Genomic DNA, 288,358 nt, shown 5'->3' with positions numbered 1-288,358 from the left:
ATCAAAAAATGATAGCAATCACATACCTGGAAAAAAAGCACACAAAAATAAGTAAATACAAATATTTCTAAAGACCAACTCACCCTAAAACACTGAAAATAAATTTTAACTCTCCCAGCTCCCACTAGCTGCCAACAAACAAAGGTTTAAAATAAAACTAAAGCAACGTTTTTCCCCAACCAACAGAAAAGAAGAAACTTGAACCACATTATTCCACCCCCAACGGAAAACCAGAAAAGTAAGACTGCAAATATGAACATATATGCAAGTATAAAATAGAAAATGAGTATTGTAACTTTGTATGTTAATGGCAAATGTAAAATATTTTTAAATATTTTTTTATATTGAATTATTTGCATTATTACACTATTTTCAGATGTAATGACAGAATGACCAAGATACTTCACATCACAGAAAGGGAAGCAATTACTTTCACTCATGGGCTACACTTACTGCCAAGAAAGTAAAAGTAAAGAAACTATCATTTGGAAATATCTTAAATATTACTCTAATGCTTGCTATGGGAGGGTGACTACAAAATATGATGATGTTACTAATATAAGAGAACAAAATCACCCTCAAATGTCACAGAAAGTATGGCATATACTACAAGGTTTAAAAGAGGCAAGCACTAACTCCCAGGAGCCCACAACTAGCATACCAAAACATACTCCCTAGAATCCCTGGACACATTACAGTCCAGCTACCAGCTCTACCAACCTTAACATGCTTAATAGCATGAGCGAAAAAAGGCACCAATGATACATCCCCCCCCCCCTAGAAGATACCATGAAATCCAAATTCCCGAACACTTACCTACCAAACAAATTGAAGAACCTTTCATCTTACAAGATAACTTTGGGAATGAAAAACACATTATATTATTTGCTACAGCAGATAAATTATTTACACTAAGCCAATATCACACATTGATAATTTATGGGGCATTCAAAATGTTTGCCAAACCCAGTGGCGTAGCTGGACCAACTGCCACCCGGGGCAGCCCCTAACTTTGTTGCCCAGTGCAGGTAACAGCAGGAGTGGTAGCCAATGGAAAACATGTTCTGGGGGTGGTGGCCAACAGAAGACTTGTTCTCGGTGGGCTGGGGGATGGTGGTAGTCGACAGACACAACTTGCTCACTTCCGCCACCCCAAAAAGAGTGCTGCCCAGGGTGGACTGCCCCCTCCCCAACCCCCATGGTTAATATCAAATCACTGATATACCATTCATATACACCTTGCTACCTGAAAAACAAAGTAGCACTTACTACGAACTACTAAACCTTGTTAAAGTGAAAACAAACAACTACTCTCTGCACAAAATAATAATTGATTTTGAACAAGCCTTGATCTATACTATCCTTAAACCATACCAACACACAACCATACCAGGCTGGTACTACCATTTTTACCAAGGCATTTGGAGACACCTCTAAGACTCTGTACTAAGTGTGTAACATGCAACAAGCAGACAATTTGCTTTTGATATTAAAAAATGATTGCACTAGCCTATGTCCCTGTAACAGAGGAAGCTAACCACTACAACTTACTTACAAAAAGTCCATTCTACCATCAAAACAAACTCAAATTAAGTCCCTTAATTTACTACTTTAAACATACTTGGGTTGGCAGACTGCACCGCTCTGGACACCGCCAGCAACTCAAATTCCAAATATCATTGTGGAATGTGTGCAACAGCACCATGGCTCAAGAAGTCAAAAGCAACAGAGAAGTAGAAGGATTGCACAATGCCTTCCAATCTACACCAGGCAGAACTCAACCTACACTCTACAGATTCATAGAAGCACTACAAACAGAACAAAGCTACCAACAACTATGAATGGAGCAATCAGTAACCCAAATTAAACCTAAAATTAGTGAACAAACTAATAAAAAGTGCAACATGCTACAATGTAGAGTAAAGCTCTTTATTGACAACAAGGAATTACAATTCTTAGAATCAATAGTCAAAACCCTTAAAAAAAACTAGCAACACAGTAACAAAAAAACCTAAGGCATATTTCAAACAAGCATAACTGAAATATTTTTACCTAAATATTAAACAAATAATTGTTATAGATCGTTCAACAAAACATACAAATAAAATAGCTAATAAGACAGATACATTAAATGAATATGTATATTTATTAGTTAAAAAAGGAAAAAGTCACCAACCACAAAGCTCAAAATTACATATATAATCAAATGGGATCAATTAAATACAATATTTAAAATGTAATATAACAAATACCAATTGCACCAAAGATACATAAATAATGAAATATAACATTTCCCACCCAAAAAAACAACTTGAATAAAACGTTCTGTTCTGTAGCTGTAAATCTTCATCCATATACATGAGGTCAAAAATATAATCTGCCAAAAACTGTGAAAATAATTCCAAAAAGGCAACAGAAAAATTTAAAAATAAAACAGGTTCATTTTAAAACCAACAAAGCAACTCAAAGTCCTAAGGAACCAAGAAAACAGCAAAAAAGAGCGAAATAGAAACACTCATGAAAACCAAAAAATCTAAGGAAATCAAAATTCAAAATATTGGTTTACTAAAAACCAAAATGATTTCCTTTAAAAAAAACACAACATCCAAACGTCCATATGATAACTATAGATTTGTAAAGGTGTAAAAAAAGCAATCCCTACCCACCAAAAACACTCTCTTCAAACTTAAGGCCATTACCAAGCGTATTACCCACTGCCAAATTAGGATGGTGGTGGGTACCACGGCGGACGCAAAGTTCGTCCGCCGTCCGCCGCTTCATCCCCAAAGGCAATCGCACCGATTGCCTGGCGGATGGTGCAGGGCCACTAAAATGGTGGTGGTGCCTTGCAGGCACCGTCCAACAAATTAGGATGTGGATGGGAAAAGGCCTTTCCATGGCAGTGATGCCGCAATGGAAAGGCTAATGCACAAAGAACAATTGATGGACAGAATGCAGAACAATGTCATACATTCACCCCAGTACAGAGATCTGTGCCTAAATCCGTTTTTTTGCTTACCATGCCATTCCAGTTTGGACCCAGCCATTTGCAAATCAGTCTTGACCCTGCGCCCACTAGGAACAGACCAGCCCCAACTGCCCTGCCAGGGTCTCCCTGGACTGGAAACAAGTATCCTAGGATCGGTTTCGGGCTTTCAGCCCTCCTCAGTCAGGATAGCTTGACTCCAGTGGCATGGAGAGCATGGGACCCATGTCTGGGCATACCCATCCTACTTGACTGGGGGTGAATGTTTTGATTTGTTCTGCATTCCGTCCATCAATTGTGTGTCTTTTGCTTTCTCGCCCTCAGTGCGCCGGGTATGCCCAGACGTGGGTCCTGGGCTCACTGTGCCACTGGATTCAAGCTACCATGGCTGATGAGGGGTGAAACCCCGAAACCGGTCCTAGGATGCTTGTTTCCGGTCCATGGAGGACCTGGCTTGGCAGTTCTGGCTGGACTGTTCCCATGAGGCACAGGGTCAAGACTGATTTGCATATGGCCAGGTCTAAACTGTGGTGCCATGGTGAGCAAAAGAATGATCGATTTAACCCAGATCTCTTGACTGGGGGTGAATGTTTTGATTTGTTCTGCATTCCGTCCATCAATTGTGTGTCTTTTGCTTTCTCACCCTAAGTGTGCCGGGTATGCCCAGACGTGGGTCCCGGGCTCACTGTGCCACTGGAATCAAGCTATCCTGGCTGATGAGGGGTGAAACTCCGAAACCGGTCCTAGGATACTTGTTTCCGGTCCAGGGAGGACCTGGCTTGGCAGTTCGGGCTGGACTGTTCCCATGAGGCACAGAGTCAAGACTGATTTGCATATGGCCAGGTCTAAACTGGGGTGGCATGGTGAGCAAAAGAATGATCGATTTAACCCAGATCGCTTGACTGGGGGGAATGTTTTGATTTGTTCTGCATTCCGTCCATCAATTGTGTGTCTTTTGCTTTCTCGCCCTAAGTGCGCTGGGTATGCCCAGACATGGGTCCGGGGCTCACTGTGCCACTGGATTCAAGCTATCCTGGCTGATTGAGGGGTGAAACCCCGAAATGGTCATAGGATGCTTGTTTCCGGTCCAGGGATGACCTGGCTTGGCAGTTCGGGCTGGACTGTTCCCATGAGGCATAGGGTCAAGACTGATTTGCATATGGCCAGGACTAAACTGGGGTGGCATGGTGAGCAAAAGAATGATGGATTCAACCCAGATCTCTTGACTGGAGGTGAATGTTTTGATTTGTTTTGCATTCCATCCATCAATTGTGTGTCTTTTGCTTTCTCGCCCTAAGTGCACCAGGTATGCCCAGACATGGGTTCCGGGCTCACTGTGCCACTGGATTCAAGCTTTCCTGGCTGATGAGGGGTGAAACCCCGAAACTGGTCCTAGGATGCTTGTTTCCAGTCCAGGGAGGACCTGGCTTGGCAGTTCGGGCTGGACTGTTTCCATGAGGCACAGGGTCAAGACTGATTTGCATATGGCCAGGTCTAAACTGGGGTGCCATGGTGAGCAATAGAATGATAGATTTAACTCAGATCTCTTGACTGGGGGTGAATGTTTTGATTTGTTTTGCATTCCGTCCATCAATTGTGTGTCTTTTGCTTTCTCGCCCTAAGTGCGCCAGGTATGCCCAGACGTGGGTTCCGGGCTCACTGTGCCACTGGAATCAAGCAATCCTGGCTGAAGAGGGGTGAAACCCCGAAACCGGTCCTAGGATGCTTGTTTCCGGTCCAGGGAGGACCTGGCTTGGCAGTTCGGGCTGGACTGTTCCCATGAAGCACAGAGTCAAGACTGATTTGCATATAGCCAGGTCTAAACTGGGGTGGCATGGTAAGCAAAAGAATGATCGATTTAACCCAGATCTCTTGACTGGGGTGAATGTTTTGATTTGTTCGGCTTTCCGTCCATCAATTGTGTGCCTTTTGCTTTCTCGCCCTAAGTGTGCCGGGTATGCCCAGATGTGGGTTCTGGGCTCACTGTGCCACTGGAATCAAGCTATCCTGGCTGAAGAGGGGTGAAACCCCGAAACCGGTCCTAGGATGCTTGTTTCCGGTCCAGGGAGGACCTGGCTTGGCAGTTCGAGCTGGACTGTTCCCATGAGGCACAGGGTCAAGACTGATTTGCATATGGCCAGGTCTAAACTGGGGTGGCATGGTGAGCAAAAGAATGATAGATTTAACCCAGATCTCTTGACTGGGGGTGAATGTTTTGATTTGTTCTGCATTCCGTCCATTAATTGTGTGTCTTTTGCTTTCTCACCCTAAGTGTGCCGGGTATGCCCAGACGTGGGTTCCAGGCTCACTGTGCCACTGGATTCAAGCTATCCTGGCTGATGAGTGGTGAAACCCCCAAACTGATCCTAAGATGCTTATTTACGGTCCAGGGAGGACCTGGCTTGGCAGTTCGGGCTGGACTGTTCCCATGAGGCACAGGGTCAAGACTGATTTGCATATGGCCAGGACTAAACTGGGGTGGCATGGTGAGCAAAAGAATGATGGATTTAACCCAGATCTCTTGACTGGAGGTGAATGTTTTGATTTGTTTTGCATTCCGTCCATCAATTGTGTGTCTTTTGCTTTCTCACCCTAAGTGCGCTGGGTATGCCCAGACGTGGGTCCGGGGCTCACTGTGCCACTGGATTCAAGCTATCCTGGCTGATGAGGGGTGAAACCCCGAAATGGTCATAGGATGCTTGTTTCCGGTCCAGGGATGACCTGGCTTGGCAGTTCGGGCTGGACTGTTCCCATGAGGCACAGGGTCAAGACTGATTTGCATATGGCCAGGACTAAACTGGGGTGGCATGGTGAGCAAAAGAATGATGGATTTAACCCAGATCTCTTCACTGGAGGTGAATGTTTTGATTTGTTTTGCATTCCGTCCATCAATTGTGTGTCTTTTCCTTTCTCGCCCTAAGTGCGCCAGGTATGCCCAGACGTGGGTTCCGGGCTCACTGTGCCACTGGATTTAAGCTTTCCTGGCTGATGAGGGGTGAAACCCCGAAACTGGTCCTAGGATGCTTGTTTCCAGTCCAGGGAGGACCTGGCTTGGCAGTTCGGGCTGGACTGTTTCCATGAGGCACAGGGTCAAGACTGATTTGCATATGACCAGGTCTAAACTGGGGTGGCATGGTGAGCAAAAGAATGATAGATTTAACCCAGATCTCTTGACTGGGGGTGAATGTTTTGATTTGTTCTGCATTCCGTCCATTAATTGTGTGTCTTTTGCTTTCTCACCCTAAGTGTGCCGGGTATGCCCAGACGTGGGTTCCGGGCTCACTGTGCCACTGGAATCAAGCTATCCTGGCTGAAGAGGGGTGAAACCCCAAAACCGGTCCTAGGATGCTTGTTTCCGGTCCAGGGAGGACCTGGCTTGGCAGTTCGGGCTGGATTGTTCCCATGAAGCACAGAGTCAAGACTGATTTGCATATAGCCAGGTCTAAACTGGGGTGCCATGGTGAGCAAAAGAATGATGGATTTAACCCAGATCTCTTGACTGGAGGTGAATGTTTTGATTTGTTTTGCATTCCGTCCATCAATTGTGTGTCTTTTCCTTTCTCGCCCTAAGTGCGCCAGGTATGCCCAGACGTGGGTCCCGGGCTCACTGTGCCACTGGATTTAAGCTTTCCTGGCTGATGAGGGGTGAAACCCCGAAACTGGTCCTAGGATGCTTGTTTCCAGTCCAGGGAGGACCTGGCTTGGCAGTTCGGGCTGGACTGTTTCCATGAGGCACAGGGTCAAGACTGATTTGCATATGACCAGGTCTAAACTGGGGTGGCATGGTGAGCAAAAGAATGATAGATTTAACCCAGATCTCTTGACTGGGGGTGAATGTTTTGATTTGTTCTGCATTCCGTCCATTAATTGTGTGTCTTTTGCTTTCTCACCCTAAGTGTGCCGGGTATGCCCAGACGTGGGTTCCGGGCTCACTGTGCCACTGGAATCAAGCTATCCTGGCTGAAGAGGGGTGAAACCCCGAAACCGGTCCTAGGATGCTTGTTTCCGGTCCAGGGAGGACCTGGCTTGGCAGTTCGGGCTGGATTGTTCCCATGAAGCACAGAGTCAAGACTGATTTGCATATAGCCAGGTCTAAACTGGGGTGCCATGGTGAGCAAAAGAATGATCGATTTAACCCAGATCTCTTGACTGGGGTGAATGTTTTGATTTGTTCGGCTTTCCGTCCATCAATTGTGTGCCTTTCTGCTTTCTCGCCCTAAGTGTGCCGGGTATGCCCAGACGTGGGTTCCGGGCTCACTGTGCCACTGGATTCAAGCTTTCCTGGCCGATGAGGGGTGAAACCCCGAAACTGGTCCTAAGATGCTTGTTTCCAGTCCAGGGAGGACCTGGCTTGGCAGTTCGGGCTGGACTGTTTCCATGAGGCACATGGTCAAGACTGATTTGCATATGGCCAGGTCTAAACTGGGGTGGCATGGTGAGCAAAAGAATGATAGATTTAACCCAGATCTCTTGACTGGGGGTGAATGTTTTGATTTGTTCTGCATTCCGTCCATTAATTGTGTGTCTTTTGCTTTCTCACCCTAAGTGTGCCGGGTATGCCCAGATGTGGGTTCTGGGCTCACTGTGCCACTGGAATCAAGCCATCCTGGCTGAAGCGGGATGAAACCCCGAAACCGGTCCTAGGATGCTTGTTTCCGGTCCAGGGAGGACCTGGCTTGGCAGTTCGGGCTGGACTGTTCCCATGAAGCACAGAGTCAAGACTGATTTGCATATAGCCAGGTCTAAACTGGGGTGCCATGGTGAGCAAAAGAATGATCCATTTAACCCAGATGTCTTGACTGGGGTGAATGTTTTGATTTGTTCGGCTTTCCGTCCATCAATTGTGTGTCTTTTGCTTTCTCGCCCTAAGTGCGCGGGTATGCCCAGACGTGGGTTCCGGGCTCACTGTGCCACTGGATTCAAGCTTTCCTGGCTGATGAGGCGTGAAACCCCGAAACTGGTCCTAGGATTCTTGTTTCCATTCCAGGGAGGACCTGGCTTGGCAGTTCGGGCTGGACTGTTTCCATGAGGCACAGGGTCAAGACTGATTTGCATATGGCCAGGTCTAAACTGGGGTGGCATGGTGAGCAAAAGAATGATAGATTTAACCCAGATCTCTTGACTGGGGTGAATGTTTTGATTTGTTCTGCATTCCGTCCATTAATTGTGTGTCTTTTGCTTTCTCACCCTAAGTGTGCCGGGTATGCCCAGACGTGGGTTCCGGACTCACTGTGCCACTGGATTCAAGCTATCCTGGCTGATGAGTGGTGAAACCCCAAAACTGGTCCTAAGATGCTTATTTACAGTCCAGGGAGGACCTGGCTTGGCAGTTCGGAATGGACTGTTCCCATGAGGCACAGGGTCAAGACTGATTTGCAGTTGGCCGGGTCTAAACTGGGTTTGCATGGTGAGCAAAAGAATGATGGATTTAACCCAGATCTCTTGACTGGGGGTGAATGTTTGGATTTGTTCTGCATTCCTTCCATCAATTGTGTGTCTTTTGCCATGGAAAGGCTGGCGGGGATTGGGTTTGGGGGCCTGTTCAATTCAATTGTGTGTCTTTTGCTTTCTCGCCCTAAGTGCGCTGGGTATGCCCAGACATGGGTCCCAGGCTCACTGTGCCACTGAATTCAAGCTATCCTGGCTGGTGAGGGGTGAAACCCTGAAATCGGTCCTAGGATGCTTGTTTCTGGTCCAGGGAGGACCTGGCTTGGCAGTTCGGGCTGGACTGTTCCCATGAGGCACAGGGTCAAGACTGATTTTCATATGGCCAGATCCAAACTGGGCTGGCATGGTGAGCAAAAGAATTATGTTTTTAACCCAGATCTTTTGACTGGGGGTGAATGTTTTGATTTGTTCTGCATTCCTTCCATCAATTGTGTGTCTTTTGCCATGGAAAGGCTGGCGGGGATTGGGTTTGGGGGCCTGTTGCGGGCTCCCCTTTGTTTGGGAGGGTGTCGCTGTGCTGGGGGGTACCCATGGTACCCCCCTGCATTTCCATGCACCAAGTGGCAGGCACCGCGTGGTGCCTGTCACGTAGTGCAGGGAAATGCATTGCAAGCACTTTTGACATTGTGTACGGTGCTGCAGCCAGCAGCACCACCCGCAATGTTGAAAGCCAAGGATGCACCCGCCAGTATGGCAGGCACATCCTAAATGCAGTGGTGCGACCGCCACATTTCTGGCGGGCAGTCCCAAATACCTGTACGATGGCGGGCGGACCTAGTCCACCCGCAATCATAATCAGCCCCTAAAACATTACATTTCAACTATGCAAAAACACATAACATTATATAAAACAACTATACATTACTATAAATCTCTAATTAAGCCTAACTCAGGAAACTAGTAAACAAAATAACACAAACTACAATTAAACGTTCTAAAAGCCACAAACCAACAGTATAACTACCATTTACTAGTGATGCAAATAAGAGTATAAAAGTTAGGTTTGCGGTTAAAAAAATTGCAACTAAATGAAACAAAAGACTATAGGCCTCATTAGGATGGCAGGAAGACCGCCACCGCTATGCTGTCAGTGGCGGTCCCCCTGCTATCCGTAAGGGCCGATCCGACCGCCACATGGCGGTCAGATAGGTGGCGGTTGGAAAGACCAACTGCCAATGTTCCTAAAGTCGGAATGAGTCCGACTGCCCATGGGACCGCCCACAATCCACAAAATGGCAGCAGTGCCTAACAGGCATCGCCATAGGGATAATGATATCCCTTTCTGCCTGTCTTTCAGCAGCGGTCAATCAGATAGGCAGAACCGGACTTTCCCTTTCCCCCTGAGCCTCAGGCATGAGCCCTGGGGGGTACCTATGGTTCCCCCCTACATATCCCAGCACCATGTGGCAGGCACCATTTGGTGCCTGCCACATAGTGCAGGGATATGTAACATGTAATTTCTTTGTACTGCGGCTGGTGCTGCAGAACACAGCACCTGCTACAATACAATGAATATGCATTGCGACCACCATGGTGGCAGTTGCATCGTAGTTCGGCATGTGGGACCGCCACCTTGTAGGCGGGCGGTCCCCATTCCAAATTGATTGTGGATGGACAGAAGTAAATCTGGGAATATGCCAAAAACTATGGGTGGGTTCATGGGAACACCCACACTCAACCCAAGGAATGCCTTCCCAGCATATTTGGGCTGCCTTGCATTACTCCAGATTTACTAAGCCGCTCAGAACCAGGCAGGGTGGCTTTGTACAGCTTAGGGCTTAAATACAAGCCTGGCGGTCCACAGACTGCAAGACTCATGGGGGCGCAGTGATGGTAGACTTCCCACCGCCCCATTATGACCAGGGTGGTCGGGTCGCTCTGGGAACACCACAACATAAGGGATCAGAGATCCCTGGCGGTGGTGCAGCTGTATTGAGGCAGCAATAGGCCAAGCATATTATGAGTTTCCAACCACCAACCTTTTCATAGCGGTGTGACCATCATGAAAAGTGTGGCGTGAGGAAACACAGGAGCCCCTACAGGGCCCCCTTATACCTCACGCCATGTGGATGCGCACAGTGGGGCAAAACATGTGCCCCCCTGTGTGCATGCACACCAGTACCTGCTCAGCATGGACTGCAGCAGTCCATGCCATGCAGGTACTGCCTTTGATGTTCCCATTGCGGGGCCTACTTTATGGGCACTGTCTGGGGAATGCCAAGGAACCAGGAGAAAACTCCTAAACTGGCTTGGCGGTGTGTACATGGGTTTGGGCTGGTCCCGCTCTCACACCGCCAAACTAATAATGAGGACCTTAGTAAATCTGACTTAAGCCCTTGCATTGCACTGTGTCACCTTGCTTGATGCAATGGCAATGCAAGGGCTTAGGAAATCTGGTCCTTAGTTCATTGAAAACTACTGTCTAAATCAATCCTTTTCCCAAACCAAATCTTGTTCTCAGTCAACATTTTTGTTTCTTTCATGAATGACTTCTTGCATCTAGCAAAGAAAGGATTTTAAGATCCACATTTCAAATCCTACCTGTTGTCCTGATCTGTGAAAATAACTTAAATTAATGTTTATTTTCGCTTCTTTTCTGCATTTGTTACATATGTCTTAAGAAGCAGAGAATTGCTTCACTGGAATAGCTTGACAGGAGGCGCTTTATCTAGAGTAGTGTGATGTGTCGACTTAGATTGTCACGAATTTCACGATTAATATCTGAATAGAGCAAACAGGTCTGCTAAACTATCCACAAGTTTTGTACCAGGACAAAAGTTAAGGAACAAGGATTGTGAAACAAGAATATGCTTTCATAATAAATCATTTTAGGTAACTCAAAGGGATTTTAAAAACAGAATCCTAATCTATGAATAATCTATTTCTTTTTTTTAAAAAGAATACAAGTAAAGCAAAATGATTCTACTCTTTTTTTTTTTTTACTATTTGTGTATTAAAAAAACAGAATAGATTTTGCTTCGAATTTTGACACCCAAGTTCACAGTTATAAACTAAGGGGCATATCATCAAGGGCTGGTGACATAATTATCGCCGCTTTTGCGGCCGTTTTCTGCCGAAAAGCAGCGATAATTATATCGCATTATTTGCAAGGACACGCTAGCGCGTGTTTCTTTGTTTCAGCACCCGTTTTGTTCACGCCTCGCTTTGCATCTCTAATGAGTGGGCCAGGTCCAAGAGACAGTAGAAAGGACAATTGCTTTTTCCACATTTTAAGGCTCTTCAGGGTGATCATGTGCTTCTAATATGAATAGAACCCTGTTTTTCAATATTAAATATGTGAGAAATAGGTCTCAATTATGAGTGCCCTGCTGGGGTTAGGTGCTAGTAACTGTATCCATTAAAATTCCATAGCCAAGATATCTCATTTACTCAGTTCAATGTGGTAATAGCTCATCCGGTACAGGTAATTTTGTTGCTGGCTGGGATTAGTTGCCCTCCTTAACCCAGTATAAAACTAGGGCTAAGGTTTCTCGAATTCAAAGAAAATCCCTGAACTGGATAAGTCTCTAATCGTAGAATTGATCAACTTGAGAGTGCTGCATACCCTGGAGTTCAGAATTTTACAGGTATAATACATTGTTTGAACTCAAAAACGGGGCATAACGTGGATTATGGAGCTATAGGGACAAACATTTGCATGTGCTAGTATTTACCAGGCCTGTTCACACATTGAATTCAAACCTGCTGAAATTTATCGGGGGAAATATCAGAGAGCGTGACAGCTATAACATCTTGTAATTGCGATTCCTGAGCAATATCAGGAATAATAATTTACAAACACCTCTTAATTAACCTCTTATGCAGTAGGATACAACGTTTGCTATTTTTATGCCTTCTTTAGTACTCTTGGAAAAATTAAACGGTTAGCAAATGTTGTGAAACTGAAGCAAGAAAATGGAGCTGAAAAATTATAGGCTGAAAGACATTTGAAAAAGCAGATCTTACACTTTGCACATTTCAGAGGTAATGTGATGATCCTCGTTGGAACCAATGGGACTGTATCCAAGGGAAGATCAAGAGGTCCAATTGATTCTTTTGAAAAATGAGTAATTGCACACTACACTACATGCTGTACAAAACTCAGGAGGACCAAATCTGAGATAGTGATGCCTGCTTCCCCCCCGCCTTTCAAGCTAGAGTGATGTAATTCAGCTTGGAAACAACAGTGAGTCTTTGGTGCCCACATTTTTTTATTCAGTGTACCCGTAGGCACTGAGTTTGGTAAAAACTATGTGGCATATCAACAAGGGCTGGCGATATAATTATTGCCGCTTTAGCGTCCGTTTTTGGGTGAAAAGTGGCGATAATTATATTGCATCATTTACAAGGACACGCTATCGCGTATTTCCTTGATTCATCTCCTGTTTTGTTCACGCCTTGCTTTGCATCTCTAATGAGATGTAAAGTAGGCGTTTCCTGCAAAAACGAATGGTAAATGATCGCTAACTGTCCTTCTCCGTATTTACAATACGGCCCAGGACACCCAGAGCTATATTAAAAACAGCGCTAACCGCTGTTATCGCCGGTATTGTACGTCTAATTTTTTTATGACTACCCTATCATTAACATGGGAGGTGGATTCAGTGGCCGAATCCACATCTCCCTATCATCAAGATTTCCCCTAACGCTGCGGGAATATCGCTAGATTTCCAGCGAAATTCCCCGCATTACTCCGCTTTTGGTGGGCTATTTATCGCCCTGGAGAAACGCGTTGTTGATAACGCATTTTCCGGGCGATAAATTCCAGCGATAGGCGGCGATAAATATAAATGCGCTAAGCGCGCTTTGTGATATTTATCGCCGTCTGTTGCTGATATGCCCCTAAGTGCTTGTTGAATTACTTACATTGCACCAGCTGATTTTATTTTTCATGATTAGTGAAATCCAGCCTACCTCAGCGAGTTGGAGGCACACAGTAAATACGGGACATACCTCCCAATAGCCATACATTTAATTGATACTAGTCTGCTTCATATCTGCTTTTCAGTTTTCTTAATAAATACCAATCAGAAACTAAACAGGGTTCCAATTGCCCTCTTTGCTTCTTGTAGTTTTCAGTGGTTCCCCTTCCCTGAGCATCTCAGAAGCAAAGACAAGGCGTTTATGGGCTAAAGGTTGTAGAAGGGGTCAACTTTGTAATGAGGGCAACACAAATGTGATGGTCTGAATGTTTGCAAAATGTCTCTGCCACTGGCAATTGTTCAGGCTAGATTCCAGTCAATTGTTTTTGACATCTATGCCACTGAAGACAGAGACAAGCTATGTGCATATCATCCTTAGTACTGTTTCAAAAGGAACGCACCAGTCTGAGGTCAAACCCTGTGGTGACATCAGGTATGAAAGTGGGAGTGATGTAACTTATGCTACGCGATACATCATGCTGAATTGTCATACCTTGTCTTATTCTTCATCTGTGTTGTTTTCTCATTTGGTCCCAGATTTGCTAACACTTTGCACCGGGTTTGCTTTTCCTTTATAAGTGTTATGATGGGATTTACTATTTTGTTTGCATTTTTATACAGTGCAAACTCGGCCCAAGGGCAAAGGAGTGCGTTATATGAGCACGTGTTACATTATCAGCATTTTTTTCATTGGATAGTTTCCCAAAGTAACGCAAAGTTGCTCTATATGCTGCTTTGCGTTACTTTGCATCAAGAGGGCAATCCATGAAGAGTATGTCGGTGTTCCCATTCAACCACCAATGCGTTTTGACACAAATCTCTATCTACGAAAATTCATAGACAGGGATTCGCACCAAAATCTTACGTCTCCTTGAGGTTAGGCATAACAAGGAGAATTGTTTTACATTCTACTCATTTTTTCCTATTTTGCGCATGTGTTGAATTCCACAGCACACATGCAAAGCAAGTAAAGGCATCGAGCACGTATAGCTTGGGTAGATGGGCTTTAGCTCACTTTAAATGGGCGGATAGTGATTTCATATATGTTGGGTTTTATGGACCCAATGAGGATGAGCCGCAGTATATCATAAATTTAGAATTGAGGCTGGCGGATATTTCAGCTCCTGCAATTGTGGGTGGTGACTTTAATGTACTGATGGATCCTGTTTTAGATCGCTCAACGAGGAGGGAGAGTGCTTATGTCCCCAGAATGAGTAATATGTTCAAAAGTATGATTCGGGACCTGAATTTTTAGATATGTGGAGACACTTGAGAGGGGAAGATGAGGGGGTACACCTATCACAGCAAAAAGCACCATCACTTTTCTAGATTAGATTATTTTTTAGCCGATAGATGCCTTGCAACTAATATTAAAAAGATTGAGAATCTCCGAGCTCATATTTCGGACCATTCAGCTGTAATGGTAACCTTACCAGCTTTAGGACCGCAGCCTCCTAAGAGATGGACCTTAAAGCGTGCCCTGCTTCTAGAAGGGGGGGTTGAGACAACTTTGAAAAAAGCGGCAGCGGAATATTTTGTCAATAATAAAGATACTGCCTCCCCAGGAATAGTATGGGATTCCTTTAAAGCATATATGCGAGGGGTCTTGAAAAGCCTTACCTGCGCAAAAAATCGAGATGATAGGGAAGAACTAATGAACATGGAAAAGGAAGTTGGGATTCTCGAGGAGGCTTTGCATACCATAAGTGTGGGAGAGGAAAGGGAGAGGATGGAAAGGAGGTTAGAAGAGGTTCAACTAAAATTTTAAATCAGGTTAGAACTAAAGTGTAAGGCAAGATGGCAAGCAGCGAATATGAAGGAATTCAAGTATGGAGAGAAAGCAGGAGCATTGTTAGCCTGAAAAGCCAGAGTAGAAAGATCTAGAAACAAGATAAAGGAGTTGAGGAGTGATTGAGGGGCGAAGCTGGACAGTTGGGAAACTATGCAGGAACATATAGTGGCACTTTTCTCGCAGCTCTATAAGGTAGACACCGTTCCTGTAATGAATGAGGAAGGGGGAAAATGATGGAAGCCCCAATCACGCAGGAAGAGATCAGGGGAGCAATTAAACTATCTAAAAATGGGAAGGCTGCGGGGTTAGATGCTGTTCACTCAGAAGTAAATAAAATGGTAATAGAGGAAGTTTTACCTGTACGGGAAAGTCTGTTTAACATGATATATATGGGCGAGGCACAGGTCCCAGAATCTTGGAGGGAGGCCTCTATAGTCCTGATATTAAAACTTGCTAAGGACCCGGCAAAAGCAGAATCGTATCGGCCAATATCCCGGCTGAATGCAGACTATAAGATCTTTGTCAGCATTTTAGCAGGGAGGTTGTCCAGAGTTGCTCCTCAGCTTATACATGAAGACCAAAAGGGGTTTATTCCTGGGAGACAAATGCACGAATAACCCAGCAGTTAATAGGGTGCATCGACATAGCTACATTAAGGTCGGTCCCCTTGGCGGCGGTCACATTGGATGCTGCCAAGGCTTTTGATCGCGTTTGCTGGTAGCATTTATGGGCAGTATTGGAGATCATGGAGTTTGGGCCTTATTTTTTAACTACACTCAAAGCCCTATACCATCGCTCCACAGCCAGGATTCTACTTAATGGTGCTCTTACTAGGAGTTTTATGATCCTTAGAGGGACGAGCCAGGGTTGTCCCATTTCCCCTTTACTGTTCAATACATATATTGAACCATTTGCCCAGATGCTTCGTCAAGATGAACAGGTTAGGGCTTTCCGTACAGGAGCATTTGAAAAGAAAATTGCCCTATATGCGGACGACCTCATAATCTATACAGCAGAACCGGCCGTTACAATTCCAAGGGTAGAGTTATTAGCGGAAGAATAAGGGCCTTTTCAGAATATTCAGTGAATAAGGAGAAAACCGGGATTCTGTGTTGGAATATCCCAGATTGAAGGGGGAGTACCCAGAGAGAGAGATCAAGTATTTGGGAAATAGCTTTGTCAATTCATTGCAGGATATCCCCAGCATAATCTAGAGAGGGTTGCAAAGGATATTGAGAAATCACTAACTAGATGGAAGAACCTCCCATTAACATTATATGGAAGAGTAAATCTATTTAAAAGGGTGTTACTGCCTAAGTTGACTTTTCTTTTTAATTGCATAACCCTTACCTTCCCAAGAGGTCTGATTGATAAAATACAGGGCATATTGGGTAGTTTTGTTTGGGCGGATAGGGGAGCACGTATGTCCTGAAAGAAATTGCGGCATAAATTGGCAGAAGGCGGGCTGGCACTACCGGACCTAAGGCTATACTGTATGGCATTTCAGTTTAAGAACTGTAGAGCTATTTTAGGTACACCGGGGCCCCTGGCGTGGGGAGGGCTGTTAGAGGAGATGGTCAAGGAGTGGGGTGCGAAAGGGTTTTTATACAAATTTGGGGCAAAGATATTCTTCAAAAAAGTCAAATTGAAGACGCTGAAGGCCGCACTCATCCTGTGGGTCAGAATAAGGAACATATTGGGAATGGGATACTATTCAGGGGGGGCACCAATATGGGACTCACCAGGCACGCCAAAATGCCTGCAAGACCAATTAAGTATCCCACTTAGGAAGGCAGGAATTGAGCTTTGGGGGACATCATGATGATGAAAGAGGTGGTGCCATGGGAAATCTTGTGGGTAAAGACAGGGGGTGCGCTCTCAAGGTTTAAATATCTGCAGTTACTATCCTGGGGGAGGCAAACAGGAATTAGACCGGAAGATTTTGGGAGCTTGAAAAGAAGTTACAGAACGAAGCCCCGAAAAAGAAGGAAGTAAGTGACTGATATCGGACTTTGGTGTCTTTTGAAGAGAAGAAAGTCAACGCACCTTATGAGATCTGGGATGGTGTTATACAGATGTCGGAGCCACAGAGATTGTGGCAACTTTCATTTAAACTGCTGTATAAAGTGGTCAAACCATCAAATTTAAAAAGGAATCACTTTTTCACATCCAATAGGCTATATTGGACACCATATAAGTTGGCAAAATTCGTAACAGCTGTCACCCCAAGATGTCACAGATGCGGTTTGTTGAGTGCAGACGATAGACACATGCTTTTTGAATGCCCTTTTCTACAGGACTATTGGTCTACAGTGGAGAAGGCAATAAATGAAATTCTCTGCGCCAACATAAAAATAAGTCTAACGTTGATTATGTTAGGGGTGGAAGAGCTATTTTGCCGCTTTCTAGGGATAAGCAGGCCTTGCTCATTTATCTGATTCTTCTCGCGAGGAGAGGAATTTGCAAAAAGTGGATAGATGCCGTACCACCCCTAGGGACAGACTGGTTCCAGGTGGTAAAAAGCACCTGTAAAAAGGACATAGGATCAGAGACTAATACGCATTCTAAGATCTGGGAGGCTTTTCTGAATTGGAATGGCACAATAAGAACCTCATCGTATTAGTCCTATGATTACACCTGCGTGGAACTAGCAACCAGGTTACTGGACGGGCTTGTGCGCAGGACTATTGAGATATCGCAAATAGCCTGGGGAGGTACAGGACGGTTGGCAGGCTGCTATTTGCATATAATGGTGGTATGAGGACAAAAAAAAAAAGGCGCTTGAGTTGGAGCCTTTCCTGTTCCAGTCAATGCCAGACTCTAGGTGCCCTGGTGCGTTTATGTATGGACTCTAGTTCCAATCCTGGCTTTTCTAACCCCTCTCTTTTATCTTTCCGAATCTTGTCTTCATGGGCAGCTTTCGCTATCAAAACACCCGGGACAATCAGTTTAAGGGTCCTCCAGACCGAAGAGAGGGGCACCTCCCCTGTATGATTGATGATCAAATAGTCAGTTATCACCTGTCGAATTGAGGACACTACGTCAGGCGAGTGCAACAGCATTTCACATGGATGGCATGGTGGCCGTTGAAAGAAGAGGGTGTGTGCTGTAAGAGTAAGTGTGATTTCTGCATGATCCAATAGGTAGCGGGGCTCAATGGGGTAGGCCTTTACTCGGTCCCACGCAGAGGGGAAAGCTAAGAAATGATCATGGTGAGCATAAGTTTTGTACGCCGCTGAGTAGAACGTATAGTCTGATTCATCGGGGTGTTGTAATCGCCATACATCGCAAAGTCCGCAATCTGCTAGCCAGGCCAATCTCTTGGGAGAGAGGGCCCCCGAATGTCCGATCCTCTGTCCAGAGCGATCACTCCCCCATCCATAACCGTGTTGAAGTATCCTCCCATCAGGGCAGCTTGGTCTGGGGATTGAAGGACCCTGGCAAGTGCCTCAGTGATAAAGATCTCCTGTTGTTCGTTGGGAGCGTAGAGTGAGGCTATCGTTAAATGGAATGTGCCCAATTGAACCCGGACAGTAAGCAAGCAGCCCTTAATCTCCTGACAGGTACCCAGGATTACCCCTTGGAAATGCCTGGAGAACAGGATTGCTACTGCCCCCCTCACTCCCCTCCCCAACAACCAAAAATTGGTATGGGAATTTCCTAGAGTGCATCTGTGAGTGTCATGTGCCAGCAAGTGCATCTTCTGAAGCAAACAGATATCTCCTTGTGCACTTTCTAAATAGGAGAGAATCGCTGACCACTTAGTGGGATTGTTAAGGCCTTTCACATTAAGACTAAGTAATTTTATCTCCATGATCCGGGGTGTGGAAGGGACCAGGGCAAAGAGGTCTGGGGGAGAGTGAGAGGTTGATTGCGTAGTGCAAGTCAATCAATCAATTAATCCATCAATCAATCAGGGGAATTGTAAGCGCACTACTCACCCATGAGGGTCTCAAGGTGCTGGGGGGTGGGGGGTAAGCAGCTCCGTTCAGTTGAAGGGCCAGGTCTTGAGTGTCTTCCTGAAGATGTTCAGGGAGGGGGTGCATCTGATGTCGATCGGGAGATCGCTCCAGGTCTTGGTCGCGATGTAGGAGAAGGCTCTTGCACCTGTTCTGGCTCTTTGGATGCGAGGGATTTTGGCAAGGGCGAGGTTGGCAGATTGGAGGTTTCTTTTGGGTAGGTGGAAGGAGATTCTTTCATTGAGGTATTGGGGTCCGGTGTTCTGGAGGCATTTGTAGGTGTGGGTGAGTATCTTCAAAGTAACTCTCTTCTCAATGGGGAGCCAGTGGAGGTTCTGCAGGTGTTGGGTGATTTATTCGTGTCGAGGGATGCAGAGTACGGGTCTGCATGCAGTGTTCTGTATGGTCTGGAGTTTGCGGAGTAAAGACTTGTTGATCCCGGCGTAGAGGGCGTTTCCGCAGTCGAGTCTGCTGGTGATGAGTGCGTGGGTGATGGTCTTTCTTGATATGGGGGGATCCAGTAGAAGGTCTTTCGGAGGATGCGGAGGGTGTTGAAACGCTGGCGGCGACAGCGTTGACCTGTCGGTTCATAGAGAGGGAGGAGTTGAGTGCAATGCTGAGGTTATGGGGGGGGTCGGTGGGGGTGGGAATGCTGATGAGGGCGGTGGGCCACCAGGTGTTGTCCCATGCAGAGGGGGCGGGTCAGAGGACCTCTGCTTCTCCGAGTTGAGCTTCAGGCATCTGCTCATCCAGGATGCGAAATCCTTCATTCCTTCCTGGATGTTGAGTCTGGTGGTGGTGGGGTCCTTGGTGAGGGAGAGGATGAGCTGGGTGTTGTTGGCATAGGATACTATGCTGCATCTGTGCCGTCTGACGACGGTGGCGAAGTGGGCCATGTAGCTGTTGAAGAGCATGGGGATGAGCGAGGATCCTTGGGGTACTCCGCAGTTGATTTCTGTGGGTTCGGATAGGAAGGGAGGTAGTCCGATTCTTTGGGTTCTGCCGGTGAGGAATGAGCAGATCCAGTCGAGGGCCGTTCATTGTATGCCGGTGTCGGGGAGTCTGGTGGTGAGTGTGCGGTGAGGAACAGTGTCGAATGCTGCAGAGAGGTCGAGTAGGATCAAGGCTGCAATGTGTCCTTGGTCGAGGAGGGTGCGGATGTTGTCTGTGGCAGCGAGTAGAGCGTTCTCGGTGCTGTGGTTGCTGCAGAATCCGGATTGGGAAGTGAACCAGGCAAATATAAAAAGGTCATAGTGGTCCAGGTGTGTGTCATCTCGCCCACATATAGACAATCAGAAGGCGAGCCACCTAACAAAACCCCAAAACATTAACAAAAAACAAGAAATAGGATTAAACATATTGTCCATGAAGTCTTTCGTGACTTGGAAGTCTGAATCTGTGAGGCTTACCAGGGAGCAGAGATCCATCATTAAATGGTGTGGAATAGCACTTCCGCCCCCACCCAAACAACTACATCCCCTCTGCCAAGTCACAGTACCTTAAGAAGGAGGATCAGCATCAGACTTGCTTTCACCAGAGAGGGACCACAGCACCTTTCTCTGGCCATGGTGGGCGTGTCCAGACAATGGGGCACAAACCTCTGGCCTCGCCTGAATGTGCGGCTGGACCTGCCCTGTGCTTTCTCATCTGGCGCGGGACGCTGGGAATCCAAGTCAGGAGGTTCAAAATTGAGGATTTTACAAGCCTCCGTGAGGGAACGCAGTTGGTGGGATTTGCCATTTAGCTGGAAGATGAGGCGAAATGGATTGCCCCTGAAGTGTGAGATGCCCAGGGAGAGAAGATGACCAGTGTCAGGACGAAATTCATTCCATTTGAAGAGGGTAGAAGCCACCAAATCCTGGAATAGCTGGAGTGAATGGCCCTGAAATTGCATCAACTGGTCAGATCTGGCAGCCCTAAGGATAGACTCCTTTTCAATTAAATTATGAACACAAACCAAGATATCCACTGGTGGGTGAGGGGGAGCCTGGGGAGGCCGACCCTGTGACAACGGTCCACCTTGGTACTACTCGGTGCGCTGTCTCTGAGGATGCTTTTGAATATGGCTTGAATGTAACCCTCAAGATCTGTGCCTTCCGCGCCCATGGCAACCCCCTGATGCGAATGTTATCCCTTCTTGATCTGTTTTCCAGGTCCTTGGAATGGGCCTGGAGGTCTAATTGCTGATCCTGCAAACGGCTGATTTTCTGCCGAAGGGCTTCAACCTCAGCATCTCTAGAAAGGAAGCTCTCCTCAAGAGCCGCCACTCTTTCCCCCACCTCATCAATGTCACGGTGTGCCTCCCTGAGCTTCGTCGTAAGGTCTTTTTTAACCATCTGTAGATCGTCACGCAGCGCCTCCGGGGATTCAGGGCTGTTGCCAACGCCCATGTGCTTAGAGTTAACCACAGGTGATTCTTCTAGCTGAGCTTCCATAGTGTTCTTAAGAAGAATATCCTTGACAGATATGTCTTTCTTGCCCTTCGCTGAGGCCATGGTTCCGGACCCTCAGACCCAGGGACCCAAAGATGCAAGATATTAGAGGGAGCCACTGCACTCACGGCACACACTGCCCCAAGCAAAGAAAGAATCATGTGGTGTCTGAGTGCCTCTCAGTGCCCGCCCCCAGTCTCTGCCACATATAGGAAGCACAGGACCAGGAGCCATGCGGTGGTTCCGGGGGTCACCGCCAGTGGGCCCCAGCAGGGAATGCAAGGATGTGGAGGCTCCCGTCACAGGAGCGACCCAGCAACTTTAACCCCGAATTCGAGACGGCTGTCGAACTCTGTCGCTGTCTCGCAGCAAGGGAAGGCTCAGGGCAATGATCCTAGAGAGGTCAGACTCCGCTGTAGGTCTTGAAGTAGCTGATGGCCTCCCACAGAGTCCAAAGTGCGTTGTCATGTCCGGATGCGGGGGTAAGACGATCAGTGTGCAGGCCACAGGGCCAGTAGGGGGCGGGCCAAGGCCCACCCAGGATGGGCCCCCAGCCGAGGGTACAATCCTCAAGGACACGCCTCCTCAGAGGGAACAGCCCAAAAGTTCCACACAAGCCACGAAAGGCCCACAGCAGGCCGGGCAGGTAACCAGAGAAACCGGGCAACCCCGTGGCAGGCCGCCCCCGCCCTCAAACCCTGCGGTCTACTGGTTCTCCACCGGGACTTAGCAAGCACCAGAACCTTAAGAGCTGTGGGGGGAGCACTCAGTGGGCCGCAGCAGCCGGGGGGAGGCCGGGCCACCGGACCAGGTGCAGTCAGGGCACACTCACCTCCGAGGCCCTAGTCTCAAGGGCAGGGCCCTGTCAAGGGGCGTGCCCCCAGTGCTCCACCGCAGCTGGGAGCCAGAAAATATCTGGTCACCAACTCGGAGGCCCTTGGGCTAAGGAAGAAGACGGGCCGCAACCACCTCCAGTCTGCTGCATAGATTAAGGCAGGAGCACGCACCGCCCTCTGGTCGATGTGTAGTGTTAGTGCGCTCCTGGTACGGTCCATGCCTCAACAGGTGTCAGGTTGCAGGCCTCCCACGGAGCTCCAATGCAAGCGCCGTCCAGCCCAGGGGAGCCAGCCCCCATGTTCCCAAGATAAGCGGACTCCTCTTGATGCATCACCACCGGGGGGGCGCCGACTCTCCAATCTCCCACTGTAGGCACTTGAACGCAGCACGGCCCACCCCCGCTGCAGGCCAGATCCCCCGGCCCCGTCGATCGAACGTCAATCGGGCCCTGATAGCTCTCAGATGCTCCGGACTCACCCCGAGGCATTTCAAGGGGCCCCTGGCTGAGAATCCAGCTGGGGGGCTGCAATGAACAGTGCTTTTAATCGGGCAGGGACGGAGAGCGAGGAGAGCACGTCTGCTCACTCTGCCATCTGGCCACGGCCCCTGGCGGTGGTCTTTAGATATGGAAGGTGGGAGTCCTGCCAGGGGAATGGAAGTATTGACCTCTGCCACCCAGACAGACGATGGCCCGTCCACCATACCTTAAATCACGATTAAAAATCGTGAAGGGAAGCACAGGAATTTTGAAAAGGAATGGTTTCATGCAAGAATCATATGAGGCATAATGTGACCTTAGTCCAAGTCTTCCTCATCACAGTCCTTACACATTTAGCTGATGCCTTTATTGAAAGAAAAAAGACACACAATTGATGGACAGAATGCAGAACAAATCAAAACATTCACCCCCAGTCAAGAGATTTGGGTTAAATCCATCATTCTTTAGCTCACCATGCCACCCCTGATTAGACCTGGCCATATGCAAATCAGTCTTGACCCTGTGCCTCATGGGAACAGTCTACCCCAAACTGACAAGCCAAGGCCTCCCTGGACTGGAAACAAGCATCCTAGGACTGGTTTCGGGGTTCATCAGCCAGGATGGCTTGAATCCAGTGGCACAGTGAGCCCAGAACCCACGTCTGGGCATACCTGGCGCACTTAGAATGAGGGAACAAAAGACATACAATTGATGGATGGAATGCAGAACAAATCAAAACATTTATCCCCAGTCAAGAGATCTGGGTTAAATTCATGATTCTTTTGCTCACCTTGCCACTCCAGTTAGACCTGGACATATGCAAATCAGTGCCTCATGGGAACAGTCCAGCCCGAACTGCCAAACCAGGCAGTTCGGGCTGGACTGTTCCCATTGGGCGCAGGTCAAGACTGATTTGCATATGGCTGGATTTAAACTGGAACGGCATGGGGAGCAAAAAAACGATGGATTTAGGCCCAGATCTCTGACATTGTTCTGCATTCTGTCCATCAATTGTTCTTTTTGCATTTATTAAAAGACTGGCATAAGAGCACATGAAGTTCTATGGTGTGTTCCACTGTAAGAATCACTTGTTGTATATGTCATATTTTGAATCATATCGTACATACATATAATCTACATAATTATGATATACCAGTCATCTAAAAGTCTCCTCAAGATGAAACGTAATCTAAGTACAACTCCAAAGCATCTGATTCCCTTTTGTGTATTCCCCAGGATACTATTCTGGAATACGAAGTTGCCCTATTTTATCAGTTTAGGTCAATTATTACTCCTGTAGCACACCTGTAACTCTGTCAGCGCATCTACTACTGTTTTATGTGTTTTGTATTGTGGTTTTCTTTCTTTTTAGGTAAATAGAAAGTTTGGGCAGATTTACAAGCCCCTTGTGCCTATATTGCGTCATTTGTCCTATGTTAAAAATGACGCAAAAGTGGCGCAAAGGGCTTGTAAATCTGCACCTTAATGTTTAGTAAAGTCCAGTTTTACACCTCAGGTATACTCTTCTGCAAACTGTACTGAGGCTGCTTGATATAGCTCTCCATTGCAGTCATTGGTGTAAACCACCAATTGCGTCTAGCATTGCATTTTCCCCTAGTACTTGATTACTGCAGCCACTGTTTAACCTGGGTGGTTTATGTGTGGATATCAGTCAGCATGTTTTCATGGAAAATCTGACTAACTACCTCCACTTTGTTGAGATCGACCCAGCAGGGCCCCACTTCTCTATCATTTCCTGTTTTGGTTTGGAATGTCTAGTATGTTACAGACTGCTGTTTAATTGATTGATAGAGAGTATTCAGATAGCGCTGAAACTGGTGTGTAGTGGTTTATTGCGTCCAGTGTGCTGGTAGCCTTTCTTGCTGGGTACAGTGTGTTGTGAGTATTTGTTTGCTGGTGGGTGTGCTCAATTGTAGAGGGCTATTTTGAGGGATGGTCCTCAGGTTGAAAACTTTGGGGCATATTCACAAGGAGCTATCGCCAAATTAACAGCACTTTATTGCAGCCAAAGTCATGATAAATGTACTTCCCCATTAACAAGCTGGTGCTAACAGCCCACAGCACCAGTAAATCCGCGATAGCAGCTGCAAAAAAACATCGCCACAGACAACCCGTGCAATTATCGCTAATGAGATGGAAAGTGGGCATTCCCGTGCCAAAAGCGGCGACAACATCACACCTCAACATTCACAACGACCAGCCAGATCTGCGATAAAAACACAAAACAGGCGTGTTAGCACCATGAAATCTACACCTGCTCTGACCTGGTGTAAAGTTGGACGGCAGCCTGCACCACAAAAGTGAGCACAGCCCAGGGCCACATCGGAAGGGCAACAGATGCCATGGAGCCACCCATCATGCGTCCCAAACATCCAAGAGGGCCACAACACCCACCGACACCACCCCAGGACTACCACCCACACCCGGAACCCCCCTGGACCACCACAGACGCAGCTCAGACAAAGACAGCGGACCCCCAGGAAGCGTACCAGCCGCACAGACCCAACCGCAGCCAATGTCACCGTCCACCACAGGCTGAAAAGGACAACCATCCCACGCATCCCGACCATCATCGCCTAACAGGCCTACGACACCAACACAGCGGACAACTAACATCCCACCCCACACCAAGCTGCTGGCTTGGCTGCACCTGTTAGCCCCTGGCACCCCCCAATCAACACCCGCCAGAGTCGGAGGAGTATCACAGCCAGCCACATCCAAGTCCCCCACACCTGTCCTGGACAGCACCATCATCCTGGTATCCCAGTCCCCGTACGTCCAACACAATGCGCAGGTCACGCTGGAGACCAAGCAAGGACCATACACCATAGCAGGATGCACGCACGTGTTGGGGGCAACCCACAGCACACATGTCCTACCTGTGCCCCCTGGCGACCCAGCAGACAATCACCGCAATAGAAAGTACACGTACCACCCCAATGTGCAGGCAACAACATACCAACGTGGAACCTCCAACAGTGTCGCCTTCAAATACACAGCCAGTGTGCATGTTTTCTTCATCCTCCGACCGTCCATCATCAACCAGCGTAACCAGGATGGCAACAAGGGAAATGCACAGCCCCTTGGCAAGTTCCAAATGAACAGCCCACTCACCTCAACTCCACAACCATGCAAATCACAACTCTGGCAATGCACACGTCACAAAATCACAACCAACATGCACAACAACATGCCCACCCACCAGACACGACAGAACAACTGACAGTGGTTACCTGGCCAAGCCGTCAACATGAGCTATGAACGGCATGGCACCTCAGCCACACAACAGCTGAATGTGGGGAGAGGTGGCAAACAGGCATGTGTAAAGGATGCAGTAGTACCATGATTGGGAAAGTACACAATGGCAAGAGTGGCGGAGATGTGCTGGACAGACCGCAGTATGCAGCACACCCATATCCATGGTGAAATACACCTCTGGTGTATGGAGTGTAGTGGACAGTGGACACAACCATGTCACCACAGCCAGTGGGGGACCTTGCAGAAATCTTGCCTGTTACACCCCCCCTAAGCGTGACCGGAGTGGGATTGCCTGGCGTACGCCACGCTAGCATAGGGGTGTGAATAAGAAGCATGTAGCCCTGGGTGTGGTCCTCTTCCGGAAAGCCCAACGTCTCTGCCAGGGTGGCACCTCTCACCCCACCACGAGGCCGACGCCGTCCACTTGAGCGGAGTTGCTTGCGACGCTGTGTGCCTGCCAGACCCCGGCACGCTGGACTACAAGCCCTTCAGGCCCGACCCTGCGCAGCCAGGCCTCACTGATCACCTGCCGACACCAGCGTGTGTCAAGGAGGGCCCACTACGTTCCGGCGCAAGCTCCAGGCCCGAGTCCCGCGACCTTGGCAGCCTCCTCAGACCATCACGGCCTCCACGACACAGGCCCTCTTTACTCCTTTTTCGTTGACGTACTCTACTGCCGCCTCAGGCCTACTCTTTGGCCCAGTAGGTCCCATATGTGAAACTGTGTCCTGAGTCATAAATGGCAGTGACCCCAAATCCGGGGCAGCGGCAACAGCACCAGGCCCCACCCGATCAGTGAGGCATAGTTCCATATGGGCTTTTTGCGACACGTGGTGCCACTAACCCTGTTCAACGCCAGCCAACGACACATGGTGCCACTAACCCTGTTCAACGCCAGCCGGTGGATACGTGGATGAGGGACCAGGACTGCCCTGCGGACCAGTAGGTCCCACAACCAGCACCTGGGCACAAATCACGAATGGCAGAGTCCACACCAGTGGTTGCATGGAGAAGAGTAAGAGGAAGATGCGGCTCATTACGGACTAAACCCGGGTCACATATACAGAGGTCTCCGAACACGTGGTGGCACTAAACCTGAACTAGGCAGGCCGGTGGGGCCATCCAACCTATGCCGGTGACACTCGGTGAATGGGCCGTGCTGACCGCTGCCTCAGGTCTACACCACGGTCACACATTTGGAACTGAGTCTTAATTATACCATGGCAGTGAACACCATTTAAGTCATAGGAAAATTCACTATACCCCCTTCGAAGTGGTGCCAACAAATCTGTGCATGGCATCACAACCACATGTCTGTGAGCCTACGCAGACTAATGCCCTCGGCCTACGCTGCGCACGAGTGGGTCACAGATTTGAAACTGAACATCAGTTATTCAAAAGGCAGAATACATGTCAATGCACGCATGGAGAGGCGTAAGAGGATGACGCGTTGCAGTCTGGAAGGAACAGGATCATTGTTATGGAGGTGATCGACCACTACCAACAGCCCTAGTGTCACTAACTCTGTGCCTCGCAAGCCAACAACACGTGGCTGTGGGCCACTGTTGACCGCTGCCTCCGGCCTACACAGCGGTCCAGTAGGTCACAGTCTTGATTTGGCAATGGTGGAGTTCATGTCAGTGTACCAGCATCATCGCAGACTGCATCCACGCTCAGCACCTGTGCCACTAAGTCTGTTCCCTGACATTAATGGACACTCCCTGGTCATACATTGGTGGCGTTTGAGTCTATGGACTAGGGGCTAGTTTTCATCCTCATGTTGCTGATACCGAATTGGTGGTGAAAACGAGGCTGGCGGTTTCCACTCCTCCATTCGCTGCTGCCTGATAACATCAGACCTTCCGCATCATGCCCTGGAGGACCCCTTCCACTGTCCCTCGCAACCCTCTGCAACAAACACCTCGGACATTGATGGGGATGTGCCCAGGTTGCATGGTCCATCTGACTGCACCACAAGTCACCGTCCCGTGGCTGGGTGCCTGTGCCGACCGCATTGCTTCCGGGGCCACTAACTATGTGCTGCTCAGTTCTGGGACCCCTGCTTCTGATATATTGGATGACCTCTGTAACGGTGGTCTTGGAGTCATCAACGCCATGTGTCTGTGGCCCTGCACTGTCCACAGCCTCCGGCCTCAACTGCAGGCCACCAGGGCCCACATATAGATTCGGGTCCTGACCGGCCCAGATGTTGCATCACCGCAGGAGGCACACGCCACCACGCAAGGACCACCTCCAACTGCCATCTGCCAGAGTTGATACGGTGGTCCTGACAGACCTACGGACTTGCTCAGACCTGTCGTGGATGCCATCATCGACCTGATACCCTGCTCAGCACTCCAGGTGCCAGTGACTCAGTGCACCACACGCCATTGTCCGTTAGTGATTGAGTTTTGTGCTGTGGAGATGTTGCGCAGCTATGTCACCTCATGCAGTGGGGAAGACATGGGACTATGATGAGGAAGATGTGTCAAGTGTGCGTACGGGAGATGGCACAGACAATGGGAGGGCAGGAAGCAACATCCCCAAGGCAGTAATGCGGACTGGAGGTGGTAGTCAAGCTACACACCTGGAACCATTACTGGGTATTGCACTGTGGACTGCGGATGCAACTGTCACCTAAGGCAGTGTGGGAGACCTGGGGCGTTGATGAGGAAGTTGATGCAGGTGTAACACACCCCACTGCATCTGCATCAGGACTAACCTGAAGGGACACAATCCTAGCAATTTCTTCACATGAGCGCACTCATCTCTATTGCCCCTACCTCAGTGCACTGCAACTCACGGAACCTCCTGACTGAATATTGGGTGACCTCTGTCCTTGCTCCGGCTCCATCCATGTTGCTGTGCAGTTGACTCTGTTATGCATGTGTTTTCTGTTTCCGTTGCACTGGTGTCCAATGTTCAAGTTGTTCCCAGCACCAAGCATTCCGTGGGGACTGGCTTACACTCACCCCCCACACACATCCAGCACAGGTGTCACTGTACATGTGGCCCTGCCAATAAAGGGGCCGGGCGCACATGCCCGTAGCCAGTTCGACATAATATCTACGTGTGTCCCTGTGGTCTTGTTGTAAGCATGAGGGCCCTGGACCCTAATTCATTACAGTGTGCTGTATACATTGGATGCAGACATGTCCCCGCAGGCAGCGGGTTGGAGCTTGGACATGTAGCTTTGTCGTCACCCACTCAATTCGTAAGGGGAGTGGCCAGGGCCATCGTACGCCGCGCCAACGTGGATGTGTGACTGCTATTTGCGCGCCCCTGGGCGTGGTTCTGTACTGTGAATGTGCATCTGCATGTGTCTCTATGGCAGTGTGGGTCTCCTTTGTGGGGTGTGGGTGGTCCCTGAGGGTGATAGACACCAACGTATGTGTTCTAGCTCGCCTTCCATGGGTTCGGCACCCACCCCCACCAGTTGGGCCACCTCCTTTTGGCGTGATGACACATGGCATTGGGGTGCCATGTGTGGGTGTAGTGTCGTTTGCCCGCTGTGCTTGCGTGTGCTTCCTGCTGTGTGGTCTGTTGCAGGGGCTGTGTTCTTCTCTGAGTAGCTTGTCTGTCCTGGTGGTGGTTTGCGTGGGATATCCATGGGCTGTTGTATGGCGTCGGTGTCGACGGTGTGGTGGTCCTTTCTGGCATCACAGATGTGTTGTCTTCTGTGCTCTGCTGGAGGAGTTGTGTGCTCCTCTGCAATGTGAAGGGGAGATGCATGTTGACATTGTGTTGACATGTATGTTGGCGCCTTGTTCTGGTTTACATGCAGACTGTTTGGCAATGTACATTGTGACCATTTGTGAGGTGCTGGATTCTTCTGCGGGACAGTGTAGATTTGGACTACATGACGGATGTGAGGTCATACGCGTACATTTCCATTTCACAGTTTCCTGCTCTGTCTAATGTGGTAGGCATGTTTCTGTGCATGTGTGGAGCCAGTTGTGTCCTCTGTTCTGCAGTGTCAGCTATGTGCATTGTACCACGTTGTTGTCGATCTAGGTGCGCTGTTCTTGCTATGTGTGTGTGCTGCAGTGTGTCAAGGGGATGTGTGACATGATCCTGGGTAATTGTGGGTGTGCAGTGTGCTACGCCTCATTGTGCATGTGTGTCATTGTGCCCATCTCCCACCGTCCACCCAGTCCCTGTCCGTTACTTTACCTGTTGATGTTGTCAGGTCCTTTCGAGCTGTGTCTGTACTCCCTACTCCTTGCACCGTCTCCACACTTATGACTGTGGCCTGGGTTTCCTCCAGCTCCTCCTGTGGTCCTGGACTGCCACCTCCTGTCGCCGTTGCTGCCTTCCTGTTGGCAGCGGGTTTGTACCTGGTTTAGGTTGTCATGTCCTGCCGGCGCCTCATGGCCTCCTTCGTTGGCCTCCTCGACACTCCGGCTGCCTTCACGGTAGTCTGCTTGCGGGTCAGTTGCTGGTAGTGTTCTGTCACCTCTGTGACGCTGGTTTTGTTTTCCTGCGGTCTGCACCCCTTCTTCCTCTCCCTTTTCTCCTTGGCCTTTCCCGTGCCCGTTGTTCCTTGCTGGTGGTCTGTGGGGGTTGTGGGGTTCGCGTTGTCCTCTGCGCTGGGTCAGGGTGCATCCATGTTGCTACCGTGCTTAGGCTTGTTTCTGGTGTGTTGTTTCTGTGGTTTTTATGGTGCATTTTCCCGCAAGACGCGTGGGATTTACAGGCCTGTGGCTGGTTTTCGCTACTTTTTGTTCCGCGATTGGCCTCATCGCATGAGTTTTCACGTTTTGCATTTTTGTGGCGTGGCGTTAATTTTGACACTGACATTTGACTTGTTATCTGGTGTCTATCGCATGCTTCTGCCTTGTGAATTTCACTTTGACACGGGGTTATTTTACCGCGATGGGCTGCGATATTGAAAGTTGCGTTACGCTACTCTTGCGGTAGTTATCACACGTTCTTTTAAATATACCCCTTTATGTGTCTTTCTTGTATCAGACTGGATGATTTTTAAGGTTGGGCCTCTACAAAAGTGTTCACCAGAAAAGAGAAGAAGGCAAAATCGGCCATTTTTTAAATATTTTTCGCCTGCAAGTGGGCAATTATAGGCAAATTTCGGGGGGCTGAAAAAGATTTCGGGGGGGGGTTAATTCCTCCAGCCATAGTTGCTTTTAAAGACCTGTGAAGTACTCGGGTGCGGCTGCAGTTAGACGGTCGTCAGCCTGAGAAGCTGTCTCAGCCCAGGCTGACACACAAGACGGGGGGGGGGGGGGGGGGGGGAGCTGAAGCCCGGTGACTCCAATGGGTGTTGCGCACCTGTTTGGCTGTAGAGGGGAATTTGGGGAAAAACGTGAACATCCACTCTGCAGGAGGACCATAGAAAAGGGCAGGCTCGCTTGCAGTTTAAAGAAATAACTTTATTACCAACAGCTTTTCTGATTGGCTGCCAGCAGCTAATCAGAATGGGCCTCCTACTTGGGCATATTGTTAGCAGTTAAAAAGGTGGTCAACCACAACTTCTGAAGCAGTTTACTATTTCAGCAATCTGATAGGCGGCTTTTTTCAACTGATCAGAATAAAGCCCCGTATAACGACCATTCTGATTGGGTGCTAGCAGAGGCTCAGAATAGCTGTGACACCAACTACCTTGCCAGCAATCTTGCAGCACTGTGTTGTTTTTGGAAGGGCAATACCTGCTGTTTGCCCATTTCTTTTAACAAGTGGTCAGCGAAAGTGGATCTCTGAAAAGCCAAATTCTAGCTAAGATCTGCTTTCACTTTAAACAATTTAAAAAGATAACAGAAAAGAACCTTTAAGGTTTGAAAAAGAAAAAAAAAAAATCACCAAGGGAGAGCAGGAATGGATTACTGTCATGGAATGCCGCATCCGTGCAGATTGCCAAGAATTTGAAACTTGTGAAATAAGCCAACAGCCAGCCAAGCTCGGTACGTGAAACCAAACTGCAAAGGGTACTTACTGATGCAGGATGGGAAACTGAACAAAAAATATGAAAAATGACTGGAAAACACTCTCACGAGGGGCCTCCCTCCATGGGTCACAGTGCAAAAATGGTAAAAGATGCACAGTACAGTGGATCAGTGCAGGGGGGTCATTAGTGGGAAATGGTCTCTTGCTAATTCCCAAAACTGAAGTTACGTGCAGATGAATTATCAAAATTATATCGTCATTTTCTTTTTGTATTTTTTTCAAACAGATACTACATGAAGACTAAAGGCAGCATAACAGCTTAGGGGCATATTATCAAGACAGGCGATACAATTATCGCCGCTTTAGCGGCAGAAATCTGCCGCTAAGACGGCGATAAAAAGGGCTTGATAATATGCTCTATGGAATTCCAATTGAAGCCCATGTTAGATGTGAAGGACATCTAACCTGAGCTTCAATTGGAATTCCATAGAGCATATTATAATATGCCCCTATATGTTTGAGTCATTTCCAGGAGGTCTAGTTCAGAACCTGATAGGGCAGGCACAGAATTGTATCCTCCTAAAATCGATGAAACGAGAACTTTTGGTTATAACACATAATTGATAGAGAGACACTTATAAACAATTTAGTTTGTGATGTGTGCCATGTAACTAGTCATCAATATTAAATTATGCACCATCCGCCTCCATATAAACCGCAACAGTTGCTCAAATGTCCGTCCAGACAAACTCGGAGCGTCATACAGTCAACATGTTTTTCTGTGGAAATGACAGTAGCACCATACGTTGTATTTCTCTTTCGTACTGTTGTGTAAGCGTTTCTATTAATGTATGTAAACTGCCAGCTATTTATAAGGTCTTCCTGTCAGCTGTATTATCCTCAACCTTGCCTGTCAGTACTGAGAGACACAAGTGCGCATTCATCGCGTGCACAGGGACTTATTGCACGCAAGGGCTGCTGCCCGCTCTGTTTTGACAAGGACAATTAAAATGCAGGTGTTCGAAAAGAGATACTTTTTAATAGACGCGCTAAAAACTGCCACGCACGTGGCCGTGCCAGGGGCTGTTTTCATGCTTAAGGTGAGTGAATGCCCACAAGGTACAAGGAGAAGGTGTTTGGAGAGAAATAATATAACATTTTATTTTTTCTATTAATTGTGTCCCGTAAGAGATTTGAGAAGCATGAGCGGTCATTTTCAGTTAAACATTCCTACTGAAAAGCTGTGCATTGTGATTCTGAACTCACTGCTGCACTCACCTGGCACTGATCACATAACTACATATGTGGCAGAGGGTCAAGGGTATACTTATGAGAGCCTTGCTTGTACATGCGTGACAGGCTCTGAGTTCTATTTATGAAGCCACGCAAAGTCACATTGAGTGGCTTTAACCCCTTCAGTGCCCGCCCCTTTCCCCGCCCTGTGCCGGCCGTTGTATTAGCGGGCGGGGTTTATGACGAGCTGGTCTCGTCATGGGCACAGCGCAACCGCGGCCCATGACGAGACCAGCTCGTCATGGGCATTGAAGAGGTTAAGTGGCCTCATAAATCTTGACTAAGGCAAGGCAGCGCAAATCGCTGCAACGCCTTACTCTGCGCAAGGGAGGTGTTCCATGGGCACTGTGGTGTGTGTTCCCACGCAACTCTCATGGGTTTAGACGCATTCCCACATTTAAAAGGACTTGCAAATCTGGGAATGTGTCAAAATCTTACGCCTCCCCAGGGCAGGCGTAATGAGGAAAAATATCTTTATTTCTCTTGAGTTTTTAGGTTTCGCCTGCACAGCGCTTGCACTGTGCTTGAGAAATCTATTGTTTTTAATATATACTTAAAATAGACTTCGAACTCACCTCCTCTCTTTCCAGGCTTTTCATTGGTTCCTGTGTGTGCTACTTACTTTTCCTCCATTTCTATTGGCTGCGGCATATTATCCTGCATATACCAATGCCAGTTCCTTGTCTGCTTCTCTTATCAGTTTCCCGTAGCTGAAATATTGTTAACATCCACTTTTGGTGGAACTATGTTTTAATAAAGGTTTGGCTCTTTTCACTTTTTACTCTTGCAGCATATTCATATAACAATTTATCACTGGGGAGATTAAGTGATTTGCATAGAACCACAGGATGTTGCTGCCACCGAGACTCAAACCGGGATCCCCAGTTTTCGAGTGAGCATCTCTGGCGGCTGCCCCACATCCTCTCCACTCCTGTGTTATTTGTCAGGGAGCTCTTTCCTTATCCTGGACCATGATTGATAAAAACAGTACTTTATTTATCACATATGCGAAACTGATACATTACCAATGCTTGTTCCTCTTTCTATGTGTGATGCATTCTGCAACACAGCACACACAGAAGGAGGAAAATGCCTCTATGGACTGTTTTCAAGCTGGAAGGTGTCCTTTTCCTGCACAAAAACAATCCTGCCTACAATACAGGCACCCATGGTGGAAAAGTACCTACGTTGGCACTAGGCTGCTGAAATGCCACAGGCCCTTTTACTTTGACGTAGGGCAGCCAGCAAGGTGACTTGCTTTGCTGCCCTATGCTAAACCCCATAATTTGAGACTTTCAGTGCTTAACTAGGGGCTATGGATCTATTTTTCATGTGGAGAACTTGACCTAGAGCTAAAGTGAGAAAGACAGAAAAGGAAGAAAGAAGGAGGGAGGAAGAGAAAAATAGGACAGCAGTGATAAAGGGAGATAAGAAGCAGGGTTAGACTGGACTGGCGCATAGGGCAATCAAGCTGGTCTGACAGGTCAGTGTATGGACGGTTATTTAGGCTGTTTGTGGGCCTGTTTTATGGTCTGCTGGGCCGGTTTTTACTGTTGATTTCCTGATATTGAAACAAGCATTGGCTACAGGAAGGTCAAATCCATGCAGTCTTCCATACCTCCCCAAACACCTATACAAGTATACAAGTTCAAAACTGCCCTGATTTGTAAACACCGTTTTAGCTTCTAATTCATTAAAGGGGGGCCATTTTTTTGGTGCCCTGTGCTATTTTCTGTCCCTTTCCGACCTTGAAAAGAAGGGTGAAAGAAAACTTGAAATGTGTAATAACATGTGTAGGGTGGTTAAAGGAATACGCATGACATGGAATATAGGATAAGCATCCCAGAGGTGTTTTAAGGCCTGGGCAAGTGTGCAGGCGCCCCATCTTCCAATGGGCCTCTCAGAGAGTGACCATTCTCCAATTATCATCTACATTTCCCAATCTTAACCTCCTTCTATCTCTCTGGCTAACTCTGTCTCGCTGTACTCTGTGGGCCAACTAGGTGATGCCATTTCAACACATTGTCGTTTGTGCACTGTATAGTTTTATCAGTAAAACTGTATTTCTGTTCAAATGTAATGGTCATTTCAATTTAAATATGTTGCCTGTAATGGCAGTGATCTACCAGACCATGCACACTCCACTCTATGCACCTCCACTCTACAGCACTCTACTCCACTCTACAACACTCTTCTGTACAACACTCTACGACACTCTCCTCTATGCGATGCCTCCCCATGCCACTGCACACCACTCCATGTCACTCTACTCCACTGTATGCCACTCTACTCTACACCACGCTACACCACTCAACTCTCCACCCCTCTATTCCACTCTAACCCACTCTACTCCACTCTACGCCACTCCACTCTTTGCCACTCCACTGCATGACACTCTACTCCACTCTATTCCACCATACAACACTCCACTCCATGCAACTCCACTCTACGGCACTCTTTGCCACTCCATGCCACTTCACTCTAGGCCACTCTACTCCACCCTGCACCACTCCACTCTGTGACACTCCACTCTATGGCACTCCACTCCACTCCACTCCACTCCACTCCACTCCACACTACGACACTCCACTCCACAATTCTCCTCTCTATTACACTGTACTCCATTCCACTCTACTCTAGTCTAAAACACTCCACTCCACAGTACCCCCCTACTATACGCCCCTCCACTCAGCAACACTCTACTCAACAATACTGTACTCCACTCTACAACACTCTTCTCTACTCTATGCCATGATACTCTACTCCACTCTATGTTCCTCCACTCTATGCCTTATCAATGTATGCCTCTCCAATCTATGCCACTCAATGTCACTCAGCACCACTCCACTGTATACCACTCCACTCTACTCCACAGCACTCCACTCTGTGCCACTCTATGACATTCCATGGCACTCCATTCACCTTTACTCCACTCCACTCTGCGCAACCCCACTCCATGCCACTCTCTTCCATGCCACTAACTTTTTGCCATGTTGAACAGCAGCCACGCTGGTGTACAACATGGCTAAAACACACTGGTAAATCCAATAGCACTTGCATAGGCAAGGCCTAATGGCTTTACCAATCCTTGTTTCTTTACATTTTCAAATTACTGAATGGGGTTCAAATGGCAAAGTGTAATCCACCCTGCAGGGGATGGGAAAAGACATAAATGGGAAACAGGCGATATTTTGCACTGTAATCCCCAACAAACAATGATTGATGATCAAATCAATCGGAGGAGGGATCGGTTTCAGACATTCCCAATTCCTAGAGCATTGTCTCCAATTCTACATTCTTGTCTTCAGATCTTCTTCATTGATTATCCTCCTTCCAGTCTGTACTTTACATTAGTACTATTTTTAGAACAGTAACATTTTGTCTTTGTTACTAGTCAACTCGAGGCCAAATTGAGGAGTGCCATGAAGGAACCCCATTTAGAAATAAAAAAGGAACAATGTGTGTGTTTCTAGCAGATAAATATGTCTCACTTCCTTAACTTTCAAACCAGGCCAATACAAGGGCCCGGCTGAATGCTTTTCTGCTTGGACATCTGGATATTCAGCCAAGATTGACCTCTTGTAAGTGGTTCCGGATTGCGCATACATTGTCATGTTGTTTGGTGTTGATGGTTTTTCTTGAGGTATGGAATGTAGAGGACCGCATGCGTTCCACATCTCTCTAAATTCAGAGCAACAATAATTCCACTTGTAGATAAAATTCTTGGTCTACATCATTGAAGATCAGCCTAATCATTCCATCATTTTTCCTGACGGCATACAGCATGAGTGTCTGAAGTAGGTCCCATAGGGCCTGTTCCATATTGTAGTTTTAGGATGCACATGTTTTTGGATTCACTGTATGTAAGATATACTTACATACAGTGAATCCAAACAGAACTAAGGGGCATATCTACAAGGCGGCGATAGCGGCAATAATTGTATCGCCAAATCAGCAAGCTCACGCTATCGCGTGAAACCTTGCATTAGCGCACAAATTCTTAACGCCCAGCTTTGCATCTCTAATGAGATGCAAAGTGGGCATTCCTGACCTGACATGACTGGAGAAATGTCGCTAAGAGACATTTCTCCTATCATCAAGCCCCACGCTATGAAGCATAGCGGCAGGAAAAGTAGCGATAACCCCTGTTATCGCTACTTTCCTTACGCCTGCTTCAGGACTGACTTAGCCTTGATATCCTATGGAAGGTGGATATCATGGCTAAGTATGTGAGGCCCTATCATCATGCTAACGCCAAACTTCGTGAGATTATCGCTGGGTTTCCATTGATAATCTCACGTTTGGCAGTTAGCGCTAGGATTTTTATCGTTTTTGAGTTAAGCGTTGCTAATAGCATGCTATCTCAGCGATAAAAATCCACGCTAGCCGGCGATAATTATCCTAGTGCTAAGTGCGCTTAGCGATAAATATCGCCGGTTGTGGATGATATGCCCCAAATATATTCATTTTATGGTAATCCTGAAATATGGCCTGGAACGGGCCATTACGAACCTTGGATTGTGACCCCTGCCATGAAGTCAGGCATGCGCGTAATCTGTCACATGGGACAAAGTGCGAGGTGCTCATTTTATTTAATAAACTCTTTAACTAATAATAGAAGAACTATTTACACAATGTACCACTTCTAAGCATGAACGGTACACTGGGGACAGAAGGCTCATCCTTGTTCGGGGTAAGTAGACTTGACCCTTCTTTTTCTACCTCAACACCAGCTTCTCTGCATTCTGTTGCTATCTGTGTGTGACAAAGAGAGATCCGTGATTAACAGCCAAAGCAAAACATTCAGTGGCTTATTTATGGGCCCTTGCGGCACTTTTGCGCCGCCGGTGCGTCACTTTCTGTGACGCACTAGCGGCGTAAAAAATGCGCAATGTTGCACTATATTTGCAAAGTGACACATCTAGGCAGATGCGTCACTTTGTAAACCCCTACACCACATTACACGTGCGCCAGATATAATGTATGAGGGGGAGGGCGTTCCATTGCAAGAAAGGGTAGGTCAACTAGCCTGTGCCCATTTTGTCTGCATCTAGCTGTTTTTACTACCAACCAGGGATTTGGGTACCTTCCTTTGCTTCTATTAGGGCCTGTAGCACCCTTACTAATCCACAGAGGATAGCGGCAGTGTTTAGAACTAACTTATAGGCAGACTTTACCTATGGAAACCTTCCTCCTCAGAGGCAGCTGTTACTGCCCGATAACAGACATGTGTAATGCATTACTTTAAACAAACCAGTTCACAAACGTCCCGTTTCCTATGTCTCTCTGCTCCTTGTAATTAGAGCGTCTTTGGAATCCGACCACAGTTTCGAAAACAGTGTGGTAAAATGTGGAAGCTTTTGCCATTACATTGACGTCATACCAGTGTATAACTAAAGTCATTGTACATTGGGGTGGCCTCGTGGTAGCAAAAAACGGATTCCATTGCCCCTGGACATGCTTACTTCTGAATAGCAGCACAGTCCCTTTCTCATGGGCCCAGCTCCTGCAGTTCACTTGACCTTTGACATTTTCTTCTCATCAGCACAACACCTCAGTAAACTCACCTCATTAGAAGGGGCAGCTGTTACTAATCCAGCAACACCAGAGGCCCAGTCAGTTTCAGAAAAAAAGGCAACTTTTATGAGCTGCTGCAGCAAAACCAACACAACACACAAAAACACAAAAAATGGTAGCTGGGAAAGTGTCTCCATCAACTTTCATAAATCTTGGGGTTTCCAGCAACACTAAAGTGTTCGAGTATCTGGTATGCACAAATCATTGCAACGCATTATTCCCGCCATGCATACAGGTTTACTACTATCAACAGCAGGATAGCCCTCGGTTAGGGTATGTAGAACAGGGCTTCTGAACTGGGCAAACGATTCTGCCAGCGGAGTCAAAGAAAAATTGTAAGTCGAAAGCACTTTTGCACGTGTAAAGAGGATGTGGAGTAAGTGCTTGGGCGGCTGACTTTGAAGCTGGGAAACCACATTCGAGTCTGGTGGGAGGCTCCAACATCCTTTCATTCTGGGCAAAACACTTAGGGGCTTATTTATGAGCCCCTTGAGACACTTTTGTGTCGCCGTTGCATCACTTTTCGTGACGCAGCAGCGGTGTAAATAATGTGCCATGTTGTGCCCTATTTACAAACTGACGCATCTAGGCAGATTCCTCACTCTGTAAACCCCTGCGCTACATTATACCTGTGCCAGGTATAATGTATGCAGGGTGGGCGTTCCCCCTCAAAAAAGCCTTGTAGAAGTGGCGCAGTGAAATCTATTAGATTTCACTGCGTCACTTCTAGGACGCCTCTGCATCAGTACCTTACGCCTGCCTCGTGGCAGGCGTAAGGGTGACTCAGCGCAATGTGATTAGGCATACCCCATGCATTGCTGGAGTTGCGTCATGCTTACGACACAACTCCAGCAATGCGTGAGTTTTGCGCCAACAGATACGTCAGGATTCCTAACGCATCTGTCATTCCTTGCGACATGGAGTGTCGTACAATAAATACGGTTGCAAGGAGGGCACTGTGAAATGTGTTGCATTGCTGCTTTCACGCAGCGATACAACACTTTTCATAAATGAGGCCCTGGATTTCTGTGTGCCCAAAAATGAATGCATCTGTCTGTAATGCAACTGGTGCTCATGTAAAGCGCTTTGATTCCTTCGGGTCGAGTTCACACTACATAAACCTGCATACAAATAAAAAAGAACTTGATTAAGTACCAAGGACAATACTCTGTGAATGATGCACATATTGTAGCTACTAAGTATCCCTATAACAAATTGTGAATTTTTAAAAAACATAAAATACTCTAAACACAAGGAGAAACTCTTACATTTGAAAGAAATATTGGATTACTTTCTAGGAATCTGACCCTAAATATCTGGATTTTCTCAATTAGGAGGAACCCAGAAAAGTTTGGATCTTGGATCCTGGATGGATAATGGGGCAGGATGAGCACCAGCTTTCGGCTTAGTCCACCAGGCCAGGCCTTTTTACAGAGCAGGCCATGAGATATTCCAGCCTGCCTACCCTAGAAAGGTACCAGATAACATGCACCACAATAAAAAGGGTGAGAGTAGAGGCTGCACAAAAACCAAATGCTTGAAAAGTGCAAAATGTGTTCCATCATTCATTCCTAAAGAGTGCTTAATTTGAGCCTGTGGTTTCCAGTGCCCAGCACCAGCACTTAATTGGTTTCCGCTACTGGCACCGGCACATAATTGTCAACACAGCACTTAGGACAGTTTGCCACATGGTGGCGCTGCTCAGCTAGTTTAGGGATGAGCAGAACAATGGTTGTTTATGAATACAATGTACATAAAAAATTACTAATACCTGCCTCCCCACCCATTCCTTTAGCTTTGGTGACCTGGAATAATCTGAACTGTTCCACTTGTAGGCGAGAGAGATGGTTAGTAGTTGTTTTGGCAGCGATGACAGGAGTGATGGGTGGCGCAATCTGCAGTGGCCTCCTGGGCAGGGCACTGGCACATATTATTTTACAAATTAAGCACTGATTAGCAACCTGCTTACAAATGCCCTTTCCTGTTATGAAACAGCAGCCCTAACTTCATGTGTTTTTTAGAGCTCACATTACCTGATGTCAAGAATAGGTTTTGTACTGGAAGAAGACAAAATACTATGCCTTGACTCAATTTGTCACTTGCATAACTGCATGTGTGCTGTACACCAGGAATGCAAAGTTTGAAAGCTTTTGAGAAAAGGAAACTTTTCTCTAACGTTAAGCCTGCCTCGAGGAGGCATAGATTATTTGGGGCAAAACTCTACCATTTTTAGTAGATAGGGATCCTAAGGGAGGGTGCAAGGAAACGCCCCTTGGTGCAGTGTACTGCAAAGCAGCACAAACAGCTACTCTGTCTTACTTTGTCTCTACTTTCCAGCACAAAACATGTTTTGCGCTGAAAAATAAATCCTAAAATCAACACTTTGTGCAGATTTGCATTACTTTTGTGAAGCAAACCAAGCGCAATATTGATATCTTTGGCCTTAAGACTAAAGAAAGACATGATTTGTTGGTTCAGTTTCACTTCAAATAGCATTTTGGTTCATTTCTTGGTCATTTCAAGTGTTTAATATAAATGTAAAAATAAGACCGCATCATTCAGTGAATAATAATAATAATCCACATTTGTAAAGCGCAAACAATCTCCCGTAAGGGTCTCTAGGCGCCGTGGGGAAGATGAAGCAAGCTATTGCCCAGAGTCACATGGTGCTGGGCTAATATGCCACCAGCGCTGGGGATCAAACCGTGATCACCAGATTCCGGAGTCAGTCGCCCTGGCCGCGGCGCCACACCTCTTCCACCTGAATATATGGAGTGGTGTAGACAGGTACCGAAGGAGGCACTTTCGTAAGAACAAGGAGCACTTTCATATTTCAAATCCCCATTCTGACTTTTACTGTGGAGCTGCAAACCTTTGAAGATGGTTAACCATGTTCGAATTCCAGCCTCTGCTCATCTCCAGTAATTTAGGGCAAAGCACTTAGCGCCATATTTACTAACATCTTGCATTGTGATTGCGCCACTTTTGTGGCACAGCCAGGACACAAAATACTAGTAAATATTTACAAAGCCACACAAGAGGAGATTTGTACTGTCGTGCGTGGTTTTGTAAAGAAATGTAACGCAACGCAGTGACTTGCACTGCATTACGTTGCATTTCATTCTGGGAGGCGTTCAGGGGTGGTGCAGAAGTGTTCCAGTGCATCCACCAATGGATTTTACGCAATCCCTGATTTACAGAAGTTTGTAAACCACGGTTTGCATGAAATCACTGCACCTCGCAGAGGATGGCGTAACGAGAAGAAACATCTTTGTTTCTCCTCGTTAGTTCCTCTTTTTACATGTGCAGCAATCTGCAACACACATAGAAAGAAGAAAATGCCTTAAAGGATTGTTTTAGTGCAGGAAGGTATTCCTTTCTGCACAAAAACAATTCTGCTTGTAACACAGACACCCTTGCACTTTGGTACAACGGTGCCTGCATTGGCTGTAGGCTGCCTAAAGTGCGCCAACACTATGAGAGAGCAGAAGTGCGTCATAACTTAGTAGTAGATATGGCACATTTCTGCTCTCTATCTCTCATGCAACAGAGCGCAGTGCAACGCAGCAAGCTGCACTGCATTACATGAAAGATGAATAAACCAGTCCCTTAATCTCCCTGTGTTTAAACATGAAAAAACATGCCCAAGTAGTCTGTTTCTGTTATAAAGAGCTTTAGCACCCATGGGCCAGGTTCACTCCATAGAAAAAAAGTTTTAAAAAAATTATTGAATAACTGTAATACCTCACCATCATAATCACGAAACATGTGTATAGAGGTAAAGAAGACAAAAATCAGCCGTGCTTAATTTGAGCCGGTGCTCTCCATTGCTCCGCCCCGGCACCTTATTGTCAGCACTGGGGTGGCACTGCCATGTTAATTTAGGTATGAACACAACAACAGCGGTTTATTTATTCAATTTACATTAACAATGACTAATACTTGCCTAGCAAGCCATTCTTCTGGCTTTGGGGACCTGGAATAGACTTGTCACACTTGTAGGAGTGTGAAAGTTAGTAGGTGTGTATGTGCTGTCATTGGCAGCTGGCATGGGTTATGTGAGGTGCAAGCTGCAGTGGCCTCCCGACGAGAGCTCCGGCACTTATCCTTTTACAAATTAAGCACTGAAAATCAGGCATACGACAACAGCAAAGGTACAGGCAATACCAGAGCGGCTGACTTCAAAACTAGGCCACCAGGTTTTAGGACCGTAGTTGTCTCAAATCCTGTGATTGTGGGCCAATCCCTTACCTTTCCCGTGCCTTTAAAAGTATGAATCTGACCGTGTGTAATGTAATCTAGTGCTCATGTAAAGCACCCAATGCCCTTGGGCAGAGTTCACATAATATAAAACTGCAAAAAACAAAAGGCTGCGCCACCTACTTGCCTCAAGAACTTAAAACCACACTGAAAGGACACTCGCGGTAAGGATAGTAAACCATCGTCTGCATTTTGTAGTGGAGAAGAGCTGTGCTGTGTATTGATCTGTAAATCAAGTTTGACATGTAAAATATGACTCTAGCTTTTACCAGAAGTCTGTACAGTGCTTCAGAGCAGGTGTAATAAGTATTCTTCAAAGTGTATTAGTCTCTGTCAGGTACGCTTTATTCTGCAACACGTGCAGCTTTTGCCTAGTAGATTTTGTTGGTTCTGCTAAAAAGGCTCTTGTCAGTCAGTGAACTGGGTACAGTGGGAGATATTGCTGTGTGACTGCTGCCTGGCCCGGCAGATGTCTCTTTCGAAAAGAGATTCCTTTTTTCTTGGATTGTAACCCCTCTACCATAGGGTTAGAATAAAGGAAATTTTTGACTGTGAATGCAGAGTTGAGAATCTTTTGTCCTTGCTGGTCTCCATTTTTGCTTTCAAATCTGATCATAAGATTTCTTTGCCAGAATATTGTCTCATGAATATTGATGAGGCTAGCTTTCTATGAATATTTGCGAGCCGACTCGCAGTTCTTTGCTGAAGTGAACCATCCAGCAAAAATTGTCCAGATCACGTCGCATTTGCAAAACAGCATCACCGATTCCATTCAACAAATATTATATCTGGACCCAGGTCGGCAATCATTAAGTTCTATAGGTTGACTCATATGCCTGTCTTCTTGGGCCTCCAAGCCTCATCTAGTATGGGGGTTTCTAACTTCTGAATGGATGCTGGGTGGGGTGCCTCCATATCTCAAATTTATCAGATGGCCACTTGGGACCTACTTTCCTCCATCTAAAACCGCAGATTGACTCTGAAAGTAGGCCCCTTGAGTTAGAATTGATCCCGCTCCTGCCTGTTTCTTCTTTCAGAAAATCTTGTGTTGGTGGAACTTCTTTTTCTGCACAGAGGTCATAGCTGTGGATCGCACTATCACTGATAATAAGGATTATCTATAGCCACTTTGATTTATTCAGGAGAGTGGTAACGAAGTGGTCATTCTCAACAAGCCTTAGGAAATACAATTGGTTTTACCTTAATAATGCAAGTCTCAACTATTGGTTTTGGCAAGACTTGTTTGTAAGGCTTTGTTTTAAAAAAAGAAAATCAAAAAAATTTCAAAGTACCTAAAAAAGTGCACACACGGTATCTCAAACATTGAATTCAATATTTTCTTAAATTATTAAGGGCAAAGTTTGTTTTTTAAATTTCATGCAGGAGTCTTTTAGCAAGATTTAAAAAGCCTGCCGCACATGATCCAGCTTCCACATAAGAAAGAGGACTGGTCACAGTTTTTAAAAAATATGTATTTTATTAACATTTCAGATAGCAACTTACATCCATATCGGTAAATGGCATTATCTTGGTTACATTTACGTTTTTCATGACTTATATACATTTATTATCAGTAAACATGATAAACAACTTTTGAAGATTAATCACCACCCCCTCCCTCTCTGCCCCTTGCCCATCCCTTCCTTTTGCCATCCCCCTTTTTTTTTTAAATACAGCTTCACCTCACAGTTTCATAATTTATCAATATATGGTTACTGGGTTATGATCGATTCCTCTTCCACTTTTAATCGTTGTCATTAGGGGTCAGTGTTATCGTGAGCGTCTGGGATACCGGCATTTGATTCCCCTGTATCGTTATCAACATGGAGGACCATGCCAGAATGTCTTCCTCAGCTTTAACGTCTTACCAAGACTGCTATCGCCCATTCGCACATAACCCGCCTCCAAACAGTATGTTTAAGCGGCGGCCAGGGATACATCCACACAATAACCACCCGTCTTCTAGCCAACACCAGCCTGAAAGTTGCCAGCTTCATAATAAGCTTTTTCCCTTTGGGTGCAGGTAGGATCCCCAACAATGCCTACTTAACATTACTAGTGATATTCCATCCGGTAACCTCCCGTAGTTCTTTAAGCACGGCTTCCCAGTAGGAAAACAGTGCACCGCATAACCATATCATACGCAGAAAATCCGCTCCCTGTTGTTTACATGTAGGGCATTCATCCACGCTGGATGTGTACATTTTGCTAATCGTGTGTGGAGTGAGATATACCTGATGTACTAGATTATATTGAAGAAGCTTAAATCGTGTATTAGTGCTGACCTTCTGCACTGCTTTATGTACTCTTTTCCATTCATTCTGAGTGAGTGGTTTGTCTAGTAGCATGTCCCACCTTTGTTGGATCTTAGGTGTCTCTTCTGGCAGGTCATCCCTGAGTGTCCTATAGAGATGCGAGATCAATCTTCCGCCCCCTGCCATATAAAGCATGACCTTTAAAATATTAGTAGCAGAAGGCTCCTCCGGGAAGCCGGGCCAGAGCTCGCGAGCAACAGTGGAAATGTTCCCGTATTGTAAGAACTGACCAGGCCCAAGGTCACAGTCTCCTGCGCTTCATCTCTAGTCAAGAACTTCCAGTTCGCATAAATGTCTCCCAGTGCTTGGCAGCCTCCGTCCCTCCAGCGACATGGATTCTGCAATCCTTGCAAATGGGCGCGGCTCCTAAAGGGGCATATCTAGTGCATACGGGGCATGCTGCACCACTCTTCTCACTATGTTCTTCCACACTGTGGCTACATGACGTATAACATATGGGCACTTCTCAGGAACTCCCCCTCCCATCATGAGTAGCGTTGTCAATGAGTGTTCGCCATGAGTACCCTCAAACAGGCCTTTTTCCCAGTTCACCTCACCGTCCAGCCAATAAACTGTGTGTTGGAGTTGTGAGGCCATGCAATAAAGCTCTAATCGTGGCACTTCTAATCCACACTTGGCCCACGTTTTTTGTAGCGGTGTCAACCTCACCCTTCTGCGTTTCTTTCCCCACAGCAAGTCTATCAACAGACTGTCTAACGTGTGAAAATAGGACCGTGGGATAATATATAAGGAGTGTTGCAGGGCATATAAACAGCGAGGTAAAACAATCATTTTGATTATTGCTATGCGCCCCATAAGTGATAGTGGTAGCTCCACGGTCCTCATAGTCCCTTCCACTACCCGGACGATATTACGTTTAAGATAGTCTACTTCTGTATTTGCCAGCCGGATACCCTGGTAACTCGTTCCCACCTCTACCCATGATAGTTGGATCTGTGGACGCTCCCCTTCCGGGGTCTCAGCCAATCTGCCAATAGGTACTACCTTTGATTTCTCAGGACTAATACGCAGTCCGGAGACCTCTCCGAAGTTATGCAATTCGGTCATGAGCACGGGAATCAAGTTCTTCGGACTCACCAAATAAACCAGCACATCATAGGCATACAGGTAGACCACATGGTTGGTTTCCCCTAGCCTGATGCCCCACGGATCCATAATTGCCCTTAGCCGACCCACCAGAGGCTCCATGGTCAGAGGACTGGTCACATTTATTGAAAGAACATAACAGCTGTCTAGGAATGTGTCAGAGTGTAATGAAAAATGCTTATCGTTTATTTTGACTAGGAACTGGATGAAATGCACCAGTTATTTGGTACTCTGCAGCAGCCCTGACTCGGGTAGCAGATTTGCGGGCTTCTAAGAGAAGAGACTTTATTCAGTCACACTTGTGCCTCGAATCGGGAGAAATTAGTGCAGCAGCCTTGCCCTCCTCCAGTGCTATTAATGTTGTATTTGTGTGCTTGGGCCTGGGCTTTCATACAACATGTGGAATGCAATAGTCAGAAGAAAACCAAACAATAAGGCCTGGTCTTTAGACAATCCTGGCAAAAATGTACCTGCTGAAGTGCTTTTAACAGACAGACTAGTAGGGCTGCTGTGCAACACAGATAGTGCAGGAATGGAAATGTAAGGGGAAAGCAGCACAATAATGAGGGAGAGAGCAAGAAAACACATGCAGCCCCATGGATTTCTCAAAGAAAACGAACATGGTAGTTTCCTGAATGTAAGCAGAGGTAGGATACGTCACCAGTCAAAAGAATAGAAAATAAGCTATGTTCCAAGAGAAGGAAACAAGAAAGTGAAGGAAAGCCTTCAAGTAAGAAGCAAGCAAATGAGACTCACAAGAAAGCCAACAAATAATAAGCATTGGCCTGGCCCAAAGCCCACTCAATGTGTTGGGATAAAAACAGACATCAACAGATTATGTGTAGATGCAAATGAAAAATAGACACACCCTATGAGAAGCCATAGTAACAAGGTTTCTGAAGAAGGTTAAGAGCACCCCTTCTACCTCTGCCAGGACACCCAACTGCTCCCATACCGGTCACACCACAAAATCAGTTTTCTACAACCCACCCCTGACAAATGAGGTAGCCACCTATCCACTCACTCAGAAGCACTTTGGGCCTCATCAGTAAAAAGAAGTGCTCAAATGCCATAGCACAATATAATACAACTGGTTTTCCCTAACACTTTAATTCAGTGCATAGTTTTATGGTGTTTTTAGCTTGCTGTGAGCTTGAGGGAATTTGAGGATCTCTGATTCAGTCAATGAATGTGTACTATTGGTCTTCACTGTGATTCTACAATAAAGTTATGGGGGTTTCAGCATTACTGCATCACAGTGGTTTGTTTTTTACGCACCTCATGGGGTGACGTGCATGCTACCTGCTATACCTTCAGTACATCAGGACTGGGACAAGGACGTACAATGAGGAGACAATGGCCTGATTTCTTACTGGTACTCTTCATTACTCTGAGTCAAGATTGCAGTAGCCCCAGTCCTATAAGGCGGCCATTTATTCATTGGTTTGGCCGAAGAGGCTACTTGCTAAACTGACAGCAGAGAAATGCAGAGGACAAGATAGAACTAGAGAAAATGAAAGGAAGAAAGGTAATCCCAGAGGGATTTTGCTAGTTTTTTCCAATAGAATAGCAGTGGGTTCCCTGTCTCAGGATTTGGGTTTTATCTCCATATTGCAGGACTGTAATCAGGAAGATTCTGACTCAGAGAAGATTACTAGTAAGTAATTGGGCCATTCCCCCATATTGCAACTCTGTATGGCACTCTGTTACTTCCATCCTCAGTTTGCACCATAGAGCTACCAATGCATACAAACACACATATAATTAATTGAGCTAATTCGGTATCTTCATATATGTTATACCTTTTTATTGCAATTTTCCTTTTGATTTTTTCAGAGTGAATGTTTGTCGTAAATGACAACAGACATTATTACAACACACTATACCTGTATGCTGGCCAGCACATATATTAACTATGTTATTATGTATAATAAATATGAATTTTAGATGTATCGCTAATGAGTATATTACATAAGGTTTGTGTGTATGTGTCTTCTAAGGGTGCTGATATACTTTGACAAATAATGTGTCATGTGGGGTGTATCACATAAACTGTTTGTGTGTTGCAGGTATTTTAATCTGTGGGTGGTATTGGTTGTATCACTATATAACATTATTGTGTCAGTTGTGCTTCAAGTTCTTGGCAAGTTGTATTTTAATTTGTTGTATACAATGTTATGTATTGAAATATGACTGCCAACGAGGAAAATGTATTACTGGGGCAATAGTGTGCTAAGATCAAGTACCGCACAGCATGCCGTTGACGAACCAAAATCCTACCAACATTCTTTACCACTGACATGCTGCAATGCAACTAACAAAATTCTGTTTACATAATGTTGCCAATACCTCCGACAAATTCAATTTTCCATCAATGTAAATCTGGTTATTTGATGTGGCCTCTGAACATGAAAGGCCATACCATGGGGCAGATTTACAAGCCCCTTGCGTCCTCTTTACGACACCGTTGCATCACTTCTGTGACGCAGCGGCGTCGTAAACCATGCGCCACTATGCAACAGATGCGTGAGATGCGTCACGTTGTAAAGCCCTGCGCTACATTATACCTGCGCCAGGTATATGTATGCAAGGTGGGCGTTCCATCGCAAGGAAGCCCCGTAAAAGTGATGCAGTGAAATCTACAATATTTCACCGAGTCACTTTTATGTCCATGCTGCATCAAAACCGCAGGCGTAAGGAGTGACGCCGCATTGCAAGTATAGGAAGCCCCTGAGCAGTGCTGGAGTTGCGTCACTGGCGTAGCTAGGGGGGGGCGAGGGGGGCGGTCCGCCCCAGGCGGCACAATTTTGGGGGTGGCCGCGCGGCACTGGTCGCCCGTTGCGGCCGCGGCGGCCTTTATAATTTATTTGGGTACACTGTGTCCTCAAATAAATTATAACGGCTGCCGCGGCCGCAACCGGGCACCAGTGCCACGCGCGCGGGCGCGGCCCAGTTTGAAAGTGTGCGCTGAGCGCACTTAGCACTGACCAGCCTCCAGGGCCGTCAATCACTCTTGTAGCGCGAGCGCTACTAATGACGGCCGTCGGAAACATTAAAAAAATACATGAATTTATTTTTGCCAGCCCTGCCCTCGCGATGAGAACGACGTAGCAGTGATGCGTCACGCGCTTCACGCTACGCGCTCTCGCGCTCATTCTGGCCTGGGGCAGTCAGGGCTGATACCTGGGTAATTTGATGGCTCTGGAGACAGGTCTGGCGGCTAAAGAAGTTCGAACCAACCTCGCCCCTGCCTGCCATAGAGACCCTGGAGCGAGTCACGAGTGAGGTAAGAGGCAGATGGGCGGTGATATCCCTCCCTTTCTCCTGCTGGGCCGGCCCATTAACGTATGCTGATTGAGGTGGGCAGGGGGCCTGAGCAGAAGTGTGGTCTCACTTGCAATGATGTATGGCGCTCAGCAGTGTGAACTAAACTATGCATTTTTTTATCCAAGTAAAGTTAATAAAACATGCCCCCCACCGCCCTCTTTCTTTTCACAACACTTAGCTGAAGCACTGTTTTGCGAAAAGGCAATACGTAAATGTGGGCCACTTTTTTGGTTGTGCCCTGGCCGATTTGTTATCCTAATCTAATCCTGGCTCGGGGTAACCGCCTGCCTTGAGTGTGTGAGGATTACATGAACTGAATCAGAGGGCACAGATTTCACTGCTGAGGCCGATATGATCTCACATTGCTCAAACCCATGTGGGAAGGTGTGATCTGTGTCCAGGGCCGGTTTAGTGCTTGTGGCACCATGTGCGACAATGTTTGTTGGTGTCTCCCCCATCCATGGTGAAGGTGATTTCCACCTCCACTAAGGATTTCCTCCCCACCACCTTTTAACAGAGCCCCTCAAGTCTCGATAACCAATCTTTTTCAGACGCATTTAATTAGTTATATAGTGCCACTCATGCCTGTGTAGGGTGTCTGAGCACTTTGCATCACACACATTGCATAGGGACAATCAATCATACGTGTGTTAATCAGCATATAGGAAATGTTACATAAGCCAGAGGACTACAAGGTGCATGAGTGACATATAGTTAAAGAGTGCTTGGTCTGGGGAAGTGCAAACTGAAAACGGAACACCAAAGTTAGGGGTTCTCTTTAATAATAAGAATTGATTCAACCCAAATGAATCCTTTTTGCAACATTAACCTATGCTCTAACCTATACTTTGCAGTGTGCATGCAGTTCTTCGATGACAATTAATAATTCACTGCTCTATTTTAGGATTTTAACTTATAAACTTCAAGTAACGAAAGGATGTCTCTTTTAATAGCAGTAACTCACTGACCTATTTACATTATATGCACTTTGTGATCTGCATGACATAAGTTCTTTGCAGCAGGCATAATAAACCTTTGAGCTAGTTTATGATCAGTCAAAACATCAATTACAGGTTTCCCATCTTTCTCTTCCTTTTTGCTTACAGTGTGTGTGTGTTTTACCCTCCCTACCTCTCGCACAATGTCTGAAAAATAAGTGCTAGTTCTTAAAACGTGGCCCATACCGACCACCATCGGCTCAAATTAAACACTGCATACATGCCAACGTTTTCAAAGAGGGGAGTGGGAGATTTTTAAATGAAATTGTAAGAGGGCATTTTGCCCATTGGCTTCAGTGGCGTAGCTGGGGGGGGGTGCAGTCCGGCCCAGGCGGCACCATTTTGGGGGCGGACAAAGGCATTCAGATAAGGCTCGGCTTGCTTTCGTGGTCGTTCGGGGACGGGCAGAGAAGGAATAGGACTCGGGCAATGTCCTCTTCTTTTTTGTGCTGGCAGCTGTCCCCCCACACCCCATCTTCCTATTATTCCCTCTCTTTCTGTCTTGCTCCTCACTTACTGAAAACCATAACTTGAACAAACGGTTCACAACCTCTTTCCTTCTTTCATTTAGTTGCTTCCCTGCGAAATGGATCCAAAAAAGAAGTGCAGCGGGATGGACAGAAATAGAAGGTTTTAAATATGAAAAATAAATACATAACTAAATAAAGCAAGACAGAGTGATTGCAAAGTGGCCAGTTTGGTTTTATTCACATCCAAACTCATCAACCTCACTTTACAGACTTTGCAGTGAAGCGCTACTTTTGTTTTCTCGTCTTTCTTTGAACAGCATTGTTGTCCCCAGGTGGGGAAGTGCACCATTCCAGGAGGTACTGCAATACCTGGTTGATGGATGGATTGGAAAACAAAATGTGTACCATGGCTCTGTTAATGGATGTGGTCTTTTAAACCATACTGCTTACGTTTATTAAGGATATAAGCAATGGACATTGAAACGGTTCCCTTCAGGGCCCTGTAGTAATGTCCTTAACTTTTCAGGTAAAACCACTCACTGATTTCTGAATAGTGAGTGAGAGATCGTTAAGGTAACCATGTTGTGTCTGCTTACATTTCACATGCTTTACTTAATCTTGCATTCCCTATGAGTGTTTGCTTTTACTTTTTTTTTGTAGGCAGCGTATTACTCTTATCAAGTGCATAATTCGAATTGAGCCACATCCAAGTGTTTATAGCGGGCACAATTAGGTTGTAGCTGAAGGCAGTGCGAGTTTCTCTCAGTGGGGCAGTATGGTGTTCAGTGGGGGAGAGGATGTGGCACTATGGCCAGAGCTGTCGAATTTGGAACTGGGGAACTGAGTTCAGCCTTCATGACCAGTCCACCAGACCACTCTACTGAGGGAGCATATTTCCATGCTAGACCTTACAAGGCCCCACTAGATCTTAGAAGGCTTGATGTCTTAGCACAAGCAGGTGTACCCTAGTGGTGTTAATTGTGAGTTAACCTTGAAGGCCTGTCCACCACAATCCATACTGAAGTTCATCTCCAGTCTTGCGGGCAGGCCTACGAAGCAGCACACCCTAGAGCAACAGTGATCCAGTCACTGTGACTCTGTCACTGAGGTCACATGAACCTTGAGCAGGTTAGGGCGGTGCAAACGGTGTGACCGCACTGGGTACCTATTTCGGGTGGATGCGTAGTGTTTGCAAGTATATTATGGTTTAAAAAAAACTTGCTGCCACCTTCCTGGCCTCCAGCAATTTTCAGAAACAATAAAAATGTCATGATAACTTCGGTGATTAATGTTCTTCCTAGAGAGAGATCCGAGTTTTGTCTAGTGGAAGGGTTGACTCCTGGAAAGGTAGCACAGAGGGTTAATATGCCTGCTGCAAAGAACATGTACCATGCAGATCACAAAGTGCACTGCTTTAATGGGGGGACCATGATGAATGGTCATTTAATGTCAGCTGTAGATGGTGGATCCCTGAACAGTGTCATGTATGTGCATGTTTGCATTGTGTGAAGGGGATTACCATGTAATTGTTCACGCAGCTCTCTGATGGATGTCACATGCGGTTTTTCTGAGTCCCCAGATAGATCATGCAGTCTGTGTGTTCTCTTTTGTACTGCCAGTCACTGCCAGTCACCAGTGTATTCAACTGTGTAGCTTTGGACCGTGTCATGTATGTGCATGTAACTTGCATGATCGAGGTAACTATTAGCGGCGATACTACGTGTCTCTCGGTCCTCTTTCAAGTGCTTGCCGTCCTTTTTCCCCAGCAACCCCCCCCCCCCCAAGGGCGGCAATCTGAGGGTTAGCCCCGGGCGCCACAAGCTCTAGCTACGCCCCTGAGTTGCGTCGCGCTTGCGACACGACTCCAGCACTGCGTCACCTATACGCTGACAGATGCGTCATGCATCTGTCTCTACTTGCGCCATGCGGCGCATCCATGGTGGCGCAAGGGGTTCCTAACGTCACGCAAAATAACTGGCGCATCCCTGCTGATCTGCAGGGACGCATCAGTTATTGTAAATCTGCCCCCATGTTTTCTGCGCTGCACTGGCGCAGGGGTATTTTTGCGTTTGGTTTTTCACGTCCTCACTGCATGAATTGACTCAAAAAAATCAGGCACACGTGGCAGTAATTATCTATTAGTGTTTCAAAGCTCTGCTGTCAGAAAAAACATGCACTAACTCCGAGATTTTTCGTGTTAACGTATGCGCCGAAGACGCTAAAAAGAAACGCACAGGCCCCTTCTGCACAGCCAGAAGACGGGATCCATGACACAGCCGTGCAGAAGTGAGTCAGCTCCTTAAGGACCCGCACGCACGTTCATAAGTTCACAGACACCAAAACACTTGCAGCCACACGAGCACACACAAAAGCACACACACACACACGTTTTTTTGAGGTCTAGTCTGTTTAAACTACTATAACTGTGACGTGCTGGTTTCAATTTAAAATCTGTTTAAAGCTCCCGAAATGAAAGGCCACCCAGTGCTTTGCATCAGCAGCTGCAGGAACAGGCCTCCCATTGGCCAGAGCAGGCAGGGCATGTTCTCATTTATCTGCTTTAAACATGGGTGGGCCACAGAGCCCTTGGGATAATGCAGTTTCCCCCTGTCTGGAAATACAAGTAATCGTCTCTTCATAATGGTTTCATACTGCTTCTTCTTTCTGCTGACTCGTGCACTTTGATTCAGTTAGCATGAAAGATGTCCACGACACGATTCAAGGGCGCCTGCTGCACTTCCGGCCAGAACACCACCAGCCCCCACTGGAGGCGCGCTGATTGACAGCTGGACTCAGGTTTAGCCACCCTCTTCACTTCCTTCCTCGTGGCTGAACTTAGATCCTGGCATACTTCAACCTTTAGCTTTCACCACAAGTGTTGCAGTTATTCCACAATTTGCTATCTGGAGCGAGAACTCACTGGAATGTATGCAAAGTCCAATCACTGGCACTGCCGCAAGCTCACACAGTGGCGTCCCTGCTTCTCGTGCTGGGGTTGGCCATTTTACCTCCCAGTATTAGATGGCACGTGAAGTGTACGAGTAACTTCCACCCTCGCACTTTCGTTTTTCCTGTCTCTGAAACATAAGGCTTCAGCCCCTATATGTAGTTGCTTAGGCCACACAGTGTGTGTTGGTGTATGTGGGAGTGAGGGTGTCATTTCTGACACTCAGGGGGCACATTTACTAAATTTTCACCTGAGGCTGGACGGCAAGCAAAGTTGCTGTGGTGCGTTGCTTGAAAGGGATAGAGGAGGAACACTTCATACTTACAAAGATATGGGGCGCTTCTGCTCTCAGGTGTACTGTGTGCAGCCGAGCACCAATGCAGATACCCGTGCACCATGGCCCAAGAGTGTCTGCAGTACAGGCAGGATTGTTTTTGTGCAGGAATGGACACCTTCCTGCACAAAAACAATCCTTAGAAGTATTTTCCACTTTGCAGCACCCACAGAAAGAAGAAACAACGGGGAAAATTAAAGATATTTTTCCTCGTTATGCCGAACTTGGGAAGGCATAGCATTTCGACGCATTCCCAGGTTTAAAACTCTTCGGAAATCTAGGTAGCACCAAAATCGACGAGTGGATGCATGCTCCACCTATGGAATGCCTCTCAGGTTGAAATGTAACGTAAGGCAGCTCAAGCAGCTTGTCTTGCGTTACATTTCTTTACAAAGTAACGCAGGCCACGCAAATCGCGTGGCTTTAGAATTATTACTGATGTCTTTGTGTTGTCCTTGCATAGCAAGGACAACAAAAAGGCTTCATTTTTATAGGGGACTTAGATGTTGACTTTACAAGCATTTGCCATGCCAATATTTTTTACGCTCCCAATCGAGTGCTAAAAAAAGGCAATAAAAATGCCTCCTGTAGTCAGATTTTTTTTTAATGCACTGCATTGATGAGTACAATAATTAAATGTATGATAAAAGATTGTACTTTTTCTTTCCAGATATAAAATAGCCCATCGTGATTTTCAATGGAAGTGAAAGAACACACCCAAGCAGCCACTAGAAAAATAATTGGGAAAATTCAGTAGGTCTTGCCAACCATAAAGCTATTGGTTTTCTCAGTGCCTTTTAGCCATGTTGTGCAGCAGTGCAGCTGCTGAGCAGCATCGATAAAAGTTAAAAAAAAGCACTGTGATGCAGCCAGCGCCGCCCATGCCATAGCGCTTTTAAAAAAAAATCCTAGAAGGACGGGAGGCAACACCCAGGGAGGGAGAGTGTGTAGGGGATTAACATGGACAAAGAAGGGTATGGCGAAAAAGCAACATGTCTCGGCCAGCGTTGACCACGTCATAGTGCTTTCTTTTTGGTTTATTGTAGTATGGCAGGCAACAAGGATGGAGGGAGTGGGAGGCCACACAGAGGGAGGGTGAGTCAGGGTGTTACATGGACAATGGAAGTGAGAGGGAAGGACTGGAAGCAAGCACACAGAAAATGGAGGAGGGAAGGGGGTCAAGTTGACAGTCAATAGTGGGTTGGAGGGACTGGACCAAGCAAAAACACAGACAATAGAAGGGAGGAGGGAGTGTGGGTATGGGGAAACAGCAGCACAGATAATAATGGTGGCAGGGAGGGTGGGTGGGGCAAGCAACAACACGTACACAATGGGGGAAAGGAGGGTGGTTGAGGGTAATCAACATGGATGTGGGAGGGCAGGAGGGCAGAGGTGTGGGGAAAAGCAACACCACTGAAGGAGGGAGGAAGGAACACAGAGGTTGGGAGAAGTACACGAGGGAGCCAGCAGAAAAAACGCACTCTAGTAGAGTGCTTATACACCAAGAAAAAAATAGCACCTAAAAAATAGGCAGTAGAAGGACACATGTAATTTGTCCATGCTCCAGGGGAGGGACAAACACACAAAGAGGATGGCAGCAGCTGAACAATAAGAAGCAAGCTAAAGAGAGTGACAATGAACTAAACCAATGGGCAGCGTTCCAAGCCCACTGTTAGAAAACAAAAGATCTCGATGAGATAGAGCATGCACTTTCTAAGCAAGACCTAAAAACGGTGATACTAAAATTCAACTGCCTGTTGGTCCAACATGTTATTGACAATGTCTCAAGCCAATGGTTCAAGGTTCCTGAGCCAAAAAAGCAAATAGGTGAAGGAGGCTGATCCAAACACCTTTAAGTGAGTATATGATACAATATGCTCACCATGAATGTAGCTAATGCCATTGCATGTTAAACCCAAAAATCATTCATCAGCACAAGTAGCATAAGATCAAATAGTGAATCTGATTTGAGACCTAATGCGCTCACACATTAATAATAAAGGAGGATTTAGTGAAGCACTACTTGGTCATTACCTGGAATTGACCTTGAGCAACGTCTTGTGGTCATGCTGTAAGGGAAACAGTAACTTTGAAATCCAGTATAATATTTGTGCCCAATTTCAAAATAAAGCTTTTGCGGTTTTTGTGCTTGGTCCTAAAGTGTGCCTGTGCATTTTCCTGTGGGTAACGTCTAAATGAAAAAGTGCACAAAGGAGAATTGTGAATCCATGTGTTAATACCAGTTGCATGGTCTTACTACATGTTATTTCCCTTTGTGTGGATGGGAAAGGTCAGTCCTTACCTTAAATGCCTTTTCATTGGGCATGGACAGCATCTAATCCCCCTGCAATCCTCTTGTCATTACTGCGTCTGGGCCACCGCTGCCTTCTGCTCCCACCCGGATGCATGCTTCTGTTTGGGCCCATCAGCCAGCCTTCTAGCTTGGCACAGCACCAAACACACTTGCTTCCCCTTCCAAGTAACAGAATTTACCAGTTTCTGTCACTGTGGGGGTATGGGGTGGTTGGGACCTGCAGCACTCACATTTCTGGGCCTCGCATTAGGCCACACAGAGTTGCTGCAGTCCACAACTGCTTGTCTGATGTTTCTCTGGACCCATAAGAGTAGGACCACAAAGTCAGGCCTAGTCATGGTCTCCAGTCTAGAGGCATGCTATGGGCTCAGAATGACATGATCTCTGGCTCTAGGGCATGCTCGTGGAATTTCACAGCCTGCTGTAGGTGATGGATGATGGGATAGGGATCTAGGCAACAGGATTGTTTGCTGCCAGAAACCAGGTCAGGCATCATTTGTCACACATGAACTTGGGAGGCAGCAGAAGGACGTTTAGAGAATAGTTCCCGGATGAGGTGTTTCCCTTGCATGAGGTGGGGCAGTCATTTGGTTGACCCCGTGGAGAACAGGGACCCAGCACCCTGCTAATGTGGGTTCCTTTGTGGACTGGCTGACTAATTTAGTTCCTGGCTAAAGGCTACATTCAGCCAGAGTTAGGTGTCAGGCATTTTTTGTAACAAGACCATATCATAGGTAGGAAAAGAGGATACATGCTACTTCAATTGGCTCTCAGATTGAGGTTGTGAGAGAGACTTCATTGTAACAGTCCAGGGAAGCAGTGTGCGCTTTCTGAGAGACAAACAACATGATGGTGATATATGTATTTATACAGCGCTTACAACATATGAGCAGATGCTGAAGCACTTTATGGACAGGTAGCATGCTACTATGTGGGAGCCCAATGTCAGTGATTTGGTTATGCATAAAGGTTACAGATTCTCATGGTGTGCCATGAATTTTGCAATGTGTATTTCTTGCAAATATATTGTGCATTTCCATAGGGGTTGAGGCTAAAGTTGATGTGTTGTTTGAATTATAAGGGATGCTTCACAACATTATTTTCTTTGACCTTATGTTGTATTGGAATTTATTGAGCACTTTCTACCCCTGAGAGAGTCCTGAGGGGCTAGAGCACTTTGTGGATGAGTAGCAGTCTACTCTGTGGACTACTAAAACAAATTTGCCATCCAAATTGAGGTAACTTTTGTTATGTTGTTTATCTCATCCTTCTCACTCAGCTTCTAAGTAGTTTGCCAAGTAATTTGACTGCAATATCTTATCTAATTTGTCACAAACTGCCATGTAATCTAACATACCACATGTCCTTAAGAGATTATGCAGTCTATCATGTAGGAAATTATCTAGGTGAATGCGCATGCAGTCATGGTGTGATCATGCAAGCAGTCTTGTAAGCATCCATATAAGCCTATAGCTACTATCTGGCAATAGTGGCACCAATAAAATATTCGGCACTCATCAAAGAATCAACAGACTCCCAAACTCTGCCGGTAGCGCTAAGCCATCAGGAAAGTATACCGTAGAGCCATTCCAGTAGTGACAGATTCCTAATACCTGGCAGCAGCGCTGTTTCACCAGCAAACACATCACGGAGTAAATGCAGGAGCTACAGAATCCCAGCTACTGCAACACTGCTAAGCAACCAGGGATGTCAAATGAGACAGAAACACCACAGAAGATGGTCTGTGGTTGAACCAAAGAATTATTAAATTGCTAGGTAGAGGCATAGTTCGCTAAGATGACATCCTGTATTGCCTGTAGGAGGAATTTGATGGGATAGGTCCAAAGACAGTGAGGGAGTAAGGGTTCAAGACCAGGAGTCAGGGCAAAAAGACAGTTGGGGCTACAGCTTAATGTCCAGATTGTAAATGACATTCACCTCTTTGTCCTCAAGAGTTGGCAGTCTCAGGCAGATTTAAAACTTGCCATGGTCCCGCCAAGGAGTGACAAAAGAGAAGAAATGGCATGCACTAGTTACACGCAGCCAGGGTTAATGTTGGTTACAGTCTCCAGGAGCAAGAGAGGAGCAGCACATGGCATGCACTGGTTAAAGGCAGCTAGGTAAATGCCCATTAGGTCAACCCAGAAGCTGCAGAGATTTCAACTATGGCATTCACTGGCTACAGGCAGCCGTGATAAATGCAAATACAGTGACCAGGAGTGACAGAACAGCAGCTCATGGTGTGCACTGGCTACAGGTAGCCAGATTAATGCCCATTCAATTTATCAGGAGCAACAGAGGTGCAGCAAGTTGCAACACATGGAGTGCCATGGTTACAATGCCAATTGTGTTCAACCAGGAGAGAAAGAGGAGTCGCCCTCACAGGTACTGTTTACAGGTGACCTCTTAGTTACCCAGGCACATTGCGCCAAGGAGGGTAACTGTTAACCTTCGGGTTTTTTATTCTGACAAGGGTACCGTTATATTAAACACAGTCTTTTGGTAACCTTTAGCCAGTTTTAACCTTGCACGCACCGATCCACCCTCCACATAGGACTCACCCCTCACACCCGCATGCGTCATATGGCATTTGCAGAAGATTTCCGCTAAAGCAACCCTTCGGGGTACCCGTCGTGCATTGCAGCGCCGGCCCGACGAGTAGCAAATGCCCGATGAAGAAGCATGTATATATTAAGGTGATACCAGAATTAGAACATCACAACAGTGTCAGATGGAAAAGATATGGTAATATTTAAATCAAAAATCAAAACAGGAATATATGCTACAGTGTTGTTTAATCACACTGAACATAGCTTAGAGTTTGTAAGAGAGACATTAAAGTATAGACATTTTTTATAAAAAAAACACATCATCATTGAAGTGCCCAGGGGGAAAAAAGGAAGGGGAAGGTTGGTGAATTAAGTGAGGTAGTGAGGTAAAATAGAGTATAAGCGGTGATCAATATCACAATCAATCAATCGGGCATATATTAATCACATGCAAAAGGACAAACAATCATTTTTGTCACAGTACATAACATCTGTACACAATTTTTCTGCCATGTAACACAGGAGTTCACAGTAAAGCGAGTACTTGTTGAAGAGACTGGCATTAATGAAGTGTTGTGTCGGGGGACCTGTCTGGCATGGCAGCGCCGGCCCAACGAGGAGCAAACGCCCGATGAAGAAGCATGACATCCTTGGGGGCGTGGCCAAGCCGCGAGCGGAGATGGCCGCGCAGCGTTGAAGCTCCGCCATCGACCCGGCGCTAAAGCTGATTGCCTCGCCCTCCTGATGCGGGCGCGGGACGCCTGACACTGCCGCTGATCCTCCTGCAGCCCCGGAGCGAGCCGAGATGCAGACCGGGCCGCTCGTATCGCTGGGTCGTCCGGCGGAGGCCACATCGCCCTGAGGCACAAGATGGCGGGCTGACTCGGGGATTGGGGACGCGAGTGCGTGGACGGCGGCCGGCCGAGAAACAGGTACCCGGGGGGGCGGAGGGGGGGGCATTGAGCGCCGGGGCGTGGACTAGCGGGGGTCTGCTGCTCTCCCTGCGCTGTTGCGGGCCGGGGGGCGACCGGGCGCTCGGCTCTTGCCCAGCGCGCCGGGCGCGGCCTCGCTCGTTGTTTCCTCCCTGGGGCCCCGGGCTAATTCGGTCGGGGGGCCGGGGAGGGGTGGCGGGACGGCCTGTTGGCGGTGGGGGGGGTGGTTGGACTCTGCGCTGGGCCTTGCGCTCGGGCTGTACCTGCCTCTGTCTTTGGGCCCTCTCGGGGTGTGTCATGTGTTCCGCGGCCTGGTCGGGCTGTCCTCCCTCGCCCCTCCCGGCAGCGCCGAGTCGCGGCTGCTGATTATATCGCTCTGGTTCCCCCTCTGCTCCTTCAGGATCCTGCTGGCTGCATATAGTGGTGACCCTGGCCTGCTGTACAGCGGAGTCGAGACCTGTCCGGTGCCCGGTGGGCACTGCATCGCCCGTTGACCGGAGCTGCTTGGCGGCGAATTGGACTGTCCTGCCGGACTGACGCTGCACCATAACTGGGCCAACCTTGATCTACAAACAGCGGGCAGGTGGCCGTCTGGCGGTTGGGAGCATGGGTCGCAGGGACCCAAAGCAGAAAACGTTACCGTTCGAGAAACTATCTGAGCAGCCAGCGGAGAGCCGCCCTGACATGCCGGATCCTGCCGGTGGCGAGTCCGGCGGCCTGGCTGCCCGTGCCCCATCCCCGGACTGGCTTCAGGAGATGCGGGCCGGCTTCAGGGCCCTGGATGGTCGCTTTGATGCCCTGGATAAGACGCTGGAAACTATGGGGGCCAAGATCCAGGCCCACGACAAGCGTTTGGTAGAGGCTGAGGCCCAGATCTCTGCCGTGGAGGATAGATCGGTGCAGGAGGCCAAACGGGTGGACAGACTGGAGCGCATATTGAAAGAAGTGGCCATCAAGAACGAGGACTTGGAATCGCGCAGTCGGCGCAACAACGTGCGAATCACTAGGGTTCCGGAATCCACGGCTACGGGCAGGCTGGACGTTTTTGTGGAACAACTGTTGGCGGACATTTTTGGGAGAGAATCCTTCACTCCGGGCTTTGTGGTGGAGAGAGCTCACCGCTCCCTGGGGCCGAGACCTAACCCGGGGCTCCCGCCTCGCCCGCTTATTGCCCGTATTATGAACTTCCGAGACCGCGACACTGCCTTGCGGCTAGCCAGAGAGAAGGGTGAGATTATTTGGCAGGGCTCGAGACTCTCACTCTACCCAGATTTCACCGCCATGGTCCAGGAGGCCAGGCGAAAGTATGCAGGGGCGAAGGCTGCGCTCCGGAATCTAGGCCTCAAATATGGAATGCTCTACCCGGCCCGGCTGCGGGTCGAGATCGATGGTCGTGCTCGGCTCTTTGACAATCCCACTGAGGTCCAGGAATTCTGCCGTAACTACAAGCCGCACAGAGGCCCGCCGGGGGGGGGATGAGGATGGACGGTCTCCCCCTCGTAGTGGATCAGCGGTCAGCCAGGTCCTGTTTGCGACCTCCGGTGTCGGCTGAGAAGGCGCCCGTGTCCCAACTTTGTTCTATTTGACTCTTCCTACCTGGGGACTTATTAACATTTGGAGTATACTTGTTATGCAGCGCTGGGTTGATTGCGGATCGTCGTCACCCCCCTTTGGTTGAAACCGTTGGGATCTCTTTTGGTTGTGATGCTCTGCCTCTTTCTGTTTGTTTACATTTGGTGTTACTGTCTAGAGCTATGTTTTTTTCTTCTAGGTTTGGGACTGCCTCACGTTTGCGTGGTTTGGCTGGGTGGGGGAGGGGGGTAGGGGTAGGCAATTTTGATCTTTCTGATATGGCTGTGTGTGAGCTGACTTTATTGATGCACGGGGACACTACGTCTTTCTTGCTCCCATTATCTGCTGACTGGCATCGATGGCCCATATAGGTTTGACTGAAGCTCCTCTCAATCTATCGTTAATGACTTGGAATGTCCGGGGCCTAAACAACCAGCGTAAATGCAAACAGATACTACACTACTTAAATCGACACCGGGTTGACATTGCTTTTCTTCAAGAGACACACTTACACACCTCGGTGGACGCCCGCTTTGCAGCTTCTTGGGGCGCTCACCGATACTTTTCCAACTTCAGTAATTATGCTAGGGGCACCGCGGTGCTGATTCATAAGAGAGTCCCGTTTCACTGCCAGACATTTCTGGGAGACAGGGAGGGACGCTACTGCATCGTGAGAGGGGTGTTGATGGGTCATGTGGTCACTCTTGTATGTGTATATGCTCCTAACACTGATTCCCCGGACTTTTTTTAGGCGCGCATTCCTGGACCTCTGCCGTCGGTTCTCTCTGACTGATATATGGCGCAGGCGCAATCCGGGCAATACTGACTACACACACTTCTCTGGGCAACACAACACTTGGACCAGGATCGACTACTGGCTCCTCTCTCCAGGCCTGTCCCCTTGGTTCCGCGCGTTGAGGACTTTCCCTAGAACATACTCGGACCATTCTCCGGTCTTACTGTGTTTAGACGTTCCTCGGCCTGAGGGTTTTGAGCGGCAGTGGCGTTTCCCCGGGAGGGCGCTATTGGACGACCTCTTTGTCCATGAGGTTTCCGAAGCGATAGAAGACTACTTCACGATTAATACTGGCTCGGTGGACTCGTGGGCAGTACTCTGGGAGGGGTTCAAGGCCTATATCAAAGGGATTTGCATAGCTAAACATGCTGGGGTCCTGAAGGCATTGCGCACGACAATCACACAATTGGAGACGCAGCTAGACGCGACAGACACTGAGGCGCAACGGGCGCCCTCTGACGAGGTGTTTACCAGGCGCCTACGCCTGCTGTCGGACTTCCGGGAGGCCGCGGACAGGGAGATCCTCTATCTGGGGAAATACCATGTTGCTCGTAGGTACGGGGAGGGGGATCGGCCGGGGCGCACGCTAGCGCAGGCTCTGAGACCGCCGTATGGTAAGTCCCTGATAGCCGAGGTGAGGGGCATGGATAGTATACTCCGCACGACGCCCGCTGAGATCCGGGACGAATTCCTGGCCTACTTCACGGATTTATATACCACCAAGTTAGGTGACTCCTCGGCCTCTCGAGAGGCCTACCTATCGGAAATCGCTCTCGTGTTCCTGGATAGGGGTATGCAGGAGTTCCTGGCGGAGCCCATAACGGTGGCAGAAGTGCGAGGGGCGATTAAAGTGCTTCGGGGCTCTTCAGCCCCGGGCCTCGATGGCTTCTCTGGGGACTTTTACAAGGCCTTCTCTGATCTACTGGTGCCCAGGCTCATAGAGGTCTACGCGGAGGCTTTGGAGCGAGGGTCCCTCCCGCCTACTGTTTGTGAGTCAGTCATAGTGCTGCTCCCGAAGCCGAACAAGGACCCGTCGTTGTGTGGGTCGTATAGGCCCCTCTCCCTCTTAAACACCGACTATAAGATCTTGGCCAAAATAGTGGCCAACAGACTTTCCCAATTGATGGAATTCATTATATCGCCCGCACAATCCGGCTTTGTCCCCCGTCGCTCGACGTCGCTGAATTTGCGGACGCTATTCACTGTTCTGCACAGAATTAACCCGGCCACACCTGCCGCGGCGATTCTCCTGGATACCAAAAAAGCGTTTGACTCCTTAGAATGGCCTTTCTTTCTTTCCGTCATGGAGCGCATGGGCATGCCGGCGAACTTCCTAGCCACTACTCGACTCCTCTATAGTCGCCCCACGGCCCGTTTGCGTATCAACGGCACGTTATCTCGCCCATTCTCTCTAACGCGCGGTACACGGCAGGGTTGTCCGCTTTCACCGCTCTTGTTCATTTTGGCTATGGACCCCCTGATTCGGCATTTCCAGGAGCGGCACCTCCACAGGGGTCTCCAGTTCCGGACGGGCCGCTTGCTGGCCTCTCTCTATGCAGATGACACTATACTGTATGTTCGAGAGCCGCAGGCCAACCTGGCCCCCTTGATCCGTGAGATCCTTCGCTTCAGTGGCCACTCGGGACTGGGCATAAACTGGCATAAGTCCATCATCTTCCCGTTGACTAGCGGCACCTCCCCCTGGCAGTGTGAGTTCCCGTTGGAATGGTGCTCTGACTCGGTACGTTACTTGGGCATACAAATACATTTGAGCACGGACTAAATTATCCGCCTCAACTATGGCCGCGCGATTGCGAGGCTGGAGACGCAGGTGGATGGGTGGCTGCGGCTCCCGCTCTCTATGTCGGCCAGAATAGCCATTATAAAAATTATAGTCCTCCCCAAATTTTTGTATCTTTTTAATAACATCCCTGTTCCTCTCACCCGGGCCTTCTTTTCCACCCTGCGGTCCCTCCTGATTAGACTGGTCTGGGGCGGGAAGCGCCCCCGGATCCGCTGGAAGACTCTTATGCTCCCACAGGATAGAGGCGGCCTCGGAGTACCCGATCTGTATTTATACTACCTTGTCGCTCAATGTGCACATGCCTATGCCTGGTACCATCCTGACGCTCGGATCCCGTTCCTTCGCCCAGAGGCGGACTTTGTTCTCCCGGGTCGCTTGTCTGCGGTATTGCCCAAGGGTGTCCCCAGAAGCCCAGTGGATATCCAAACGGTATCCACTACCAGCTGGGCCTGGAAAAGACTTTCTCGCTACTTAGCTCACCCTCTGCTATATTCTTCTTCTCTCCCGATACCCAACCCTGGGTTACTGCCGGGCACGGGTGAGGCACTTGTGCAGCGAACTTTAATTAAATTTAACCTCACCAAGATTGGGGATTTATACCCTGGAGGGCACATATTCTCAGCGTCAGAGGAGGCGCGATTCAGTGAGGCTACGTTCATGGACAGGTTTGTTCTTCACCGGCTCTATTGCGCAGCTAGGGCGGAAATTGAGGGATTCCCCCTTGAGCCGGCTTCCTTTGAACCCCTCACCATCCTTATTGATAAAGAGACAGGGGCCCATATTGTCTCTAAGCTGTACAAGGCATGTGCAGCTTTGGTCCCATGTGCGGATGACCGTGCGCGGGAGGAGTGGGAGACGGACTTGGGTAGGCCTATCACGGACGAACAATGGACCGCTTGCTGCAAAGTCACTAACACGGTATCACTGAACAGTCGTCATAAACTCCTTCACTATAAATTCCTTCGCCGTTGGTATATGACCCCGGATAGACTCCATTCCATTGATCCCGCGCGGCCACATACATGCTGGAAATGCTCTGCACCACATGCTGATTTTGCACACATGTCCTGGACGTGTCCGAGACTGCAATCGTTCTGGACGCAGGTTTACAAGGTCCTGGAAGAGATGTTAGGGCTTACGCTGGTTCCCACTCCTGAGGTCGCATTGTTGGGTTACACGGTAAATTTCCCTAAGAATGTCCGTAGACTGGCCTCTCTGGGTCTCCTGCTAGCCAAGCGAGAAATTGCCAGGCGCTGGGGGGGTAAAACGGCTCCCACGGCCAGGACATGGCTCACTGCCATGGCTTTCTGTAGCACGAATAGCGAGATCTACTCTAGTCTCCTCCCCGCAGTGGCACGACCTAAGGACATCTGGGGCCCTTATAAAACATATATCGCAGGCCTGCCTAGCTCCGCCCCACCACCCTCGAGTTCCGGAATAGTTCCCACGGGAGTGGGGTAATCTATGCGGCGCCAGCGTCACGCGGGTGGAGGGGCCATGAGATGGATGTGCCACGGGGGTCCTCGGTGCTTGGGGTCAGGTGATGCCGATTGCACGGATTTTGAACATGGCCGAGGTGTGAACAGAGGAGGGGGGTGGCTTTGGCGCCCGAGGGGTAGATCCTTGGTCCGAGCTCCTCCTGTTTCAGGTCGGACAGTTGCTGATGATGGATTGGTAAATGGGGTCCTGATGTCTGATGCCTTGCTTATGTGGTATTTTTTATCTGAGAATCGAAAGTGTCAAGGTGTATCTACCTACTTGATATCTGGTGAACGCACAGCCGCTATCTTTGTACTGTTTTCTTTTTCAACTTTAAATAAAGCTTTAAAAAAAAAAAAAAAAAAAAAAGAAGCATGACATCCTTCGGGGTGTGTGAGGGCAACAAGAGGCAAGACGTGTTCTTCTCTCTCACAAGTGGGTTCTAGGCCTAGGACACCACCTTTACGAACTCTTCTTAGACTCCCTAGTACCCTTTGAAGTGAGTGGGTGACACTCTGCCCCCCCCACTTGGAACAGTGTCTCCCCCGTTTTGAAGTAACTGTTTACAGGTAGCCAGGATAAATGGCAAATATAGTCTTCCGGAGGAACAGAGAGCAGAGCATGGTGGGAACTGGTTACAGGCATCCAGATTAATGCTCATTGGTTCCACACATGTGCAATGCAGAAGTGGCACATGGTGTGCACTGGTTACAGGTAGATGGATAAATGTCTAATGGGTTCCCCCAAGAGCGACATGAAATATTTGTAGATAAACAGATGTAAATGTATTGTTAAAAAACTTTTACATTATCATGCTCTTTCTGGTTGTCACATGAGGATTGATTCTTGTACGTCTTGAAGTTAGTGGGTCTTCTGTATTTTTGCCTGGAGTGGTGTGACTTTCCCTTTCTATTTCCAAAGCAGGGATTCTGAGTCCAGCCCTTCCAAGCCCAACCAAAACAGTAATCTCAGGGAGTCGCACTCTACCTCAGACGCTCTTATCCAAAAGCCGGCAGAGCCACAGAATGACCTTGGGCATTTCAATTTATGTGATTTTGTTTTCTACAATAGAAGAATTATGTTATCACTGTTGCCAATCCCTTCCAGAAAGATCTCTCAGGTTAATAATTTGAACTTGACAAAAACTCAATGTATCACCATATGGGTGCCTTTGTACCACCCCTTGAACTGGTTAAAGAAACTCGCTCCCTAGTGATTCAGGCTGGTCCAGCTGGCAGGGTAGTTAGTGCCCTCAGCACCCTGAGTCTGATTTCTCAAAAAAGAACACGGATGAAACAAGTACATGCTTCTGCTTATCTGGTGTGCTTAGTAGTAGTTTGACTCAGGTGGCAAATTTGCCCTACATTTGACCAAAATGTATTGATTTCTCCTGGAATGTTGCAGTCCCTGTGTCAGATTATATTGCACCCATGATTTGTTTATAAGAGAATTGTGTAGTGGATAATTTTCTATATGAAAATGTCTATGTTTTCAGTAACTTTGCTGAGGCTCAAAGAGAGGTCATGCAAGTGGTGGCACTTAGGTCGATCTTTCAGTAACAGATTCTTGGACCTATGTATTTTTTTATTAGCCAAGTAATGCTGTTCAGTGTCTAACGTTTGGTTTTATCATGACTCTTTAGGAAAAAGTTCAAGTTTTCTATTGTTCAATGTATAAGCTCTTAGAGGACCACAATATAGTTTGATGTTGACATCAGTTTTTAGGTAGAGCCTAGAGCATGCACTGCGAGACCTATTGTAGAGGAATAGGGAATAGAAGCCCCGCTCACTCTCCGCCCATATTTGCCATTGGCTTGCGTCATTTTCTTTCCTAAATACTGGCTTTTGATTCGGCAATAGGCTTGTTAGTCCCTCCTTAGTACTCCCTCTTCTTCATTCGTCACCTCCCATGGTGACTGGCCCCTTTACTTCGGTTGTTACACGGTACCTGTTATTTAGACTGTGAGCACTATTTTCGTTAATTAGGTTCTCCTACTGTAGGTACGACAGGCTTTGGTGCCTTCTACCCCACCCACCCTCCCGTTGTCCGTGCCTTCTCTCCCCCGCCCGCAATCCCATTGTCCATGCCTTCCACCCCCCGCCCGCCCGTTGTCCGTGCCCACTCCCCTGCCCCGCCCTCCCGTTGTCCGTGCCTTCCATTGTATGTGCCTTCAGATCCCCCGATTGTCCATGCCATCTACCGCCCGCCCGCCCTCCCTCCCGTTGTCCGTGATGTCTACCATTTACAATGCAATAGGCCTCGCATAAATGTGAGTCCTATGGCATTGCAAATGCTTGTTTTAATTTATCGCTATAGCAATTGAGAGGGAACAAGTGGATTGGGGGTCTTATTTGTGAGGACTCTAACACTAAAATATCATGGTTTGGGTGTTTATAGGAATATTGTTATTGAGGAAAGGTAGAAATTATGGGGCATATTCACAATGAGCTATCGCCGACTTAACGGCACTTTATCACAGCCAAAGTAGCGATACATTTATTGCCCCATTCACAAGCTGGTGTTAACATCCCACAGCACAAGTTTACCCGCCGGTAAACCGATAGCAGCCGAAAAAAACACCGTCACAAATGACCCTCGCAACTATCGCTAATGAGGTGCAGAGTAGATGTTCCTCTGCCCAAAGCCGCGACAAACACCACTCCTCAACATTCTCAACGACCAGACAGAACTGCGATAAGAACACAAAACAGGCGATAAGGCAAACTTTATTAAAAGGAACACTGAAATAAAATGACACATTGCGGCTCCCCTAGGCCCAATCCGTAGGTCACAGCCTGCAAGACAAAAATCATGATGAGAAGGTGTGTCCTGCGCACATCAAAGGACAGGGAGAGAGCGAAGGAGAGAGAGAGACGGAAGAAGAATAGAGGGCTAGAGAGAGAGAGAAGGAGAAGAGAGGGAGAGAGAGAGAGAGAGAGAGAGGAAGAGAGGGGGGAGAGAGAGAGAGAGAGCACCGCCCCTGCGCACCCAGGCCACACTGCTCACCTGCTGCCACCGGTGTGTCTCCAACCACTTGCAGGCATGTAGTGCAGTCCATTAGGTCACACATCTGAGACATTCCCGTCATCTGAAACTGAGTCCAGATACATGTTTGGCACAGGACACACAATTGCACAAGACAACCGGCCCGCCCATGCACATCCAGACAGAGGCACCCCAGCCCCTCCCGCCGCCCATCGGAGCATTCCCGCCCATGCACACCCAGGCCACACTGCTCACCTTCCACCACCGGCGTGCACACAGAAGGTCTCACCACGTGCCACTGCAGGCCACAAGCCCGGGGGCCCGCGGACATGCCACACTCCACATCATGCCGCCCCGCTCTGCAGGCCACCAGGTCTCACGTTTGGTGCTGGGTCTCGATCACTCCATGGCAGAGGATATACCAGGGCACCCGGCCTCATTGCAGGCTGCACACCCGCTCAGCCCAATAGGTGCCACCATCTCTGTAATCCCGGAAGCGACGTCACATGGTGATGGGCCCGCGCTGCCCGCTGGCTCTGGCCTACACTGCGGTCCAGCAGGGCACACAAAACCTGAGCTGTCCGGACCGCCGGGACAAGCCCACTGACTCAGTACACCCAAAGTCACCGTCCCGTGGCGGTGTGCCTGTGCCGGCCGCAATGCTCCGGGTGCCACTAACCCTGTGCAACCCCAGTCAGCGCCACGTGGCGGCAGGCCCGTGATAGCCGCAAGGCCTAGGGTGCCACTAACTATGTGCAAGCCCAGTCAGCGCCACGTGGCGGCAGGCCCATGACAACCACAAGGCCTTGGGTGCCACTAACCCTGTGCGCAACAACTCATGGGCCCTTTATGATTGAGAACCGTGGAGCGGCCGTCATCCAGTCACCACCGGCAGAGGGAAATGTGACGTCATCGGCCCCTTATATTGGCGGAGTCACATGGCCTGTGACGCCTGTGCTGGATGGGTGTGGTGTGCGTGCAAACCTGCTCTCAGGGAGTGGCTGTGGCATGCTGACAACTAGACCAGTGACCTGCACACCACCAGCGAGTACGCCTGCGACGGAGCGTAAGAGGAGTGGTCTGGCCTGCCGTACGCAGGAACAGCGCAGGGCTTGCAACAATGACTCACAGGATCTGGGCGTGGTTCAGTCCATGTCCGGACACGGAAGTGACTGATGCGTGTGTCCCTGTTGTAGTGTTCACGGGACCCGGTACACAATATGCAATGTAGCATCCTCTGACTGGTATCCCACTGGATGAGCATCATTGACATCACTGCCCCTACATTCACCCAGACATTCATACATGGATGATGAACGAAATAACACAGCACTGCGTCACTGGATGTTTATTGCACATCCAGTGCAGTCATGCAGCTTGAGCGGTACAGGGCAATGCCGAGCACACTACACAATATGGGCCCGTGGAGGGCCAGCCAGAGTCCATCCGGGGATGACAAGTACTGCAGAAGAGGTAGGGTACAGTCCGCAGTCTGGTCGCCGTGTCATTGGTCATCAAACAGTATATGGCAGTCCATGTCGCTGTCCAAGGTGAGTGTGTCGGAGTGTATCGGGGGTCAGTGGAAGGTCATGGGGCCATGGGGGGCACCAAGCAGTAACAGGCCAGGTGGCAGAAATGAAAGCTAGTGCCTCCTGATCACAAACCCATCCACGTTCTTGTCCCCGGATGTGTGATCTGTGGGTGTTGCAGTACCGGCTGGGGCAGTGTGTGCCACTGACACACCAGGGGGCGGAGATGTGGTTGGTGTGGGGCCAGCTGCATTCATCAGCACCACGCCTTGTGGCAGCAATGCTATGATGATGATCTGCAGGGCATGGTAGATCCCAGCTACATTTTGCTGATGTACAGTGGTGGCTGCCATCCTTTCCGCCTCCATCCACACCATGTCCTCCATGAGCTGCCGCATGTATGCCAGCTCAAGGCTGCTATCGCTGGAGCCCCTCTGAGCGGACAGGTGTTCTTCTCTCCGTGTCAGGGCTCCAGCGATGTCAGTCAGGGCTCGTTGGAGGCCATGAAGCGGGCCTAGACAGCCATGGATGGCGTCCAGTTTGGTGTCCATGAGGTCGAACCCCACCCGCAACTGCTCAGCTGTCTCCCTCTGGGCCTCCAGCACATGGCGTTGGAAGGCCATGTGTTGTTCCCGGGGGTCTTGGGAGACTGTCGGGCCGTGGGTGCCTCCTGCTGGGTGGTTTGGGTGGTGGGTGGGGTCTCCTCGATGCAGCTGGTCAGCCCTGATCCTGGAGGTGAGTCGCACATGATGTCAATGATGTCTAGGAGGGCTTGGGTGTCGATGCTGGAGTCCTCCTCATCATCAGTGAAGAGTGGCTGGGACTGCTCTGCAGGGGGTGTTGACGGTGGCCCTGCAATGTGAAGGGGAGATGGTGTATTGCAATGTGTCCACATGTATGTAGCCGCATGGTACATGTTGACATTCAGACAGCATGGCATTGTACATTGTGACAGTCTGTGGATCTGGGCGATGACCCAGAGTCATTGAGGGTGTGCACTGTGCTCTGCTTGATTGTGCATGTGTGTCATCGTGGCCATCACCACCCATCCCCCCAGTACCTTGTGGTCACTCACCCTGTTGCGGTTGTGTTGTGTCCTGTCGAGCAGTGTCCGGTCCCCCGACTCCGGCCACAGTATCCACACTGATGACTGTTGACACCAGCTCCTCCATGTCATCCAACTCGAGCTGTGGCGCTGGGCCCCCACCTCCAGTCTGCATTGCTGCCTTCTGGTTGGCTGCGAGTTTCTCCTTGGTCTTCCGCTTGATGTCATTCCATCGCCTCTTGATCTCGTCCATTGTCTTCTTGTGCTCTCTGATGGCATTCACCTTGTCCACGATGTCCCACCATATTCCAGTTTTGGTGCCCAATGACACGATGGAGGTGACGAACAGTTGTTGATGGTGTTCCATCACCTCCGTGACTATGATCCTGTTCGCCTGCGGACTGAACTTCGTCTTCCTCTTCTTCTTGTCCTTGCCCTTCCATGTCTCCGAGGTCCTGGGCTGGTCGCCCGGGGTGCTGGTGGGGTTGTGCTCGTCCTCTGCGCTTGCACCAGCTGCCTCCATGGTGCTTGGGTGTTGGTCAGTTTGTGTTTGGGTTTTTTTTTCTACTTTTATGGTGATTTTTACCACCGGCAAGGTGTGTGTTGCAGGCCTGGCGCTGCTTATCGCTGATTTCCTCGTCGCGCTTTGGCCCATCGCAGGATTTTTGTTGTTGTTGTTTGTGTTTTAATCTCCATTGATGTGGTTGTATCGCGGACATTGTCCGCGGTTTCGGCAGACTATCGCATGGTACCGTTCTGTTGTGAATCCACGTTGACACAGGGTTATTTTCCAGCGATGGGCTGCGATGTTGAGAGTTTTGTTAAGCTACTTTTGCGGTAGTTATCACACGTTCTTGTGAGTATGCCCCATTGTTTTTATAGATTGTAAAGCCAACTAATTATCCGGCAGAAACTGATGGAGTTGGGTTGTGTGATAATAATTAATGGTAGATTGGAAGTTGACTCAACTGCTAAATCAGCATGTTAGATATGCAGGTGCAGCGGTGCTCGACAGATACCGCTAGCAGTGTTGAAAAATCCCAATCTGCAGGGCAAGAGTCTAACCCCTGTTTCATGACTGCTATGTGACAGGTAATATTCCTAGTTCTTGGGCTGGTAGCATCAGTCTCCCATATACAACAAGGATCCCTGAAAGTCATTCAACAGCTGTCGCTAAACAGCACTCTTGGACTATGTGGGAAAGATTTCTCCAAAAGTGCCCTCAAGCATCTTCAGACTTGGGCTATAAATAATGAAATTATAACATATGGACAAGTGGACTTTAAAACCACTTGCTACACACATGATAATATAGCTTGTTTATTCTATATTGAAAAGCTATGGAGATACGTCCTTTGTATATTTTTCAACCGATCTCAACAGGGTTAATAGACTCACTCTAAAGAAAATTGATTCTGCTTAAAGTTCCGCCAGGTCTTCTGAAGCTAATAGCTGCCCTTCACTCCTCTACCTGGAGGGAGGTATTAATGGTGACAGGTAGAGGATTGTCTACAAGGATTGAGACTTATAACAGAATGAAATAGGGGTGCTTTTAGCCCCCTACTGTTTTATTTACGTTTATATGATCGCCCCAGAATATTCAAACACTTGCACTGTTTTTCACCAAGGTTATAATAGCTCTCGCTGCCTATTTTATTGCAAGCAGACGTCATGATCCTTTTAAACCCTACTTCAGAAGGTTTACAGTCACATCTGGATAAAATAGTTCCATATTTTCGTACACAAAGACCAACTTCCTGAAGATTACCATCCCGAAAAGTAAGATGGTGGGATTTAGAGGCAGGAGAAAAAAATGCAGTCCATATAAATGCTTGTTCAGACAAAGAAAAATGGGGAAAGTGTAAAATGGGACTCCTTTTAAGCAAACGTTTCTCCCATGATTTAAGTAACAAACACACCACGATCCAACAGACTAATAAGACTATGCTCCTGGGGGAGCACAAGCTCTTTTTTTTTTATAAATCGCTAATTTGAAAACATGTTAAACATTTAAATTCTATTTATAAAGTTAAAATTCCTGCCTCCCTAAGATGCCCTCTGGCACATACCTTAGGAACAAAGGTCATTCTTAAATAAAAGAGACGGTAAATACTACATAAATTCTGCATGTTGGGCTCCTGAAGGCCGATGCAAGCAATGAGCCTGGAATTTGGATTGCTAGCTCCTTTGCGTCTGCATTTGACATAGTGATTTTTGGGTCTATGGGATGATCCACTCCCTGTAGGTGTCTCTGAAGGGAGCTCTAGAGACAGAAGTTCATTTCGGGAAAAGTTCCTTCGTAAGAGTTTTAATTTTACTTGGAACTTTACGAAGTTATATGGGACTGTGTGGTGATGTGTTGCTGGCAGAGCCTTATGAGTATTCCATGATGTCACCTAGAGTGTTGGTAAGCATCCTGCTCTGAGTGTTCCCTCAGTGGCAGTTGCTGTTTGTGTGCCTTGGCTGTGCCAGCTGGGACGGCTCTCTGTACCCTGCAATAAATACTTCTTGTGGAAAACTACTACAGCGTCAGCTACACATCTTTTCAGACAGTCTCTTGAGCTGCTCTCCTGACTAATTAAAATTAGCCCTAAAAATGGCAGTACCCCAAGAGACTTTAAAAATCGACATAGAGCTCTGCTCCAAATTAAAACTGTACAAAACAATGGTGGGGTCAGCTCTAGTTTATAGGATGTAACTCTTGGTGGAATTATTGCTCGAATACAAGATGACCATTTTTTTCTGTTGAGGTCCGGTGTTCTCCCACTAAGAGTTGTATTGGGGGCATGAGTGGGCCTGGTCTTTGTGCTAATGGTGTCCAACATTTTACCCATCTGATATTTGTTTGTCCAGCTTTAAGACAGCAGTGTAAATTGTTTACTCCATCATTTTGTAGAGCATAATGTTAATTCTTCAAATAATGCCTCTAACGTTAGAGACCCTCCTGCACTGAGCAAACTTACTATTGTATTTTTAAATTTTCCAACAGCTCTTAAAATTTATATCAATTTTAACTTTTTGTATATGCAATTGCATGTCTTTTCTGATGCTCTCCTGATCTCTGTTGAGGTCGATATATGAGAAAACAGATGAACGGAACTAAGTTCTACTCTACTATGGTGGGGGAGTCATGATTCTCGGGGACCAGGTACACTGTACTGCGTGCCTCAGCCAGTCCAGAAATTGTGGTGAGGTCATTGACTGTATACTTCACTACAGGTCCTCCAGGGCCTTGCCATAACTGGGAAAGGGGTGCTTCTGGTAAATTGACAAAGAAGCTCACATGATCTTCACTCTTACAGAGCGCACCTCTATAGATCCTCATATAATGCATTCTATAAGAAAGCAGTCAGTACAGTGGATTAACCAGGCGCCTGATACGGTGGCAGGGAACATACAGTTTAATAAATTGGATTTTTCTGTGTGCATTTTAGCAATGGTGACCTCCAATGTTAATGTTGTGATGCACAGATGTCTAAGTAGCAACACTTGCACATATCTCGTATACATAGATTTGGTACATAGAAATAATGATTGTAAAGTGTTTCAGACATTTTGGAGGTTTCAAAAAATTATTTATGAGCATATCACTGAGTACTACCTCCAAATCATATTTTCTTTAGAAAAGTTTCTGGACATAGTTTAAATCTGAAATGCACCATTTGGCCCTAATTTTACTGAAATGCTTGGAGCCAGTGTGGTAGTAAGCGAGGGACTGAAAGAGTGAATTTATCAGCACCACCTCTAGATGAATTTACAGCAGAAAACATGGTGCAGGACACTCAACATATATGTCTTCTGGGAGGCAGCGGTGACATCAGAGGAAGCAGTGTAAATTTGCAGTGGGCCCTTGTTAGAAGGTGGTTCTGACACTATGGGCCGCCCGGATTTTTTGATTTTTGAGCACCTAATTGTTGAGCTTTTACTGTGGGGGAGCCTTATAAGTTGGGACTCACCCACAGTGAACTCAGGATGTAAGAGACTGCATGGGGATTTTACTGGTGTTCCCCTGGCTTGACCAGGCCACTGCACAGCAGCTGGAGTAAGGGACACCGGGCTGATTACATGCAGACACATGTGTACATGCGTGTGCACACGTGGACGGGCAGCTCAGGGGAGATTCCTAGCGTGTGCAGTCCAGGAGCAGCTACAAAGTGAATGGTGTGGCAGGACTTATGCAGTATTGGGTGGAATAGGCTTTATACACTGGAAACATGCCAGGGAAAGTCAGTGTGTCTTACTGTGTTTTCACTTCATTATTTCCCTAAGGGAATGTGGGGCCCATGGCTAAATTAACTTCCACAAGGCCTACAGTTTCCAGACATGCACTAAAGTCCATTGTATTGGAGGTGAAAAGAAGTATTCTGCAGAGTCCAAAGTCATATTTGTACTGCTTTTGGGTCATCCAGAACTGTCATATTTCTGTGAGCCAGCCAGGACCAGACCCAGGCTGAGGGCTGACCTCAGCTGGATGGATTGATAACCTTTCTTCCATAAGCTAGGGGCCTCCTGTCCACGAAGAGAAGATGGGAGGGGATACAGGTTCATCAATTAGCAGCTGTCACTGGGTGCCAGGCACAAAGGCTGCACCAAGGAGGGAAGGCAGCGTGGGGGATGAGGCTTCAGACATGTGGCCAGAAACCCTGGACGACACCATTTTGAACAAGCTCAGAGGCTGGACAAGAAGGAGGGAGCAGGGGCAGGGACGTGATGTGTCGCTGTTTGATAGGACCAACAGAGACTTTATGCCAGCCCCCTACTCAACTTTTAAAAAGTGCTTGCACAGGAAGAGAAGGGCTCTCTGGGGTGTGGTCTGCTGAGGGTGAAGGTGCTGGAGCCTGGTGCAATGGGCAGTTGGAAGGAGAGACCCCCTGACTGCCCCCAGGACCCTATCAGCACCAGAAGAAGATCCCAGGACTGGTGCACCGAAGCAGGGGCCTCTGCGCAGGCAGAACAGAGTCCCAGAAGGAGAGCCTGGCGAGAGGCTGGCGCAGGGAGTCAGTGAAGACAGCACCCTGCTGAATCAGAGACCCTGAGGGAAGAGGAGAGTGTTCCCAGTGGCGGGGGCTGGTGAGTCCCAGAAGGAGAGCCTGGCGAGAGGCTGGCGCAGGGAACCAGTGAAGACAGCACCCTGCTGAATCAGAGACCCTGAGGGAAGAGGAGAGTGTTCCCAGTGGCGGGGGCTGGTAAAGAGGAGCATGTAGTGCCCCATAATGCCTCGACAGGAATTTGGAAATCTGCTGTTTTGGTGCTTTGTGGCCCCCAGAGGAGAGGGGCCACCCTCACTTGTGAAAAGGTGCTGGGGGAGCGGCTGGGGGAGCACAGTCTTCCCCCCCCCCCCCCAGCACGAAGAAATCTGCCATTTTTGTGCCTGGTGGCCTCCAGAGGAGGGGGTCAACCTCATCTGTGAAAAGGGGTGCAGGGGGGGCGGCAGGAGCACCGCAGTCTCCCCCAGCATAAAGAAGAACAGTCCAACCCTCAGTTTCACGGGGCATCTGAAAGAATAACCCCTCAAGGGCTCAGCAGAAGGGCTGAGTTGGGGCTGTCTGGAGAAGGGCATCCCCTGGAGGTGAAGTGGTGTAATTGCACCGAAATGCATTTACTATTGGTTATTTCTTTTTAGGTGGACTGAAAGTCACATGTGTAAAGTGAAGTACCTGTGTAAGGTGATGTTAAGCTAAATGGAGTTATGTTGCTGGACCCTCCTGCTAGGGGGTCTGGCTGTATTTACGTAATCCCATGCCTTTGTGATTCCTTTTAAAGTGAAGAGGCACACTGCAGGAGAAGTGTAGTTGACAGGAGTACTTCTTTTGAAGGGACTGTAAGTCACATGTGTAAGGAGATGTCATAGGCCAAGTGGGGCTATGTGGCCAGACAGTCCTGCTAGGGTGTCTGGCTGTATATGAGCAATCCTGTGATTTCATCTGTGATGCCCTAAGGGGCTGTAATTGCAATGCATTCAAATGATCAACCAAGGTGATGAGTACTGTCATTCTAAAGTGTGCGTAAACATGGATTCTTGCTGCTGCGCTTAGGTGAAGACCCCAGACTGCTAGCCCTTAAGATATAGAGGTGCCTACTTTATGGTCAGTAGGAGATGCTTAGTCAGGGTCATGTGTCACCAAGGCAGGTTTACCCCTTTTTAATGCTTGTTGAGGTAATGGGGTGGGTCGCCACTGGGATGGTGCCAGTGCGCAGGGCCCTCGCTCCAGGTTATGTTCAACTAACTGCATTGGGGGCAAGTTGATGTGCATACATGGGAGTGGTGGTACTAGACCCCACCCCCCCTGCGGGAGGGGATGAGATGTTATGCAATGTCACAAGGTAATTCCAACAGCTTATGTATATTTGTAAATTGAAACATAGTATTGAGTGGTGTGTGTGTTTAATAAATGTACTCTTACTTTTATAAAGCAAAGTACAGACTGGACAATCAATTATTGAGTGTTATTTTTGTGCACCTGCAAATGGCGATTACTAGCCCACACCACCTCCCTTGAGTAAGCCTCAGACTGCTCTGCAACGCTACCCTCTGAGAGTCAGGCGCTACAATTGGGTGTTTGGTTTCCAGTGAAGGACAAATGTAGTCATGTTATTTGTGCAGGCCTCACAGATGCTGCCTCGTTTTCCAACAGCCCTCAAAGCAGAAAGGGGGCCTCCTTGGAGTTCCAGAGCTGTGGAGCAGGCAAGAGCAGGGTGCAGACTGCATTCGCTTCATGGGTGATCTACAGCAGGAACAGCGGGCTGCATGGTTTCCTTTACCATCTCGTACACTCTGGCATGGGAGCTTTAGTTAGAACTACTCAAGTTCCTTTTTTAGGGCTCGCCCCTAGCGATGCCGTGCGCAGCACTGCTCGCGCAGGCGAGAGCCCTTTTTTGGAGGGTTCCTAAACGGACCCTGGAATCGCACACGCTTGTGCGTGTGCGATTCCTTTTGTGCTACGCGATTGGCCTTTGCGTGCGTCTTTTTATAAAAGACTGCACGCAATTGGCCGAAGGCAGGCGCATTGCTCCGCCCATGGCCTATTTGTGTCCATTACGCGCTTGGTGCTATTTACAATGCCAATATTTTAAACTTGCGTAAATGCGAGACCTATTGCATTGCAAATGCTTGTTTAGGGATCCATCATATGGTCTTGTATCATTATAAGTCATTGTATGATCATTTTGTGGTGGAGGTTGGTAGTCACAGAGTGGAAGAAGAGGCTTTCAGCCCACTGCATACACGCACTGCCTAAACAAATGCACTTTATTCTGCTAAACAATATTGCTCACATATTTACTTGCTGATTTGCTATCAGCCTACTTTAAACAACTCTGCGGCTTATTTACACTGTGTTGTTACCATCATCTTGGTTCAGAAGTTGGATCTGAGTTTGAAGCCAGAATTATGGCTCGGTTCTTCCCATATTAAAAGTGACGCACGAGCGGCGCAAGGGGCATGCAAATAATCCACACTGTCTTGTTACTTGCTCTTCATTCTCTCGCCTTGTGTAATATTGCTGCTGGTGCTTTGTCTGGCCTAAACTCCATAAAAGACTATTGAGCAGGACACACTTGTTTGCTATGCTCAAATACACCGGAAGATGCCTGTTGCAGTGATAGGACGTTCCCTGAACCCTTGGTGATGGACAGGTCTCTCGCAGGATTGTGTTGTGTTTTTGATAGTGATGCTCTATGCATAGGGTGACCTTGTGTCCCGGATTTGCCAGGACGGTGCTGCTTTTTCACCCGCTGTCCCGGCAGATTTCTGGAAATTTAGCTCATGTCCCGGTTTTTAGAGAGGGTCAACTTAAAACGGCAGGAGGTGAATTTTTATGCTTTATAAAGCAGGGATAGTTATCAGTTGTTTCAGGAAAGCAATTCAATTAACAGCAAGCTACTGGGTTTAAAAATGGCATTTAATGTATGTTCTTACTGCCTGTTTTTGATTCTCTGCTGAGGACCACTGTCATTCTGTGCACTGGCTTGAAGTAAAGTTGTAGTCCTTCTTCTACTTTTGTGTAATGTCCCGGTTTTTGGCTTTAAAATTCTGGTCACCCTATCTATGTAGCCTTATCACATGGAGCCCCAAACCCAGTTCCCTCTCTCCAAAACGTAAGTGTCAAATGTGGTTGAACCCTTCACAATGTTGTTCCCCTGTGAAGGTAAGTTCTCAAAGAGAAAGTGAAAAAATATTTTTCTTGCGGGACACTCTCCACACACATTATTTTGGGGGGGAGTTTTATATAAGCAAACTCGACCCGACTGTATCAGAGCGCTTTACATGAGCACCAGTTGCGTTACAGGCAGGCGCATTCATTTTATTAGGCACGGGGAGATTAAGTGACTTGTCCAGAATCACAAAATGTTGAGCGTCCCTGCCGAGACTCTAACCCGGTTCCCCGGCTCTGAGGTCGACCGCTCGAATAAGAAAATAACCTTGGCTTATTGGTAGGTATGCAATAATGACATCAACCAAGCTGACCATCGAGATTATCAAATGAACAGCACCAGTCAGTACAACTGATATTTCTAGGACTGAGTTAATTGAGGCTCGCTGGTACAGCCACGTCCAATAGTTCACTCACTTGTCCCAACGTTCGACTCTGATACCCAAGGATAGGCAACATGAGGCAAAACTCAGAAGCACTGCAGTGACTATGCACACACATGTGTAGTGCAGCGCCTCCCCTGGGCTGCATGGGTGAGCATTTGACGGCTGGGATTCCATTATAATGAGTCGCGACCAGGTGTGGACGGTCCATTTGGGGGAGGGGCCATGCCCCTCCACCTTTCGCCCTGTAGGAACAGTGTCTGTCAGGCTGAAAAAGGTCAGCCTGACGGACACTGTTCATTTCAGTTCAAGCAGCCAGGAGCCAGGCATGCACATTTAGCGCTGGCTCCTGGCTGCCTGAACTGAACTTTGCTGGGCTGGGAAGGTCACAGCTCCTGTGGGTGTGATGTTCTCAGCTGAGCAAAGGTTCCTGAGGCTCTACCCACAGTGACGAGGGATAGTGTCACTGATTGCCTCGCACCTGGGTACTTCAGTTTTAAAATCCTGAAGCGCCCAGGGTTCGAGTGTTAATCAGTGACACTTCATCACAGAGTTGGATCGGGTCAGTAGTCTCACTGACCCCATCCCACTCTGTGATGACGTTGGGACTGCTGCCTTCCCTCATTGGCTGACCTTAGGTCAGCCAATGAGGGAAGGCAACAGTCCCAAGACTTCTAGAACCGCCGAGGCAGCGCAGAGCTGGCTGCAGGTAAGTGTGTTTTGTTTTCTTTTTAAATTGGTGCGTGCGTGCCATGTATAATTGTTTGGGAAAGAGTGCTGTGAATGAATGTGTTTGTGTGTATGTTTGCATGTGTGTGTATGCATGGTTGTGAGTGTTATGTGTATGTGTGTGTGTGTCCCGTCCGCCGCCTTCCCTCCAAAACATACCGGCCGCCCCTGGACTCGCGACTGTTCGGGTTTGTAAAAAGTGCAATAAAAAATGTATGAGAAACTAGACACGTGGCATGTGTGCACCTGGGTCTATTGTGGTGCCTGTCTTTGTAGTGTTACTTCAGAGTATGCTGTTGTCTGATGGATATCTACAGTGCTGGCTTTACAGTGGGAGATGTGGAAACCGAGCGTGCTCAATAGAGGGGTGGTGGGTGGGGGGGGAGGCTTTGAATTGTTAGCATGTAAGACTGTCTCCTCCTCTCTGCAGGATTAAGCAGGCGCTGAGGGTGCCAGCATTGGGCTGGAAGTGGGAATGTGGAGAGTGAACCGAGGCCTGCAGTTCCTTTCAAGAGAGAGGCGAGTTCCCAGTCCTCAGGCAGCGGGAGCTACCACTGTTTGATCTTCAATGGTCTTTTCCTTAAAAAATGCATTGCTGGGTCTGTGAAATGGAAATAATGTCTGGGATGCTATTTGTAATTAACAGATACAAATTCAGGGGTGAAGTGGAGTACACATCTGGTTTTTAGGGAGCAAATCCGCTTTACAACTCTTCGCATATTCGAGTGTATGCTTCGCCCTAATCCTTAAGCACCGGGGGTTTATCGTCTCGACTGACTATTCAATGTGTCATCATAAATGACATCACAACCAGACATTTTTGCCTGAATGAATAAACATATCTGTCTTGGTACAGGGAGTTAGTCTGCCCAGCTTGTGCATCACTGATGTGAAGACATTTAGCAGAGTCTTATATAAATACTGCACAAGTAAGTCAATGCTCAATTTGTCAAAAAATAAAGTAAATAAGTACCAAGGCCCTCCTCAGAAGGCCACTGCAGTTTGCAGCTTGTGTTGCCTCTGCTAGAGCTCCCAATGACAGTACAAACACACCTGCTAACCATCACACCCTTACAAGTTTGGCAATTCAGACAATTCCAGGCCCCCAAAGCTTTAAGAATGACTTGCGTGACAGGTATTAGTATGCATGCACACAGGGGGGCACATGTGTGCATCCACATACAGGGGAGGCACAGGGGGCCCTGCAGAGTTTCCTCTCCGCCATGGTGTTCATGGAGTAAGAACCTCCATAGTAACAGACTCCCTCACATTTGTGGATTTATCCTGCTTGTGACGAAAATTCAAACTGGGTTAGTTTTTGGGGTCGTGCTTACAGCCTTTCTCCAGAACCACTACAAAGTTTTTAAGTTAAGCAACTCGTTTTATGCTGGTTTGCTAATTTACCCTAATTGAAGCCTCCAGTGATGGGAAAATAAAAGAAGCTGAGCCCTATCTATGTTCAGGAAAAGTCAACTCCGCTCTTTAGACCAGTGGTGCTGGAACAATTTTCAGAGTGGTGGTGCTGCCATCAATGTTATGTCAGTGAAGTTGAAGGGATTGTGAAAAATCCTAGGGGCATATTATCAAGCCCGGCGTTAACATTATCGCCGCTTTAGCGTCAGAAAACTGCCGCTAAAGCGGCGATAATGGGCTTGATAATATACCGCAGAGAATTCCAATAGAAGCCCATGTTGACACCAAAACATGGGCTTTTATTGGAATTCTCGAGGGCATATTATCAAGCCCATTATCGCCGCTTTAGCAGCAGTTTTCTGCCGCCAAAGCGGCGATAATTTTAATGCCGTTTCTTGATAATATGCCTCCAAGTATTATATAAAGTGTAGCAAATGAGTCACCTCCATTCAGCAGAAGAATGGTGGGCGAATAGTGTGTGTTGAGTGGTGTATTTTGGAGCACATTGCCCTAAACCAATAAATAAAGCATGGTCCAGTAGGGTACGGCCTGCAACATAGTTCACAATTTCCATTGAAATGACCTCTTGAAATTACATCTAAATTTGCACCAGTCATGCAGCTTTACTGTTGAACCTATGTTGTACATAAATATTATTATGCTGAAATCAAAGGTCAGCACATATTTATCATTTGTGCATTACATAGGTTACTGTCTGGGTTGTACAGCTCTTATTAAAATATTTGCTTCCATCACAACTCAGAATTAGAAAAAAAATCTGTATTCTGCTTCTACATTTCAAAATATTTCTAATGTTCACTTAGAAGCCTTTAACTTTTGTTGTATGTTAGAAAACATTTAACATCCTGCAGCCTTCACTTTCATGCTTCTTGTACCCAGCAAGATTGTCACTATGCGCACATTATAAAAATCCCTCACTTTCCAGTCAAATAAAGCAAAAGTAAACACCAATCATCCTTTTAAATATGCAGCAGTTTCTGAAAAGACAATAAATGTTAAACTTAGAAGCCCCTTTATTGCTCATTCCCCATCTGAACTTCTGCAGGGTTATCTTGGGGAAGCTGCAGCACCTCCCCCACCACTACTTCCTGCACCCATGCTTTGGAGTTTCTAAACTGCACTGGTTGTCTAAGCTGCAAGTCAATTGTTAGATTTGGATACTTGTACATAAACCGTTTCGGTCAAAGCACCATTCTTTCTATAATTTCAGGCGTAGCATGATGATGAAAATTCACAATTATAATAAATCTAAATGTTGGGGTCATGCGTCGTCTAAAATGAACTCTAGTTTGGGAAATGTTGCAAGAAATTGGGTTATTAGTTTGAGAGGGGTGGGAATCCCACTCAAATACTAAACACAATACTGACAGGGTGAACCACCAAACTTCACTAAATAAACTTGTGCTTAACCTTCTGGTACCTTGGCACACAATCCATCAGGCTCAAATTAGAGCCAATTTGTAAAGTATGTATGCAGCATTCAAACACTGATAAAGTCAAACCCAAAGACAGGAAAAGTCTCGAATAAACTTAGAAACATAGTGGAAATGTTGATAAATAAAATGCCACCAAAACAATAAAACTCCAGTCACTAGAAGAAGCGATATGGGTTTTCAAATGTTTAGGTGTAATAGCACCAAAAAGCACAAAGTGCCACTCGCAGTCATCTGGTTGCGCTGGACTGAGGGAAAGCCAAGGCCAATCTTGATGAAGTGTGAGTTGGATACAGGAATCAGGTTCGTCCTGCTGAAAAGTTACCTTCTGAAGTTCATACGAGAAGCTGGTGTTCAGGTTGGTTGTGGCCTCAAGGCGGTCACTACCTGTGCGACAAGCAGGTCGGGCATTGCAAAAAGTCACTGTTGTATTGCGAAGAGCCGCTCATCGCTGTAGATTCATATTGCCGGTCACTGTGGGCTGTCAACTTGAAGTGCAGGTCTCACTGGAGTTTCGTGTTGGCGGTCGTCGTGGACAACCTCAGTCAGTGCGAAATACAGGTCATGCTGGAGGTTTGCGTGGGCAGTCATTGTGGGTGGTCATTTTTTGGGTGAAGAGGTCATGTTCTGGTCGCAAGGAGCTCAGAACATCTGTAACTTCACATTTTCTTCAAGACGAGTATGCTCTCAGTGGCAGCCAAGAGTCCTGGACCTGTGGGACACCTTGTGGCAGGCGCGCAACACCCATTCGGCTCAAAGGGCTTCAGCCCCCCCGTCGTGTGTGGCAGCCCGGACTGAGACAGCATCCCCCGGGCACACACACAGCCACATCTGAGTACTTCACAGGTCTTTAAAAGACCATTTGCTTGTAAATGAGGCTTTGTTGTATTTCACCCCTTCCTAGAGCCCCTGCATCTCCACTCTGCCTATTGCTGGACGAATTAGCCCACACCGAAATATTTTCTTAGACCCCCCCACCCCCCAGAAATGTGGCTTTAGTTGCGCCTCTGCCTTGTGGGGATCAGGATTCACAGCAGCAGTAGCCCGAAGCAGTGTTCAGGCAGGCTCAGGCAGGTCCAGTTGACGCTTGTCATCTGGGCAGTTGCAGGGAGGACTCTAGAGGCTTGTTGTGTCCTTGTAGCTCAAACAGGAGGTAAGCCAACTGACCCTTGGAGTCACGTATGGGAAGCCTGGGTTCAAGGCTATCCGGTCCTATCTTCCTTCATCAGTCAGCAGGGAAGTCTTTCTTCAGAATCTTCCACAGGTGCCATGAATTTTCAGATGAGAAGTTCTGAAGGTGCCACTTTTATACTTGGCGCCAGCCTCTGTTTGGGGAAATTCCCTGAGCAACCCCACAAACTGGTTCTAGTCAGTTCCCCTTCCCCTGGTCTTGGCTCCAAGTCCAAACTGTTGAGGGTTACAAAGGCAAGGGCAGGTGTGGTGTTAGATTGAGGTCTGGCAAAGGGTTTATTTGACCAAGTCGAAATGGCAGGTTACAGCTGCACTACAGGCTGCAGTGGAAGCCCTGAGACATATATTATAGGGCTGCCTTATTGGGGGACACAGTGAGACTGCTGCCCACTAGTACAATTAGATTTACAGGCCCTGAGTACATGTAGTACCATTTACTAGGGACTCACAAGTAAATTAAATCCACCAATCGGTTGTAGGCCAATTTTAACATTTGATAGTGAGAGAGAGCACAAGCAGTTTACCACTGGTTAGCAGGGAAATCGTGCCCAGATTCTTAAAGCCAACAAAAACGGGATCAGCAAAGGAAAACAAAAGTCTGGTGTGACCCTGCAGTGAGGGCCAGGAGCAACAAAGGTGTTGCTGATGTGTAATGGAAAGGAAGATAATCATTTAAAATTAAGAACACATAAAACCTGAGCCAATCTTGAAGGTATTTTATACCTTTTGTTTTTGTCTCCGGACACAAAAACATAAATGGAAATTTAAAGAAATTGGGATCAATGCGCTATATAACACCCCCATAGTGACATGTTATTGCAAGCCTATAAAACTCTTACAGTGTTAGTGATATATGCCTCTTGAGTTTGTTGGAGGAGTACTTAGACATGCACAATGCTACATTTATATTAATGCCACATATATAATTGATACAATTGCCTTTCATTCCAGTGACATTTCTGTGAAATGTGGACTTTCCACTAGCATTGAAGAAACTCCCCTGAACATTTCAGTGGAAATTTCCATTTAATTTCCCAGAGAAATGTTGCAGAATGCAGAATTTCCAGAAATTCTCTGACGACTCACATGAAAAGTTCTACAGAAATTGCACTGGAATCTCAGACACAATTTTCAGGAAAATTAGTTTTCAAGCTAAGTTGTGTTGTAATTTTCACAAAATGCCCTGTTTGCGTAATATATATATGTAATATACTTAGCTCCATAATTATTTGAAATTAAATGTGTTCTTCAGTCTTTTGAATATTTGTACAGATTGCAGGTTTCTAGGCATACCCCTGAAACGTTTTTATATTCCTGCAATATGCCTTTAGAGCAGATGTCTACAAACAGGGGTGGTATGTGGCTCAATTTTCAGAAAAGTTAGCGCTACCGCAATTTTGTGCTAAAATGTGTTTGGAAGCGCTAGAAGATTGAAGTTATTAAACCGGTGCGTGTAAGTAAAGATAGCCCGGAACTGCGACCTGGCTTGTTATATGTGTTTCCAGGCTGTCTTTATTTACACAGACAGACCGTCAATTAAAGTGAAAGGGGGGCGGGGAGAGGAGGGGAGGATGTTAGACGTCTGTACCAGGCAGTGGTACCCCACCAGATCAGAGCTGCCCAGTTCTCAGACTCCTGGCATAATTGGAGCGATGGCCTAGGGGAGCAGGGGTGAGGTTTGGCGGCTCACTGTTTATTTTTCTTTTATAAAAAAAACAGAGCAGACTGCGTTTTGGGGCCTTCAAAGGCCCTGGGGAGGGGATATGCTAGGCTGATTGTTATTTTTAGTGCTAGGGATCTAGCTGACAGACCTAGGGGAGAGGAGGTGGTGTGTGTGCAGCTCCTGCCTACTGCCGTGTTGCTAACTTTGTCTCTGTGGACAGCAACATGCTATACTGAAGGCACACTTCATAATAACAGTCTGAAGCAACAGATAACTGGGTTCTATGGGTTTTTTAACACACAAGTGAAAGAAGCAGATCTCAAAGCTGGTGCAGCAGGCATGGAAACACGCAGCATATCCCAAAACTGAATTTCATTACCAAGATCTGTGTTTTGCAATGCATGGTTCAGGGAAGTGAAGTAAACAGTGAAATGGCTGAAGGCGAAAAAGCTCTTGGACAGGAAGAGCAGCTCTGAGATCTGTGTTTTCTTTACAACCTGCTACCTATGTTGCTGTAAGCCTCCTACTCAACTCGCTTGCAACTCATTCTATTTGGAAGGGTTATCCTCTTAAATCGTCACCCTCAAAAAGGAGAGTGCCTTCCATTGACTTCAGTGGACTTACTCACCCTGAAAACCTCCCTCACCCTCAAGAAAAAAATTAAATTTCCTAGAGCTCCTGAGTGACACTCTCCTTGAAGACTAGAATGCTCGAGTGGTATACATCGTGCCTTAACTTTGGGGTGCTCTCTTGCTTTATGCGTCAGTACTGTATCTGTTCCCTTTAACAGGGTTTAGGAATAGCTTAAACAGTACTGAAATTCAAGAAGCAGGAGGCGCGCAACGCCCATTGGGCTCAAAGGGCTTCAGCCTCCACCCCCCTCGTGTGTGGCAGCCCGGGCTGAGACAGCTTCCCGGGCTCACACACAACCGCACCGAGTACTTCACAGGTCTTTAAAAGACCATTTATTTGCTAAGGAGGCTTTGTTGTGTTTTCACCCAATATGCATTTCCACTCTGCATATAGCTGGAAGACTCAGCCCCCCACCAACATTTTTAGTAGCCCCCCCTGAAATTTGGCTCTAGTTGCGCCTCTGAGAAGCAGCAACTTCTAAAGTATTAGTTGTTCTGAGTTTGTAGTTCAGAGAAGAAAACCACGGTATTTTGGTAATTTTACGTTTTTGCCCTCTTTTTCCAGCTTTAATGTGTTATAAGCCATTCCCCATTTTTTTTTTGCTCAGGCTGCCCCGAAACAGAAAGGTTTGCGGGCCTCTGCTTTAGAACATAACATGCATATTACCACATGGAGGAAAACATTCATTCCTCCAGCCTCTAGCCATGAAAGGATATTCTCGCACAATCATGTCACAGTTTATGTAGCCAGGATAATGCTAGTCATATTGGACTTCCTTGACTTCAAAGGAGTCTTCTTCTGTCCCATGCCACAATGTGGTTGTGCTATGGGGACCTTTCTTTAAGCCTCATAAGGCTTTCTGTTTTGGCTTTGTTCATTCTACCTCTATCTTTGCAACCCGCTTGTCCCGCTAGCATTCTTCTACCTCTTTTGCCCCACTGTATGACAGCATTTCATAGGGATCTCAACAGTGATGACCTTCCCTGTTTCAAACATTCTGTATCACAGTTCTGCACTTACTAGTAACAGCCAACTCTACAGCACCTCTAATTACAACACCGTACCCAACACATTTGCAGATATCGAGGCAATGGGGTTGAAGATTAGGGATCTCGGTGGAGCTGCTATCAATGAGGTCACAGCCTTACCTACTCATTCTAAATATCAATGGAAAGGAGAAGGCTTAGGGTGCCAATAAAAGACAGGCCTATCTCCAGATGCCCTGTTAGAAAATGGAGTTTGCCTCAGAGACATAGCTGCTACAGGTATTTTAGCAAGTATGGGCCAGGGCAATTTTAAGAAAGATGAAGGGCAAGGCAAGCTGTCTTTCTGGTTTTGTATATCTCTTTATAACTCACTAAAAGACTGGCACTGAATAAGGTGTTGGCCATCAAAATTTAGAGGATATCTTCTCTGCCATATTTTGAGTGCCATTGACTATAATTAAGGCTCCCATTTTTCAGTTTTAACTGATTTTTACAGATTAATACAGACAGAAAACAATGTGTTTCCTATCTGTATTTATTTGTAATAGTGGAAAAATACTGATAATTGTGCTTCTTGTGAGAGACTTTCCATGCTGTCTTTCATGAACTCCAGGCAAAACCTGAACAGATAGACAGAATAGGGAGTTAAAAAACAGGACTAGAATCCCTTAAATACAGATATATAGTAACATATTTTGTAATATGACGCTAATATGTACCTGTGGGTGTAGTTTTATGTTATATGGGGCTTCTTTATTTGCGAAAACCCGACAGGCATCCACGTATAAGTGCATGTGTAAGAGTTAAACTAATGTAGAAATATACCATTTTGCGACTCCATTTAATCTCAAAACACAAGATAAATATGGATAAATACCAATAAGATGGCCAAAATATAAATATGGCTAAATACAGACAGAAAAGCTAAAAAACATAAATACCATAAATCTGGGAGTCCTAACTATAATGCACTTGCAATGCGCCAGATGGAACAGCCACCATGATTTTGACATAGGAACCGGTCCGCCAACTCATAAGTCCCTATTTTACTGATTATCAAACTGGGTTATAATACTTTCTTCAGGAGTTGACCAAATGAAGGGCCGGACTGTCCGTAGCGGGCACCGGGCGTATCCCCGGTGGGCTGCCAGGGTGGGGGCCGGTTTCAGGCCCCCGGGGGCCGTTTTTGTTACTGGGGGTCGGTTTTGCAGCATAGATGTAATATCTGCTCCTTGCAACAAGAGCGAAAAAGCGGCACAAACCTTTCCCACTAACAAACCTCCCCACCCCCCACAGACCGGCTGAGCTCTTTGCCAGGGCCGGTTTCAGTTTCCAGTCCGGACCTGACCAAATGTATGTGATTGTGGAGAAATTAATTTACCTCTAAAAAATCTTCCTGTTCCTCAAATTTTTATGTGTCTCATTTACAGATAAGCAGTTTATATATGTGAAAAACAAAAGTGCTCTACCCTAAAAACTTTTCTCCTCCATATCACGTTCTGATTTCACATTCACTTCACAGCAGATCCAACTAGAAAGTGATGTTTTGTTTGTGTCATTGGATTTAGGTGCGGATGTGCATGAGGTGAGTGTGTGGATATGGAGGCAATTGTCAGGAGTCTGTTTAAAGTTGTGTCGCAAGCTGGTCACAAAAAACATGGGAAAATTTGGAGCGGGGTGGTTTGATATAATATTGGCTGGACCAAGATTTTGCTGCATCTCAGTTCAGCTTAACCTGCGGCACTCCTTGCACCAGAAATTCAGTCTTCCCTGGATTTAAAAGTGCCCATGAGGGTTCCAAGGAGGAAAGAGAGCACTTGAGCAACACGATGGCCAATGTAAGAATTCAATCAAGCAGGACTTTTCTGAAAGTCATACAAAATATTCTATGCTTTTTTGGGTTTTGCTGAATACACTTCCAGGTATATTAAAAATGTCTGAATAAATTGGAAACTTTCAAACGGTGTGGCATACAAATACCATGTTAAACTAGAGCGAGCAATGTTATTGAATAAGAAAATCCCAAATCTTCTTCATTTGAAGGTGTGAAGATAAGTATTCTGTCACTGGATGCCAGCGAGTATGGTGTGGGAGCACTGTTAATTGAACAAATTGATAAAGGATCGGATGGGGGCATATGCTTCACCTACTTTGAAGGTGGAGTAAAGACATGTTTGTATAAGTGACCAAAGACAGTGGCATATTTGTGGGCCATGGAACACCTGACATTTTTTCACTACCGTTTTTGGAACTCAAAATGACATTACATTACTTGACTTCATGCTAGCATCTAGACGAGTAGTAAATATGATGTCCAGGTTGGCACGTCTTACATCAAAAGTACAGTTGTTTCAAAATGTGTGTGAATATCTTCTTAGGGGCACATGCATCAACAATGCCATTTGCGATTCCTTATTAGCGAAAAATAAGGAATCGCTAATAAGGAATAGCAAAAGGCTATGCATGTAGGAATCGCTATTCAAATAGCGATTCCTTAACTTTCCTTAATTGCTACTAGCAAATTGCGAGTAGCAATTAAGGAATGCCATCCCAACCATTCCTATGGGCCTCCAGGCCCATAGGACTGAATTGGAGATTGCATGAGCAAATAGCGAGTACCAGTAGGTTCTCGCAAATTGCTCATGCAATTTCAAGGGTGCAAGGGTGTCAAAATGACACCCTATTGCACTCCTGAAATTGATATGTGCACATATGTTGCACACACACATGCTCTAAGGGCATGTGTGTGCGCAACATGAAACTTTGAAAAATGCACAAAAGTGCATTTTTCAAACTTTTAGCAAATTACCATGCAGTTCATCTTCATGGTAATTTGCTCCCCCTATTAGCGAATTCGCTAATTTTTTAACTTTCATGCATTGCATTTAAGGAATCCCAAATTGAGATTCCTTAAATTAAGGAATCTCAATTTGGGATTCCTTAAATGCTATCGCTATTTAAGGAATCGCTATTTAAGGATTCCTTAAATAGCGATTTTTGCTTTTGGGTTGATGCATTGGGATTGGGTATTTTTAACTCAATACCCGGAGCTATTAGCGAATCGGTATTTTACCGACTGGATTTTGGCTTGATGCATGAGGCTGTTAGAGTGTAAATGGCTGTTGGCTTGTGCGAAGGGATGAAAAGATTTAATGCAGTCTTTAAAATGCATGGGAAATTGTGGAAAGTAGAATTATGAGCACAGAAAGAAAATCTTGTCATTATTAAGAGTGTGAGAGAAGGGTGTGAGAAATTTCATTTTAGAGGAATAACCCAAGGGGATGAGTCCACATGGGAAAATGAGGGACTTCTAAAGTTTAAGGAAGAAATTATGCTAGAAGATGGATTTGTGGTTAGAGTAGAAAAAAACAGTTGCACATGCCAGCCTTAAGCAAATGTTGATCAATTTAGTTTAAGAGAGTCATTCGGGTGTGTGTGTGTGTGTGTGTGTGTGTGTGCGCATGCGTGCATTTGTGAGTGTGTATGTACATTCATGTGTGTAGAACATAAGAAAATTAAGGGGCTGATTATGAGTTTGGCAGTCTGTAGACTGCCAAACTCACCATGGCACGGCGGTCTGGCTACTGCCGCAACGATTACAACTTTGGTGCCCGGACTGCCATTGGACCACCACTACTTCCAGGGAACTGCGCTCTCTGGTGGTGGCATGGCGTTCTAGTGTAGCAATATGCTTGGCGGTGCCGCTGTGGCATCGCCAAGTATATTCTAAGTTTCCCTACCACCAGCCATTTCAACAAACAAACAAAGGGGGCTCTACAGGGCCCCCTGTTGCCCATGTACACTGGAATGCATGCAGGGGGGGCACATCATGTGCCCCCCTGTGTGCATGTACGCCCAGTATTGACTTAATAGTCTGTGCAGTGTAGGAACTTGCTTTGGCGTTCCCATGAAGGTGCCTTTTTCAAAGACACTGCCATGGGAATGTCAAAGGACTGCCCACCAGGCCAGGTGAAAACTCCTGGTCTGCTGGGCCAATGGCAGTTGACTGTGGGGGTGTGGGAGTGGAGTGCTGGTGTGGCGGTCTGCTCCCACACCACCAACGTCGTAATCAGTCCCTTAGTATAAAAAACGTGATGGATTGAATGCTTGAACTAATCCAGTAATTACTGGGGCTGCATCCCAGTCCATTGTTATTTTGGATAGCACGCCACCTCAGTTTGGACCCAGCTATATGCAAATAAGTCTTAATCCTGCACCAATAGGAACAATCCAGTCTGAATTGCCATGGCAGGTCCTATCTGAACCGGAACACAAGCAACCTAGGGCCGATTTCACACTAGTTTGGGATCATCAGTCAGGTATAGCTTGGTACCAGTGGCAGAGGGTTCACGTGGCACATGTCTGGGTATACTCATGCCACTTAGCGTGTCACACATAAGTATACAAAAAGTGAAGAATGTAATGCTTGAATTAGTCTCACCCACTAGTAATTACACAGGACCGCATCACTATTTTGCACAGCATGCCACCTCAGTTTGGACCCAGGAATAGGCAAGTAAGTCTCAACCCTGCTCCAATAGGAACTGTCTGGCCCGAACTGCCATGACAAGTTCTCCCTGAACCAGAACGCAAGCAATCCAAGATCGGTTTTGCCTTTATTAGGGTTCATCAATTTGGTATAGCTTGGTTCCAGTAGCATAGTGTGCACAGATCCCAGGTCTGAGCATACCCATGCCACTTAGGGTGTCACACTGAAGTATACAAGAAAGTGATGGATGGAATACTTAAACTAATCTCAGCCACCATCAATTACTTGGGGCTGCATCCGAGTCCATCGTTATTTTGCACAGCACTCCACCTCACTTTGGACCCAGCCATATGCAAATTAATCTCTACCCTTCACCAATAGGAACAATCCAGACCAAACTGCAAGGCCAGGTCCTCCCTGAACCGAAGCACAAGCCAACCAAGACTGATTTTGCACTAATTAGGGCTCATCAGTTAGGTAAAGCTTGGTTCCAGTGGCAGAGTGTGCCCAGGACCCACATTTGGACATACTCGTGCCACTTAGGGTGTCACACTGAAGTATACAAAAAAGTGATGGCTGGAATGCTTGAATTAATCTCACCCACCAGTAATCACTCAGACTGCAATCCCGGTCCATCTTTATTTTGCACACTATGCCACCTCAGTTTGGACCCATCCATATGCATATCAATCTTGTCCCTGCTCCAATAGGAACAGTCCAGCACAAACTGCTAGGCTAGGTCCTCCCTGATCCGGAAAACAAGCAACCTGTGACCAGTTTTGCACTAATTAGGGCTAATCCGTCAGGTATAGCTTGGTATCAGAGTCATAGTGTGTAAGGGACCCCCGTTTGTGTATATTCATCTCATGTAGGCCTGGGCTAAAATTCAGTTCCGCTCGCGGAAAATGCGATGATTTGACATTTTCGTGTTCCGCGGAGAGCGCGAAAATGTCAAAATTTCCGCAATCCGCATTTTACCGGAAATTTTTTGCTTGCTCGCGCTATAAAATAATACATTCTCGCGTGCGCGCGATCGCCTTACCTGAATTCCCGCGTTCGCCGACAAGTTTTCCCGATCTGGTCGCGTTCTCCACGAGATGTTTGATTGTTGGTAGCCATTTGCGCTGTCTCGCGACAGTTCGCGCCCACAGTAACGTCATTCGTCACGCGATCACGTCTTTCTTCTCGCGATCATACACCGCGAGACAAGTGAAAACAAGATGGCCGCACCCGCGAGCATCCGCATGGGTAAGTTGGCGAGCCGCGACCATGCAGAAAATACCACGAACGGGCGGGAAAAAAACTTCTGCATCTTCGCGATATTTCCGCGTGTTTGCGGAGATTTTTAACATTTTCGCGATAATTTGCGAAAGTGAATTTCGCAAATTCCGCCCACCCTTAATCTCATGTAGGGTATCACACTGAATAGCTTCTTGTAACTGAAAGCAAGCTGAGGTTCTTCTGGGTGGACAACAGTGGTGATGAGTTTGCAGGAGCATTTCGTGAGAAGGAGTTCTTTGGAGAAGCAGGGTAATTGCTGTACTCCAGGATTATGATACTCTGAATGACAGCAATTAATATGATAGAAAGAGCTTCCATAGGACCTGGATTACCCTACACCACAGATTGAGGACTGAAATGAAGATCTGGTCTGAGGCATCCAATTAGACTATGGAACATGCCATAGGGATTGAAGAGTATGCAACAATATTGATGAATGAATTTGTGTGTGTGTGAGTGTGTGTGTGCGCGCGCCATGCACATAGGTATGCATGAGATGAATGCATGGATGCAGCAGTCTTTTATAATTTAGAACCCAAGAGTACCCCAAGGAATGCAGGAATATTGGAGTGAGACAGTTGAAATGAAGCTCGGTTGGAGAGGGGCTTGGAAAAAAATAACCTGTTACACCTACCCTCAGTCTAAACTCCGTACTTTTATCCGAACCTCCTCCGTTCATTACTGAATTTGATACCAGCTCCAGAGGCACCAAACTGATCTATGTGCAACACATCTTTTTTCAGGTGCACATACTGCAATAAAAACTTTCTCTACCAAGCACAATTTATTCATTGGAACTAGGTTTGTTCTATAACAAATAACTCATTTAAGTTGCTATGTGTCGGTTAATAAATAGTGGTTTAGATGAAGAAAAGAGTTGATTTTACAATTGCATACCGACTGATAGACTGAGTGGGAAAGTAATCCGCTTTTTTATTATTTTTAGAAAACCTGCAGAGTTAATGTGTGCACGTGCAGGTCTTGTAAGCAGTAGTTGGATGACTGAAACGCCCACCGATTGGCTTGTCAGTTGCAGCACGCTATCGTCAAATGTACTTTAATGCATGTTTAGTACTCTCTGGGGCTGATTTACAAAGGTAAACGTGCACTTATGTCTAAGTTTACGATTGTTTGCTATTCACAAAGGTATTTTACTAGTAGTATCTTGGGAGTGTTCTATGTTTTTATTTATGGAGAATCCGCAGTCGAAAAGATACAACTAGTAAAATACCTTTGCTGTTCAAATTGCGCCTGTAAAAATAAAAAAAGAAACGTTTGGGCGTGGAGTGAATTTGTATAAATGTTGTTAGTCAAAGGGCAAGGTAAGAAATTTAAACCAAGTAAAAAAGACTTGAATCACACGTTAGATGCAATATGAACCCCATGTTCCTTTAGCAGGCATGTACAAAACTCCCTTTTAAACCCACACACATCTCAAATATTTGGTGATCTTATTGAGTTGTGTGAGTGCATAGCAGGGTTACCAAAATATGCAATCCAGGCGGATAGTGGCATTTATAAAGGGCATGGAAATATGAATGCTATTTCGTTCCGGAATTTAGAAGGACTTTTTGGGCTTTGTGATAATCCCTGTGGTGGAATGATAGGAAAGCATTTTCAGGAATGGAGGCTCAGCATTTCCGCTTAAAAAAGTCCCAAGAATTGAAAAGCTCCTACCTTTTTTAAATGACTTAATGTGAAATTGAGTGGAGCGGTTCTATCTACCATTTTAAGAAAGTGATGTGCAAACTTCAGCCACGTTTTTATTCTTTCCAGTTTGATTTTTTTTTGTGAATAATTTCTTTATCCTCCCACAGACAATATGAAAAAGACTGGGGCTGAAAAACCTCAAAATAAAGTAGGTTTTCAAGAGGAAAATGTGTGCAAAGCCTTAATTATAGTTGGCAGGTTTGTTTACAAAAAACGTCCTATTTATTTATTTGTTGTTTATTTACTCAACACATGCTCTTCAGACGATCTTGGTGTTGGGAAGAGGACACAGTTGAGCAACAGGAGCCTGCGGCTTGGACTTATTTTTTGTTTCAGGGTCTCTAACAACTAATATAGGCCTCTGCAGCGGACTATAAGTCTATGATGCGCTTTACTGTTGTGAGTGCAGAGCACCCCTTAAGAAATAAGCGGGTGCAGAGAATAGTCCCACGCAAATATCAGAAGACACCAAAAGTTTGAGGTAAGGAAATGCGATCACTAACTTTAAATGCCGTCATGGAGGTTTCTGGATGATTCCTCTTTTATGCGATGAGTGGTTCAGGCACAAACCCAAAAAGATTATGGGCAGAAAAAGCAATGCAATGCAGCAAGGACAGGTGACACAGCTGCTACAAATGGATCAATACACAATTTCACTGTCGCATTTATAGCAATATACATAATCATCCCCCAATAGGATGGCCAGCCACAGCAATCAACAACTAACCAATAGTAATTGTATTTATATAGAGCTTACTACTCCTGATGAGGTGCCGAAGTGCTTTTTGGTGAGTAGCACGCTACTCCAGAACCCAAAGTGGATTAGTGGTGGATTAGTATAGGGAAGTAAAAGTTGTTAATTTGAGCGGTGGACATGGTAGTCTGTTAGTTGGATTGAATAGGATGAAGGAGGGCTAAAGGAGTGAAGAATCTAGAAAGGAAAGGGTTATTAGGGAGATCATAGTAGTAAAATGCAGTTTAGGGTGAGCCAAAGGAGGGATAGAGGAGGCAAGAGTCTATAAAGTGTTATTTGTGAGATTATAGTAGTAGAATTAGGTTTGGGATGAGTCAAAGGAGGGATAGAGGATGGAAGAGTCTAGAAAGGGTTATTAGGGAAGTCATAGTAGTACAGCAAGGTTTGGGATGAGTCAGAGAGTGAAGGCAGAGGATATATTGAAAGAGGTGTTGGTTGAGACAGAGTTGTGAGTTGGAGAGAGTTGAAGGTTTTTTTTTGTTAGTAGGAGTAAAGTAATAAATATATAGATACATAACTACATAGAGAGGTATACATGTGAATGGAAAATAATAGAGATATAACATTGTATTATATAACATCTCATATGTACATGTATGGATAATTAGTTAGAAACTCAGACTTTCAGGTTTTGCTGTACATAAAGATAATTTATTGATGTAATATAATTCTTAGAATTTTGTAAAACAAAAAAAAATCATGTAGTTTTTTAAATGATTTATATTTATTTATTTAAATTTGATAATTTTTCCAATATTGCAATAGTGAAGCACTTATAGTCAATTGTAATGATCATATTTACACATTGTGATAGATAAAATAAATGAAACCAAGAACCATCAGCATATGATCAAATAATTTATATGTAAACTATTCAGTGTCATATACAAGTTAATCATAATATAATATAGATATTTTAACCATAAGTAATACATACATTTGATAAGCTGACCTGGAAGAATATTTTTATATTTCTGAACCATAAGTAGTATATATACTTAGAAAAAAGCTGCACATATCTAAATACATAAAATTAATCAAATTTTAAATTCTGTGCATTTGTGTTTTTAGTATGGTGGTCGTGTAGGAAAGAGCCAACTCTTGAGTAGTTTACTAAAGATAAGATAGTCCTGTGTATCTTATGTTTGGGGGTAATGAATTCCATAGTTTGACTGCATGAACAGAGAATGATGTACCACCCATGTTTTTTTTTTGTATGCTGGGATTTTTAATCTAGGTGTCAATCTGAATCAGAGGTTCATTTGTTGTATGTATTTGGTGAGTTTATTCCTGATGAAAAGTGGTCCAGTTACATGTATTGCTTTGTGGGTGATACAAAGCAGCTTGAAGGTGTATTTTCTGGCAACTGGTAACCAATGTGGGGCCCACAGGCAGGGAGGATGTGGGCTTATGGCTTTACATGTAAGAGCAGTCTTGCAGCAGAGTTCTGAATTCATTGTAGTCTTTTAATTGTTGTTAAAGATGATTTGTGTTGGAGGCCTTGGGCGTAATCAAGTTTAGACAGTACAAGAGAGACGGTGACTTGGACCTTGTGTGGAAATCCTAGGTGGGGGAAGATGCGTTGCAGAGTTTTCAAAGCTTGATCTTGCAAACTCATCCACTTGGGCATTCATTCATAATCTGCAGTCCATGGTAATTCTAAGGTTTCTTACTCCCTTAGAAACTTTAGGAGGTGGTCCCAGATCATCAGGCTCAGAGTGGGTCATAATGTTTCCAATCGCCGCATATGAGTTTTTAGTTTTGGCTGCGTTTAATTTAAGATGGCTTCATGTCATCCACTGATCAACGGCTCAAAGGTATCCCATCCTGGAAACACAAGTAAAGGTCCTCCTGATCCAAGAAGGAGTCATGTTGCTTCTGTTTTGAGGGTATGGAGGGAATGCCGCTATATTTAATGGGTACAATCGAAAAAGAAGCATAATACACGCGCAGTGATTAATGACTCTTGCGCAGGGCTACATACACTCCTCCGTCCCGAAGAAGACCCGCCGTGACGCTTAAAAAAGTTTTGCGCCTTACATAGGGTCGAAACGTCGACGCATACTAAGAGTCTACGCAACGTCTCAGTTCAAAAGCCTATTCACATATGAACAGGAGGCGTATGCGATCAATCATATGGACTTTACCAAAAATCGCACTTTCCCAACTATTCCTTTATTTGTTATACTAAGTGTACTAAGTGTATTGTCTGTATTTACTTCTACATGTCACCCCTCTTTCACAATTCTTTCAATTGTACCATTGTAGCCCAATTTATTTGTTACTTCTTAAAATATTGATTGAAACTTTCGCTTGGGTGTTGTTCTTTACTCTTCCTAAATCATGGATACATGTTACATGTAATGTATTTATATTGTGAACATCCCAAAGCAATTGTATTTCCCCGACAGAACCATTGTAGCCATATAATACAAATACCCAGGTTCTGAGGGACACAGGGTCACCCCATTATTTTTCATAATTGCTATATTTAATGGGAGCATTAAAGGTACGAATTGCTTCAAGAAGACAGTTTTCTCTATCTTTGTGGAGAAACAAAATGTAAACAAGCACAATGGAATGCAATTTATGCATGAAGCTTGTAGTGTCTTGTGATTTAGAGATGATTGGACCCTTTTGGTTACTGACAGACTCTGTAGAACAGTGACATAGGTGTGTGGTTCTGGGTGATAGAATTCATGATGTCAAAAGTTCAGTTAAGGGTTACACACTGATGAATAAAAATGTGTACTACTGAACTCCGTGTGCAGTGTGATCATTTGCATGTACCTGGGCTGTGGAGGACTTCATAACTGGCAAAGAAATTGGGGATTACGTAAACCCAGTGACCCGAAGAGTGCTCTCTAGGAGAGGTTGCTGTGGTCCAGAGAACTGCTTATTCGTGCCATGTGTGCCTAAGTCAAAGTGAAAATCGACAGTGGGCATATGTGGAGTATAAGCACTACTCCAGCCAGTGCAAGTCAGGTGAAGAGAGTAAAGGTCTTACAGAAAGTTTGTTTGTCGTTGTCTAGAAATTTGCTGGTAATGTCAAGACAAGAGGTACGGCTTGACACAGAGCTGTCATTCATACAGTGCGACAAGGACTGCGAGAACCAGGTACAGAGAAGAGCTTAAGGCCCTGCTAGCTGAGTGCAAGGAAGCACTAAAAGCAGAAACATTTCTGACACCAAAAAACGCTAAAGGCAGTGACAACCAGGTATGGAAGATGCAACAAGTGGTGAAAGCCAGGTGAAAGAGAACACTGTAAGCAGAAGCTGGTAAGCACCGAGAGACATTAGAGGTGGCCGATATCCAGATACAAAAAATACAATCACGCTTACCTGAACCTGAGTAAAGTGAGTCATCTGACCTCAGCACCAGGTGCAGCAACCCAAGCAGAAGCATGGGGGTTAAGCTTACTGGGCTATTTAACCACGTTGGACTGATCGAAATGGAAAGCGCGGCAGACAAAATAGTGACATATACAATGGCTTCTCAAAGGAGCACAAGATATGGCGCAGCAGCCTTCTTGAAACCACTGCCTCCCTTCGATACCACCAAATAGCAAAATATTGGTGACAGATAGACTGCCTGGGTCGAAACTTTCGATGATTTCATTGAGGTGCTGGAAGAAGTAAATGACAAAAAGATCATTGAATATCTAAAGAATTTAGCAGGTGATGGAGTAAAAGAGGTGACAAAGAAACACCCCAAGGTGATGAAGCGACATACCATCAAATCAAAGAAGCATTACACACCATGTTCAATCCAATGCCAAATTTCGACTATGAAAGGCACATTTTCAGTCACTAAAGGCAGAGAGCTGGTGAATCGATGATTGAGTTTGTAGAAAGACTTGATTCGCTCATCGAGAATTGCAAGTTCAATGAGTTCAGTGATGAAGAGACCATGTATCTCAGAGTAATAGATGGTTGTCTCTCCAATTCCTTCAAACGCCTAATGCTGAAATAGACACTCAGTTTGGAGTGAGTACTCATGGCTGCTAGAGCAGATGAAAGAACTGACAGACAAGCAGCTAACATGGAGGCCATTACACCCCAAAAATTGATCAGCGCTGAGTGTGAAAATTAAGGCAAACGCAACGCAGAACGCCATAATGTAATGTCTCCTAACAAAATGAAGTTGTGTTTTCGATGTGGATTTTGCTTTCCACATGAAGGTAAATGTCTCACCATTGGACAGATATGCAAAGGCTGTGGGAAAGAGAACCAATCTGTATCAGAAGGCAAAGCGAGGGAAAGATGAAGTTCGCAAGGGTGAAAAAACAAACTGGAGAAAAGATCAGGTGTGTCACAAAAAAAAAAAAATGCCAGAACGTTCCTGGGGAGATGCTCTACGCACGACCACTAGGCCTAGTCACCACATCAATTAAGACAAGTAGAAACTGAACGTCGATTGTCATCAAATTCCTCACTGTCATTGTCAAGCAAGAGTGAGGAAGATGGGTCTGTGATGTCAATTTTGACTGCTGGATGACTTGCACATGTAGGATTAGCTTAGTGCAAGGAAGAATATCGGTCGAAGTTAGGTCGATGAGTTAAAGTGCGACATTCATTTGGATACTGTCCCAAGATCACACTGCGCTCGTCCGAGATCGGGAAAGATTCTACCCATTCGTGAATCATCGCACCAATTGAAGTGCCCAATACAGGGTGGTCATGCCCCTGTATAATGATACCTGGAATAAATTAATTTCCACATACTGAACCCATAATTGGGTGGAATGCCACTCCACGGTTTTGACTTTTAATTACTCCCTGTTTGGACAGATTATCGTTGAAAATTTGCTGTCTTTCAAATACATGGTCGATTTGCCTACATTTTTGAAAACAGAACCGGATGACTTTTGTGTTTACTTTATCATGCTTTTTGCCCTGAAGAAGTCCATTTTCTCTTGGACAAATGTGTTGGCTGGCTTTTACAGTGTTGATAAGAAGCATGAATAAAAGAAGAAGACTCTTTGGATTTACGAAATTTCTTGTGGCTAATCGCCATTTCTCATAATTATCAGAAATATGCTGAATGTGGTGCACCCTTGGCTGTGATTTTTTTAACCTTTTTGACTCATGTTGGCTACGTTTCGGAGTGTCATCAGCTGCAAAACTTTTTCAGGATGTCATTCGTCGCATAATACAGCCAGTCACAAATGCTTTCAATTACAGTGATGACATATTCGTTTTTGGGGCCACAGTAAAGGAACACGATAAAGCTCTTACACAAGTGTGTCGTATACTTGCCGATGCAGGTATCACTTTACATTTTTGGGGGTAATTTTATATAGTGCGAACTTGACCCGAAATTATCAAAGCGCCTGACATGACCACTAGTTGTATTGCAGACAGACACATTCAATTTGTTAGGCACGGGGGGATTAAGGGATTTGCCCAGAATCACAGGATGTTGAGCGTCCCTTCCGAGACTTGAATCCAGTTCCCCAGCTTTGTGGTTGACCACTCTAGCCGTTAGGCCACATCCTCTGCAAAAAAGTGTGTTTCATCAAATCAAATTCAAATTCTTTGGTCATATCTTTTCTAATGGGAGAATGACTGCGGATCCAAATAAAGTACAGGTCTTGTCATCCATTTCTCCCCCAAAAGATGTAACTATGGTGAGATCCTTCCTTGGTATAGCCAGGTACTGGTCAAGTTATATAAATAACGTTTCCACTGTATGAGCCTCATTGAGAGTCTTAGCAAAACTACATGTCCCATTTCAATGGTCAAGTAAATGTGAACAAAGCTTCAAGTAATCATGCATGCAATTTAGAACACCACTGAAATGGCATGCTTTGATCCGAAATTGCAGACAGAGGTTGTTTTCGATGCAAGACCAGTGGGGTTGGGTGCCATCCTTGCCCAGCACACTGGACATCCCAATGCTCCAAGACAAATTGTGGCTTATGCTAGCAGAAGTTTGTCATCGATGAATCATGCCTATTCACAACCTGAAAAAGAAAACCTCTTTGTGGTGTGGGCTTGTGAACATTTTCATGTGTTCCTGTATGGAAACAATTTCACAGTTGTCACTGATCACTAAACACTGCTCATCATTTTCAGCAAGCCAAGATGCCCCCTTGCATTGAGAGGTAGGGGTTGTGATTGCAGGAGTATGATTATACAATTGTGCATCATCCAGGAAAAGATCAAAACCCTGTTGACTACTTCTCATGTGTGCCAATACAGCATCATGGCACTACTTCTAAAGTAGCTGATACCTATGTTAACTTCATTGTGAAAACCAGATCCCCTGCTGCCATATTGGTAGAACAAATCATTGCTGCCACGAGTACTGACAGGGATTTGCTAACACTCAAATATGTTATTACACAGCACTGGGTCGACCTAGGATATTTGTTGGCGAAACGCACAATAGCGATGAAGTGGGGAACAGCTGAGGTGCCATCATCAAGGAGCTGGGCAAAGGAACTAGCTAAATCTATGACTGCTGAAAACGAGGTATTCAAATTCGGAGGATGTCCAAAGAAACGGAATAAAAGACGGGGCCAATGGAACATGTGCCTGGGTGAACTGTGTATATTCCCCACTAGTGAGATGGAAATGAAAGAAAAACAATGGAACAGACAGGATATAGGTGGCTGAACAGTAGTGAAACCTGTTATACATGCACTGTGGAAAATAACTGTGTTGACATGTACTAAATGTTGATATACTTGTGACTGATACATTCTTTAAAATAATAAAAACATCTTTAAAAAAAAAAGACGTTATTACACACAAATCATGGCAAAAACATACTCAACTTTTTCATGATGACCTTGAATACCAGAAGTCAAAAATGTGCGGGAAGAACTTTCAGTTACTCCAGAAGGCATCATCCTACAAGGGTCGAGAATAGTCATTTCTGAGAGTGTGAGTCAACAAGTTATTGTACTGGCTCATGAGGAACACAGTGGAGTTGTTGCTACAAAACGAGCTGTACAAGACCGAGTGTGGTTCCCTCATCTTGATTAAATAGTTGAAAAACGTGAGGTGGTGGTTCATGTAGGCGGGTTCGGTGTTGTGGAGAGCCTTGTGGGCGTGGGTGAGAAGCTTGAAGGTGATTCTCTTCTTGACGGGGAGCTAGTGTAGAGATCGTAGGTGTTGGCTGATGTGGCAGTGACACAGTAGGTTGAGGACTAGTCTGGTGCCAGCGTTCTGGATGTACTGAGGTTTCCAGCTGAGGTTCTTGTTGATCCCGGCGTAGAGTGCATTGCAATACTCTAGTCTGTTGCTGATGAGAGTGTGGGTGAAAGTTTTCCTGTGTTCGAGGGGAATCTAGTTGAAGGTCTTCCGGAGTAGGTGGAGGGTGTGGTAGCAGGAGGAGGTGACCGCCTTGATCTGGCGGTCCATTTTGAGTTCAGAGTCCAGGAGGATTCCGAGGTTGCGTGCATGGTCTGTGGGGGAGGGGGGGTTCCCAAGGGCAGGGGGCCCACCGGGTGTCATTCCAGGCATCCGGGTTTGGGCCCATGATGAGCACTTCTGTTTTCTCCGTGTTGAGTTGTAGGCAGCTGTTCTTCATCCACCTGGAGACTACTTTCATTCCTTCTTGGAAGTTGTTTGGAGATGTTGGGTTCATTGGATAGGGAGGGGATGAGTTGGGTGTCATCTACGTATGATACTATGTTGAGTTCGTGTGATCTGACGATGGATGCAAGTGGGGGGAAAATCTGTTGTCAACTACTCATGAGAGATAGAAAAATGTTTTGCAACATGGGGTGTTCCTTCGATTTTGAAATCTGACAATGGCCTGCCTTCAATAGCAAAGAATTTAAAGATTTTGTCACTCATCTAATTATCAAGCATCAGAAAAGCACACCTCTCTGACCACAGGCGAATGGTGTGATCAGGAGATTTATCAGCACCCTCAATAAGACCATTCAGGACGTTGTGCTGGAAAAGCTTGAACTCAATCAGTTCTTTAGTCTACATTTCATGCATACAGGTCAACTCCACAGTCTACCACAGGTGAAAACTCTGCCACCTTAATATTTGGGAGAGCCATAGGCACCAAATTGCCACAATAAACCAGTGGGAGATCTAGACTTTGTACCACTGACTCATCTCACAAACGCCAAATAAAGACTTATGCGGATAGACGCCGCTGTGCTTGGAGCACTGTGTTCAACAGAGGAGACCAAGTTATCATCAGGCAGAAACGGAAACGCCAGTCTGATGCTCTTTGATGCTGACCCACTGAGGGTTGTGACTAGTAAAGGACACACGGTGACTGCTCACCATCCTGGAAAGTCTATTGTGTGAGATTCTTTGCATTTCAAGCACTTGCCTTGACCTTCACCAGTTCCAGATGTCAGAAGTGAGATTTGTCCACCTGAGTGTCCCAGTGTACTGTCATCAGTGCCAGTCATTGACACTTCTCCTGTAACTCCGCAACCACACATGACCAGATCTGGGCAATTGATTCGAGCACCAAAACAACGTTTTGGAACAGTTGTAATGTATATATGTATTATTGGTACTTTTTATTTGGCAAACAGGGAAAAGTAGTGGCTTGTGAGTTAAAGATGACAGGACCCTTTTGGTTCCTGATGGACTCTGTATAACAGTGACGCAAGTGCGTGGGTGATAGAATTTATGATGTGGAATGTTCAGTTAATGGTTACACACTGATAAATAAAGACGTGTAATACCAAGCTCCTTGTGTGGCGTGATCATTTGCATGTACCCTGACTGGGGAGGACACTAGACAGCCAAACTTCAGCTGGTATACATCTGGTATATGTCTGAAACATCTTCCTTGGATTTTGTATGAATCCCAAGAGTAAACTCTAAACCTACTATTAGTCCTGTGGGAGCAAATTTCAGATTTTCAAGGCTAGAGTAACATTTTCAGATACTCATATAAAGAGCTCGTATGCCCTTAGGCCATGTTCAGAATATATAAAACTGCAAAAATAGAATCTGTTGGTTTTTAGGTCATATAAGTGTCAACATCTGTGGGTTGCCTTTAAGATGAACATCAGGACCTAAACATTTATGCAAGCCTAAAGGCAGAGCACTTGCAACTAGGGGTGTTTGAAATTACCATAATGTGTTTTAGTGTAATTAAGCGAAATGCAAAACTGGAATTTGGTGCTATATTTTAGCATGACATGTTCTTGTGTCCATTTTTTGCAAATAATCACATGCGCCTCAAACAGCAGCTGCTCACGTTTTGGTTGTTCATGTTGGTCCACTGTGCTCACGCTAAAGTTTTTTCTAGGAAATGTTCATTATTATTAAAGTGGTTTAATAGCAGAATTTAGTGTAAGGGTCAAAACATGAGATTACGCCAGTGTACCTTAAATTTTGTCCAGTCTACTTATAATATGATCAGTGGAACTGAAAACTTAGCACTGACTTAATTTTAGAAACGTGGTAAAGTATGTTAGTAGAATATGATATTGAGATTTTCTTTTTGCAGTAAGGTCAAGGTCAATAAGTCTTTATTTCGATTGAATTCATCATGAAAGACATTTAAAAAAAAAGACATACAGAAATCAAAACAGAAATGGTAAGAATGATAAAAATACTTTCCTATTAAAATCATACAATAAAACTCCGTAGGTATGAATAAATAGGATTAAAATCAATACAATAATGATAAAACTAGGTGAAAGCACAACACATAACTACCATTATAACCTAGCTCTAATAATCCACACCGAGCCTAAGAATTCGTCCACAGCAATTACAGTGGGTTCACTCGTGTCATATCTCAGAAGTCTTAAGGCCACTGACCCCACTCTACTGCCCATATTATGGCAGATGGGTTTAAGCCATTTCACTCTGGGGGCGGCGTAGGCTGGGCATTCAAAGAATATTTGTCCAATCGTTTCTCTACGATCGATACACCAGTGACAGGATTCGGACTCCTCCCCCTTCCAGTTTTTGGTAAATGATCTAATGGGTAAGGAGCCAACCCTTAGCTGATGATAGAGTTTCCTGTCGCTGGACTTGCAGATGGTATCCCAATATTCTTCTAATAGGGGGTCACTTTTACATACCAAGAACATACCAGTTAAAGAGGTAGCCGAGATTTGAGTAAAATGTTTCTGCTGGATATAAGACCAATATAAGCTTTTAAATAGTTTTTTAGGGGGGAAAGGATTGTCAGGAGGGTCAGACCACAAGGTTCCCAAGCCCATGGACTCCAGGAGCAATCTAACTTGTTTGAACCATGCTAGGTTTCCCGAACCCAAGATGGAACGGACATCCAGGATAGCCTTAGCGTATGGGGCTAATTCCGGAGTAGTCCAGATTCTTCTCCATAGAGCCACTGGTTTAAACCGGGCAATATCTTCTAATGAATGACACCCAAGATCCAGTAGTAACGGTTTCACTGGACTTTTTTTTTTTTTAAACAAACTTTATTGGGATTTCCATATGCAGGTATTACACATTACACATCACATGAAACATGCAATTATTCCGGAAACACAGGATACAATTCAGGTGTAGTGTATCATCCGTTCAAGTTGCGCCTAATATAACACAATAATGTCACAATCACGCTAGGAGGGTCGCCAGTATGTCCCAGCATTGTGCTCCCCATACCCAGTCTTTGAACAGATGTGTTCAGGAGGAGCGGAGACCGCTCAACTGTTCGCAAACCCCCAATCCCACCCAAAGCCCACCCTCCATACCCACCCATGCCACAAAGTAAGCAGTCACTGTCTGGGGGACTCGAAGCATCCTCCTGGGGGGGGGGGGGGAAAGAAAGAAGGGACCGCTAGCCGGAACAGAGGGCAACCCCATCCCAAGCCCACGGATGAGGGAGGAAGGAGGCCAATCCATGTATCACGACAGGGGGGCCCCGACCACACCATTCACCACCTCACACATTACCCGGAGTCAGGCACACCCTCTCACTCCCAATGACCCATCTCTGTCAACGAGCACCACCACTTATGCGGGGGATTCCGGGGGGGCTGGCACCATAGCCCCTTCCTCCGCCTCCTCCATCTCGCTTTTGAATGATTCAGTCAGATACGCCCACTCCAGTGAGATAGGCCGCTTACGCAGCCCCCGACTCTCCTCACGATACAGCGCCACGCGCTACGCTACCGCCCAGCGTAACACCTCTTCTCCCCAAGTCTCAACACGTGGCGGTGTGCGGGATTTCCATCGTTGTGTTATCAGGCGCTTTGCCAGCATTAATGCCAGATTAGCGAAGCGGCATAGCAGCTTCGCCTTCAAGGGGAGCGGCAAAAGCCCCAGTAAACAAGCCTCTGCCATGTCCCAGGAGGGGCGCTCAGCAATCGTGCTCAAGACGTGCGCTATCCCACCCCAATACCCCCGCAACCTCGGGCAAACCCACAGCATGTGTACCAGGTCAGCATCTGGTGCCAAGCAGCGGGGGCAGTGGTTTCACGGGACTTGAGCTAGGAAGACCAGTGAGATTCTTCAGGAATTTATTTTGGACTTTTACCAAAGAAGAAAGGTCCGCAAACCCCCAGAGGTCCGCGCCATAAAGAATCGCCAAACTAATCCTGGAGTTGTAAATCTTCATTGCTGGACCTATCCTTTTGGTCTGAGACAGTCTCAGCTCTTTTACCAAGCACCCTGATAGCTGGGCAAACTTTAGTGATAAAATATCAATTTGGGGCTTCCAACTCAATTTACTTTCTAGGACAATCCCCAAATAAGTCATAACATTGGTTTGTTCCAGCTTCTCGTTATTCATCATAACATAGCCTGCCATACGTCTTCCCTTGTTGAAAACCATAAGCTTTGTCTTTGAAACATTGACTTGTAAGTCATGATCAAGGCAAAAGTCTTCAAACTTGTTCAGGGCTGCCTGTAGACCCATCTGTGTCTGCGATAATAGAAGGGTGTCATCCGCAAACATAAGTAACGGAAACTTAGTACCACCTAGGGAAGGGGCGTCTGTTGAAATGGTTGAAAAATACTGCACAACCCTGTTGATAAATAACAAAAACAGGGTAGGCGCTAGGACGCACCCTTGCCTAACACCCCGTGTTACTGCAAAAGTATCTGTGACCTGCCCTTGGTTCCCCCATCGTACCCGAGCAAAATATGCGTCGTGCAACCTAATCGCAATGTTCAAAAGATCTTGGGGCATCCCTAACCTACCTAGGACCCCCCATAACTTAGACCTAGGGACTAGGTCAAAAGCTGACCTAAGATCAACAAAAGCAGCATACAAGGTGCCACCGCCTAGGTAGACCGTTTTCCACACGATCAATTGAAACCTAAAGACCTGATCGATGGTACTGGTACAGGATCTAAACCCAGCCTGCAGGGGGGATAAAATCTCCTCCTGCTCGATCTAAATCTGAATTTTAGCTAATACCATCCTAGCAATGATTTTTTGGATCGAGTCGATCAGACTGATCGGGCGATAGTTCCCTGGGCATGAACGGTCGCCCTTCTTAAATATGGGCAGTATCTCGGCACCCTTCCAAGATTCGGGGATGGCGGCCCCCTTGGCTATAGCAGTAGCCAAGAAAGCAATATATGGTACCCAGTTTCCTTGATCGTATTTGAAAAGGTCCGCCGGGACACAATCCATATCCGGGGCCTTTCCACAGGGTATCTGTTTTAGTGCTGCTTCAACCTCTCTACAATCAAATGTAAGATTCTGCGTGTTGGTCATATCACAGAAGTTGTGGGGGATGGTTTCATCATCCAGGTCAAGACCTGAAAACTGGGACTCAATATGCTCCACCCATAGTTCCGTAAGAACATGATTGGTGGGGACCTGTGCATTTGGTGAATTACCCCACTTTACAATATGCCAGAACTTAGTCAGGTTTTTAAGTTTACTGGCAGCCAAAAGCTCTAGCCAGTGGTTGTTATCCCAGGTTTGTTTGGCCAGGGTTTTGGCTTGGAGGTAATTACGCCAAGCTATTTGAATAACACCCATGGTCTTGGTTTTGATGGCAGATTTCAATTTACCATAAGTCTCACGGCATGTTTTATTGTACCAATGATTGCGGTTTGGTTGAGTTAGTTTCTTTACTTTAGTGGGTTTGGAGAAATAGGTTTTTAGGCCCAAAAATAAGACCTCATGAATTTTTGTGGTCTCCCTAATAATGGCAGCTTGGGATGAGAGGGAACGCAGGCCTATCAAGGCACACAAAACTTTGGTACTGATCTCTAGTGCTCCAGTATCAATTGCGACTCTATCCCAACGCACTCTACGTAAGTTATTTGTAAGAAGGGCATCAGCGGTGGCTATCTCAGATTGCTCAACACTTCTGTGGGCAATACAAGGCAGAAGGCATAGAACCAAGGGATTATGGTCACTCTCAGGGCGATCCAGAATCACCATATCTCTTAGAGTGAACCAAAACTCCACTTTAACGAGGGCGTAATCAATTCTGCTATGACGAAGACCATTGTGAAATGTGTCACGGCCCATTTTATCGGAGTCGGTCCGTCCATTTGCCGCCCTAAAGCCACGCCCCAGACACAGACTCGTCCACTGAATAGCGGACTCAGTCCACTTCTTAACAGGAGGAAGATCAAGGGAAGGAATGTTCCATAAGACATCCACGTCAGTCATAAGTGTTTCCCCATTCAGAGGCTCAAAACAACAATTAAAATCCCCCAATATTATTACATTAATATCGGGGTTAACTGATTCCAAAAACCCATCAAGATGTAAAAAAGTGTTGGAGCCACGCCCTCCTGGCTGACCTCTATTATAAACATTAACAATTATAATATCGGGGCTGCCCTGGGGGTGCAATAATAAAATCAAGAGATCTGGACTATCTATGGCCAATTCTATGGGTCTACACTTGATGGTTTGCCTGACCCATATACCAAGACCGCCTGAGGGTCTACCCTTGGTCCCTCTAATAGCTGCTTTGTGGAAATTAAGGTAACCAGATAGATAAACCGGGTCCACTGTCCATGTCTCCTGAAAAACCAGAATGTCATAGTTTTCCACCCATGCGGACCACTCATCTATAGGGATTTTACTCCTAAGACCAGCTATGTTCCAGGGGACCAGAGTGAGCTGTTGAAGAACACTATCAACAGGCAAATGGTGCGAAGACAGAACCTGGGGGTTAATCAGATTGTCATTCTTGCCAGGAAGTAGAGACCATATCTCACGGGAGCTTGATTCCGAGCATGTGGAATGGCCATATGACTCTGGGCCTCTCTAACATAGGGGGCTATCACTAAATCAGCTGACTCTATGCGAGGTAGATTTCTGCCTTGGGAGCATTCAGACAAAACGGGAGGTAAAGGAGGAAAATCTGGATTACTATATACCACAGGTGATATAGAGGGTGCAAAGCTTAATCGTTCACTCCCAGTCCCATCAAACCCCCCCGAATTACCTCTACAAAATGCTTGCTCCACCCTGCTAATGCTTCCATACCCCTTGATTCTTTCACTATCAAAACCCATGTTGTTATCAACCAGTCAATCCACCCCCTCCATACTACTCAAAGGTCCAAATCGGTTGTACAAGGGGAAGGGAAAGTCCTGTCTGAATGGGCCATGTGGACGTCTAGAAACTCTTTCCCACCCATCAATCTGGACATTGTAGGTACCATGAAGGATAGTTGGATAGAAGTAGCGCAAATCAAAAGTAAGAATTCCACTGGTGCCCTGGATATTGGGTTGGCTGCAGATGTACCTAACCACTCTTGGGTCCCTAAAGTTTGTGATTATGCAGTCGCCCTCCACATCCTTGGTTTTAATACCTAGCCAGCTCACTCTTCTAACAAACAAGATTTCGGTATTCATGTTAGGTGGGAGAGGCCTATTCCTATTAAGCCAATGTATGAACTTGTTTTTAAGCTCTCTGTGGGACTCAGACTTATCACGGGGTATCCCAGGAACACCTGCCAAGATTACCGTATACGGTAAGGAATCAGGGGGTAGGTTAATACACGGAGGTTTAGGAAGCTGACCTTCTCTCCGGGACGTGAAGATCCCTCTATTATTGGACTGTGGTCCAGGGTTATCAATGGCCAACTTTGTCCTTCCCGTTCCAACGTGGGTTTGACCTTTTTCCCTAATAGAGTCCAAAGCAGGTGTATTTTCTAGCTCTTTGAACATAATAAAGGTAGGACCATGGGGGAGTTGGCTAGGCAAGATGGAATGAGGGGTGGCAGTCAAAGCATTCTGGGCATTTGTGACTATTCCTAGGGATGTTGCTGGCCCATGATCAACGATAGGCTCAATAGGTTTATTTAAAGTAGCCATATTGGCAATCACAGTACTTTCCAAGATCCCAACATTTATACTAAGTTGTTTGACTCTCTCGAGTATAGGAAGCAATAGTGATTTTAGCAATTTTTCTAGAGTCTCCAAGGTGCCATTAGGGAGCTGATTTGCACAAGACTGGCAGAACGTTAACTTTTTAAACCTTGGACTAGGGGCAGCTAAGGATGTGATATATTTGGCTGGGGGGGGGGGTTGTGTTCGAAGTAGTATCAGGTTTAGACCTTTTCACGCATCTACCCTTTTGAGTCCCTCCCCCACGTTTTTTCCTATTTCTTTTGCCATCAACATGCTGGGTCATACTTCCCTTTTCCAAGTTAACAGCTAGTGGTGCTATTACACGGGGCAACGGGGGATTGGAATTGGGTTTCACGGCAGGTTGTATATTCTCTAAAATGGAAATACTTTCGGGGGTTGTATCTAGACTACTAGAATTAGTTATATCGGACCCCACGATCGCAGTACTTGACGCCGGATGCAATTCGATACGCGCAGGCAAGCGCTCAGGAGAGACAGCGGACATTATGTTACCAAGGGAGGATCTCTTGGCCAATAACTCTAGGGACAATCTTTTCTCAGTAAGAATAATCTTGTGCTTGAGAACACAGACCGCTCTTGTGATGAAATTATCTAAAGTCCCAAACACAGAACCCCCTGTACTATCCTGAGCGATCTTTCTCCTGGACCTTAGGGAAGAAGCCATTATTATTTAACACTCCGTGTATTTCAATAGAACACACTGCAACCACGTCAAATTACACTGCTAAATGATTGTCAAACACACAGTTATTGGCGGGCAATGACACATACATATATAGAGAACAATGAAGCGAAGCACCCCTGGCTTAAGCACAGATGCACAGTAATGACTCAGGAGTGATGACGAACACTCATTTACAATATACAGGTCCCGACATAGCGATATTTAGGGCGGTGGCCCGTCCCGTCCTCTTTCGGCCCCTGACGGCCACAGACGGCCCGCCCTTAGCCCGGCAACGCCTGCGCGCGTCCCGCGGGGCGGGAGGCGTTCCGCTGTTAAGTAGCGCCTCCGGGCGCAGGTGGCGTCATCAGCGGTGCGCCGGTGATTGCTGGGGCACCTGGGGAATGTAGTCCGTGGCTAAATGCGGCGCTATCAACCTCGCGCCACTGCCCCCAACCGCCGCCCGTCCTCACGACCAGGAACACCAGGGAAAGAAGACTCCGCACCAGGAAGGTGAGTTTTATGCTGGAACACAGGAGGCGCTCGGCGCTCCGCTGTTAAGTAGCGCCTCCGGGCGCAGGTGGCGTCGTCAGCGGTGCGCCGGTGATTGCTGGGGCACCTGGGGGATGTAGTCCGTGGCTAAATGCGGCGCTATCAGCCTCGCGCCAGTGCCCCCAACCGCCGCCCGTCCTCACGACCAGGAACACCAGGGAAAGAAGACTCCGCACCAGGAAGGTGAGTTTTATGCTGGAACACAGGAGGCGCTCGGCGCTCCGCTGTTAAGTAGCGCCTCCGGGCGCAGGTGGCGTCGTCAGCGGTGCGCCGGTGATTGCTGGGGCACCTGGGGGATGTAGTCCGTGGCTAAATGCGGCGCTATCAGCCTCGCGCCACTGCCCCCAACCGCCGCCCGTCCTCACGACCAGGAACACCAGGGAAAGAAGACTCCGCACCAGGAAGGTGAGTTTTTGCAGTAACTTCAGCTTTGAGATTAATTGCTTTTGTCGTCCACTTGAAAAAAAAAGGCCTATCAATTGTAATTTTTGCAGTCTTCCACCATGTTGGATTATTGGGACAATGCAGCTTTACTTTTTGCAGTCCAAGTATTGCCTTTTGGACATCATGCATTACTGAAAATTTGATCGATCTCCCAACAGTAGCAGCTGCTACCAGGGAGTAGTGGTGAGGTGGGGGGTGGGGGAGTGTTAAAAAAAGAGAAAAGGGGGAGAAAAAAAATAAAGAATAAGAAAAGCACACCACCCTTCCCGGCGGCTGTCTCTCCTCTGTCTTCTTCGTCCACGAGTTGTGCAGGAACAGGAAGCACCCAGGCTTCCCATCGACAATCACAACGCTGAAATGCAGCGTTGTGATGGTTGGTCTGAGCGCCATGGATCGGCGCTCAGATGGGTACTGGGGACTGGGGGCCTGGGTATGTTCCCTACCAGGCTGTGTAATGCAGCCTGGTGGGGAACATGCAAAGTACGCATGACTGTTTGCTGCCAATACTGTCGACCAAGCAGTTATGCCCGCTTTAGAATGTGCAAACAACTACTCCCCTTGCTCTGCGGCCGACACAGACCCACCCCACCGGCACTTTTACAGCGCCAGTGAGTAGAGAAAAATTAAACAATAATAACATTGTTATTATAATTCTATTTTTCTTGTGGGGCAACGCTCTTCCGCCTTAGCGGAGGAGACGCCCTTGTTGAGCAAGGGGTAAAAATAGTTCACTGTGAGGTTCTTACCACTCGTTGCCATATAGATCAGTCTGATGCCAAAATTAGTCTTGGTTTTTGTATACTCATTTTAGAAACTCCCTAAAAGTGATCATACTTGCTTACTAGAGTTGCCTTCATAGCTCAAGGCCTGTTTACTTCGTTTAGATTGACAGCAAGGCTGTCATAGGGGCTAGTATTGAATCTCAACGCTTATTCAGAGCTGAGAATAAAATGTTCTTGAACTAAATTAACAATAGCAAGATGTTTTCAATAACGTTGTTTGGATGTGTTTATTTCGAAATTCATTTTGGGTTTGAAAAGACCGTTTTCAAAGTGACATTAATTTATGCCTTGTTTTTAGGTTCCACCTGCACAGCGCTTGTACTGTGCTGGTGAAATCTATTAGATTAAAATCTTAAAAAGGGCTAAGCGCCTGCCCATTACTTTCCTCTACTTACCATTGGCTGACTCTCACTTGGCTCCCATGTCACTTTACTTACCATTGTCTGGCTCCCATGTGGGTCTCATTTCCTTGCTTCCTATTGGTTAGCACCTCTTTACTTACCATTGGCTGGCTCCCATATAGGTCTCGTTTCTTTGCTTCCCATTGGTCAGCGCTTCTCCTCCTTCTGGGCTTGGGGTCTTCGTCCATGTCATAGAGCATCGACCAAGTACTGTTTCCTGTAGTCGGTGTCCTTCTACTGAACACATGCCTACCAAGGTACTTTAAAAAAACTTTTACAAATGCACTCTCTAGGAATGCATGTGTCTGCAGTCCATCAGCCCAAGTCAACTGTTTTTGCTTCTCTCAACTTCCTTCTTCCACCCCTATGTTTGCCCAAACCTCCCTTCCCCATTGTAATGCTTCCCTGTCCTGCCCTACTCCTCCCTTCTACTGTACACCCCCCATGCCCTATCTTGCCCGCCCATACGCCAGCTTGCACCATAAGGGGGAACAGATGCTAATGCTGAAGAGATTGTTTCCCTAATGTATCCTTCTGAAGTTAGTTAGGCTTGTTGTTATCTGTGCTTCTTTGTACTCTTTATGATCTCTGTCTGATTTACGGACTTTTCTTGTTAGCACTATGGTATATTTTCCTTTCAAGTATCAATATTGGAATCAAACCATGTTTTTATGAGTTAATGTTGGCAGGGCGCCGCAGTCTCATTTACGTGGGCATGCCACATCTCCCTCCTCACAGCTTCCAGCTGCCAGGATGTCAGACATTTTCTTGAAAGTGTCTTGGGTGTTTTCAGACCTTGTGATCTTACATTGAGAGAATTATGAGATAACGGTCACTGAAAGTGAGTATCTACAATCTGCTCAGAAGCAGGAGAGGAACAGTGTGTGGTTATGAGGCAAGCTGCATAGGAAGAGCTCACTTTGAGTAGATGATTGACTGCTTCTCAAGCTCTCCAGTAAACTTGTCTTTTTCCAAGATGTCACTGGTAACAGAGGTCTACAATGAGAATCAACAGAACAGGACACTGCATGTAGCAAAACAGAGCATGGGCTGCAGAATACAAACTAAGAGTACATATAACCGGACACTATTTCCCATCAAGATCTTTTTTGTCTTCTGTTTTGGTGCAGGTTGCTGCTATTATCGCTGAGAACATTTGTTGAGTCATATTTGTTCACCCAAAATGGGGCTTAATGTTCTAATGGTGACTTCTTTAATGTTCTAGCCCACTTTCACAGTGTCCACCCCCATCTTTGTCCACTGGACTTTGTCTACATATCGTTATCACAGTTTTTCTCACTAACTATAGTGCCTGCATCTTAAGAATGGGCAGGGGTTATCACGACTCTTGCAGAGATCTCTGTGCAACCATATGGCCACGGTGTCCACAGCTCCCTAAGATAGCTTAGTCATCAATATGCCTGCTGTAGAGATCTGTATGTGGATGCAGGTCACTGGTTCCATTGCAGTAATACAGCTCAGCGGGGTAATGGCCTCTGTGTGTGTGTGTATATAGGACTTTTGATATTGCTTAACTGCCACTTTTGCATTGCATTGTATTTTTGAGCTAGGTCTGGGTGAGTCAGTATAGACTTGTCTGCAATATATGGAGAGCTTAGTGAAATCTTAAACAGAACAATAATATATTCTGGTGGTTACTTGATATTAAAAATGCTCTCAATGCCAGAGGAGTGCTTTCTATAAATGATGCCACAAAGGCCAGGCTCGCTTTCTGGTGGTCATGAAGGCATGGGTGTCTGGCGATGTATTCCGGCACTCACTTGACATTATAGATGCCAGGTACCAGAGGAGTGCTATATACAAGCATTGGCAAAGCCAATAGGTTTAGCCCATGCAAGCTATTGGCTTTGTAAATGGTTTTTAGACATGTTGCATAGCAGCACGGGATGTTGTGTAATATGGCTGAAAGTGCAGACAATAACAGTGCCATGACGAGGTCAACACAGGAACCATCATGGGTTTCCTTTACTTCAAGTCATGTTGCACAGCGGCTCGTGCTCCTGTGCAACATGTCTTAAAAAACATTGACAAAGCCAATAGATTTTGTAAAGGCGAAACCTATTGGCTTGCCAATGCTTGTTAAGTCTTGGCACATGAGGGTAGAGCATGGGTGGAAAGCAGATTCCACATGAAAGCTTATCTTGTTTTGGGCTTAAATGTCCAAGAGGACCTTGAGCTGAGCCAGAGCCAGACATCTGACTCCAGCTTTCAGTGGCTTTCTCACATTAATTCTAATATTGCTATATTGCTTCCTTTGCTTTCTGTGCTGTGCTCATGATTGTTATACTGCTTTCTATGATGGATTTACTATTTCTAATGCATTCTGTGCTATGCTCGAGATTTCCGTACTGCTGCTTTTTTTGCATTCTGTGGTACGGCTCACGATTTCGGTACTGCTGTTTCTTCTGAATTCTGTGCTAAGCTTGAGATTTCTGTATGGCTGCTTATTTTGCATTCAGTGGTAGGCTCGATATGTCTGTACTGCTGCTTCTTACGCATGCTGCAGTACTGCTTGATATGTCTGTACTGCTGCTTCTTATGCATTCCGCGGTACTGCTCAAGATTTTTGTACTGCTGTTTCTTTTGCATTCCCCGGTACTGCTAGAGATTTTTGTACTGCTGCTTCTTTGCATTCCGCGGTACTGCTAGAGATTTCTGTACTGCTGCTTCTTTTGCATTCCGCGGTACAGCTCGAGATTTCTGTACTGCTGCTTCTTATGCATTCCACGGTACTGCTCGAGATTTCTGTACTGCTGCTTCTTATGCATTCCGCGGTACTGCTCGAGATGTCTGTACTGCTGCTTCTTATGCATTCTGCGGTACAGCTCGAGATTTCTGTACTGCTGCTTCTTATGCATTCCGCGGTACTGTTAGAGATTTCTGTAATGCTGCTTCTTATGCATTCCGCGGTACTGCTAGAGATTTCTGTGATGCTGCTTCTTTTGCATTCCGCGGTACTGCTAGAGATTTCTGTCCTGCTGCTTCTTTGCTTTCCGCGGTACTGCTAGAGATTTCTGTACTGTTGCTTCTTTGCATTCCGCGGTACTGCTAGAGATTTCTGTACTGCTGCTTCTTTTGCATTCCGTGGTACAGCTCGAGATTTCTGTACTGCTACTTCTTATGCATTTTGTAGTATGGCTCAAGATTTCCATACTGCTTTCTATTATGCATTTTGTGTCATTGCTCAAGATATCTGTACCTCTGTTTATTAGAACTAGTGTGGTATGGCTCGAGATTTCTGTTCTGTTTAGCAATTACCCTGGAATTAATGTGTTGTTTCTTTTGCATTCTGTGACTCGTGATTTCACTGCTGCTTGCTGTGATTGGTGCACCGCTCCTTAGAATTACTGTCTTGCTCCATGCAATTCATGTGCCAAAGCACATGACCTTGTGCTTGCTTAGAAGTTTTTAAGGAGTTAAGTATATAATAAGGCTGTAGCCTCAGAAGACATGCTACTGTCCACTGGGAGCCAGCCCAAGCTCCATTCCAAATTTTACAAAGTTTTTATTATACTTCTTACTAGTAAAACATGTTTTCACATGCATACCAAATAGTCTTTTATACAGAACCCATGCAATGTAAAACTCTTTGCCTCGCTTCATGCCAACAACTCTACCAAAACCTATACCTGCCATTAAGTGTAGGTATGGGTAGGATTTCTATGCTGGACTAGATGCCACCTACAGGTTGTTTAAGATAACTGGGATGCAGAACAGAGAATGGCACAGCAGACGACAACAAAAAAGAAGAGTGTTGTCCCAGGGAGCATGGGGGGTCAAGTAAGAGTCAATGTGTTACTGATATCTGGCAGTACCGGTGCACTGGGGCATCGATGGGCTAGTGTGTTTCTACAAACACTCATTGGTCCTCTTTACCTTTTGGCGTTGGAACAAGTCGATCATGGCTATCCATCTGACCCAAGGGATAATGCGACTCAGCGTTGAGCCGGAATGCTCAGTTTTCATTCCGTACACACATTTACAGAAGTAAGACTATAAAATGTGATCCTGATTCCTGATGCATTTCTCACCTGATGAACGTCATTCTGGCGGACTCTCACTAACAATATTATTTACACAAAAGTGAATTTATAATAGTATTGTCAAGATTGAGGAAGTTAGTTTGATTGTTTTTCCTTCATATGCATTCATAACTGAAGGTTTTTCTAAGCATGGGAGAAACCTGTACCCCCATTAAATATCCGGGTCCTTCTTCCACCTCTGTCTTCTGTGCTCCTTCTCCTTTAACTTAAATCTTGTCTATCTTATTTAACGCCTGCTAGTTGATTTTCATTCAGTACGATTTCAGTTGAGGGAAGGAACTCCTTCTGAATCCCCTTATGTAAATTGGTTCCACCTCCTTCTTATCTCTCCTCATTCTTCCTTTGGCTTAACCCACTACCCTCCTTTTTTCACCAACTCCTCCCCTTTCTTTCGATGTACCTTTCTTTTGTAGTCATCACTTCCCATCAAAACTGATCATCTCTCTTTAATTTATCCCTCTAATGGCTCCATATATTTCTTTCCTTTGTGGCTCTTTTTTCAAACTATTTTCCAGAAATTGAGTTAAACTTTGTTAGAATTTAAATGTATTACGGCCATATTACTCGTATTTTACCTGATATTATGTTAGCATTTATGTAGCTATTTCATAATATATTCCTGCTATATGCATATGCAACTAATAAGTGCAAATGTTACGTTAGTTAGATTGACAACTGTGCCACCATTTTAGCTCGCGAAGACGCCATTTTGTATTATAATCGGTAAGTTTTGTTTCTCAAATGCTGAATCTTGCTCATTAACGCATGCCTTTTCTGTTACATAGAGGCCTTCTCCCACCTCTCTAGTGGGGAGGATAAGCCAGGCGACCTTGGGCAGTAGATAACTTGTGCTAGGCTATGGAATCGAAACTTATGTTCTGTACCCCCATTGTATTACGACAGCTACCAGTGATTTTCCATAGTAGGTGGGTCTTTGTGAGCTCCGCAACATACATAATGTAACTTAATGATTGTTAGAATTAGTCCCTCGTCAGCCATCCTAGGAGGCTGGTCAGATTGGACTCCACTGCAGTGTACTTTGTGAATTAACTAGTTTGCTTGTATTCTCTACTACGTCAATGACTCTTCATTCATTCTTTAATTCTTGGAAGGCTAGAGGAGGTCGAGAGTGACCCGGTGTCCCTAGTTGGGTCACTTCCTTCAGTTGGTGCCCGAACAGGGACCCCACCAGGTGGCCCATCCAGCCCGTAATCCGGCTGTGGGGTTGGGGTTGCGTCTGGTTGACTGGGCGGATCGGGGATCCCCATATGATAGAGCCTGGTTCTCGTGGCTGCCCCGCATGTTTGATCGGGCGGCTCCTCGTCTAGTGGTCCTCTCGGCTGGGGTCCTGAAAAGGCAAAACCCTTGGATCTGACCGTTTAGGTCTGAAGAGTCGGCAGTGGAGAATAATCTTGTTTGACCTGTGTGCACCAGGTGAGTTCATCTTGATTTTTTAGTAAGAACGCCGCCGTCTTGATTAACTTAGTGGGTCTGTGGACCCTTGTGATACGGAGCGTTTTTGAACGCTCTGCCAGGCCACTCGTTGAATTTGGCTTATTCTTGAAAAGGCCTGGGGCTAGAGCCTATCTTGTCTTGGTGCAGTCTGAGGACTGCTTTTGAGAGCTCTTTTGTTTGTGTGTGTTTTTATTGCGTGTGTGTGCTGATTGAGTGGATAGTGAATGTGTCTGATGCTAGGATGCCTTGTTGAATTAAAGTGTGGTGCTTGGGGTACCGCTGTTGCTCTGCTGAGCAACGGCTGGAGGAAAGGCAGCCTGCGCCTCCAGAAGGCACTCCGAGTTTTGAGAGGTACGTGAAGCAGGGTATTGGCCCTATTATGTTTCGTACATTATGGCACAAGTATACGAGGGACAATACTTAGCTTCAGTGGCCACTGGATGGTATCTTTGACGAACAAAAATGTCATTATTTGCAGGACAAATTATTTGCTAGAAGAAGTAGGCAGTCGATGTTTGATACTTTGCAGGTATGGCAGAAGGAAGCTAAGCAGAGGCATATACGAGACGAGAAGGAGTCTAGGAAGAAGGCAATGCAAACAGTGGTTCAGAAAGCTGCAGCTTATGATAGAGAACAAACCGAAAAGGGTATTGAGTGTACAGATAGGTAGTTTCGATTACAATGTAATTTATGTTGTTCGAGAGGATGAGGATCCTTTTGTGGAGGATCTGCTGGAAACTCATCTCCCACCTCCCTATGCCCAGCAGAGAATATATCCTGCTGTTCCGTCATCTCAGTCTTTCGTTGCTCCTCCACCTTCCTCTGGTCTTTCTGCAGACTCAACGGCTTCGGCTCCAGCCCTATCTGTCTCCCCTCCGGTTTCGCAACCTGCAAGTGTGGTGACTGAAGGCACCCCCACAGTGTCTGCTGTTTCCACTCATGTTTCTTCTCTTTCTCTTACACCTACCACACAGTCATTGCTGACACTGTCACCTGTGTCTATAACTCTTGTGTCTTCTCCACACATTTCATCCGCATTGTTGTGTAGTGTTGGGATACCAGTGCAACGGTCGGATGGAGGGAATTGGGCGGCAGCATGGGAGCGAATGGAGCGGGTATTGATTCGATCTGATGTAGGTGAAGAGGAGAAAAGGATGGTTGCAAATTAGGCAGCACAATGAGCTCGGAGTAGGATTTATAGTGTAGAGGATATATGGAGTGTGATGAAAGATTTTGATCCGTTTGTACAACAGCATGCCCTTCAGCATAAGTTGGCTACATTGATTGGTTTGTGGGAACAGTGTATTGGAGGCACAGCTCCTCAAATTATTTATGACATTCGAGATTGTGTATATTCAGCTGGTATGGCCCCTGCAGAATTTCTTGGTAATGTTGGGATGCTATTCGGTTATCTAGAAAGATTACATCACCGTTTTCCAACTAGTGTGTCCCAATTTCCGATGAGGGTGGTACATCCTATTTTTCACCCTAAGATTCCAGAGCAGCGTAACCAGAGAGGAGAGGGGGTTCAACAACGGGTAGCGGCTCATTTTCAGGAACAGTGGGTTTATACCCCATGGAAGAGAAGTGAGGTGCTAGCTCTTAAGAGTCAGTTACCGGATCCTAGGAAAAACCCTACGGCGTATCATAAAGAGTTAACAGAGGCCGCCACCTCGTCAGTTATGACCCTAGCAGATATTGAGATGTTTTTTGGGCTGTTGGTGCCGGTGGATATATGGAGGCAGGTGCATACACAGGATCACAGGGTGGAATTGTGTGGAACATGGTATGAGATTAAGGCATGGGCTAAGGAGCGAAAGCCCAGTGAAAAACCTAGGGCTGAGATTCTGGCTTTGCCAAGTCATATCATCACTTATATGCATTTTCTTGTCCCACCCAGACGAGTAGATTGGGATAAGCTGACGGCATGTCGTCAAAAGAAAGAGGATAGTGTGTCTGATTTTTTTACTCAGTTTCAAGGGGTGTTCTTGGATTTCAGTGGGCAGGATTTGTCAGTCAAAGGTGATGTTCATTTGTTTGTTAATGGATTTGTCACAAATTTGCTTCTGGAGATTGCTTCTTGGTTGCAAGCTTCAGAGAGCACTTGGACTACCTCCTCCCCTTCGGTGATATTGAGTATGGCCCAGTACTATAAACATCGAGAAAATGAGGAAAAGGACAAGGTGGATAAGAAGAGTAAGGATTTGAAAACAAGGGTGTTGCTGCAGCAGGTTGCAAGAGGGTCCAGAAGGGAGTAAGGCACAGGTCCATCTCAGAGGTCGTGGGGTGCCGGTAGAGGGGGTGCACCCTTAGGGCCGAATCAGTGTGCATATTGCAAAAAGGAGGGACATTCACGAAGCGAGTGTCCACATTTGTTACAGAAAATTGCAGTAGCTAGAGGGCGGGGTTCGAGTGTAAGAGGCCGTGGTGAGTTTGATCGGGATGAGGTTCAAGCAGGTGCATCCTTGGGAGGTCGTTCTGATCAGAACTATATTGATGACCCCCCCGGGGAAGGCAGTACTATTATGATGATTATGATATGAATGAAGCTGCAGGGATATCCTATGGTTAGAACAGACAGGGAAAGGGACCAGTCCGAATTCCTGTAGATCAGCGTGGTCCTTATGTCACAGCAAATTTGCATGGTTCGGCACAGAAATCTGTGGTGGATACAGATGCAATGAATAGCTCTGTTTCTCGTTCGGTGGTCCCCGGGGCAGCCCTGTCTAGCCGTAATAATGTTTCGGTGTTTTTTCAGGCATACCGGTTGTGAGCCCCATTTCCAAACCTCTTGCTTTGACTGTTGATGCTTTTACTGTGGACTCCCCATTATTATGGGGAAAATGTATTTGGATTGGATTTGTTGAAAAAGCTACATGCTACCATTTAGTGTTCCCTGGATGGTGTTTACATGACTCTTGGACCTAATGTGGTTAGTGCAAAACAGTGTTTGGCAAAGGATGGGCCTCTTCCTGTTGAATTTAAAGATGTGCCGTCCTCATTGTGGGCCACAGGGGATACAGATGTGGGGTTGTTGCAGATACCACCACTTTCTATAGAGGTCAAAGATAATGCTGTGCTCCCTCGTATTCTCCAGTACAAAATATCACAAGCTGGGGAACAGGCTTTGATGCAGATTATACAGGACCTGATCAAATCAGAGGTGGTTGAGGAGACAGTAGCAAATGTATGCAATAGCCCCATTCTTCCTATTCTTAAGAAGGCACCTCTGGATTCCCCTAATGCACATCCTGATGTCTATCGCTTTGTGATTAATCTGCGGGAGATTAATAAAATAGTAGCCCCCAGTTCCCGGTGGTTCCAGATATTACTGTTCTCTTGACGATGATTCCTTCCATAGCCAAAATATTTTCTGTGATTGATTTGAAAAATGCTTTCTTTAGTATTCCTATTCATTCAGACAGTAGGTATCTTTGTGGATTTGCTCTGGATGGTAGGAGCTTCCAATTCTGTCGAGCTCCTCAGGGGTATACTGAAAGTCCCAGCCTTTATAGCCAGGCTTTGAAAAGTCAACTGGACCCTCTCTCTCTCCCTGCAGGTAATGTATAATTGCAGTATGTAAATTTCATTTTTATAGCCTCCGATACCGAAGAGGGTTGTCGGGATGCTACGGTTAAGTTATGCAAGCATTTGGCAAATAAAGGACATAAAGTTTCCCTTTCCAAATTCCAATATTGTCAACAGCAAGTCACCTATATAGGTCACCTGCTGTCGAAGGAGGGCCGGAGGTTGACACCTGAGCCATTGTTAAGATGCCTGTCCCTGTGACTCAGAGGGATGTGCGTGCTTTCATAGGCATCACCTCGTATTGTCGACATTCGAAACCCGTTTATTCTTTATTAATGGAGCCCTTGCTTTGCCTGACAACTAAAGATGTGCATGAACCCTTGCCCTGTATGCACAAATGTCAATATGCTTTTGAACAATTAAAAGTTGCGCTTTGCTCTGCACCTGTGCTTGGTACGCCTGATTATAAGAAGCCTTTCATGTTGTACGTACACAAAGCAGCTGGATGTGCACTTTCGGTGTTAACACAAGCCTTTGGAGGTAAGCAGAGGCCGTGTGCTTACTTTTCTGCAACGCTTGAGCCTGTCGCCAGAGCCCTCCCGAGTTGTTTAAGAGCCGTGACGGTCTCTATTCAACAATCGGCAGGGCTCGTTCTTAATCATGATCTCACAGTAATGGTATCCCAAGCTGTGGATGTACTTTTGAACAAGACAAAGACACAGCACCACCGTACCAGTGCTCGTCTGACCGGCTATGAATTGACCCTATTTGCACCTCATATTACTATCAAAAGATGTGCCATTCTGAACTCAGCCACGTTACTATCCCTCCCTTCAGAAAATGAATACACAGATGTCCATGATTGTTTGTTTCGTACTGAAGAAGAAACGAAGGGACGGGTAGACTTGACTTATGTTCCCTCATCTCATCTGATCCACAAGGGGAACTATATGTTGATCGTTCTTGTTTCAAATTGTCAGATGGCACCACTACAGCGGTGTATGCTATTACCACGCTGCACACTGTAGTTGAGACATTACGTATTCCTTACCAATCCATGCTTGCTGCGGAGCTGATAGCCCTTTTGCGAGCATGTGAATTGAGTAATAGACTGACTGTCAATATTTACACTGACAGCCATATGCCTTCGGGGTGGCCCATAATTTTGGACGCCTCTGGGCAGCGAGAGTATTTTTGACTTCACATGGCACTAAGATTCAGAACGGTTCATTGATAGAGAGGCTTTTGACAGCCTCGACCCTTCCCAAACAATTGGCAATAGTGAAATGTAGTGCCCATAAAGCAATTACTGATGATGTGGGGAGGGGAAAGGCCTTTGCAGATCAGATAGCAAAAGAGACAGCCAGGTCGCAAATGTCAAAAATGTTTGTGGCAGGACCTGCTAGATGGGCACCAGGTGTTACTATGTTTGAAAATTCGCTAGAGAGTGTTAGGGAAATACAGAGTGAGGCAACAGTTGAGGAGTTGGCAGTGTGGCAGTAGAATACAGGGCGTTTAGATGACGAAGGGTACTGGACTGACAAATCCGAGAAGCAGAGATGAATGTTACCCGATGCATATGTATTTCCTGTAGTTGCAATGGCACATGGTCTGGCTCATATTAGCACAAGGGGAATTTGTAGGTTATTGGATCCTGTGTGGCAAAATGACAATACCTCGAAGGTTGCTGCCCATTTGGTGAAACACTGTATGATTTGTTTGAAGCACAAACCTGGAAAAGGTACCCCTACACCTTCTGGTGATTTTGTGCCACCTTCCCTCCCTTTCGAGGTAATCCAGACAGATTATATTGAGATGCCACGAATTATAATTTTAAATATGTGCTAGTGGTTGTTTGTGCATTTAGTAAATGGATTGAGGCCTACCCAATGAAAGAAAACACAGCCATGGCGATGGAGAAGGCTCTTATTAAGGAGTTTGTCCCGCGCTACGGCTTGCCCCGTTTGATTTGGAGTGACAACGGAAGTCACTTTAATGTAAAGGTTATCCAATTGGTGTGCAATGGTCTGCACATCAAGCAAAAATTTCATGCAGCAAATCATCCTTAGTCAGCAGGTTTAGTTGAGAAGTACAATGGTACTCTCAAGCTGAAATTGGCAAAGATTAAGGAAAGTACTGCGTTTTAATGGCCAGATGCATCACCCCTTGCTCTATCGTCCACCAGAATTACAGTCCATTCTAGAACTGGATTATCACCGTATGAGGTGGTCTTTGGCCGTCCCACAAATGTGTGGGGCATCCCTAGACCAAAAAGGTTTGCTGAAATTGATTACCCTCTGCTTGTCGAATATTTATATGATCTTACTAAAAATGTACGTTCTATTCATCAACAGATACATGAAGCTTTGCTTCCAGCACCAGAGGGGCCTTGGCACACCATAGAGCCTGGTGATTTTGTTCTCATTAAGAATTTCCAGAGGCGAGACAGCTTGGAACCCAGATGGAAAGGACCATATTTGGTCCTCATAATGACAAGGACGGCAGTGAGAGTGGATGGCCGGAAGCATTGGATCCATACATCTCATGTCGGCGAGTGCCGCTCCCACTACCCTATGATGGTTGGGTTCGCTAGGGGATAATGAGACGGAGAAGGTTCCATGTTTTGTTCCATTTTCTGATACCCAACTGACTTGGGCACAGACGGAGGAAGAGAGTGAGACAGTTCTGAAAGCGGCAGTTCCCCGAGAAATTAGGGCTGCCCAGGCTTCTTCTTCATCTGATCCGCAGGAGCCTGAGTCTCGGTCTCCGACTCCCCCTGAATTTCAGATTCTTCTTCATGATGAGACAGTGCCTGGAGAAGCAAGGTACAATTTGCATCCCCGACGGAAGGATAGTGCACCAAAGGAGAAGTGAGTGTAGCGGGGATGGATTTTGTGGATAAGATTAGTAAAATGCCCCTTGTTTCTGTTTTTTCCTACTAGACTAGGGATCAGAAGATTGGTGCACTGCCTGTGACGCAGGACAGGATAAGCTCAGGGTATTTTCCAAAGAGGGAGAGTGCCCTATCCAAAGAACAGTCAACATTTGCTGATGGGCTGCAACAGGGTGGCTCCACCGTGAAGTGCTCAATAGCACCACTGAGGATCGAACAATAGAAGCCTGACAGGGAGGCTTGAGATGGACCCTCATCTTTTCAACGTTTATTTTTTTTTTAGCTTTTTTGTGCCCTTTCCATCATTGGTTCCATTGCATGACGTTTCTTTCTCTGGTGATTCTATTTGTAAATCTATAGTAAAAATGTATCTGTTTGGTCATCCCAGTGTAGAAGATGAACAGCCTTTTGTTGCCCTGCGACCGGGGCAGCTCCGTTTCGATTGGTTGCTCAGAAAGAAGGTGTTCTGTATTGTTTTCATATTACTTTTCTTATTGGTGGGAGGGGGGATGTTTTGGGTCTTGGAGTGTTCTAATGATACTCCATCATGTGCTTTATATTGGATTGTCTCTTCATATCGTAGTAAAAGAGCTATGCAAAGTAATGTTTTCGTAGATACACACAGGAAGTTTTTCGGAGATAACACAGCTTGTTATCCCACTGATTCTGTCACAGGTTTATGTAATGCTTACCCATTATCGTTGGTGAATTATACATATGTTCGTCCTTCCCATTTCGTAGTAGCAAAGGGTGAATTTGGTATGGGATATCCTGGCCCTTGTTTGTATTATAGAAAACCCAGAAGGACAGGGTACCCAGGTTGCATGCCTGAAAAGTATTGTGATAATCTGTATATTGATAAACAAAATGTCACTCTGATAGGTTGGCATTATCAAGATCTGACAGTCACTCAAGAGGTAGGTTTTTATCCTGCGTGTTGCCCAATAATAAATAGTACTGATACTTATTTGTATCTAAATTGTTCCGGATCAATAGTGTACAAAAATATATTGCGTTTAGGAAAAAAGGATGACCCCAGTATGAAGGGAAGGAACACTAGATATGCTCCATTCGATTATCAGGGTCCGCTTTATGCACACCCAGGTTTTTATTTAGAATCAAATGGTACATATTCTATATAATATGTACAACGGCACAGAGGATGTGGCTTTGGGAATGGTGTTACCTCTTGGGGTACCTTGCAAGTATAGTAAACCAAATACAAGATGGGTAAAAAGAACGCTGACCAAGGAATGTTGTGAGGGTGTTACCGATTTGGAAGTCACCAATTACAGTAACGGTATCACTTTTGGATATATACTTTCCTCTATTATCACAATTGGTGGCACTTCTATGGCCAGGGGTGAACGAGCTAGAGAGTATTTTGGGTGCAAACTGCAGATTTTGTCTAATTCTACAGTGGCAGCTTTACGTGACATCACCACCCAGTTATAAAGTATGCGCATATACTCTGAGCAAACAAGATATACAGTCGATTTTATTTTAGCTAAGAGCAGTGGTGCATGCGCAATAATAGGAGAGCAGTGTGTGGTTGGTATTACGAATATGGAAAGGAATATCACCCAGCATATTTTAGACATTTTGGAAAATGTTCGAGAAATGGAGAGCGGTAATCTGAGTTGGTATTTTTTGGGTGGTTGGGGTTGGATTCTAGAAAAGGTGATATATTTCATTGTTCTTTTAATTTGTTGCCGTGTTTTGATTCAGTGTCATCCCTTATGCTGCTCATACTGTGCTACTTATCTCTCTCCCTAAAGGATTTCAGTTCATGATACTAATGCAACTATAATGCTTCAAAAGGAGCTTGATACTATTATGCAAAAAGATGAGGGTGTTTTTGGTTCAACTACTTCTCTGGCAGGTTCTGTTCCTGATGGTACTCATACTACTAATGTTTAGTATCATTTTCTTTCATACGTTTGCTGTGCATATATTCATATATTCGTACTTGACATGTTATTGCCTGTATTTCTATATTGTCTCTACTTTTAGAACTGTAAAGACCTTTACCTGATAGCAAGAATAAAGGTGTCCATATTAGCTAAATAAATGCTAAAAGAAGGGTCTGTTGGAATTGAAATGTATTACTGCCATATTACTCGTATTTTACCTGATATTATGTTAACATTTATGTAGCAATTTCATATTATATTCCTGTTGTACGCATATGCAACTAATAAGTGAAGATGTTACATTAGTTAGGTTGACATCTGTGTCACCATTTTAGCTCTCGAAGACACCATTTCGTATTATAATCGAAACTGTTACTTGATCATTTACGAGAAGTGGTCCTTAGTAAGTTTAGTTTCTCAAATGCTGAATCTTGCTCATTAACGCACCTGTCTAGTGGGGAGGATAAGCCAGACGACCTTGGGCAGTAGATAACTTGTGCCAGGCTCTGGAATTTAAACTTATGTTCTGTACCCCCATTGTATTACGACAGCCATCAGTGTTTTTCCATAGTAGGTGGGTCTTTGTGGGCTCCGCACCATACATAATGTAACTTCATGCTTGTTAGAGTCAGTCCCTCGTCAGCCATCATAGGAGGCTGGTCAGATTGGACTCCACTGCAGTGTACTTTGTCAATAAACTAGTTTGCTTGTATTCTCTACTGCGTCATCGACTCTTCATTCTTGGAAGGCCAGAGGAGGTCGAGAGAGACCCGGGTGGCGCTAGTTGGGTCTCTTCCTTAACCTTTAAAGAACCTTTGACTCCAGCCTTATATTCAGAGCCTGTCCATGAGTTTTGCTTCTATTTCAGCAATTGTGTTGTTAAATTGACTTTTGTCCACAATTAACTTTAGTAAGTTTTGTTTCACTTTTTTGTTCACAACATTGTTTTTTATCATCTGAAAGTCAGAATAAAAGTAGGGTTCTGTAACCCAGGACAATATTATTCAGTAATCCCTCATGACAATTGTCACTTGCTAGGATGTTGTTTTGTTGCCCTCAAATATAGGATAGGCCTTAGAGGCCCAAATCAGATAGGTCTTAGGGCCTGATTACGATTTTGGCGAATGGGATACTTCATCACAAATATGATGGATATTCCATCCGCCATATTACAAGTTCCATTGGATATAATGGAGCTGTAATACAGCAGACGGGATGCTCGTCATGTTTGTGATGGAGTATCACCTATGCCAAGATCGTAATCAGGCCCTTACTGAGGCAGAACAGCATCCTAAAACTTAACATGTTGCTCAGGTAGACGTAAGACAATGCAATCTTCTAATAAAATTATGGGAAGTGAAACCATACTAATTTAAGAATTAAAGTATATTAACTGGTGTAATGCAGTTTGCAGCTTTTTAATAAAACAACTAGGGAGGGAAGAAAATAAGATAGCTGACTGCATAAAAGGAACAAGCAAAGATAGTGCTAACATTACTGCATTGGTACATACCACATTTTAGTTCAAGTCAAAATGGTAAAAACGCAAGGAACGCTAGTTTAGTTTATGACAGCTACAGTTCTCTAAAGAAGTCCTGAAAATAAATCAAAATGTTCAGCAGAAAGTGGTTGTTTGAATCTAAGCTACAAGAAATCACAAAGGAGCCTCTCCCTCACTGCACATTTCTGTGCAGGGTTCTGGTGATGACCCTTTCCTCTACAGTGGATGTCCCAGCATGGAAATTGACAGATGTGTGTTTTCCCTTAGATGCAGATGGGAGTGCGTAGCTGCTGATGCTGCTAAAGATGCTGCATAATGTTTGGTGTGAAGGGACCTAACTTTCTGTGCATAAAGGTTTTTTTAACATATGCCTCCTCACACCTTTATTCTTTGGTCTGTTCAACTACATGAGTCTTTGGTGTGATCAGAGGTCCAATCCAGTAAAACCATCATCACTCTGCATTGTTTCAGGGATACTCACACATCTCTAGTAGAACCTAAACAATCTGCTTATGTTAAATTGTCTACCCAGCTTTCGAAAGATTCTTTGTTTCTCTTGTGTCATGGTCCACTTGCAGGGTGTGGTGCTTGTTTGCTGCTAGGTGTTTCACTTCAAAAGTCTTGCAGGAAATGGCCCCTCAGAATGCCCTCTGTGCCAAGAAGTCCACGCGTTCAATCTTCTGTTGCTATAGGCAGCACAGACCAAGGATTCTGTGCCAAACAAGAAACATACTTCAACAATTTGGGTCAATTCAGGATGCCGTTGAAAGGCGGGTCAGTGCACAGATGTTGTAATGACTTGTGGTGTGCAGAGGGTTTCTGTGCCAAACAAGGAACATACTTCAACAATTTGGGTCAATTCAGGATGCATTTGAAAGGCGGGTCAGTGCACAGATGTTGTAACGACTTGCGGTGTGCAGAGATGGTCCTTGAGATAATGAAATCTTCACTGCATGCACCCATATGCAAATCAGTCTTGATCCTTCTCCTCATGGGAAGAGTCAAGCCAAGCTGGGTCCTCCTTGGACCCGAAACAAGCATCCTGGGACCTGTTTTGGGGTATCGCCCCTTATCAACCAGGCTGGTTGAATTCAGTGGCACAGTTAGCAAAGTACCCACGCCTGGGCATGCCCATCCCACTTAGGGCAAAACATGCTGTAACAACAAATGATGAACAGAATGCTGACTAAATCAAACCTTCACCCCCAGTCAAGAGATCTGGGTTAAATCCGTCATTCTTTTGCTCACTGCACCACCCCATTTTGGACCCAGCCATATGCAAATCAGTCTTGACCCTGCTCCTGATGGGAACAGTCCAGCCCAAACTGCCAAGCCGGGTCCTCCCTGAGCTAGAAACAAGCATTCTGGGACCGGTTTCAGGGTATCACCCTTCATCAGCCAGGCTTGCTTGAATCCAGCGGCACAGCGAGCAAGGGACCCACATCTGGGCATGCACATCCTACTTAGGGCAAAAAATGCTGCGGCAACAAATGATGGACGAAATGCTGAAAACATTTATCCCCAGCCAGGAGATCTGAGTTAAATCCATTGATCATTAGCTTATCATACCACCTCTGTTTGGACCCAGCCATATGCAAATCAGTCTTGCCCTGCTCCTCATGGGAACAGTCCAGCCCGAACTGCCAAGCCCGGTCCTCTCTGGACCTAGCCTGTGTTGCCCTCAGATCACTGAATAAAAACATCTTAGTGGATTGCTTCCCCTTACCCAAGATTTAGGAGATGTTGGCACAATTGGGTGGCACCAAAGTTTTCTCCACCATAGATCTGAGGGCAGTTTATCACCGGGTTGAATTAAACACCGGTTCCTAGCATTAACTGTGTTCAACACTACTTTTGGCGCATACAGATTTCTGTTGTTACCATTCGGTCTAGCTTCAGCTGCATATGTTTTTCAGAAACAAATGTTTCGGCTTTTTGGGGACTTTAAGCAAATATTGGTGTATCAGGATGATACCCTGGCATTTACTGAGAGTGAAGAGGACAGCTTGATGTTCTGGAAAGAATTATTGGCATATTGAGAGTCCTGGGGTTCATAGTAAAGGAAGAAAAATGCTGGTTCATGGCACCAGAGTCCAAGTATCTGTGGCTTGTTCTCTCTGGGGTTGGCATCAAACCGAAAGCAAATTTAGTAGATACGGTCAAATGTGGTCCAGAGCCTGCAGATAAAGACCAATTAAGATAATTTCTGGACTTTTGTGAATACTATTCCTGGTTCGTAGAAATGTTGCCTTTCAAACAGAGCCACTCAGGAAATTCATACGCAAAAGTGAAGTGTATGAATGGGGAACTATGGAGCCTGAAGCATTTTAGGGATTAAAGAAGTTAACTGTTGAGGCCCTTGCTCTTTATCCCTTTGAAGATGATGTGATGTCCATTGTGACAGCAGATGCCAGTGGAGTAGGGTTGGGTGCTGTTCTTTCCAGATGGTGGATAGGAAGGAAAGTACTGTGGCCTTTGCTTCTAGGTATTTATTCCCGACAGAGCGCAACTATACTAATATCGAAAGGGAAGTACTGGCATGTGTGTGGGCAGCCAGGCATTTTGTGACATATTTGTGGGGAAGGATATTTTCACTTACCACAGATAACAAACCATTAGTATACCAGTTATCTGAAAAGAATTTAAACAAGGCTAGTCCTAGATTGGTAAGACTTCTTGCTAGGACGTATGAATTTAATTTCAATGTCAAGCACATTCCTGGAGCAAAGAACGCGCAGGCAGATTTCCTGTCCAGTCAGGAGTAGGGATGTCAGGCCAGGAGATGAGGAGGTAAAGTGTGTTGTTGAAAAGATGATGGAATTGTGGCTGCTGGGGGGGAGGGGTATCCTACCAGGAATAGGAGGAATGTGCACTGCTTGACAGTTTCTAACTCGTTGAAGAAACACATCAGCGGGGGTTGGCCTCATGAACGGAATGTGAGTGATGATTTTAAACCTTATTTTAAGATCGAGGAGGAGTTTCCATAGAGGGCATGTTGGAAATCTGTAGAAGTCTTTTGATTACCCCAGAAACCCTTAGAGCTCAATTGGCATGAATGACACTACTAGCCCATGTGGGAATGACAGTTACAAAGAAAAGTGTACACAGTTTTTACTGATGGCCTGGCATGGACAACAAAATTGACGTGATGGTAGGTAAGAGTAGTGGTAGTAGAGGCTGATAAATCTTTGCGAGTTTATAAAACTCTCCTATTCCTGGTCGAATTTGCTAATGGTCAATGGGAAAAGCTGGCATGGCCTTTGTGGGACCCATGTATGATCTGGCAGCAAACTTGAAATGTGAGTAGAATGTAAGTTCATGAGGGAACCCAATACCATGACTGTCATTGAGTTCACTATTTGGAAGAGAAGGTTTTTCCCAAGCATTGGTTACCAATAATGGTGCACAATTTAAGTCTAGTGCAATGCAAATGTTTGTCAGCTACCATGGTATCAAATATCTTTCTGTTCCTCCTTGCAGCCCATAAAGGAACAGAATGGTGGAACGGGTCAACTAAATGTTGAAGGAAACCACCCAAGTGGCTTTGGCTTCTGGGAGGGGGTGTTGAAGTCGGTACAAGCTAGGTTATAGAGCTACATGAACACCCCACATGCTTCCACGGGGGTCTCCCAGTTTGTTTTGTTAAGAGGCAGGTACTCCTCTTGTGATTTGTCTCCAGCATGGGTCCTGGACAAGACTAAGGCTAGTAAGAAGGTACATAGTATGGAAGAGGTGCTTTGCAAGGTGGTAGAAAGCCAAAGTAAGAGCAAAGAGAAACATGATGCTTTAAACAAAGTACAAGATATATTGTTTCAAGTGGGGGATGTGGTGAAAATCAAGAGCCCACAAAAGCAGAAAAGGAATGTTTCTAAAATCTTCCCAGCCACATAGGTAGTTAAGGTTTTCAGTCATACTATAATGGGCAACGCAAGGACCATCAGCACCAAAGGAAAGACCACAGATTGTTTGGATTGTTGGCCATTCATATGTAAGGCGTCTGTCTAATTTTTTCTTTACAGGAAATTATAGGGACAGGGCACGGCAGGCAGGTTTTGAAATAACATGTCATGGAAAAGGGGGGCTCTGCTTCAGTCAGTTCAGGGGTGTCATACTGGACCTATTAAGGAAGGGAGGGGCTCCTCCCAATATTATCGTGCTGCACTTGGGGGGGAACGATCTAGCAAAGCTGGGGAGAAGAGGGTTGGTAGAAACTATAGTCACAGAAATAGGCTGGTTAGCCAAGACATGCCAGGGTTGCACTATCGGGTGGTCTCAGATGATACCCCGATTCCAATGGAGGGGAGGGGAATCTGTAAAGGCTTTGAATCACTCCGCGAGGAGAATAAATAATAAAATTGAGAGACTTTTCAGGGCTCCCCACTTGCAGACCATCGCCCATAGGTGCATTAGGGGTGATCCGTGCTTCCTAAAAGACGGTGTGCACCTGTCCAAGGTAGGCAATGAGGTGTTCTTAGAGAATATATTGGCGTGGTTGGGTGGCCTTAGTCGCAGGGGATGACCTCCTAGTTAACGCAGGAGGGGGCTAGATAGTCGGTCAACTATGCTAGCCTGTGGCGGTAAGGTCATGATTGGTGAGCAGTAATTTTAAGGTCCTTAGAGGGCGGCGCCATTCTTGAATGGGGTCGCCCAAGTGGGAGGGATAAGTGGTCTCTCCTAGAACTCCAGGGTCAGTTGAGTGCGGGGGAGGAGGGAGTCACGCTTTCTCTAGGCTGGTTGGCCATCTGGCACGTGCACAACGGCGCCAGTAAATGGCACACAGCTGCAAGGGCCCCTTTATGGAGATCAGGTACATGCGCACTCCGGCTGGAGGGCGTGGTTAGAAATTGATAAGGATCTGACACCAGTTAGTGACCTTGCCTAGACTCTATTAGGTACGCAGAAAATAAATAATGTAATCATTATTAAAGATATGTTAGCTATGGATAGGAAACCTTTGTATTAGAGTTATGTTAAGGTTAGCCATCTGACATCTGTACTTATCAATTGTAATCAGTGTAATGTATATTTTCTGCTACATTATGTAAATATTGTAAATTTTTGATAAATGTTTATTAATCTTTGTTTAATAAATACGGCCGGGGGGTGTTACGCCCCTGCATCCACACTTCTCTCCTGTCCCTTTCTGGGTCTTGAGTGGGGAAGAGGGGGTGTAGGTAGTACCTGGCCATATAGGTTTTGACTCCTCAGTGGAGTTCTCCAATGTCAGACAAGGAGCAGTCACATATACCACCGATTCCACGGTCTTCACAAGGGAGGAAGGTAGAAGCAGTAGGGGCTGCAAGCATTGTGAAGTTATGGGCTGGGGAGTGGAGGGAGAATACACACAAGACATAATAATAAATAAATAAAATTGTACTTACCTGCTGCTAAGTCGGCTGCCGCCGCCTCGCTCCTCTTTCCTGATCCTCTACTCTGGAAGTTGATACACACTGCGCAGGCTCCCAGATGCCAATCCCAACACTTCTCTCATGCTGGGAAGCATGAGAGAAGCACTGGGATTGGTCTGAGCTCCCTGGTGCAGCGCTCAGACAGGGAATGGGAGCCTGTGTCACAGTTCTCTACCTAGCTATACTACACAGCCAGGTGGAGAAATGCTAAGTAAGCATTATGGTTTGGCCGGCGCAAGCCAGCTGGCCAAGCCTTCATGCGCACTTAGGGAAAAAAACATTACAACACAGTCATTACAACACACTACATTTACAACGCAGTCATTACAATGCAACATCCTTTACATCGCATGCCATTACAATGCAGCCATTACAACGCATGTCACTACACCGCATGCCATTACAACGCATGCAACTACAACCCATGCCATTACAACGCATTATAAGGTAAGTAATGGGAAATAGTAATTTTACCCCTACACTATCCAACACGTACCCTACTGTTGCACTCACTGGAGTGGGAATAGTAGTTGTAACCCCTACACTATCCAACACTTACACTACTGTTGCCCTAAAAGTATTATGCGTTGTAATGGTATGCGTTGTAATGGAATGCGTTGTAAGTGTAGTTTCTAAAAATGCGTTGTGATGACATGCGTTGTAAAATCATGCAGTGTAATGGATGTTGAGATGTAAAAAACGCGTTGTAAAGGCATGCGTTGTAAAGGTTTGCGCTGTAACGTGTCCTATTTGTGCACTTATGGTGCCCACCATTACTCCTTCTCCCTGCTCTGAGGTCACAAAGCTGGGACCCGTCCCGCCCTAACCCAGCTCCACAATAAAAATAAAATGACAATAACATAATGTCATTAACTCTGTGTTATTATACATTTTATTTTTCCTTTTACACAGAGAGCAGTGAGGCGACGTTCTGCCTTAGCAGAGAAGCCGTCGCTGAGTAGAAAGAATACCAATCATTCCAAATATTTACAGGATTACAATATGGATTGATGGGCTTTGGGTGTTTACTTTTGTAAGCTTGATGTCCTTATAGACTGTAACATGTCCTAGAACTTGTGTTAAGAACTTTGTTCATGTCAACTTGTAACTTGTTTGTTTTGTGGTTCTATCTTTACAATCATACAATGTTCTTACGTGATGTATGCATCCTGGGTTTTTATAGTTTCCCTTTCCATTTTATTTTCATTTTCATTTTTTGTTGTTTTTATTATTTTTTCCCCTTTCCTCTGTGTTTTTTTAAGGGGGTAGATGGTGTTATGTGCAGCAAGGTTCTTATGTAGAACCCTTCATGGGGAACCGTTCCGTGAGGGCGGAGACAGACTGCAGGAGTGGCCTGTGCTGTTCGTGTTGTTACATTAAAAGAATTGAATTCCTCCTCTCTGGTTTCGTTTTGTGTCTTATAACAGAGAGCTCCACATTACTCCTCTGCTTCTTCATAGCAGCTAAAATCAGAAGGAGACGATTTTGGCGGCCATACATAAATTAAAATTATACCTGGATAAAATGTGAATAATGGGGATTGTTGTCTATTTGATGTCACTCAGAACCCCTTGGCGAATATCATTCCTGTTATTTTATATGTAAATGTGGCAGTGATTCTACTGCACTCCTGCGTACAACACAAACGCATTTTAAAATGTAAGGAAACTATATGTGGTACTTAGGCAATTTCAAACCGTTGTTAACTTGAAACAAATATGTGACTAATTAATTACCATTCCTCGCATTCTATTTTATCATCAATATCTTGAGTATTTATCTTGTGATTTTTTTTTATATGCTTTTGAAAATCATGTTAGTTTTGCCCCTTTGTTTTGATCTTCAGTTACCTACCTTATTGCGTATTTGTTTTTATTGCCAAGATCAATAATGAGATGTAATTAAGTGTGTAATTAATAATTACTCAGTAATTACACTTAGCAATCACGTGAAACAAAATTGTGTGATTAATCCTACGATACTACAACACACCAACACAGTCTTCTTCAAAAGGAAATCCGTGCTTGCATAAAACACATAAACATTTGCAAGATCTCCTTCCTGCAGGCTTAATTGAATATGTAGCCACAAAACTAAGGGGGATATTCTCAAGAACGAGTGATAAGTACCACAAAAGTAGCTTAATGCAACTCTTCACATCGCAGTCTATCGTGGGAAAATAACACCATGTTAACGTGGTATTCCCAAGCCAGTGGCACCATGCGATAGTCCCACGACAACGCGTCAAATGTCCACGATAAAGTCAACGCGCCGCCGCAAAAATGCGAAACACGTACGCAAAAAAAGCTGCGATGAGGCCAATAGCAATACAAAAACCAGCGAAAACCAGCGGCAGGCCTGCAATTCCCACGCATTATGCGGGAAAATGCACCATAAAAGCAGAGAACGGAGAGGGTGAGATGACAATGTACGAGCACAACCCCACATCCGTGACGTAGAACAAATGACCATTGTCCCGCATCACATAGGCATCATAGGCATCTCCTCACAGTCACAATGTACATTGACATGCAGTCTGCATGTAAACTGCGCCAGTGCAAACACATGCATGGAACACGCAGGGAAACCACATTTCCCCTTCACATTGCAGAGGGACAAGCAACCCCTCCTGCACACAGACGTGTCATGACCATGATCAATCAATCATGACAGCATGGACGAATGTAGGGGCAGTGACTCCCGCTTACGTACATGTTGCCCATGTTGTGGGACTTGAATCACAGGGGGCATCCCTGCATCATGGTGGTACATAACCAACCCACAAGGAGTCCTGTTGTCACCTGTAGGTCACAAATGGCAGCCAAAGTGGAATGACCTTGGACACATGTGAAACGCCGAAGAGTGGGATACCCTACTAACAGTGACACACAGGACTGGCAGTTCGAATATGTGACACCCCAAACAGCCTCTCTGCACCGAGGTGACACACCCACCATCCATGAACACATCAGAAAATCATCATCAACACATGTCACACTCACACCTGTCTGAGTGATGTGCCTGTACAGATGAGTGACATGAACTTAGTGAATGTAATTTTGGAATGCATTTATTTGCACATGCCGTGCCTGTGGTTATTCTGTACTGTCCCATGATTGCCAAGGACAGTCACAATGTCACGTGATCATCTGAAGAAATTTGCAATGATGGTGTCCGTGCGGGCTATTCCTGCTGCGGCTGCAGTGGGGCGTGGTCCACCTGCCTCATCTTCATCATCATCGTCCGGTGCCTCTGGAACTGGCATCCATGGTGCCTTGCTGCGTACACATATGTTGGGCAACACACAACATGCAACGATCATCTTGCACACGATGTCTGGGCTGTACAGGAGCCTTCCACCTGTGACGTCCAGGCACCTGAAACGTGACTTCAACACTCCAAATGTGTGTTCCACGATGCCCCTGGTGCGTTTGTGGGCTGCATTGTACTGCCTCTGGGACTGTGTGTTCGGGGCATGGAGGGGTGTCATCATCCAAGCGCAGAGTGCATATCCTTGGTCACCTGAGACAGTGCAGAGAGACATGAGTCAGCAGTTGGTTCTGCATGATGTGTTGGCAGGCTCACTGTTTCATTAGTGTGTGATATGTGTGACTTTGTGATTCCTGTATGACATGTACTGCTTGTTGTAAATGAGCGGCATCAATGTGTAGTACGTAGCCTCACTGCTGCTCCTACCTCCCCCAGAGCCTATTCACTAGTGTGCGCAGAGCAGTTGCATCACCTGCACCCCTACGGCACACCATTGTCATGCCCGTCTGCGCATGTCCACAAGCCTGACAACGACACAGTGATGTTGTGCGCTGAAGGTGTGCGGCCACGTGCATGTAGGCCTATGGTAAGGGCAGGGCGGACACAGATGTAGAGTACATGCCTGGCTGAACTCACCCTGCGGTTGGGGGTAGACCTCTGGTTTATGCTGCGGAAATATCAACACACACAACAGTTAGCATGTCTGATCCCGGACCCGGGCGGGCTTGCTCACCCTCATGCACCCCTCGGCCAAGGCCGCACACCGTGGGCATGTTACATGGCAACATTGCACAATGCGTGACGGGTGGCGCAGACACTACACCAGAGACACACGCAACCACGCTCAGAGCCACGTGTCAAAAGACCACACCCCACGCCATACTGCCGTACGCCGGTCAACTCACTTACGCTCACAGGGGGGTCCGACACAGCCACATGTCCCAGGTGTGCACCACTGCCCGAGGTGACATGGTTGCGCACGCTGTACACAGCACAATGTGATGTGGTATGGCCCGGGGCCCTCATGCATACATAATGACCACATGGACACAATCAGACAATTTGTGGTATGGGCATGTGCGCCCGGCACCTTTTATTGCCAGGGTCACACGTCCAGTGACGCCTGTGCTGGAAGGGTGTTGGGTAGTGTAAGCAACCCGTCAGGGGTTGGTTGGTGCTGGCAACAACTACAACAGTGATCAGACGTCCAAAGTACAAACAGCAAGGGTCAATGATTTGAGCTGCACAGAGTTAGTGGCCCCGGATGCACTGCGGCCGGCAAGGGCACACCCGCAAGGGAAGGTGACTTGTGGTGCACTGAGATAGGGCCTCGAGAGTTGAGCGGGTCCTCATTGATGTCCCAGGAGAATGTCGCGGAGTGTTACGGGGTACAGTGAAAGGTGTCCATCCAGGGCATGATGAGGAGGTCAGAAGCAAGCAGAAACAGGCATAACGGAGGAGATGAATGCTACAGTCTCCTTTTTACCACCATGTCAGTATCAGCTACATGATGAAGATAACCCCCAGGCCATGGACTCAGACGCCAACATAGTCCAATAGGAGAGTGCCCATGACTCCCGTGGCACAGAGTCAGTGGCACCAGAGCTGGAAGTGGATGCAGTCTGCGATGAGGCTTGTACACTGATATCAACTCTGCAATTGACAAATCAAGAGTCAGTTGCAAATGTGTGTCTTACACGACAGCAGTGTGTGCCGGAGGCAGTGGCCAGAGTGGGGCAGCCGCTGTGCAACCAGCTCCTCCTGGATCTCTAACACACTGCGTTGGAATGGCATGTGAAGAAGATTCCTGGTTGACAGAGGTGGAGGCACCAGAGCAGGGCGGGTGTGCACCCTGCGATGACGCCGTGTCCTGGCTGGGACGGACTGGATTGGATTTGTCTGAGGCCTGCTGGACAGGTGTGTAGGCCTAAGGCAGAAGTCTGCAAGGGCCCACAGACACGTGTGGTCGGAATGCTATGCACAGAGTGGGTGGCACCAGATCAAAGGGAGTATAGGGATTTAACATCTGCCTTAAATATGTACTCTGCCATTGTGTAATCAAGACTCAGTTCCAAATGTGTAACCTACTTGTCCGCTGTGTATACCGGTGGAGTGCGTCAACGGGAAAGGAGTACTGCGGGCCTTACTTGCAGAGGTAGTGATGGGCTGAGGAGGCTGCCAAGGTCGCGGGCCTCAGGCTTGGAGCTAGCACAGGCATGTGGTGGGCACTCTTGGAGGCACACCGGTGTTGCCAGGTGAGCAGTGAGGCCTGGATGTGCAGGAGCGGACAAGACTGGTTCGGGGAGCAGTGGCCCGGGCTGCGGCAGGTGCACATGATCGCAGGCACTGCCGCACACGGCGTCGGCCTCATGGTGGGGTGAGAGGCGCCGCACTGGCAGACACGTTGGGCATTCCAGAAGAGAACCACGCCCAGGGCTACGTGCTTTTTATTCACACCCCTACGCTAGCCCGGCGTACGCCGGCCAAGCCCACTCCGCACACGCCTACAGGGGGGACGTAACAAGCTACGTTTCCGTGATCTTCTCCACTGGCTGGAGTGACATGGTTGCGTCCACTGTCCACAACACTACCAACACCAGCATTATATGTCGACATGGATATGTCTGTGGTCTGCATACTGCAGTCTGTCCAGCACATCCACGCCACACTTGGCAATGTGTGCATTCTCATTCATGGGTCACTCGCCTCCTTTGCACATGCCTGGTTGCCACCTACCTCCACATTCCGAAGGTGTGTGGCTGATGTGCCATGCCATTGGTGGATCATGTACATGGCTAGCCCAGGTTGCCACAGTAAGCTGTGCTGTTGGGTCTGGGGGGGGGGGCATGTTGTTTGGCATATTGTATGTGGGTTTGTAACGTGTGTATTGCCAGAGTTGTGAGTTGCCTGATTGTGGAGTTGCGGTGTGTGGTGTGTCCATTTGGTACTTCCCAACGAGCACTGCATTTCCGTAGGTGCCATCCTGGAAGCGCCGGTTAATGATGGACTGTCGGAAGATGTATGAGTTGAGCACACTGCCTGGGTAGTTGGCGACGACAAGAGTCCCCGGTGGTCCACTACGGCCTGCACATTGATGGAATGCGTGTGCTTTCTGTTGCGGTAATTGTGTGCATTGTTGGCAGGGGGCACAAGTAGGACATGTGTGTAGTCAATTGCCCCCAAGACATGTGGAAATCCAGCTATGGCGTAGAAGCCTTGCTTGGTCTCCGGATGTTCCTGCGCAATGTGGGGGAAGTATAGGTACTGGGGTACCAAGCTGATGATGGCATCCAGGACAGGTTTGAGGAACTTGGATAGGGCTGGCTGTGAGACTCCTCCGACTCTGGCGGATGTTGGTTGGAATGTCCCAGAGTCCAACAGGTGCAGCACAGCCAGCAGCTTTGTCTGTGGAGGGATGTTGGTTGTCCGTTGTGTTGGTACCGTCAGCCTGTGGGCAATGATGTTCAGGATAAGGAGGATGGTTGTCCTTTTGAGCCTGTAGTGGGCAATGACATACTCTGGTGTTAAGTCTGTGAGGCTGGTGCGTTTCCTGAAGGTCCGCTGTCTTTGTCTGCGCTGCCTCTGTAGTGGTACAGGGGGAGGTGGTCTGGGTGGGAGTGGCAGTCCTGGTGGCGGTGGGTGTTGTGGCCCTGTTGGGGCTCCGAGCTGCATGATGAGTAGCTCCATAGCATCTGTTGTTCTTCAGGTGTGGCTCTGGGCAGGGCTCCCTTTATGCTGCCGGTTGTCGTCTGGCTTTGCACCAGGTCGGAGCAGGTGTAAATTTCCTGCAACTAACGCGCCTTGTTGCATGTTTTGTGTTCTTATCGCCGATCTGCTTGGCCGTTGTGAATGTTGCGGAGTGGTGTTGTTGCGGATTTTTGCTCGGGAACGCCTACTCTGCATCTCATTAGCAATAGTTGCTGGTGTCATCTATGGCGATGTTTTTGGTGGATGCTATCGCCGGAAAACTGGTGGTATCAGCTGTTAGCACCAGCTTATGAATGGGGCGGTATATTTATCGCGAGTTTGGCTGCGCTAAAGTGCCGGTAACTCGGCGATAGCTTCTTGAGAATAAGCCCCTAAGAGGGCTGACATCAGCTCCACAGAGAGTGTCAAGAATTCCTGTCATACAAGGGAAACACGCCCTTATGTAAACAGGAGAGCTGTTACATAACTCAAGGGAAACACGCCCTTATGTAAACAGGAGAGCTGTTGCATAACTCAAGGGAAACACGCCCTTATGTAAACAGGAGAGCTTTTACATAACTCAAGGGAAACACGCCCTTATGTAAACAGGAGAGCTGTTACATAACTCAAGGGAAACACGCCCTTATGTAAACAGGAGAGCTGTTACATAACTCAAGGAAAACACGCCCTATAAAGGGAGGAACCGGGAGGTACAAGGCTGTCGGATATTGTGTTTACACCGACGTACCTGCTTAGTGAAGAGCAGTGTTCCGGAGTGGTGCTCCAGTAAGGCAAGAACGGAGGTAGGTCGAGTCGTTACTCCCTGGGCCGTGTCTTGCCCCATCGTCACCTGTGAAGGACCCGGAAGCTCTACCGGATAACCATTGAGCTTCGCTTTTTGACTCTGCTGAGTCAAAGCGCAGTGGCGCTTTTGCTGGTTGGAGTCGTAACTCCCAGCCCGACCAGAGATACAGGGACTGCCAGCTGTAACGCACACCAGGAGGTGTTTGCCGCGTTACAGACTCGGAAGTCCACAGGATCGATCGAGCGGCTGCTCTCGGTTCAGTCTTCTTTGCTTGTGATTGGGGTATCGGTGACGCATCACCAGGAGGTGACTCCGCGTCCCGGTCAGTCTGAGGAAGAGGTTGAGCGGCTGCTCCCTTCAGGTAGAGACCCCGGCTGGGTGTTTCCCTGACTCCTCGATTCTCCCCAACACTCTTCGTGCCCCTCACAGCCTACCGATTGGCATTGTCGGCCATTTCATTTCTGCCCTCTGTTGGCATACGCCGGGATCGGCGTATATGCAGAGGACGGTTAGGACCATCCGTGCTGTGGGCTGGTAACGTACTTAGCCTGGAGGATTCCAGTGACTATAACCTTTGTTTATTCCTTGTATTATTATTTGCCTTCATTAAAAGAACTAACCCTTCACAAGTGGTTGAGTCCTCATTGTCGTGTCTGTTAAACGATCCTGAGACGTTCAGGGCGTTACAAAATATCCGACCTTAATAACACTAACTGTCTCCCGGTCGATAACAGACATGGCAACACTTGATGATGTGCTGGCTGCTTTAGCGGCCATGCAAGTTGAAGTGGCTGCCTCTAGGCAAGAAACAGCCGATGTAAAAGCCAGACTGGATGCTATGCAATTGGACCCGCTCACGCCCAGCACCTCCCTCACGAACCAGACCCCTGCGGTAGTAGTGGAAATGCCGGTAGCCATCCCCTTGGCAACACCAGAGAGGTACAGTGGGGATCCTAACACAGTGCAGGTATTCCTCACACAAGTGGCGCTACATTTATCGTGCAAACCAAAGGCGTTCCCCACGAGTCAGGCTCGTGTGGCTTTCCTTATATCCTATTTGGCTGGAAACGCGGCACAATGGGCCGTACCTCTGGTGAGCAGGGACGACCCCCTCTTATGTGATTGGGGTGCTTTTCGCGAGGAATTCCTGAAGGTATTCGACAGAAGGGCTGACTCGTACACGGCGGACCGTGAAATGCTTGAGTTGAGACAGGGATCCAACGACCTGGTGCAGTATCTCAACGCGTTCCGAAGGCTGGTTGCGGAAACCAAGTGGCCTGTTGCTAAACAGACGGCGCTCTTCCATCAAGGGCTGTGCGATGAGCTCAAGGACGCCGTGGCTCATATTGACCCTCAACCCAAGACATGTGAGGGCCTTATCAACCTGGTATTACGGCTGGAACATAGGCTAAGTGAAAGAAAGGGGGATCATGGGAGAAAAGGAAAATCCCTTCCATCCTATGTGACGGTGGGAAGTCCTGAAACTTCCACCGCATCCAAGGGAGAACCCATGGACATCAGCGCAATACGAGCGAGCCTCACAGCCACGGAGAAAGAGTCACGCCGTAAACAAGGATTGTGCCTATATTGTGGCAAAAAAGGCCACTACGTACGTGAATGCCCTGCCAAACCGAAGACGTCACGTTATCGGGCCAACCGGTCGGTAACAGCCGTGGTGGACATACCGGCGGAAAACTAGAGGACTCCAAGACCAGAGAAGGGGCATCTCGGAGTCACTCATCCATCCCTTCACTTTCCAACTCGGTCACTAAGGGACAACGACACCTGTTTATCACGGTGCACGTGGGAGTGCATGACCAGTGGATACCCGTTGTGGCCATGGTGGATTCAGGGGCCACTGGCATGTTTATGGACCACAACGAGGCATGCAGGCTAGGGCTAGTGCTTCTTCCCAAAGCAGTACCCGAAGACGTCTATGCGGTAGACGGAAGGCGATTGGTGACGGGGCCCATCGGACAGCACACGGGGGTCCTTCCGATGAGATATGGGAGGAACCATTTGGAACAAATCGATTTTAACATCATCCGAGCGCCCCAATATGGCGTCATATTGGGATTGCCGTGGCTACAGAAACACAACCCCTTTGTGGATTGGCCAACACATCGCATCGAAATGACGTCACCGTATTGCATCCTGCATTGTGGAATAAGAACGGAATCCCTTGACGCAGATGAGAGCGGGAGTCAGACGGTGGCTACAGCGGCAGAAAAAGATGTGGCTCTCCCCCAGGCTTATCACAGTTTTGAGGATGTATTTGATGAGGTGAAGGCGGAAGTGCTACCACCACATAGACAGTTTGACTGCCAGATCGACCTGGTGCCAGGGGCCAGCGTTCCCAGCGGCAGGCTGTATGCCCTGACGGAGCCTGAAAACGTGCATCTCCGGGGGTACCTGGATAAACTCCTCAAGCTAGGATTCATCCGCCCGTCCAAGTCTCCGGCCGCCTCGCCACTCTTCTTCATCCCGAAGGCTAATGGGGAGCTGAGAGCCTGTGTGGACTTTAGGGCATTGAATGCGATAACCATAAAAAATCGGTACCCCTTGCCTCTCATCAGTGTACTTCTGGAACAGGTCAAGAAAGCTCGTATCTACACCAAGTTGGATTTGAAAGGGGCATACCATCTGGTGCGCATGAGGGACGGAGACGAGTGGAAGACCGCCTTTAAGACCAGGTTCGGCCTTTTTGAGTACCTCGTCATGCCGTTCGGTCTGTGCAACGCCCCGGCAGCCTTTCAGTACTTTTTGAATGAGGTATTCAGAGAGGAGTTGGATATCTACGTGGTCGTATATATCGACGACATCCTCATCTATTCGTCCAGTGTGGAGGAGCACGTACACCACGTCAAAGCTGTGCTCCAAAAGCTGAGGGAAAACATGCTGTTTTGTAAACTCAGCAAGTGTGACTTCCACGTCACATCCGTGGAATTCCTCGGAGTGATGCTGAGTCCAGAGGGACAGGAGATGGCAGAACGAAAGATCAAGGCGGTGAAAGAATGGCCGGTGCCCCAAAGCGTGAAGGACGTCCAAAGTTTCATTGGCTTCGCCAACTTTTACAGGCGGTTTATAGATGGATTTTCAGGAGTGGTGGCCCCCATCACACAGCTACTGAGGAAGTCCAAGGAGTTTGTCTGGTCCCCTGAAGCGAACAAAGCCTTTGAGGCCCTGAAAAGCGCCTTTGGTAAGGCGCCGGTGTTGGCTCACCCCGATCCAGATCTCCCCTACGTGGTGGAAGCGGACGCGTCGGATGTGGCGCTGGGGGCTATCTTGTCCCAACGCAACCACGACACAGGGGTGCTTCATCCCGTTGCGTACATGTCCCGCAAACACAACGACGCCGAACGCAACTACCATATTGCGGAGAAGGAGCTTCTCGCAATCAAGGACGCCTTCACCGAATGGAGGCATTGGTTGATGGGGGCAAGACATGTGGTATCGGTGTACACGGACCATCGGAACCTACAGTTCATGACGGCCACTAGACACCTTTCTCCCAGGCAGCTGCGGTGGATGATCTTCTTTGCGGGGTTCAACTTCCGCATCACATATCGGCCGGGGACGGAAAACCGGAAGGCGGACGCCCTGTCCCGTCAATCTGCAGTTAAGGAACCATTGCCTGCAACCGAGCGTTCCATCATTTCCCCGAGGATGGTATTGGGGGTTATCCAACCGGATACTTTCCTGAGGGGAATAAAGAGAGGGATCAGGTCATTCGCATGGCGGAGGTGGCTCCTCAGTCACAGAGAATGGCAGCTGAAGGACGGGATACCCCTGAAGGGCAGGTGCCTATTGATACCCACGCCTAGGCTAAGGAAGCAAGCATTCATCTGGTGCCATGACTCTCCATGCGCAGGTCATTTGGGCTTTGAAAAAACGGTGGCTAGCATGGGACGGCATTTCTGGTGGCCAACCATGAGAGTGGATGTCAGGAGGTGGGGACAGGAGTGTCCTACGTGTGCTACCATGAAGGCCGACCATGGCCGAACCCAAGGGCTCTTACATCCACTTCCGACCCCGGATAGACCATGGGATAGCATATCACTGGACTTCGTGGTGGGCCTACCGGTAGACCAGGGGATGACGGCAATACTGGTGGTGGTGGATTACTTGACGAAAATGGGGCACTTCATCCCCTGCAAGAGAGTCCCTACGGCCGGGGAATTGGCGTCACTACTCCTAAAGAATGTGGTACGACTGCATGGATTACCTGGGGTGATCGTGTCGGACCGGGGGTCGCAGTTTACTGCGCAATTCTGGAAGACTTGGTGCACTGCGCTACATGTTAAGACCGCCCTGTCCACCAGCTACCACCCTCAAACGGACGGCCAAACCGAGCGCCTGAACCAAACGCTCAAACAGTATCTGCGATGTTTTGTGGACCAGGGCAGGGAAGAATGGGTCGACTTGCTATGGGTTGCAGAGATAGCCTATAACAACGCCACTCACAGCTCCACACAGTCATCTCCGTTCTATAGCAACTATGGCCAACATCCCAGGTTCTTGCCATTTCTACATCCGTTCAGAGAGGACAGGATTCCTGCCACAGCGGACAGGGTGGCACACATAAAAGACACGTTGATGCGCTCAAGGGCTGTCCTAATAGAGGCCAAGAGAAGATACAAGGCTGCGGCAGATAGGAAGAGAAGGCCCGGGCCACTGTACCGCACTGGAGACTACGTCTGGATATCCACAAGAAACATGAGGTTTCGAAAGAACAGTGTGTTCCATCCCAAGTACATGGGCCCCTATCGAATTACCAAGTGTATGGGTCCCGTGAACGTGAAGGTGTGCTTGCCGCAGTCATTGCGGATACACCCTGTCTTTCATGTATCATTGCTCAAACCAGCACCCTCCCAGCCGTCTGGGACACCTAGGCCGGTATGCGTGGAGTCGGAGGTGGAGTATGAAGTGTCGGGCATACGGGCGTCCAAGTGGCGCAGGGGGAAGCTGTGGTACCTGGTTGCGTGGAAAGGCTATGGCCCGGAGGAGCATTCATGGGAACCGGCTGAAGGGGTTCATGCTCCGCGCTTGGTCTCCTTGTTCCATCGGCGTTTTCCTGCCAGCGCTGGACCCGTGGGGAGCCGCTGAGAGGGAGGATGTACTGTCAAGAATTCCTGTCATACAAGGGAAACACGCCCTTATGTAAACAGGAGAGCTGTTACATAACTCAAGGGAAACACGCCCTTATGTAAACAGGAGAGCTGTTGCATAACTCAAGGGAAACACGCCCTTATGTAAACAGGAGAGCTTTTACATAACTCAAGGGAAACACGCCCTTATGTAAACAGGAGAGCTGTTACATAACTCAAGGGAAACACGCCCTTATGTAAACAGGAGAGCTGTTACATAACTCAAGGAAAACACGCCCTATAAAGGGAGGAACCGGGAGGTACAAGGCTGTCGGATATTGTGTTTACACCGACGTACCTGCTTAGTGAAGAGCAGTGTTCCGGAGTGGTGCTCCAGTAAGGCAAGAACGGAGGTAGGTCGAGTCGTTACTCCCTGGGCCGTGTCTTGCCCCATCGTCACCTGTGAAGGACCCGGAAGCTCTACCGGATAACCATTGAGCTTCGCTTTTTGACTCTGCTGAGTCAAAGCGCAGTGGCGCTTTTGCTGGTTGGAGTCGTAACTCCCAGCCCGACCAGAGATACAGGGACTGCCAGCTGTAACGCACACCAGGAGGTGTTTGCCGCGTTACAGACTCGGAAGTCCACAGGATCGATCGAGCGGCTGCTCTCGGTTCAGTCTTCTTTGCTTGTGATTGGGGTATCGGTGACGCATCACCAGGAGGTGACTCCGCGTCCCGGTCAGTCTGAGGAAGAGGTTGAGCGGCTGCTCCCTTCAGGTAGAGACCCCGGCTGGGTGTTTCCCTGACTCCTCGATTCTCCCCAACACTCTTCGTGCCCCTCACAGCCTACCGATTGGCATTGTCGGCCATTTCATTTCTGCCCTCTGTTGGCATACGCCGGGATCGGCGTATATGCAGAGGACGGTTAGGACCATCCGTGCTGTGGGCTGGTAACGTACTTAGCCTGGAGGATTCCAGTGACTATAACCTTTGTTTATTCCTTGTATTATTATTTGCCTTCATTAAAAGAACTAACCCTTCACAAGTGGTTGAGTCCTCATTGTCGTGTCCGTTAAACGATCCTGAGACGTTCAGGGCGTTACAGAGAGACATGTTGGTACATATTAGGCAATACTAGATTAACCAGGACTCTCATATGCATGTGCGCGCCTCATGTATTTGATTGACTTTCTTTTGTAGTTTCAAGGTAAATATTCGCTGACTCTAGATCCTGAGAAGAGCAATAGTAAGTTCTATTCTGAACAACAGGAGTGAACTGGGCAATGCCATGTGTAAGGGAGTCATGAGAACACAAGCAGTCCTAGACCAGTTTTGGCCTCTAGAGACAGCCCCAGTGACCTATATAGATTGATTCCTGTGGTACAGTGAACATGGGAACCAGGGCTGGATATAACCATTACACTTAGGACATATTTTAAGCAAAACAAAACGTTGATGGGTGAAATGCTTGGATTAATCTAAACCATTGGTAATTACTCAGTGATGTATTCCAGTCCATCATTATTTTGCCCTTTATGTAATAATAAATGGTGACTGGTCATATGCAAATTGTCATTGGTCCTACACTAGTAGAAACAGTCCAGAAGATCTGCCCAGGCAGGTGCCCATCAGATGGGTACATAAACAACCCTAGACCAGTTTCACCCTATTTAGACTTCATCAGCGAATTACAGCTTGGTTTCAATGGCACAGTGAGCATGGGTAAAAATCAAGGTTGATGGGTGACTCGCTTGAATCCACCGGTAAATATTCAGGGCACATTCCAGCCTATCATTACTGTGCCGAGCATGCCACTCTAGACAGAGACTGGCCATATTAAAATCAGCTCCAGTGGAAACAGTCCAGCCCCAATTGCCTGGCCAGGCCCTCTCCAAATGGGAGACCCCAATCAGGTTTTCGCCTATTGGAATGTTTGCAAATGAAGGCTATGCAGTGGTGGCTCAAATACACAGGTATGCACTTTTGGAACAATGTTTGTTTTGTGTCTTCCTTTCATAGTCTCTAAACATTGCCATGCCGCCATGCCAAAGTCTGTGTCTCTCCACCCTAACGTCAATATATATTGGCTTCAACATCCAGGTCTCTCTGTCCCAGCATTCACATTCGAGAATTTGGGTCTCTCCAACCCAGTGTCTGACTTTCATTGTTGAATTGCCCATGCCGCCCCTGTCCTAATGTCTGTGTCCCGCTATCCCAGTATTCATACCTCCCTGTCCCACAAGCCATGACTCCTTGGTCTTCATACTCATGTCTACCTAACCTATCAGCCATGTCAGTGTTTACCTATTTCATGGTTCACATATGTTTCTCTTTCTCTTACTAATCCTGTTTCTCTGTCCAAGGGCTTGCATCATTCTATCCTCGTCTATGTGACTGTGTTTCCCTGCACCAGTGTTCCTCTTTCCTTCCCTCATATATGTTTCCTTCTCACAATATATGGCCATCACTGCCCAAGTGTCCAAGGCCCAGTTTCCCCTGTCTTCCAGAACCCATTATAGCTGTGTGTCTCCTAACACATAACTCTATGGCACTCTGTGGCCAGGTACATGGATTTCACTCAGTCCCATGTTCCTGCATGTGTGCCTCCGGACGGCTGCAGGCTTTTCCCAGCATTTGTGCCAGTGTCTCTCAACCCATGTGTGCATTTTCCTCTCCGAATCTATAACTGCTGTTTCCAGATCTCTGTGTGTATGTATCCCAGCCATAGGGCCTGCTTTACAAGGGTAAACATACTCTTTCATGTAAGTTTATGATTGCTTGCCATTCACAAAGGGATTTACGAGTAGTATCTTTACGAGTGTGGAGTTTCCACACATAAAAAGACCCATCTTTATATGCACTAAGTCTTCGCACTCGTAAAAATACTACTTTTAAATCCCTCTGTGGATAGAAAACAATCGTAAAATCACACAAAAGTGTAAATTTACCTTTGTAAATCAGGCTCTTAGTGTCTGTGTGTGGTTTGTGTATGGGTGTCCAGTTTGTGTGCCTGTGTGTCTTCCTTCCTGTTTTTGCACTTCTTGCCCTAGTGTCTATGTGCTGTCACCTATATCTCCCCATCCCTCTATGTGTGTCACAGTCTCCCTGTCATAAGCTGATTCTCTCGGTGTCCCAGTAACCATGTCTCCCTGGTACAGTGTGAGACATCCAGTCCTGGTGTCAGTGTGCTCCTGGCTCACTGCCAGTGTTCGCCAATTGGTTTAGTGGCCTGGAAAGTTGACTTTTAGACAGCACGCTGCTGCTCCAGTCTGTGACTCTGGACAAACACCTAAGGAAATATCCATTTTGCATGTTTTAGAACAGAAGGAATGCATTGCTTTATCCAAAAAGTGTAAAACAGTTCAAACTGCCAGCCTTGTATATTTTGTTGAGAAGGAAAGGCGCTGTTTAACTCACTGAAAAGGCTGGCCCTCCTGAGAGTGTACATTAATGTATTTGCAAACCTGGCAGACAAGATTATTTACATTACCCTGCTAAACTTCACTTGATTATGTAGACTAAAGCCAAACAATGTTTTTGAGCTAAGCAACTGGAGATATTTTGGGCCCCGTTCAAAAAAACTTTTTCCTGATCTCAGCTTGGGCAGAGTGGGGAAAAGGGGTATTTTGCCCACGCGTGGATTCACAAAGAGGTTTTGAGCATGTGCGGAATGGGATGTGTGTGAGCAAGTTGGCCATCACTAGTTTTATAGGTACATACATCACTCACTCAAAGACCGAAGTCTTTTCTTGTGCACTGGTTGAAAGGTCGTCCATTCAAGTAGCCAACTGCACTGGGTATCCCCGTTCCATAACTGCATGTTCAAAGTTTCTAAGTTAGCAATGACTCTGACTCAGTCATGTCCTTCCTGCATTACCCTCATTTTGTCGCTGAGTCAGTCTTCTAGCATCTATGGCACTTGTGAATGATAATCCCATTTCTGTTCCAGTTTTACAAGATTGTGCTGGTCCTTGAAGTAATAACAACCAGCCTTGGGTCTGGCAATTCAGCCTACACGCGCTTCTGAAATCCTCTATAAAAAACATTGTCGGCTTCATTTACAAGAAAGTGCTGCAGCGCGGTACCGCAAGCCCTTTGGCTGCACCACGCTGTGGCACTTTCAAAGCACAGGGATGCGAAATATTTACAATAATATGTTGCATCCCTGTGCTTTCCCCTGCGCTGGCGCACAATTGGCTGCCATGCGCCCAAACAGGCACCCTTGCACCATGGTGCAAGGATGCCTAATTCACAGAGATGATTGTTTATGTGCAGGAAGGTGTCCCTTCCTGCACATAAACAATCTGAAATGGCATTTCTCAACTTCTATGTGTGCTCACAGATAGAACTTGCAAAACGGCATTTTTTTAAATGATTGTTTATGTGCAGAAAGGGACACCTTCCTGCACATAAACAATCACAAGAGGGAGAGACAAGTCATGGCTGCAGCGAGGTAAACGGCCGCGGACCATCGGAGAAGGGAGGAGTGTAGCCGCATACAAGAGTGCTCCCCCGCTGCTCTCCCCGCCAAAAATGAACGTAACAAAGGTTATGTATTGAGGGTACCTTTGTTTTCTTTGTGATGCGGCTCGATTGGTTGGATGGCGTCGGTGTGAGGAGCTACACGGAGGCAGGAAGAGGAGGCTTGGCGTGGGAGAGGGCAGCAGTACAGCTACGATGTTCTCGAGCAGCGCGAGCCCTCTCCCAGAGGGGTAGAGTCAGCACAAGCTCCCCAAAGATTACGGTGGATGAGAGGAGCAGCTGGAGGCTGTCGTTAGCCAAGGAGGGTAACGCTACGGATCCTCAATATGTCAAGGAAAGCTGGAAGGGCATGAAAAGAGATCTACTAGCCCTACAACGCCCCCCTATGGAGAAAGTAGGTGCCACCCCAGACAAGATCTCCAGGTACACTCTGCGCACCTGGGCACTTGGAAAGTTGGCTGGAGTAAGTTTGGACCTAAAATTACCTTCAGGTATGGTGGCCCCCCGGGACCCAGGTGCTATAAGTGCTGATAAAGTTGGGAAATCGACTGGGCAAGTTTGGAAGTTAAAACATCATTAATTACGGTGGTCCCCCGGGATATAGGTGCCACCAAAGTAGGTGGGCCAATCGCAACTAAGGTCGTGAAGTCAGGGAAGGCCGTAAGACAGCCTGGGAATAGCCCGCGTGGAAGGGGTAAAAAAAATCTCCCCCCTCATGTTAGGGTCACACCGTCCCTTAAAACCTTCTACAAAGTGATGTCCCACTCAATGACATCGGGAGTGGAGGGCAGTACAATAATAGCTGTGTCTCACGACGTGCCGGAAATGGGGGGGTATAGTCCTAACCCTATGCTGGGAGATGTAAACGAGGCTCAAGGGGATAAAGGAGAAGCGGATTCAGCAAGCAGACATAGAGTGGAGGAAGATATCATCTCTCAGATATCAACGCAGAATAGTTTTAGCTTTCTCACATCCAGAGAGGAACAGGCAGATGAAGAGGGGAATCGAAATGATGACACCCGTACAGCAGAAATTAGGGGCTTGAATCCGCAGCCCGAAGTCCCGTTGGCCCCGCTGGCTTCTATTCTTCTCGACTTGAAGGAGGAACTCAGAAACAGGTTTAAGATCAAGGAAACCAATCAAGCTGATATACAAGCCTCCTGTACAGCTCTCGCACAGAAATTGGATGACGTTGTGGCACGAACAAATGTGTTAGAGGAAGAAGTCAGGCTGATGAAGAAGAATATAAGAAAAAACTCTGAAGGGCTAGGGGTATTGGTCAAGGAAAATCTTGGGCTTAGGGAAGATCTTGAAAGAATAGAGAATCACCCAACAAAGCAATAACTTGAGGGTCCTAAATATTCCAGAAGCGGAGGAGGGGGCTAACATTAAAGCCTTCATAGTTAATCTACTATTAGAGGCAGTCCTGAAAGATAGGTCCAACATTGACTTGGACCATGAAATACAACGGATACATCAAGACCCCTTTAAGCGGAATTTGCAGAGACAGAGGCCAAGGAGAATTCTCATAAATGTTCTCTCATACACAGTGAAAGAAACCATCCTGACAGCAGCATTGAGGAATGACCCATCACCAGCCCAGAACTTCTCATTTTCTATTAGGTCGGATGTATGCCGTGCAACAGATCAGAAGCAGTGGGAACTGGGTAAAAGGATGGAAGAATTAAATGTGCTTGGTGCTAAAGCCCAACTGAAATTCCCGGCGATACTGAGCGTTATGTGGAACAACCAGATGCGCAACTTATGAACAACAGAGGAAGCCGATAGCCTAATAGATTGTATTAAAAAGGGGGGACAATTTTGAGGGGAAATTCTAAATAAGAAGAAATTGAGGAAATCTGTCCAAGTAATCATAGGTACCAGAGAACGGTGGTGTGGTATGGGGGAATAGAGGGGAGGGCACTGTCACCTGTTTTAGTTTAGTGATGTTTCTCCCTCTCCTAGGCAGCCCAACAGGCACAATGCCTGATAGCCAAGGGAGGGTTCCCATGGAGGAGGAGAGGGGGGCAAGGAAAGAGGGTAGGGCACTGGGTGGGGAGCAGTGGGATAAAACAAAAAAATAAGTCCTCAGTTTTTATATGGCTTAGGTCCATTAGAGAAATTGTTTATCAAAGACCTCTAGAGGATACAAAATCAGCCCAACTCAATGCACCTTTAAGAGACACAAAGTTTGTCCAACTAAAAATAGATGGGCGGGCACGATAATAATCTACAAATTGCAACCTGGAATGTAAATAGCCTTAGATCTAAAAATAGACTGCGGCTGGTGATGAAATATCTAAATGGCTCCAAATTCCAGATTGTCATTTTACAAGAAACCCATCTAGTGGCACATAAAAGCAGGGCAGCTTTTGTAAAATATAGTTGGGTAGAAAGTTATGCAGTATCAGACCAACCAGAATACTGTAAGGGGGTCACAAAACTCATAAGGAGGGGGTCAGGTGTGGAGATGATTTCTTCTATAACAGACAGCTCTGGAAGGTGGGTCTTGGCAATTCTCAAATGTTTTGGTACTGAGTTTGTCTGTGTTGGTTTTTATGGTCCTAACGTAGATGACCCCCAATATATTGTGGACCTACAGTTGACCGTGGCTGGGTTTACTACCCCCATAATCATAGGGGACGATTTTAATACTCTAGTGTACCCTACACTGGATAGTTCCACTAGCAGGAGGGGATCTCAAGCCCAATCATCTAAGACAAGACATGCCCTTAAACATATTCTACACAACATGGGGTTGATAGATACATGGAATATTTAATGGGGCAAAAGCGAGGGTACACCTTTCATAGTAAAAAATATAACCATTTCTCAAGCCTGGGCTGGGAAATTAAAAGAGGTTCTGATATCTCCAGTACATATCTCTGATCATGCTGTAGTTAGTGTTAAAATAATGGGAATCAGAGTGGGGTATAACGGGAGATGAACACTGAAAAGATCCATTTTATTAGACCCAGACATTTCTGTCCTTATTAAAAAGACAACTCTGGAGTTCTTCCTGGACCATACTCACTCGGCCTCCATGGGTGTCATTTGGGATACCTTTAAGGCGTACGTGCGAGGCATACTACAAAGCCAGGTCGCCTATAAGAATAAGATAGATAGGGCTGAGTTGAGAACTTAGGAGGAAATAATTGGGAAATTAGAAACCAAGCTGCAGCAAATGGCAGGTAATATAAAGAATAGAGAGGAGGACACAAAACTGTTAGAGGAAGCTAGAGCAAACTACAGGGTTAACCTAGAGATCAAATGCAGAGAGAGGTGGGCAATGAGACGCCCGCAACAATTTGAGTATGGGGAGAGAGCCGGTGCCCTGTTAGCATGGAAGTCGAGGGCAGAGAGGGTACAAAACCATATTGGGGAGTTGGTTATCAATGCCCAAGGGGATGCCACGAACAAGGATGAGGAAGTCCAGGCCACCTTGGTTTCACCCTCCTCCGTTTATATACAGAAGAAGTGCGGCCTGATGAGGATAGTTTAAATCAATGGCTAAATAGGGTTGGTCTCCCCAGTCTTACAACAGAGGGCAGGAAGAGCATGGGTGCCCCAATTACCGAAGGAGAAATCAGAGAACAGCTTGCGCATATAAGGAATGGAAAGGCATCAGGCCCAGACGCATTACTGGTTGAGGTATACAAACTAAAAATAGATTAAATAGTCCCGGAAATGATGTCACTTTTTAACTCAGTCTACAAGAGGGAAGAACAGATCCCGAGCTCATGGAGGGAGGCAGTAATTGTCCTGATCTTAACCCCTTCAGTGCCCGCCCCTTTCCCCGCCCTGTGCCGGCCGTTGCATTAGCGGGCGGGGTCTATGACGAGCTGGACTCGTCATGGGCACAGCGCTACCGCGGCCCATGACGAGTCCAGCTCGTCATGGGCACTGAAGAGGTTAATACCCGCAAAGGACCCGAGGAAGGCAGATTCATCCCAGCCAATCTCCGTGTTGAATGCAGACTATAAAATCTACACTGGCATTTTAGCAGGGAGGTTGGCGAAGGAGGCACCCCAACTGATACATATGGATCAGAAGGGCTTTGTCCCAAAGAGACAAATCCAAGAACTTACATTGTCATTAATTGGGACCACAGACCTAGCAGTTGAGCATTCCATTCCCTTGGTAGTGATCACTATTGATGCTGCCAAGGCATTCGATCGGGTGAGTTGGGTATTTCTATGGGCAGTTTTGAGATCAAGCGCAGGCTTTGTCATGGCACTACGAAGGCTATACGAGTACCCAACAGCCAAAATCCTCCAAAACGGCTCCCTGACAAAGAGCTTTAATATCTGTAGAGGGACGAGGCAAGGTTGCCCCCTGTCGCCTCTCCGGTTCGATATATACATCGAACCTTTGGCACATATATTGAGGAAAGACGAACAGATAGCCCCTATAGACCTACTCCCTTCCCGCAGTAAAATAGCTCTATATGCGGATGATTTGATTATCCATACTTCTGACCCGGCACGTACATTACCTAGGGTGGAACAGCTGACAAAAGATTATGGGGCAGTATCCGGTTACTCAGTGAACACCACTAAGACGGAGGTAATGTGTTGGAACGTGGAGAATTGGGGAGGTAGAGAGTGTGAGGAGATAAAATATTTAGGAATTGTGATAGTCAACAAAATAGATGAGATCCCAGTACGCAATTTGAAGAGGGTGGCCAGGGAGGTCGACAGGTCATTTTCCAGGTGGAAGAACTTACCATTGACGATTTATGGTGGAGTTAATCTCGTAAAAATGTCCATACTCCCGAAGCTGACATACTTATTCAACTGTATCCCACTTAGATTCCCAAAGGATGAAATAAAAAAAAATACAGGGGAAAATAACTAGTTTTATCTGGGCTTCCCGCGGGGTACGGATTTCTTGGAAAAAGTTAAGACATCATCTTAAGAAAGGGGGGTTGGCCCTGCCGGATCTTAGCCTTTACTGTATGGCATTCCAATTTAAAAATCTCTATATGCTTATGGGGAAGCCCAACCGCTCTACCTGGGGCTCATTGTTGAGAAAAATGACCAAAGAGCTTGGACCAGTCGCTTTTCTTTACAAATTTAGTGCCCAAAAATTCTTCAAAAAAGTAATCTAAAAGTTTTTTAAAACGCTCAGTATCTGTGGTGTGGAATAAGGAAGATGCTAAACATTGGGTACTATTCGGAATTCGCACCGATCTGGGATTCCCCCGGGACACCAGAATGCCTGAGGGTCAGACTAAGTCTCCCTTTAAAACAAGCCGAGATATTCAAGTGGGGAGATTTGATATCCAAGGAAGGCGTGTTACCGTGGGAGGTGTTGAGCACAAAGACAGGCAACCGGTTGTCTAGATTTAAATACATGCAGCTTACATCATGGTTTGCAACAGCCTCTAGGGAGACATGGGGACAATGAGATTTAGAGAGTCTCCTTCAAGATGTTAGCCCGAAAAGTAAAACAATGGTCCTAGACCTTAATTCAGAGGTAGGCTATAAGTCCTTACTTAGTAATATCATTCAAATATTCTGAGCTAAAAAGGGTAACTTTGGGTAGCTCTCAATACTCAATACAATATTTATCCTAGAATCAAACATGCAACAAAACAGCATCAAAAATTCATATAGCATTTTATTATTTTTATAATTTTCGTTTGACAATTCTTTTCATCAAGGTTGCTCCAAGAGGAACGTGCAAATAGTAAGAGTGTTTGAGTATGAAAAAGTGAAAAGAGAGAGGAAGTATTCAAGAAATTGTGACATAAAATACTTAAAAGAATTAAACACTGCACTGGTTGTCAATCACCGTCCAAATGGAAAACCTGGTCACGTTTATCAATTTATGCAAAAGATGAGTTAAACAATTGCATTCTGCAGCACACATAGAAAGCGGAAAACGCTTCTTAGAATTGTTTTTGTGCAGGAAGGTGTCACTTCCTGCACAAAAACAAACCTGCCAACAATGCAGATATCCTTGCACGGTAGTGCAAAGCTGCCTGCATTGGCGCAAGACAGCCAATACGGCATCAGTGCAGTGGGAACAGACAGGAATGCGCCATATATCATAATTACAACGCATTCCTGACCTTTCGTTTTGTATGCAGGGCAGCGCTGCAAAGTGACTTACTGCGCTGCCCTGCGTCAAAAACTTTGAGGTCCCCAGTATATAGGAAACCACGGAAAAGGCACAACTACTGTGAAAGCATAGACGGTCGAGATAGAAGAAATGATGAAGTGCATGTCGCTTAAAAGTGACGTATATGCATGCCCATTGATTTTGGGGATCATGCAAGATGTAAGTATTGCAAAAGAAGGTGCCCACAAAGTATTGAGATGTTATTTTATTAGCTGTGAAATGCAGTGGAAATCCAAATTGTATTTCATAAGTTGGAATCGAGACAATGCTAACAAATCATGCTAATAATAGTGAAAATAGCAGAAAAACATAGCTAAAAGGAGGTTCCACGTCCACGTCCAGAACATGTTGTCTGAGTTCGCAGTAGCCGTATAACTAGGGGTGTTGGCAATCTATCTGTTATAAAGGGAAATACCAAAAACCTTTTGGATTGTAGATGCTGAGATATAAGTTAGATGTGTTGTGGGAAAAACTATGAATAAATTGACCCAAGGTGATGTTGCGTGAAGGGCCAATACAGATGTCGGGATATCAGAAGACATACAGTGGTATAGAGGAACATCGCAACATTGGTGACCATCCCTTCTTGAGAAAGCATGCACTATTCCATTGTTTTGAGCTGTTTGAGCACTACAACTCTGATCAAATTATTACTTGAATCTGTTATAACTCCTGCTTCTTTGTATTGCCATATATTTTATGAGGATGTGAAACCATCTACAATGACTGCTATCAATGTAATAACAAGTGTGCCATGAAAGGTCTTCCAAAATAGCAGTGCTCTACTATTTTTCCAATATTATGCAGGTTGCAAACCAGTGATTATGGGTTTTCTTGCCTATTTTTTCATGTTAATGGGTTTCTTGGTTATGAATTTGCACTCGTCCCACAGTTCTCTGCTGTTTTCTCTCCCTTTCTATTAGTTACCTCTTCATGGGCTCCCAGTGACCAATAGAGCGAGGGAAGTCAAAGGAGCACAAAAAAGAGTTCCGTTCCCTCTTGCCAGTAAATTAGTAAACCTTGCCTGAATGCAAATTCGCCACGATTAAATGTGCCGGTGCCCATGCCATATATATTTGGATCAGTGGCTAATTTGTAAAAAAAACATAAGTGCCAGGGCTCTTGTCAGAAGGCAGCTTGCACCATTCCATTTCTCCTGTTAGCACCGCCTAAAAAAGAAGTGACTACTAACCATGATAGTGGGGAGAGGATGTGGCTTATGGCCAGAGATGCTGGATTCTGAGGTGGGTACCAAGTTCGAGTCGAGGTGTCAGCTCAACATTCTGTGATTCTGGGCAAATCACTTGCTCTCCACGTACTTATCATAAATGAATGTGTCCTTAACTGGTGCTCATAAAAAGCACCGGTGTTGATGATTAAGTGCCGGGGCTGAGCACTAGAAACCACCGGCTCAAATTAAGCACTGATTTGGATACTCTTTTAGGGTGGGCTAGCTCCTGCAGGACAGAGCAGATTAAAAAACAGAAAGGTTTTCTTAGCAGCCGGTGCTCGGCAAATGCACACAAACGCGTTGACCCACAGCACATTCTCTCCTCCTCCATTTCTGTTGTTCTAGTCTATTTGCTATGCTCATAGAAACACTGACATGGCAAGCACACAGAAGAGGACAACGACTGCACACCACTTCCCTGTTTTTTAAGTGTGTAACTGCCACGAGGGACAGCCATGGCCCATGCAGGTAAGAGCGGAGGTTGCGGTGTGGCCGGATTTGGGGGTATTCGACAAACGACCATGAGGGAAAATTAAATAAATAATTAATTTTCCCTTGTTGTCATCTGTCGAAATCTCCTCCCACCCACCGGGCCCCACAACCCCACTGCATTTATCTGCAAGGGCCGCGGCTGAGAAGGAACATTGCAGAAGTAGAAAAAAGGGAACTTATTACCCTTTGGGACCGTCCCTCCCTTTGAGTGTAAAATAAATAAAAAGCTTGCAAAACTGCTCTGAGGATTTGGCGGCTTTTACAGCAGGAGCAGCAACATTTTGCAAATTTAGTCAGCAGCAGCATGCAGCTGGTAGTTCATGGTTTCCTTCCACCTTTAAATTAATTTGTAAATTGTTAAATATTTGACTAATGTCAATAAATTTATATGCTTTCCAAGGGCCATCTCTTTTCCAAAAACAAGTCTTTAGGCAAAATCCCTCAATCCTGTAAAGTAGCCTTTAATTCCCACAAAGTTTTGATCAATGTTACTGACCTTCCAAATTACTTTGAGCTGAGCCTCAAATACTCTTTCTTATGCCCCAAGAGCATCTGCAGTTTTTACACAGCCTTGCCCCCCCCACCCCCACCCAATCTGCACCTTTCAATCAGTACACTCAATATACTTCAGCCAAAAATGAATCCTCCTACAGGAGCCAGAAATCATAGCGTGGATCTGCCTGACATGCTCAATTGACATGGTTTCAGCATGCATTAACTACCAATTAAAGTATGCTTCGATTTCAGGCTCTGCTTGTTGCAAGCAATTCAAATTCTGAACACACTAGAACTTGCTTCTGGTGAGCTATATGGAGCCCAACTATAAGAAGTCACACTTGACGCACTCCGCGTATGGACTTCGGTGTCTGACTCTACCCAGATACACAACCCGTCGTATCTGATCCCACTCTGTATGTATGTTCTTTGAAGGGGTCTTCTGGCGAAACAGACCTGTTTTTAAACAAATAAATAAATTGATGGCAGGCTTTCAAAAGGGAGAGCTTTCTTCCCAGATATCAATTGCGCATTCTGAGCTTCAAATGTTAGGTTACAGAAACTGAGGTTTTATTGAAGATACTTGTCTCTTCTGTTTAAATTATTGAGAAAATGCATTCTTTGTGACAAGAAATCCAGACCTAATTTAAAGAAATAGTATAGTCATTTCAACTGATAAATTCTATAGAAGAAGTTGAGCCTTGATGGAGCCATTTTCTTTTGCAAAACATGGAACAGCTGACATTTGAATGGACAAAAATGCGGGAATCCATTTCAAGACTGTGATTATTAAAATCAGAATAAACTGACTGATAAAACTTGGTTGATAGATAATGGAATCCATGAATCAAGTTGAAGATCTGGCTCTTCTGTGCTAGGGAAGAATGATTCACTATAACTTTGAATACGTGTTTGGATATTTACCAGTTGAAATACATTTTTGGAGAATGTCATTTTTGGAAATAAATGAAACAAACGATCGTATTACAAAATGTGTTTATGTATTAATATATAATTAATGAAACAGAGATACTAAAATGTAAAAAAGAGAAGTACATGTTCAGTGCTCCTCTATTTTTCTTTGTGAGTCACCTAAAGTTAATTTAGAACAAGGGTTGGTAACCTGTGTTGGTGAGTGCACCGCTTACCAAGCACCAGCCCATAATTTATTTACCCACTAGTTTGTTCTATTGCTATTTATTCACCTTCTGCCGCAAGCACAATATTTTTTCTTTATTATAGGCCAGTATTATTTTTTTTAGCAGGTCAAAGGCATTGCCACTAGCCCGGAAAGTTAGACAAGAAGTATTGGGTTTTAAGATAGAAATGACCATGTCCTTTTTGGCCTAATGTTGCACTTCAGGAGTGAGGTGAATGTTCTGAAACCCAGTGCCTGGAACACCCAAGCCTACAGCCTAGCCGCAAAAAGTTTCTTCTGACCTGTCTGCTTAGATAATCTCCTTTAGTCACCAACTGTGTGGTAACAACTAACATTCCTTTACTCTCCTGATTTCTATAAAACGGCCTCCACGAGAAAATCTCATTTTGTCTTTTCCATCCAGTACAAAAAATACAGGCTATGGAAAGGAAGGGGACAGAAGGAAAGGCGATAGGGAAAGAGCCCTGTGGTTTTTCCTTTGGAGCTCTTTGGGCTGTGAACCTTGCAGGCATCTCCTCTTCAGCATGACTTCGGCAGGCCCATTGTCTCCAGAACCTCTGCCAGAAAAATATGCAGCTGTTCTACTGGCCGATGTGTGCATCGTCATGGTAACACCCTAACAGCAAACCCAAGTCCCATTGCATGCCTGGCTAAGTACAGACAGAGGCTTTGTGCTGCCATTTGCTCTGTGCTGGTCCCCGGATTCTCAGGCGCTAATCAATTAGTAAAAGTAGTAAAGACAGAAGAATGGTTACTTAGGTGTTTGTGCTTGTGTATGCGTGTGTGTGAGAGTGTGTGTGTGCGTCTATGTCTATGTGTGTGTTTATGTGTTTGTTTGTGTTTACCTGCCTGTGTGTTAGAAGGCTGCCGCAGTCACTGAGGAGTGATGAGGTCGCCGAATAACAAGGCTTGACTCCACCTCATGATTCTTTCTTCCACCACCCTACTCTTCTGGTTTCTAGCTCACTCTGGCAAGTTTTTTCTTTCGGCCACTCTTTTCCTTTCTTTCTTTTCCCTTTCTCTCTTCTGTTTCCACTGTTGCTTGGATATGAATTTACCTTAAATAAATGAAAAGAAAAGAGGCATTTGGAAAAACAGGAAGAATTTGGTTTAATTAAACGCTGCGGCCGGGAGAGCCTTAACAGAGTGTGTCTGCTCAAAGTCTCTTAGTGTACACATTTTTGGCTGTTATATACAGTTCGCGAGATACAATAAAGCAATTTTCTACATTACCAAAAAACATCTGAGTCATAAGTCAACAAATTCAGGGATCTGATAAGGATACAGATGTCTCTCGACCTCAAAAAGAGCTAGTGTGGGCCAGTGTATATGTGTCCAGATGGTTGGTTTGAGGAGCGTGTGATCACCACGTGTGGTGTTCATGTCATGTTCTGACTGGTTGAGTGTTTCTATCTCCATGTGGTATCCAGCTTTGTGGTATATTTGGAGACCGCAAGCCCTTTGCCAAATGTGTTTTATTGGGGCCAATTTCCTCAGACATGTTTGTGTTGCAACCATCTCTCTGTGGGATCGATCAGGGTTTTCCTTCGGCGTGCGTTTGTCTTTAGGTTAAGAGAGACCCCACCTGTGACCTTGTATTTAATAGGCATTGGTCTTAGGACTTGTCTATACATGTATCTCTGACTCACACATAAATATAGGGAGTGCAACGTCGTAAAACTCTGCACGTAGTTTGTGAATACCAAAAATCTGTAAACGTACTATAAAGTGTACGTTTAATTTGAGAATCAGGCCCTGTGTGTGGTGTATCTGCGTGCAGTGTAACAATGTTGTTATGTGGGAAGATCAGAAATGGACGAGTATCTAGGTTCTAAGAAAGAACTAAAAAACAAGCAAGACATTCAGTGATGTAGTTCGAAACCATTCTGTAAGCCATGGTGTTTGAGTGGAAGTAGGTCAGCTACAGATAGTGATGAAAAGATTAATTAGTATGCTTGTGGCCTTTTAGAAGCTGTCTTGTGTTCCAAAAGTGTAGAAGCTACAACGTGACATTTCTTTCTGCCATTGCGTGTCACCAATTATCTTTGGCTTCAACCACAGCAACCTGTGTGTGTTTTTTAGGGGTAGAGCTTTGAGAAATCAGATTTGCAGCAGTACATATAAAATGTTGAGTTGGTGATGCCTTATCGATACTGAATAAAGCTCTGTTTAATATATTTACACTTGTGGTTCTTCTTTTTTCTATATTGAACATTACATGGAGCGTAACTGATGTATTTTAAACATTTGCTTTTAGTAACATGTCGTTTTCAGGGCACAAGGGGCTGTGAGGGCCTACAGGTGTAAGGCTATGCCTCTTATTAACGGCCAGGGGTCTAATGCTTTCCAGAAAGTCCTCTGCCCCCGCCAGCTCCTCCCACTTTGGGTTTCCCCATAGCCCAGAGCGTTCAGTTTCCTCTTAGAGTCAGGGTTCCTCAGAATCTGCTGCCTACTCATACACCACCACCCACCTTTGTCCCATGACCTTAACTGGGGCAAGGGCAGATGCATCAACACTGATGCGGTCTCCTGGATGAGGGAATGAATAACCTTCTGTCATATGATTACCACAGAAAACATGGCTCCCCTCTCATGGATATGCACCATACTACTGATACAAGGGAACATGGGTTATTCGTGGTCCTAACAGCAGAACCAATACAATTCTTTATGAAAGAACTTATTCTTTGTGCATCAACCACTATACATACTTTTCCTTTGTTTCTTAGTGCAAAACAGTGCATCACTAAACCTGGCAGAAGCTTTAGTTTGCTTTACATATACAAAAAATAAAATGAATGAATCCTGATAGCACCCACATTGCAATATATCCATCAATTTTTTTTCTTCAGATAATAATATTGTGCAGATGGGAATGAGCAATGCCCTCATGTTTTCAAGCCAATACACAAAAAATAATTGGTGCATGCATCTTTTCAGTGATGGCACAGTGTTTTATAAGTTTACAGAAAAGGACTATTTATAAGATGTTATGTTATGTTAAATGTATTTATAGAGTGCAATCAATGCCCAGGGGCGTCTTGGCGCTGGCTACAGAGCGCTGGAAAAGAGAAAGAAAAAAAGGAGGCCGTTAAATTTAAGTTGAGTGAAATAACAATGTTTTAATGGCTTTTCTGAAAGTGAGAACGTTGGTGGAAGATTTAAAGTAGAGTGATAAACTATTCCAAGCAGTGGAAGCACTGAACATAAAGCTGTGGTCACCCCAGGCCGCGCATTTGAATCTGGGGATTTACATATCAATTTAGCAGAAGCAGATCTTAGCGCCCTGTTAGGCATGTACCAGCTGAAACTATTTTTCAGAAATGCAGGACCTTGGTCATGTAAGGCTTTGAAAACAATACAAAGAGACTTTAACATGACTCTGTGTGTAATCAGCAGCCAATGGAGCCTTTTATGGTGTTTAGGCACAGACTGATGCTTTGGGATATTGAGGAGGAGCCGTGCTGCTGCGTTTTGAAGTGTTTGTAGCTTGTTAAGAGCAGACTTATGTACATTTTTTAAATACAGAACATTACAGTAATCAAGTCTGGAAATGGCAAGGGACAAGACAAGTGTTTGCTGAAGTTGAGGTGGAATGAACTGAAGAATCTGTTTTATAAGTTTTGGTGTATAAAAGACTTTGGAGTAAATTGCGTTGACTTGGTCTACGCAGGAAAGTTTGTCGTTCTTTATGAATCCGAGATGGCCTGTTTTACTGACTGGTGGAGGAGTACTCAGTTCATTGAGCCACCAGTCAGGGGTCTAGAATGAGGTATGGGTGCCAAAGAGCAGGACACCGGTTTCGCTAGAATGAAATCTAAAGCAATTTTTAGTCATCCTGGTGCTGACTGCCCGCAAATAGTTGCAGAATCGAGTACTCAAATCTGGTCCATCACTACTGAGGGAGATTTTAGTGTTTTCGGCATATGATATAATGTCAAAAACAAAAGATTTAATAAGTGATGCTAGGGAGTGATGTAAATATTAAAAAGCGTGGGAATAAGTGAAGATCCTTGCGACACATTATAATGGAGGGAGAAAGGCACAAACACATAGTTGTCCTGACTGACCACGTGTTCACGTGATTCTAAAAATGATCTAAGTAGGTCACAGGCAGAACTTGTGACACCTATCTCCGTGAGACGAGTTAACAGTTTATTGTGAAGTACGGTGTCAAATGCCTCCGACAAATCAAGGAGTATCAAAGCGGCTTTGGCATCTGCATCCAGGGCCATTCCAATCTCTTCACTTGCCTTGATAAGGTCTGTTTTGGTGCTGTGGTTTGAGCGGAACCCAAACTGAGTGGAATCAAGTAGGTTATGAGACTGGATGAATTCGGTTAGTTTAAAATTCTTTACTTTCTCAACGATCTTGGCGGGTAGAGGGAGCCATGATATAACGACGATAGTTGTTTATTTGATGGATCCAAAGAGGGTTTCTTCAGAAGAGGCCAAACACATGCTTTTTTCCATTCATCTGGAACAAGGCCCTGCTTCAAACATAAGTTGGAAACAGCCGTGGCCACTGCAGGTAAGAGCGGTGGGGCCGGCTTGGGGGGGAGGAGGGTGGGGGATTTCGAGAAGGAAAATTAAATAAATAATTCATTTTCCCTCTTACCTGCAGCGGCCACAGCTGGTTGGAAAATATCAATAAGTACCAGTGCCAAGGTATCTGCAATCAGAGAGGTGACCCTAGGGGGACAATGGCCGTTTGGTGATCCAGAGCTGGAGGACTTAATCAATCATTGCAATCTTGCAATGCTGTCAATAGATGGTGATGTGGAGGTGGAACCAGGACCCTAGCTGCAAGAGGCTAGGGCAAGTTTCCTGCGATGTCTTATGGGCACTGGCCATGCCACTATAGATCGAATTTACTTTGCTGGAAAAAAAATTGGCGATCTCATTACAAAAGAACTGACTGGAATTGGTACGTTTCTTTTCCGGGTTCTTTGTAAGCATACTGTCTGAAAGAGTTCTTTGGTTAAATTCTTGGTAAGTTAATTTTTTGGGTGAAGTATTTAGCTTCAATTTTAAAGATTTTTGATTTATATATGCTTTGGCATGATTTATATTTAGCCTTTTCTTCGAGATCATAGATGTGATGCCAGATTTTGTCTTGCCTTCAACAAGTCTGTTTGGAAGTTCATAGGTCCTCTGAAAACCAGGGGTGGAAGGTATATTCCTAGTGGGTTTATTAGGCTTAGGGAAGGGGGGGCATCTTTAACGTAACTAGGCATAGCCAATGGTTGTATTGGGCCGTGGCTTCATCTGGGTCGTCGGAAAAAAGGAGGCGAGAGCTGTCTAAAGAGGTAGCCACAGTAGAATGGTAATTTTAGCCAAAAACGAATAGGACCCGCGTAGGAAGTGTGGCGCTGCAGAGGGAGTGGGGACTTAATGGAAATCTGGAAAAAATAGCATTGTGATTCAACCAGACTTGTGGAAGAGAGTGTGAGAAATTTAAAGAGTCGTTGTTTGTAAAGAAGGCCATCCAAAGTGTGGCTGGCTGAGTGTGTGGGGCCAGTTACCAATTGAGATAGATCTAAGGTAGACATTGTATGGAGAAAAGCTACAGTGTCCAGATCACTTGATGCTTCAAGGTAGAAGGTAAATTCCCTGAGCACAGTGTAATCGTTATGGAGTATGTTAGCCTCCAACAGCATGCTGAGATTGTGTGTAAAGATTGCCCGTGAACTAGGGGGGCGAAAAATCAACATGCCTTTGAAAGATTGAGAGTCAGATATCTTAATATTGAAAGCAAGTGCTTTGTGGAGAGAAGAAGGAAGTGGGTCATAGAGAACAGTTAAGTTGGATTTATGAAAAAGTGCTAGGCCACCACCATGCTTGAGTGGTCTGTCAAGCCTATAGTTTTCATAGCTCTTGGGAATGGCTTCCAGAAGATGTGGGTTGGAAGCCAAATCTGCCCAGATTTCTGTGATAAAGGCAAGGGAAAAATCGTGCTCCTCCATAAGGAGATTTAAATTCTGTTTTGTGCTTTACAAGGGACCTCACATTAAGGCGCACACATGGCAGTCAAGACTGTCAGGCTAGTATATTTTAGTTAGGCCGCGTATTATAATGAGCAGTTTCTAATTATATTGCATAGTCCAACATTTTGAAGCTGTTCTAAACTCCAGAACTGTTTAGTCCATCGAGAGACGTAGGAGGCAGAGCCTGTGAAGTGTTATTAGAGCAAGGTCGGAATTCTTCCAATGTTGTAGCAATTGTATGTTAGGTCCAACTCCTCCGTATTAAGATATTGTTGACGTTGAGCTTTTTGACCACGTTGGGTGGACTACATATAGGAGTCTTCGTCAGGACAAATGCTTTCTGGGTTTGATAGTGGATAGTAGTCCTTGCTTTGAACTGTTGATTCCTTCTCATGTGTTTTGCATTAAATACTAATGATAATATGTACATGGATAGTCCCACTTTCCTTACATATAAGTTTGTACTTTGGAGAACAGCACACACATGTTTTAACTCATGTAGTTTGCTGTAGCACTTAATACTAATTTTGTGGATAATAGTTTAGGATTGAATCCACCCGGTTTCCCCAACTTCTTTATAGAAAGATTTCTTATTTAGGGATAGGTGGATTTAGAATGTTATCAGTGTTAGATCTGACACCCTTGGGTGGTAGGCCCTAAACCTTTTGCCTTTGCCCCTCCTGTTTTGCTGAATTCATTTGTGTTGGCTTTAGGACTCTGTGCACTTTACCATTGGTAACCAATGCTAAAGTTCTTGTGCCACCCATCTAAACATGGTAAAATTGGCTGAGATCCAATTGAAACAATTAATTAACTTGTAAGTCCCTAGTGAAGTGGTACTACATATACCAAGTGACTGTAAATTAAATGCCACTAGTAAGCCTTCAGCACTCATTATACCACCTACTTAAGAAGTCTTTTTAAACCTGTCCCAGGGCTGCCATTACACTGTGTGTAGTTTAAACTGTCATTTTAACCTGGCAAAATAACCATTTTGCCAAGCCTCAACGTTCCTTTTTAATACATATACATCATCCCTAGGGTAGGCCCAAACATTAGGGCAGGGTACATTGTTTTTAAAAAGTTGGACATGTATTCTAAGTTTTGCATGTCCTGGTAGTGAAAAATGATGTAATTTGTTTTTCACTAATGGAAGGACTGCCTCTTTCACAGGATGGCATTGGGTTACTTTATTACATTTAATAAGTGATAGCTTTTGATTTGGAAGAGGGAGTAATGTCAGGGTTGGTCTGAAATTATCTGTAATTAAAACCCTTCTTAATGGTAAAGTGGAATTTTAATTCACTATTATAAAACTGCCACTTTTAGAAAGTAGGCATTTTCTTGTCCTAACCTTTTGGTGCTTGCAGCCTGTATCCTGGGACACTTGACTAGGTGTAGTTGACACTCTCAGAGTGTGCCTGTGCCCTGCTTCTGGCTTCTGCTGGAGTGAGTCCTGAACCCCAAAATGCTCCCCCAGGTCCTAGACCCTAGGCTAGCATAAGAGTGTGCTCCTCCTTACCCAACTGTGAGTTACCTCAGAACTGATGCTGCGCGGCGATGCAGGATCTCGCATCTCAGCATCTCACATGCTCATCATCAACGGCTTCATTAGAACCGACGCAGTGACACACATCTCCATGCAGGATATTGCATAGCAGCACTCCACAGCTTCTGATCGGTGGCCACATCCAAACCGACACAACGCAATGCAGCTTGAAAATGACTTCCCATCACAGCTCCTGATCAGTGGCGTTACCTGAACTGATGAAGCACAATGGAACTCGATGCAGCACCTTCGAGCTCCTGATCAGTGACCCAATGGGAAGCGATGTAACTCGACACAGCGCGATGCAGGACCTCGCATCTCAGTCCAAGTACAACCAGGTTCATTTACTTGCAGTCTGAACTCGGTCCTGTACTTGGCCCGTGCTCCAGTGCAGTCACCTTGAGCTTGTGGCTTTGTCCCGGGCCAGTGATAGAGATCAGGGTGTATATAATATTCTCACTACCACAGATAGAGTAATCTCGCAGTTACACGCACATACATTCATCATACGCTAGGGCCCATTTCACTAACATACACTCAAATACTCTACCAGCAATAAACCTGTGGAAAGAAAACTCCTAGTCACCCTGCATCAATATCGGGGTCGATAAGATCTGGTTATTGAGACTGTCCATAAACATAATCTATACAACCTATACGGCAATAATCAAAATATAATACACAATAATTGACAAGAAATAATATCCAACACCATGTTCAAATTATATTGCTTTATCTAAAATTAGTCAAATGGAAATCAAGCAGAATAAATCATTTTTCTCATAGTTACCTATTCTAGCTAAATGTCAGAACGGGTCAGGACAAGTCTCTCGGTAAAGTCTCTCAAGACGAAGTCCCTTCAGCATCAATCCTCAGCAACGCAGATTCGGTACGCGGCAAAGGCAAATGGCAAGTGGCAAGAAACCTCTCTAGGCTAACAATTCTTATAATGAATCGAACAAAAGAAAGATACATAAAAAAGTTGTAATGTCCGCTGGACCGCTGAGCAGAGCGAGAAGGAAAGGATGTAACATTGCTACATTCGAGAATCTCCGCTCAGGAAAAATCACAAAATAAAGACTACGGAACAGGAACCAAGAATCACAAATGTATCTTGTTAGTTCTACTTCTCCTCGGCAATGATACCACAGCTCAGAGTCTTTCTCTAAAGCTCCTTTGTTTCCCAAGGCTGCCGAGGACGTTCCATTTCACTCGAAGATTACCCAGGCTGCTGATGTCCTCACGGAAATTTTGCAAAGCAAGCAAGGACTGTGGTCAGCTGACTTCAGGACCATATTCAGCAGGGCTCTCTCCCATCACAGTTTTCTACTTTCAAATCGAGGCCAGGCTTACAAAATCGGCCATCTTTTGACTAGGCCACCATAGGCCACAATAGACCATCTTAATTAAAAGAAACAAAAACAACGTTACCACAGCATAGTGATTAAACAGTGTTAACCCCACTAATACCCTTATGTGTATGCATCTATCTAGCACTTGCAACATAGAAAAGCATTAATTCGGAAAACGTTTTGTGCTAAAAAATAAACAGCACATAGCAACGTTTAAACATGAAAACACGCATGTTATTGTTAAACAGCACATTTATGCGCACCCACGTGTAACTCTCTCTTATTAAGACAAACGGATTGATTAATATAAACACACTTGCACAAGACAAATAATTAATTATTAGTGATTAATAAATTAATATGACAAATAGACATGCCAGAGCTTCAAAAACCAACGAATTTTCAAACAGAAAACTCTGCTCCAGCAATCCCCCCTTTGGTGATTTTATCACCAAATAAACCCCCAAAAAAAAAAAAAAATTAGTGAAAATTTAGTCCCATTTTAGGAGAAATCGGAAATGTCTTTTTCCCCTTACACAACATTACACACCAGTCACTCTTTCATCATCCCTTTTTGTCTCTAAGTAAACACTCTCCCTCAATTCTTCTAATTCAATTTCTTGAGGTTCTCTTTTCAACCTCTTGTTTTTCTTCTCTTTATTCAATTTCTTCCTCCCTCCCCTGTTTTTACAACACACACACACTAATCTTATTATCAATAAAGCAACAATTATACAAGTTAAAGGAAACAATATTCTACCTATAATAGTACTACCTATTTTTGCAATAAAATCCTTAACAGCTATCATTTTATTAGCTATTTTAGTCCATAAATTCTCAGCTTCAAGTGGGACTAATTCTTCATGCAAATCAGTAATATTTTTGATATAGACCTTCAGGTCTTTGCTTTCGTCTGGAATGTAAGTACAACAATGTTGAACTTTCAGCATTCCACAGACTCCACCCTCCTTGGCCAATAGAATATCAAGGGCAAGTCGATTTTGCATAGACATGGCACGTACGGCACTTAATTCCGTATTCACCAAAAGAAACCCTCCAGCGGTATTTGTCGATAAGCGATCAACCACTGTGGACAGTTTCCGAATTCCATAAGCATTCAAAGAAATTCCCACTGCTGGAATCAAAACTCCAAATATATCACCCACTATTTCAGACCAAGTTTCTCTCTTAAAACGCATTAGTAAATTAATATGTTCCACATCTGTTATCTTATCTATATGAAACATTTTTGGAAAAACCAGGCCCACATAACACGTGCCATACCAATGGTCAGGCAACTTGTAATAAGCCTTGTTCCCACAAACATAGTATACTCCTGGAAAAATTGTATCTTCTCCACCTCTGAAACCCCAACCTGTTGCAATGAAGTATGTATCATGGCACTCACTAGTCCCAACAAAGTATGTATCATATTGGGATTTCCTTCTTGTAATGCAAAGTTTACCCTTCTGTGGTGCATCTAAAGCTAAAGTTGGACTAGCCCCATTCTTCAACTCTTTTCCCATCTCAATGTCCCAAATTGTCTCACTCACTTTATATTTTCCTGCTTTCTCCTGCATGTTCAATCTCCTTTCCTCTACCATATCCAGGAAAGCTTTCTCCTCTCCTTTCAGACTGCAAGTTAAATTATTCTTAAAAATGTAATCTAATGTTAATCCTTTTTCTTCAATAAAAATTTCACCAAAAGTGTTAGCTTCTTTAGCTGGATTCAGCTCTTTGTTCATTGGCAAATGCCCAAAAATACTATCTCTGTTAGACATCTTATAATCTACTTTCCCCAACAAATAAAAAACACTACTTAAAATACTACAAGAAATACCATATGTAGCTGGTAAATGATGATAAGTAACACCCTCTGAAACGGATGCAGGTAATTGCATACAAACGTAGCAATCACTCACTTCCATTGTTTTCACATATTCATATAACAATTTTGAAAAAACATTACTAGAAAAGTTATTAATTGACCTATCTTTGTGTATGTAAGTATTACTAATTCTAATTGGAACTACTTTTTGCGAATTCTTCTCTACATTTGTCACATTCTCTGTATGCATCTCAAACTCTACTTTAAAAGTAACTAATAAAACTAAAACACCCCATAGAAGCATTAATAATCCAGTACAGCAGCAGCACATTCTACACCACCTTTTAAGGAAGGCACATCTATTTCGATTATCCTCTATGTTAGCCATTTTACTACTTTAGTTTAGTCTCTACTACTCCACTACTGAAATTGGAACTCTTAAATTCTTCAGCAATTCTTTCCAAATTTTTCTTCAGTCTTTCCAAATGATCCTTTCGTTCACTTAATCCAAGTGAATCCTTCCTTTATTCAGTTTGGATACTTGTCATTCTTCACTTCAATTTCTTCAACATCAAATTGTATTAGATCTCCAACATCAAAATCCTCAGTACTCGACTCTTCTCCAATGTCAGTCAAGAGTACTTTCAGAATTTCACCAGTATCTTCCTCAACCACTTCTCTCAAGATCTCTTCCGGATTATCTCGAGTCACTGTTTCTTCTTTTCCTCCTTCAGACAGTGCCACATAAGACCATTCCGGTGATCTGTACTTTTGGTTGGGTCTTCTTACTCTTTTTATTTCTACTGGTTCTTTTGATTCCTTTGATTCTTCTCCTTCAGCTTTTGAACTTTGACTCGAAACTTCATTCACTTGTTCAGCTTTTGATGTATTTGCTCTTATTATTTTGTATCTCAGCCTCTTAACTCTGTTGTTAGGCCAACGATCTCCTTTTATCACCTTTTTCGGCTTAATTTCTTTATTACTTCTTTCTCCAATCCAAGTTCTCTTTCTCAGAACTCGACCCTCTGTTTGTTCACTCTCATCATCCAATTCTGTTTCAAGTGCCTTCTGTTTTCGTTTTCTAGCAGTTTTCTTCTTTTCCACAGATTCTTTCACCACTGTTTGAGATTTCCCTACTTCTGTCCCTCCTCGAGTCTCCAACTCGCAATCTTCTTGCTGTCTACTTGTCCCTTCACCTAGCTCATTAAGAATGTTCCCTACACCTCCTCGGGGGTCTTCCGCAATCTGTCCCTCTCTATCTTCTTCTGACCCTACTTCTTCAAGTATAATCTCAAATGGTTCTTCAATCTCCTCCTCTTCTGATTCAGGAGTAGTCTCTGTGAAATTTCTCTTTTCTTTTCTTTTTCCTTCACTGCTTTTTGAAACTTCAGGCTCTCTTACAGAATCTGATCTTTTCTCTGATACTCGCAGTGGTTCATTCGAAGCTTTTCCTACTTCTTTCCCCACTGATTCTGTATCTTCATCATCACTGGAATCTGACTCTTCAAAATACTCTTTACCAGTCCCTTCTTTTGGGTTTGGAACTCTCAGAGTATGACTTGCATGTACCCAGTGTCTCACTCCAGCACACTTTACTGCAGTCGTCGTAGTCAGAATAACTTGTCTCGGCCTTCCCCACCTTGGAACCAAGCAATTTCTTCTTCTGTGTACTTTAATCCTCACCCAGTCTCCTGGACTCAGATCATGGGCTTGCTTCTTCTCAAGTGTGGTAGCTTCTTCTCCAACCTGGTGAAACACAGAATGAACTGCGTCAGCCAGGCCTTTACAGTAATCCAAAATCATGTCATCAGTTATTGTCACCAACTTATTGACAGGCACAAATGCATGGCGCATTGCACGTCCCATGATTATCTCGTGCGGACTCAAACCAGTAGTTCTATCTGGAGTAGATCTAATAGTCATCAGCACTAGAGGTAAAACATCTGGCCATTTCATGCCAGTGGCTAAGCACATTTTTCCAATCCTGTTCTTGATTGTGCCATTAATCTGCTCAACCACACCAGAAGCCTCTGGTCGGTATGCACAATGTAGCTTCTGCTGTATTTTCAATGCTTCACAAATCAAACCCATGAGTTCATTTTGAAAGTGTCCACCTCTATCAGACTCAACTGTTACTGGAAACCCGTACCTAGGAATCAACTCCCTTAACAGTAACTTTGCCACTGTTATTCCATCATTTCTTCTAGTCGGGTAAGCTTCCACCCACCTTGAAAACAAACAGACTACCACTAGAACATACCTCAGTCTGTTTACTTGGGGCATTTCAATGAAATCAATCTGCATTCTTGTAAAAGGACCTCCTTCTCTGCCTATTGTTCCCAGACTCACCACTGTCTTTTTCCCAGTATTAAATTGCTGACAAACTAAACACCTTTGACAGATGCTTTCTGCAATTGTCCTGAACTTTGCATTGTACCAGGTTTGTTTAAATGACCTAACCATCGCATCCCTCCCCAAATGTCCCTGGCCATGATACATTCTTGCCATTGACGACAAAATGGAGTTAGGCATTACTGGTCTGCCATCTCTGTAGACCCAAACATGGTCTGTTTCTCTTGGAGCACATCCTGCCTTAATCCAATCTTTTTTCTCTTCCTCTCCTGCCTCATCTTGCAACTGTTTCACTTCATCCCAGGTTTCTAAGACATTAGTAAACATCACAGAGAGAAAAGACATTTCCCCCTCTCGGTCCCGATTAATGGACTGATTTGTCTTGGCACAGTATTGCGCAACATCATTGGCGTAACGGTTTCCAACCGTGATAAAATCTTCTCCCTGTCCATGGGCAGCACATTTTACAACTGCTAACTCCTTAGGCAGCTGTATCGCCTCAAGCAATTTACCAATCATTTCAGCATTCTTTATCGGAGTTCCACTCGATGTCAAGAAACCTCTTTGTAGCCAAAGCTGGCCAAAATCATGCACAACTCCAAATCCATACTGACTATCAGTCAACACAGTCGTCCTCAAATCTTTCCCAATTTCACAAGCTTTTGTCAATGCTATCAATTCAGCAACTTGCGCAGATTTCACTCCTTTCAATGGTGATGCTTCCATGACCTCTGAAACTTTGCACACCGCATATGCTGCACATAACGTACCATCATCATTTCTCAGGCATGAACCATCCACAAACAACACATGATCACTCTCATGCAAGGGAAGATCCCTTATGTCTGGTCTCGGTTTTGTACAGTACTCAAGCACATCCAAACAATCATGATCATCTTCCATTTTCACACCCACGTTTTCAATATCCGGCAAGAGTGTCGCTGGATTCACATTCACACATCTTTCAAGAGTCACATTTGATGCTCCCAGAATCACTTTTTCATATTTAGTCAACCGACTATGTGACATGTACTGGGTTCTGCTTCTTGTCAAAAGAATTGCCACATTGTGAGGTACAAATACCCTTACAGGATATCCCATTATGATTCCCTCACTTTGTTCCAGACTTCTGCATGTTGCAGCCACAGATTTCAGACAACCTGGTAAACCCACAGCTACAGGGTCAAGTGTCGATGAGAAGTACGCAATAGGTCTTCTCAGTAATCCATGCTTCTGAATTAACACTGAAAGTGCACATCCATTTCTCTCACTGCAGTACAGCTCAAACTCCTTTTCGTAGTCAGGCATACCTAAAGCTGGAGCCTCACACATTTTACTTTTGAGCTCTTCAAATGCTGCCATTTGTTCTGCATCTAGATTCAATGGGTCTGTCATCTCACTTTTTGTCAGTTTAATCAGCGGCTTTGCTATCAAGGAAAAATTAATTATCCACTGACGACAATAACCCACCATACCCAGGAACATTCTCACTTCTCTCTGAGTTTTTGGGGCTTTCATTTCTCTGATTATTCTGATCCTGTCATCCGTCACTTTTCTCAGACCCTTTTCAATATTGTGTCCAAGATAATGCACCTCTTTCTTGCAAAATTGCAATTTGGCTGGAGATACCTTTAATCCTCCATCGGCCAGATGATTCAGTAAAGCTATGGTATCTACTTCACAAGCTTCACGTGTCTTTGATGCCACAAGTAGGTCATCAATGTACTGCACTAGTACTGAGCTCTCAGGCATGATCAAACTCTCCAACGATTTCTTCAATAACTGATTGAATATCGAAGGACTCTCCGTATACCCCTGTGGGATTCGACACCATGCTAAGATACGCTGGCCACACCTAAATGCAAAAATCGGCTGGCTATCATGATGTAATGGAATTGAAAAGAACGCATGACACAAATCAATTACTGTATACCACTCAGCATCATGTGGAATTTGATACAGGATCACTGATGGATTTGGCACAATAGGACAACATGCCACCACAATTTGATTAACTTTTCTCAAATCCTGTACGATTCTAAATTTCCCATTAGGCTTTTTTAGTCCCATTATTGGTGAATTACACGGACTACTCAGTAGTTCTTTCAGGACTCCCTGCTGAATCATTTTCTCAATTATAGGAGTTATCCCTTCAATTATTTCTGGTGTCATTTTGTATTGAGGAATGTTAGGATATGTAATTCCCTCTTTTACTGCAATTTTCACTGGATCTACATTATTCATCAATCCCACATCCTCTCCAGTAAAATCCCAAACTGTCCTTTTCACTGTGTCTCTCAGCTCTTGAGGCAAATCCTCCGGATTAAACACAGCAAATGCACCAATTAACTCACTTTCTCTATTCTCTAGAGTCACTCGGTACAAAACATCCTCATCTGGTGTCTCAAAGGCTATTCCATCCGGTGTACAAAAAATTGTGCAGTTCATCTTGCACAACAAGTCCCTACCTAACAGGTTCACTGGACTCGTGTCACAGACAATGAATCTGTGCATGTCTGAAAATTTCCCTATCTGTACTCTTACTGGTTCAGTAAGACGTGTTCTGATTTGCGTATTGGCTACACCAACTACTTGGATTGCTTCATCCGAGAGAGGAAGATTTCTAACATCTGTTGACCTGACAGTTGATCTTGTCGCACCTGTGTCTACCAAAAAAGTAACACTCTCCTCATTTATTTTCCCATCCACAAATGGTCCTGCCTGGTCTATTTCTAGAGTTGCACCAAGTATGCACTCTTCTTCCTCTCCTCGGCACCGTCAATAATCACCCTCAGATTCACTCCCTTCACTCTTTAACAAGTACTGTTGTACCTTGTTTGAACGTCTTGGTTTGTTTACCTGTTCATCATTGTAGAATCCTGAATCCTGATTATACTTTTGTAACCCTTTATTCTGCGGCAAGGGCGGTTTTGGCTCTTGACTCTGCTGTCTCACAACTTTCTGTTGTTGCTGCTGTTGATTATTTCCTTCCATCTGCACCTGTTGATTTAAGGATTTATTCTCATTACTCACTAATGGTGGATTAGGACACTCCGATCTCCAATGCCCCAATTGGCCACAGTTGTGACAAGGAAACTTTTTTTTCGCTTCCTCAAGACTTCCTTTTCCTTTCCCTGCATATCTAGGTCTATTCCCTGCATTGTTTCCTGGATTATTCGCCTGTTCCACTAACTGTGCTTCCTGTCTTTCTGCAACTTTCACTTGTGCCCACATTGCTTTCTCTTTCAGCTTTCTTTGTTTCGCTTCAATTTCATCACTGAAATATTTTGCATGTCTCAGAATCTCATCTACTTTCTTACTCTGCCAATCCACTGTATGCTCACGAATTCTCTCACCAATTTCAGGTCTAAGGCCATATACAAATCTGTATACAAAATGACTCAAATCTTTGTCACCCAGGTGTTCATCTCCACTGAATTGTTTAAATGCCAGTATCAGCCTCTCGTAAAAAGCATGAACTGATTCTTTCGCTTCCTGTTGTGTTCGATCTATTTTAACCCAGTCTGTCTCTTTTGCAGGAACTTTACTCTTCAGGTATACCATCACCTGATCATACTTTCTCATTACCTCTGGATCTGGTGCCCCTGTTCTTGGGTCTCTTGGATATTCCTCAGTAGGCCAACTCACAACTATTTTACACTCAGTCCACAAGTCTGCTGGAACAATTATATCAAACAGACTATTCAGGTCAACCCACAGCACTTTTGACAATTTCACAAACCTATCTACCTGCCTATACCACTCGACGGGCTTTTCTCTCAATCGAGGGAAATCATTCGTGAATGATAAAATATCCTGTCTGGTCCATGGAACATGTACATATCCTCCTCCAGGTATTTCTCTCATAGGATAATTATCCACTGGTTTCTCTTTTTCTCTCACTGGAAATGCTGAATAAGTTGTTCTATCTTCAGCTTCATCTCTTTTCTTATACCACCTATCTTTCCACTTTTCTACATCACCCCATCTTCGCAATAATGCTACCATTTCCTTAATCTGTCCTGTTCTACCAGTAGCATTCAAATTTTCAATATCTTTCTCTGTAAAATCCATCCTGTAGGTTTTTTGTAAAGCTTTCACTTTATCAATGTCAACTCCCTGCTCATTCGCTATTGCTCTTAGCCTGTCGTGTGTATTCCTTGCTCTCCAGGTAATGTTCTTGCACATAAACATTAGTTCACCATCATGATGACTCTTCAGAATTTCTGTTGGAACTGTTCCTGTAACAAGCTCTTCTAGTTCTATACGCAACCTAGCCACATCAATTACTTGTGAATCTTTATCCTTTTTCTGTAGAACTTTCATCCAATCATTCAAATCTTCAACTGTTATTTCAGCAGTTTTTCTCACTGGAACCACTCTCTTCTGCGGTTCTAAAATTGGCATCCCTGAACAACTAGCTTCACTAGCATCCAGTATTTCACTACATGTGTCATGTCTTGATTGTCTCAGGTCACTTCTTTCTGCTCTTTTGCCTGAATCTCCTGAAGGACCAACTGAATTTGTCAAATTATTCCCAACATATGGAATCACCAGTCCATTTTCACCTGTCCTCTGTTTGTCAAACACAGGCATAACCGGACCTATAGTTACAGGCACCGTAACAGCTTCCAGATTCTTCGTTAACTCCCTAATCTTCTCAGTCAATTCTGTTGTAGTTCTGGCTAATTGTCTGGCATTCTCATCAAGGTAGTGATCACTTCTTACCTCAGGTGTCTCATTTTCTGTCTCACTGACACAAACTGTATCTCTTATCGGAGAAACAACTGGTGTACTTTTATCCGGTTCTGGTCTATATGGAGGTGGTCTCTTGTAAATCATGTCATTCAAGACCTCATCCTCATACTCATTAACTTCATATTTTCTCATTTCTGACTCAGGAACCCTTCCTGCTCCTCCTTCAACTGTTCTCATCGGATATAATCCCTCTGACATACTAACATCTCGCCACCTTTTCATTCGATCATGATGAGTCTCACGATCATGTCTTCTCCCAAACATGTACCTGTAGTACCCTCCAGATCTCTGTTTTTCTCGCTCATGTACTTCCTCTTCCCATTCCACTAAAGCCTCGAACTGTGTAGGTCTTGGTTTCGGGTCTAGACATAACATCTTTTCCCGTAAATTTCTAAACACGGCCAGATTAAATGAACCATGTTCTGGAAATGCTAGAACACCATCTTCTTTAGTATACCTAACCCAATTCTCCAACCATATACAGGTATGAAACCCATGTCTTGCAGCCATGAAGGATGCAGGTGTTTTCGGTGGAGGTAACAACTCACCCTCTCTCGTTTTAACATCTTTATCCTTATTAAACCACTTTTTAATTTTACCAAAAAATGTTTTCTTCTTTTTCTCTTCTTGGTAATACATTTTAGCGTTTACCAAAACTCTCTACTCTTTCCGTATTATAAATATACAATACGAATTTTCAACCAATAGCAGCGCGACTCACACTAACGCACCAATCCTGGAGCGTCTACGTCACTAAATAGCTCTTCCAATCCTTGCGCGGCTCACACCAACGCACCAATCCTAGCGCGAACACTATTCTGATCCACTATCCAATCAGAGCGCGGTCTTTCTGACGTCAACAGTCGCTGCAGTCGCTTGTCTCCTGTCTTCTGTCACTCGTCTACCCCTCCTTTACAAAATCTTCTCAGTAGACTTTGTGTCAAAAATTTCTACAAAATCTATTAGTTACAACATAAAAACATCTCCATTGTCTGCTTCGCTAACCACAGAATAGTAAAAGAGAGTCTATTTCACAAGAAACCTCTCATTGACACAGTAGCACTTCCCTCTACTCTGCCCTTCTAACATACATTCATTAACTGTTTCCTCTAGGACTTGACCAAAGAGTCTTACAGTCAACTAAATATGTATATACATTTACGCACATTCATACAAGAAAATATAGTTCATACACACAGAATCCTGTTTTTCCGAGAACAGCGAACAATCTGCTCCACTACAGAATTATAACATACATCAACTAAACAGCTTTCCACTGTCCAGTTTCTCAAACAAGCTCAGAGAATACCTATTACTTCTCCCGCGATAAGCTTTAACGGTAATCCTTACGGATCCCTGGGACTTAAGACCAGAGTTTCACAGATAACCTTCACTATCATACACACTCCTTATATACCAGAAATATCTAATAGTAACATACGACGATGTCACTGATTCCGAACCCAGACAATGTGACGCGCAACTTCAATTGTCACACGTTATTCCTTACAATTCCGTCTTTCCCGAGAGCAGCATATACTTCCCTCTGCCCTACTACGGAACTGCTACCAGCTCCCAAGTTCCAGAAGCACTACATATAACTCAACATTACGACGACTCCAACATATAGTATTAGTACATATACCAACATCAATCAATAATCAATAATCAATAAGCTAATGTACAAGCAATCTTATCAGATCAAGACAATCATCAATAACCATCCTCTGCTACCAGGAAATTGATAGAGATCAGGGTGTATATAATATTCTCACTACCACAGATAGAGTAATCTCGCAGTTACACCCACATACATTCATCATACGCTAGGGCCCATTTCACTAACATACACTCAAATACTCTACCAGCAATAAACCTGTGGAAAGAAAACTCCTAGTCACCCTGCATCAATATCGGGGTCGATAAGATCTGGTTATTGAGACTGTCCATAAACATAATCTATACAACCTATACGGCAATAATCAAAATATAATACACAATAATTGACAAGAAATAATATCCAACACCATGTTCAAATTATATTGCTTTATCTAAAATTAGTCAAATGGAAATCAAGCAGAATAAATCATTTTTCTCATAGTTACCTATTCTAGCTAAATGTCAGAACGGGTCAGGACAAGTCTCTCGGTAAAGTCTCTCAAGACGAAGTCCCTTCAGCATCAATCCTCAGCAACGCAGATTCGGTACGTGGCAAAGGCAAATGGCAAGTGGCAAGAAACCTCTCTAGGCTAACAATTCTTATAATGAATCGAACAAAAGAAAGATACATAAAAAAGTTGTAATGTCCGCTGGACCGCTGATCAGAGCGGAAAGGAAAGGATGTAACATTGCTACATTCGAGAATCTCCGCTCAGGAAAAATCACAAAATAAAGACTACGGAACAGGAACCAAGAATCACAAATGTATCTTGTTAGTTCTACTTCTCCTCGGCAATGATACCACAGCTCAGAGTCTTTCTCTAAAGCTCCTTTGTTTCCCAAGGCTGCCAAGGACGTTCCATTTCACTCGAAGATTACCCAGGCTGCTGATGTCCTCACGGAAATTTTGCAAAGCAAGCAAGGACTGTGGTCAGCTGACTTCAGGACCATATTCAGCAGGGCTCTCTCCCATCACAGTTTTCTACTTTCAAATCGAGGCCAGGCTTACAAAATCGGCCATCTTTTGACTAGGCCACCATAGGCCACAATAGACCATCTTAATTAAAAGAAACAAAAACAACGTTACCACAGCATAGTGATTAAACAGTGTTAACCCCACTAATGCCCTTATGTGTATGCATCTATCTAGCACTTGCAACATAGAAAAGCATTAATTCGGAAAACGTTTTGTGCTCAAAAATAAACAGCACATAGCAACGTTTAAACATGAAAACACGCACGTTATTGTTAAACAGCACATTTATGCGCACCCACGTGTAACTCTCTCTTATTAAGACAAACGGATTGATTAATATAAACACACTTGCACAAGACAAATAATTAATTATTAGTGATTAATAAATTAATATGACAAATAGACATGCCAGAGCTTCAAAAACCAACGAATTTTCAAACAGAAAACTCTGCTCCAGCACCAGCACACCCAGATAACACCATTTGGAGCTGTGTGCTTTATGGTGCTGCTTTTACTTAAGAATTTGAACTTGCATATCTCCAGTTCTACTGATTGGATGTTTGTTCTTCTGATATCTTTTTATTTACTAAAATTCACTGTATTTCTCTAGTGTAGGATTTTTCCTGTGTCATGTTTTCACTACATTACTGTTTGAGTGCTGCATAAATACTCAAGGGTGGCCGGTACGACTCGCGGTTGGGGGGGCAGGCACATGGGGGGGGGTCGCGGGCTGCTTTTTAAAACAATAAATAATACTTACCTTGCCACCACTGGGTCCTGCGTCTTCTCTCCTGCTCACCTGTGCCCAACTCCAGGTCGGAACAGGAAGCAGGCAGTCAGGTTCCCACCCCTAAGCCAATCACAACACTCCAATGGAGCGTTGTGATTGGTCTGAGCACCGTGACACAGTGCTCAGCCAGGGGCTGGAGGGGCGGGCATGTTCTCCATGCAGGTTGTAATGCAGCCTGCTTGGAGAACAGGGGAGTGCGCATGTTTTGGGTGCACGTGATGGCCGACCAAACAGTCATTGCGCACAGTAGTGTTCTACCACTCCTCCCCTACAGCCTCGCCACCTCACGCACTGCCACAGCAGGAGGACAAAATAAACTGATAATAAAATTCAGTTATTATCATTTTATTTTTTCCTTTCTTCGCTGCTCCTGGCAGTGGGGTGATGCTCCTCTGCCTTAACAGAGGAGCCGACACTGCAAATACTTTACACATTGCCTCTAAGTTAAGCCTGACTTCTTTTGTGGTATTCTATCAGAGGAATAGGCATAGGTCAATTTAGTGACTTTTTGTGGTTCACGCTGATAAGAATTGTGGTGGTGCTTGAGAAGGGTTAACCCACCACCCCCAATAAGTAACCCAGTTTCTCATAATCAATGTAAGTCTGTTTTAAAAAGAATATTGAACAAAGGCCCACAAAAACTATATATTTGTGCTGCAACTTTGAAAATTGATGCATATGCAACACTAAAAATGGTTTATGTAACTGACTTCCAAACCACCTATAATTTATGAAAAGGGGGCACAAAAGGTCACAACAATGAAAACACCTCTGCGATTCCTCGTCAAGCCAAATCTACCAAAGTAGGGTCACCAGGCTTATCGTGAACAGCTAGCGCCAGATTAAACCAGGCACAAACAATTGGAAGCAGATAATTCCTATGTGTAACATGTAATTTCTCTGAAATTACACATTTTATGCAGTTTACCCTTAGGTGGTTGTCATTGAAAAGTGAAACTGAAATAAGGACATTGAGAGATATGAGAAACAAAAGCAACAGTAGTTCCAACCTTTTAAGTTTAAGATAATACATTTTTTGAAACACACCTTTATAGAAAGGACTATTGACATGGCCGAAGGAACATAATTGATATAGGTTTATCCCTGAAGAAGAGGATATAACTACCTCAAAAATGCATAGAAGTTGATACCACACAATGCATATGCTCAACAAACCGAATTAAAGTTATGTTACATAACACATAATAAAAGTAGTTGTATATATATATATGGGATAAAGTGCTCCCTTTTATATTGCAAGTCACTGAGAAGTTCCATGACCATATAGAGGAGCAAGGTCGAAGGCTGATTTCCTGTATAAGCTGTTGGAACTCTGAGGTGACTTGCAATATCCTTATGATGAATGTACGTTGGCACTTTATACCTTATAAATATTGCATGCCACCATCCTTCCAACAAAGCCCTTAAATCTTTGGTGTCTTGCTCTTTCATTTGAAAGAGAAAAGATGTTTGCAGACATGAAGATTAAAAGTAAAATCTGTAGTTCAAAGTTAAACACACCAAAAACCAATTAAATATTAAATATTTGTTGCAAAAACATTTTGGAATCAGTTCAAAAAGTCAAGTTAAAAAAAAACCGCTACAGCTCAGTATGCAAAGAAACATGCAAAAAGATTCTATCTTTCCTATAATTGTCAAACTCGTACAAAAAATAGACACATTGATATTATTATCTCCTTTCTGTTGATCACCGTTCATCTAGAAAAACAGAGCAGAAGTGGGAAAAGCCAAATTTCGTTTTTGCTGTTTAAACTGCAGCTTTAATTATTCTCCATGTCCCGCCTTTCTCCTTGGCTGCTGGCTCTGACAGCACACACTGTGATGTTAGAACTCAATTCCAATAAGTAATCACATTTGGGCACCTACATTATTTCTTTATTACAGGTGAATAGAGATATCACAAGTGACTTGTGATAAGGAAATTTGCGATTGGCATAATACTAGGATTGCAGGCTTGCATAACTTAAAAGAGCAATAAATAATTGATTAAGTATTGGGCACCTGACGGAGGTCAGAATGCCAGTGAACTCATGAGTATTTTTTAAATAAATGACAACCTGGGTCCATATAATTTTAGTGGGAGTATGTGAAATGTGTGCAATTTGCTTTTTCTTAATTATATAGCATTTATGAAAAATTATACAATAATATTTGATAAGCAAAACCGGCATTTCATGCTATATTTTATCCTGAAATGCACCCAAAGTCTAACTTTAGACTTCAGGCCTAAAGTTAGACTTCAGGTCTAAACTTAGGGCCTGATTCACAAAGGTAAAATTAGACCAAAAGTCAAACTTAGACCAAAAGTCTAACTTTACTACTTTTCGGTATTCACAAAGGTAAGTTACCACTAGTAACTTTACTACTAGTAAACTTATTAGTAGTAAAGTTGCTAATACTAAAGTTACTAACAGCAACTTACCTTTGTGAATACCAAAAAGAAGTAAAGTCAGAATGTTGGTCTAAGTTAAACTTTAGGACTAACTTTACCTTTGTGAATCAGGCCCTTGGTGTCTTGCTCCTTAAAATGAAAGAGGTAGTATGGTTGCAGACAGGAAGAATAAAAGTGTAATATAGTGTGAAATTGAACACAGCAAACAGCAGTTAATAGTTTGTTGCAAAACGATATTGGAATCTGATTAATGTAAGTCAGATTTAAAAAGTGCCGAGGCTCAAAATGCATAGAAAAAGGCAGAACGAATGCATTTTTCATGTAATGACCTTTAATGCGCAAACTAAGGGCGGGTGATTAACGTTGCTATTCCGGCAGAGTTTGTGGATTTTTGGCCCTACGTGCTCTGCTTGGAGCGCGGGATTCCAGAAAAACTCTGCCATCTGCCATGTGGCAGAGGTATTACCCACTCGCAGCTCACCAACGTTAAGTTGATGAGCGAGAAAATCAAGCACTAGATTGCCTCCCGGCGAGATTTCTTAACCCCGGGCGGTTGCGGCAGGTTACTACTGCTCGCATTGAGAAAGCTGCTGCTCATGTTGAGAAAGATGCAGCTTGTGTAGAAAATCTAATCCAGTGGCAGAAAGTAGCAACGTCCTCTGGCATGCCGCGTGGTGCCATTCACACTGATTTTACAGCACGGGACAGGCTCCCGGCACTAAAAATCAGTGCAAGCTGTGCGACGTACCGAACTTCACTGCTCGCTGAACTAAACAGAATCTCGCTGAGTTTTACGGTAACTCAGCGAGTTCCGCCCACCCCAATAAACTTGCCATAAATATGTCCTTTCTGCTCATTGTTGTTTAAGAAAAAGAGATCAGAAGAATGAGAAGCAAGTTTTCATGTATGTGTATTATTTAAATTGCAGCTGTAATTATGCTCAGTGACCTGCCTCCCCCCTTAGCTGCTGGCAGATGGCATTATGATGCCAGAACTCCACTGTAATAACTTATTACAGTTCAACAGCTATGTTAATCCATTATCACAAGCGACTAGAGATATTGGAAGTCGCCTGCAATATGGAAATTAGAGATAGGCTTTTATAAAGAAATTGCAGCCTCTCATGGATTATATTTGGGATAAAGAACCCCCTGCTGTACTTTACAAAGATATTGCAAGTCACCAAGGAGTTCCATAACCATATAGAGGAATGAGACTGAAGGCTGAGATTCTTTATTAGGTTATGGAACTCTGAGGTGACTTTCAATACCATTATCATGAATGGCAGGGGTACTTTATTCCTTATAATACATGGTCTCACCATCACCTTTCCCACAATCACTTAAATCCTTGGTGCCTAGCCAGCATGTTTGCAAACATGAAGAATAAAATAGAATCTGTAGTGAAAAATTAAAAACATCAAAAACAGATAGTAGAAGCAGTTTAATACAAGTTTTTTTAAAAAGGTGCAGTAGAAACATGCAGAAAGATTCTAACTCTTTTATAATTAAACAACGGGTTGCAAGAAATAAACTTGTCATAAATATCTCCTTTCCACTTGTCACTGTACAGCTACAAAAACAGAGCAGAAGAAAGAAAAGCAATGTTATGTTTTGTTCTTTAAACTGCAGCATTAATTATGCTCCATGACCTGACCTGCCATGGCTGCTGGCTCCAGCAGCAGGCATTGTGACTTCAGAACTGAACTGTAACAAATACAGGTAAGTTCTAAGGTTAGTTCTTTATAATCTGTGACTTGGTGCGGAACAAGACACGTTTTTTTTACAGGGATTGCAGAATCCCATGTATTACATATATAAATTATTTAAGAAAGCAGATGACATGCACAGCAAGAGGCAACTGACTATAGCAGGGCTACCTAAATTTCCATGGCTGTCATCACATTGAAATCTGTGTTGAAAAGTGTACGGAGTATAGATCTCATGGAAGGTACCACCAGCTTGCGTCTGGACCGTCAGACAATTTTTATCATCTAGCTAAAATGTGTTTTTTACCATGAGCGAGCTGACATTATTGATGCATAACCCTAAAGAAATACGGCGTGGAACAATTTTTTCCATATGCACAACAAAAAGGGCTGAATTGCCCAAACTTTAGTAAATCAGTGCCCTACTGTACTAATTTATCTGGCAGAAGACACCCAGACACATATTATTCTTCCCTAGAGACTGGAGGGATTATCTGCTTTGCCTAAATTTCAGGCAGTATGACTGGAAAACTTGGATCCTGGCCAAACAAATTTTAATCAAGCCTCTTCATTGACCTTAACTTCAAACCTGGAAGCACCAACAGGAACACCAGCACAAATAGAGTGTTATGTCTCTCCATATATGACACAATTATTTACCATTTATGAAATTCAAACCTCAGATGTGCAATTTTCTTCTGGTAAGTCACCCAGAAATTCATTCTTAAATCTTTCTAAATGTATGTTTAGAAACTGCAAATAACTATCACTCAGTCCCGGGATGTAATGTATTGTAAATTGAACGTGTCAACAAATAATGAATTGCTTTTTCTATTTTGAGTAGACTTGTCATATGTTATAATTTCAACTGTTGTGTGAATTACATGATTGTTTCAATGGCTCATTTTGTGTATTAGCTGTTAGGGTCAGCACTGAGGCCAGCCTCGATTTAGACTCAGTTATGTCTATGAATTTAGTCACTTGCCGACATCTACTCAGCGTGTACTGCTGTTCATGCTATTGATAAGCACTTTCTGAGTTTCTTTTCATTCACCAGGGAGAGTTCAGAGAGACCTGCTTGCCTTCTTTTCCAAGGTGGGAAAAGCTATTCACCCTGAAATGGTCCCCCAGATGCAACAGACTCTCACATATCTCTATTAAAATGTTTGATTGAGTTTAAATTTCATAGAGTAGCAGTTCTCCTCCTATGGTCCGCGGACCCCCTGGGGTCTGTGATGTCAAGTTGGGTGGTCCACGACTATTTGGTAAATTAAATATTATTAGCAGATTAATGAAGTATATATAAAAAAAGAAGCAACATTAAAAATGTTAAAACATACTGTAAATGAGAAGCAATTTGAAAGTTGAGGGTAAAAATTAAGTTGGTATCCTTAACTTTTTTTTGTGAGAGCGCTGCAAGTACAGCAAACAGAGTATAGTGTGGACAATAGGTGGCCATGATTGAAGCACCGACCAAAAGAGAGCCTGAATAAGTAGGATTGTACTACTGAATATCAACACCAGCAATATTGTTGCATACTAATATTGAGGACTGAATATCGAGGAACAAAATATCAAAAAGTAAGTGCACATAAGGAAGTATACATTTACTATTCCACATCTTTAAAAATATATGTACCACATAGGTATATATGTGTGGAGTTCGGTATAGAAAATCTTGACTTACGTACCTAACAATTTTTTATTTTCAATATTCTCTCCTCGATATTCTGTTCCATCAGTATTATTGATTCGATATTCAGGGGGCACACTGATTAGGAGCAAAAAAGACAAAGTGATATGCTAGACTGCAGCATATTGCTACATCTTTTAGAAATAAAAACCCTAATTTAGAAACACACCAGGCTTTTCATTATCATTAGCTTTTCTATTTATGTTTGTGAATTAAATATTCATCTCTGAGAGGCCCATGCCTGCCCACGAGAAGAGCAGTGACACACGGAGTCTTCTCCTGGCAAACCTGTCTCTGGGTTGGTGCACAGATCTCACTCTCGAAGACAAGTCAAGGAAGTATGTTACTGGTACAATGGGTCATTAGATATCCTCATTCAATGACTGGGTAGAGGCATGGCTAACGAAAGCTCAAACTTTAATGTGCGCATTCTGTCTCACTTGGAGCAGAGTTTAGTTGCTGTTACTTCGCAGAGCAGGAGAGTAGATGGCACCAAACAGTAGCATAGCCAGGGTGTAAAGGGCCCTAGTGCATGGAAGAAAATGGGCCCACTGGCTTCTGTCTAAGTAATAAAATACAGCAATAATCAGGGTTCATTGGCCCCTCGGACCTCTGGGTCCCGGTGCCACTGAACCTTCTGCACCAATGGAAGCTACGCCCCTGGACCCAAACGATTTTACTTTGTATGATCATTTGGTGCCAACACAAGGGGTGAGGAGAGCTCAGATACTCTTGCTGAGTAGATACTGTGGTCCCTCGGGTTAGGAATACAGAAGTCCAGGGGCGGCCGTTTTAAGCAGCGCACACATTCGAGCCAAACAGCAAATATGTTACCTCACATGCACAGCTACAAAGGGTCCATGCCTCGAAATCATAGAATTAGCTGTCATCCACTTTAAGTCTACGACAGGAGGAGGGAAAGGATGTGGCATCACTGCCAGACCTGTTGACTTTGGAACTAGGGAATCAGATTTGAGTCTCGGTGTCGGCTCAACGTCATGTGGTTCTGTGCAAATACTTAACCTCCCAGTGTCCAAAAAACACATAAATGAAGTAGTGCTGCTTGTGTTAAGTATTCTAATGACCTTGGGCCAAGTTAGCCCTATATAAAACTGCAAAAACAATAATAGGTAGTACCTTCAGCTATGGACTGGGTACACATTGAGTGCCTTCACTTTAAAGCAAAGCCTGGTATTCTGCTCTTGAAGGTCAATAAAATATGAAGATAATGTTTTGCTATAATTTTGATAGAGTTCCGTGTTACGTAAGTCCTGTGTGTTATGATTTGAATGTAATATATATGTTGTCTTGTCATGTTGCAGCCCTGATGAAGTTCCCTATGGGGGAATGAAAAACGTTGGATGCACAATTTTACATCAGATGGAATCTTTAAAGCTAAAATAAAGAAGTTATTTTTCCACATCTATTTTCTTTTTGGACTTTTTGAACCGTGCACCCCCATTCATTCATAAAAAATATGAAGCACTCTCAGTGCCTCATTTACTAGGCCCCTAGCGATACTTTTGTGCCGCCAGAGCGGCACTTTTTTGACGCCCCGGTGGCACAATGTGCCACAGCATATTTACAGGGCCATGCAAAGCCACTTTGCGTGGCTTTTCATGGCCTTATACATATATATGCCCCTTTAATATGTGCCCCTTTCCCACGCAACACCCATGGAATCTCAAGCATTCCCAGATTCACAAGGAATAGTAAAGCTGGGAGGTGCAATGAGGAGTAATATCCTTAATTTTGCTCTTTGTATGTGTGCTGCATCACACATGGAAAGAGCAACAAATCCTTTGTGATAGTTTTTGTTCAAGAAGGTGCTTTCCTGCACAAAAACAGTCACCCCCACAACGCAGACACCCTTGCACCATGGCGCAAGGGTGCTTGCATTGCCGCATGGCAGCCCATTCTGCGCCAGCACAGGGGAATAGGGCAGGAATGCGCCGTATTTACGGTGCATTCTGCCCTTTTCTTTTGACGCAGGGCAGTGTAGCAAGATTCCTTGCGGTACTGCCCTGTGCAAAAACCTCATAAATGAGACCCTGTGTGAGCTAACAGTCTGGAAGCTCACTGAGACGGAAACACAGAGGTGTCAGAAAAAGTCAAAGGAGAGAAGAGTGGCAGGACTTTTCTTTTCATGGGAGGCCTTCAGTCGCGGCAAAATCTCAGTTTTGTGTCTTTCATTTTAGAAATGCTTCTGGCGCGAGGCGAAGGCACTACAGGGAATTTCATGCTTCCCCAATGTTCAGCTGCAGTGAGAACTCCTTCAATGTGTAAAATGAACTCTTTTCTTAGCTCGGCTAATCCTTTATTTCCTGTGAGTAGTTTTCTCTCGGGCAGCTTCTCCCCAGTGAGACAGCCAGGCATTCTTTGCACATTGGGAGCCTGGGGCTATGTTCTGCAGGGAGTGTTTTGCAGTGTTTGTTCTGCACTTACAGCACGTTGTAAAACTCTTTTAATGAGAAAAATGAATGCAAAACAGAACATATTCCCCATCTGGAGCAGTATAGTGTCAACTCCATTTTGCCAGCTCATGGCGGTTAATTAGAAGCTAGGTAGGTTTGTATGTTTTATGCACAGATCAGTATTTCTGCGACCTAGAAATGTCGAGGACAAGGGTGATAGCAGCTGATTTCACAGAATAAATCCGGAGGACGACCATCTACTGCCAAATTCAAAGAGCAGAGATGCAAATATATTATAGAAAGAAACCAGGGAGAATTTGCTTTTTCCTTCATATATTTGAAAATTCAGTCATCTTCTGACTTTATTCAAATGCTTTGGTTTCTTTTACATGCTGTCATGTTTCTTCCCCACTCACTGACTTCTATCTCCTGAAATTGCATATTTACTGGCATTGAGCTATCATGTGCAATACTCTGGAAGGTTGCAAGAATGCGCCATGGAAAGCATGCAGCACCACTGAAAGGCTTGTACAAAGCTGTACAGCCTCTGGGCCAAGTTACAATGCCATTTATTCAGGGGCGGCTCCTCCGTTATGGCGGAGGAGCGTCGCCTCACCGCTGGAACCAGCAGACGCATGTAAAGTAAAATGATAATAAAGCATTTAATAAAACTGCCTTATTATCACTTTATTTTATTCCAGAGCCACAGCCGAGTCTTTAGGGCAGGGCCATCAACAGCAGGAGGAGTGGTGGGCTGAGGGCACTGTCAGTGCGCATGTCGGTTTGTCCAGCCGTCTTAGGAGGGCCAAATGGACACGCGCACTTGGATATCTCCAGGCTATTGCTTGGAGATATCAGCAGGGTTCAGGAGCACAGGCTCCCAGTCCCTGCTGGAGCATGGAACCGACTCGCTCCATCCAATCCCTATGCTTCTCGCATGCTGGGTAATACCAGCATGAGAGTAGCGCCTGGATTGGCGCAGAGGAGTCTGTATGAGCATCATCGGAGCGAGGCAGCAGATGTCAGGCTGCAGGTAAGTTTTGTTTCCATTTATTTTTTTACCCACGATGCCTCACCGATTTCCCCAGCAAGCGGCCGTCTCTGCGCTTATTATACATTTTTGTTACCAGTTGTGACTAGTCTGCCGATATTTTAAGCACTTGGCTTCCTTCAGTTCACATTGTGCACACACCCCAAACATACACACAGTTCCACACATTCATATAGGCACATACACACACATGCACAATGAAACACAAAAGAGCACATGCACGGATCCAAGATGGACACACGGAAAGTCATGCACACTAGCACATTCTAAGATGCATAGGTATTGATGCACATACAGGCACACACATGCAAAACATCCAAGCTGGGATACTCACACAGCGAGTCACATATGAACATACTGCACTGATACACGCACAGGTTCAGAGACACTTCCCCATGCAAGGACACTACAAACACACACGTACTTATGGCCAACAACAGGGAAATGCAAATAGGAGCACACACAGAAGGATAGGATTGGAACTACTTAGGGACATTTTCATGTGCAAAATATATCTAATGTAGGACACATGTCACAGCATTTGGATGAATACAGGGGACTCCTGGCAAACATGGCTTACACCTTGACTCCAGCTCAACCACTATTTCATTGAGACAGCATTTCACAGCGCTGCCTCCAAGACCAGCCATGCTTAGAACCTTGACACACCCATGCATTGCTCGGGAGCTCAAACACAGATGAAATTGTTGATAATAATGCAGATGGAAGATATGACATCACCAACAACATAAATTAGTGTCATAATTGATTACATCAAATATGGCACCATCAATTGCACTTTTGATTACATCATTGATGACATCAGATAGCACTGTCAATAAACGTAACTAATTTTAAGTTTCTTCGTGTGTGCCAGTTCATAACCTCTTCATCTGTTCACAACTTTTACCTACAACATTCACAATTCTAAAATCATAAGATGTGTAGACAATGTTGCAGAAATGAAATAAATACAGTTATAGAACACTAGAATCTGGATGGTGTATGGAGGTGAAAAGGGAAGGATACATTTACGTGGAAAGAACATACAGTGCAACAGTTTAAGTAAATCAGACCAGCAGTAGTTCTCCAAGATGTGCAAAAAAAATTGTGATTCTTGTTATCTTTGTTTTAAATAAAAACTCTTTTTTTTATTAATTAAAATCCTTAAATCTTTATCTTGATTTTCATAACTTCGTAAAAACAATTTGTAACCAACAGCCTTTGCAATCCACAATGGGCTATTTTACATTTTAAAAGTACATTGAAAGATCATTTTTTTATTATATATCATGGATGCATCGTATACAGAAAACAATCTCTGTATGTTTTATTTTCTACGTGCACTAGGCTTTTTTTAATGTTTAAGTCAGGACTCAAAATGCAAGCCAGACATTTTGGCTGTGTCAACACTTGTTCATTGTGCAGCTTCAGAATGCAGCTGTTCAATGTATATTTCGCCTGGATTCTAGGAACTCTATATATAACCAAACATACATTCTCTGCACTGCCTCTGTTTCAGAATAAGTCTTTGGGTATTGCTGTTCATGTCTTTTATGGTCCTTATGTTCATTTTTAGTGCTGCAGCATTACCTATGTACTCTCAATATCCAGTCTGCTTCTCCTCACCTGCTTAGCCCACGTCTGAGGCATTTCCTTGAGTCCTGTGATAGACATTCATTGCTGGGCAGTATCAAATTTGTGTACACTGATTTACACTAGATTTGTTACTGGGCAGTGTCTGTGTATTGTATGCTAATTTACAACTGTTGTCGATGAGGCTCTGCTGCAGGTACTCCTCGGTAAGATAATCAAGTTATTTCAAATGTTGAGGTGGGCTGCTTAACTTGTCTCCCTTGACTTATCCTTCATTTGCCACATATGCCTTCACTTCTCCCATCTCCTCATCAAACCCTTGGATATGCTGAGACGTGGAGTTGTGTAATCGCTGGATGTTTGCACATCATCACCTGGGATCTGCTGAGACGATGGATGTTGCTGAGATGCCTCTGAAGGGAATTCAGCAAGCCGCCTATCTACTGCAATGTGCTGAGCTCACAGGCGGTAGATCTATGTTGGAGCATAGGTGCGGAATTTTCTTTTGTTTTATCTCAGGCATTTGTATATCATAGGCTAATATCTTATCAGCACTGCTGTGTCTTCAATTATTAGCATCAATTTCTCATCCTCTTGACTATCTTTGTTTTCTCCACTATTTTGTACCTTTTGTTGTCCTTCCCTCTTTCTCAATATCCTGCTATTTCTTTGCCCTCCTTTAATTTCTTTTGCCCCCCTCTGTTATTGGCATTGCCTGCACCTCCTCCTACACAGATCCACTGCCACAAAACTCTGCCCTATTTGTCCATCATTACTGTCTACTAATTTCCATGCCTTAAATTTTCTGTAATTCACTGCAATCATCTCCCTTTCTCAGAACTGATGTTTTCCTAGTTCATGTGCATTTTCTCCCCATAAGTAAATGTGTTACTTTTTTGCCCTAGACTCTCATATTGTTTGTCAATTGTCTATTTTAATATTAAACAGCACTTTCATGCACTACAGCCTTGGTGAATTATCGGTGAGTTGGGAGTCACACCTGAAATAAGGCCTAAAAAGTGCTTCTGACATCACATCATCACTACTGTTTGCTTCTATGCGACTAGATATAGCACTACATATCCACTCACCATCACATCAAAGATGTTCTAAGGACATAAGTGTGAATTCAAATTCTGCCTCTTTGTCATACTGAAGTATGTCCCATAATAAAAGAGCTAATTTATTGAACATTGCATTGTTTATTTTTAAGTCTTTCATAATCATCAACTTTCTTACTTATATGTTTTTTCATTATTAAATTTTCTACCCTGTATAAACTGATCTCTCTGTAGGTTTCCTGTGGTTATTTATTAGAAACCTCCACCTAACAGAATCAAAATCTGGACTACTCCTTGCCCCTCATCCCTCTGAAAACTGGACCACTTCCTGTTGCCCACTGGGTTCTCTAATCTACCTTTGATTGTGCTGCCTCTGTTGTCCAGCTGACTGTTCACCACAGGGGACTCCATTCAATGACCATGGCATCCAAGGATTACTATTATCTTCCAACTACTTCACAACTTTCTAAAAATGTTTATTAACTCTTTTAAATCGTCTTCCCTTCCGACCTTTCAAAGAATGTTGCCAAAACCTTTAAATATAGGTTATTAGAGGAGTCCTTGGAAACTGAAATTTTTAGCCAGGGCTATTGCTCTCACAGAGGAAAACTGAAAACACACCTGTTATTTTCCTCCAATAACTCTGAATGGAGGTCATTAATTATTTGTCTCTCATTAGACCAACATTTCCTATGTAAATAAATTGACCATTATCCCTTCCCTCTATGCAAAAGTATGAATTTCAATATTCAGTAATGTAAAAATCATTATTCAAGCATCTAAAAACCGATTGAATGATTTGACTCCAATTGTTCCTCTCTCATATGTACTTGGAAATCAAAATAGCACACATTTAATAAATTCTGATATACCACCAGCCCTGTTCATGAATAGAACGCACAACAAGTCCAAATCTGCTTTTTTTCCCTTCTATAAAAGTGAAGAGAATGTAATGCCTCCCCGTCTCTTTGCTTAAAACAACATCAGGTAACTGTCCACAGAAGACTGGGTGGAGCTAATTAGTGATATTCCCAATCTCTCTATGAAGGACTATCATCAGGCAAAAGCCCAGCTTAACAATAGTACTAAATGCTGCTGTGTAGACTTCTTGTATGTTCACAGTGGTAAGTCAGACACAGTGTGTGACCACTGAGGTTTTCTCGTCTCCCGGCAATGCTTTCACAAATCAGCTAAAACCCCTTAACGAAGATCTAAACAGTTCCACAGATCTTCTCCTGGAAGGACTGACAGACCAAAGGACTGGCAAGCTCAACCATTCTTTTGGATGTTAAAGAACTTTCTGACAACTAAGATGCAAAAGTAAGAGCTCCACAGCACTCAACTTACAAGACCTTTTTTGCAACTTTAATACAAGCAGTCCTCCAGAAAGACCATAAAGTCTGGATCCTGTCCTTAAAACTCACTCCCACAAATCAGACTGCTTGTTAGTGGAAGTGAGCTCACACTTCTCTGATCTTGACAACACCTAGTTTAGCCTCGCCCCAATGAAGTGTTCTGTCTTACTTCTTGACACATCACCCTGAATCGCCTAGTCTGAAGATTGCAAGTCTATTCCTACCCGTATGTTTGCTTGAACAGAGCCTTAGAATATGTATCCAAAGAAGATGTTGAGGACCTGATATGAGGGGTAAAACCGAAGGTACAGTTCATCTCTAGAGGTCTTCAGAAGTCTCCAAAATTCCTAATATAACATGGTCTACATTTCAGGTTTAGAACTCTCATACAAAAGACTCAGACCTAGAAAACCGAATTGAAATCAAAAGAATATTGACCCCCATGAGTAACATAGCATAATCATTTTTCAATTGTATCTTGCACAATTGCAGACCAGCTATAGATTGCAAACCTGACAACTCACAACTATTAACAGTTTAGGTCTGCCCTTTTAACCAAAATGTGTCTGAAATACTCCTCACAGCCAATGATGGACCTATTGAGTCATCTGAATATTCAATCACTCAAAAATCTACAAAGACACATTATAATGCATGAGCTTGATGAATGATCAATTAATTACCCATTCCTTCCAATGTCCCTCAGCTGGGGAAAAAAAAAAACAAGCCCTTCTAAATTTCATCTGCTTTATCATCTTTCTAGAGACAATTGTGTTTTGTTGAGCAGATAATTAAAGACCATGGAACAAACATATAATTTTCTAACCATGTCTTTATGAGGGACTTTAATTTGGACTGGGGAGACAAGAACGATGTATGTTTTTCTCAATTTACTTCATTTTTGCTGAGTGTGAGTGACATCTTTTCACTTCTCCCACATATGGAAGAGGCTCTTTTCTGGATATTTTAATTGCAAGGTAAAGTAGATTAAGTCTAAATCACTGATCCACTTCTAATAAATAGTGACCAGTAGACAAACAGAAAAACAGAAAAAAGTGGGAGCAACATCAGTATAGTTACTCTGGGATCTAGAATCTGCTTTACTCTCCACACAAAATCCACACCCGCCCTCTCCTTCTATTTGACTTTTCTATACGTTTTCACATGATTAACCAGCCCATTCTATGAAACATCCTGAATGAAAGAATGGGAGAAAAGATATACAGTTCTAAACCCATCCTTCTCATATTTGAATAATGAATACCAATACATAAAAATCTAAACAAATGTTCTCCAATTGCCTTCCTTCCTCTGTTAGACAAAGAGTTCTGGAAGGTTCAATAATGTCTCCAACTGTCGTCAACATATGCATTTATGGACCTGCTATCTTCTAAACCACTCCAGCATCTTGTTAGGCCTATGTGCCGCTGTCACTCAGTTCTATATAACTCACCAGAGAACATATCTATGCTTATCCAGATTCTTAACAAAATCAGTCTTGGGTGACCCACCACTACATCACACTTGATTCCCACAAGGAGAATTACTGCTGATCTCTACCAGAAATGCACCACATCTGTTGCCGAATCCGTACGCTTTACACTAGACAAAAAGCTCCACTTCTAACCTCACATAAATTGCATAGCAAAAAAAGAAATAACACTAAATCTGACTTATTTGAGGAGTCAAACCTTGCCTGTCTATCAAAGAATTTGAAAAGGCAGTTATCAAAATTCGATTATGGCACGTCTCACTTAGAGAAACTCCAGTCTACATCTTGCTCCTCCCAAGGCAGTTTGGTTTGCAGTTATCAGACTGGTTATTATTTCCAGAAAATATAATCCCAGTCCTCCAACTCTTATCTCATTGAAGTGGTTCCCATTTGACAATCAAGCTAGCCTGCATCATTCTCCATCACCTAAAATCAAACCTCTTGAAAACAGATTGTGTGCTGATCTCTCCCTTGCATTGCTGCATGCATATGATGACTTTGCTGAATGTACTAAAGTTACTGGAACATTTAAAGCCACTAATGAATACACTACATTTCTGTCATGCTAGACAAGAATCTAACAGTCCCAGCTCACATAAATTTGCCAGCAAAAGGGGGACAGTTTCAATTCAAACATCTGTAAGAAATCAATTTTTTTTCCATGATGAGGAATTAGTTCAATCTTCAATCTAATCAACACTTTACTCGTGGGAATCCCCAAGCTACCTTTCACTCCTGTCAAGGAACATTACTTCAAATCTGATCTGATTGAAGTGGTATCCATTTGAAACCAGGAAACGCCAAAGCTAACATTCATAATGCTCAAACCTCACCACTGGTGAACACCAAGTTAATTAGCTTACTAGTTGATCCACTCATGAGGACACTGCTGACGTGAGACAAAAGAAGTACCAGTAGGAAGCCTTCATGAGACCTGCGGGAGACTCTGCAGGATAAATTTAGATACTTAGGATCCCCTGTCACAGACATCCACAATTATATATTTTACAAATCTTTATTTGACACTAACCTAGACCATAAAATATACAAGGCTCATATGCTAAAAATAATATTCACAAAGGGAGTAGTAGAAATGTGAATGTGTAGTAAATACCTTTATTGAGTGATATGAGAAACCTATATTTCATTATCTGACAGTTTTGTGGAAATGTAAATCTTCTAATTCCCTCATACCTCTCCTTACGTCAGCAAGGATGAGAGCATTATTCATAGAGTTGCTGTTCATTGTTCATGGGCTGTGAACCTAGCTGACCTCCATGGTGTCTCATGAAAATTTAAAAAAGTCCTCCATACGTGACAAAAAGCTAGGCTTTCAGTTCCCCCCTTTCACTCTCAAATTGTGAAAATTGTCCTAGTTACCTCACTCACCGCATATCAGACTCAGAGTGAGATGGTATACTTGCATGAGGTAATAAGAAAATCAGTGTACGGACTGGTCATGTAACTAGGTTCAGTAAAAAATGGCCAATATTAAAAAGACTTGCTTAATAATCGGGTATCATGTACGCAAGAAACTCCAAAGCATCATAACCCAACAGAGGACTTCACCATATGGGGTTAGTGGTGTAAAGCCATTTCTTGTTAATCTAACAAGGACTTGGGAGCAATGGCCATAGGTCATTAATGTTGTAAGTTGGTGATATTTACAATACTAATTGGGGAGCTCTGACACCCATTTGCTTGAACCCTTGTAATGTATAAAGAAAAGATATCTCTAACATTCTTACTCTGGGTGTGCCCCCAAGGTTTGGAATTATATCCAGCCTGATTTCTGAATGTACCCTTCTTAGGAGGTCTTCAAAACAAAGATGACTGTCTCTTCTTCACCTGAGATGTGTTTTTATTTGCGCCACAGATCAGAGTGTTATTTGCTTCCAGTAAGATCACCCTCTCCTTCACTTATACTATACACTAAACATGGCTTACTCTGGTCAGGCTCTACATGATGGCAAAGTGCTGCAACATCATATATTCCTATATGTGTATATAACAACCCTTAGTTCCTCAGTATGTCATATTATTACCCCAGGCTTAAGTTAGTTTGCAGTTAAATATGTCTTAGGATTGTCCTTCATGTGTGTTCTCATGGTCCATCCTGCAATGATGCAATCTAGATGTCTTTTAATTGTGTATCCTGCAATTAATTTACTGTTTAACTATTTATATGGTTTACTCTGGTCACTTCTGAAGTGCTTTGCTACCTTGTGTCTAGGTCATGTTAAATGAAACCATATCTGAAATTAATGAATTAATTAATTAATTAAATAACATGACGTAGCATAACACAAAGCAATATAAAGTATCAACTTAGAACATAATGTAAGCGTGTATTTAAGGATTGAGTATTCTTTCACCTCTCGTACTATACATGGGGGGGTAGGAGATGCATTGAGTAGGAACCATGCATTCACAAATGCGATCATTGACAGGAAGTGAAAACTTAGGTCAATTAAATATAGAAGGTGTGTGGGTGTTATGTAAAGACCTCAAGTTTTTTTACGACTCAGAGTAGAGTATTCAGGTTGAAATGTTATTTTGTTCTATTACGGGCGATGTAGATGTTAGGCCGGTAGATTTTAGGTTGAAACAAAATAAATAGAAGTGTTCACTTCCTGTCAATGAGTGAAAACAAAAAAATTCCCACTTGAAATGGTTTTGATTTGATTTAGTTTCATCATCCGGTTTAAGGCAGAGGGTAATAATTCATATTCTGGTGTCCTGGCTAATTTGAAGGTGCAGAACCCAAATGACAGCAAAATGTGGTTTAGAGTATGAGTGATCAACACAAACACAATCTAGCCATTAACTTAAAACTCACAGGATTTATTTTAGTGAAAACCCACACTTAGGTAAATAAACACATGGTTACAAGAGTCTTCACCAAAGCCAACCCCGTATTTTAAAGAAGGTTACAAAATCAGAACACATTTTCCAGCATTGCTTAGCAGATTTAAAATAAGGAATTTATATTTGTTGAAAAATTAAGAACAAAGCATACCAATGTAACATTTGAGCAGGAAAGCTTTTAAATATAAATTCTGATATATAGAAAGATAGTAAACATTTACGAAGTCTGAAGAAGTATCCTAATATACCTCAGATCTTCAAGATTGTTGTAAGGTTTTTTACTCTAGAGTGTTTTACTGCTTTACTCACACACTTTTCACATTTGCTGCTAGCCTGGACAATTATGCACCCGGTAAATGGTGCTTCATATGGTCGCCTAATATTGTCTTTTGTCAGAAGTGGCTATTACAAATTGGAGAATACTCACTTTAAGATTATCCAGACCACATGTACTATTGTTCTGTGATCTACACAGGCTTTTAGAAATGCTTGATATGCAGAATCCTGCGATAGCAATACCACAACACTAAGAAAAATCTACACCTAGGTAAATTTGACCATGCCAAACCCTCTCTGAAAAAGCTCCAAGGGCTTAGAGTGACTTTTGTAGGCCAGGCACACTAATAAAGGCTGGCCCCTTACTACATCCCAAAAGACACCTCTGATAAGCAACATCACACTGCTTCAACCGGCAAAATACCCAGAAAAGATCCTGGGACGTGTTGTGCTGCGTTGCATTACCATGCTTGAGGGTCGGTGTTACATGGGTGGGGTATGCACGTTCCCATGCATCCACCCATGTATTTTGACATAGTCCTAGATTTACTAAAGAAAGTAAACATGGGTTTGAACCAAAAAAGTGCGCCTACCTGAGAGGCATAATGAGAAGAAATAGCTTAATTTTGCCTCATTACTTCCTCTTTCCATGTGTGCTGCATTATCTAGCACACCAGGAAAGAGGAATATTCCTCTAAGGATTGTTTTTGTGCAGGAAATTATTCCTCCCTGCACACTAATAATCAACCCAGTAGCACAGGAGTCCTTGCAACATTTTGCAAGGGTATCTTCATTAGCGCTAGGTTGCCTAAACTACGCCAGCACTGTGAGAGAGCAGAAGTGCATCATATATTACTAGATAGGGTGCATTTCTGCTCTCTCACTTTCACGCAACGCAGCGCGTCACAGCAAGTAGCCTTGCTGTGTTGTGTTGCTTGAAAGGTTTGTAAATCCTGGCCACAATCTCCCAGTGCCTAAAACAAAAAATACCAACAGTTATTTGGTAGCGAGTCCCTCCAAACAAAACAAAAAAAAGAAATGTAAATCCGTTTTTGTAAAGCACGAGCTACTCACCCTTACAGGTCTCAAGGTACTGGGGGCCGTCATGGAAATTAAGGGGCATATCAACAAGGGCTTTATCTCTGCTTTTTTGGCTTTAAAAGCCAAAAAAGGAGAGATAAAACTAGCGCCCTATCAACAACAGGGTGCTAACATGCAAATTTGCATGTTAGCACCCTTTTACTCTACGCTTCCCCTTGCATCTCTAATGAGATGCAAAGGGGGCGTTCCAGAGTAAAATAATAGGAGAAATGTCGCTAAGCGACATTTCTCCTATTATCAAGAATGTCGCTAACCCTGTTAGAGACAAAAAAAGCAGCGCTAACCACGGTTAACGCTGCTTTTTTACGTCTGGTATTTTTCAGACTTAGCCATGATATCCTATGGAAGAAGGATATCATGGCTAAGTTTGCCTGTCCCTATCAACAAGGTAACGTGTGATTATCGCTGGGTTTCCAGCGATAATCTCACGTTAGCCTGTTAGCGTGTAGATTTTTATCGCTATTGAGATAAGCGTTGCTAATAGCACGCTATCTCAGCGATAAAAATTCACGCTAGCCGGCGATAATTATCCTAGCGCTAAGTGCGCTTAGAGATAATTATCGCCGGTTGTTGTTGATATGCCCCATTGTGAGCTATTTCCCAGAATCACATGGTGTTGAGCTGAGCTGCCGCCAGAGCCAGGGATTGAACCATGATGCCTGAGTTCTGAAGTCAGCTGCCCCGGCCGCTGCACCACACCTCTCCATGGCGCAAGATGAGATCTTTAGAGTATGACACTTAAGCCTATTTCCTTCATTGTGGCTTTGGCGTTTATTTCGTTTTTTGTACAAAAATGTCCTTTTAAATATGATGTGGCGTTGCAGTCATATCTGCCACCTTTGGAGCTGGGGAGCCAGGTTTGGGGCCGGCATTGGCTCAACATCCTGCGATTCTGGGTAAATCACTTAATCTTCTCGTGCCCAAAAAAAATTATGAATCTGGTCGTGTGTGATGTAACTGATGCTCAATTAAAACGCTCATATTGCCCTTGGGCCGAGTTCGCCCTATATAAAACTGCAAAAATAATTTAAATAATATAATATTACAAAGGGAAATCCCAACTCACTCCACATCATGCATAAGTGGAATGCAAAACTACACCTATCCGAATGCAAAGTAAAAACACAAGGGAAAGATCTACTTACAACAGACAATGGACAACTAATTATGACGAAATAGTTCTTATTGTATTTGCAAAGCATGTGCTTTCGGAAACAATAGCACTTAGCTTACTGTAGGAGCACATCCCAAGACAATTTATCCCTAGGCTACTGTATTATACCTTAGACATTTTTATAGCACTTTAACTGAAGTGTGTCGAACTGTTGCATTTTCCAAATCAAGTATTAGGGTAAAAGTATGTCTTTAAGTATCCCTTAACTGTGGCAGGGTCTCATATCATTCTAATGTGTAATGGAAGTTCATTTCAAAACTTAGAGGCATATTATCAAGAAACAGAGTTAAAATTACCGCCGCTTTAGCAGCAGAAAACGGCCGCTAAAGCGGCGATAATGGGCTTGATAATATGCCCTTGAGAATTCCAATAGAAGCCCATGTTGACACCAGAACAGGGGCTTCTATGGGAATTCTCTGCGACATATTATCAAGCCCATTATCGCCGTTTTAGCAGCAGTTTTCTGCCGCAAAGCGGCGATAATTTTATCGCCTGTCTTGATAATATGCCCCATAGTACCAAAGACTGTGACCTTCTTTCCCTCTAGTCACTGTAAAAACAAAAATCTGCTTACCGTCAAAAGTGTTACGGTTGATTGTATCTCTGTACTGGGGTAATCCCAATGGATTAAATCCTTCAGCGCTCATGACGGAGCCACTCCGTCATGAGCCACGGGTGCCGTGTGCTCATGACGGAGTGGTTCCGTCATGCTGCGGCCGTTGGCCGCCGCTCCTCCCACTCTGCGCTGATTCCCCGCCTGTGCGGGCGATTAGCGCAGTGGGCGGAGTCATGACGGAACCACTCCGTCATGAGCACAGCTCAACCATGGCGCATGACGGAGTGGCTCCGTCATGAGCACAGCGCCACCGCGCTGCCCCCAAAGCCCCCCCCAGCGCTGCGGAGGAATTCCCGCCGCAGCGAAGGGGTTAAGAGATCCATATTCAGTCATGCAATAATAGGGCATAGGTCATTCCGACCCCAGAAGTACCTATTCTGCAGGTATGGTACTTGTGGGTGGGGCTGTGCTACCCCTTTATTAGTTAATAGGCAATACAAATCAGGAATTGCTTGTTTCCTCAACAGATACTGCAATTAAAAAAAAAAATGGGGACGTTTTTCAACTTCAGGTGTGTCCGAGTGAAAAACCTAGGAGGCACAATATTCTCATGGTAATTCTAACCTGTGATGCAGCCGGTGTTGTAGGATGGAAATATTGACTCCCGAATTTTTACAAAACAGAAGATTTTTACAACAAAATATCAAAAGGTAACTTCTGATACATTTTCTATACCTTGATAATATATATTAATATATATGTCTTCAAAGTATGCAGATGTGGAGTTAAGAATAGTAAATCCTTACCTACTTCAGCAGCTGATGGCAGTATTTAAGTGTTAAAGCTGTACTAATGAGGTGCAACTTTTGCCCATATAGTATTAGAATTTGCTCCAGTCTCAATATAGTGAAATAGTATTGTCAGAGGTTATGCTGCATATTACAACATAGTTTGCCTGTTCTTTTTTTTTATAACTCTTTTTATTGGTACCAACAAACATTTTGGCCATTGCATACAGGTGATTCTTACTGGTTTCAGTGTTACATTTCCGGGATCATACACAAATATCACAACAATTAGGTGTTGCAGCTTGTGAGAGGGTCGTGTTACATACCAAGTTAGGGTGTTAGTGACTCGTCAATGGAAGGGGTCAAGGGGGCTCACAGATATTGCTGCGGTATACATTCCATTTTGTTCATATTTCTATCCATTTCCGTGGGCAACCCCGGGCCACATACACTGTTTTTTCCTGCAGCATGTTCCAGTCCATATCTTTTTGCCATGCATTAATCGTTGGGGGTGTTGCTGCCCCCCATAGGCATGCAATGTTACGTTTCGCTATGGTCTGACCAAGCGTCGCCCAGATTCTACCTTATGCCGGCTGGTCTGTTGGTTCCCAGATGTTTAAAAGACACCTTTGGCTTCAAGCCGCATTTCTACCCCCCAGACTACACTCATGCATTTAAGCACCTGCTTCCAGTAAACTTGTATCAAGGGGCACTCCCAGAGTATACGCATAAATGTCCCGTCAGAGCCACATTGTCTCCTACAGGATCCCTCTTCACTCCTGCCCATCAAGATCAATCGATTACCAGAGAGGTATACTCGGTGCAGTATTTTCAATTGAATCAGCCTCAGTTTCGCTGATATTGCCACTTTCTTGGGGGAAGAGAGCGCCTCCCTCCACTCCCCGTCGTCTATCTCCAGACCGTCCCGCTCCCATTTTCCCTTCAGATCCCCCAGGGGATCAGGGGTGTAGTGTATAAGTTTCTAGTTTGCCTTTTCTTGCTGCATAATGTAGTCACCCCTGTGACATAATTTGGTCTTCAACTGCTGCATAAGTCCAGTGGCCTTGAATATTGAAAGAAAACAGGATGCGAGAAAGGAGGTACACCATTTGTAGTGGGTATCCAGGGAGTCAGTAATTTTTGGCAGTTCAGTGGTGCAACCATGCCTTACTCCTCAGCAATGCAAAGTGTACCAAATTGAATGGAACTTACTCTTACCAGCGTAGATGCCTTCAAGAGTGCCAGGCTCTGGATCCCTGCGCCTGAAGTCAGTGCATCACCAGCCAACCATATCACTATCAGCAGCTCCTGTCCAGCAGCTTGCTGTTTGGACTGCCCTTCTCTTGGCTTGACCTGGAGCTGCACTGCCTGCACCATGAGTTTTGTTTCCCATTAAACAGTGATGGCAGCATCGTTTCCTTTAATGTGGGGTAGCATTTAGCACACAGCGATAATTTTGGGACGCAGAATTTGACATAGGCAGGAATACTGAGCTTCCCTGAAATCCTTGGCCATTGTGGTAAATGCTCCTAGGTCCCGTCCATCTCTGTACCCTAAGGGATATCTTAAGGATTTTGGGGGCCCTGGGCCAAACGTATTTTGGGGGCCCCTGTTTGGAACAGTTTTGAATTTATGATCCAGTTTCAGCTCTTTCATGCCCTCTTTGGCCAAGTCACTGACAGTGTACAGGTACACTTGTTCAAAGTCTAAGGATAGTGATGTGTGTTTTCAATATTGTAACACAGCAGCCGCTCACTAATATTACTGCATATAACCTCTGTGACACCATCCCATTTTTCATATGCTAGGTCCTGATTTGATCTGAAAGAAACTTTTTTTAATGGATGTTGCATGAAACATAAACTCAAACATTTCTCTGCAAAATGATTGTAGTGGACTCTCACACATGACCTACATTAAAAATAAATTAAGGGAATAACGGGTTTAAAAAAAATCTGTTTAAGAACTATTCAAAGTCATCAGGGCAAGACTCTGCAGAACAGAGCTGGCTCTATCAGTGGGCCCCCTGAAAGGCTGGGGCCATGGGCCATAGACCACTTTGCACATGTCTTAAAATGTCTCTGTGTACCCTGACTCCTTATTGCGGCAGCCACACTCGCTCTTTGTGTCTTCATACTGGATAGAACTGAAGAATAAATTTACTCAGACAGTATCTTTTTCTCCTGCCTAATTTCCACGTTTAGACTCAAGGTGGCCGCAGGCCTCCTTTTTAGGTCTCGCCTACGCAGCGCGCATGCATTGCATAGGAGGGGACCTTTTGGAATCGATCAGCATTTTGGCAAAAAGTGTGCACGTTTTGCATTGCTCTCTATTGCAACACGTGCACGTTTGGCATTTCCCTTGCGGGAGCGAGCAGTGATGCCATCTGTCAGCAATTATCGCGCCTTGCTGCTTGCTCCCGCAAGGGAAACGTCAGATATGCCCTCAGCGTCTGTAGGCGCACAGGGGCCATATGCTTTTAATTAGCATGGCCTTTGCTTTCACGGCTGCGCTTGTTTGTCTGGATGTAGCGTAACTGGGTATCCCCCCGACTGCTGCTTGCTGCAGCCCGCCGCCCCCCTCCCCGCAATCACACCCGAGACACTTGCTTTGTGACACATGGGCCTGCTCTGCCGGAAAACATCTTCGTGGCCCGCAGCTGCAAGCCAGGTAATGAGAAAGGTTTCCCTCATTTACGGATCTAATTAGCAGATGCTTTCCTGGTCTCTAGGGAGGCTGCCAGCACCATGTGTTTGTGGGGCAATCAGTTCCCATTCACAGCACAGGCCTCCCTCGCATTTGTGTTTCTGGTGCTGGTTTATCCCTCTCAAGGCAGGTTAATGGCACTGTGGCCACAAGAAGTCCCTCCCTCACTTATGGTGTGCAAGGGTGTTGGATGACTATTTTTTTCCAGTGTACGGAATGTTTGGTGGAGTCTGTACTAGGGGCGGTGTGGGTCTCAAGGCTACAGTGCTGAAACAGTCATTCGGCTTCTGGGGCACGCAGGTACTCCGATTTCCTTCCACTCATTGTCTTGTGCTGCCTGGCATCTCGTTCTTCTTGCCTTTTGTTGTGCACAGAAGGACGTTATAGGGAGGTACACAGCGTCACAAAGCACAGCGAGTGTGTGCCCACTCAAGTCGTTGCCCCCCAGTTTGCTGATATTTTGCTTTGTGAAGTATGTGGTGGCGCTATCTTTACTTTTTATCAGTGCAGTGACTCAGGGAGGCTATGTTGTAGGATGCGCATGGGAAACTCTGGCACCATTGAGGTGTTTTGCACTTTTTTCCCCTCATGATTTATATAGCGTGAACTCGACCCAAAGGTCTTGGAGCGCTTTAAATGAGCACCAGTTAGGTTATACAGGGACACATTCATGTTTTTTTGGCAGGGGGGCATGGGGACAAAAAGTGATTTGCCCAGAATCACAGGGTGTTGAGCCGACAAGGAGGCTTGAACCTGGTCCCCTCCGCTCCAAAGTCGGCTGCTTTGGCCGTTATGCCACACCTTCTCCTTTGCACTTGAAATGTTTTTGGGGCCACATTTTAATTAACACCAGGAGGTTGTAGTGCTAAAAAAATCTTTAAATGGTTTCTGTTACATTCGTGACCAATGTATGCGCAATAGGGAGTAGTTAATAGTTTCTGTGTTTGACAAGATTTGCCTCTGATATTGTTTGTTTCTGCTTTTTGCACTTTTATATAGTGCGAGCCTGAATCGGAGGAGCGCTTTACATTAGCACCAGTTACAAGGGGTCACAGTCAGTTTTTAAGCACGAGGAGACTGGGGGATTTAACCAGAATAACGGAATGTTTCCAGGGCCCATCGTCGTGACCGAGCATGCATTCTATCGCAGAGTCATGCAAAGGTCTGAAGGTTTGGAAAGCATATCAGCTTAAGGTGCTCTGCTTTGGGCTGATTAGTAGAGGTGGAGCGCAGCAAGTGGTAAACTGGAAGGGGATATATACAAATAATCTAGTTATGGATGAGCATAAAAGCAAGTTGCTACTAAGCAGGACTGAAGTGTTCTCACCACTGAGCTTGTTTGTTTTCCTGTTACGCATAACGTCTAAAGTCGGGAATTTGCTTGCTGTATGAGGCTTCAATCAGCCGGAGTTTCACTTACACATAACGTGCAACGCATTTGAGGTGAATGATAAATGCATATATGACAACAGACGCAATGGGAGCTGGGGCTGCAGCAAGAGTGAGTGAAGAGTAGTGTTTTGTCATTTAGGGCATGTGCACTCCGAAAGTGGCAGCTTGCATCATTATTTTGAATATGTTGCCGAGTGCCGCCCGCTCTTGTACATAGGTTCCGTAAACTGCCTTTTTCTCAGGTCAACGTTGGAGTTGACATCCAGCAAAGAGAGTGCTGACAAGAAGTGAGCCACAGGGACACTGCACAAATGTGGCATTCTCTCAAAAAACAGCAAAATAATCACGTATTGTACGGTAGCAGAGAGGTGCGAAGAAGAAAATTAAACAAAAAATGCCATCTAATATAAAGCAATAGTTACACTTTTTAACATTTCTTGTTTCATATGGACTTTAAAAAAAGAAAAAATAACTTGTACGATTATTCGAAGATGTTAAGAGTGTGTGGGCATGCCAGTGGGGGATAATGTACTGCATTGCTAAACACTTATAAGGTCCCAAAGGCGAGACATATTGGCTATGCCAATGCTTGTTGTTTACAGTGGTTTACTTTTTGGGATAATCAGAGATCCCTTTGCCACACACCTCAATTGTAGAGGGTGCCATTTGTAATACTTTATCTAATCCCAGCATTCCTTCCATCTCCTACAAGCTAGGCTGTAACTGCTAGACTTAAGTATCCTGAAGAGTCAAGAATGTATTGGATGCCCGGATATCCAAAACGGACACCATGCACTGTACTCCTGTAAGTTTGGAACACATACAGTCTCACCGTTTTTTGGTCTCCGCTACGGACAGTTTTTGTCAATGCACTTACAGTGAGTGGGTTTTGAAACGGTCCCTTGGTCTTGATTCGATGGCTTTGTTGTCTCTCCCAGTTGTGTGCTACTGATTCGATATCTTTACTACCTTTTCTTGTGTTTATCCCACCAAAGAGCATTTCGGTCTCACGGTGTTTGATTGCTTGAGGTTTATCATTCCAACTGCTTACTTGAGGTAACAACTTGTTCTATTTTACTTTCAGAATCCATCCAAGAGCCTTTATCTTGCTCTATCACTGTTCTTGCTGCCTCTCTTAATTGCACTCCCTTCATACACCCATCTGCCCTACACCCAGACTGCTCCTCATCCTAGTTCCGTTGTTGAATATCTTTTTTTAAATTTATTTAACGAAGGCTAAGCAGCGGCAATGTGCTGCTGGGTTGCTTGCATCCATTTTCATGTGTCAGTAAATTAAAAATGGTCACTAGTGTGAACGCATGTGTCATGACACCTATGTCTGCATGTGTGTGCATGTGTCGGAATGCAGGCATGTGAATTAGTGACCATCTTTTAATGAGCTTTGTCCAATACAAACCCCATTTCAGGATTTCCAGCCATCTGTGCGAATGTGAATGTGTGCACTGCATGCAGGCAGCAAAAAGCATTGGCAAAGCCAATAGCTCGGCCAGCCAGGGCCCTCTGGCTTTGCTAGTACTTGTTATTACTACGTGGTCCCTCCTCCCTATAACTTTCAGGATTCACTATAAAGCTTGATAAGTTGCATTCAGATGTCCAAACATTAAAGTGCGCGAAGGAAACATGCTTACTTTCCACATCAAACCTTATTTTGTTTAATGGCGGGTGTGAATTTTCAGCATGCCTAACCTGGCGTCATTTATCTGTTGATTCCGTTTTGCAAAAAATATAAGCAAATATTCTTTTCTCCCCCGTTTTTCTAAACTCTGGGGCAGATTTATGTTCCCTGACGCATCCCTGCAAATCAGCATGGATGCGCAAGGGAAGATGCGTCACCCAAGTTTACCCTTGCGCCACAATAGATGCGCCGCATTTACAATGCAGCGCATCGTGGCGCAAGGATAAACAATTGCGTGACGCATCTGATGGCGTAAGGGCGGCACATTGCTGGAGTTGCGTCGCAAGCGCGACGCAGCTCCAGCAAGGCTCGGGGGTGCCCTATTGGTACAATGCTGCGTCAATCCTTACGCCTGCTTCAAGCAGGCGCAGGGATTTGACACAGCATGGCTGGAAAAGTGACTGAGTGAAATCTTGTAGATTTCACTCAGCCACTTTTCGGAGGCGTTCCTGCGCCGGAACGCCCCCCCCCTGTGAAGGTATGCCCACATGTGGCGCAAGCTTTACAACGTGACGCATCTCCCTAGATGCGTCACGTTGTAAATCTGCCGCAGCATGGCGCTGGCTTTGCGCCGCCGCTGCGTCACAAAAGTGACGCACAGGGCTTATAAATCTGCCCCTCTGTCTTTAAAATAGTGGCATAGTTCTAAACTGCAATATAAGTAGGCTGACAAGCAATTTCCTATGGAAACCGAACATCATATGTTTGTATACAGTACAGCCCTTTCGAAGTCGACGAAGCAGGACACATGGTGCAAAATGAATTCATGGCGTGTGGAAATGTGTAGCTTATGGGAAATTGGGGATGAGGACATATGTTTGGTCCCTCAGTTTTCGAACTGACAGAGGCGTCTCTTTTTGCAAGAATTCAGTCAGGGCTTGTCAACACTGCTGCACCAGGCCTGCCTGCGCTCCCATGACGTAACTTCTCCTCCTTGTAGGCCTTTTCCACATGTTCCACCCTTCTCGGCCGCCGTCGTTAGACGCTTGCGGATTCGTAATTACCTAATTGGCTGTTCTGAATGGGGCAGTGCCGCACATATTTAAATGATTTGCCGCTCTCAGAGAACGCACGAAAGCGATTTTACTCAACAAGAAGCGGCGACTTGGGGTCTCTACGTCTTAGCAAAATGCCTCACACAAGCACGGGGATATTTTTATGGGTTTTGATTTACTGTACTTGCAATTACAAGGGGAGAAAGTCAGCAGAATTGTCCGCGATCATTAGGAAAATCAATGCCTTCTTCCCCTAGTAAATTACCAATACTGTAAAGGAAAAAATAGACACTCGAGTACGTAATTGACAGCGAGCGGTTGATGAAGTGCTCTGCCGTTGACCAGAGACGAAAAGCAAAGCTCGTGTACACCACGTGACTTCCAAATCGTGCGCCTAAAGACCAAACACGTGCCTAGACGTTTTTTCTGTCACAAATCAGCCGACGGAGAGGTGTTCTTTCTCTTATAGGGGCTTCTAAATGCAGGTGCAGGGCTTGCTTCTTTAAGGAGCATTAAACTTTCATCTAATTGTATTTAGGGGCGCAGTGTAAAAATCTTCTTGCTGGAAAATCCTGCTGCTTTTGTTTCTACTAGGACCAAGGCCGGCTTTAGTGCTGGTGGCGCCCTGTGCGACAATGTTTGTTGGCGCCCCCCAATGACCACCTCCACCACGGATTCTCTCACTAGCACCCTTTAACAGGGACCATGTCACCATAACCACACTCTATTAGATGCATTGAATTAGTTATATAGCACCACTCATACCAGTGTAGGGTGTCCGAGCACTTTGCATCACACACACATTACACAGACAATCAATCATACGTGTGTAAATCAGTGTATAGGAAATGTTACATAAGCCAAAGGACTGAAAGTGTAGGAGTCACATGTCATCCATACTGGTAGGCAGTATAGTTTAAGCGTGCTTGGTGTGGAGAAGCACAAACGCAGAGTTGAAAAAGAAACATCATAGTTGGGAGTTTTCTCTAATAATAAGAATCGATTTCTAGCTAAATTAACCCTTTTTGCAACATTAATCAATGTTTTCATAATGTATACTTTGCAGTGTGTATGCAGTTCTGGGATGAAAGTTAATAGCTCACTATTCTATATTAGGACTTTACGTTATAAATTGCAAGTAACAACAGGATGTCTCTTTTGAAAGCAGTAACCTGCTGATCTCTTCACATCATACACACTCTGTAATCTACTTGGTACACGTTCTTTGCAGCAGGCATATTAACCCTCTGCACTAACTTCACCTAAAAGTCAAAACCTCAACTATACTAAATTCTGATCTCTTTCCAGGAAGATAATTAATCACACGAGTTTTCTTGACATTTATGTGAGGCCTGGTAATTGCCAGGGGAAAGAAACGCTGCAGCAGGTGCTTCAAAAGCTTAATAAACTTTCAAACACAGCGCCCCCAGGAAGCCAGCACCCGGTGCGGTGGCACTGGTCGCACCGCCCTAAAGCCGGCCCTGACTAGGACACAAGGTGAGCTGCACTGACACCGACCCCTGTGATTGAGGCGAGCAATGTAATTTGCTGACCTTGTTTAGAGAACCAATATGGCGGCTCAAATCCAATTGACTGGATACGTAAAAGGGACCTGTGCAGATCTTCCCTGACCTACCTTTCAGTGCAAGAGATTATTTATGGTTTACTTAGTGAGTGCATGTATTATATCATTTTTTCAGTATTTTCCTACATCTTATTGAGGCACCAAAGTGATTCCCAGGCAGTGAGTTGAACAGTTACTACTTCCGTTGTGTGTGGATGTGAGAAGGATTTGGTTAATGTCCAGTGTCAATGTTGAGTTTTGATGTCATGATTGAGGCCAGGAGAATGTGGTCATTTTAGGGCATATGGCCATACAAGAGCATATCACACATTGGTTCATAAGTGAAAGGAGGTTAGTTTAGCAAAAGGTCTGGTCTTGGGTGAGGGTTGCTAGGATCCTGACACTGGGGAAAGTCACTTCTAAACTCTCAATGGTTATTGATGTGTCCTATTCCCTTTGGGTGTGTATTTCCCAGCTTCATGACTGAACAGAGAAGATGCTTCCATTTCCCAGCGGCAGCACCTCCATTAGAGCGGAGAATAGCTGTCCCTGCTGCCACCACCCTCTAATAAAATGGTAACAAGACAGGGTAAACCAATTTCATTATCGTCTTATTTTAATCACCCTGGACCAGCCCCAGGTCTTGGGGCGGGTCCAGGGGATGACATTGTGGTGGGGGGGGCGGTGGTAGTGTACTCTCTTTACTGCACTTGATGGTTTGCCCATTCTCGATCTCACCAGCACAAGGGTGCCTGTTTTCTATTGGTGCATCGAAACTTATCACGCAACAAACATATACACCTAAAACAATTCAGATCTATTCGCTTTTCCAATGCTTGTTAGTGCTGATTTTTATTAAGTATCAGATACACAAGTAATAACTCTCATTAGTACCTTCGCATCACTCGCTACAATCATCCTCTCTGTGTTAGTAACTTTCTCAGCATCTCTCTTTTTGAAGTGCATCCATCGGCATTGCTCACACCAGTGGCGGGTGCTTCTGATGCAGTGTGGTGGTGTTGCAAGTGGGGGGGGGGGCATAAATACATTAAAAACAATATAAATTAAAAAGAAAAAAAATTCTGACTTACCCGATGCTGCGTCCGCTCCGTCTTCCTCCTCTCCCGATCCTCCACTGGGGCACACTTCGCAGGCTCCCAGAGGCCAATCCCAGCACCTTTCTCATTCTGGGAATGGTATTCCCAGCCTGAGAGAAGCTTTGGGATTGGTCTGAGTGGCCTGGTTTGCTGTTCAGACAGTGCCTGGGAGCCTGTGGCTTTTCTCCACCTGGCTGCGCAACACAGCGGGTGGAGAAACGCTAAGTGCCCATGATGGTTTAGCCGGCCTGAAGCAGCCATCCAAACTGTCATGTGCACTTAGTAGTGCCCACAACTCCTCCTCCTGAAGCACATGAGGATGGCCCAGCCCCACCCCATGACTCGGCTACCCAGCAGAGGCAACGGTGAAAATGAGAATAAAATTATTTTATTATCATTTTATATTTCACTGTTGCCTTTGCTGGGTAGCAGCAGTGGGGTGACGCTCTTCCGCCATAGTGGAGGAGCCGCCCCTGACCCACACCTCATCTCTTTCCTTTCCATTGCTCTTTTTTCACTCTTGCCTTCTGCACATGTGCTTCATTTAGTCTCCTCCTCTTCACCATCCACTCACACACACAAACATGCACACACACATGCACACACACACACAACCTATTTCAACAGCTATGCACCTCCTTCACCCGCTTTCCTTCGGAACTTTAATTACAATTGGCACACAAGTGGCCATCCCTCTGTGCGTTCTGCAGAGATGCCAAGGTTTGTATGAGCATGTTATCCGAAAACCTTTATGAGACAGTGACTAAGAATGTCAGAAACTCTCATGGCCTTCAGCCTTAATCCCAGAGCTCTCACTTATGCTCTGTCATGAACACCCATCCACACCTTGAACTCACCCAGACATCTAGCTGTGCCCCTGTTCACACTGTGATCTATACAGACTCAACAGATAAACAGCACTACAGAAACACATTTATGAATGGGAATACTCCTAGGAAATAGGGGAAATGCATCAGGGACTGAATCACTGACTTGGAATACTTAAAGCGTTATTGCACATTGTTGAGAAGAGGTAAGTGTGTTACTTGTAAAGTTAAGGACGTGAGTATAGGGGCTGGTAGGGGCCTGTTTGAATGTCTGTCAGGGCATGCCCCACTAATGCCCTTAGTTCCATCCCACCCAGGGAGAGATGCAGGGGACTTTAAAAGATGTCCTTCTTGCCACTGGTAATCAGCGTAATTCATTTAGAGCTGAGGTAATGAGTTCCCATCTGTTTAGGATCTGTCTAGCCGCCACCTTGTGGATTCCTTGTAGCCTGCTGATTCGTTTTCTAGTGATCTTGATGTAAAGACCGTTTGACTAATGTGGACAGGACATCACCCGTGCTCACGATGCCAGCATCTTGCTTGTCTGTCTAGGGAACAGAAATGAGTTGCAAAGCTCACCCTAAAACAATACCTCATCAAGAGAAAAAACACCCTTCCCGTGACTGAAGCTGGCTTGCAAACCAGCCTCTCGAGAGCTGCGATGCCATCTTGTGTGTGTCTGCGTGGCCACGGTGTCTGCCTGTGCTCACTCTGAGGGAGAGAGTGTATCCTGTCAAAGTGAAGTTGTGTATAGGAGTATGTTAATGCTACCTAGACACACAGTAGGCGCCCAACCTGCCCTTTGATTTCCGGTTGCATTTTGCTGTTTTTTCATCCCACTCATTTTGAACTGCGTCTATTGTTCATGTTACTGCTGTGCAGGGCCATCGTTTTAACGGTAGTTCGCCATTTTGCATTCACTCACACTTTGTTTTTTTATCAGATGTAGCTTTGAGGGAATCATGCAGTGACAGAATTAATTTCTGTGCATCCTGCACAGCTCTTAATCCGTCCTGAAGAAGAACAAAGATGGTAACAGCCAGCCCCAAAATAAATTTAGTTTACTCATTTTACCTGCATCAGAAGGATGAGAGCCAAACCAGCACAGCCAGAAATCAAACCTCAATTTTGGTGCTTGTACACAGACTTTAGTAGCAGTGCTGGTGAAAGTAATTGCAACATTTGGGTAAAAAATGTCATCGTAGAAGATGAGGAAACTTAGAAAAATAGCCCAGACGTGAGCGAAAAAGAAACAACGGAGAAAGCGTTGCTCTAGTGGGAGCCCTGTGCCCCTGCTCCTTATGGTTGATATGAAGAATCGTTTGTTTTAAATTCTTCATTTTCATAGCAGCACTACTATTGTCCAATACAGAATCGGTTTGTATTTAATTTTTTACATTTCTGAGCTCACACGCTCTTTGGATTAAAATAACACGGGCGCAATTTTTATTCAGACCCTCTCACCTTCTTCGTAGGTCGGTCATTAGGACAGATCAGAGTGTGACATTTGTTAAAGGTCAGCACAGAGCGGTTCTGCTTCGAACTAGGACAGTGTTGGTGTTCTCTAATTGGGAGATGGCCTTACATCGGGCGTAGAATCGGCCTGGCTTAAGAAGAAGGACTGTAGGCCAACCACGACCAATAACGCACACTATTACTTTGAACAAATCACAATACATTTGCCAATGTGCATTTTATTTGCTTTTACAATAGTGGGGAGTTTTCTCCCCAGAATTACACTTTTATGCAATGGAACGGAAAAGTACTTTTCCTCTGTGCCAGTGATACTGTGAGCAGAGCCAGTGAAGGTGGTGCTGGGCAGAAAAAGTAACAAGCATTGACAAAGCCAAAAGGTCTGGCTTTGGCTGCTAGCTTTTTGGCTTTTGTCAAGGCTTGTTTTGTTTCTATGGTTTCAGTAACACTGTATTGTTAGGGTAGCTGCCAGGCCCTCAACAATAATACAAAAAATGACTAAAAGCAAAAAAAAAGTTTTGGTGTCAAAAAGCGCATGTTGTCACAGTAGTCCCTGGCACTGAAGAAAACTAATTTGTGTGTGAAATGTGCTTTGTTTGATAGAATATTTTGTCATCTCTAAAAAAGAAGGTAGCCAAAGGGAAAGGGGTCTGACAAATCACAGAAGGAGGCCCGGGGGAAATTTAGAGACCAGCAGGAGTAAGCTCCCCCAATACCTTCATATGAACCACATGGACTATCCCTTTTAAAGGACGATCTCCCTCGCCCACTGTAGGTGGCATGCTTCATCATCAGGAACCTCCTGGCACCGTGATCCCTAGCCAGGGTGCGGGCTTCAACCCCCTCTCTGAAAGGCAGGAGCTCAGGGATGCTTTAGAAAGGTATAGTAAATACCTTTTAGATTACCTAAGGGTGACGAGGGCAACAGAGCAAAAACAAGAGAAACGTGATAGTTAAAACTAGCTATGCAAATACCTTTATTAGTGCATCCCTGGGCCAGGATTGAAAAACAAGACACTGCAGGAACAAATTAAACCAGCTTTCTCGTGCCACAAAAGGAAGGCAAAAGATTTCAGCTTATAACCCTCAACCACGGATATGGTGCAATTATTATGTACAATTATGCACTATGTATCTTCACCTAGGTGGGTGGGGGCAGTGCACACAGCTTGCACACCAAGCAGAAATGACTTCGATTTGGGCTGTGTACTAGTCCAAATGCTCTTCAAAGTTAGTTAAATGTTTGCCTGTAGCAGAAAGTTTAGCATCATTAATGATAGATATGTGTATTAACATATTAACATGTGCTGATGATTTGGTTATTTTAGCTGATGAAGAAGTTGGTCTACAGATAACATTTTGAGTCCTGACACTTTAATACAATAAACACAGGTTCAGGATTAAAGCACTGGCGTTAGTATTTCAGGGTAATCAGGATTCTCAATCATCTTGGCTCTCTAGATTTGCTTTCGATGTCTATGCTATAGGGTCCTTTTCGTTTAGTCCACTAAATGTATCGCAAGAGGACTGTCGCTGAAATAGACATGTACATAGCATATAAAACCAAAATTGGATGCTTATGGAATGGGGCGTAGACGTGAAGTGCCTCTAAGTACCTAATCAAACCTGCATTACCTGAGCAATCGCTCTGCTGTCTTTACACTCTGCATAAAATACCTGTGTGATCTTAGTGATAGCTCTGCATATCTTTACTCCTAGTCTCCAAGACCAGTGTGACGTGGTCTACTGCAAGACCTGTGTGAACTGAGTGATAGCTTTGCTGTCTTTACACTCTACCTGCAAGACCAATGTGATCTGAGCAATAGCTCTTCTGTTTTTATACCCCACATAGGATCACACGAAATACAACACTCTGCCAACCATGCACTCCCCCAAGGTGTGGAATGCTACCCATTTGCTAATGTGGCAAGACACCCCACAACAATATAGCAAGGTCTCTATAAATGCTACAATACAATACGGTAATACAAGTGAGCAAAAATCTCCTGTCCGCAAGGGCTGCAGTAGCCAGTTAAGCCAAGCAACACACTTTGCAGGCTGGAGCCAGCATTCCGAGAGGCTGAATTTGGAGTTGCCTGGAACAGGTATGACAACTCTTTTAGGTACTATTATTTTTGGGTCAAAGGCCTCTTGCTAGAGGTGAGGGCAGAGTAGCCAGGAGGATTGGAGGGAAAGTGAGAAGGGACGAGGCACAGGAGATCAGAATGAAAGTCAGTGGCGGCTGCCTCTGTACGGTGATGGGTGGTCATTATATTTTTAAAATATTACCTTACCGTCTTCGCAGCCACTGCAAGTCTCTCCTGTGGTCCTTGCAGAGCACCGGAGGCACCCAGTCGCCAGGACTCTCCCAGCCAATCACAACACTGCAGGAGCAGCGTCCTGATTGGTCTGAGTGGCCGAAATGGCTGCTCAGGCAGTAACTGGGAGGCTGGGCATGCTCTCCACTGGGCTGTGCAACACAGCCCAGTGGAGAACATGCCAAGTGAGCATGACTGTTTGGACGTCCCCAGAGGGCCGACCAAGCCATCATGCACACTTAGGGATGGAATGTAAACCACTCCTGCTCCCTCTGACTTGGGGGAGCTCTGCCCAGCCCGACCTGGCTGACGTCAGAGCCCGGCAAAGAAAAATGTAATTATAATAACTTCTTGTTACTATCATTTTATTTTTATTTTGCACTGCTCAACGAGCAGTGGGGCGATGCTTACCTTAGCGGAGGAGCCGCCACTGATGAAAGTTTGCCTTTGGAGTCATATGAAAGTTGTATTTCTCAAGGCTAGCAGATCAGAGAAGAGCAGGGCTAATATTTAACAAAATGAGAACTACCAAATGTGTGCCGTGCTGCTGTCCTAGCTGAAACAATGGAAGCAGGATAAGTGTCCTTTCGCCACATTGTCTCTTTTTATGCCAAAATGCCATTCCCTACTGATAATGAAAGCAGAAGTTGTCTGGAAGGAAATTGCAAAAGAGGAGGAGAATGCCTCCTTATGTAAAATAGCAAGAGCATGAGTCTGTAGCATCTAAAATATATTGGTCTCACATGGAGAGGACTGGACAGTAGGGTAACATAGAATAGGCCGATGTGCTTTCAAGATAGAAACCTACCAAGTACCCTGTCTCTTACCCTCACAGGTGCAGGGTGGCAAACTGGCTAGAGTTTGAGCCACTATCCAGTTAGGACTTGTTTAACTGCATTCACAAATGACGTTGTTTTTTTCCATTTCTTTTTTCCGACTCCATATTGTGAAGCGCTCTATACCCACCTGGGTCTTGTTCGCTCTATATACAACTTTATAAATAAATAAATACATACAATAAATGGGTGCTTGTGCACCATCAGGAGCATGAGAGGGGCTTGGGGCGCAAATCCCTTCTCAAATTTTTGTGATCAATGTAGCAGTAGAAGGTGAAATATGAGCTTAGAACATTATGCAGTTTCGGCTCAAGATGCCAACCTGGATTGTTCTTTCGCGTCTTATGTCACTCAGATGGAGTTTTTGTACAGCAGTAGGCCATATGCCTGCCTTAAATAGGTGCACAAGCTACAGCTGATGTCACTAGCCTCCATTATTGCCCATTCAGCATCATTTTACTCATTTGATCGCATCTCTGACTCCAGAAAGGTACCATGTGCATTACTAGCCCTTCTCTATTTGATCATTTTTTTAATGTGAATTTACACCTCTGGCTAGACTGGTGGTATGCAGCTGCCTTTGTATGTTTTGCGCCACCGAATCCCAAATTGCATAACCTATAACAGAGACCATCCAGGTATATCTTTGCCTCGGGGCTATCTCTCACACATCCTCCTCCATCACACTGCTAGGCCCTGCCTCTAAAGGCTGCAGAATAAGAGAACTTCTTATGTTACTCATGCACAGCATTAAAATGCTTTCCAAATAGGATCATATGAAAAACCACCACGTACTGCCCCACAGTATTAATGGCTACCCTCCAACAATGCACTTTGGTGCCCCATAAGAGGATATGCGGTGTGCAAGACCTGGCACCTTGGCATGGGTCTCCCTTCCATTTTTGCTGTTGCCTCATGTGTTTTTGCTGGTATTAGATGCTCAGGGCACTGTGCCACTGCTGTCCAGTGCCACAGTGCAAGTGCTCCCTATTGTAAATTGATGTATGAATTTGTAATTCCATGATTGACTGGTTTGGTTTACCTGTCAGACCCTAGTACAGTGCACCAGGAGTGCCCAGGGCTTGTAAATCTAAATGCTGGTGGTGGGCTTGCAGCACTGGTTGTGCCACCCACAGAAGCAGCCTGTAAAAGTGTGTCTAAGGTCTGCCATTGCAGAGCCTGCGTGCAGTCTGATACTGTCATGCTGACTGGGCAAGTGCACCCACTTGCCAGTCCCTAAACCTTCCTTTTTCTTCATATCAGACAGCCCTATGGTAGGCCTAAGGGCAGGGTGCATTGTAAGGATAAGGTAGGACATGCCCTGGTGTGTGTGGCATGTTCTAATAGTGAATTACAGCCATTTTCATTTTTCACTATTGCAAGGCTACCTGTTCTCCATAGGCCAGAATGGGCAGTTTGATTATTACATTTTATAATCCTAACTGACTCAGGGAACATGGTAGAAATTCGAATTTAGTATGCCTGAACTCAGAAGGAAAAAATACATCTTTTAGTGAAGTTGGTTTTAACATTCTGTGTTTGAAAATACCACTTTTATAAAGTAGGTATTTTCTTGTCTAACCATTCAAACCTGCCTCTGCTAGGCTGTGTATTCCTTGTCTGGAGTTTGAGTGACAGGGCTGGGGAATTCCAGGAGACAGGGTGAGGTAGCCCAGTGGTGAATAGAGAGATCTGCATCTAGATGGGAGGGAGGAGTTGCACCTGGGACCTGAATAGGGCTGTGCCTTCCCTCCACAATGCTGGCTCCACCTCCTGTGGTGCGTCTGATGTCTCTGCCCTGCACTCTGAAAGGAAAGAAGGAGTCAGGTAAACAAAGTGCTCCACGACTGACCAGAACCGGTTTGAACAAAGCAAAGGCCCCTCTGCCTTCAGAGGACAAAGGATTTTGGGGTATAAGTATTGGGACCCTGATCCCGAGAATTTAGATCACTTTGGGAAAACAAGAAGAAACCTCTGCTGAAGAGAGGAACCAAGAAGAAATTGAGGAGAGACTATCCCTGAAACTGGGGGATTGGCCTGCAGGGGTTGCCTACTGCCAAAGAGAGGAGAAAGGAACTTTGTGTGTACTTTTGCTCAACTTGTGAAGGATCTCCAAGGGTTTGGAAAAGAGCTTGCCTCCTGCTGAAGTCTCAGGAACAACAGACTTCAACCACCAGCTCCCCAGAGTTATTTAGAAGTGCCTGCTGCTGTTTTGGGGCCTTCTGAGGGACTGTGTGTCGCAAGGAGCTGGAAGCATGACTCAAGAAGGAGAAGCATGCCGCAGTTGGAGCTGTTGTCGTCGCATCGTGTAAAGTGTGTCGCCGCTGCAGTGTCGCATTGAGCAGAAGCATCTCGCATCATCGAAGAAGTGTCTCGCAACGCCGAAGAAGCGTGTCGCCATCGCAGCCATCGTAGCTGACGCATTGCACTGCATCAAGAGAAGAGTCTCGCATCGAGGAAGAAGCGTGTCGCCATCGCAGCCATCGTAGCTGATGCATTGCACTGCATCAAGAAAAGCGCCTCGCACCCACGGAGAAGCGTGCCACCGTCGGAGCTGTTGTCATTGCATAGCGTAAAGTGTGTCGCCACTGCAAGCTGTCGCATCGAGCGGAAGCGTCTCGCAACGTAGGAGAAGAGTGATGTGCCAAAGCCGCTGTTGTCGCATCGCGTAGAGTGGTGTCACCGCTGCAGCTGACGCATCGAGTCGAGTCCTCTCGCAACATGGGAGAAGCGTGCCGCATCTGAAAGATCTTCACATCTTTATTTCTTTGCACCAAAACTTTCATTGCATCAACATCATTGCAACACTTTCGTTGCCCTGCGTGTCGCATCTAAAAGGTACATTGACTTAAAGTGTCGCATTTAAGCATTTAAGAACTAAAGAGAACTAAGCTAAATTCTACCATCTTAAATTAACAGTATTGTGGATTTTTGTCGTTTAATGGTCTTGTGGTAAATCTATATAAAGAATACTTATTTTTGATATAAAACCTATGTGGTGTCCGTCTGTAGTGTTGTCACTTGATTACTATATGTGTTCACAAATGCTTTATACACTGCCTCTGAGATAAGCCTGTCTGCTCGTGCCAAGCTACCAAGGGGGTGAGCAGGGGTTATTTTAGGAGTGTACCCCCTTACCCTGACTAGAGGCGAGGGTCCCTATTTGTCACAAGTGCATACATGTGCAAACTAGAGACCCCCAAGTCTAACACGGTGCAATATAAATGCTACAATAAAATACCATACAAAACATCATCTTTTAGGGACAGAGCCTTGTGATTCTGCTTCAAAAAGCTTAAATTTTGTTGCCCCAGAATTTGAGTGAATATACTATGTAAATGTGATATATGTAGGGCCTGATGCAGGCAACGTACATTCCAAATGTAAAGTCCGAATTCACTGTGGCCAGAAGTGCATTGCTATTCGTAATGAGCTTTATGAATTGTGACCTCTTGCAAACTGGAAAGCATGGGTTGGCTAGTGCCTCCAAGGACAACAGACCTGCATCTCAGTGTTCGAATGTGCCTGCAATTTAACCGCTGAGTCTTTAAGGGCGGTGGTGACAATGTCACAAATACCAGCACTCTGTGAATCTGACATCAGGGAGTGAATGGAGAGGTCCAAGCAAGCACTCTCTGCCCTTACCATGTCTCCAACTTTCACAAGTATAGAGTGAGCTGACAAATGTTGACAGTTTACACTTTGCTGATGTTTACTTCCTTTCCTTGTCAGTCGCTCACAATCTGATCCTTTGTGACTTTAAAAAGGATCAGAAAGCATTTGTGCATTGCAAATCACAAGTAGTGAGAAATGCCCCTTGGCAGCCCCTTTACCTTGCGATTCACAAGGGATCACATTGTTTCTATTACATTTCATTGCATTTGTTGGGTTTGCAAAGTCCATTAACTTTGTAAACGCAACAGGGATTATTTGGAGTTTGGCGGATGTGGGACATCCGTCAAAAATGTATGTCCTGCCTGACATATTTAGAATGTATACCAATGTATGCAATGTAGCAAATAAAAGTTAGGTATTAATGCTAGGCTTTGGGGGTTATTTCGAGTTTGGTGGATTCAGAACATACACCAAAATCTGGTGAATGCTCTCTCTGCCATATTTAGGGTGTTGCAAATGACCTACCTCATGAATATTGATGAGGTAGGCCACAATTTGCGCCCCCCTAGGAATCGCTAAAATCATGGGGGTGGTGGCCTGCTGGGGTCAGCAGACCACCATGTCCATGATTGCTTTTAAATAAAGCACACATTTTTATTTTAAATGCTGCCTGTTTTCCTTAAAGGAAAACGGGTTGCATTTAAAGAAGAAAAAGGAAAAGTTTTCTTTTCCTTTTTAGGTCGAGCCTGTAACAGCACGCATGTACTGTTCTGGCGAAGACTTCATGTAGGGGCTTTTGAAAACTAACCTAAGAATCACACATGCTCGTGAGTGTGCTTTTTGTTTTGGCCCACGCTATTGGCCTTTGCGTGCGTCTTTTTAACAAAGACTCACGCAATTGTCCAAAGGCGGGCGCATTGCTCCGCCCATGACCTATTGGTGTCGGTTACCCGCACGGCCACCATGTGGTTTCAATTATCGTGCCCAGACACGGGCGCGATAATTGAAACCAGATGTCTCGCTGTGGCGCATGCGCACGCACCACTCGCGGGATTGTTGCTTTTTCCAGGCGAATGCCCATAAGAAAGAAAATGCTCACTTAAAATAACATTATCTAAAGTATGACGATTGAGACCTTGTTTCAGTGGACAGCGTTACTGTGAAAACATCAATGTAAAAGTGCACTGCACCAGTTTTGCACATTCTAATCTTGACAACTGCACCGGATAGGGTTTGGGGTACAAAACTACACCGACATGTGCATCCACTGGTGCAAGACTTGTGCTTTTGCATAGGACTTACAAGAAATTGTTATTTTTGCCTTCGCTGGATGCTGGAAATGTCGAAATATATCTGCACTGCAGTAACTTTCGGCAATCTTACCCCATGTATCACATCGCAACTGCTCAAGTTGGGAGGGGGATGGGGGGGGGGCAAAATGTTGACTCCTGCACCGGCCCTAGTGCAAGACTTTTTTTGTAGTTGGCTATTAGACAAACAGAAGTAAATTGTCGTTCCATTTGTCAGACAGCCAATATCCAGGAAAAATTACATGGCACGACTTTTACATATTCTAACCGGCACAGCTCCACTCGCTGTCCTGTTTGTGCTTTTCCAAGGCGTGCGCTGGGCAGTTCTAGTCGAGCGCTCTGTGCGCACTCCCTAGAGGCGTGCATGGCAAGGAGCCTTGGAAACGCGTCCATTCACCGCTCCCGTGAAGCACATTCCTGGGACTGCCGCCAAATGCCACTTGACGTCAGGGCTCACCCAGGAACACCGTGTCCTGGCAGCGGGACAGGGCCCGGCGGTGGAAAAACATGAAGAGCCGGAGCGCCATATCCGCACACTCTTCAGCAGCGCACAGGCAGCGGATAAGATACCGCTGTTTAGACTTCTTTTTTTCTGTTACCTATTGTGCAGAGTTTGCACTCTTTCAACCATGAGTGCTTTGTGGCTTGTGTTTTTTAGAACTAACCGTTCGGTGTCACACATGACAACAAAAAAGAGCGTAAAACAATCCACCTAGGTTTTTTCATCTTAATTTTTCAATGCTTGATATTCACCACTCACATCTGTTCTGAGGTCACGTGGGTCAATTGTTTCTCTAACAAGGGATCTATTTTGTTCTATAATATATCCAGACATGCCAACCCTCCCGATTCAGGCGGGAGAGTACCGATTTCAAGGCTAGTCTCCCACCTCCCGATTCCTGCAAGCAAAAACTCGATTGCTCGGGAGTTTCAGCTGACAGGGCTTGGTATTGTGTAACGTGCTGTATGCACAGCCAGCAACCTGCAGGACAGTGCACAACACTTGCATCACACTGTCTCTCCCTGCCATTTCGCTCCATGCTTTTGAAAGGTAAGAAAACAAGCATTGGCATAGCCAATAGGTCTTGCTTTTGGAACCTTATAAGTATTTAGTTATGCAGCACAATATCCTAGGTGCAACAACATCAACTGTTGCATGGCTAAACACTTATAAGGTCCCAAAGGCGAGACCTATTGTCTATGCCAATGCTTGTTAAGAGCAGGCAGTGGTCCGTGGGACCATTGCCTGCTCTGAAAAAATGTTTTTGCTGCCATTCCCTACGTGGAAGTGGTCCCTTGGGGACCCCTTCCCATTTGCGAAAAGGTTACCACTTAGTAAGTGGTAAAATGCAAATATTTTGTGACCACATTCACAGTCACAAAACATTCATGCATACCATTAGGGTTCGCTATTTGGAAGGGACGCCCTAAACACGCCCCTTCCAAATACGGAATCCCAAACCCAATTTGCAATTTGGTAACAGGTTACCGAGTTGCAAAATAGGGTTTGATACACGCAAAACAATCGACCCGTTTGCGAATGCAAAAACTCTTGATGCATGTAGCCCAAAGAGGGTTATTTAGCTTTTAGCAGGTGCAGGACATTGGCCAACAATTGGCGGATGTCCCATCTGCGCCATTTAGAGTGTGTAGGATATCCACCAATATTTGTGTGTTTTGCCGGGTAAGGCAGTGTACTGGCTTGGTTTTCATTTTCTACAAATACTGTCATAATTGTATATTTGATTTCACAGGTACAAGAATACTTCCTTTTTTAATTTGAAGACAATGTGTATTGGGTGTAGTCCACTACAGTGAACCCAGAGTCAGATTAACAAGTGTATACGCCCCACTAATATCAGGTGACTCAGTAGACATTCTGCATTGATCAGAAGCTAATCACATCGATTTCACAACTCAAGTCATGACAGGTTGTCCAACACCCAAAGATATTTCAGTCATCAGCAGGGCCGGCTCTAGGGCGGTGCGATCGGTGCCACCGCACCGGGCTTTGACTTGGGGAGGGGGCGCCCTGTTTGCAAATATATTAAGGCTTGAAAACCACCTGCTGCCATTCCTTGCCTCCAGCAATTTTCAGACATCAATAAAAATGTCAAGATAACTCTGGTGATTAATGTTCTTCCTAGAGAAGAGAGATGGACTTTTGTCTAGTGGAATTTTGGCTCCTGGTAAGGTAGCTCAGAGAACGTGTGCCATGCAGATCACAAAGTGCATATAATGTTAATTGGTCAATAGGTTACTGCTTTTGTCTGAGAGATCTTTTTTTTTACTTGCAGTTTGTAAGTTAAAATCCTAAAATAGAAGGATGGGCTATTAACTGTCATCAAAGAGGTGCAGCAAATTGCAAGGTGTATATTAGACATTAGACCTACATGTTTTTTTGCCCCGTCTTAGGTTAGATTAGGTCCTTAACTTATTCTTGCAAAAAGGGTTTATTTGGGTAGAAATTATGTATTTATTATTAAAGAGAACCCCAAACAATTAGAGTTATGTTTAAAATTCTGAATTTGTGCGTTTACAGACCAAGGACTCTTAAACTATACTGCCTACCAGTATGAAAGACATGTGACCCCTACATCTTGTAATCCTCTGTTTTATGTAACATTTCCTATACACTGATTTACACATGTGATTGTCTCTGTTAAATGTGTGTATGATGTGCTCTGACACCTCACACTGGTATGAGTGGTGCTTTAAAACTAAATGAATTTGAGAGACTGGTTATGGAGTCTTGAGGGGCACTGTTAAATCGTGGTAGTGAGGGAATCTGTGGCAGCGGTGGTCATTGGGGGAAGCGCCAACAAACATTGTATTTATTACCCCATCGTCGGAGGACGTGGGGAGAAAAGGAGACAGTGTCTCTTTGGAGTAAGTGTGTCCGGGTTTAGAGCATTACTCGTAAACTCTTATATGTTTATCCTCTTGGAAATCCCACAAAGAGTGACGTGGGGAGATTACCCCTATTGAATAAGGTAATAAATACCCGAGAAGGGGTATAGACCAAACCCAAGGGACCAACACCCTGATGAATGCCAGAGTGACCCTGTAGGGCACATATAAAGCTGGCAGAAACATGTTGGTTTTAGCAGGGGGATTATAGGGTCGTTACCTGCCCTGGATACCCCATCTTGTTTATTTTAATCCTGCCAGAGGTTGACAAGAATAAATCTGTGGGTCAACCCCGAGACAGTTTTAGATTTTTTCTGCTTTCTCTTGGTCCCTTTTTCTTTGGAGACTACTCGTTTCTTTTTTCTCAGAAGTACACACTGGTGTATTTTCTACTTGTTTTTTCCTTATACTTTACCCTCACCACTTTTCTTCATCATTCATTCTAAAAAATTGCGCTCCACCTACGGTGTTGGTCTGCACCTAGGTGTATGATGCGGCCCAATGATGAAGCATGACACTCTCGGGTGTGTGAGGGCAGTATTATAAAATCTATTGATTTTCCCACTCTTAGCATTCAGTATTGTCTTATTTGCCTGTTAGTTGATTGTGTCTCTTTATTGCCAATCAAGGAACAATTTTATTCTGGTGGTATACCAGCCTAATTAAAATATATATGCTATAGCTATAGATTCCTCCCTTGACAGTCATCTAAGATGTACCTAGACAATGTATTAGGGACAAATCCAACATCCAACAATGCTAATGAAGTGTTCTCATTCTTTAACCATAACCAACATAGGACCATATTCAATGTAACAATAGATTAATGTGATTTTATTTGCTTGTAGGGAACTATGTTGTTTTTCTGTTTCTTCCCCACTCATTGCAGTATTGCAGCCAAACCATTTTCATTGAATAAGCAGCCAAAATACTAACTTGAAAGTTGCCAAGCTTTATAGGTTGGGGCCATGCGCACTTTTATCCAGCATGCATGTAGTGGGACACAATGTTAAACAACTTACTCAGGCATCCTCCTCTGTTCTTAGTAGCATTGTTTTGAACCAGCTATAACACCCTTCTGTCGCAATGCCCTCACCAGCCACTCCCTTATTGTGTCTACGTTAACAGTAGCCACATAAGCAAGGAAGAGAGGTTACTGAATGTCGCATTCACTAAATCTAGTTTATCATCTCTGTTATTACATTTGAAGTACTAAATTAGCTCCTCTGGAAGAAGAAGTAGGTACATGGGGGAGGGGATGGTGGCATTGCGCAAGACTAAAGCAAATTGAGCTGAGGTACTGGACTAACATAGATCACTTAGCATCATTTTATCATACTCATCGGCGTACTGAAAGTTATATCACACAGCCAGTGACTAACTTTATCCTGGTAAGGTACCAGAACATTGTGGACTAGCTATAAGTTCTTAAAAGTATTGCATCTTTAATATTGTGTACATAAATATTGCCCAGCTGAAGTTAATAATAGAAATCTTCAACCAAATCGATGATATTTTTGTAAATGACATTAAGGACACAATATATATGTCAGACAATACTTACTACATGATAAGTTGCAACATTAGATGACCTCTGTTCCTGATGGTACTAGAAGGAGTAAACTCACACAGCTTTTGACACAAAGAAATTACATGAAGTGTACTAAATTAATGTACAATTAGTGTAAAGTTGCTGAATATATTCAAGATCATACAGAAGCAGGTAAGGAGCATGGATGGATTCACAGGGGAGATAATTGTGGTCACACTTGCAACCTTTGATAACCCCAAATGAGGTTCCTGACATCTTTTACTCTGTCTTGGGAGGTGAGTGATGGTGCACAAAACTGCTAATATACCTCCAGCTGGAAGACTCGAGTCCCAGGAGGAGGTTCATCAGACAGCTAAGAGTCCCAAAAGCACAGGAGCTACTGTGGAAAGCAAAGCAGTCATATTTGCGAAACTTTGTGACCCCTAAATGACATCTATTCTCATGTTATGAATAATCGTGGATCAAAGAAAGAACAGCTTCATCTTCCTCCTCATGCTGAAATCACATAGGAAGGTATGGTCCACCTGGTACTCTACTGGACTATACAGTTTTTAAATATAGTACGACAAAAATATTATAGCCCAAATATAGACTACAAAAATATTTTAAATGTAAGTATAAATAAGTAAGTATAGAATTTCTATGCTTCACTCCACATATATATACCTTGATGATATATATGTCTGAGGTATGTAGATGTGGAGTTAAGAATAGTAAATCTCTACTTATATATACTTACCTTTACATTATCTTGGGTGTCTATAGTATGGCTACAATATTTTTGCTGCACTGGATTTTGGTGCTAGAAATTTTCCAGTCACACCATGTCAAACTTGAGAGTTACAATTTATCCTGCCCTCAGGCAGAATATACAGGGACTAATCTCTACATAGCATGCTACTTCCATTATTTATGCAATGCATGCAGTCAATCTCCGCAGAACATTGTAAGGAATGATACACACTTCAGATAAGTCAGTCCAAAGAATATTGAAAACAGATTCAGTCTTCCATACAATATTGGCAGTGTCTTTTTAATGCATTGATTAAGCCAAAGTAAATTAATTCAACCAGATAAATCAATGGAAATGTAAATAGCATGGATATTGCAGCAGTAGACAATGGGCAAAGGATTTTAGACAAGGCCTTTTCTTAAATTGGCTAATTGATTCTTGAAATGTAATGAGTTCCATTGGATATCCTGACCCTATCTGAAAAGGATCCACGCGAGTTAAGTCTGGGACATGAAATTATGCAGGAAAATCTTTTGTAAATCTGTGTTTAGTAAGAGCCTTGAGATACAAAACGATCTTCTCTGCTTGGGAAGAAGACCACCTTCTCTGTAAGGGACATTTTTCAATGTTTTTAGAAAAGTTCTAATGCTAATTGTTGTCCTCTTTAATGGGAACCTTGCTGCGGTTATAGCAAGATTAGTATAAACAATATTCTTACTTATCCAATGAAAGAATTCCTTTTGCACCTAAGAAATGTGACAGACTTGATAAGGGGGTTTATCTTCTGGCTGTTGTGTATATATATATATATACTATATATATATATATATATATATATAGTTACCTGAGCTAACTAACTCACGCGCCGCAATGCACTGCTTTTGACCTCACATATTACATCACTCATGACATGGTCAGTGATATCACTGATACCATCACTGATGACATCTCAAATTACATCACTGATGACATCATCAAGTGACTAGTGTTTTTAAGAGTTTATGGGTGTTAAACATATATTCTAATCTACTACAAAAGTGTACTAGGTGCACTACCACAGAGTGATGGTACTTCTAGCATATATTATGTAAATGGCTTTGTGACTGTCTGTATTCTTGTGTTTCTGGGTGTGTGAGTTGCTGTATGGGTGTACAGGTTCGGAAGTGATGTCATCCATGATGTTACTGACCATGTCATGAGTGATGTAATATGTGAGATCATAAGCAGTGCATTGCGGGGGTGTAGTTACAGTTAGTTCAGGTAACTATAACTGTGGAATATCACTGGTTTTGTACCAGTGAAATCTGAGGCTAACTACAACATCCATGTAGCCTTTGGTTATTTCAGTGACTATATATGTTGGAGATGTCATCAGTGATGTCATAGCAATGCATTTTGGAGTTGTAAGATATAGTTAGCTCACGTAACTATAACTGCTGAATTTCTATGGTTTTATACGATGAAACCTGAGCATAACTATAGCGTCCCTGTAACCCTTTGTTTTTTCAGTGAATTTCTAATATATTTTTCATTTTATTTCCTAACTATAACGTCCCTGTAACCTTTGGCTTTTTAAGTGAAATTCTAAGGTTTTTCAAATTCGATTTCCTAACTATAATGTCCCTGTAAACTTTACTTTTTTAAGTGAATATATATACAAATGTGTGTGTATTTGTGTGTGTGTGTATCTATATATATGTGTGTGTATCTATATATATGTGTGTGTGTGTATATGTATATGTATGTGTGTCTATATATATATATGTATATACGCTTCAGCCAGAGACGCGCTACAAAGGCCCCGTTCTACAAGCAGGTCTGAACGTCACTGGTTCTGCAGCTGCAGTTATTTTTGGCATCCAAGGTATTGGATTGGTTCAGGCCCGCCTCACAAGCAAAGCAAGGGAGGCTGCGGCGCAGTTTGTGACTTCACGAAGGGTAGGATGCATTGTTATTCCTGCCCCTGCCCGGTGGACACTTGAAATTGGGAGATAGAACGTCAAAGGGGACCCGAGGAAGCCCTGGGATTGTACACCCATTAAGATTTTAACATTTGGCTCTACCCCGGTTTGTCCTGTACTTCGCCAAATCCACACGGGCACAACAGCTTAAATCCTCACGTAGCACTTACCAGGAACAGTGAATTCTGGCACTTGTGGTTCCGATGAGCAGCAATGAAGTGCACGAGCACATGATCTGAGGTGGAGCGTGTTCCCACCAATGGGAAAGCTGCAGGACAATTCAAAAACGAGGCTGGGACAGCATTCTTAATGAGCGGCATCTGACGAAGGCCGAGATGTCCGAAATGCATTATGCCCTGCTATTCCATTAAAGAGCTTCCAACAGGATTCCCCGTGTGGCCTCTGCTTCTTCAATCTGGAGGAGTTTTTTTGGATGTTATACGCGTCAGCCAGAGACGCGCTACAGAGGCCCCGTTCTACAAGCAGGCCTGAACGTCACTGGTTCTGCATCTGCAGTTATTTTTGGCATCCAAGGTATTGGATTGGTTCAGGCCCGACTCACAAGACAAGCAAAGCAAGGGCGGCTGCGGCGCAGTTTGTGACTTCACGAAGGGTAGGATACATTGTTATTCCTGCCCCTGCCCGGTGGACACTTGAAATTGGGGGCTAGAACGTCAAAGGGGACCCGAGGAGGCCCTGTGACTGTACACCCATTAAGATTTTAACATTTGGCTCTACCCCGTTTTGTCCTGTACTTTGCCAAATCCACACGGGCACAACAGCTTAAATGCTCACGTAGCACTTACCAGGAACAGTGAATTCTGGGACTTGTGGTTCCAATGAGCAGCAATGAAGTGCACGAGCACATGATCTGAGGTGGAGCGTGTTCCCACCAATGGGAAAGCTGCAGGACAATTCAAAAACGAGGCTGGGACAGCATTCTTAATGAGCAGCATCTGACGAAGGCCGAGATGGCCGAAATGCATTATGCCCTGCTATTCCATTTAAGAGCTTCCAACAGGATTCCCTGTGTGGCCTCTGCTTCTTCAATCTGGAGGAGTTTTTTTTGGATATATATATATATATATATATTCACTGAAAAAAATAAAAGGTAAAGTAGTGTTATACTTAGGTGTGATAAAAAAGATATGTGTTGTTTTTTAAACACCACTGAAATTCACTAAAAAAAAGGTTAACGTAATGTTATACCTAGGTGAATCTGTACGTGACAACATTAATGCATTGAACTAAAAAAATACAGAAATTCACTTTCTACAGTTAGCAGTGATAACTATAATTTGTTCCACAACATGCAGTGCTTATGAACTCACATATGACATTGCTCATGACATGTTCTATGACATCATTGTGGTATCACTGATGACATCTCAAATGACATAATTTATTACATCACTAATGCTACTAATGCTGCTCTCTCCGGATGGGAACAAAATTTTGGTTTAAAGTCCATTCCCAGTGGGCGGGTATCATTTTCAAAGCTCCCGCCCACTAGTAGTGGACTTGGTTTTTGCTCCTGCTGGGAGGAAAATAAAAAAATGCTTGCACCAAATGAGAACAAACGCAGATTTCCCTGCCCGTGGCACTGCAGGTAGGAAACCGCTATGTCCTGGAGGAGGGCTCCCCGGGACATAGCTTGCAAGCCGGACCTAGTGGATGGGGTCCCTGGGGCCAATAATGGCTCAGGGAGGGGGGCTGTGCAACCCCCTATTCCTTAAAGTAACCAGCCCCAGGTTGGGCTCTCCAGGGCCATTTGAGGCTCAGGGAGGGGAGGGGGCAGCGGACCCCCCTTCTCTTTATGCTACATTTCGGCCCAAAGGCTGGGCTTCCCTGGCCTTTAGAGGCACGGTCCCCTCCCCATACAAAGAACTTCACCTGATTACAAATAAAACACTTTCCAGAAATTGAAAAGAAAAAAGTGATATTTCTAAGTCCATCTTACAGTCCCTAACTGCTAAAGGGTCTTATCCCAAAGACATTCTGGAGCATGTAAAGTAGTACTCCTATAGTACTCTTTTACGGACTGTTACATGCCTTTGTGAATTGGCCCAAAAAACATCAAACACGTGAATTTTCTGTGAATATTTGTATTCAGTAAATAGAAATAGAAAGAGCTGTTCTCCCTTTGTACTTTTACAAAGAGGGAGTTGGACATTTCTGGGCAGATTCGAAAAGCATGCAGGAGTATGTAAAAGAATCTCCTATGTAAAGAGTATTCCTTTAGTACTAGTTTCTAAATCATAAATGTTTTGGCTAATCAGCCCCAAGAGCCCTAAGATGCTCTGATGTCATAAACTATCACATGGTGCCTCATGAGCACTGGGCCAAGAATGACCCCCTCCACAACCCCTGGAATTACCTATAAAGACGGCATCAGTAATTCCAGGGGGAGGGGATTACAAAGGATTATGAGCTGTATCCTGGGAAACATTCAGACATGAGGAACTACTGGTGGAATCTGGAGTACTGCACCTGAGTCCATTAATCCCCCATTTCTCTCAGAGATTCACCTGACAGTTCAGTTGCTTTCAGAAGCCAAACAGTTCATTTGAAACACAATGGATCCGAGAAGGTACCCCAGATTTTGTAATCCTGTTGAGGGCAGTAGCTTTAGTAACTAGCCTAGCCAGCCACTCAGAATAAGCCACATAGTCCTCAACTACTTAGTTAGCCACATGTGTGGCATCCGCGGCTCAGTATCAACTTGGTTCATGTCCTCCTGAAAAACCACACTCCTACCACACAGAGTTGACTTTATCCTTGTATAAAATAGCTATCACTCCCCTGAAACTTCCACAAGTACCACCCCTCTCAAAAGTATGAAAACAAAGTGCAGAACAAAAGATGGTTGTCAGACATGGGAAATAAATATACTTTCAGTGCTAAATGCAACATAAAGCTCCACAGAGAGCAAAAAGTGAAAAAAGCAAGTAGAGAGGAGCTGATGTTGCATCGGTGAGTATCCTTCAGTGTTGCAAAAGGGTTTTTAAGTTCAATTTACCTTGTAATAAAAATATTAGTAAATGTTTAGCTTAGGCATACCGCATACATTATATAACATACACGTTCTGAGATCTACTCCCCACCCTCTGTATAAATGCAAACACCCTACTTAGGTTTCAACATCACAACAGAACCTCCTTTGAAGAAAAAGAGAAAACGTTATAGGATCTGCTTAGCAAACAAATAAATATGGCGACATGAACAATAATGATGACTATTTTATGGGGTTAAAATTAGGGATGTGACAAATCGTGTGACTTTTTGGCAGAGTTTGAAAATTGTACATAAAACTGAGTGAAACTACGCAAATGGCACACGGCACAAAAAGGCTTGCTGTTACATCGTAAGAAATGTTCACAAAGCATCCCTTTCATCAAAAAGGCATGTGACAGATCAAGAGTTAGCAGAAAATGTGCCTTTGGGAGACGTTTTATACTCGAATCAGTCTCCCACTAACAAAAATGAGTCAAAAAATGCATAATACTAATTTCCATGAATTTTGCATACCATAAAATGCACGTATTATGCGATCATAATGAAAAATTTCACCAGTTAGTACCATTTTGATTTCTGGAAACGTTAATTTTTCTTAACTATATTACTATGGTGATTTCATCTAATGACCTTTGATGGGCATTAATTGCTATTTTAGTTTGAAGGACTGCCTGGCACAATGCTTGGGCTTTGTGTGCCTTATGTCACAGAGCTACACATCTTAAGTTGCCTTCTGTCAAGCTTGACCAGTTTATCCAATCTCTTTTACCTTCTGATTCTTATTGATTTGCTGTTCTTTTTCTTAGATACAAATGCTAAAATGTAAAGAAACAACAAGCATTTACAATGCAATAGGTCTCGCATTTGCGAAAGTTTAAGCTATTGGCATTACAATGCCTTTTATTTATCTGTTTTGATAATGAACACATAAATAAAAGGCATTGTCATTGACAATGTCAATAGCTCATACTCTTGTAAATGAGAGACCTATTTCACTACAAAGAAGCTGCCACTTTTGTCCCGGGCTGCTTGAAAGTGAAAGCGCGCATGGCTCGCTGAATGTTACAGGAACGCATTTCGTGCCTGCAGTAGGAGAAACTCTTAAATAAAATTGTGTTTACAGACTGAATAAGACAAACCATGTAACAGCAGAAGTAAAAGGGCCAGTCCTTATGGGAGGTTACAAATGAAGACAAGGCGGTACTAAGGAGGGCCTAACAAACCTATTAACGAATCAGAAGCCTGCATTTACAAAGGAGAATGACACAAGCCAATGGAAAATATGGGCAGAGAGTGGGCGGGGCTTCGAGTCCATGCTCGAATACAGCATGCCTCCCAGAGCAGCACATGTGCTGCCCAGGCTGAACCTAATAAAATGCTGGATGAGCAGCCTGAAAGCAGCCGAGATGTCAGCTCGGTCTTCGGGAATTTTTCGTAACCAATCCGCATCTAAAACAGAAAACCTTTTTTTTAGAATATTTTGTGTGTTTTGATAATCAGCGATGGATGTGAGGGAGTCAGTTTCCCAAATAATGCTTCAGAAAGCGAGGCAAAACATGAGCTCTCCAGCAGATTTCTTAAAGTTCAAAGGCAATGGATGCTAAGCAGATACCAGATTGCAGCCCCACTGAGGAACCTTATCAGGGGAAAGCGACCAGTAACGTGCATGGAAAAAGGAAGAAAGCGCGCTCACCCCTCGGCGCAATCTGCACCGTTATCTGGTGTTATTCTATTTTATAACGGAAAGTCTGACTGAAACTGACTTTCCTTTAGGGTGTCGCAAGAGATCTCCTGGCCTGGTAATGAGTGGGAAAGCTCTATATAAATGCTAATACAATAAGACATAGGTCTAGCCTTACAGTCTGTGTTTGAGGTTACTATCACAGCACTCACGCCCCATTTTACACATTGCGTAAGAAGGAACGAAGCAGCTTGATTTATATTTTATGTTTGTATTGCTTGTTCTTAAGGACAATTGTAAGAAGAACTGGCGGAGATTGACAGGTAAGAGAGGGATGTGGTTGTGTTGCAGATAGGGTGTACATGCAAACATTGCTTGTCCCAGTTGGTTGTGGGACTGCTCTCTGCACTGTGATAGGGTGACAGCAAGCAACAGAGGACTTTCTGCACATTTTGAAATCTGAGTCCTCACAGAATTCTTAAAAGTTGTATTGGTGTTCCTACAACAACACAAAACAAAGAGGAGCAAAGTGGTGCAAACAGCAGCAAAAATCAACTTTCGTGCAAAATCTATTTTGCACCAATAGTTAGCGTTGCACAGCACTCCAACAACCCCGCTAAGTTATGCACTGGGGCATGTGAGTAGCTTTTGGCACAAATCCATAACTACTAATGTAGCATAATCAGTTTTTTTTTTAAAAACAAAATTCAAAGCTAAATTCAACGCCAAGTGAAAGCAGGAAAAAGCAAGAGGTTTAGTGGTAAATTGCCTGCTGAATATTGCCTGCTTGCAACATTTGTACTTTACCCTAAAGCAGTGGTCTTCAAACGTTTTAATGCCACGCCGCTCCCTAGTGGGAAAAAAAGTTATCTGGCCCCCCTCACAAATTTTCACAATTATTTAATTACATTGGCAATGTATAAATATGTCTATACGTATTAAAACATTGCAATTATGCTCTGTTACTGTCCTGTTACCGTTTTAAAAATGCAATCAATTATTATTGATTATTGAAGAATATTTGGTGTCCCTTCCCTTTTGACACCTTCTCCCAGCCAGGAGATAAATGACAAAAGATGCTAGTGATGGCCCATTACAGAGCTGCTTGGTGCCCTCATTTTCTTTCAGCTTGAAACAAAGCACAATACTTCTTTTGGCCAGAGCCTGGCGCCCCTTCCCTGAGATGCCTTGAGGCCCCCCTAGGGGGGCCTGCCCCCCAGTTTGAAGATCTCTGCCCTAAAACATGCCTCCTAGGTGTCTGACCCCTGCACTCTTGTCTCCAAGCTTGAATTTGTGCAGGACAGTTAACTTCGAATGCAATTCCAAAACCAGGCAATGCTCGCTCACTTTTCTGCCATTTTCCAAGGCTTCCCTGTAAACAAGACATCCGTTTCTAATGCAAGAGCCTCCAATGATGTCATTGGTGGGCAACAGTTTCTAAATTCATGGGGGCAGATTTACAAGCCCCTTGCGTCACTTTTGCGTCACTTTTCCCATGTTAAAAGTGACGCAAACGTGGTGCAAGGGGCTTGTAAATCTGCCCCATGTTATGCACTATTTTTTTATCCTTCCCACTACGCAACGCTCCAAATTTTTCACAAACCTCTGTCACATAAAGGGCAGGGAATCTGGGCGCATGATTTTCTCATCCTTGTTAAGTGGTAGAGTGAAGGCTCTGGGGGCAGTGTAGCGAATGCTGCTTTTATGCAGGGACAGTGACATGCATATGGCCCTCATTATCAGAGGTCCAGATTTATGGGATGTTAATACCGCATCTAGTAGATGTTTTGGTAATGCAAAGTTACCCTATTACTAGGAGTTCGCAAATGTATCCTGTATATCCAGCAGTGGGAGTTGCCGGGCCCATCGTGTATATATATAATCATACAGGTATAATCATATAGGTATAATGTGTTTCGTATTATGACTCTCTATCTGCTTGAGATCAAGCAAGCAGACAGCCTATATACTACTTTTTAGCATGCCTCTCAACCAATCCTGATTCTTGGCTATACACCAGGAGAGGTGGTTAAGACTGAATAATGTAAGGTCAAGAAAGACTGGCCCAAACCACTGTAACCTGGCCCCAAGAGGCACTACCATTTAGTTGACCCGCCCACCTGTTAGCCAATGGAGAGCCATTCGCACATTTATTATTTCAGACTTATTCTAAAAAGGCAGGAGGTGAGGCGGTTGGTGGGAGTCGAGGGACGGTGTAATAATAGACTGCTGTCTGAAGGGTAATCTATGGGTAGGGGGGAAGAAACAGGTGGAAGTAAACAGACAATGAAAGTGGACGTAAGTAGATGGGGAGGAGGAAGGGAGAGAGGGAGCAGAGTGAACAAACGGGCGAGAAATTGGAAAAGAGTAGCAGTGAGTAAAACACAGCAAAGAGACTGGTTTAGAGCAAAGCACGTTGGCAAGGATGAAGAGGGCCTCATGAAGAGAACGATAGCCATGTTGGTAACATGGAGAAATATTTGAGCCCTCAAAGCAGAACTAAAGTCTGTACCACAAGTGAGTCTGAAAAAAGATTTGCCTCAGCGAGACCCAAATGAGTGCCAATGACTGTTTTTGGTGATAAATGCAAGGGCGCTGACAGTGGCCTTGGGGAAATGTTTAAAAGGGCAGGAGAGAGTGATGTCCTATTAGAAGGCTTGCAAGCTTACTGGAAGGGTTTGTAATACTGTACCTTGTGCAGAAAGGTCATGTTATGAAAAATCTCATGCCATCTTGAGAAATGGCAGAATTATTAAGGGACAAATTATGGATGTGTTGAAGCTCAGTGCTACACACAGCAGACAATAAGATGGCATGTGGGCCACTGATGATGCATCAAAAGAGAAATATATGGTTAGACTATAGGGTTAAGTGAGCAATGTTATGATACATAAATTACAATCGGGGGCCGCTTGCAGCAGACTTTGAGCATTGCAACACGTTCCTACAATAGAGGTGAAAGAAAGAGAGTACACTGATAAGCATCTTACAGTACCTGCCCCCTATTCACAAAGGTAAATTCAATCCTAAGTGTAAATTTATGACAAAATGTACATTTTTTATGCCTGATAGAAATTCAGAAAGTGATTCGTGACAGGCGTAAGCCCATTTTCGTGGGCAGAGATCTCACTCACATGCGCTGAGGTCTACTTAGCCATCAATGCCTCTGACGAGGTGAGAATATGGACTCTCCAGGGCATTGTGAGGCATGACTTACACAAACTCCTCTTGTTCCACTTTTCAGCCTGGAATCTTTAACATTTTCCTCCAGCACACAGCTGGCATAAATACCTTCCCAGGGCGGGAAGGGGAAGGAACTGCCCTCACATTTTGAGAAGTGCAGGGTGTACTCTCTAGCTAGATATGTAGGTGTCTCCTGACACATAGTTGGTTTCCAGCCACTCCCTGAGGGCTGGCTTTATACCCACCTCACACCCATCTAACACAGGTGTCACGAGTGACGTGACCCTGTCAATAAAAGGACCCAAGCACTCTTGCTCGTGGCTAGTAACATCACTCTGGTGTCTGAATCCTTCATTTATCTAGCATGTGGGCATAGGGCCCAGAACACCACATTGGCAACAAGGATTCTGACCCTCTGCCGTGCCACCTTGCAGTTCACCTCCGTGATTGAGGACGAGATCAAGATCAGCACTGCGGCTGCAACCCGGCCGGGAAGTGAGCACATCGCCCCAAGAAGGCGTGGACCTTTTCCTCACCATGAAGGAGGACGGAACAGAGACTGTTTGCCTCCAACACCTCGCCACAACTGCTGTCGTCCGCCTGCTCAGTGAGAGTATGCGTCTGGTAAGGAGCATGACGAAGCAACGCCAATGGCTGCACGCTAATGACGGACACGTCCTGGCTTATGGGGGTATGCCAGGGCCCAGAACACGTCCTTCACAACCTGTAAGGCGCCCATAAGCTTTCCCAGCTTGCCACCATCTGTCCCGGCGTGAGGAGGAGAGAGAAGCGCCCTCCCAATGAGTCACATGCAAGACACCAGTGAGGCCCACATGTAATCAGAGGTACGGTGAGAAGCGCTCCTGTAGTCAATTGTGGCACTCCACCAGCAGGGAAGAAAGACTGAGGGGCATATTATCAAGGAAATGCGATAAATATCGCATTTCCCGCTTTGCGCGATTTTGTTTAACGCCGCGTATCTCAGGATTTCATTGCCGAGATATCGCGTTATTACCAACGCATATCTCTACGGCAATATCGATGGAAATCCAGCGTAAAAACGGCAGCGATAAGCTAATCCTTTGTGAAAGGAAGATGTGGACTCAGCCATACAATCCACCTGCTATTATAAGTATGCCTAAGTCGATTTCAAGCCAGGTGTTACATACCTGCGATAACCGCGGTTAGCGCAGTGTATTTTATCGCATTGTGGGTTTGCTCGCGGCTTGTAAATATTGCGATGCCGTGTCAGCGCGGATTTCCATGGAGTAATGGAAGGGAATGCCTACTTTGCATGTCATTAGCGATATTCATCGCTGACATGCAAAGTGGCGGAAAAACGGCTGCTGAGTCAAGGAAACATGCGTTAAAGCATTTTTGCGTGCCCTTGTAAATAATGCGATAATTAAATCGCTGCTTTTTCGGCGCCATGTGCCGAGAAAGCGGCAATTTCTCTCTTGTTAATATGCCCCTGAGCCCTCACCAACAGTGAATGTACCCCCACATCTGCACCAGCAGCGTCCATGTGGACGATGTGCCCCGCAGCATGGGGAAAGCTGCTGTGGCCTCCTGAAGTGGCTGCAGCATCACTCAGCAATCACTCGCTGCACTGCATCCTGGCTCTGGTGAGTGCATGACTCATATGAGGCGGCCCCAAATGTGTGAACACATCTACAAAGTATGAGCTGCCCTGCCATCCAGCATAATCAGAGTTTACCATATCCTGTGACCTCGCCATAAGCAGAGACACACATATTCCTGCTGAACACCAATGGTGCCCGGAATAACAGTTCACACGATAGGTGCGCAGCCGTGCACGCTTGCTGCTAGCAAATAACTACAGCATCCTGCCAGCAAAGGAAAAGCAGGGCCTATGACAGCACCAGCAATAGCACCAGCATTAGGAGAAGCTCCATACCTGAATCGGCAGTGCCCACATGTGCAAAGTGATCCACAGAACCAGAGAGGCTGCCGAGGAGGAATGGCTGAAGCGCCACCAGGTGACGCGCAGCTGCACCGCATCTGGGCATCACCGGTGTCAGAGTGGAGCTCATAGACTACAATTAGGAGCCTTAACAGATCATCAATCACATTTGTGTTAGTCAACATTTGGTATTTATAAACACTAACAAAACAGGCGGGCTGCCAATGCCATAAAAGAGAGACACTCGCCTCTCGCGGTGACCCTGTTTTTGCACTCTCATTACAAACCACTGTTGTAATGTAGTGCAGACAGAATGCTGCCATTAAGCACATGGACTATGCATGGCTGCATGAAAGAGACCGCCCCAGCACCGAATAGCCATCATTGGCCCGTCAATGAGGACGTCACATGGGGTGACCAACCCTGCCAAGCACACATGACCCTAGGCAGGGCAAAAGCACAGCCTCGAGGTGCAAGCATTGCACCCTCGAGCGAAGAGGATGCGGAAGGAAAGTTACCCGCCATCCACAGAGCGGAATACCAAGAAGATCCCTGAGGAGGGGACATATGAGGTGTGGTGGATGCCACACCAACATCATGAGAAGAGTTGAGTCCTACAGACAGGACAGACCCTATGAGTGGTCCATGATGGGAGAAGACACACAGTCCTATGAACGGGACAGGACCTGCTAGAGGTCTTTGATGAGAAGAGAACAGGCTACATGTGGCCTGACCACCCAGCACCAGAAGAGGAAGAAAACACCTGTGATGCATGGCACAATGCCGTATTGCAAAGAAGAACTGAAAAAAGAGAGGAGAGAAAGTTGTGTGCGCAGGGGAAATGACCAAAGGTGACAAGACCGAGGATTTGTGCCACTACCAGAGAGTTCACCCACCGAAATAAGCAAGCAACAGAGGGGCAGCATCGTCAATGGTAGCTGCCTGCAGGCACAAACCCTGAATCTACCCCATGCTTCCCAGTGTGACCGTCCAACCACCGTCACCAGCTGACATCCATGCTAGCAACCACACATGCTGAAGAAGAACAGCACCAACAAACACACTGAGCTACATGGCTGCGCAGTCCTTCCAGAAAACCTCTCTCCCTGCAGGTTCTAGCCACCTGTTATACAGGTCATCTGATGGCAACAACACCATCATGCTATGTGCATCACCTTAACCACTGAAAGAGCATCTCACCACCAGGGGTGGAGCCTCACACCCGCGAACTATCAAGAGGCCAAGGAGGCACTCTGTAGTGAACTCCCACACCCATCCAACAGAGGCATCACAAGTGACTTGACCCTGTCAATAAAAGGGTCCAGGCGCTCGTGCCTGTGCCAGTTCTAGTACCATTACTCTGGTGTCTATGTCCTTCAATTATTTAGTATGTGTGCCTAGGGCCCAGAACACCACACAGGGGAAGGCCTTGTGCGTTTGCACTACAGATCCTAATCCGCCTCTTCAGAGTTCTCAACTATTTAGACCTCCGCACAGCAGGAATTAGATCCCAATAGGAATGCCGCATGACTTTCCCAGGAATCTGTATGGAAGCCTGTGCCTTGTACTTCTTTCCATGTGGATTCCTGGGAGTTTTTGTAACTCCCAAATTTAGTAACTCTACACTTACACGTTGATTTAAATCTGTGAGTGTTGATTTACTTCTTTCTTTATAAATCTGGCCACCGGATTCTATCTTTCAGTGTGTATATCAGGGTGAAAGGTGTGCAATGAATTAATGAACACCTCTATATGCCTGCCACACAGTTGTAGGGTATCACATATAATAGACAAGTAAAAATGTTCAAGATGTGTGTGGGCACAACTTACAAAGGGAGACAATTTATGCTTTATAGACAAGGGTTAGTACTGGATAAGTTGCTGCCACCAATGTTGACATGCTTATGTATGCGTCACAATACTCATGCCAGAATAAAAGGCAAACCTGGGATAAATGTTAAATGAATCTTGGAAATCACTAAACTTAGAACAACTCCTGTGACTTCCACCTGCCTTATTAAGACAGTATGGGCCATATGTAGGTAAAACGTGTTTTGCGATTCTCTAATTGCAATTTTTAGGGAATCGCAATTAGAGAATTGCAAAATGGAATGTAGGTAGGATTAGCAAAATATTTTGCGATTCCCATCTATTCCTTATTTGCGAATCCCAAATTGAGATTCGCAAATAAGGAATACCTTGCCATTCATTCCTATGGGCTAGAAGGCCCATAGGAATGAATAGGAAGACATTCTCAATTTGCGATTCTCAATTAGAGAATCGCAAATTGAGAATGCAATTTCAAGGTTGCAAGGGTGTCAATAGGACACCCTTTTGCACCCCTGAAATAAACATGTGTGCACATGTGGCGCACATACATGCGCTAAGGGCATGTATGTGCGCCACATGGCACGTTGAAAAATGCAAAAAAGTGCATTTTTCAAAGAAATCGCAAATTACCACCAACCTGAGGTTGGTGGTAATATGCGATTCCTTAAGCCAAAATCGCACAACTTGGGTGCTTCCTACATTTCATTTAAGGAATTGCAATTTGGGATTCCTTAAATGCATTAGCAAAATAAGGAATCGCAAATTTTGCGATTCCTTATTTTGCGTGTGGGTTTTTGTGCGCTACATAGCACACTGCCCAAATTGCGATCGCAAACGCTGAAATTCGGCGATTTTCTGCATTTGCGATCGCAATTTGGCTTCCTACATATGGCCCTATGTCCCATATGAAACCTGCTGTTCCATTTTAAAGGAGAGGTAGTGAATTTACTAGAAACCTTAATTCCACTTAAAGAACACCTATTGCTATGATTTCATCTGACGTGTTATACTCCGAACCCCATAGCAAATGGCATTCCCAAAAGTACAAATACAATAATTATCGCAAATCTGTTGTTTTCTCTTGCCACATTTCAGCAGGTCCAACCTTCCGAAATTTAGCATGGAAACGGCTCAGAAATAATTCAAAACTTTCAAAACTCATTATGCTTGGTGGAACTACTTTCCACATTCAAAACTCAGAATAGGAGGCATTTAAAACACATATTAAGGGTAATGGTCAGTGGCGTAGTCAAGTAGTCAATTATACTACGAGAGTGTGTGACTGAGACCTCCTAACAAGTGATGTAGCACACCCAACTAAAAAAGACAGTGAGCCTGGGTTTGCTTTGGAGCTGAGTTAGTGGAAATAGTTAGGAATTTGGACAAGTAAGGAACAATCTTGTTAGCATTAATAAGCACATACAAGCATAAATGGGTGAAACAACATTTGCACCCCTGCACATACTACAAAGACCGGTTCAATAATAAATCAATGCTTTACTATTATATAAGCCAACCACATGGAAAGAAGCTGCTTTTACAAAGTGGCACAATGTAATGCTTTAATCACATGGAATACACTAGCATTTATGCACACGAAGCTGGGCATTGTGCCACTCAAACACTATGCTGCATGCTCGGCTTCAGTGTTTGAACTTTGCATTTTTTAGCTACCTTCTTTAAAACAGGTTATAGTTGAAAAAATGGCCAATGCAAGGTCACAGGTTAAAAAAAACTGTGTATGGTATTTCTGGGCTCCAGATGTGTACCTAGGCAAACTTAAATAAATGTACCTTGCAGCCTTTTTCCCCTTTCCCATACCCTGTCACCTCATCCCCTGTACAAATACTAGGTATTCTAACCAGGCTTTCAGTCCTACCTGAAATCCGCTGTAGAGCTATTGGCTGACTGTACAGTGATCTCTTCTCTTTCCTGGACTCAATGGAAGTCCACCTCCAAGATCCTAGTCTCATAGTAGGATGTCTAGTTTGCACAGGGCCCAATTTAAATGGTCTGGATGGTGGATGATGTTGTCCACTTCAGTCCAGTTCTTGAGGACCAGGCCAGCCGGCTTGCCCTCTCAGGGATGGCTGAAGAGCATCACAGAGCCCTGAGGCCTATTCTCTTGCAATCATGTACCCATATTTTTGTGACAATGGTTGGCAGTTTGTTAGGGTGTTGTATATACTGAGGTTCATGGTTGTTATAAAACAAAACTGGGTAACTTGACCCCTTCCTTTGGAAGGCTGTGTGCAAGGTACATGGAACCTTGACTTGCATCCTGCATTTTATACCAGTTGGAAATCAAGGTCAGCAGCTTGATGCTGCGATCTTCAAAAAATTCATATTTAAATCTGCTTTTGGCCAAAATATGTTATTCCCCTTGGAGTTTAGAAGTCTTATTTGGATAGTTGCTGCTGGTGGGTACGCCACTGAAACTCCAGAGCCTGATATTTTTGGAATCAGTGATGATGGATGAACAATTGTTTTGCCTATGGGACAGTAAGGGTTTATGGCACCCCTCTGTATAGGTTCACTGGCTTTCAAGGCAGGAGAACTTTGACTCAGCATAAAGGAATCATAAATCTCGTGTTCAGGACTTGCAAGGAGTCCCTAGTGTTGTATTCTCTACACTTCTAAAATCTTTACAAAACATTTGTATACACCTAGTTAGGGCATGTAGGACATATGCCAAGTATGTGTGAATAACTCGCATCACCAAGCTCTCCAGACAGAGTAACCACTCTAGAGCTCATCACTTAGAATACTTATCAGCTCCAAAGCCATCACTTTCCTTTACTCAGGCAGCATCTGTAGTCTCCAGGGTGTTAGACACACTGGGCAGACGTCCATGGAGTCTTCACTTGGTGCCTCAAATTGTGGATGCTTCTATCTCTGTAGTCCGACACACAATCTGAGGAATAACTCAAAAATTGCTGATGTGATATGGATTTCTTCAGATATCTTCTTTCTTCTTTTGTTGCTCCTCTTTCGTTGCCCTTTTCTAGTCTTGGGGATAGCCGTTTTTCATTCTGGCACTTTGACATCCCAGTAACTCGCAGCGCCAGGATACCTTTTGGGTGACAGTTTGCACTATATAAATATAGCTTACATTACATTACATTACAATCCTCTTGGGAAGGACTCCATTCCATGCCTCACTGGCTCACGTGGCTCTTTGCAAAACGTATTTGCCCCAAAGTATGATAGACATACACACAGACATGCATATGCTGATTCACTTAGCTTCCTACTTGGGAAAGCCTGTCATTTTGCTATACTCATTTACAAAACAACAGTTTTGCCACAGCACTCAATTTTGAACTTCTGGGTGCTGATCCAGTCATTGTGACAGACACAGGCACTCACACGCACGTATGTACACTTATTTTTATGTACACTGGCACTCAAATGCACACAATCTTTGCACACTTTCATAATGTGTATTTGCAAAAGCACACATACCTAATGTGTTTTTGCAAAAGCACACATTGCCGCCATGGGGTATCATGGCACTGAATTAAGGATGTTTATTTAGACCCAACTTAATACAACCCATTTTTCACCTCAGAAGGATGAAAGGCTGATTGAAGGTGCTGAGATTTGGAGACAGATTTCTGCATGACCACAGGAGCACATACACACAATCATGGGCTCACATGCACATGTGCACACACTTACGTGCACAGACACTCACAAGCACACACTCTTTGCACACATATAGCATGCATTTGCAAAAGCGCACAATTACTCTAACTCAATGGTACTCATTTTATCGATCTCCGAACATGGAAAGGCTGAGTGAAGCTGTTGAGATTCAAACAAATATTTCCAAACATGTGCACAGACACCCATGTGAGGCACAGACACTAACAGACACTAACAAACACAAGCACACTCATGACACACACATACACAATATAATGTCCATACACACTTGTGCCCACACACACTCCTGGCACACTCTAATGCACACACACTCACAAACTCAAGGGTGCATTCACCTGCACACACAATATAATGTGTGCACACTTACATATGCACCCCAGGCTCATTTGCATACAAAAACTCACATGCTCAAACACATATGTATAAACAATCATGGACACACACTCATTGGCTCTCATGTTCACACAGACAGATGCCCACACTCACGTGCATACACTTGTGCTCACACACATGCATATGTTATGTTATGTTATATAAATTTATAACACGCGCGGCTACTCATGAGTGTCATGAGTACACTCATACACATTCAAACAACATTAAATATGTTTTACTTGCTGTAGCAGATATATGTTTTCTGTGGGGACAGAGCAGCAGCCCCATTAACATCACCAGGCACCGACAGGCAGGCCAAGCGCCCCACTGCTTGAACGCAGCAGGGCAGTCGGCTATGCTGGAGACCCGACTGAATGTTAGACCAGGGGGATGCAGGAACAACAGAAACAACAGAGCAGGATCGGTGACTCATCCAATGATTCCTTAGATTGGGCTCAGACAAAAGTCTGTGTTATTATGTCTGCCCGAGAACAGTTATATAGGTGAGAAGTAGAGGAAACCCAATCAAGCAAATAGGTTGTGACTGTGACTCCGACCATCAGAGGTGATTTCCAAGGGGTCAATGTGACTGGGGCCTGTCCATACACAGCGTTGGTTTCAGACCACACCTGCGCCCTGCCCTGAGCTCTTTCACAACGTCATACTCTAGGACAATTAAACAGTCACCCTGCACATACCAGACACAACCAGTCAGCTATCTGGGGCGTATTACCTGACTGGCAGTAAATATTGGTGGGGTGTTCCACCTCACACCCTCCACCTCTCCCTAAAGCTATGCCCTTGGTAATGGTATTTAATATGTGTGCTAAATACTCCACCTCACTCTGCACAACTCATAACCAGAGCCAAAGAGGAGAGCTATGGACACGATTGATCAGGGTAGCAGTCTAAATGCTCTGATGGAGTAAAAAGACTGCTCGTGCCTTTCAGCATCTTGGCGACAGGGTCCCAAAGCCCACGCTCATATGTTGTTTTGCGAGTCACCAAGGAGCAATGCACTCTCTCTTCATCGAGTGACATTTTTTACCTTTATATTTAAATAAGATTGAAGTAAAAGGTAACCAATGCCTAGCTTAGTTCAGAGCCTAGTAGACGGTGTAAGTGGTACCTGCAATTGATCAGTGGCTGAGGCGTACCGGTTGAAGGCCTGCCTGCACCATGTTAACTGGCTGGCAGATGTGGCCTTTGTACAGACTCTAAGAGGCGGAAGTCAAGAGCCATTGACGTGACTTTAGGGAGCGCTGTTGGCTAGACCATGTCAATCAGCACTTATCGGTAATCCAGTAGGTATTTTCGAGCGGGTTGTTAGGGGTTTTATTCAACTAACTTGCCGGACTGGTCATTTTGAACAATGTGATCCATTTGTCCACATTCTTGGTGGTTGATTCATAGTAAGATAACCTATACTAGGGGCTTTGACTTAACTATTGAGCCCCCTAAATCAAAGCAATTGGACTGGAATAGGGCCTTGTTAAATTCAAGCCAATTTTGTAAATCTTGACCGACTCTGAGCTCAATTTCAAGCCAGGGTGTTTTCGATGACAAGGTGTTATCAATGTCACGGTGTAGGGGAAAGGAGAACAATGCAAACCGCACAAATGGTCCGCCTCTCCCTCCATTGCAGGAAGATATGCCGTGACAGTTTACGCCAACATCACATGGTTGTTTTAATGTGTCTAATGCCTACTGAGGCAAGTGAAACTATGAGAGCTTGACATGCGACTGCACGCTAAGCAGAACAAAAGATGCGACCCATGGATAGCATCTTGCCAGAGACTATGCACATGCAAGGAGGATAGACAGCCTGAGTGAACTGAGCATGAAAGACCACTGACCTTTATTGTTTTGACACCACGAAACATCAATAACCTGGCCCTCAACAAATGTAGATGTACACATACAATTTTACATAGACAAATTTAGTGACTGAGAATGGAAGGCTGCCTAGTTTGCATTTTTCAGATACTGCTTAACCGCAGGATCCTTAATCACAATGAATGAAGCTCAGTACTAGTGGGTTCACTTCTAATGTATTTCTGTACCAACCAATAAACAACAATCCTTGAAAAAGGTCTGGGAATGAAACACATGTTTGCTGATAATCAAATTTGTGAAGATCCTTTATTGAAAACAAAAAGAAAAGAAGAAAGATGAAACATAGTACTAAGGCCGTTATTTACATATGTTGGACAAATTGACTTATCAAACTTAAATCTTGCAATAATGTAACATTGATGCCCAAACAACTGATATTGTAAATTTAAAATTGAGAGCGTGTTTTCTACTCGTTAAAATTAATGTTGTTCAGAGAAGTCCATTAATGTACCACGTTTTTAGGTCTCGCCTTAGTAGCGCTTGCGCTGTCTCTTTGAGACATGCTGTATTCAGGATATAAATCCAAAAGTAATACAGTGCACACCAATTCAGCATTCTTTACAAAGCTAGTCCAATTTGTGGATTTGAGCTGCTTTCATGCAGCCTGGACGACGTGATCCACCCTGGTTTCACGCATTTGTAGATACAACTATAAGGGGAGCGCAGTGACACTCTTTTCCAGACGCACAGCATGTGGCGTAATTCTCGCATGAAAATATTTACTGTTTTTTCAATCTCAAAATGATTATTCCAACTACTCCAAAATATTCAATTCACTTGTTCTTATCATAACACACGTAGGATGCTTATGATTTCAACAATGTTTCTCATTGCGCCAGAAATGCCCATCCAGGCCTTTTTCTGGGCACGCTTGAATCCACCAAACATCCTCAGACATAAATGATGTTATTCCCAATGCATTTCAAGCCATTAGTGGCCCTTCGTCAGGGGTTTTACTTCATAGCTGCTTACGATTTTCTTAACCTCCTAGGATATAGGCATAAATCTCCACCCACTTTCCGCCCATCTTTTTAATTTGCTCCTGTCCCTTGTAAATGGTGGCTTTTCATTTGTCAATAGGCCTAGCAGTCCCTCCTTAATACCGCTTTGTCTCTTCTTGTAACCTCCCATGACGGCACCCCCCTGTTACATGTGTTGTTACTCCCTAGGTTTTAATTAGTGAGCACTACTTAATTACAGAGCATTATTTCATTAAAAAGCTTCAGGCAGACACACGCTTGGTCCTAAAAAAGGCTGGCAGTGGTTACTTTACTCACTAGCACATCTCATATTTATATGAGACCTTCTATAAATTTCCCTTCATCAGCTCCACACAGACTACAACCTAATCTGGAATTAATATAATAATTATTTTGTTACATTGCAGAGCTACTAATTATATATTTGAACATAGCTATTTGAATGTACTCGTGGTATTGTCTTGCATGCAATGCCTTATGGGTAGGGTGAAGTTATCATATCTTCTGCAGGGTGCAGTACCATATGTGACCAAGAGATGTCACATGGGACCTCATTTGGCCACATATGGTACTGCACCTTGCAACATGGCTAGGTAAAAAACATTGGTATTTATAATGCCAATAACTCCAACTTTATAGGGTGCAGTATTATATGTGGCTAAAAGAGGTCAGTGGGACCTCTTTTTGGCCACATATGGTACTGCACCTTGCAACATGGCTAGGTAAAATACATTGCCATTTATGATGCCAATAAATCCAACTTTGCAGGGTGCAGTACTATATGTGGCCAAAAAAGGTCCCATGGGACCTCTTTTGGCCACATATGGAACTGCAACATGGCTAGGTAAAAACATTGGCCTTTATAATGCCAAAAACTCCAACTCCAACAAATGCGAGACCGATTGCATTTTCAATGCGATAGGTCTCGCATTTGTTAAAGTTAGAGCTGTTGACTTTGAAAAGGACAGTGTTTTTTACTTTTGTATACCATTGGCAATAGTGATATAATGACTCTACTGCAAATAAACAAAAGTAAAAAACATTGTTATTTTCAAGCCAACAGCTCTAACTTTAACAAATGTGAGACCTATTGCATTGCAAATGCTTGTTAATCTTTCTAACCCTGCAATATTCTGATCGAAATTTAATGTATCATAGATGTTAGCAACTCAGCTTGGTAGACCATATCCATATATCAAAAGTACATGGCTCTGTGCTGTGGGCTGTGTTTTCTTGATTTTCGCATTTTCATTTGTGGCGCTTTCTGCACACTTCAGGCTGGATACGACCCCCTTGGGCCTGAGAGCATGTGTTGAGCTACAGTGCCTGTCAGTCATGCTGCAGTCTGAGTTATACCTGAAAGCGCTTGGTAATGTAAGTACCTTTCTTGCAGTACATCAGTTACACTGAGGACACTAACGAATTCTGCGAGCCTGAACGGCTGTTTTTCATGGCTTCCTTTGCTTTTTTTCGAATGTTTTTGTTTTCCCTTATGATTTATTCGCCTCTTCACAGATAGATCGTTCCTTCTCCCCGTGACCTCAAAGGTCAGCTATTTTTACATGTGTCTGTTTGGCCCTGTGGTGGAGCTGCGCGTCTCTGCCTCCGAGACTCTTTCCATCTCTTTACGTAATGTCAGGTGGCGGTTCGGCGCAGCAAGTAGCTGCAAGCTTGCCCACTTCCTTCACCCACATAGACAGCGAGGCAGTTAGCAGGCAACATCAATCAGAGAAAACCCACAGACACGGCTCACCGTTAGGGCAGGTGCAGAAGGGTTGCACCACGTGACCGAGGTATCCTGTAAGAGAGCAGGTAACAGCTATCATTGGTGTCAGTCTGGGCGCACCCGCCTGCCGAGAAGAAATACGAGATAGTAATCTATATTTAATTTCGAGCACGTTAGGCCTGGGGTTCCAACTGAGAGGATCTGATAGGAAACTTAACGTTTAAATGTGCGTGTGCGTGTGCGTGTAGAGCCGCCTGAGGCAAAGGTATACTTTGCCACTCCCAGCAACCCTCCGTCCCTAGGCCCCTGATAAAGTGCCAGGTTTGCCCCTTCTTTTCGTGACACTTTGCGACCGACGGGCTGGGAGTCTGAAGTTTGCTTGCAATAGAACCCGCTGAGCTGTAATGCGTGTGTCTTGTACGTTAAACATTAGCTCGCGTATATGTGTGAGAGAGAAGGAGGGAAAGGAGAGGGGAGACAGTAAGATAGGCGCATTCCGAAACAATGTGAGGGAGGGAGAAAGAGAAAGGAAGAGAAGAGAGTGGGTGAGGGAAAACGAGAGAGAAGGAGCCAGAAATGCAGAGACCGAGGGACGCGAGAGAGAAAGGAAGAGAAAGTTAAAGACAGAGTGGGGAAGAGAAAGAAAGAGAAGAGGGGGAAGAGGAAATTAGAGACAGGGACGGATACAGAAAGAAACGGAAGTTGGAGTCAGAGGGTTAGGGAGATAAAGTAAGAAAGAGAGAGAAGGAAGCGAAGGAGAGCAAAAGACAGAGAAGAGGGATGTAGGGAAAAGACGAAAGAGAGAATGGAAAAGAAAAGACAAGGATAGAATGGAAGTTGGAGAGCGCCAGAGGTCGTGTGGGGTGCATGTTTGTATTGTTCTGCATAGCTAGACCCCACTACCTTGCCCTCCCATTGCACACAGCATGTTGCAGCAGATACAGGAATGTTTGATGCCCGAATAAGGTGGGTTGCTCAAACATCCTGCAGCTGTACCCTACAGGCTCGGCTGTTGAAAAGGAGCAGGGTATATTTTGTGCGCAGGCATGGACTTTTTTCATGAATGCGGCGGGGGACACACGAATAGTGCAGGAGGGGCACAACTAATGGGGATAATGACCCGTGAACTTCCCGAAAATAATGTCACACTCCTGCGCTTTCATTTTTAATGTCCAAGTCCCTGTAATCAGACACGCGTGATGTTACAATCCATTTACTAGAGATAGAAGGCATGGGTTAAAAAATGAACAGATGTGTTGGCCAGCAATGGTAGTGTTTTCAAACCGAAAGGAGGGTGGCTCTGTCCTTGCACCGGTTCTAATAAAGCACACTGCACATCACTGGAGAAGTGTCTTCGTGTGAATGGGTGAATGAATGAGTAATAGGGGTCGGACTGACATATAGGGCAATCTGAAAGTACTAGAAGGCAGGTCTTATAGGTCAGTGTGAGGACTTGTTTTGGCCGTTTGTGAGCCTGTTAATGCTCTTGTGAGCCGCTTTTCACTGCCGATTTCCCTGCTACTGCAACAAACATTGCCTGCAGCAAGCACAGATGTATATTATCTCTCATACTTTGCAACACACCTGTAAAGCCTGTTGACAAGTCCAAAAGAGCCCCGATCTGCAAATGTCAGCCACTTTTTTAGCCATTTGATTGGCTAATGTGGGCCACTTTTATTTTGTTACCCAAGTTTATTTTGTGACCCAACCTGACCCTGGGTGCCAGAGGCAAAACATGCCAGGGTAGACTGATAAGTGTGGCTATAGGTAACCTTTCAGAGAAGAAGACCAAGCTCTCGTCACTTATATCAATCGTAGTCATCAGGCTTTTTAGGTCTGAGTTTTGAAAACACCGCTGTGAAGGGGCATGTATCTATCAACATACATTGAGTGTTCTTTGGGTCCAACCCTTGTAAACATTGGCTTGCTTTGATCAGTCACCTTTAGTCATTAGCTTAAGACTACGTCAGTCACGTTTTGTTTTTTCACAGGGGAGTATTTATCTCTCACCTAATGATATTGGCTGGTTTGGTATATCCTTCCACCTCCACTCAAGTGCTAGCATTGCACTGAATGAGGGACTACTTTGCAGCTATAGCCCTCTATCTGCTCATGCAGCTCCCTTCTTTGTGTACCACTTTAACGTGCTAACACTGCTTGTGTTACTGATTCTGTCACTACTAATAATCCTGTTTAGGGTGCTCATAGTGTAATGTTAACATATCTGGTCACTACTTTGCAGTGTTAAAATTTATTTGCTAATAGCTCAGAAGGACTTTCCTCGAGCAGAAGTGACTCTTACTACAAAAAAAGGCAGGAAACACCTGAGATGGACCTTGCTGCAGGAGCTTCACGAAGGAGCTTGATTGAAGTAAACAACATAGGTTACAGGACATTAGATGGCATGTGAGTATAATGAAGGGTACCCTGGCTTAGTCACTGAAGGCAGGCCTTGACTTGGTAGCGTCTGTGGGGGTGCTGATTGGTGTAGGGCCTGTGACTCTTCCAGCCTCCTCTCTCTGAGGACGAAAGACACCCTGTTTTGAGCGCTGTGGGTATTTCTCAATGCAGGTTGACTTTTAGAGGTGTCGGGGGGGGGGGGGACTTGAAAATGAAAGACATGGTAGACCTGACTCACAATGCCACTAAGGCTTTTTTGGACGGTGAAGAGTTGGAAAATTGAAGGCAGGTGTGCCAAAAAGTGTTATTAGTCACTTGCTTGATTTTTGGACATATGTATATGGGGTCACAGAAAGAGAGAAAGCAGTCTCTTGGTAATTAAAAGGGTAAGGGGATGAAGACATGACATATTTGCCAAATTACAGGAGAGATTGTAAGAAAGATAGAGGATATTTAATTCCCCAATACAAGACATTGTATTGGGTGCACTTTAATAAGGAAAAAAATAAGGAAAGTTTGTGGGGAGTCCTCTGGCTAAGCAGGGCGTGTTTACATATAGGGGATGCGAGTTGAGTAGGTCTATTCACCTGCTATGTAGTTCAAAGTGGCCTAATTTCCAGATGTAGAACTGGGGTCAACCTTGTTGTAAATTAAGGCAGAATGTGATTAAGCATTCACTGAAAACATTAGTGTTTCCCTTTTATCGTGTTTTCCTCATTATGTTGGCCGAAGTCCGGACTCCATTTTGTATTGACATGCTGCCACGTGCTCACCACGAGGAGAGTCCGACCTCTGTGTTAGTTGCTCTTGTAATCTGCCTAGCAACAGTTATAAATAGCTCTCTCTTGTCCATCTGGCGCATGCCCAGACTTGACCACATCTGTTATAATTAGCTTTGCTTGACCATGTGTTTTCGCGGGCCCAAGGAGTGTGTTAGCTCCGCCCATGTATTGATTTGGTATCGAGAATGACCCTAAATGGTAATGTTCTTCGACTTCATGTGGTATCCACCCACTCATGAGCCCCTCTGTTGTGTATAAAAGGGGACAATGTACGCAAGTTCTGTGTGCTACTCCTTGCAATACTGAAGAGTGTTGTGTGGATTGTAGGACCACCCTTAAGGGTTAATAAACGTTGTTTTTGTACTTTGCAGTTTCCGTGCCAACTTCCTTATAGATTTCGTTACAGAAGAGCGAACCCTTGTCTCTTGCGGGCCTAGCTGGGGCTTGTATTCATCAATTGGCGCCCGTCACGTGGGGCTCATCGGCGACTCGGATGCTCGAAGGACTGGTCGCGACGAAGGTGAGGAGTTTGGCCGGGGACGTGATCACTGCCAGCGGCGTCTTAGCCCTGGCATCCCGAGGTTTTTCTTCCTTCCCTTCCGAGCTGACCATCTGGGTGGCGCCGGTCATCGACTGAGACCTCTTCTGTCGGTCCTGCCGTGAGAGCCGTTTGGGCGATTGTGGAGCTTGGCAGTTGGAACCTGGACTCTTGATTGGTAAGAACCGTTGTACGGTACTTGCTCCGAGTTTTGAAGCCTGGTCTGGCTATTTGAGTTTGATTGATGGTGACTAGTCATATTTTGAATTTGTCCTTGTGAAAATATATGCTTTGCAACACATATAGGCAGGTAATGTGGAGAAATTTCTCCGGAGCTGTGTAAACTTGGAACGGCGCAACGATTAAGTGCCATTTTTCTTGATAATACTGCATATTTTGCATTATTCCTAGCATGCCTGCTTTTAGCGCACTCCGTAAGTGGTGCTGCTGTTTGGATAACCGGTTGAACCTCGAGGAATCTGCTCCAGCTCCCCCAGAGGGGACTCCTAATAGGGATATGTACGTGAAGCATGGTCTTTCTTCCATAATGTACAGCACGTTATGGAGGAAATATACTAGGAAGGATCCTGAGTTGCGATGGCCTTTGTATGGATCGTTTGATATACGTAAGATTGAGTATGTGGAACAGTGTATGTGTAAGCGACGTGCTCGCCAGGATATGTTTGAGTGTGTGCGATTATGGGTGAAGGAAGTGCGTGAGCGAGAGAAACGTGAGAAAGCGCTGTTTGATAAGGAGCAACGAAAGAATGATCATATGCGAGCGCAGGAAGCGAAGCATCGGGAGGACAAAGAGCAAACGGACAGACAAGAGAAACAGCGTAGGCTACAAGTTTCGGGTCAATATGTTGTTCGCCAGCCGCTTTATTCTGTCCTTAATAATCCTGATGATGATTTTTATTTGCTAGATCGCTCTCCGCCCCCTTATGTTGGCGCATCCGCTCCGCGGCCGCAAGATTCTGACCCGGCTTCGGGTAAGGTAGACACACGGTCCATGCTGCCGGCCGAGCAAATGGCTGAGCTTCGGCAAATTTCCTTCCGTGCGCTTAAAGGCAAGGTATCCATGGAGGAATTATTTCAAATTTGGGGGCCATGGCAGGAGAGAGATAAAGTGTATTTTCTGGGTCATTTCGTGGATGAAGTGATTAATGCTTTCCGAAAATATTCTCATGTTTTTGAGCCTGACGAAGTGTCTTCGGATGCCAGAGCAATACGTAACGGTGCTTTTTCTCCCTCTAAGGCTCCTGAGGCGGCTCGGCGGCTGTTCGCCTTGCGGGACGAGGTGCTGGCCCTTCGAGAGAAAGCACGCCAACGAGCGGAGGAGGAGAAGCGGTCGGATTCAGTTGCGGCAGGGGGCCACCCATCCACCTCCCAGTCAGATAAGGATAATGTAGTGCATGCTAAACCGATGCGAGAGGCGGCACCTTTGTATGTCCCTCCGAAAGGAGCAGGGACTAGCTCGGACATTAACTCCGCCGATGCTAGGGGATATTTTGTGTATAATTGGGTTTATACTCCTTGGCATAGGGCCGATGTTATGGCGTTAAAGAATGCATTGCCTGACCCCCGCAAGAATCCAGCGGCCTTCTATGAAGAAGTCGAGGGGGCCTTGAATTCTTGCATTATGACCTTAGCGGATATAGATCTGTTCTTTGGCCTTATTCTACCACCGGACACGTGGCGGTCTGTCCGAAAGGTGGATGATGCAGTTGCTTTTAAGGCCCGGTGGTCTGAGCTTGAGGATGAGGATAGGGAACGGAAGCCCGCACAGAAACCACCCCAGAATATTCTAGATCTCCCTGCTGCTATTGTGGCTAAATTGAAAACAATAATCCCCCCTAAAAAGATTGACTGGAATATGTTAGCGGCATGTAAGCAGAAAGTTGATGAGTCAGTTGCAGATTTCTTCACGCGCTTCGAAGAAACGTTCCATGACTTTAGTGGCCAGTCGCTTACCGACGACACAGGCCGCCACCTTTTCGCGGACAAATATGTGGCCAATCTGCTGCCGGCAGTTGCGGCCCGGTTAAAAGCGAGTGAGAGTTCTTGGTCCTCCGCGACACCGACGGCCCTTCTGACCATCGCTCAGTATTATGAGCGTCAGGAGCACGAGGCGAAGGGCCAGGAGGAGAAGAAATCGAAAGATCTCAAAACCAAAGTGATGTTAGCACAAGTATATGGCCCGCCCCGCCGGGGTAATAATAATAGGGGAAGGGGCGGATCTTATGGTCCCCCTTCGGGCCGATCTGATTTGAATAAGAACCAATGTGCGTACTGTAAGCAGTTGGGCCATTGGGCCAGGGAGTGCCCAGCATTGCGTGCTTCGCGGCAGGGGCACACTCCGGGTGGCCAGAGAGGTAGAGGGGGCTTCTCGAACTTTAGAGGGAATTCTAACGATAATGTCCGTTTCGACACTGCTGGGCAGCACCGAGATAGCTCAAACGTTTTCGATCGCCAGCATCAGTATCATGTATCGGACATCGATCACTCGGGATATCATGATTCTCAGCATGCATAGGAATGCGTAGGATGGGGGTCCGAATCAGTTGAGGTGCCGGTCGATCAGACGGGTCCTTATGTATCGGCTGAGGTTTTAGGTTCTACTGATCAGTTCCTAGTGGATACAGGAGCGACACGTAGTGCATTGTCTAGGTACTTGGTTCCGGGGGCTCCCCCATCCGGCTCAATAGTTACATCGGTAGGGTTTGACGGTACACTCTCCCGAAGCCCTCTTTCACAGCCCCTTGCGTTTAAAGTTGATTGTTTTTCTGCGCCTTGTCCGTTTCTGCTTGCTCCGTACACACCGGATAACATTATGGGCCTTGATATGTTAAAGTACTTTAGGGCTACAATTCGTTGTTCCCCTGAGGGTGTGAGGGTGATTTTAAATGACAACTACCCCCGATCTGGGCGGATGTGTACGATCTCAGAGGATGCGTTGTTGGCTACCCTCCCCCAAGCTTTATGGGCGACTTCGGACACAGATGTCGGACAAATGGTGATTCCTCCGGTCCACATTAGTGTCCAGGAGGGGGCGGTGCTACCACGCCTCCCACAGTATCGTATTTCCCAGGAGGGCGAGGAAGCTCTCATACAGATTGTGCAGGATTTGATCGCAGTAGGAGTAGTGGAAGAAGTTCCCTATAATATCTGTAACAGTCCGATTCTCCCTATTCTGAAAAAGGACACGGATGCAAAGGTCTATCGGTTCATAATTGATTTGAGGGAGGTAAACAAGATCGTGATACCTCAGTACCCGGTGGTTTCCGATATCACGACGTTGCTTACCTTGGTCCCGCCTACGGCGACCGTGTTCTCAGTGATTGATTTGAAAAATGCCTTCTTTTCTATTCCCATTCACCCTGATAGCCGATTTCTTTTTGGGTTCACACTAAACAACAGATCTTATCGTTTTTGTAGAATTCCCCAGGGCTACACAGAAAGCCCTAGTATCTATAGTCAGGCTTTGAAGCGACAGTTGGATTCCTTTGTTTTACTCGAGGGGGTCGCCCTCATTCAATATGTCGATGACATCTTGTTGGCGGCTGACACCCTGGAGTTGTGCGAGAAAAGCACGCTATCCCTACTTTCCTTTTTAGCCTCCCACAATCACAAGGTCTCTAGGAAGAAATTGCAATTCTGTAGACCAAAGGTGACTTATTTGGGTCACCTTTTGTCTAAGGAGGGGCGTGCACTCACACCAGATCGTATCCAAGTAATCTTGGACACACCGAGGCCATCCACGCAGAAGGATGTGCGTGCATTTTTGGGCCTCGTTTCTTTTTGTAGACAGTGGATACTGGGGTTTTCACACACGGCTAAGCCATTACTAGCCCTCTTGACAAAAGATACGCCTATCCCAATCCCTTGGTCAGATGAGTGTGATGCTGCTTTTCAGCAATTGCGACAGGCCCTTTGTTCAGCACCAGTGTTAGGGACCCCTGATTATGCAAAACCCTTTTCGTTGTATGTGCATGAGAAAGATGGATGTGCATTATCAGTTTTAGTGCAGATGCATGGTGATAAGCAGCGCCCTTGTGCATACTTTTCGGCTGTACTTGATCCTGTCGCCCGAGCATTGCCGGGGTGTTTTCGCTCGGTTGCGGCGACAGCTGTGTCAATACGGCAGAGTGAAGGAATTGTATTGTCCCATAAACTGTTGGTGTTAGTTCCCCACGCTGTTGATGCCCTGCTTAATCAAACAAAGACGCAGCATTTGACCAGTGCCCGTTTAACGGGATATGAGTTGACGCTTTTAGCTCCTCACATTACGTTAAAAAGGTGCGTGACATTAAACCCGGCCACATTGTTGCCATACCCCGAGACACAGCCTGAGGCACAGAAAGCGCATGATTGTATTTTTGTGACTGAGGAACAAACAAAGGGTCGTATTGATCTCCAGGATACGCCCTTTTCAGATGTAGATGGAGAGTTGTGGGTAGATGGATCATGCCTGAAGCTACCAGATGGTACGACTTCAGCAGCATATGCAATTACCACGTTACAGACGATAGTGGAGACAGCACGCATACCACAGAAATCAGCCCAAGCAGCGGAACTGATAGCGTTAACACGAGCGTGTGAGCTTAGTACAGGATTGTGTGTGAATGTTTACACAGACAGCCGCTATGCCTTCGGAGTAGCGCACGATTTCGGCCTACTCTGGAAGGAGAGAGGGTTTCTAACGTCACATGGGGTGCAGATAATGCATGGGGAGTTAGTCCACAATCTTTTAACTGCATTGACATACCCAAAGAAAATTGCCATTGTTAAGTGTAGTGCCCATAGGAAAGTAGTTGATAAGGTTGGAGAAGGGAATGCGTTAGCGGATCGAGTAGCACGGGAGACTGCGATGCAGCCCGGTACTACTGCCATGTATGTAGTGAAGTCACAGGTGGAGAGATGGCATGATGCGAAGGAGGAAGTGCGAGAAATACAAAAGACCGCTTCTGACAAAGAGCGGGAACAATGGGCTAGCGAAGGAGAACTGGATGACGAGGGTTGCTGGAGAAATAAGCAGATGGATAGATGGAAATTACCCACGGCTTTTGTACAACCTATGGTCCAGATGGCACATGGGCTAGCACATGTTGGAGCTTCCGCAATTGTGAAATTGCTTACCCAAGTCTGGGAGCATCCAGAGATTGCTAGCACGGCAAAGAGGGTGGTGCAGACCTGTATGATCTGTCTGAAGTATAACCCAGGGAAAGGCACGCGAACTCCAGCAGGAGGATTTGCGACACCCACTGCACCCTTTGAGGTTCTGCAGATGGATTACATCCAGCTTGAGCGCTGTAACAATTTGAAGTATGTTCTAGTAGTGGTTTGCGCCTTTAGTAAATGGGTCGAGGCGTACCCTGCCAAAGACAATACTGCAATGACTACAGCGAAGCTATTGCTGAAAGAGTTTTTCCCCCGATACGGCGTCTGTAGACTTCTGTGGAGTGATAATGGCCCTCACTTTGTAGCAGATGTTATAAAGTATGTCTTGAAGGGCCTAGGCATCACCCAGAAGTTCCACGCCGTGTTCCACCCTCAGTCTGCAGGACTAGTCGAGAAATATAATGGTACACTGAAGCTTAAGATCGCCAAAATTCAAGCTTCAACGTCTTTGACTTGGCCAGACGCTTTGCCACTGGCGTTATTGTCAATTAGGTCGGTGCCACACTCCCGAACCGGCCTTACACCCTATGAGATTGTATTTGGACGCCCAATGAACATTTGGGGTCCACCAAGGCCTAAGGCTGTGTATGATGTACCTTGTGTGATGATGAGTGATTATCTGGCACAGTTAACGGATAACTTGGTTTCTATTCATCAACAGGTCCGAGAGGCGCTCCCTGATCGGTCTACTGGCGAAGGACATGGTCTCCGGTCTGGAGATCATGTGATGATAAAGGTTTTCGACAGATCGAACAGTTTGGAGCCGAGATGGGTCGGACCTGAGCAAGTCCTTCTTGCAACAAGGACGGCTGTGCGAGTCTCGAACAGGAAGAATTGGATCCATTCCTTGCACTGTCGAAAGGTACCGCCCGGATTGGTGGAGTCTGCCGTGCTGACCGATCAACGAGACATCCTAGCAGCAGAGACAGGCCGTGCTGCAGAGCCAAACGACACTGAGGAGCTCTTTTCGGACCACACGACTTCTGGAGGAAGGCGATATCATCTGCGACCAAGGAAGTGAGGTTTCCAGTACCGGGACATACTGTCAGAACGGCCCTTGGGTTAGTGAAACGGAGAGCCAATGAGGCAAGGGGGGGGGATCAGCCCTGCATTAGTGTAGCGACACCCGTCTTGGCCCGCTGGTGAAGAAATCAACCGCTGCCCAAGGGGAAGAGTTCTGACAGACTTTTTAGTTTCAGGAAGATACCAGGGTATTGTTTCCTTTGACATGGAGAAGAAGAAAATTCTTTGTGCACTGGGGTTCATGCTAACAGTAGCTATCATTGGTATAACCACATGGTTTGTGGAGGAGGCAACTCCTGCCCGAGAGACACTTGTGTTGACGACTCCAGTGCCTGCGGAGCACTACTTTTACACATTGCCATACCAAGAGTTGAAGCATCGACAATCCTATTTGAATAACACTTTCATTCAGATGCTGCATCACACCCACGTTGCTACAAATGCTACGAACTGTTGGATATGTGGGATGATGCCAGCCCATCAGAAGAAAGGAGGTACGCCATTCATACCCCTTCCTTTCTCTCACAATGGCTCTTGTAGAGCATGGTACACTCTGTTGTTTGCCACTCGAAAACCGACAGTGGGACGATTGCTTTTCAGACTTAATAAAGAATGCCATCAGGACAAGAATGGATATCCACAAGCGAATGGGACAATTTGGGAATGGGAAGAGTACCGACCGGACAATGAATCCATCCCCTATATCTTCACGAACACCAGAGACACTGTGGGGAAGGATAAATTTGTAATCCAAGTAGCACAAGCCCAAGCGGACCTGTGCGTCCAGAGTGTGGGTTTTATCCCTGTCGGTGTCAGTGATTGTATAACTGTGTTAAACATTGATGGGTTAAATAACAGCACCTTCCTAGCATCCCATAATACCTATTTTGTATGTGGAAATAAAGGTTATTACCGTTTGCCGGCTGGGTGGTCTGGGGTATGCTATGTATCATTCCTATTACCTCCTGTATTCTTAGCACCTGCGTCATATCATAAGGATTTGAAATTGCTGAATAATGTGACTGTAAATAGATATAAACGTACTCTATCTATTGATGAGGTGGATCAAACAGATACCAGCTTGCAACAGTATATTGATTTTAATTTAGGACTGTTTTTCTTTGTTGGAGCCGCTCTGAATAGTAGGAAGATCCGAAGATTAACAAGAGTGGTAGAAGCTGTGACTAATCAGACTGCTGCTGCTCTTGGGAATCTTACGGAAGAATTACAGATTACCAGGATTGTTGCATTACAGAATCGTATGGTATTGGATGTGATGCTAGCTGATCGAGGAGGAGCCTGTAAAATTATTGGAAGTAGCTGCTGTGTGTTCATCCCTGATCATACGCCATCCGTTTATAACGCCATTAATAAGCTGCATAAAATAGCAGCTGAAATCCACACGGAAAACGGCACTTGGTCCTTTTCTGGATGGTTTTGGGCGTTGGTTACTGCCTGGGGATGGAAAGTCTTAACTGGTCTCTGCATTATTATAGCAATTCTGTTCTTTCTCTGTATGTGTATTCAATGTGGACCATTGTGCTGTTCCGTATGCATTTCATTTTGCATTCCAGATAAGAAAGCTATTGCCGATGTTGCCCGCCAGAAGGGTCTAGCTAAAGAGGTTAAAGGAATGATGATAATTGACATATACGATGATTATTCTTGGAAACCGGATGTCTTCAGTAAATGCTGAAAGGGTCGTCTGTTGTAAATTAAGGCAGAATGTGATTAAGCATTCACTGAAAACATTAGTGTTTCCCTTTTATCGTGTTTTCCTCATTATGTTGGCCGAAGTCCGGACTCCATTTTGTATTGACATGCTGCCACGTGCTCACCACGAGGAGAGTCCGACCTCTGTGTTAGTTGCTCTTGTAATCTGCCTAGCAACAGTTATAAATAGCTCTCTCTTGTCCATCTGGCGCATGCCCAGACTTGACCACATCTGTTATAATTAGCTTTGCTTGACCATGTGTTTTCGCGGGCCCAAGGAGTGTGTTAGCTCCGCCCATGTATTGATTTGGTATCGAGAATGACCCTAAATGGTAATGTTCTTCGACTTCATGTGGTATCCACCCACTCATGAGCCCCTCTGTTGTGTATAAAAGGGGACAATGTACGCAAGTTCTGTGTGCTACTCCTTGCAATACTGAAGAGTGTTGTGTGGATTGTAGGACCACCCTTAAGGGTTAATAAACGTTGTTTTTGTACTTTGCAGTTTCCGTGCCAACTTCCTTATAGATTTCGTTACAGAAGAGCGAACCCTTGTCTCTTGCGGGCCTAGCTGGGGCTTGTATTCATCAACCTGTTCTTTCAATTGCCTTACATTACAGTGGAGGCAGTTCTAGACGATAGGGGGTATATGTACATTAACTATTGCCTTACAAAAGTGGGAGTACTCCTTCTCAAAAGTGGTGTGGCCTCAAAAAGAAGATGGCCAGATTTCACATAGGTAGGCTGTGGAGAGAGCAGACTTTGGTATTAGGGGGCAGCTGGCTTAGGGAGGGTAACAGCTACTGGAATGAAAGTGAAAGGATCGTGTGTGCCCCCCTCTTGGGGAAGTCCATGATGGTATAGTGGAAGGGATTTAGAAGTCTTTAACTTTCCTGATGACTTCAGTGGAAGCCAGGAGTGCTTTAAGGACAACCATGTATGATAGAGGCTGTTAGAAATACCACTTGATGGGGGGAAGGGGGAAGAGAAGGGGCGTCAGAGGTGACATGGAGTTGGCTCACAAGGAATGTCTAGGGCAAGAGCTAAGTAGGTTGGAATAATTTTGAGCAGAGAAGATGGACAGCTAGAACTCTCTGAAAAGAGTATGAAGAGGAGATCAAGGTGTCTGGCTGTGTAAGATGGCGAGGGAGAGGCGTTTGCCCCCTTGTTCCAACTATTTTAGCCAAATACTCATGCATTGGAAGAGGCAGGGATAGTTCCAAAGTGTGACTCCCTCCATGACATTGGATGAAGATAGCTAGCAAACTGTGACTGAATGGAAGAGGAAAAAGGGGCAGAGAGAGCTGGAGGATAGCATCCTTCGGGACACCACTGGAGTGAAAATTTGACTGATGTTTGCCTGTCAAAACAGAGGGGTGGCCTGAAAAAAGGTACCTTGGAGCTTTAATGGGGAATTGGGGATAAGCAGGGGGATCAGGCCTAACTGCAACACATAGGTGGCATGATAACTGATGGGAAGTGTGTGGCTGCATCAAAAATATTTTTTTTAGGGTAGCTGGCAGACAGAAATCTTTCTTAAATGAGGTTTGCCCAGAAGGAGGATTTGGCCTTTTCTCATAATGAAGTAGACAACCCATGTTGGCTGAACATTTAATCCGATGTGGTTGAAGAACAGGGATTCATGAACATGTTGTGGGACTAGAGAGATGCAGAACTGTACAAAGATGAAAGGTTTTCGAGACCAAAGGGAGAGTATTGGAGGGGTAATGGTCCTGGCCTGCCAGGCAAGTTTGTACACTGAGCTTGAGGAACATGTTTACAGCAAATGAGCTGCACCGAAAAGTGGGAGAAACATGCAACATAACTGAGTGTTCCTTGAAGGGGTGCAGCCCCGAGGCAATGGGGCTGGGCAGGGCAAATGCCATATATCTAGGGTCCTGGAAGGAGTCCTCATGGTGGGACACAGGGGCATAGGAAGGTTCTGTGGATGGACAAATGGCTAAGAGGGGAACTGAGAAGGGACCTTACTACAACACAGGTCTTAAGATGAGAAAGGGAGTGAGGGGCCAGGGACTAGTTGGAGTCTATTCCATGAAGCTTGGTGAGATTAAGGGTAGAGACTGCTCAAAGTAGTGCTGGATAGGTACAATCAGGGCGGTGGTGGTGGGGAATGGATGGGAATAAATAGAAGAGGGATAGATGTCCTTGAACAGTTTAATGGTGAGGGGTCCGGTAAGACCAGGGCAATGAAGCAAGAGTCTGGGTAGCAATGAACCCAAGTGAAAGGGTGGTATTTTGAAAAGCAGCAGACAACGGTGTGGCATAATTAGGCTTTACTGTTTTAGGTTTAAACCTATATTAACTGATAAAACCTCACTGAAAGGAAAATAGCCATCACCAGTGTAAACATATAAACACTGAAAAAACACCTTCACAACCACAAATTAAATGCCATTCAAAGAAAGGAAAAGGTGTGTGAAAGAGTAATTTTTATTTCTTTCTGAAGTAGCCAATACAACATAACTTTGTTATACAAGGCAGCAGCAAGAGAGACTGGGTTAACATTATTCTGCTTGAGTTTGGTTGTTTAGGGATGCCACTAAAATATTGTTTATTCTTCCTTATGCTTTTGTCAGTTTTCTGGTCTTTGGTCTAAAGATGCAGGGTTTAGAAGCATATTTTAGGTCTTATTTCATTATTTTATAAACTGTAGAGAATCAGGAAATATCAAAATTCTATTTGATATTTTGGCTACATTTGATTCTTTCACTGATCGGTAAAATGGCTGGTTTCATAAGAATCTTTCCCGATATGTACCATCACATTGACCCACAGACAGAGAATGGGTGAAACCCTTTGATACATCATCCCCCTTTTCTAGTCAGTCAGTATTGATAGTAGGTGAACTGCCAAACACACCAGGCTTTAAACATTCAATGCAAGGTGTAGTGACAGGTGTCTGTGAAAAGAGTGCTGTCACCAATCATCTGGGTTAGTGGTGAAAACTTGAGACCAGACTTTTGGAAAACATGGAACGCAGTGTCACTTGGAAAGTTGCTGCAAAAAGTTCTTACCGAGTTCAACAAAGATTGGAGTGATATTGTTTGTATTTGAAGTAGTTCAGCGCCGTATATGAAAACTTTGTGTGATGACCTGTCAAAATCGATACCTGAGATTTTCTGTAAGAGATCCTTACTACTTGCTAGATGGTATTCTGAAAGCAACTTTACAATTTTCAAAGTTAATGAAGAATGCTATTGACTTTGTAGTCCATTCTGGTGAACTGTTCGTTTATGCGAGGGAACTAAAATACGAATATTTCTCATTTAGTGCTTTGTGTGTCATTAAAGAAAGTCATCACAACTGTGTCATTTAGCCAGTGGTTCTAAGTCCTAGAGGGTGTGAATGCTATATTATCCATGTGGCGACCGTGTACAGAATTTGTGCTTAGTGATGATGCTGAAGGCAAGAAATGTGAGGATATTTGGTCGCATATTGATAGTGATGTGAAAAAAGTACACTCTACTACACTCTTAGATTTTTACAGGAAAACATGACTGCTGTAGTGGACATAATCAAAAAACGAAACACCCTTGTCTTTCAAGTGTTCAGCGTAATTGGTGTAGATGTTAAATGTCTCCTTGAGAGTAGGCTGGGCGACACTTTTAGTGACTTTGGCACTGCAACATGTTCCATGTTAGAATTGTTGCTACTTGGTAAGCAAAGAAATGTTTAGGGAGCAATTCAGTACATTTTATTTTACACTGCATTAGAAATGGCTTGCAATGATGCATATAAATGTCCCTTCACCAACCATGGCATTTGAAGTCAATGAAGCCTCACTGAGGTACTCTGCACAAGTTTCAGATCCCTTCCGTAAAAGGGAATTTTCTCCAGACTTTGAAAAGTACTGCTTCATTTTGTGACCACTTCAATAACTGAGGGCATATGCACCCAGTTCAATGCATACGTTGCAGAACCTGACACAGAGAATCACAATCTTCAGGTGCACCAGTATTGGCATGAAAAGCTATGCCAATGGCCAGAGTTAGAAAATTGTGTACTGGCTGTTTTGGCGATGACTTTCTTAAGTGCCAATTTGAGAGGGCCTTTTCACAGATAAACGTTCACATTGAAAGGAAAGAGCAAGCACACATGACCAAAGACTACCTAAAGAATTATTGCATGGTGCACTTCAATAATTCAATAATTTGGACCTCATTTACCCTATACATGCAGTGTCTATACACATGCTCTATCAGTGCAGAAAGCAAGCAATTATAAAAGCAAAACATTCCATAAACACCAGAAAAACACTGTTTCTGTTATTTTTAATGGCGCACAAATGTGTAAACACTGATATACACTGTTTTTTTAGGTATTGAAAACACTGAAAAAACCCCACCAGAATTTACCAAAAATAGAAACTGAAAACAGGAAAGCCTAGGCATAATTAATGGCTGTATGTTGCCTTACAGGTTAAATGTGATGAGCCTCCATGGGCACCTAACGACATATGCGTAGACATGGTAAGGGCAAAGCAGTTGGGTGAGCCATTCTGATTTTTTAAAGTGGCTTCAGGCAACACAACTCTCTTCTAAAGAGAGGAAAAGGGCATCAGCCTATATACCTAGGGTACCGAGGGTTCACTTCATTATCAGGCATCAGCTCTTCTGCAGCCTGCCCTGCTTAGATAACATTGACACACCAAATAATTAGTTGAGTTTAATAGTGACTGGAATGCAGTATCTGTAAGTTAGAAACTTGAATGGTAATGGCAGCTTTTAGGTTTTACATTGAGAGGTCACTCTGATACCATTAAAAGGAAAGGGCCATTGACGAGAGCATTAACAGGCTAATGCCTATGGCACAAAGCGTACTGCTGGCTGGAGTTTGATGAGATAGGCTCATGATTGTTGTCACTGGTTGTGCTCCTGGTGAAGACAAACACAGAATTGTGGCAAATACAACATATATTGGGGGTTGTGGGCTGTATTAATATCATACTTTTAACTTTTAGACTGGGAAGTATTTGGGGCCACAGGATGGTATTTAGGACTTCTGAAAGGATGTGGTATGGGGCAGCTAGGAAAAAAGGTAGCTAACAATGTAACTACCATGCACAGGAGAAGCACATGCCTGCCAGAGCATGTTTTGAAGTTATGAAGTCTTGAGGAAGGCCATAAAGCTGGAGTTGCTGTGTCAGGCATTGGATTAGGCCCTGGTCAAGGGAAGTGGCACATTAAGGGTGGATGGAGATAGGGCTACTACTGGAATTGAGCAAGTTGAAACCTTCACTCAACCATCAATTGTATATTACACTTAATTAACATATAATTCTGACACTTAGACTTGATTTTTAAACCAGGGTAATTTTTCTTTTACAAAGCATTTATTTTTCTTTCAATAAAAAGAACACTAATCCTTTAAATAAATCAGTGATGGAATAGTATAAATGTGAAAATATTGAATAGTTCCAAACGTTCAAAGTCCACCGGCAAGTTATAGTGTTGGGATAGGAATGTCCCCTGCATGTTAAATGGATTTAGTCATGTACCCCTGTACTGAGCGCCTGACTGCATTTCAATCCTGGTATCTTGACTTTTATTTTAGCCCTAGTATCACTTGACTTTTATTTTAGCCCTAGTATCACATTAATTTAGCATGACTGCATAGGCATTGGGTTGCCATTGACAATGTGAGGTCCAGGACCTGTTGTACAACCTAGAAGGGTGCACCAAGCATGCCCTCATAATAGACAGTGGAAGTATGTCCCTGTCGTGGGTATAACACATAACATGGTGGTGGCAGTGTATCATGATGTGATTTGTTGGCATGAACAAACATTTTTCTCTGTGTTAGTGAAAGTTCCACTGTCATATGAGACCCAGACTCTTTTGCTGACCTTGTGTTGCGCATGTTGAATTCATGTTCATGTACAGTGAACTATAATCCATCTGTAGCAGGACTATGTATGTGTGTGTTAGTCTGAAAATTGAAGCTACTGGTATCCATTTTAGATGCTCCTTTTTTAGCATAGCACAAAATGGAGGATGAGAATAGCTTCCACAGACAGTGGAGGTCTATTGCCTGTTTTCCTGGCTGGAAGCTGGAGATCCAGGTACCAAAGTGGGGAGAATGGAGACAGGGCTACCGCTAGATATTCCATGAAGAGTTTATTACCACAGGACTGCTGATTCGTTTTTCCTGAGCACTGCCATTTTATTGATGGTAGGGGTGGGGAGTTCTGTTGCTCAAAATGAGGAAGCTTATGGAACAGGGCTGCCCTTTTCTATCTGAGTACTGCTTCAGTAAGGATGATGACAGCAGGGTCCAGAGAACTCACACTTCATTGTACCAAAGCTTTGGTTACTCTTTCCTGGAGCCAGCCCCGATCTGGCTGCAAGCTGAGAGAAGCTTTACTCTACAGAAATGCTATCTGGAGAGCAGTCAGTAAGTAATATTTGAGAGTGAACCAACTCAAAATAGCTCTGATGCCCCAGTCAATGGATTCATATCTGCTGTCTGGAAAATGTGCATTCTAACCACCTCACTTTGTGCAAGTTCTTCATGGCCAAAGAAGGGAGAGTTCCGCAGAATACTTGAAGGACTGCTGTGTGACTAGACTGATGTCTGCCTGACAGCCAGTCTCCCAGGAGTAAAAGCACATCACCTGAAGGCTACACTTTCTGCTGGGTTTGCTGTGGGTTTGCCATGTGCCTAAAGGCTTGTCTGCCAGCTGACAGAGTAAAGGAATGTCACAGGCTGTGCTGCAGGAGAAACTGTCCAGGAGGATCCAACATGTTCTTGGCATGCGTAACACCCAGATAAAGCAGACTACTTGAGAGAGCAAAGCCAGTTGTGACCCACATTGTCAGTGGGTCTCCCAGTCTTTCTATGTAGGTTTGGTTGAACACTGTCTCAAAACACTTCACAACCACAACGACCATCATATCCGATGGCAGCCACTGTGGGCCACCATCTAGTGCAGCTACCACCCGCAGAGGAAGAAGCCAAGTGATGGTAACATGGATGCTGGTTAGGTTGGAAAAGCAGCAACTGCTGAAGACATATCCTTGCTGAAGAATTGGCTTGAGGGCACAACTGCCTTGCTGTAGAACCGGTCTTCCCTTGGCTGGTTGGGTCACAACTGCCAAAGATGCCATACTACTATGTCAGGACCTACTGTACTGAACTCATCTGCTGATTTCTGTTCTGAAAGGATGCAAGCTGCACAAACTGCCTCCACATCATCTGCAGATACATTAAGCAGGCAATATGGTTCTTAGCTTGCAGATGAAACAGGGGGACTACAAAGTGCACCAAGGAATAGAGTGCAGCGACTTTAGAATTTCTGCCCAAATCAAAATTTGGATCAGAACTACTAAATTGAATTGTGCATCTAAATCATTGTTAAGTACTTTTAACTAATTCATGCCTCTGCCCTGAGACTACTGGGGACTGTATATACTAGGATCAGCCAGGCAGGGAAAGAGTACTGGGAAAGGAGGGGAGTAGCTCTCACTTGAATTTGTAAAAGGCAGTATCACAGTGTATTCACCAATCCGAATGCTTTGTTTATTATTTAGCTGTACTGTGTAATTAAAGTACTTTCTTCTACATTAAGAAGACTACTGACTTAGATATTAAGTAAGTGTGTCTCTTGGTTGACTGTTGATTTCTTGGCTCTCGCCCCCCACACTGCATTCTTGAAAAGCCTTTGACTGCTCGCCCTTGCTACCCTAAGTATCAAGTGCTGAAAGGTTTGTTTTTGTGCCAGTTTACAGAGCTATAGTAGGATGGACCCCAGGACACCAGTTGAAAGGGCATTAGCCACCAGGGTTGAGGCCATTAACCCCTGACTCCCCTTTGGACCCCGTAAGTCAGGTCGTACTGAGATCATTAAAAAACTCTCTCAACATTTAACAATTCCTTAATATATAACAAACAATAATGCAGACATACCGCTATAAAACAAAATGAATAAATTGCACCTTAGCACATAGTGCAAATGACCAGATATAGAGGACCATGTATGTTTAATAGGGGTTTGCGATTGTACGTATAGTCACTTCTTTTTATTTAAAGTAATCCTGTTGATCCTCAGTTTGTAGAAAACTTCCCACCTTTAAAGAATATGTTGATACATAGCATTTCGACCATACCTTAATGTGACTCAAAGTTAACATGGGACTTCATCAGGACCAGGATTAATAGTGTTTTGTAATACCTGTTATACACAGTGCTACAGAAAATGTTTAACAAAACCATTTACACTTGGGCAGCTTTTATTAAGCTTTCATATAAATCATAGGGGCATATTATCAAGAACAGCATTAAAACTATCGCCGCTTTAGCGGCAGAAAACTGTCACTGATGCGGCGATAAAGGGCTTGATAATATGCCCTTGAGAATTCCAATAGAAGCCCATGTTCTGGTGTGAACCTGGGCTTCTATTGGAATTCTCAAGGGCATATTATCAAGCCCTTTATCGCCGCATTAGCGGCAGTTTCCTGCCACTAAATCGGCGATAATTTTAACGCCGTTCTTGATAATATGCCCCATAGAATTAGTCAAGGCTAACATCCCGGCATCATAGTGTAAAACCTGCGGTCTAGTGATTATGTAGCTTTATGGTTGCTTAGTAAAAGCCATGGAACATCCTTGTATGCCTGGGGAGTTTGGATAGGTTCGGAGGGAACATAGGTAGAGTGGCTGTTAAAGGCGCTGATTTTGTGGCCAGCACTTCACAGGCCTGAAAGTGTCCCTTTTCCGGTGGACGCAGAGGAAATCTCACTTGACCTGTGCAATGCAGTAAACCCACCACTGACCACTGTAAATGGGTTTGGGGGAGCAGTTTGTGGAGGCAGGACACCGCATGTTTATCACTGTGTAAAAATGTGCTGTCATAGGAGGTAGATGGTGGCAAAATTAAAATGGATGTTGGGTAATCTGGAAAACGGAGGGGTTAATAAAGGTAACAGTGGTCCAAGTGCAGGCAGATTGATGGTCAGGCCATTGGGTCAATTCATGTAGGAATGGTGGAACAGAACGATAACCGTGGGCTGGTAAGCCTGGAAATGTTACTAAAAAGCTGGGAAAAGTGGGGCAGGGGAGGGGGTGTTGGAGTCAAATGTGGTTGGTTGATTTTTTTAGAGGGCGGGGAGAGCAACAGTAACATTAGTGTATTCAGTTGGTAAATGGGGTATGACATCTATTTGGCAGTGGGAAAGGAAGGCAAATAGTGAGCTTTATCCTGTGTCTATAACAAACTCAAAATTCAAAAAAGTGAGTCTGTGTATGGGAGATGGCAGCACAGTCAGACATGCGGAGCTCTTTTGGTCCTGTTTCATTTCATAATTGTTTGCTGAGTGTGGGATTATTTTCTCAAATATATTTGTTCATTTTGGAGAATGGAATGAGTGGCCGTTGGAAATTAAATCGGACCGGCCCGGGCAGGCTAGGGGTTAGGGGTGTGATGGGGGCTGGTGGGAAACACTGCTGCTGCTTTTGTTACAGGTGTCGGATATTGCAACACTGCTCCAAAACCACCCCCCTAGTAACAAAAACGGTCCCCATCGCTCCAAAACTGGCCCCCACCCTTACCAGTGCACTGGGAAAATGCCCGGTGCCCGCTACGACCAATCCGTCCTTGAGCATTCTTCCTGCATCTCACCATGATCTTCCTCTACTCACACAGCATCACTGGGGGCAAAGGCCTGCCAAAAATTGACCATTAACTGTTCCTCTTCATGGAAAAGATGGTACATATGTTCACTCTTAAAGAGATGGGTTATTTTTTCACAATTCCTTTCATATATTCATTTTTATGGAGTGCTTTGTCTATTTTGAGTAGGCCGTTACTTTCTGTTATTCAAAAAAGGAAAAGCACACAAAAAAGGAATTTCTTGCCTTACTTATGGTCATGCCTACTGAATGAGGTTTATTTATACTTATTATATAAGCACTTCTACTATATTAATTTCTAAGCTTGCAGAAACATCATGAACACTCATTTATTGGCTCTAAATCAACTCAAGCGAGTAACAAAAAGCAAGCTGCCTCTGTCTGCCAAGTCCAAAGTTGTTGAACCACACGAGCTGTCATTTCAAAACATTTTAGGGGAAAATGTGCTACACACTGTAACACTGATGCTATTAACACAGATATTAAACATATCCAAAGAGATATGGCAGGCCTATCTCTGAGAGTTTCTGATAATAAGATTACAATTGGAGATAATATATCAATAATTTACAATTTCTCTTCAGTGGTGGCCCACATTAACACAATGATTTAGAAGATAGAAAAAGGCAATACGACCTTCAGGTTTTTAAAATTCTTTAAAATACTAAGTCATAATTGCAAGCTGTGGCTGAAAAATCTGCAACTGAAATTTCTCAATATAACAACCCTTGGAAGATTTTAAACTGGCAAAGTGTAAAGTATCCCCTCTTACCAGAAAGCACATCAATCGAAACCCAGGCAAATTATATGTAACCCCATAGCAACTGAGGCTTTTGCACTCCTAGTGGTGAGCCCTTTTTTATGTTTGGGGCACTTTGCACTTAGGCCTTCTCAACTTTTTTTCCACTAAAGGTATCCAGGCCAACCGTGCATCCTTTATTTCCCATATCTTGGGGATTCTAAAGTTGCCCAGGGTTTGCGGATTCTCATGGTGGGAAAAGAAAATATAGTCAAAATATACCACATTTTAGGTTTTATTGGGAAATTTTTAAAAAGTGCTATACAAGAAAGCATGTGTTTTTTCCGTAAACATGGCATCAGCAAAAGAAAGATTTGCTTTCCAGCTTTCAGGAACAAGAAGAGGTTTTGCATTTTTCTGATAGTCCATTTTTCCTATTTATTGCAGTTTCAACCTACTTGCAGTTTTGAGTGGAAACAGATGTTAAAGCCATAGGTGTACCTGGAGGGCCATACATTTCTGAAAACTATAAAGCATTCCAAATTCAGCAAGGGGTCATTTGTGTAGATAGCTCATAGTTTTCTAAAATAATCGAATTATGGAAATAACAAATACTGAAAATAGGTAGGAAAAATACCAGTCGATCACAATATTTTCTTCCGTAGTTTTTTGATCTGATGGATGATTTACAAATTTAACCTACCATTATGTAAATGTATGCGTCTTGTAAAGCGCACTGCTGCCCTGAGGCGTCCTGGTGCTGTAGACCGCTGGGGTACCTGTCCTGGCTATCCCTGTGAGATGGTCCCTCCAAGGTGAAACCAGGCATCCCCAGTGAATGTGGGAGGCCGTTGTGGAGATGAGGCAAGCTAATGCCCAGAGTTGCCAAGTGTGATGCCTAGTTAGAGTAGGCACCGAGGCGAGAATTATTGAGTCTGCTGACCCTGGTCCACGACCCTGCCGTGTCAGGAATTGAACCCTGGTGTCGGGCTGTCCTCTGCTTCTGGGTCTGCTGCCTCTAACCAGTGAGCCACACCACTCCACTGGCGCTTCTGGTTTCAGGAATCTTTTGGTGTTCAAAAGGATGTGATACCCATGGCCAATAAATGAGCTGCTGCTTATCATGATTATTCACTGCGTACAGACCATGCAGCAATTCTTATGGTAAATTCTAATGGATGAAAAATGGGTATGAAAGAAATCGATTATGCCTCCAGGAGTAGTGTGTATTTGTACACCTCTAAATTTGGGGCTACCAATACTATTGTGATTTAGGGGGCAATTTCCAAATGTGGTCTTTCTTGCACAATGTCTTACATTTGCAAGGCAATAATGAAGAGAAACTAAATTCATAATAAATATGTTATACCATTAGGTGTTCCCATGCTTCTCCCGCAACCTCACGTCTGGCTAGGCTGGTGCCCATGACACAAAAGGTCCCAAAACACCATGTGGAGACATAATCATTGCCTGTCAAAAAATGATCTGTTTGACGAAGGGGTAGCTGCAGTATACAGACCCAGGCCTTGCCATTCCCCATGGAAACCTAGCAAACCCATACATTATGTCAAGTCAATGTAACTTTATTAGGTTTCAAAAAGAGAACCATAAAAGTGCACAAAATCAACAATACAATTTATAGTTACGATGACCTATATACAAAACAGCGTGAAAGGCAATTCATACAATTCAGTTATTAAAAGGAAGATACAGATAGGATTAAAAGAATACAATCATTAAAATTCAATCTTAAACTAATCACACCTTTTAGTTCATGGGGCACTTAAAATGTATGATGATGAATCTAGCTAATCCAGTTCAGCTACAACTACTAATACCATTTCCCAATAGCAATTGCAACTTTAATAAAGTTGGAGACCCCGGTGCATATATCAAGTGTAGCCAGAGAATGCAGGTAGTTAAAACCATCAATATAAGAACATGGCCTAATATCTTTTAAAATCAGGACTAAGAATGTTCTTCTAGGTTCTTTGTAAAGAGGGCAAAATAGCATAAAGTGCTGTGTTCTTTGGACTGCCAAATTATCACAAGGGCAGGGCACCAGGTTATCTGCCCACCCAGTTTGTTTCGGAAATGCCACTAGGAAATGCAGGGTAAGGAGACGGAATCTTGTTAAATAAAAACGTGTCTGAATATTTGTAGTGAGCATTAAGGAAAATTTCTGCTGAGCGGGGAATAAACAAAGCGGGCCTGCTACCTCAGGTTGAGAGCGGCGGTCACAAAACACAATGTGGAGACATAATCATTGCCTGTCAAAAAATGACCTGTTTGATGAGTGGGTAGCTGCAGTATACATACCCAGGCCTAGCCATTCCCCATGGAAACCTAGCAAACCCATACATTTTGGGAAACTAGACGCCAAGTAGAGTCCTCGATGGTGTGCATTGCATAGATTTCACAACATTTTTTTACCCACAATGCCCTGAAAACCTCAAATGCTGATTAAAATATTGCATTTTTTGCACATTTCTGTGACAGAAACCTCCGGAATCTGCAAGGATCCACAAAATTCCTACCACACAGGGTACCCACATTTTTCTTAACAAAAACACTACCCCACTTGAGTGACTTGGCCTAGGCCCATGACACAAAATACCCAGTGGTGTGACAAAAGTTGAGGGGGCCCCCCTGCAAGGTACATGGAGGGGACCCTGCTCCGGATTTAATCTGGAGCTCTCAGGCCTGAGTACTGTGCTGAGGGGCCACCCGGCAGCTCGGGCCCCCTTGCACTGCAGGAGTTGCCGGGGCATTTGTTACTCCACTGAAAAGACCCCAATATTCAAAGTGAAGACAACATTTCCTGTAAAAAAAATGACTTGGTTTGGCAATGGGGGTAGCTGCAGTATTTGGTCCTGGGTTCTGCTGCCACCCAGTGACACCTAATGAGCCTACACATTTGTAAATGTAGACACCCAGAAGAGCACAGGATTGTATGCCTTCCATAGATCCTACAACATTTTCTTACCCACGATGCCATACAAACCTCAAACTGTGAGAAAAATCTTGCATTTTGTTTACCTTTCTGTGACAGAAAACTCTGAAATTTGAAGGGATTGAGAACATTCTTACCACCCTGTCTCTGTTCCCACACTTCTCCCCCAATAAACCTCTATCCCACTTGGTGGCTCAGCCTAGCCCCTGTGACTTAAAAGGGATTTCACGGCACACAAAGCGCATATTCTGAAGTACCCGACCTTTCTTGGCGGCATTATTAAAGCTAGCAAACTCGGCATCACAAGACTTCAGCCGGCTGGTGCAAGTTAACTGTGTGAGCCACGGCTCTTCTTAAGACTCCAACCTGCTGGTGGAGGTCTCCAATGACTTGAGCGCTTGTTTTTCAATAAGACTCCGACCGGATGGTGGATGTCTTCAATGCTATGAACCCTAGCCTATTAAATTGATCCATTGACTTACGTTTGGATACCATCATTGGATCCCAACTACGTCCTCACTTTCGGCAGGATTTCTGACATACCTACTTCTAGTGGATTCTTCCACTGGGATCAAATCTCCCTTCTAATCCAATAATTGGATTACCTGTCTATATGGGTGTCCATCGCTGCTTTTCACATTCCTGAGGAAGACCCGTTGTGATGCATAACATTCGGCGCTGTTTCCAGGGTCAAAACGTCAACGTTATTGTCATGCTTGTCCTTATGGTCTCCTTGACCCTAACACTAAATCGTCATTGGGTCTAGTATTCATGTTAAAAATCAAGGGACAGGACAGAAATTTGGAATCTAATTTACCTATGTCACTTATGTATGTCATGTATATGGTGCACCATTGACTTCACTTGTCACCATATGTCAATCATTCTCACTATAGTTACATTTGTATTTTCGTAATTTAATTGTGTCTGTGACAGCCATACTCAATTTCTTTGGAAACAAAAAAGAAGTTTAAAAAACTCTGTTTTTGCAAATCTTCTTCTGGAGTGTTCCTATCATAAGGTCTCATTTCCTTTTTAAAAATTATTTTGCATTTGTTGAGAACTAATTGAGATACATCATTTACTTTGTATAAAATACACAGATCACAGCAATAGTATTACCCAACAGGACCAATTGCTTTCTATATCATAAATACCCAGGTTCTGAGGGACACAGGGTCAACCCATTAATTCTAATGGTGATTCAAAAGACCCCAGCACACAACACGGAAACGTCAACATTTATTGTATCAAATATGGCCTGTTTTGGTGATGGAATAGTAGCAGTATTCGCGCTAGGGCTCAGTCTCCACCAATGCCCAGACATTTTTTTAAATTAGTTGCTCACAGTAGACCAGGTAGGTGTATCTTCTGTAGATCCTACAATGTTGTTGTACTTACAGTGGCCTCCAAGCCTCAAACTTTGGTAAATCTTAAACTGTATTCACATTCCTGTGATGACGCTTCTGGAATCTGTGGGGATCAACACAACTCTTCCCATGGAGCATCCCACACTTCTCCCAATAAAAACGATACCACACTTATGTGGCTTGGCCTAGTGCCCAGGACAGAAAAGACCCCAAAACACAGCACAGAGATCAACAATTCCTGTCAAAATATGTCCTTTTGTGGACAAGAGAATAGCTGCACTTTTTTGACCCAGGCTCAGCTGAAACTCAAGTAAACCTACCAAACCCAGACATTTTTTTACACCAGTCATCCAGAGGCACATAGGGGTGTTGCTTTCTCCCACAATAGTACACTATAGAATTTCTTGGTACCTAGCTGACTTTCTGCTGGCCCCAGGAGGGGCGGCGGATTGTTGGTAAACACTCCCTATCTCTCCCCTACAGGGGTCAGAAAGACTGTTGTACCCAAGGGAGGAGGACCACAATGCCCTCCCCTGGGTGGACCCCAATACAGTACACTATAACATTTCATGGTGCTTAGTGGGTTTGCTGCCTTCCTAAGTTGGCAGACTGGGGGTTAACACCCTCTATGCACCCCCTATAGGGGGAATAAAAACTTTTATGCCCGGGGGCAGGGAAGCACATGCCCACGGGAGTTGCTCCTGCAAAACAGTACACTATAAAACTCACTGATGCCGACTGAGATTTCTGCCCCGTTGAGGATATTGAGGGTAAAAGTAATTCCATTCTCCAGCAAATCTACTTACCTCCCTGGATCAAAGTGTTCCTCTATCAATGGACTCACAAACGTTAGATGATCTTTAAAGTTATGCTCTATTTAGGTGTATTATATCTAGGCTTTCTGGTTTTAGGTTTAAACCTATAATAACTGATAAAACCTCACTGAAAGAAAAATAGCCATCACCATTGTAAACATATAAACACTGAAAAAACACCTTCACAACCACAAATTAAATGCCAGTTAAAGAAAGGAAAAGGTGAGGGAAAGAGTCATGTTTTTTTATTTCTGAAGTAGCCAATACAATATAACTTTGTTAAAGAAGAAAGACTGGGTTAACATTATTCTGCTTGCATTTTGTTGTTTAGGGATGTCACTAAAATATTGTTTATTCTTCCTTTTTCTTTTGCCAGTTTTGTGGTCTTTGGTCTAAAGAGGCTGGGTTTAGAAGCGTGTTTCAGGTCATAATTAATTATTGTATACACTGTAGAGAATCAGGAAATATCAAAATTCTATTTGATATTTTGACTACATTTGATTCTTTCACTGATAGGTAAAATGGCTGGTTTCATAAGAATCTTTTCCAATATGTAACATCACATTTACCCACAGACTGAGAATGTGTGAAATCCCTTTGATACATCAGCCCCCTTTTTTAGCGAATCAGTATTGATAGGAGTTGAATTGCCAAACACTCCAGGCTTTAAACATTCAATGCAAAGTGTAGTGACAGGTAAATGTGAAAAGAGTGCTGTCACCAAGCATTTAGGTTAGTGGTGTCAACTTGAGACCAGACGTTTTGAAAACATGGAACGCACTGTCACTTGGAAAGCTGCTGCAAAAAGTTCTTACCAACTTCAACAAAGATTGGAGTGATATTGTTTGTATTTACATTAATTCAGCTATGTATATGAAAAAGTTGTGTGATGACCTGTCAAAATCAATACCTGAGCTTTTCTGTAAGAGATCCTTACCACTTGCTAGATGGTGTACTGAAAGCAACTTTATAATCTTCAAAGTTAATGAAGAATGCTGTTGACTTTGTAGTCCATTCTGGTGCACTGTTTCGTTATGCGAGGGAACTAAAATGCTAATATTTCTCATTTAGTGCTATGTGTGGCATCAAAGAATGTCATCACAACTGTGTCATTTAGCTGGTGGTTCTAAGTCCTAGGGGCTTTGAATGCTATATAATCCATGTGGCGACTGTTTATAGAATTTTGATAGTGATGTGAAAAAAATACAGTCTACTACATTCTTAGATTTTTACAGGAAAACATGACTGCTGTAGTGGACATAATCAAAAAACTAAAGTCTGAAAACACCCTTGTCTACCAAGTGTTCAGCATGATTGGTGTAGATGTTAAACATCTCCTTGAGAGTAGGCTGGGCGACACTTTTAGTGACTGTGGCACTGCAGCATGTTCCATGTTAGAATTGTTGCTACTTGGTAAGCAAAGAAATGTTTAGGGAGCATTTCAGGGAATTTTGTTTCACACTGCGTTAAAAATGGCTTGAAGTGATGCATAGTAATGTCCCTTCACCAACCATGGCATTTGAAGTCAATGAAGCCTCACTGAGGTACTCTGCACAAGTTCCCGATCCCTTCCGTAAAATGGAATTTTCTCAAGACTTTGAAAAGTATTGCTTCATTTTGTGACTGCTTCAAGAACTGAGGGCATTTGCACCCAGTTTAATGCACATGTTGCAGAACCTGTCACAGAGAATCACAATCTTCAGGTGCGCCAGTATTGGCATGAAAAGTTATGCCAATGGCCAGAGTTAGAAAATTGTGTACTGGCTGTTTTGGTGTTGCCCTTCTCAAGTGCCAATTTGTGAGGGCCTTTTCACAGATAACGTTCACATAGGAAGGAAAGAGCAAGCACACATGACCAAAGACTAACTAAAGAAGTATAGTATGGTGTACTACAATAATTTGACTTAGAAAAAATGTATTTGGACCTCATTTACCCTGTACACACACTGTCTATACACATGCGCTATCAGTGCAGAAAGCAAGCAATAATAAAAGCAAAACCTTCCATAAACACTTGAAAATCACGGTTTCTGTTGGTTTTAATGGCAGAAAAATTTGTAAACACTGATAAACACAATTTATTTTAGGTATTGAAAACACTGGGAAAAAACACCAAACTTTACCAAAAATTGAAACTGAAAACAAGAAAGCCTTTGTATTTAATTGTATCTTTTACTTACAGGAATACCTTAGTATTTTAGTCGTGCTTGGTTCCAGCCTTTGTTTTTCCACTTGCCACTTTTATGTAATGACTTTTATAGAGCCTTCTCTATGTTGCCAATCTGCTTTGTCTCATTGTATGTGAGCTATGGCTTTCTATTATCACTAACAATAGCTTCTTCTTGTGGCTGAGCTTTCTTTAGTATTTCCTGCTCTCTTTGGCCAATACCAGCAATATTAACATTCTCTCACTGTATGTAAAGGGTCTGTGGCCTCCTATCATTAGAAAGAATATTGCTGATTATCTAGCTAAACATTGTTGTATAGCTACTTCAAGAAACTTCTGTCAATAACAAAATCCAAACACCTATGATGTTGGGCTGGACTGACATGTTTGTCTCCTGTTAAAGGTTTGAAAAAAGGTGATGCCATTTTGTGTTTCAAAAAATCTTCAGATCTAAATTCCACACAAACCTAGTGATTCAGATTATAGAGCCACACTTGTCAAATTAAAATAAGGCACATTTATATTTTATTTACTAAACATCTATGGACTTACTACTGATAATCCTGATTTCTGGAGACATATTCCTTTAAAAATAATTAATATTGATAAGGTACCACTTATTGTTTGTGGTAATTATAATTAGATCAGAGATCTGTATTCAAAAGGGCATCTTCTTTAAAATTCAGGACTTCAAAATATTTTACTTTATTTAAAGAATTCTTTAAACATCCTAAATAGATTGCCCACTGGAGACAACACTTTTCAAGCACCAAGTAATTCTCTGTTTTTCTAATTCACATTTCATATATTCTACAATTCATTACTTTATTCAACGAGTATATTTCATATTATTGCCAAAAATGAAATAGAGCAATTTATTGTTTCTGGTCATGCTTAATTTCCCTCTTTGTTAACAATAATGATTTTAATATGCCAATACCAAGATGGAGAACGAAATGTGAATGTAGTCTTAATAATCATGATGGAGATAACTTGTTACATGCTATTAATGGCTATGATATATCCAACATAACCCATCTGCATGCAATTAATTTATAAGCCAATACTTTTTATATAGTGGCACATAAGAATAAAATATTTCATGATAACATCTTGTCTGGCGGAGAAAATTGTAAAATTTGAGAGTCTTTTTATTACTTTCTGGCATAATAAATAGTTAACTCATTTTACAGAATCTGTGATATGTATATAATGCTTTACCTGGAAAAATATTATTTAACACTAAGAAATCCAGTAAAGTACTAGCCAACTACCTGCGCATTAAAATGGGAAGACTGAGATTTGTGCTGTGATCTTCATTTATTGTTCTAAAATAAAATTATAGCAAAAAATCTAGTCATGCAATTCACCTATTTTATCTCAGAATGAAGCAGAATTAATAGAAGCTCCAACTGATCATTCTGAATCATTACGTTTCTCAGTTCTAGGAAAACATCTGGTCTGCTTGGCCTATCAGCGCATTTTCATAAAACATTTTCCACACATTAAGTTTCTTTTTGCATGTTGGTGGTCCTTTTGCTAAAGCTATTATTGACGCTCTACACCAGGGATTCTCAAAGTAGGCCTGGGGGCTGCCTGCAGCCCTCCTGACCCTTACATGCAGCTCCCTGATCAGCAGCAGCACTAGGCTCAATTCAGCGCGATCATTAAAAAAATGTTAAATAAACAAGCGAGCCTTTACTTAAAAGTTAATTGAAGTTAACAAAAGGAAGTAACTAGGTTGTATAGGACCACTTAACATTAGGAACAGCTTAATTTTAGAACCATCTTGCAGCAAATTATTAAAAATATGGTAAGGTCGCTTCAAAATTCAAAAACTGTATTTGATTTTAGAAACATTCATTCTTCTCCCCACACTGACAATGATGCCAATAGTGAGCTAAGAGGCAAGTCCGTTGTTATGTGCACTATTAGGGTGCCCTAGATACCTAATACACATAAACAACCTTATAGTTTATTACATCAAACTCAGGAGAAGGTTTTGTACAGCACACATCCTGAGGTAATGTATTTTTGAGATCGTCTTATATGTGATGATGAAGAAAAAGGAGGGATAGTAAAATAAATCAACTGCAAATGATCACACAATTTGGTATAGTGATGAAGCTGGGATTAATCTCAGGTTTTCTGGTTTAACATTGTGCAATTCAGCCACCAGATGTATATGCTTTGTTTCCCTTATACCAACCTTACCACCCCCTCCCCCACCAAACCACCAATCAGCTGGCATTAATGCAGCCCTTGGTCACATTGCAGACCAAACTTTATGGCCCTTGGGAAAGTGTTTGCGAGTACCCATGCTCTTCTTCAACCAGATAACAATAATTACCATTTTTCTAGTTAAAGTTGAAGGTCCAGCTGTACAATCATTAAGAATAATGATTTACAAATAGTGTTTATTCCACATTGCTATTTAGTAATCACTATTCTTAATGTTTAAACTAGTTTTGTTTGATTACCGATTACTAGTAGGTTGCAAATCAACCTAACTCATGAATATTATGAGATAGGTCGCAATTTGCGACCCATTAGGATGACCGCCATCACAGACATGTTCACCTGCTGAGGCCAGCAGATTACCATCTATCTGATTGTTGTTAAATAATGCAATCTTTTTTAAATGCACCCATTTTCCTTAAACTAAAACAGGAAGCGTTAAAAAAAAGAAAGTTTGCTTTTTATTTTTAAAAGTAAGCAGTGGTCCATTGGACATATATAAAATAAGAGAAACTATTTTTTAAAGGTCTGCATTATTTCTGACTTTTTGGATTAAGGTTTAAACAGTTAAAAGAGTATTAAATTCCAAAATGTTACATTCACTAACTATGAAACCAGTATAATTTTCTTTTAGCTTTTGTTAAAAATATAATAGTTTGATTCTGAAATTTATTTGGAATAAGAAACCTACAAAAATTCCTTATGGCAAACTTAAAGTTAACAAAGCTAGTAAAGAATATTAAGTCTTCGGCTCCACTGAGTTTTATAAATACCATACCCAATTTCTAATTAAATAAGGACAATTATGGTTCCATATTGTAGATCCTGTGAATGCTCCTAAATGGATATCAATTAGACATAATTTGATTAAGCCATTTCCTCTGTTAGCTATGTTATCAATGTCCAATACAAAAACTATGGACAGTTTTCTGACTACGAAGGCAACCAAATCTGTCTTACTTTTTTATTTTTATTTCAATCCATAACATGAGTCATCATACCATGCACATCCAAGCTTTAGACACATAAGGAACAAATTATATACAGTACAAATAATAAACAGCAGTAAATAAGCAACATTGCCCATAAGGAAAAAGAGAGCAAGAAGAAAAAGAAAGACACCAAAAAAAGGAAAACAAGAAATTACAAACTCATATGCTCAATCAGGGGGCCCCAAAATTGTGAACCTAGTTTACGTCTACTTTCACCTTTTAAAGAATAGGGACTATGCTCCAAATTGTAAACCGCATAAAGTTTAGCCCTCCACATCTCAAACGTGGGGGCGTCTCTCTGTAACCAAACAGAAGCAATGCACAACCTTGCCACTGCTGTGGCCTTAACAGTTAGGTACCGAACTTTATAAACCCCCTGCCCCTGTGATAAAGCATCCCCCAGCCCTAATAACATTTGTTCAGGTGTGATATTAATCCTAAACTCAGTGATCTCAGTCAAAAAGCTATCAATATGTTGCAACGTTTGAGCTAAATTGGTACAGTCATAGAAGATATGCACAATATTAGCCTCCTCTGCCCCACAACGAAAACATTTCCCATCATTTGTACCTCCCCGTTTTAAATTGTTTGCTGGGGTATGATATACACTAAATATTGTCTTATAATGTTGTGCCCTTAGCTGGACAGAAATCAAAATTCTTTCGGCCATCTCTATAGCCGGCCCCATGAATACACCTTGCTGCCCCAACCGTTGACTCCATTTGAGATCCTGGCTCGTTAAATCGTCCTGCTGTGCATCTAACACACAGTTGTATAGCAAACCTATCTTAGCCTGACCCCTTATAGCCTGAACCATGGGATTGGTTTCTACCTCCTTCAACGTCTGTTTTCTATATAGAAAGTCCCAAACCTATAAATATTTTAAAAAATCAGTACTTCCCAATCCATATTTTTCAGTCAAAAAAGAAAAAGGAGAAAGGCCACCATTCGCATAGAAGTCACCAATTCGCCTTATTACTTTGGACCTCCATTTATCCATTATCGGGTCCAAAAAGATAGCTGCCAATAATGCCAAAGCATCTGTAGGTGTATAAAAACATATCCCCTTGATGTGAAAAGTGCTCTGTACAGCCTTCCAAACTTTAAATGCGGTTATCAGGACTTTGAACCTGGTTTTGTTACAATAACTTGGTTCTAAAACCCTGAATAAACAGCTCTTAGCAGTCGGTCCAAGCAGCATCTGATATATTGACGATGCTTCAGCCTCGCTACCCACATCTTCCCCTGTTAACAAGATACACATATTTTGTAAAATGCAAGCAAAATAATAAAAAGTAAAATTAGGTACTGCCCACCCCCGACTGTGTGGTAGTGTCATTAATTTAAATGCTCTGCGGGACTTGCCCTGAGCCCAGATGAATTTAGCCCAGATAGAGTGTAAGATTTGGAGCTGTACCTGTGTTACCTTCAGTGGAACGGCTCTAAAGAAATACAAGACTTTGGAGAGCACCTTCATTAGTAAGACGTTGCACCTCCCCACCAGTGACAGATGCAGACATTCCAAGCATTCTAATTCTTGCTTAATTCCGGCAGGTATAGAGGCCCAGTTGGTCTCCACCAACTCCTTCAAACAAACCCTAATTTTAACACCCAAATTTGTAACTTCGTCAGTTACCCTTGGGTCCCCTCGAAAATCTTGGCTTGTACAAAGTATCTGAGTTTTAGTTCGATTGAGTTTATACCCTGACACAGTACCAAATAGGCTGGCGAGGCGCTCTATCTCAGAGATAGTCACCGCTGGATCTGTGGTCATCACAGCTATATCGCCCACATACGCCAACACCCGAAACTGGTGCGGGCCACAGATCACAGGCTTAATCTTATTGCTATTTTCGAGCATGATAATAAAGGGATTGATGTACAGGGTGAACAAGAGCGGGGAACACGGGCACCCCTGCCTAGTCCCCCACGTAATACAGAGTGGTTTGGACTCCTTACCCATTATACATATCTTGGCAGTGGGAGATTTGTACATAGTTTGAATAGCCTTAATAAACCCAGGTCCAAATCCAGAACTACATAATACCGCCCATAAAAATCCCCAGGAGACACGGTCAAATGCCTTTTCGGCATCTAACTATACTAGAACCAAAGTAGTATGTTGTACCTTTGCAAGGACTAGCAATGTAACAACTTGTTGATATGGTTCACCGTGCCCCGCCCAGGGATAAAGCCATGTTGATAGATAGAGACCAGAGGAGTAATGACCCATGTCAATCTTGTTGCCAAAATTTTGGCATAGATTTTCCCGTAACATTTTAGTAAGGATATCGGTCTATAGGAGCTCGGTGAGGCCGGGAACTTAAACAATAATGTTTGCCTCATTCCAAGAGGGTGGGACATTTCCACATTGCGCCTGTAGTAAAGTAGCCAACATCGGTTTATAGCTCCAGGAAAAAGGTTTTATAAACTTCAAGCAGCTTGTCGGGGCCCACAGCCTTTCCACTAGCTAACGCCTGAATTGCCTCTTCTAACTCCTCAACCATAATGGGAGCATCCAATATTTCCTGTCTGCCAGATCTAACACTACACTATTTAAACTTAATGCCCGCCCCTCACCATCTTGAATATCGCAACTACTTCCATTATATAACTCTCCATAAAATGCACGGAATACTTCCAGGATCTCATCATTAGTTTCCACTGTCCTCCCCCCTGAATCGGTAATAGTGTTAATTCTCTGCAACGCTTCCTTGGCTCGTAACCATTGCGCCCGCCCTGTACTTTCACCATACTCGTAGATCTCCTCTATAAAAAGATTATATTTACTTGCGATCTCCTTGCTCCAGACCAAGTTAATTTTAGACTTACAGCGAGCTATTGCAGTTTGTAATGGATCTAAGAGAACGCCAGCAAATATCCCTTGTGTAAGTCTCTCCTCTGCCATTCTGAGGTTGTCCACCAATGATTGCATTTCAAGTTTAAGTTTCCTCTGTCTAAAGAATCCGTAGCTGATAACTTCCCAGCGAACCCCAGCTTTTAGGGCATCCCAAACTATAGGCCTGGAAACTGACTCTCTATTAATGTCAATTAACTGCACTAACCAGGCTTTAATATGGTTCACAAACATAGTATCGAGCAACATCTTCCTATCAAAAGCGAAGGAGCTTACAGACGTAATTCTACTAATAGCCGGAATATCCAGCAAGAGTGGACCATGATCAGCTGTAATCCACAGCCACACCTGTATCTTAGCCCCAACTGTAAATGCCCATGAGGTGAAAAAATAGTCTAACCCGACCAGCTTATTGTGTGGATATGAATAAAATGTAAACCCCGGAACCGGGTATTTCAGAGTGTCCCACACGTCCACCAGTCCATGATCAGTCAATAACCGTGGCAGGGCTCTAAAAATGTTTGGTTTCCTCCCCTTATAATTGTTAGAGATTAGCTCTGCATATTGGCAGCCCAAATGGATGTTAAAGTCCCCGCAAAGGATCAATGGAATCGAGCATGATGCAAGTTCTAAATTCAATCCATCCAAAACTGCTGACTTGTCTAGATTTGAACT

Source organism: Triturus cristatus, chromosome 5_2, assembly GCF_964204655.1.
Source record: "Triturus cristatus chromosome 5_2, aTriCri1.1, whole genome shotgun sequence".
In the NCBI taxonomy this organism is placed as follows: Eukaryota; Metazoa; Chordata; class Amphibia; order Caudata; family Salamandridae; genus Triturus; species Triturus cristatus.
Note: the sequence above shows the minus strand (reverse complement) of the source record.